A 275977-nucleotide genomic window follows, 5' to 3' on the forward strand; every position below is an offset into this window, starting at 1 on the left:
ACCTGGCAAAGGCTACCTCCAGAAGAAAGAGCAGGTTTGTCGAAGTGGAGTGGAGTTAGGGAATGGATATCTCTGCACACTGACACACATGCATGGAAGCGCATGCATGCAGACATGTGCAGATGTGCAGGCATGCATGCACATGCACATAAATGAATAAACACACACACTTGACCCATGCACTCTCTGTATGCTTATTTTCTTTCTCCAGATCAATACCCGCACCGAGTGCTCAGCTTGATAAATGATCAACGGCACTGTCAAGCTTAATTTTCCATTAAACGCATGCAAAGTGGACTTTGGTAGCGTTTTCGTATGTGTGCACCAATGTGTTGAAAGGTAGATTTTCTCTCTGTGGGAGAGAATTCTCGTGAGACTTCCCAGCTGTGAATGGCTGTGTCCCAAATGGTACCCTATTCCATACATAGTGCATTACTTTTGACTAGAGCCATATGGACAGCCCATGCACTATTAGGGAATAGGTGTCATTTGGAACATTACCTATGTCTCAGGATTTAGGAACGTTTCAGTGCATGGACTACCTCTGGACTCCCCTGTGTTGTCGGAGAGCTTCTCTAAAGAGAACTATCTCCTAAATACTACACAGGGGCCCAGAATCGATGGCTGTGTCAATAGGGAGTGCACTATAACACGGTCTGATATGCATAGCCAAAGTACCACGTCCAGAGGTCAGTGCCAGACTTAAGTCCCCAGAGTTAGTCTTCCTCTGGAAACGATATTCACAGATATATCAGAAAATAACACCTTTGTCTTCATGAAACTAGTTCAACCGTGTCTTGTTTAATTGCCACTGACTCAAAAGGTTTAAGATTATAGCACTATCAGGGGCGGTTTCCCAGACACAGATTAAGCCTAGTCCTAAAAAGCAAGCTCAATGGAGAATCAAATTTATTTTTAGTCTGGGATTGGCTTAAATTGAACATAAAAGGTTGAAAACATTGTTCAGACATTTCTGTTTTCTACCTGGTATTACTCAATCTGCGCAAATATTTGAATTGCATTCCATCGCAGATAACAAAATGTATATGGGCCGGACCTGGCACAGATCAGCCAATTTCTTCTGGCCCACATTTGGTTTGGAATTACGCTCCTGAAGTGGCCCAGAGGCAGCTGCCGTAAATCAGCCAGAAATGACCCACTGTCTAACTGCATGTCAGCCAGCAATTCAGGAAAGGTTCCCTAAATCAAGCCAGAACTAGATTAAATTAGTTTAATAGTCACATGTACAGGGTTACAGATATAATTATAGGGTACAGTGAGCTCAATTCTTGAGTTCCAAGCTCCAACATTGTAGGATAAAGTGAAAGATAACAATACAAATAAAATGTAAATAATTATGTATGCATATTAACAACTGTGGGAATGATAAATATCCATTGAAGTGGGGGCAGAGTAAGCAGAGTGGGGTAGGAAGCCCGGGGGTCAGGAGGTAGCTCCCCTTGTCCCCCTCATTCAGCAGCCTGATGGTCTGGGGTTAAAGCTATTGGCCAGTCTTACAGTTTTTGCCTTGATGCTCCTATACTGCCTGCGTCTGAGTGATTGAAAAGGAGAGAACAGGCCATGGCTTGGGTGTGTTGTTTTCCTGGAAGCGAGCATAAAAGACATTTAGCTTGTTTGGGAGTTATTTGTCACTGGGCATCTCACGGCTGGGTTTCCCTTTATAATCCGTTATCCTCTGTAAGCCCTGCCACATCAGACGAGCGTCGGAGATGGTGTAACAGGATTCCACCTTCCTCTAATATTGTCCTTTTGCATATCTGATGTCTCGTCAGAGGTCGTAGCGGGCTTTCTTGTATGCGTCCATGTCAGTGTCCCATTCTTTGTTAGCGGTAGCTTTAGCCCAGCACGGATAGAGCCTGTAATCCATGTTTTTTGGTTTGGATAAGTATAGTAACTGTGGGGACAACATCATCAATGGACTTATTGATGAAGCCTCTGACTGATGTGGTAAACTGCTCAATGCTATCGGATGAATCCCAGTCTGACACTAGCAAAACAGTCTTGTAGCCTCGCGTCCATTTCATCGGACCACATCTGTATTGAGCGCGTCACTGGTACTTCCTGGTACTTGAGCGCGTCGCTGGTACTTGAGCGCATCACTGGTACTTGAACGCATCACTGGTACTGAGGTTTTGGTTGTAAACAGGAAGCAGGAAGATTCATGGTCTGACTTGCCAAAAGGAGGGTGAGGGAGGGCCTTGTATGCATTTTATGCATCTGTGGGTAGAATAAAAGTGGTTGAGTTTTAGCACCCCCTAGTGGCGCAGAATAATTGTTGGTAGAAGTGAGGTAGAACAATTTCAAGTCTCACCAGAAACAATGCATTTGGTTGTGCAGTTTCTTGTTTGTTTATGGCCTCATACAGTTTGTTGAGTGCCAAAGTGGTGCTGGCTTGTGGAGGGATGTAGACAGCCATGATCATTACAAATGAGAACTCTATTGGTAGATAAGAGGGTCTGCAGCTTACCATGAGGTATTCTATATCAGGTGAGCAAATGCTCGAGATTTCCTTCACACTGGAAGCAGCGCACCAGTTGTTGCTTCTGAAGAGAAACACACATCCCCCTTTGGATTTACCCGAGGCTGACGTCATCCGATCGTACCGCTGCAAGGCTTATAATATTGCAGTTTTTCAAGTCTATCTGAAAGGAGACTCTCGAACGAAGCTCATCCATCTTATTCTCGAGTGACTGGACATTTTCCAATAAAATGGAGGGAGTGCCAGTCGATTTTCTCGACGTCTCAGTCTCACAAGGATGCCAGTCCATCTACCAAGTCTATGCCTGCGGCGTTTTGGTAGCCCATGAAACAAAGGAATAGTTTCCGGTGTGATCAAGAGAACAGCTGAGTCAGTGGTTGAAGTCGGATTTGATGTCGAAATCAATGTTAGTAATTGGCAATCTTATGTCCAAAAGTGCTTGGCGGTCATATGTGATAATAGTATGTGCTAACTTTTTTTTTGTTACAGTCTTGTCCCATCGCTCCTACGGACTCGGGAGAGGTGAAGATCGAGAGCCACGCGTCCTCCAAAACACGACCCTGCCAAGCCGCACTGCTTCTTGACACACTGTTCACTTAACCCAGAAGCCAGGCGCACCAATGTGTCGGAGGAAATACCGTCTAGCTGGGGACCGAAGTCAGCTTGCAGGCACCCGGGCCCGCCACAAAGAGACGCTAGAGCACGATGAGACAAGGAAATCCCGGCCGGTCAAACCCTTCCCTAACCCGGACGACGCTGGGCCAATTGTGCGCCTCCCCATGGATCTCCCAGTCACAGCCGGCTGTGACACAGCCTGGGATCGAACCTGGGTCTGTAGTGACACCTCAAGCACTGTGATGCAGTGCCTTAGACCGCTGGGTCACTCGGGAGGCCATGTGATAACTTTCTGTACAAAAAAGTAAAGATAAACACAAAAAAAAATATTAAATGGCAAAGTCGGGTTTGAACTTGTCAGATGTTGGCCTTTTCCATCGGCAGCATCTTTATCAAAGTTAGCTAGCTACTTAGCTTGACTACACACATGAATGGGAAAAAAACTGTGTTGTTTTTCACTCGGTCAAAACAATTAAATTATACATCAAAATGTCTAGAAAACTCGGAGTCTAGGTCTCTAGATTTTGAAAATGAAACAATGTGTACAAACCTGAAAACAGGATAAATAAGGAGACACAGAGAGCTAGTTAGCTTCTCTCAGTATTTCTGGCTTTTCTTCCAACGGTTACAGACCAACATGAAGAAGAGAAAGTAACATTCTGAATGTCTCCCCCTAGTTGTAGCCTCAACACAATAATAATGCAGGGGATGGCTTAGAAATCAGAAATAAAGGAATAGGTACATTTTACATACAAAAACAAGACTTGGTCTAATAAACAGACCGAGTTCCAGGGATAGGCTTCTTTACAGAAGGGCATTACAGAATTGGGAAGTCCACATTTGGAAACATTGCTTCTGCAATATGTTAAACACCACCATTTCATATGTGAGGAGAATACAATTATTTATCCCCCACATGTGAAATTGAAAATTCATTTCAATCTGCAATTCAAATGAAAACATGTTGTTCTCCTCACATGTGAAAAGGTGGTGTGCAAAAAACATAATTCCTCTTTGATATTATGGGTTATTGTGTGTAGGAAAGTGACCAAAAATCTAAATTTTATCAATTTTAAATTCAGGCTGTAACACAACAAAATGTGGAAAAAGTCAAGGGGTGTAAATACTTTTGGAAGGCAGTGGCTTGCAAAGGTATTCACCTCCTTGGCATTTTTCCTATTTTGTTGCCTTACAACCTGGAATTAAAATAGATTTTTGGGGGGTTTGTATCATTTGATTTACATAACACTTTGAAGTTGCAAAATATTTTTTATTGTGAAAAAAACAAGAAATAAGACAAAAAAACAGAAGACTTGAGCATGCATAACTATCCAAAGTCAATATTTTGTAGAGCCACCTTTTGCAGCAATTACAGCTGTAAGTATTTTTGGGTATGTCTCTATAAGCTTGGCACATCAAGTCACTGGGATTTTTGCCCATTTTTCAAGGAAAAATTGCTCCAGCTCCTTCAAGTTGGATGGGTTCCGCTGGTGTACAGCAATATTTAAGTCATACCACAGATTCTCAATTTGGATTGAGGTCTGGGCTTTGACTAGACCATTCCAAGACATGTAAATGTTTCCCCTTAAACCACTCGAGTGTTGCTTAAGCAGAATGCTTTGTGTCATTGTCCTGCTGGAAGGTGAACCTCCGTGCCAGTCTTAAATTTCTGGAAGATAGAAACAGGTTTCCCTCAAGAATTTCCCTGTATTTAGCTCCATCCATCATTCCTTCAATTCTGACCAGTTTCCGATGAAAAACAGGATGATGCTGGGATGGTGTTCTCGGGGTGATGAGAGGTGTTGGGTTTGCACCAGACACAGCGGTTGGCCAAAAAGCTCAATTTTAGTCTCAACTAATCAGAGTACCTTATTCCATATGTTTGGGGAGTCTCCCACATGCCTTTTGTCGAACCCCAAATGTGTTTGCTTATTTTTTTCTTTAAGCAATGGCTTTTTTCTGGCCACTCTTCCATAAAGCCCAGCTCTGTGTGTACGGCTTAAAGTTGTCCTATGGACAGATACTCCAATCTCCGCTGTGGAGCTTTGCAGCTCCTTCAGGGTTAACTTTGGTCTCTTTGTTGCCTCTCTGATTAATGCCCTTCTTGCCTGGTCTGTGAGTTTTGGTGGGCAGCCCTCTCTTGGCAGGTTAATTTTGGTGCCACATTCTTTCCATTTTGTAATAATGGATTTATTGGTGCTCCTTGGGATGTTCAAAGTTTCTTATATATTTTTTATAACCCAACCCTGATCTGTACTTCTCCACAACTTTGTCCCTAACCTGTTTGAAGAGCTCCTTGGTCTTCATGGTGCCGCTTGCTTAGTGGTGCCCCTTGCTTAGTGGTGTTGCAGACTCTGGGGCCATTCAGAACAGGTGTATATATACTGAGATCATGTGACATATCATGTGACACTTAGATTGCACACAGGTGGGCTTAATTAGTTAAATAATTTGACTTCTGAAGGTAATTGGTTGCACCAGATCTTATTTAGGGGCTTCATAGCAAAGGGGGTGAATACATATGAACACATCACTTTTCCGTTTTTTATTTTGTAAAATTTTTTGAAAAACGTCATTTCACTTCACCAATTTTGACTATTTTGTGTATGTCCATTACATGAAATCCAAATAAAAATCCATTTAAATTACAGGTTGTAATGCAACAACATAGGAAAAACGCCATGGGGGATGAATACTTTTGCAAGGCACTGTACTTGTTCAGTGGTTGGCTGACTAGCATAAACTGTAGTACTATGTATCCACCATGAGGTGTTGTCGTAAACAATTATTAATTATTAATGTCGTGCCTAGAACATTACAACAATACGGTTGTACTTCTAGTACTGTCAAACATTTCTGTGTATTTAAACAAAAATTTTAACTTGACTTTTACTCATCATGTAATAACCATACATGAACAATTTATTCAAATGCAAATTTAAAGCATTGTTTTGTTTTCAACTGACCCTACAGTTATTTTAAGACACAACTGTCTCTTTTACTTCTGAACAGCCTTTTGTTTTTAAACAGTTTCTTGTTTTGGAACAGTCTTAGTTTTTTTGTCCGTGAGACTACTCATAGTCATGGAGGTATGAGGCTGTCTCAAATCAAATCAAATTTTATTGGTCACATACACATGGTTAGCAGATGTTATTGCGAGTGTAGCGACATGCTTATGCTTCTAGATCCGATATCCAATAGGTAAGATCTAACAATTCCACAACAAAACCTAGTATCCAACAAATTCCACAGCAAAACCTAATAAACACAATCTAGTAAAGGAATGGGATAAGAATATATAAATATATGGATGAGCAGCGACTGAGTGGCTAAGATGCAATAGATAGTGTAGTATACAATATACACATATGAGATAAGTAACGCGCGATATGTAAACATTCTTAAAGTGGCATTATTAAAGTGAGTAGTGTTCCATTTATTAAAGTGGCCAATGATATCAAGTCTGTAGGTAGGCCGCCACCTCTCTGTGCTTGTGATAGCTGTTTAACAATCTGATGGCTTTGAGATAAAAGCTTTTTTTTCTCAATCTCTGTCCCAGCTTTGATGCACCTGTACTGACCTCACCTTCTGGATGTAAGTGGGGTGAACAGGCAGTGGCTCGGGTAGTTATTGTCCATGATCATCTTTTTTGCCTTCCTGTGACATCGTGTTGTTGGTCTGGAGGGCAGGTAGTTTGCCCCCTGTGATGCGTTGTGCAGACCGCACCACCCACTGGAGAGCCTTGCGGTTGTGGGCGGTGCAATTGCCGTACCAGGCGGGGATACAGCCCGACAGGATGCTATCAATCGAACACCTGTAAAAGTTAGTTCGGGTTTTTGGTGACAAGCCACATTTTTTCAGCCTCTTGAGGTTGAAGAGGCGCTGTTGCGCCTTCTTCACCACACTGTCTGTATGTGTGGACCATATCAGTTTGTCTGTGATATGTACACCGAGGAACTTAAAACTTTCCACCTTCTACACTGCTGTTGAGTCGATGTGGATAGGGGGGTGCTCCCATTGCTGTTTCCTGAGTCCACAATCATCTCTTTTGTTTTGCTGACATTGAGTGAGAGGTTATTTTCCTGACACCACACTCCAAGGGCCCTCACCTATTCCCTGTAGGCTGTCTCCTTGTTGTTGATAATCAAGCCTACCACTGTAGTGTCGTCTGCAAACTTGATGATTGAGTTGGAGGCGTGCATGGCCACGCAGTCGTGGGTGAACAGGGAGTACAGAAGGGGGCTGAGAACGCACGCTTGTGGGGCCCCAGTGTTGAGGAACAGCGGAGTGAAGCTGCTGTTTCCTACCTTCACCACCGGGGGGGGGGGGGGGGGCCCGTTGCACAGGGTGGGGTTGAGACCCAGGGCCTCGAGCTTAATGATGAGTTTGGAGGGTACTATGGTGTTGAATGCTGAGCTGTAGTCAATGAACAGCATTCTTACATAGTTATTCCTCTTGTCCAGATGGGATAGGGAAGTGTGCAGTGTGATTTCGATTGCGTCGTCTGTGGACCTATTGGGGCGGTATGCAAATTGAAGTGGGTCTAGGGTGACAGGTAGGGTGGAGGTGATATGATCCTTGACTAGTCTCTCAAACCACTTCATGATGACAGGAGTGCTACGGTGCGATAGTCATTTAGTTCAGTTACCTTGGCTTTCTTGAGAACAGGAACAATGGTGGCCCTCTTGAAGCATGTGGGGACAGCAATAGGGATTGATTGAATATGTCTGTAAACACACCAGACAGCTGGTCTCTGCATGCTCTGAGGATGCGGCTAGGGATGTCGTCTGGGCCGGCAGCCTTGCGAGGGTTAACGCGTTTAAATGTTTTACTCACATCTCCTATACACTTTCTTATAAACTCGCTCACCGAGTCAGCGTATACGTCAATGTTGTTATCAGAGGCTACGCAGAACATATCGCAGTCCACGTGATCAACGCAATCTTGAAGCGCGGAATCCGATTGGTCGGACCAGCGTTAGACAGACCTAAGCACGGGCGCTTCCTGTTTTAGTTTCTGCCTTTAGGAGAGGAGCAACAAGGTGGAGTCATGGTCAGATTTGCCAAAAGGAGGGTGGGGGAGGGCCTTGTATGCATTGCGGAAGTTAGATTAGCAATGGTCGAGCGTGTTACTTGCTCGTGTACTGCTGATAGAATTTAGGTAGCCTTGTTCTCAAATTAGCTTTGTTAAATTCCCCAGCTACAATAAATGCAGCCTCAGGATATATGGTTTCCAGTTTGCATAAAGTCAAGTGAAGTTCCTTGATGGCCGTCTTGGTATCCGCTTGCTGGTGTATATACACGGCTGTGACAATAACGGAGGAGAGTTCTCTTGGGAGATAATATGGTTGACGTTTGATTGTGAGGAATTCTAGGTCAGGTGAACAAAAGGACTGTATGTTGTTTTAATTACACAATGAGTCGTTAATCATGAAACATAAACCCCAGCCCTTCTTACCAGAGAGATATTTATTCCTGTCGGCGCGATGCACTGAAAATCCTGTTGGCTGTACTGACTCCGACAGCATGTCCCACGCTAGCCATGTTTCCGTGAAACAGTATATAACAATCCCGGATATGTCTTTGGAAAGCAACTCTCAACCTAATTTTGTCGACTTTGTTAGCTAGGGACAAGACATTAGCGAGTGATATACTTGGAAGCGGTGTGTGTTGTGTGCACATCCGAAGCCTGTGTACTACTCCCTTCACAGAACAGCGCAAACTTGCTCTAACCAGAATAGAAAGAGGAGTGGGAGGCCCCGGTGCACAACTGAGCAAGAGGACAAGTACATTAGAGTGTCTAGTTTGAGAAACAGATGCCTCACAAGTCCTCAACTGGCAGCTTCATTAAATAGTACCCGCAAAACACCAGTCTCAACGTCAACAGTGAAGAGGCGACTCCGGGATGCTGGCCTTCTGGGCAGAGTTCCTCTGAATTACGTTTGATGTCAGACACTTGCAAAGATAGAGCTCTACCTGTGCAGAGCACATGCCCCTTTGCCCTTCCAATCTCCTAAATGCCCTTTTGGGTGGTGGTATAATTTCCCCCCCCAAATTTTATTTTTTTAAATAAATGTTTTGTCATTGTTGTTCAAAACCCACTGCCCACAAGTCGTCGCCCAGTATTTTGGCTGGCAGCATACCACCCTGCATCTTGCTTGCTACTGAAACTGATCAGGGTCGGTCCTGGTGGGATGGGAGATTAGATGCTGCTGGAAGTGGTGTAGAAGGGCCAGTACGAGGCACTCTTTTCCCTGGTCTGAAAAAAGATCCCAGGGCAGTGATTGGGGGACATTGCTGTAAGAACACAGAATAAAACAATTAATAAAAGTCCCATGATGGTAGTGACTGCCCAGTACTCCTACCACTTATTAACCATCAGTTATTTTATATTACTTTAATAAAATATTTAAATTGTTGTGTATATTCCATTTGTTTTATTTGATGACTTTATAATTTAATTTCAAGTCTTCCTCTCTATAGAGCTGCTGTCTATGCTGTCTGACAAAATCCCTATTTTAGTAGTTCAACGTAAATAAGGCATACTTTTATGACGGATGAATATCAACTATCACTTAGATCATGTATTTTCAGGCAGAGATACCTCACAAAGAAACTGCTCTCTACGTATCCCCTCTTAATCATGCTTTTTTCTTTCCCCTTATGTAGCAGGCATAAAAGAAACACATACCCAACAAGTAGCCGTGCAATGGATTATGGTCATTGTAATTAATTATCACTTTTTATGCGCTACACTTTTTATGTGAACGTAGTTCTAACCTGAGAGATATGAGTGTCTGTAAATCTATCATCAGCAGGCCTTTTCACATAAAAACTAAGATTCATTTTATTGGAATAAAAAATACTAGTCTCGGCCTCCTGAGTGGCGCAGCGATCTAAGGCACTGCAGTGTTGCAGTGTCACTACAGCCTGGGGTTCAATCATAAGGCGGTGCACAATTGGCCCAGCGTTGTCTCGGTTAGGAGAGAGTTTGGCCGGGGTTGCTTTACTTGGTTCATTGTGCTCTAGTGACTCCTTGTGGCGGGCCAGGTGCCTGCAGGCTGACTTCTGTTGTCAGTTCAAACGTTGTTCCCACAACATGTGCTAAGTAGCGCAGCTTGGTGGGTCATATTTCGGAGGACGCATGACTTGACCTTCGCGTCTCCCGAGCCCGTTTGGGGGTTGCAGCAATGAGACAAGATCGTAATCATGAAATTGGGAAGAAAAGGGGGGGAGGGGTAAAAATTATAAAATAAAAAATACTAGTCTCACAAAATCAAAACTGGGGTGCATGTTAAAGCTGAAATCCTTGATGGGTGCATTTGTTTTTGTTTTGAGGAAATGAGCATCCAGTATCGTGGCAAAAAATATATAATTGTAATTGAAAAAAACAGCGTTGGTTGTTTGAAGTAACGTCTTTGTTGTTGTAATATTGCAAACGGATGTGACAGTTGCACAGCTATGGATTCCAGTTTTAAGGAAACCTAAACCCGTTATGTTACTACATCTTTTTCACATATATTATGTTTTCAGAACATAATCCAATCAATGAAAAGCACTGTTCGGATTTACAGTGTATCATTAGAAGCGTTTAGTCGTCCAATCAAGCTGTTTCCAAAGTTTCCTGATGAGTATGTTCAACCCTAGCCCATTCCAAGATGCCAACTACCTTTAGCACCTATTGACAGTAGTATCTTCTTCCTGGGAGACTTTTGTTAAGAGTCCCGATGCTCGGTCTGATCGCTAACACACATGAGTTGAGGTACAGTTTTGGAAACATAAGGAACTTATCTTTCATATCAGCAAGAAATAATAATAATTTAAAAAAAGGTTCAATTACTACACACCTTTATAGGATTAGTGTTCCCACATGGCCATATCTCCATGCTTACACCTGTGTGTTTGCGTAACAGGAGCTTAACTGGGGAGGAAGTGTAGCGGAAGAGTAGTTTTTCGTCTGGAGGTGCACAGCATGTGGATTACATTTTTGTAATTTAACAGCGCTCTTATCCAGAGTGACTTACAGTAATGAGTGCATACAATTTTTGGAGCTGTGCAAATCTGCTACAGTAAGTGTATATTTTTTATTTGAAAGATATTTTTCATATCAGCGAAAATGTAAGGGCCATGTTTCAAAAACCGTTTGGCAACCACAAAGACCAGGGAGGTTCTCCAATGCCTCACAGAGAAGGGCACTTATTGGTAGATGGGTAAAAAAAAAGAAAAGCTGAATATCCCTTTGAGCATGTTGAAGTTATTAATTGCACTTTGGATGGAGTATCAATACACCCAGTCACTAGAAAGACACAGGTATCCTTCCTAACTCAGTTGCCGGAGAGAAGGGAAACCGTTCAGGGATTTCACCTTGAGTCCAATGGTGACTTTAAAACAGTTACAGAGTTTAATAGCTGCGATAAAAAACTGAGGATGGATCAACAACATTGTAGTTACTCCACAATACTAACCTAAATGACAGTGAAAAGAAGGAAGCCTGTACAGAATAACAATATTCCAAAACATACATCCTGTTTGCAATGAGGCACTAAAGTAAAACTGCAAAAAATGTGGAAAAGAAATCAACTTTATGTCCTGAATACAAAGCATTATGTTTGCTTACCAAGATGACATTGAATGTTCCTGAGTGGCGTAGTTACAGTTTTGACTTAAATCGGCTTGAAAATCTATGGCAAGACTTGAAAATGGCTGTCTAGCAATGATCAACAACCAACTTGACAGATCTTTAGGAATTTTGAGAAGAGTATTGGGCAAATATTGTACAATCCAGGTGTTCAAATCTCTTAGACACTGACCCAGGAAGACTCACAGCTGTAATCGCTGCCACAGGTGGTTCTAACATGTCTTGACCACAAGGGGTTGAATACTTATCTTACCAAGATATATTTGTGTTTTATTTTTCGATTTTGTTTTATTTCTTGAAATGTTAAAAATTTTCTTCCACTTTGACATGACACAGCATTTTGTGTAGATCGTTGACAAACAAATGACAATTCATTCAATTTTAATCCCACCTTGTAACAAAATGTGGAAAAACTCAAGGGGTGTGAATACTTTCTGAAGGCACTGTAGTTCATTGACTTCCACTGAAACAAAACAAATTTGTGGGATGTCTCGCTTTCTCTTCCGTCTCTGATGATACCATAGGGATAAGAGGAGGAGTCACCCATTCCAAAGCAAAACTGGCAGTTACAACAGCATGCTTTTATAGAATGGGTCTGATATGCTGTACATGAACCTCTCCATGTGAGAGGGGTGGGGTGAGAGGCCCATAAAAAATTCATGGGAGATGGAAGGAGATGTCACATTGGATATCCAGCCAGCTGGCTCTGCAGAGACAGGAGAGGGTAGTGAGCTGTGAGCTATGTATGCAAGGTAACCGTGAACCGGGCCTGGGTAAATTATGGATTGACAGTACTTTAAGGGGTAGCTCACCCACGATGTGAAGTTCTTAAAGGGATAGTTCACTCAAAATGAAATTAGTTTCTTTACCTTGGAATCAGTCTACGGACAATGACAGAGTGCAGTCCATGCTTAGGTTGTTTTTACCTAGTCACTTTCACCAACTGCTAACCTTAGCATCTAGCACCTTTTTTAACTTGCCAATACACAGCTTTTTAACCACAACTATGGTAAGTTTTGGATGGTCTGTCCTATACGTTTAAACTCTTATTGCATTCCGAGAGTGCCACTTTTGCCTTTGTCCCATTTTATACTTGGTTTTGGCAGTTGTCCATCGGAAATCAGTGGAGCATCCGTTCTAAGTCAGAGTGGGAGAGAGAGAGTTGGAGTGATCAAGCAATAGCTGTGTGATGCCAGGAGGAGCCACTCAAGATAACCTCATCCTCATCAAATATTTAAAGAATAAAGGAGTACTTAAATGTCAGATGGATCACTGTGGGATTTACTGTAAGGAGTAGGACATTGTTGCTCATTATCTAACTAAATGAAAGGAAAAGTGAATAGTCAAACGTATATTTACTGTTTAAAGGGATGCCCCTCTTCAGATTTCTTAAAAATATCAAATACATTTAATTAAGAGTATCAAAAATAATGTCCTCAACCATCCAGTAGATACACGAACTCCTCTCGGATTATGGAAAATAAACTGTGCCTCAGACCCGGCCAGAACGTGCTTTGTAATGATGCTATCCCACTTTTGATACCAATGGGGTCTTGACGAGGTCGCTGTTTTGAAATTGGGTTGATTTAGTATTTTTACACATTTTTAAATGTATTTTATTAATTTGCTTTTCAAATAATCAAATCCATTAAACATTTAATAAAGTTTGTATGGCATAAATTTCAGACTTTTACCTTTAGACACTCCAATTTCATCGACACTGCCAGCATGCTACATTATGCATCAAAGCAGCATGGATAACACAATATGTCAATAAAATATATGATTACAAAACCTGAATATATAGTTTAATGCCTCTCCTTATGAACAGCTTTGGTCAAGCTGAAAGAAAACCCTGCTTGTTAGCCGAGATAGTTGAATTCGGTCGCGGGTGAGTCAATCGGGTTGAATAAACAGAGGCAGATCTTCTGACAGACATGGCTTTCGCTTCCGCCCCAAATGTAATTAAGCCCAATATCTAGTGATCTCGCTCTTGTATTATTACCGTCCGTGTGGATCATTTGGATGTGCTTAGTTATTACTTACCAGCTCCTAAATATAGCTCTCCCATGGCAGCTAGGCTATTGAGATGGTCAACATGCACTTCACAGCAGCCAGCTGTACATTGTTCTAACACACCACTCTGTCAGGGAGACTTACGTGGATACTACATCACTCAGCAAATTATGTTCTTTTCCCTGAAAGATTTACTCAATCGAAGACCTTGAAGAATAGCGAACAGCGTGTAATGCTGGTTATTTTTCTTTCAACCGAAGACAGCCTCGACCACATTGAGCCCCCCAGTCAATTAATATTAGCCCCATACCAGTCACACTACTGAAGCGAGATGGGTTGAGACGCTTAAGAGAAAGCTGTGGATGAGATCAAATTTAGTAGGGTGCTATGTTTTTTATTCTCCCGCTACCGTATTTACATGTTGGTTTTTATATATGAGCTGCATACTCAGGCACCTTTTTGTTTTGAGCATACAGGACACTTAGCCGCTAGTAAATTGGCTTTCATAGTCATTATCAAAAAATGATGTCATCGTGGTGACTCAATGTTACAAATTAAGCCTTTTCCTATATTTTAGCAGAATCACCTGACAACCAGGCGCACCACTTTCAGCATCAGGAGCCCTCCTCTTTTCCAATCCCATCCTTCTCCATTGCCTCCGAATGGTCCTTTTGTTGTAATTTTTAACAAATCCAGTCTTGTCTGGGAAGGATCAAGAGCCCTGCAAGAGTCCCACCTTGTATGAATGTCAATCAAAGGTCACTGGAACAACACATACCACACCATATCACTACAATGAAGTTAATGAACAAAATCATACAGATAGACAGGACAGATACTCATCCATCTTTCACAACGATGTGTCGTTCTATATAAAAACGTATCTAATTGAACAGAATGCACACATCACAATGACCAACAACAATGTGGAGGACCTGGACCACCAATCTGTATTGTATGATTGTTCACTTTACAATCATCTGGACCTATGTGCCAATAGCTTTGGCATGGACCATCATCCTGTATATGCACTGAGGGCACATAAATGCAGTATGCTTGAGCCCTACTCCAACGGCCTTATTTAAGGGATCACCTACAAGGAACCTTGAGCACCCTTCTCTGTCACCAATGACATTGATTTGTGTTAAGAGGGTACTTGCAAGGCCACACAGCTAAATCCCATTGAGTAGGCCATAAAACAGTGCTGTTGGAGTAAAAGGTGCTGAGGTGGGATTGCAATCACATCAAAAGGTGGTTGTCTGTGACAACCATGAATCTGGATAGGGAACTAGTTTCCTGGGGCACGTGTTAAAAATCTACTTTGGAGAAAACAGAGAAGAGAAATTCCAAACAGATGAATAGTCCAGTCATTACATTGAACAAATCCAATCTCAATTCATGGGATTATTAGTTCTATTCCTTGTTTACCTTTAAGATTTTGCCTGGTAGACCAAACATTTGTTAATTTGTCTGGTAAGCAGACAAATTATGATAACCACGCAATTGGATAAGAATAGAAACTTCTGTATTTCTATCCACATGATAGTAGCAGAATATATGTAATGTCCAAGTGTCGGTGGAAATGGGTTTACATATTTTAAACCTACTTGCTCAGCACATACATTTTCCACAACAAAACCAGTCATTATGTAACACTACCTTGAAATATTGGCCACACAAAACATTATTGCAAAAAACGTTGTATCCAGTGTCATGAATTAAAAAACAACATTTATTTAGTGCCTCTGAGAAATGATACAGCACATAGTGGTTACAAAAATAATGAATATCCACAGGTTCAGTCAAGACACAACAGTAGCACTATAGCCAAGAAGGTCTCAGAAATGTATCAACACAAGGCTACTTAATAAGACACTACAAAGTGTCTTATTAAAATACATCTGGGTTTCCTCAACCATCACAGTCAGCAGTCACTCCAATAGAGATTAGCACCAAATTGAACTAAAAACATTTTCAAACCCCAATGGTAGGTTATTATCAATAGGATTATATTTTTTGATTAAAAGCAAAATTGACCCTTACATCAAATTTGTCATCTGCTTTAAGGTTACGAAAGATCTTGTATCTTGTATCTTGCGTCTTGGATATGAGTATGGTGAATTTAGTGTAGGCTATGCCCAATGAGGACATATAAAACATAATGTTCACCAAATGTAAAATGGCAAGTAGACATGTACAGTAAACTTCGACAGATGTAGGAATTAGTCATATTTATTATAAGAGTCATCATATCTTACCTTAGTTTTATTTACTTATTTTTTTTTAAGTATCTTGACATCAAAGCATAATCTCTTTTGACATGCATTTCTAAAACCACACACTCCTTTTCACAACGTACAATTTTCCATATTAGGTTAGAAACACCCTCACCTGTGTAAATGTATGAAATAGTCTGTGAAAAAGTGCTGACTACAATATGGATTAAGGCATTTTTCATGTGTTACTAATCCAAATCAAATTGTGTGTTTTAACATAACTTCATTTAAAAATAAATATCTATTATCTTCTTTAATTCTTAAAATATCATTTAAAAGGTTGCTGTACCATTTAGTAAACTACAAGCCTTAAATGGAATAAAAATAAAACGAACATTTGGAAAATGGTACATTAAAATGGTTGAATATACCAAATTTAAAGACAGCTTCAAAAGTAACATAAAATCAGGAATAAAATAAAACTCAAACAGACATATCATATACAAACTTATTTTTTTACGCATACAATTAAAAAAAATGCTGCCACAGTTAGCTTCTCTTCTCTTGTTCAACCCCTTGGAAAATATGTGCCAATGCCTCGAGAAAAAGGCAAACACCTCTCTGTTCGACCCGTCTCTTTGGCATTATGGAAGGGATGGAGAAGACAATGGGAAACTTCTCTGCCAGGCAAGCGCTGCAGACCCAGTTCGAAAGATGTCATATTTTTACGGGCGGAGGGAGGAGGAATGGGCCTGTTTGTACACTTGTAATGCGTTTACTTGGACCAAAGTGACAGGGATGGTATTTTAAATTATTTTTTGGAGTGTGAGAGAGAACTGTTCTCGATACACAACACTATGTAGGAGCTAGAGCAACTGCTGGGCAACTGTTGTAGGAGCTGGCCGGACTGCAGTGAGGACGCGAGGCCTGTCACTGCGCGGTCTCCTGCCCTCCATGTCTCGCAGTAGTTGTCAGTCTGGCGGTGACCCTCGTTGCTAGAGCCGTGCCAGACCATTTTCTCAGGCCTGAAGGGAAACAAATCGAAGGAAATTATGTTAATCACCTTATTAGACACATTTAATAAAAAAAATCGATCCAGTTAACAGTGATAATACAGTGCCTTCATGACACTGTTATAAGCAGTATGGCATAAGCCCTGGCATATCATAGACTACCACTTGAGCTACCACACTTTATAAAAAAATATTTTTGCTTATGGCGACATGTTATGACTAATGAGAAAGTAGCTATTTGCCATAATAAGAACGATACTGCACGGTTAGATTAAACAATTTGCAAATTCTCTATAACAGCCAGCTTGACATGTGTAGACCACACAGTGTTAAAAGGTATTCAACTCTATTAGAGTCAAACATTTCACAGAGAGAGTTGATATTGTAAAACAAAAGGTAACACTCTACAGTGTTAAAAAGGTGGTCAACTATTAGAATAAAATGAAATGACTCTGGTGGAATAGATTTTTAACACTTTACACCATTGCGAATGAATGGAACAATAACAAGCGTTGGAAAACACTTTAGAAAGTGTAACATTGACTCTGTGTAGTATAATAATATAGATTTTTTTTTGTTGCTAGCTAGCTTCAGGGACTTTATTAATGGACTTTGTAGATTTAACACTATCGGAGTTGATTCAACACTGGAGATGTTACTGTGTAGCTGTGTCTGAGAGGCAACCACTCACCATGCACTGTCCCTAAGGATATCTCGGCCATCAAAGGAGTAGATTGGTGCATTTTCCTTCATCCTGCCCCCAGTCTTACTGAACATAGACTCCCAGCTATTAAACAGCACTTGGTCCTAAAGGGAGAGAGCATATATGTTCGTCAGCCAGAGTAACAAGGTTCAAATGAAAACCCAGGGCAGCATTTCATTACTTATTTGATGCTGAACCGTATTGGATTGAAACAATCTCTAGAATCTCATGAAATGCTATTGAATAGGTTACTTCACTAAACGCAATGTCAATTTGGTGTCAGAAGTGGGATCCCACAGTCTAGACTTGTGCTTTCAGGAGTATGTTTACACACCTTCAGGTTTATGATGGGGAGGCTGTCTCTGTCGGACTTGCGAACAATGCTGTAGAGGTCCTGGAGCTTGGAGGACAAGAAAGCCCTGAATGTTCCCTTCAGGCCCACAGCACGGGCCTGCTGGAAACACAGGAAGTCTGACCCACGAATGCCCCGCATGTTGCCCACTTGGGGCATGTTCAGGGCGATCAGGTGGAGCTGATCAGAAAAGAGAGATGAGTTATAAAAACGGCTCAGGTCTACACACACTATTTAGATGAGACCATTTGAACAATACATACTTTCTGGGAAGGCACATTAAATGATGATAAAGGTACTCACTCCTGGCCCTGATGTGTGCAAGTGACCGGCAGGCTGGGGAACAGGTCTTCGCTGGGGGGTGACTGGGAATCGGCTTTCGGGCCGGGTGGGATACCTGTTCTCAGGCTGCACATGGCTGTAGCGGCCATCTGTCTGAGGGGGGTACCTAGCGTCAGGCTGAGGGGGATATCTGGGGTCGTACTGAGGGGGATATCTGGGGTCGGGGTTGCGGTTGTCGGGTTTGGCAGGCCTGGGGATCTCCGCAGGCTTGCGAGGAGGGGGCTTGATGGGGTGGGTGGCGGTACCGCCTTGGGAGAAGTGTTCAGCTCCATTGTTGGCCGAGTGATCCTGGGACTGGGGGTAGTTGACGACAGAGGGAGGCTGGACTGCCGCTACTTCGTTGTCCTGAAGATTAAGAACTTTATTTATTTGACATGAAAATTTGTACTTGATAAAAGTTGATACATTTTCTCTTTTATTTACACATTTTTATATTGATAGAACAATTTACCAGATCTCTGTAGAAGGGACTGTAGTCACCGAGCTGAAAAACAATAAGCATATGAAAAAAGTACATACATTTTTTGCTGAGTTGTGTTTTTCTAAGTTTCTTTTAGTCTGCACTTCAACTTTTTGAATGTGCATCTCCAGCTCCTTCCTACCTTACCAACCCATTTTTCATATGAAAGAAAAATGTATGACTGTACCAGGACTTGTTTGAATCCATCGCGGACTCGGATGTAGAGATCTGTTTTGTCGACAATGTAGATGAGGGTGCCCTCCGACTGGCGTCTTGCAGTAGCAATCATGGTGTCGTATGACCTCAAAACTGTCACCTGGGGAGACCAGTACATATTATAGTACATGTACAAGACTACATACATAAATCAGACAAACAACCAGTGAATCCTATTAGTTATGATGAATACATTCCCTTTTGACCAATGCAAAATACAGTACACCTTTACAATCTTTGAATCTGCTTTTTCTCTGAGGTTCCTCCACTGAATCCACTTAACTGAATACATCAATCTCTGGTTTATGGCACATATACAGCGCCTTCAGAAAGTATTCCTACCCTTGGATTTATTCCACATGTTGTTGTGTTACAGCCTGAAGTGAAAATGGGTTATATATTTTTTTCCCCTCACCCATTTACACACAATAGCCCATAATGACAAACTGAAAACATGTATAAAAAAATAAATTTAAAAAAATTGCTATTTTTTTGAAAATTAAATACAGAAATATCTAATTTACCTAAGTATTCACACCCCTTAGTCAATAGTTTGTAGAAGCACCTTTGGCAGCGATTACACCTGTGAGTCTTTCTGGGTAAGTCTCTAAGAGCTTTCCACACCTGGATTGTGCAACATAGGGCCCATTATTATTTTAACATTTTTTCAAGCTCTGTCAAATTGGTTGTTGATCATTGCTAGACAACCATTTTTTGCGTCAAAACTGTAACTCGTCAAAACTGTTCCTTGGTAAGCAAGTCCAGTGTAGGTTTGGCCTTGTGTTTCAGGTTATTGTTCTGCTAAAAGGTGAATTCATCTCCCATTGTCTGGTGTAACGCAGACTGAACCAGGTTTTCTTCTACGATTTTGACTGTGCTTAGCTCCATTCCGTTAATTTTTTATCATGAAAAACTCGCCAGTCCTTAACGATTACAAGCATACCCATATCATGTTGCAGTCACCACTATGCTCAGTAATGGGTTGTATTGGATTTGCCCCAAACATAACACTTTGTGACATAACACTATGATAAAGTTAATTGCTTTGCCACATTTTTTTGTAAACAGGATGCATGTTTTGGAATATTTGTATTCTGTACAGGCTTCCTTCTTTTCACTCTGTCAACTAGGTTAGTATTGTTGAGTAGCTACAATGTTGTTCATCCATCCTCAGTTTTTGTCACGACTTCCACCGAAGTCGGTTCCTCTCCTTGTTCGGGCGGCGTTCGGCGTCACCGGTCTTCTAGCCATCGTCGATTCACTTTTCATTTTCCATTTGTTTTGTCTTGTTTTCCTACACACCTGGTTGTGTATTTAACCCTCTGTTCCCCCTCATGTCTTTGTGTGGAATTGTTTGTTGTAAGTGCTTGTGCACATGTTTACTGATGCGCGTCGGGTTTTGTACCCCTGTTTGTTATTTCTTTATGCCGTTGGTTTTGTAATTAAACTGCTCCGGCTATTACCTAGTTCTGCTCTCCTGCGTCTGACTTCCCTGCCACCAGTTACGCACCCCTTACAGAATTTCAAACCTAACATATGGAGTCAGCAGGAGCAGGTGCTCCTGGTATAGGGGTTGGGGAGCGCGTCCAGGAGCAAGCGGCAATGATCCACCATCTCGGCGCCGCCATGGACCGCGTCGTCCAAACCATGGACCGCTGGGAGAGACAGGAAGTTCCTCCAGCGCCTACGCCAGCACAACCAGGGCCTCCACTACTCGCCTCCCATTCACCCGGTCCCAGTGGGATTCGTCTCGCCCTTCCTCGGGAGTACGACGGGACGGCTGCACGCTGCCAGGGTTTCCTATTGCAGCTAGATCTCTACCTGGCAACCGTCCACCCGGCTCCTTCGGGCCGTGAGAGGGTGTCCGCCCTCATCTCGTGCCTCTCAGGGAAAGCCCTGGAGTGGGCCAACGCCGTGTGGGGAGAAGGAGACGCGGGGTTGGACCATTTCGAGGATGGTGAACGTCTCTACCATCTGAGGCAGGGGACATGAACCGCCCAGGAGTTCGCCATGGACTTTTGGACCCTGGCCGCCGGCACGGGATGGAGCAACAGGGCCCTGATCGACCACTATCGCTGCAGTTTGCGCGAGGACGTCCGTCGGGAGTTGGCCTGCAGTGACACCACCCTCACCTTCGACCAGCTGGTGGACCTGTCCATTCGGTTGGATAATCTGCTGGCTACCCGCGGACGCCCAGAGCGGGGTCTGTCGGTTCCATCCCCCAGCACCACCGCTCCGATGCCCATGGAGCTAGGAGGTGCTGTGCGCAGGGAGACCGGAGGAGGTTCCGTCTCGTGCACCATCTGTGGCCGCAGAGGCCACACTGCCGGTCGGTGCAGCAGGCAGGGCACTCTGGTGTCACCACAGGTGAGCCGGCACCATTCTCACCCAGAGCCCTCTGTTGCACACATGTTTTTGTAAGTCACTTTTCCTGAATTTTCCCCACATTCCCAGTATAAGGCGCTAATCGATTCAGGCGCGGCTGGGAATTTTATAGACAGAAAGTTCGCCCATAGTTTAGGGATCCCCATTGTTTCCGTTGGTGCTACGGTTTCCACCGTGTGCATTCCCCCTGGATATGCCGATTTGGCTCTCGCCTTCTCCAAAAAGAAGGCGACTCAATTACCACCCCACCGACGGGGGGGATTGTGCGATAAATCTCCTGGTAGACGCCGCACTTCCCAGGAGTCACGTGTATCCCCTGTCACAGGCGGAGATGGCGGCTATGAAAACATATGTCTCCAGATCCCTGCATCAGGGGTACATTCGGTCCTCCACTTCACTCCTCGAGTTTATTTTTTGTGAAGAAGGAGGGAGGTCTGCGCCCGTGTATTGACTATCGAGGTCTAAACCAGATCACTGCGAGGTACAGTTACCCGCTACCTCTCATAGCCACAGCGATTGAGTCAATGCACGGGGCGTGCTTCTTCACCAAACTAGATCTCAGGAGCGCTTACAACCTGGTGCGTATCCGGGAGGGAGATGAGTGGAAGACGGCTTTCAGTACTACCTCGGGGGATTATGAGTACCTCGTCATGCCGTACGGGTTGGTGAATGCTCCATCAGTCTTCCAAGCCTTTGTAGACGAGATTTTCAGGGACCTGTGTATATTGATGACATTCTGATATACTCTGCTACACGCACCGAGCATGTGTCCCTGGTGCGCAGGGTGCTTGGTCGTCCGTTGGAGCATGACCTGTACGTCAAGGCTGAGAAGTGCCTGTTCTTCAAACAGTTTGTCTCCTTCCTAGGGTACCACATTTCCACCTCAGGGGTGGAGATGGAGAGTGACCGCATTTCAGCCGTGCGTAATTGGCCGACTCCCACCACGGTAAAGGAGGTGCAGCGGTTTCTAGGGTTTGCCAATTACTACCGCAGGTTTATCCGGGGTTTTGGTCAGGTAGCGGCTCCCATTACCTCACTGCTGAAGGGGGGACCGGTATGTGTGCAGTGGTCGGCTGAGGCGGACAGGGCTTTTGGTCACCTGAGGGCTCTGTTTACTTCGGCTCCCGTGCTGGCCCATCCGGATCCCTTTTTGGCATTCATAGTGGAGGTGGACGAGTCCGAGGCTGGGATAGGAGCCGTGCTCTCTAAGCGCTCGGGTACGCCAACAAAGCTCCGCCCCTGTGCCTTCTTCTCGAGGAAGTTCAGCCCGGCGGAGCGAAACAATGACATGGGAGACCGGGAGCTGTTGGTTGTCGTCAAGGCTTTGAAGGCATGGAGACATTGGCTTGAGGGGGCTAAACACCCTTTTCTCATCTGGACTGACCACCGCAATCTGGAGTACATCCTGGGCGGCGAGGAGACTGAACCCTCGCCAGGCAAGGTGGGCCATGTTTTCACCCTCTCCTACAGACCAGGTTCCCAGAACGCTAAGGCAGACGCACTGTCCCGACTGTATGACACAGAGGAGTGGCCCATGGATCCCACCCCCATACTCCCGGCCTCCTACCTGGTGGCGCCGGTAGTGTGGGAGCTGGACACAGACATTGAGCAGGCGCTACGTGCAGAGCCCACTCCCCTCCAGTGTCCCGCTGGGCGTCTGTACGTTCTGTCTGCTGTCCGTGACCGGCTGATCTAATGGGCCCACACGTCACCCTCCTCTGGTCATCCAGGCATCGGTCGGACGGTGCGCTGTCTGAGTGGGAAGTACTGGTGGCCCACTTCGGCTAAGGACGTGAGGGTTTATGTTTCCACCTGCTCGGTGTGCGCCCAGTGTAAGGCTCCTAGGCACCTGCCCAGAGGTAAGCTACACCCCTTACCCGTTCCACAACGGCCTTGGTCGCACCTGTCGGTGAATTTCCTTACCGTTCTTCCTCCCTCACAGGGTAACACCACGATCCTGGTCGTTGTGGACCGTTTTTTCTAAGTCCCGCTGTCTCCTCCCTCTGCCCGGTCTCCCTACGTCCCTACAGACTGCGGAGGCCTTGCTTACACACGTCTTCCGGCACTACGGGGTGCCTGAGGACATAGTGTCTGATCGGGGTCCCCAGTTCACTTCGAGGGTCTGGAGGGCGTTCAAGGAACGTCTGGGGGTCTTGATCAGCCTTACCTCGGGTTTTCACCCCAAAGGTGGAGAGAGTTAACCAGGATGTGGGTAGGTTTCTGAGGTCTTATTGCAAGGACCGGCCGGGGGAGTGGGCGGCGTTCGTGCCCTGGGCAGAGATGGCCCAGAACTCGCTCCGCCACTCCTCCACTAACCTCTCCCCCTTCCAGTGCGTACTGGGGTATCAGCCAGTTCTGGCTCCTTGGCATCAGAGTCAGACCGAGGCTCCTGCGGTGGATGACTGGTTCCGTCGTGCGGAGGAGACATGGGACGCCGCTCATGTTCACCTTCAGTGTGCCGTGCTGCGCCAGAAAGCCAGCGCAGACCGTCACTGCAGTGAGGCAAACACCGGGGGACCGGGTCTGGCTCTTGACCCGAAACCTGCTCCTCCGCCTGCCCTGCCGGAAGCTGGGTCCGCGGTTTGTGGGGCCATTTAAAGTCCTGAGGAGACTGAACGAGGTGAGTTACAGGTTACAGCTTCCCCCCGATTACCATATTAACCCCTCGTTCTATGTGTCTCTCCTCAGGCCGGTGGTGGCTGGCCCGTTCCAGGAGTCTGAGGTGCGGGAGGTTCCTCCACCCCCTCTGGACATCGAGGGGGCCCCGGCGTACTCCGTTCGATCCATACTGGATTTGAGGCATCGGGCGAGGGGCCCTCAGTACCTCGTGGACTGCGAGGGGTACGGTCCGGAGGAGAGATGCTGGGTTCCGATGGAGGACGTGTTGGACCCTTCAATGCTGCGGGAGTCCCACCGTTTCCGTCCGGATCGCCCTGCACCTCGTCTTCCGGGTCGTCCTCGAGGCCGGTGTTGGCACACAGCTGGAGTCGCGCGTCACGGGGGGGTACTGTCACGACTTCCACCGAAGTCGGTTTCTCTCCTTGTTCGGGCGGCGTTCGGCGTCACCGGTCTTCTAGCCATCGTCGATCCACTTTTCATTTCCATTTGTTTTGTCTTGTTTTCCTACACACCTGGTTTTCATTTCCCTCATTAATTGTTGTGTATTTAACCCTCTGTTCCCCCCTTACAGTTTTCTCCTATTACACCCATTAAAGTCTAACTGTTTTAAAGTAACTCATGGTGAAATCCCTGAGCGGTTTCCTACCTTTCTGGCGACTTTGTTAGGAAGGACGCCTGTATCTTTGTAGTGACTGGGTGTATTGATACACTATCCAAAGTGTAATTAATAACTTCACCATGCTGAAAGGGATATTCAATGTTTGCTTTTTATTTTTTTTACCTATCGACCAATATGTGCCCTTCTTTACGAGGCAATGGAAAACCTCCCTGATCTTTATGATTGAATCTTTGTTTGAAATTCACTGTTCGACTGAAGGATCTTACAGATACAGTGCATTCAGAAAGTACTCAGACCCCTTGACTTTTTCCATATTTTGTAACGTTACAGCCTTATTCTAAAATTGATAAAATTATTTGTTTTCCTCAATCTACACACAATACCCCATAATGACAAAGTGAAAACAGGTTTTTAGAAATACCATATTTATATAAGTATTCAGACCCTTTGCTACAAGATTCGAAATTGAGCTCAGGTTTCTATTGATCATCCTTGAGATGTTTCTACAACTTGATTGGAGTCCACCTGTGGTAAAGTCAATTGATTGGACATGATTTGGAAAGGGACACACGTGTATATATAAGGTCTCACAGTTGACAGTGCATGTCAGAGCAAAAACCAAGCCATTAGGTCGAAGGAATTGTCCGTAGAGCTCCGAGACAGGATTGTGTCGAGGCACAGATCTGGGGAACGGTACCAGAAAATGCCTGCAGCATTGAAGGTCCCCAGGAACACAGTGGCCTCCATCGTTCTTAAATGGAAGAGGTGTGTAACCACCAAGACTCTTCCTTGAGTTGGCCGCCTGGCCAAACTGAGCAATTGGGTGAGAAGGGCCTTGGTCAGGGAGGTGACCAAGAACCCGATGGTCACTCTGACAGAGCTTCATAGTTCCTCTGGGGAGATGGGAGAATCTTCCAGAAGGACAACCATCTCTGCAGCACTCCACTAATAAGGCCTTTATGGTAGAGTGGCCAGACAGAAGCCCCTCAGTAAAATGCAAATGACAGCCCTCTTGGAGTTTGCCAAAAGGCACCTAAAGGACTCTCAGACCACAAGAAACAAGATTCTCTCGTCTGATGAAACCAAGATTGAACTCTTTGGCCTCAATTCCAAACGTCACATCTGGAGGAAATCTGGCTCCATCCCTACGGTGAAGCATGATGGTGGCAGAATCATGCTGTGGGGATGTTTTTCAGTGGCAGGGACTGGGAGACTAGTGAGGATTAGAGGTCGACCGATTAATCGGAATGGCCGATTTAATTAGGGCTGATTTCAAGTTTTCATAACAATCGGAAATCGGTATTTTTGGACACGTATTTTATTTTTTTACACCTTTATTTATCCTTTATTTAACTAGGCAAGTCAGTTAAGAACACATTATTATTTTCAATGACGGCCTAGGAACGGTGGGTTAACTGCCTTGTTCAGGGGCAGAATGACAGATTTTTACCTTGTCAGCTCGGGGATTCAATCTTGCAGCCTTACAGTTAACTAGTCCAACGCTCTAACCACCTGATTACATTGCACTCCACGAGGAGACTGCCTGTTATGCGAATGCAGTAAGAAGCCAAGGTAAGTTGCTAGCTAGCATTAAACTTCTTATAAAAAACAATCAATCAATCATAATCACAAGTTAACTACACATGGTTGATGATATTACTAGTTTATCTAGCGTGTCCTGCGTTGCATATAATCGATGCGGTGCGTATTCGCGAAAAAGGACTGTCGTTGCTCCAATGTGTACCTAACCATAAACATCAATGCCTTTCTTAAAATCAATACACAAGTATATATTTTTAAACCTGCATATTTAGTTAATATTGCCTGCTAACATGACTCGTTGCGAACTGTGAAGACTATTTCTTCCTAACAAAGACAGCCAACTTCGCCAAACGGAAGATGATTTAACAAAAGCGCATTTGCGAAAAAAGCACAATCGTTGCACAACTGTACCTAACCATAAACATCAATGCATTTCTTGAAATCAATACACAGAAGTATATATTTTTTAAACCTGCATATTTAGCTAAAATAAATCCAGGTTAGCACGCAATATTAACCAGGTGAAGTTGTGTCACTTCTCTTGCGTTCATTGCACGCAGAGTCAGTGTATATGCAACAGTTTGGGCCGCCTAATTTGCCAGAATTTTACGTAATTATGACATAACATTGAAGGTTGTGCAATGTAACAGGAATATTTAGACTTAGGGATGCCACCCATTAGATAAAATAGGGAACGGTTCCGTATTTTACTGAAAGAATAAACGTCTTGTTTTCGAGATGACAGTTTCCGGATTCGACCATCTTAATGACCTAAAGCTCGAATTTCTGTGTGTTATTATGTTATAATTAAGTCTATGATTTGATAGAGCAGTCTGACTGAGTGGTGGTAGGCACCAGCAGGCTCGTAAGCATTCATTCAAATAGCACTTTTGTGCGTTTTGCCAGCAGCTCTTCGCTGAGCTTCAAGCATTGAGCTGTTTATGACTTCAAGCCTATCAACTCCCGAGATTAGGCTGGTGTAACCGATGTGAAATGGCTAGCTAGTTAGTGGGGTGCGCGCTAATAGCGTTTCAAACGTCACTCGCTCTGAGACTTGGAGTAGTTGTTCCCCTTGCTCTGCATGGGTAACGCTGCTTCGAGGGTGGCTGTTGTCAATCAAATCAAATTTGTTTATATAGCCCTTCTTACATCAGCTGATATCTCAAAGTGCTGTACAGAAACCCAGCCTAAAACCCCAAACAGCAAGCAATGCAGGTGGAGAAGCACGGTGGCTAGGAAAAACTCCCTAGAAAGGCCAAAACCTAGGAAGAAACCTAGAGAGGAACCAGGCTATGAGGGGTGGCCAGTCCTCTTCTGGCTGTGCCGGGTGGAGATTATAACAGAACATGGCCAAGATGTTCAAATGTTCATAAATGACCTGCATGGTCAAATAATAATAATCACAGTAGTCAGCACCTCAGGAGTAAATGTCAGTTGGCTTTTCATAGCCGATCATTAAGAGTATCTCTACCGCTCCTGCTGTCTCTAGAGAGTTGAAAACAGCAGGTCTGGGACAGGTAGCACGTCCGGTGAACAGGTCAGGGTTCCATAGCCGCAGGCAGAACAGTTGAAACTGGATGTGTTCCTGGTTCGAGCCCAGGTAGGGGCGAGGAGAGGGACGGAAGCTATACTGTTACACTGGCAATACTAAAGTGCCTATAAGAACATCCAATAGTCAAAGGTATATGAAATACAAATCGTATAGAGAGAAATAGTCCTATAATTCCTATAACAACTACAACCTAAAACTTTTGCCTGGGAATATTGAAGACTCATGTTAAAAGGAACCACCAGCTTTCATATGTTCTCATGTTCTGATCAAGGAACTTAAACGTTAGCTTTTTTACATGGCACATATTGCACTTTTACTTTCTTCTCAAACACTTTGTTTTTGCATTATTTAAACCAAATTGAACATGTTTCATTATTTATTTGAGGCTAAATAGATGTTATTGATATATTATATTAAGTTAAAATAAGTGTTCATTCAGTATTGTTGTAATTGTCAATTTTACAAATACTTAAAAAAAAAAAAATCGGCCGATTAATCGGTATCGGCTTTTTTTTGTACTCCAATAATCGGTATCGGCGTTGAAAAATCATAAACGGTCGACCTCTAGTCAGGATCGAGGCAAAGATGAACGGAGCAAAGTACAGAGAGATCCTTGATGAAAACCTGCTCCAGAGCTCTCAGGACCTCAGACTGGGGCGAAGGTTCACCTTCCAATAGGACAATGACCTTAAGCACACAGCCAAGACAACGCAGGAGTGGCTTGGGGACAAGTCTCTGAATGTCCTTGAATGGCCCAGCCAGAGCCTGGATTTAAACCTGATCGATCATCTCTGGAGAGACCTGAAAATAGCTGTGCAGCAACGCTCCCCATCCAACCTGACAGAGTTTAAGAAGATCTGCAGAGAATAATGGGCGAAACTCCCCAAATACAGGTGTGCCAAGCTTGCAGCGTCATACCCAAGAAGACTCAAGGCTGTAATCGCTGCCAAAGGTGCTTCAACAAAGTATGGAGTAGAGGGTCTCAATACTTATGTAAATAAAATATAGATATTTTATATAAATTAGCAAATATTATAAAAACCTGCTTTTGCTTTGTCATTATGGGGTATTGTGTGTAGATTGAATAGGGAAAACAATGATTTAATCAATTATAGAATAAGGCTGTAACCCAACAAAATTTTGAAAAAGTGAAGGGGTCTGAATACTTTCCGAAGGCACTGTAGATTGCTAAATACTTGGGAAGAGATTCCCATACCGATTCAATGGCACATGGTTTATGAGCTGATACACAAAACTACGCCGGATTCAAATTTGTAATTATACAAAATTCTTGCAACCAATAGAACCTACTGTCAAGTTACCATGTTAGCTAGCTATGTAACATGACTGAAAAACATACCAATAATTAGCGACTCTGGATTAGTTTTAAAAGTTTTGTGAAATTAAATCAAATTCGTGTGAATCCCAATAGAAAGATTAAAAGGCATCTCTGGAAATATGGGTCATATTGTTTTTGAACCATTTAGGCTAGAGACGAGTCATTCAATAGGGATTCTCAAGCATTTTATATAATTTGACAAACCATGTGGCGGGGAAGTGTCGCGGTCCGTTTTAAACTAATCCCAGGTTGCTACTTATTGGTTTGAAAAACAACTTTGTTCAGTCATGTTACCTAGCTAGCTAACCTGGTAACTTGACAGTAGGTCTAGGCAAATTTGATTGCCACAGGAATATAGGAAAAGGGTCTTGCAGCATGCCTGTCACGAAACATTGCTCCATTTTCACTATCTGTCACTCTGAGGCTGCATGACAATGAACTTGCACAGTCTACTCAGATTGGCCTGTACTCTTGGTTATAAAAGGTGATGAAATTATACAATGTACCAACATTACTCGCTGTGCGCGGTAATCCAATGTAACAAATGTACAAATCTAACCACAGAAGATGCATCAGGGTCTACATTTCCCGCTGGCTGATTACAGCTGCCACACATGATACGCGCATGAAAATGAAGTGGATATTATTCGACCTGCACATACAAGAGACTAGTGGCTGTTGCTTAAATTCAACTGAATTTATGTACAATTATTTTATTTTTTTTACATTTTATAACAGACGCCAGCGGGTTCTTTAGATCGCTAGGGCTGAAAAATGTGGTAGTATCATATGGAACAGTACTACGGTATTGGTATCATAAGTATCATGACGTTTTGGTACCGTGATATTACCATGGTACTGGTATACAGTGCAACACTAATAGAAATGTGTTATTTGTTCACTCCTGTTCCCTTCATCTAATATTAGGTTTTGGTTGACGATCTGATAACGTTCAGTGTAAAAGATAAACAAATATAAAGAAAATCAAATACTGTATGACAGACCGTGGGATGACCACTTACCCCTGAAGTGTGACCAGGAGTTCCAGGTGGTCCAGCAGGTCCGGGGGGGCCAGGAATATTGATGGCTGTGATGAAGAAAAAAATAAATGATGACGATATGATATACACTGAGTGTACAAAACATTAGGAACAACTTCCTAATATTGAGTTGCACCCCCCTTTTGCTCTCAGAACAGCCTCAATTCATCAGGGCATGGACTCTACAAGGTGTCGAAAGCGTTTCACAGGGATGCTGGCCCATGTTGATTCCAATGCTTCCCACAGTTGTGTCAAGTTGGCTGGATGTCCTTTGGGTGGTGGACCATTCTTGATACACACGGGAAACTGTTGAGTGTGAAAAACCCAGCAGTGTCGCAGTTCTTGACGTAAACCGGTGCAACTGGCACCTACTACCATACACTGTTCAAAGGCACTTAAATATTTTGTCTTGTCCATTCACCCTCTGAATGGCAAACATACACAATCCATGTCTCAATTGCATCAAGGCTTAAAAATCCTTCTTTAACCTGTCTCCTCCCCTCTTCATTTACACTGACTGAAGTGGATTTAACAGGTGACATACATAAGGGATCATAGCTTTCACCTGGTCAGTCTATGTCATGGAAAGAGCACATGATCCTAATGTTTTGTACACTGTGTAGTTGCTTGTACCTCACTCCAAACCACCACCAATGTAAAATTGAACTTGGGAGTATACCCTATTGAAGACTATTGTGACATTGTGTTTGTCACTGGTTAGGAAACTCACAGTGGTTAGGTCTATAGGCCCCTGGTAGTGAGGAGGACCCTGGGGGCCCGGGAGGACCTGATGGGCCTGGGATTCCTGGACGACCATCGTAGCCGATCCCTGGGGAGCCTGGTGGGCCCTGGGGACCAGGGAGGCCCATGATTGAATCTCCCTTTGGACCCTGTGATAAAAAAAATTGAAAATAACATTTAACTTTACTTGTGCCACATTCACTATAAGGCTCTCTTTCCATTTTTGTTAGCAAGACATGACAGATATTGTAAGGTGTCTTAATGACTGATATCAGGTTGTGACAAGTTCCTTTTATGTTCTCTCAATTTCGTACCATAAGTCCTGGGTTTCCAGGGGGTCCTGGTGGGCCTTGTTGTCCTCTAAAACGGGGGTCATAATAGCCACCACTTGGCTCTCCCTTCTCCCCCTTCATGCCAGAATCCCCACGCTCTCCTTTCAGGTCATTCTGCAAAGACAAACATCTATTAATGCTCTGTCCTGTCAAACTTACCCATCTTCTTAAGGATGATAGGATTATGTAGGTATAGGATAATAGCATTTCACTTCTTGTTAGGTTTTTAGGTTAATTGAAGATGAGAGTGCGGAATCTGGACTGGCAGTAGAGGGCTCTTTCCACCAAATCAGAGTGGTGAGAGAAATAGAAAGGCAAAATACAAAGAGATGACTGAAATCCAGATACATTTTGATTGGAGAAGAACTCTCTAAGGCTAGATTAAAAATTCAACAGCGATGTAGTGGAGGTTAAATGTTTGTAAACGTTGTTTCTGCACCTCTTTATTCTGTGAATATCTTTTCACCACCTGTTCCGCCAAATTAGTGCTTTTTGCATGAACGATTACGCCATCTCAACCAGTGTATCCAAAATGTACAAACCTACTATTTTAGCTACTAAATCCCTGTATGTAATGCATACTGTAGTACTATTAATGGTAATACTGTACCTTGAATGTGAATATGTCTAAGTTAGAGGCCACACCTGGAAATAAAAAATAAAAAAATCACGAAAAGCATACTCGTTGAATTGTAGCCTTAAGATAAAACCAAGTGGTTGTTGTTATCCCTGTGCTGTATTGAGACATAAAAGTCTTACCTGGCGTTCCTGGGAGACCTTGAGCTCCATGATCACCTTTCTCCCCCTTTGTCGCTACAAAAAACAGAACATGTGAAGAATATACACAGTTAAGAAAGTAAATATGGAAACATTTCTATTAGAAATAAATATAATTTGTATCACTGTATTGTAATGGTTGTATGCACTGCCCATGCCCAATGGCAGTCAAATGTAACTTTTTTTATGGGCTAATGGAATGGTTAGCCTTACACTAAAACAGAATGGATTTCGAAGTCTAACTCAAACCTTGACAGCGCTATTTGATGTTCCAGTTTTTTTATAAGTAAATTCCCCAAATCTAGGTGCTTTTTATGAAAGCATTGGCCTAATCTCTTGACAGTAGATTGATTATGAATCCCTCTTTCTTCAATAGCTGAAAACAATTGACGGTTGATGGGGAACTGTTTATGTCTCTTTAAAGAATAAAAACTGTCTCTTCATTTTCAACTCTTCAATTTGTTGACTGCTGGGTATGCTCATGTGCCAAATGTAATCCTCTGTCTTCAAGATGTTTTAAGTTTGACGTAAAAACAACAAATCATTGTCAGCATACCTGGATAATTCCTTGAGGCGTCATATCCCTGCAATAAAATGGGAAATTACACATTAAAGTGTTCTCCAGTATTTTGCACACAAACATGATATCTTGTTTCTTATTCCTAGATGAAGATGGCATTATAGACTTTTTTGTGGCCAATGGCATCGATGGTACAGTTGAAGTTGGAAGTTAACATACACCTTAGCCAAATACATTTAAACTCAGTTTTTCAAAATTCCTGACATTTAATCCCGGTAAAAATTCCCTGTTTTAGGTCAGTTAGGATCACCACTTTTTTTTAAGAATGTGAAATGTCAGAATAATAGGAGAGCGAATGATTTATTTCAGCTTTTATTTCTTTCATCACATTCCCAGTGGGCCATAAGTTTACATACACTCAATTAGTATTTGGTAGCATTGCCTTAAAATTGTTTAACTTGGTTCAAACGTTTCAGGTAGCCTTCCACAAGCTTCCCACAATAAGTTGGGTGAATTTTGGCCCATTCATCCTGACAGAGCTGGTGTAACTGAGTTAGGTTTGTAGGCCTCCTTGCTCGCACACGCTTTTTCAGTTCTGCCCACAAATTTGCTATGGGATTGAGGTCAGGGCTTTGTGATGGCCACTCCAATACCTTGACTTTGTTGTCCTTAAGCCATTTTGCCACAACTTTGGAAATATGCTTGAGGTCATTGTCCATTGGAAGACCCATTTGCGACCAAGCTTTAACTTCCTGACTGATGTCTTGAGATGTTGTTTCAATATATCCACATCATTTTCCTTCCTCATAGTTCGTTAACAAGAAATTTGCGGAGTGGTTGAAAAACGAGTCTTAATGACTAACCTTAGTGTATGTAAACTTCCGACTTCAACTGTAAATCATCTTCAGGGTTGTGTTCATTAGGGCATGCACTCGAAAATTAAAATGATTGTTGGTTATTAGACAAGTCAAAGTTGTCAGTCTTCCATTTGGTGCTGAATGAACAAAACCCTGGTGTTGGGAATAAGGATTCTGATAAACTCACGTTGAAGCGGTCCACAGGCACAGCTGGTCCGGGTGATCCTGGGGGCCCGGGTGGGCCTGGGACACCCTGAAAAGAGACGACATTAGTCAGTGCACTTCCATTGGATTGTAAACCGGCCCAGTGCAATGTAATATGCACATGTCACACTTACTGGGTAGCCAAATCCGGCACCTGTGGTTGGCTCTCCTTTTTCCCCCTTGTATCCGTTTACACCAGGACGACCCTGTAGGAAACAGACATGGACAGTTAGACACTACACAGGCCTTACACAAGGAGCATTCACTAGAGATAATAATAGCAGTAATAATAATTACAAGAGATAATACTAGTAGTAGTAGTATTAGTTGTATTAGTTGCATGTATTAGTAGTAGTAGTTGCATTGCAAGAGACAGAAATCAATCCTATCTCGTGCAACTGGCTGTATTCAATATCCAATCAGTGAGCAGAAAAAAGTTTACATGATTCGTTGATATCGTTCCAATCGGAAATCCGTCCCAGTTGCCATGTCAACACAGCTGTCAGTGCTGCAGCCAATAGCGACAAAAAATACATGCCAAATGGGAAATGTATGAACCATGGGTGTCAAACATAGGACCCGCGGGTGGTTTGAATAAAAAAATATACAGTACCAGTCAAGAGTTTGGACACACCTACTCATTCAAGGATTTTTATTGAATTGTACTATTTTCTACATTGTAGAATAATAGCGAAGACATCAAAACTATGAAATAACACATACGGAATCATGTACAGTGGGGAGAACAAGTATTTGATACACTGCCGATTTTGCGGGTTTTCCTACTTACAAAGCATGTAGAGGCCTGTAATTTTTATCATAGGTACACTTCAACTGTGAGAGACGGAATCTAAAACAAAAATCCAGAAAATCACATTGTATGATCTTTAAGTAATTAATTTGCATTTTATTGCATGACATAAGTATTTGATACATCAGAAAAGCAGAACTTAATATTTGGTACAGAAACCTTTGTTTGCAATTACAGAGATCATACGTTTCCTGTAGTTCTTGACCAGGTTTGCACACACTGCAGCAGGGATTTTGGCCCACTCCTCCATACAGACCTTCACCAGATCCTTCAGGTTTCGGGGCTGTCGCTGGGCAATACGGACTTTCAGCTCCCTCCAAAGATTTTCTATTGGGTTCAGGTCTGGAGACTGGCTAGGCCACTCCAGGACCTTGAGATGCTTCTTACAGAGCCACTCCTTAGTTGCCCTGGCTGTGTTTTGGGTCGTTGTCATGCTGGAAGACCCAGCCACGACCCATCTTCAATGTTCTTACTGAGGGAAGGAGGTTGTTGGCCAAGATCTCGCGATACATGGCCCCATCCATCCTCCCCTCAATACGGTGCAGTCGTCCTGTCCCCTTTGCAGAAAAGCATCCCCAAAGAATGTTTCCACCTTCATGCTTCACGGTTGGGATGGTGTTCTTGGGGTTGTACTCATCCTTCTTCTTCCTCCAAACACTGCGAGTGGAGTTTAGACCAAAAAGCTCTATTTTTGTCTCATCAGACCACATCAGACCTCCCATTCCTCCTCTGGATCATCCAGATGGTCATTGGCAAACTTCAGACGGGCCTGGACATGCGCTGGCTTGAGCAGGGGGACCTTGCGTGCGCTGCAGGATTTTAATCCATGGCGGCGTAGTGTGTTACTAATGGTTTTCTTTGAGACTGTGGTCCCAGCTCTCTTCAGGTCATTGACCAGGTCCTGCCGTGTAGTTCTGGGCTGATCCCTCACCTTCCTCATGTTCATTGATGCCCCACGAGGTGAGATCTTGCATGGAGCCCCAGACCGAGGGTGATTGACCGTCATCTTGAACTTCTTCCATTTTCTAATAATTGCACCAACAGTTGTTGCCTTCTCACCAAGCTGCTTGCCTATTGTCCTGTAGCCCATCCCAGCCTTGTGCAGGTCTACAATTTTAGCCCTGATGTCCTTACACAGCTCTCTGGTCTTGGCCATTGTGGAGAGGTTGGAGTCTGTTTGATTGAGTGTGTGGACAGGTGTCTTTTATACAGGTAACGAGTTCAAACAGGTGCAGTTAATACAGGTAATTGGAGAACAGGAGGGCTTCTTAAAGAAAAACTAACAGGTCTGTGAGAGCCAGAATTCTTACTGGTTGGTAGGTGATCAAATACTTATGTCATGCAATAAAATGCAAATTAATTACTTAAAAATCATACAATGTGATTTTCTGGATTTTTGTTTTAGATTCCGTCTCTCACAGTTGAAGTGTACCTATGATAAAAATTACAGACCTCTACATGCTTTGTAAGTAGGAAAACCTGCAAAATCGGCAGTGTATCAAATACTTGTTCTCCCCACTGTAGTAACCAAAAAAGTGTTAAACAAATCATAATATATTTTAGATTTTACATTCTTCAAAGTAGCCACCCTTTGCCTTGATGACAGCTTTGCACACCCTTGGCATTCTCTCAACCAGCTTCATGAGGTAGTCACCTGGAATGCATTTCAATTAACAGGTGTGCCTTGTTAAAAGTTAATTTGTGGAATTTATTTCCTTCCTAATACGTTTGAGCCAATCAGTTGTGACAAGGTATGGGTTTTATACAGAAGATAGCCCTTATTGACTGGTACTGTATATATATATTTGTGTTTTTTAAATAAAAAAATTGTGGGGGGGACTTAATATACTTCTAAATGACTAAAACCAAATCGAAACTGTGTTGAAATGATAATGGACGAACATTAATACAGTTTTTTGACTGTGTCCAGCTCATTAATAATCACCGAAATGGAAGCTAGACAGTCAGGGAGCATAGAAAATTGGATAAAGGTTTTTTATCCATCGTTTTGGGCGGCGAGGAAATCCGAGAGACCAAATGCGTCCGCGGGGGCAAAATTAGTTTGACACCCCTGATATAAACAACTCTAGACACCCTGGCTAGTCATGGTTTATGTACAGTATATGGTCTGGCAGTCAATAATGGTAATTTTATAAGTGAAACCAGACGTTTCTCTGTCCAGTTTTAACTAAAAATGTCTAACATGAACTGCATTAGCTAGCTCGTCACTGGCGTGGTTAGCTTGCTAGCTTGAGATGATGTCACAAGCAATTTGCATCTGCAACCGAAATTACATCCATATTGCTTTGTGTGACACTACTACTGTCACGCTACTGAGACCCTACTGTAATTGTAAAGTTAGAAATTTAGCTCCAGTACTTACAGGTCTTCCGGGCATTCCAAATTCACCCTTTATCCCAGAAGGTCCATACTGCCCCTGCACAAACAACACATCAATCATATGTGACAAAAACACATTCACTAGAAAGATTTTTTATCCGTTCGACAGGGGTGGATTTTTGTTTTGTTTTGTGTTTTTTTGTGTTTTTTTAAATGATGATTGCCAAATCATTTTCTAGGTACTTGATGTCACTGAGTAATAATTAAGCTCCACATATTATTCTAAATTCCTGATGTGCATGCAAAATATGTTTTTTTCAACTATAAAAATAATGCTTCCTTGCAGGACAAGGATTGTCCTGACTTTCAATGCCTGAATTGGCCTCCCGGGTGGCGCAGTGGTCTAGGGCACTGCATCGCAGTGCTAGCTGCGCCACCAGAGTCTCTGGGTTCGCGCCCAGGCTCTGTCGCAGCCGGCCGCAACCGGGAGGTCCGTGGGGCGACGCACAATTGGCATAGCGTCGTCCGGGTTAGGGAGGGTTTGGCCGGTAGGGATATCCTTGTCTCAGTATGTAATGTAAATGTAATAAAATGTATGCACTCTACTGTAAGTCGCTCTGGATAAGAGCGTCTGCTAAATGACTAAAATGTAAATGTAAATGTAATTGCTTCATCAAGTTTCACCATCCAATTATTTCAGATCTACAGGAGTGCAGGAGTTTCACCATGGCACGGACCATTGGAAATACGTTGGTGCATGGCAATTATTAGAATATGGCAAATATGTAAGGGACACTCAACGAGGGGTTATGTGTTCTATGGAAAATAATAAATGACGTGGAAGGTGTGTGGAACTTTCCACAGAACTGCATTATTTTCCAGAGAATGCATAGAGCCCCTTTTCTACCATGGCTATAATTTAACACATTTGTTCAACTGTGTTCAACATCCACTGAAGTAGCTAGCAAGTTTACTAGATAGCTACAGTAGTTTCCTTGGTAACCAAACAGACAGACTTGCTAATTTAGCTAACCAAACCATCAGTCCTAGCTTCCTATTATGGAAATCGAATTCAACAATGCCAATAATGTTTTTATATTTTGCTTTCAAAAGCAGCTCAAACATGAACAGATGAATGTGCAAGTAGAGATACTGGGGTGCAAAGGAACAAAAAAAATATATATAACAATATGGAGATGAGGTAGTTGGGTGGGCTATTTACAGATGGGCTATGTACATGTGCAATGATCTGTAAGCTGCTTTGACCGCTGATGCTTAAAGTTAGTGTGGGAGATATGACTCTCCACCTTCAGTGATTTTTGCAGTTCGTTCCAGTAATTGGCAGCAAAGAAATGGAAGGAAAGGCGGCCAAACGAGGAATTGGCATTGGGGGTGACTAGTGAAATATACCTGCTGGAGTGCGTGCTATGGGTGGTGCTGCTATGGTGACCAGTGAGCTGAGATAAGGCAGGGCTTTACCTAGCAAAGACTTATACATGACCTGGAGCCAGTGGGTTTGGCGACGAATATGAAGCGAGGGCCAGCCAACGAAAGCATACAGGTCGCAGTGGTGGGTAGTATATGGGGCTTTGGTGACAAAACGGATGGGACTGTGATAGACTGCATCCAATTTGCTGAGTAGAGTGTTGGATGCTATTTTGTAAATTACATCGCCGAAGTCAAGGATCGGTAGGATAGTCCGTTTTACGAGGCTATGTTTGGCAGCATGAATGAATGATGCTTTGTTGCAAATAGGAAGCCGATTCTAGATTTAATTTTGGATTGGAGATGCTTAATGTGAGTCTGGAAGGAGAGTTTACAGTCTAACCAGACACCTAGGTATTTGTAGTTGTCTACATATTCTAAGTCAGAACCGTTCAGAGTAGTGATGCTAGACGGGTGGGCAGGTGCGGGCAGCAATCGGTTGAAGAGCATGCATTTAGTTTTACTTGCATTTAAGAGCAGTTGGAGGCCACGGAAGGAGTGTTGTATGGCATTGAAGCTCATCTGGAGGTTAGTTAACACAGTGTCCAAAGAAGGGCCAGAAGTATACAAAATGGTGTCGTCTGCGTAGAGGTGGATCAGAGAATCACCAGCAGCAAGAGTGACATTGATGTATACAGAGAAAAGAGTCGGCCTGAGAATTGAACCCTGTGGCACCCCCATAGAAACTGCCAGAGGTCCGGACAACAGGCACCCCCGATTTGACACACTGAACTCTGTCTGAGAAGTAGTTGGTGAACCAGGCAAGGAAGTCATTTGTGAAACCAAGGCTGTTGAGTCTGCCGATAAGAATGCGGTGATTGACAGAGTCGAAAGCCTTGGGCAGGTCGATGAATACAGCTGCATAGTATTGTCTTTTATCGATGGCGGTTATGATATCGTTTAGGACCTTGAGTGTGGCTGAGGTGCACCCATGACCAGCTCGGAAACCAGATTGCAGAGCGGAGAAGGTACGGTGGGATTCGAAATGGTCGGTGATCTGTTTGTTATCTTGGCTTTCGAAGACCTTAGAAAGGCAGGGTAGGATAGATATAGGTCTGTAACAGTTTGGGTCTATGGTATCTCCCCCTTTGGGGGGATGATCGTGGCAGCTTTCCAATCTTTGGGGATCTCAGACGATACGAGAGAGAGGTTGAACAGGCTAGTAATAGGGGTTGCAACAATTGCTGCGGCTAATTTTAGAAAGAGAGGGTCCAGATTGTCTAGTCCAGCTGATTTGTAGGGGTCCAGATTTTGCAGCTCTTTCAGAAAATCAGCTATCTGGATTTGGGTGAAGGAGAATGGGGGAGGCTTGGGCAAGTTGCTGTGGGGATCACCGACCATTATAACAGTGCAGAGCTGTTTACCAGGGTAGGGGTAGCCAGGTGGAAAGCATGGCCAGCCGTAGAAAAATGCTTATTGAAATTCTCAATTATCGTGGATTTATCGGTGGTGACAGTGTTTCCTAGCCTCAGTGCAGTGGGCAGCTGGGAGGAGGTGCTCTTATTCTCCATGGACTACAGTGTCCCAGAACATTTTGGAGTTGGTGCTACAGGATGCAAATTTCTGTTTGAAAACTAGCCTTTGCAATCCAAACTGCCTGTGTATATTGGTTCCTAACTTCCCTGAAAAGTTGCATATCGCGGGGACTATTCAATGCTAATGCAGAACACCACAGGATGTTTTTGTGCTGGTCAAGGGCAGTCAGGTCTGGAGTCAACCAAGGGTTATATCTGTTCCTGGTTCAACATTTTTTGAATGGGGCATGCTTATTTAATATGGTGAGGAAAGCACTTTTAAAGAATAACCAGGCATACTCTACTGACGAAATGAAGTGAACATCCTTTCAGGATGCCAGTTCGATTAGAAAGTTTGACTCTGGACCCAGGCAAGGCAGTGACCGCTGAGATCCTGGTTGAAGACAGCAGAGGTGTTTTCAGAGGGCAGGTTGGTCAGGGTGATATCTATGTGTTTACAGATTTGGGGTTGTACTTGAAAGGTTCCATGATAATTAGGGTGAGATTGAGGGCATCTATCTTAGATTATAGGACGGCCGGGGTGTTAAGCATATCCCAGTTTAAGTCACGTAACAGTACAAACTCTGAAGATAAATGGGGGGCAATTAATTCGCATATGGTGTCCAGGGCACAGCTGGGGCCTGAGGGGGGTCTGTAATAAGCGGCAACAGTGAGAGACTTATTTCTGGAAAGGTGGATTTTTAAAAGTAGAAGCTTGAACTGCTTGGGCACAGATCTGGATAGCATGACAGAACTCTGCAGGCTGTCTCTGCAGTATATTGCAACTCCACCCCTTTTGGCAGTTCTATCTTGGTGGAAAATGTTGTAGTTGGGGATGGAAATTTCAGAATCTTTGGTGGCCTTCCTAAGGCAGGATTCAGACACGGCTAGGACATCAGGGTTGGCGGAGTGTGCTAAAGCAGTGAAAAAAAACTTAGGGAGGAGGCTTCTGATGTTAACATGCATGAAACCAAGGCTTTTACAGTTATAGAAGTCAACAAATGACAGCGCCTGGGGAATAGGAGTGGAACTGGGGACTACAGGGCCTGAGTTAACCTCTACATCACCAGAGGAATAGAGGAGGAGGAGGATGAGGCTACGGCTAAAGGCTATAAGAACTGGTCATCTAGTGCGTTGGGGACAGAGAATAAAAGGAGCAGATTTCTGGGCGTGATAGAATAGACAAGGGTATGGTAGGATGTGAGTACAGTGAAGGTAAACCTATGCGTTGCGTGACAATGAGAGAGGTTAAATCTCTGGAGGCATCAATTAACCTAGGTGAAGACTCCGCATGTGTGTGGGGTGGGACGAAAGAGCTATCTAAGGCATTTTGAGTGGGACCCTTGGCTCTACAGTGAAATAAAACTAAAACTAGCCAAGACAGCAGTAGACAAGGCATATTGACATTAGAGAGAGAAATAAAGCAATCACAGGTGTTGAACAGGAGACCTAAGACAACAACAGGTAAATGGCGATGAATGGGCAGAGCGGGTCAGTTAGGTACATACAGGACCTGAGTTCAAGGCTGGGGCTGACAGGTAAACCAAATGAGGGACCGTGTTATTGAAACGGTCCAGGGGGCATCAGCTGTGTAGCCGAGTGATCACAGGGTCAAAAGAGCAGCAATAGGTGAGTCATGGTGCTGTTCGGTAGTCACTACTATGCTAGGCGAGCAGGGGACACAGCGTTCAGAAAAGCTAGCGGGCCGGGGCTAGTAGACGGTTCTGTGGCGATATCGTAACAGAATAGCCTGTTGAGACCACATTGGGCGATCACGTCGGCAGTCCAGTCGTGATGGATTAGCGGGACTCCATGTCGACAATAAAGGGTCCAGGCCAATTGGCAAAGGAGGTATTGTAGCCCTAGAATTAGCTGGTATATGGGCCTAGCTCAAGGCTAGCTGGTGCTAGCTTCGGGACAGAGGCGTTAGCTACCAGTAGCAGCTCGTTTGTAGCTAGCTAGTAATGATCTGGTGTAATGATCCAGAGCGGCAGAAATCCGGTGATATGGTAGAGAGAAGCAGTCCGATATGTTCTGGGTTGATATCGCGCTGTGCAGACTGGCAGGTGATTGTCCGAGCTAAGGCTGTCTGATTCCGGAGGGAAAAAAGGCGAGGACCGCTAGCCGTGGCTAACAAAGACTAGCTCCTGATGGAAGTTCCAGTTATAAGGAATAAAAATATGGCTATAAGAATCAACTATAGCCACTGAATTCTACCATGCTGATACTGTGCATTATAGGGAAATAATGCACGCTCTAGAATGCCCTTCAAGCCAATCAGAAATTACTATTTAACAATGCCATGGTATAATTAAGCAATAAGGCACCGCCAATATACTACGGCTAAGGGCTGTTTTTTAAGCACGACACAACACGGAGTGCCTGGATACTGTAGCTGTGGTATACTGGCCATATCCCACAAACCCGAGGTGCCTTATTGCTATTATAAACTGGTTACCAACGTAATTAGATCAGTAAAAATAAATGTTTGGTCATTCCCATGGTATACGGTCTGATATAATATGGCTGTCAGCCAATCAGCATTCAGGGCTCGAACCACCATGTTTATAATGTCTGATATACCACAGACTTCAACCAATCAGCATCCAGGAGCCAAACTACCCGGTTTATAAAATTAAATTATAGCATTTTATACATGCTGGCTTTCGCAGGCTATACCTGAGAATAATGTGGGAGGGCATACAGCCTGTCGGCAATTTATTAATGTGCAATTTGCCGCTATTTGCCGTTTTAGGTGTGACATCATTACGTCCAGCTGTTTTTATCGACACAAGATAGTTCAATTTGAAATGCACCCTAGCAGGAAATTGCTGAATCCATTTTCTATGCAAACTTTTTAAATGTTGACAATAAAATCACTAGACAAGTTAATGGAAACATAGCTATTGATATACATGGCAGCTCAATATACTTAAAGTAGACTCAGCAATATGTGTTTACCACGAGGAACAGGGCTACTTCCGACACAAACTAAGACCGCATGAAGCGAGTGGTTGCACACGTCAGCATTTGCTGTCATGCAGCTATCCCCTTGCAGAAGAGAGACGTGAACTGTCGTGCACATGCGAAGATGCTTAACAGTATCTGTGCTGGTGCTGACAAGTGCAGACTCTTGCCTCACACTCTCTCTTGACAATATCTCTGGCCCTACTGTCGCTCAATGCGGCCGTGCTCCCATCCATTCAGGACACCTACACAAAACGGTGCCTGCATCATCAAGGACCCCACACATCCCAGTCACTAACTGTTCACTCCCTTACAGTCTGGCAGACAGTATAGGAGCATCTGGTCTCAGACCAACAGGCTCAGAGACAGTTTCCATCCACAAGCCATCAGACTGCTGAACACTTGAACTGGACTGACCACCCGCACTGACTCTCTGCACCTTAGCACACATGAACACACCCACCCACCCAAACACACACATCCACACTCATACTACACACAAATCACAACTGCTGCTACTAGACCTTTCTATTCTACCAAGCCATTTACTTTTTATTCTTGTGTATCCTGGTCATATGACTAATAAAACGTGAAACTCGTGACCACGTCATATCGCTGAGTCAGTTTAATTTAAGGCAGCTTCAAATAGTAAGAACATAATGTAAAGTAATAAGCCTAAAAGTACTTACAGGAGGCCCAACGGGTCCAGCAGGTCCTCTGTCTCCCTACAGAAGATGGAGTTGGTGTTTAATGAGGCCAACAGACAGATGAGACAGAGGCAAACAGAAGTCAATAGTGAGACACTCACCTTCTCACCCGACAATTCTCCCAGGTACAAAGGACTCCCATCAGGCCCGATGATTAATCCAGGCTCGCCCTTCTCGCCCTGAGACGAGACACATATAAAGAAAATCTGTTAATTTGCTAACCCCAACAGAATAAACACTTGTTGGGAATAGGCCTTACATAGTGGTACACTGTAGCACTAATGATAGGGCTATGTTGCTGTGCGGTCACATCACTGACCTTGACTCCATAACCGGGCTGGCCTGGGTCTCCCATGTCACCCTTTGATCCAATAGGACCCTTTTAGAAAATACAACAAAGTTGAAAAATTTGCTATTTATCACACATCAAACTAGCACAACTTTTTGATTTCTTTAGTCCTTCAGGGCAAATATACACCACACTATGACATCTACATGTGTTAGAACACAACGTTAGAAGAACTGTAGCAAGACAACGTTAAGTGACCTGTAGGATAACATTAGGAAAATCAATGCTTACAGGGAATCCAGCTTGGCCAGGTAGACCAGTTCCACCCTACAGAAAAGAAAAGGAGACAACATAAAAATCTGTTAAAATGATTTATCCCTTTTTCATGACTGGTTAAGTAAGGCCACACATCGTTCCAAATATTTGGTAGGGACGTATACCCATTAAGTCAAATCAATATTTTGTGGTATTGTAAAGGATTTCCACTATCTCACCCTACAGAATATTTTTCCAATCAACTCAAATATCTGAGGACATGAATCATTACCATGCTTTCATTGCATTATATGCTCTCAATAGGTTTTGCAAAAAAATAACATTTGTTTCCTATGAGAAGATGAATAAAATATCTCGATGAATGAATAATGTTAGTTATGAAAATGACACAGGCCATTGGGAAAACTACTGCAAATGGCATCTCTTAAAAGTGGGTTGTGTAAATGTAGCTTTCGCCTAATAAACAGTACCAGTCAAAAGTTGACACACCTACTCATTCCAGGGTTTTTCTTTAGTTTTAAGTTTTTCTACATTGTAGAATAATAGTGAAGACATCAAAACTATGAAATAACACATATGGAATCATGTAGTAAGCAAACAAAAGTGTTAAACAAATCAACATATATTTTACATTCTTCAAAGTAGACATCTTTTTGCCTTGATGACAGCTTTGCACACTCTTATCCAGATTCATGAGGTAGTCACTTGGAATGCATTTCAAAGTTAATTTGTGGAATTTCTTTCCTTATTAATGGATTTGAGCCAAGCAGTTGTGCTGTGACAAGGTAGGGGTGGTATACAGAAGATAGCCCTATTTGGCAAAAGACCAAGTCAATATTATGGAAAGAAAAGCTCAAATAAGGAAAGAGAAACGACAGAGCATCATTACTTTAAGACATGAAGGTCAGTAAATGCGGAAAAGTGCAGTCGCAAAAACCATCAAGCGCTATGATGAAACTGGCTCTCATGAGGACCACCACATGAAAGGAGGACCCAGAGTTACCTCTGCTGTAGAGGATAAGTTCAATATAGATACCAGCCTCAGAAATTGCAGCCCCAAATAAATGCTTCACAGAGTTCAAGTAACAGACACATCTCAAAATCAACTGTTCAGAGGCAACTGCGTGAATCAGGCCTTCGCGGTGGAATTGCTGCAAAGAAACAACAATTAAAGGCCACCAATAATAAGAAGAGACTTGTTTGGGCCAAGAAACACGAGCAATGGACATTAGACCTGTGGAAATCTGTCCTTTGGTCTGATGAGTCCAAATTTGAGATTTTTGGTTCCAACCGCCGTGTCTTTGTGAGACGCAGAGTAGGTGAACGGATTATCTCCGCATGTGTGGTTCCCACCGTGAAGCATGGAGGAGGAGGTGTGATGGTGCTTTGCTGGTGACCCTGTCAGTGATTTATTTTGAATTCAAGGCACACTTAACCAGCATGGCTACAAAGACGCTTTATCTGATCAAGCTTGTGCAAAATTACAGAAGATAATCACATCAGCAAAGCTACCACCTCGACTGACGAAACACCATGGCAGGTGGAAGCTAGTAGGCCTACTTATGCAGCAGCTAGCACTAGCAGCCTCCTAGTCCTGACAGAGACTGTCATTGCCTGGGCCAGACAATGACAGTGGCCTTGCTCCTCCTCTTCTTGATCCCATCGAGAAGAGTGACAGTTCCTCTAGTGCAGGGCTCTCCAACCCTGTTCCTGGAGAGCTAAGATAGGATAAGCTGAATCAGGTTAGTTCCAACTAGGGCTGGCGCAAAAACCTACAGGAGGGTAGCTCTCCTGTAACAGGGTTGGAGAGCCCTGCTCTATTGAAAGGGCCGACCCTCCTTCTCCTCTACCAGAAAACCAAGCTGATGACTGCCAGAGACCGAACGGCGCTCATAAGAGAGGCCCCACTTCTGTGTACTGTACACTGGTAAGCCTACGAGTGATGAGATGGACAGATTAAATCTACACACAATACCCCATAATGACGAAGCAAAAACAGATTTTTAGATTTTTTTTGCAACTGTATTGAAAATAAAAACTGAACTTCCACATTTACACAAGTATTCAGACCCTTTACTCAGTACTTTTTTTGGTATTTGGTATTTTATTAGGATCCCCATTAGCTGTTGCAAAAGCAGCAGCTACTCTTCCTGGGGTCCACACAAAACATGAAACATAATACAGAATGGCATAATACCGAACATCATTAGACATGAACAGCTCAAGGACAGAACAACATACATTTTTAAAAAGACACATGTAGTGTCACGACTTCCGCCGAAGTTGGTCCCTCTCCTTGTTCGGGCGGTCGAAGTCACCGACCTTCTAGCCATCGCTGATCCTCTTTTCATTTTCCTTTGGTTTTGTCTTGTCTTCCATCACACCTGGTTCCAATCCCATCAATTACATGTTGTGTATTTAACCCTCTGTTCCCCCTCATGTCCTTGTCGGTGATTGTTTGTTTGTAAGCTATGTGCAAGTTATGTTCTGGTGTGCGAAGGGTTTTGTACCCACTTGTATTATTTTGTATATTTTGGTTTTCTGAGTTTTTGAGCACTTATTAAACTGCTCCATTTATACCAAGTTCAATCTCCTGCGCCTGACTTCCCTGCCACCAGCATGCACCCCCTTACACGTAGCCTACATACACACACAAACTACCTAGGTCAAGTAAGGGAGAGGTGTTGTGCCGTGAGGTGTTGCTTTATCTGTTTTTTGAAACCAGGTTTGCTGTTTATTTGAGCAATATGAGATGGAAGGAAGTTATGCGTTGTCTTGGCTGTGTGCTTAGGGTCGTTGTCCTGTTGGAAGGTGAACCTTCGCCCCAGTCTGAGGTCCTGAGTGCTCTGGAGCAGGTTTTCATCAAGGATCTCTCTGTACTTTGCTCCGTTCATCTTTCCCTCGATCCTGACAAGTCTCCCAGTCCCTGCCACTGAAAAACATGCCTCACCGTAGGGATGGTGGCAGATTTCCTCCAGATGTGATGCTTGGCATTCAGGCCAAAGAGTTCAATATTGGTTTTATCAGACCAGATAATATTGTATCTCATGGTCAGAGTCCTTTAGGTGCCTTTTTGCAAACTCCAAGTGGGCTGACTTGTGCCTTTTACTGAGGAGTGGCTTCCATCTGGATACTGTACCATAAAGGCCTGGTTGGTGGAGTGCTGCAGAGATGGTTGTCGTTCTGGAAGGTTCTCCCATCTCCACAGAATAATTCTCAATCAGAGTAACCATCGGGTTCTTGGTCACCTCTCTGACCAAGGCCGTTGTCCCCGATTTCTCAGTTTGGCCAGGCGGCCAGCTCTAGGAAGTGTCTTGGTGGTTCCAAACTTATTCCATTTAAGAATGGAGGCCACTGTGTTCTTGGGGAACCTTCAATGCTGCTGACATTTTTAAGTGCCCTTCCCCAGATCTGTGCCTCGACACAATCCTGTCTCGGCGCTCCACGGTCAATTCCTTCGACCTCATGGCTTGGTTTTTGCTCTGACATGCACTGTCAACTGTGGGACCTTATATAGACAGGTGTGCCTTTCCAAATCATGTGCAATCAATTGAATTTACCACAGGTGGACTCCAATCAAGTTCTAGAAACATCTCAAGGATGATCATTGGAAACAGGATGCACCTGAGCTCAATTTCAAGTCTCTTATCGAAGGGTCTGAATACTTACGTAAATAAGGTATGTTTTTTTATTTTATATAAACTTGCAAACATTTCTAAAAACCTGTTTTCCATTTGTCATTATGGGGTATTATGTGTAGATTTATGAGGAAAACCATGCATTTAATCAATTTTAGAATAAGGCTGTAACAAAATGTGGAAAAAGGAAAGGGGTCTGAATACTTTCCGAATGCACTGTATAGCTATAGATAGGCAAAGAGGCTAGACTGCATTGTCTGCATAATTAAAGAATCCCTAGTAAGATATTATTTTGACGGTTGACTGATTGTACTATTTGACATTAATAGACTGGTTTTATACAGCACAATCTTTCTATCCAAGCTCGGAGAGAACATGAGGAAGGCTAAAGTAGGCTATAGGCCTACAGGACAGTTGTACATAAAATACAACAAATCTATTGGTTACTGATTAGTATACTGTTGCATCGAAAATTCAATTTCATAACATTGTTGGACAGGTTCGAATGTTCTTTGTATCCTTAGAGCAAATAATTGTTTTCCCGTAGTCAACCCTTCAATCAGAAATTGGGAGAACGCTCATTTAGAATACCTGAAGCTTTAACAGTATGTGTTTGTGAACATTGTGTCACGACTCCTACCGAAGGTGGCTCCTCTTCCTGTTCGGGTGGCGCTCGGCGGTCGTCGTCACCGGTCTACTAGCTGCCACCGATCCCTTTTCCCTTTTCTGTTGGTTTTGTCTTATTAGTTACACTTGTTCCTTGTTTACGTTTAGTGGGGCAATTTAAGCTGGTCGGCCCGCCTGCTCTTTGTGCGGGCTTATTCTTTTCACTGTGTTTGTGTGTGGTAGTGTGTTTTGTTGGGTATCGTGTTTGTTGCGCCCGTGTGTGTTGGCGCGCACGATTTGTTCCCTGTGCCTATTAAAGCACTACTCAGTTCCTTCTGCCTCCTGCGCCTGACTCCGCACCCACTACGCTTAAGTGCGTCACACATTGATTGGCCTACTTAAACATTGGGTGTATTTTGTTTCTGATACAGATTATTTTGTGTTTCCGTCTCTTACAATTAAAGGATAGTATGCCTGTAACTCAATGCACTGCTTTTTCCAGTGGAAAAATCTTTCTTTAGTGCCAAATTGGAGCAAATTCTCAAATGTACTACAGAAAATCATGCGATTAATCGATTTACATATTTAAATAGTTTGACAGCCCTAATAATTACTGCAACTGAGCAATCAAGTTTGGAAAATAAATGACCTAGTTCATCAATTAAACACTTAGTCGTATCAAAAGGCAGTGTCCTGTAGGTCTTAGAAAATAAGCTTTGAAGACTATTGGAGTAACGTGGCACCACATAAATGGTAACAGAGTTTTCAAACAGGACAAATCACCTACCTGGGGCCCAGCTCCTCCAACGACACCATCATACTGCAACGAGAGAAACTAAACAGCTTAATGTCAATGCACACTCAACTGTCCATGTTGGAGGTGGAGATACAGTAGAGCTAAAAGATGATCATGTTTATTTCCAGACCCCTAACCCACACCCCTAGGCACTTCATGTAGATACAAAATAGTCAGATAGGTATAAGCAATATGCTAGAAGCTAAACCTTGCCAATTGATGTGCCAGGGATTTTGCTGTTGTAACATATTGCCAATACTTTTTTTATTTTAACATTTTTTATTTAACCTTTATTTAACTAGGCAAGTCAGTGAAAAACAAATTCTTATTTACAATGACGGCTTACTCTGGCCAAACCCCGACAACGCTGGGCCAATAGTGCGCCGTCCTATGAGACTCCCAATCACGGCCGGATGTGATACAGCCTGGATTCGAACCAGGTACTATAGTGATGCCTCTTGCACTGAGATGCAGTGCTTTAGACTGCTCGGGAGCCCAAGCCTTTCAGATAATATCCAAGCCTTTCATAACAAGTTTCTAAAGGGATTGGGGCAAGAGGGGTAGGGTCTAGAGGGGCAGGGGGGTAGAGTCTAGAGGGGCAGGGGGGTAGGGTCTAGAGGGGTGAGGGTCTAGAGGCGTAGGGTCTAGAGGTGTAGGGACTAGAGGGGCTAGTGTCTAGGTGGGTAGGGGCTATAGGGGTTGTTTCGGGAGGCGGCCTTACGCTGCTGGAGGTCTGGTAGATTATTTGTCCAGGTGGGCCGGGTGGGCCTGGTGGTCCAGGCTGTCCGTTTCCATCACGACCAGTTTCGCCCTAAAAAACAGACCGAAGAGAACATCAGCCTTTAGTGACAAAGAAATGCTGGCACAGAATCCATACGCTTCATGGGACTGGGTGGAAGTTGCCCCTAATAACTGACACAGGGTCAGAGATTTTCTCATCCGCCTGATGTTTAATTGCTAAACACATTGATTTCCTGGTAGCTTGTTCCATTTTTGGTACACAATATCTGTGTTAAATTGTCTTGCTTTACGCATGTAATTGAACTGTTATTATGCCCCTTGAATGACATTTTAATTCTAGGAAAACGTGAAAAAACTCACTCTTTCTCCTCTGTCCCCCTTTAGTCCCTGGAAAATGAAAGGGGAACCAAACAGAAAAACAAACAATTGTGAGAAAAAGTCCATTATTAAGAAAAAGGATGTCCATAAATTCAATTTCAGTTCCTTCTCTGAGCTGACTTGCTGAAGATTGAACCCCAATCTTGTCCCCCACTTTGATTTTGAATCGTTGTCTTTGTGTGCAAGAACAGATCAAATCTAGACAGGCGTTCATTTTCAGCCCAGCTGCACTACAAACCAGTCACATGTAATCAGCTAATCATGACCTTCAGTCTGGAGCCGAAAACCCTGCACAACCAGCAGGTCTCCAGGACCGACCTGAATTGGTGTTCCCAGATAGCTAGCTAACGCTAACTACATGTCTCAGAACCCTTATGTAGATATTGTGAGGTGGGTGGAGGGAAGCAAGTTCTGACATACATTAGGTCCAGGGAAACCGTCCAACCCTGGTCGGCCATCTCTTCCTTGTAGTCCTTCACTTCCCTTCTCGCCAGCAGCACCAGGGAAACCAGGCTTTCCCTAATGAGTGAAATACAAACCACAAGTTAAATTGAAACTGATCATACAAGAGGAGGAATTAATGTTAGAATATTGAGATGGATTGCATTGTATTGGTGTCTAAACTTTTTATTCAATGATTTGTATTTTTTCCTTTATGAAATTAAACCAAAGTAAAGCTCATACCGGTAGGCCAGGGATGCCAGTAGTACCCTGAAAGTGAACAGAATAAAAGTGGAATCAGTGAGAGAATCTATTAAAATGGCAGAATCAAAACATACAGTATATATTGTATCTAAAATTAAATGACAGCTGCAGAGGACACCCACCTGTCGCCCGTCTGGCCCTCGGGCTCCAGGAACCCCATTGGCCACTCCCACACCAGAGCCTTCCATGTCATCCTTCACACATAGGGATAGGAAGGAGAGAGAGAGACCGAGACAGAGAGACAGAGGTCATGAGATCATTAACTTTTTCCCAAAATTTGTGTGATAAACCTGGATTTTTTCACATGGACTTACTCAGGAAACTGCCCTTTACAACAGAACCTTCAATCCAAAAAGAACATTCAAGCGAACAACCTTGAATTTGGACAAAATTGTTATTACCAAAAACTGCCAAGGACCACCGAGCAAAACAACCAGCAGAAAAAGCACAGGAAAAAACTAAACATACCACCAAACCTACAACTGAGAGCTACTTTCAAGGCCAAGAAGTAAGAGAAAGATCTTAAAATAATCTCTAGATATATTACTATAATATATCTTACTATATGAAGACTCAAATGCTTCGTTAGGACAGGACGGACATCCTGGCAGCAACTTCCATTTTCAGTGAGGTGCGAAGTGAGAGGTGTGAATGCCCTTGAATACAACAATGCCAGCAGAACACAATCCCAACACAAATGAATAGGCCTCACACCCCTATGCAGAGGCCATCAAAGTGCAGTTCCCCACATAAAAAAAAGATAATGCACGTAAAAAGTACAAAGGTAAGCCTCTCCAGAGACACTATTTGCTGACTGTTACAAGAATGGGAACGTAAGCGATCTCATCTTCCACACAGACGAGCCCCTGGCATGGCACAGGACAATAAGAGCACACTACCCCTCTGTCAAGAGAAAGGGTATTAACCCAGGGTGGAAACTCAGAATACTGCACACTGAGGACATCGAGACAGCCTGTGTCAACCTGTACAAGTCTGGAATGGTAATGGTGAATGGGAACCTCAAACCTTTTTAGCAGGACTTTAAGAGGATCAAAGAGAGAGCACAGTATGAGAAGCTCACCGCTGGTGACGACTCCGCCTTCACGAACAAGACAGATAACCCCTCCGCAAACAGTCCTAAAGACAAGCAACCCCAATTTGGAGAGTCAGCCCCCACAGCACTGCTCCTGCATTAATATAAGGGATACATTCACACAGCTGGAGATCGAGCTGGTAGAGCTCAAACAGCAATTGAACACATCACAGACCCCAACAGACCAGCACAACAACCCCCCCTCAACCAGACCCATTCTGGACGGTGGTGACAAAATTCCAACAGGAGGGAGAGGGAAAAACAGCCCAGCTGAAGGAGGAGGGGAGTGCGCTGAAGGAAGTGAGAAAGCTGAGGTGCGACAATGAACAACTCATGAGAGTAGGGCTGTCCCCGGCTAAAAAAAAATCTTGGTCGACCAAAAGTTGTCTGTTCTTTTGACAACATTTTTAAGCATGTATTTTTCCATATATAGATTATGCATTAAGCTTACGGTTTGATGTGTCGTGACTCTCATTAATCTGATGACTGTTATTTATTTTATCAACTAACTATGTTTAATTGTTACTCGATTAAATTAATCATGTAACAATTAACTCATTAGCAATTTGGGGCACCACGGGAAAAGTTATTTAACGAGTTACTATCTCCCAACTTAAACTCTAAAGATATATAGATAGCTCTTACATCAATAACAGTCAATTATTAATTAGTATTACCTCATATCAGTCTCTTTCTAAATGTCGCATACTCCTTGATATCTGCAAGAACCCTAACTTCATTGATGAATCAGCAATACACAAATAGGCTAAATTATTTATTTACTAACTAACTAAATAATAACACAGAATACCCATTCACACTTACATGAGATAAAAGACACCTAGTGGACTGACATGATATGACGGCTTGTTACACAATGGAAAGGGGGTGGGGAACAATAAATAGAGAGAGAGACAGAGAGTCAACTTATCGTACATACATTTGGAAGCGGAGTGGCCTATTGGTCAGACTTAGAAGGCGAGCACACCATCCACCGCTTCCGAACATATTACTCGCCAATGTCCAATCTCTAGACAACAAGGTGGATGAAATTTTGCCTTCCACAGACATCAGAGATTGAAACATTCTCTGTTTCACGGAAACATGGCTCACTCGGGATATGTTATCAGAGTAGGTACCGCCACCCGGTTTCTTCAGGCATCGCGCCAACAGAATAAAAAAATCTCTCTGGTAAGAAGAAGGCGGGGATGTATGCCTTATGATTAACGACTCATGGTGTAATAATAACAACATAGATGAACTCAAGTCCTTTTGTTCACCTGACCTAGAATTCCTTACAATCAAATGCCGACCGCATTATCTACCAAGACAATTCTCTTCTATTATAGTCACAGCCGTGTATATCACCCCCAAAGCAGATACCTTGACGGCCCTGAAAGAACTTCACTGGACTCTATGTAAACTGGAAACCATAAATCCTGCGGCTGCATTTATTGTAGCTGGGAAATTTAACAAAGCTAATCTGAGAACAAGGCTTCCTAAATTATATCAGCATATCGAATGAGCGACACGAGCTGGTATCCTTCTGGACCATTGCTACTCTAACTTCTGCGATGCATACAAAGCCCTCCCCTGCCTTCCCTTCAGAAAATCTGACCATGACTCAATTTTGTTGCTCCCAACCTATAGACAGAAACTAAAACAGGAAACGCCAGTGCTAAGATCTATCTAATGCTGGTCTGACCAATCGGATTCCACGCTTCAAGATTGCTTCGATCACGTGGAATGGGATATGTTCCAGGTAGCCTCAGACAACAACATTGATGTATACGGTGAATAGGTGAGCGAGTTAATTAGCAAGAGCATCGGTGATGTTGTACCCACTGTGACTATTAAAACCTTCCCTAACCAGAAACCGTGGATTGATGGCAGCATTTGCGCAAAACTGAAAGTGCGAACCACCACTATTAATTTTGGCAAGGCGACTGGAAACATGACCGAATACAACCAGTGTAGCTATTCCCTCCGCAAAGCAATCAAACAAGCAAAGCTTCAGTATAGAGACAAAGTAGAGTCGCAATTCAACGGCTCAAACATGAGATGTACGTGGCAGGGTCTACAGTCAAAAACGGCCCCGTCGAGGACATCAACGTCTTGCTTCCAGACAAATTAAACAACTTCTCTGCTCACTTTGAGAACAATACAGTGCCACTGACAAGGCCCATTACCAAAGCCTGTGGGCTCTCCTTCACCGTGGCCAATGTGAGTAAAACATTGAAATGTATTAACCCTTGCAAGGCTACCGTCCCAGACTGCATCCCTAGCCGTGTCCTCAGAGCATGTGCAGACCAGCTGGCTGGTGTGTTTACGGACATAATCAATCAATCCCTATCCCAGTCGGCTGTGCCCACATGCTTCAATATGGTCACCATTGTTCCTGTTCCCAAGAAAGGATCATATCACCTCCACCCTACCTGATACCCTAGACCCACTCCAATTTGCTTACCGCCCCAATTGGTCCACAGATAATGCAATCACCATCACACTGCCCTATCCTTTCTGGACAAGAGGAATACCTTTGTAAGAACGCTGTTCATTGACAACAGCTCAGCATTCAACACCATACTACCCTCCAAACTCATAATTAAGCTTGAGACCCTGGGTCTTGACCCCGCCCTGTGCAACTGGGTCCTCAACACTGGGGCCACACAAGGGTTCTCAGCCCTCTCCTGTACTCCCTGCTCACCCACGACTGAATGGTCTTGGTTGAGCAGGGAGTACAGGAGAGGGCTGCACGCATCCAACTCAATCATCAAGTTCGCAGACGACACTACAGTGGTAGGCTTGATTACCAACAACGACGAGATGGCCTACTCGGAAGGAGGTGAAGGCCCTCAGAGTGTGGTGTCAGGAAAATAACCTCTCACTCAACGTCAACAAAACAAAAGAGATGATCGTGGACTTCAGGAAACAGCAGAGGGAGCATCCACCCATCCACAGACGGGACAGTAGTGGAGAAGGTGGAAAGGATTAAGTTCCTCTGCGTACACATCACTGACAATCTGAAATGATCCACCCACACAGACAGTGTGGTGAAGAAGGCGCAACAGCGCCTCTTCAACTTCAAGAGGCTGAAGAAATTTGGCTTGTCACCTAAAACACTCAAAATTTTACAGATGCACAATCGAGAGCTTCCTGTCGGGCTGTATCACCGCCTGGTACGGCAACTGCTCTGCCCACAACCGCAGTGCTCTCCAGTGGGTAGTGCGGTCTGCACAACGCATCACCAGGGGCAAACTACCTGCCCTCCAGGACACCTACAGCACCCGATGTCACAGGAAGGCCAAAAAGATCATCAAGGACAACAACCACCCGAGCCACTGCCTGTTCATCCCGCTATCATCCAGAAGGCGAGGTCAGAACAGGTGCATCAAAGCTGGGACCGAGAGACTGATAAACAGCTTCTATCTCAAGGCCATCAGACTGTTAAACAGCCACCACTAACATTTAGTGGCCGCTGCCAACATACCATCTCAAATCTCTGGCCACTTTAACAAATGTAATAAATGGATTAAAAAAAGGTATCACTAGTCACTTTAAATAACGCCACTTTAATAATGTCTACATATCCTATATTACTCTTCTCATATGTACAGTTGAAGTCGGAAGTTTACATACACCTTAGCCAAATTCCTGACATTTAATCCGGTTAAAAATGCCCTGTCTTAGGTCAGTTAGGATCAACACTTTATTTTGAGAATGTGAAATGTCAGAATTATAGTAGAGAGAATGATTTATTTCAGATTATATTTCTTTCATCACATTTCCAATGGGTCAGAAGTTTACATACACTCAATTAGTATTTGGTAGAATTGCGTTTAACTTGGGTCAAATGTTTTGGGTAGCCTTCCACAAGCTTCCCACAATAAATTGGCTGAATTCTGGCCCATTCCTCCTGACAGAGCTGGTGTAACTGAGTTAGGTTTGTAGGCCTCCTTGCTCGCACACGCTTTTTCAGTTCTGCCCACACATTTTCTATGGGATTGAGGTCAGGGCTTTGTGATGGCCACTCCAAAACCTTGACTTTGTTGTCCGTAAGCCATTTTGCCACAACTTTGGAAGTATGCTTGGGGTCATTATCCATTTGGAAGACCCATTTGTGATCAAGCTTTAGCTTCCTGACTGATGTTTTGAGATGTGGCTTCAACATATCCACATAATTTCCCTGCCTCATCATACCATCTATTTTGTGAAGTGCACCAGTCCCTCCTGCAGCAAAGCACCCCCACACCATGATGCTGTCACCCCCGTGTTTCACGGTTGGGATGGTGTTCTTCGACTTGCAAGCATCCCCCTTTTTCCTCCAAACATAACAATGGTCATTATGGCCAAACAGTTCTATTTTTGTTTCATCAGACCAGAGGACATTTCTTCAAAAAGTACGATCTTTGTTCCCATGTGCAGTTGCAAACCGTAGTCTGGCTTTTTTATGGTGGTTTTGGAGCAGTGGCTTCTTCCTTGCTGAGCGGCCTTTCGAGTTATGTCGATATAGGACTCGTTTTACTGTGGATATAGATACTTTTATACCTGTTTCCTCCAGCATCTTCACAAGGTCCTTTGCAGTTGTTCTGGGATTGATTTGCACTTTTCGCACCAAAGTACGTTCATCTTTAGGAGACGGAAAGCGTCTCCTTCCTGAGCGGTATGGTGGCTGCGTGGTCCCATGGTGTTTATACTTGTGTACTATTGTTTGTACAGATGAACGTGGTACCTTCAGGCATTCGTAAATTGCTCCCAAGGATGAACAGACTTGTGGAGGTCTACAATTTGTTTTCTGAGGTCTTGGCTGATTTATTTTGATTTTCCAATGAAGTCAAGCAAAGAGGCACTGAGTTTGAAGGTAGGCCTTGAAATACATCCACACATCTCCAATTGACTGAAATTATGTCAATTAACCTATCAGAAGCTTCTAAAGCCATAAAATCATTTTCTGGAGTTTTCCAAGCTGTTTAAAGGCACTGTCAACTTAGCGTATGCAAACTTCTGACTCACTGGAATTGTGATACATTGAGTTATAAGTTCAATGTAAAATAATCTGTCTGTAAACAATTATTGGAAAAATTACTTGTGTCATGCACAAATTAGATGTCCCAACCGACTTGCCAAAACTCTAGTTTGTTAACAAGAAATGTGTGGAGGTGAAGGTGTAAACTTAGTCAAATATATTGTTCATGCTTCCTATTGCTATCAGCTAAAATATAACATTTTATTCAAGCATAAAACCTAAGAATGAGACATGGTTTGATGAAGAATGCAAAAACCTTAGAAAGAAATGTAGAAACCTATCCATCCAAAAACACAGACCCAGAAAATCTTAGTTTTTCCTCATGGTGAAGGCGTAAACTAAAACATTCCAAAAATACACTAAGAAAAATGAAGGATCAGCATGTCAAAATATCAGCATGTCAGAAAACAGCTCAATGTGATTGAAGAATCCATAGAATCAAATTCATTCTGGGAAATTTGGAACACACTAAACAAACGAGCTACCTATCCAAAAATGTAGATGTATGGTAGATGTATGGATAAACCGCCATATAACTAAGAACAAAAACATGATAATTTACAAACCTTCACAACATTATCCTCAACTCTAGGATCTTCCCCAATATTTGGAACCAAGATCTGGTCACCCCAATCCACAAAAGTGGAGACAAATTTGACCCCAATAATTTTTGTGGAATCTGTGTCAACAGTAATCTCCGAAAAATTGTCTGCAGTATCAACAGCAGACTCCAAAATGTCCTCAGTGAAAACAATGTCCTTCTTACCAATTGACAAACAAACAAAAACAAAATCAACATCATCTCATGCTTTGTTGATTTTAAAGAAGCGTTTTACTCAATTTGGCATAAAGGTCTGCTATACAAATTGATGGAAATCTGTGTTGGAAGAGAAACATATGACATTATAAAATGAATGTCCACAAACAACAAGTCTGCAGTTAATATTGGCAAAAAACACTGATTTATTTCCTTAGGGCCGTGGGGTGAGACAGGGACGCAGCTTGAGCCCCACCTCTTCAACATGTATATCAATGAATTGGCGAGGGCACTAGATTAGTCTGCAGCACCCAGCCTCACCCTACTGGACTCGGAAATCAAATGTCTACTGTTTGTTTATGATCTGGTGCTTCTGTCCCAACCATGGTGGGTCTACAGCAGCACCTAGGTCTTCTGCACAGATTCTGTCAGACTTGGGCTCTGATAGTGAATCTCAGTAAGCCAAAATAATTATGTTCCAAAACAAGTCAATTTGCCAGGACAACAAATACAAATTCTATCTAGACACTGTTGCCCTAGAGCACACAAATAATTATATCTAAACATCAACACCACAGGTAACTTCCACAAGGCTGTGAAAGATCTAAGAGACAAGGCAAGTAGAGCCTTCTATGCCATCAAAAGGAAAATAAAACTCAACATTCCAATTACGATCTGGCTAAAAATACTTCAACCAGTTAAAGAACCCATTTCTCTATGGTTGTGAGGTCTGGGGTCTACTCACCAACCAATAATTCACTAAATGGGACAAACACCGAATTGGAATTCTGCAAAAATATACAACACAAAACCCCAAACAATGCATGTAGAGCAGAATTAGGACTATACCCACTAGTTATCAAAATCCAGAAAAGAGCTGTCAAATTCTATAACCACCTAAAAGGTTGTGATGCCCACACATTCCACCACAAAGCCCTCCCCTACAAAGAGATTAACCTAGAGAAAAGTCCCCTCAGTCAGCTGGTTCTGGGGCTCTGTTCAAACACAAACAGACCCCCATGCCAGCAACTCAATTAGACCCAACCAAATTATGAGAAAGCAACAAGAGAACTATTTGACACACTGGAAAGAATCAACCAAAACACAGAGCAAATTGGAATGCTATCTGGCCCTAAACAGAAAGTACACAGTGGTATAATACCTGACCACTGTGACTGACCCAAAATTAGAAAATACTTGACTATGTACAGACTCATTGATCATAGCCTTGCTACTGAGTGAGGTCGCCATAGGCAGACCTGGCTCTGAAGAGAAGACAGGATATGTGCCTACTGTCCACAAAATTAGGTGGAAAGTGAGCTGCACTTCTTAACCTCCTGCCAAATGTATAACCACATTAGAGCCACATATTTCCCACAGATCACACAGACCTACAAAGAATTTGAAAACAAATCCAACATTGATAAACTTCCATATCTGTTAGGCGAAATACCACAATGTGCAATCACAGTTGCAAGATTTGTTGCCCGTTGCCATGAGAAAAGGGCAACGAGTGGAGCACAAACAACATTGTAAATACCACCAATACCTATGTTTATTTATCTTCCCCCACTATTTGTACTACAACTACTTGCATATTGCTAAAACACTGTACATAGCTGAAAATATAACACTTGAAACGTCTTAATCTTTTTGAAACCTTTTTGAGTTTACTGTTACTTTCTAATAGTTTTTGTTGATGTTGTTAAATTAGTTTCTTCTCACTTCTGTTTATTTCACTTGCTTGGCAATGTAAACATATGTTTCCCATGCCAATTAAGCCTGTTTGAATATAATAAAAAAATGTAGAGAGCTCGCAAGAGAGCGAGAGAGCAAGAGAAAGAGAGCGAGGCTAAGGACCGAATCCTGACATTAGAACCACACGCCTCATATTGACGCTGGCCTTCTAGGGAGAATTTCTCTGTCCAGTGTCTGTGTTTTTTTGCCCATTTTAATCTTTCTTTTTTATTGGCCAGTCTGAGATAAGTATTTTTCTTTGTAACTCTGCCTAGAAGGCTAGCATCCCGGGGTCGTATCATCACTGTTGACGTTGAAACGGGTGTTTTGCGGGTACTATTTAATGAAGCTACCAGTTGAGGACTTGTGAGGCATCTGTTTCTCAAACTAGACACTGTAATGTACTTGTCCTCCTGCTCAGTTGTGCATCGGGGTCTCCCACTCCTCTTTCTATTCTGGTTAGAGCCAGTTTGCGCTGTTCTGTGAAGGGAGTAGTACACAGCGTTGTGCCAGATCTTCCGTTTCTTGGCAATTTCACACATGGAAAAGCCTTCATTTCTCAGAACAAGAATAGACTGACGAGTTTCAGAATAAAGTTCTTTGTTTCTGGCCATTTTGAGCCTGTAATCGAACCCACAATTGCAGATGCTCCTGATACTCAACTTGTCGAAAGAAGGCCAGTTTTACTGCTTCTTTAATTAGCACAACAGTTTTCAGATGTGCTAACATAATTGCAGAAGTGTTTTCTAATGATCAATTAGCCTTTAAAAATTATAAACTTGGATTAGCTAACACAAGGTGTCATTGGAACACAGGACTGACGGTTGCTGATAATGGGCCTTTGTACGCCTACGTAGATATTCTATAAAAAAAGCTGCCGTTTCCTGCTACAATAGTCATTTACAACATTCACAATGTCGACATTGTATTTCTGATCAATTTGATGTTATTTTAAATGGACAAAAAATTTGAATTTCTTTCAAAAACAAGGACATTTCTAAGTGACCCCAAACGTTTGAACGGTATTTTAGGTATATGATGTAATGACGCCAAATAAAAATTTGCGCTACACGTGCAACATAGCATGTGGATCGAGCAGTCAACAAGTCGAGCAGTCATTTGAAAGAGTAAGAAAATTTCAGCGAGACAACTCAAAGGCTTAATCCATTAAAGCCAAGATTGCCCTTGACAATCAACCGTTCTCTATCTTAGGTGATGTTGGCTTTCGCCGACTGGTCGAGCACTGGTACACACTACCAAGTGCGCTATTTTTCAGATGTTGCCCTACCAGAGTTACACAGTAATAGCGTCACAGCTATGAGCTTCACCACATACATACTATGGAACTCCAGTTGGGTCTTTGTGTGTCAAAAAACATACAGTAGTGCTGTCAAAGCTGGAAAAAAAAGAAGCAAACACCAGCCACGAACGATGTTCTTACAATACCGCGTTGGTAATGAAGCATAATTTCTTTGACAGCAACTTCTGGGGTAGCTAGCTTTAGCTTGGTACCTAGCTAGCACAATACAACCAGCCTGAAAACGATGACCAGTAGACACTGCAGTCATTTTCATTATTCTTAGCAATGATTTAGGAATCCATGTGAGTAAGTATTAGCTAGGTTGCCACCTGTTGTTCGCCTATTGAAATTGAACTTCAGTTCATGAAAATAAACAGCTAGCCAGCTACTTAACCAAGTTGCCCAAAGCTAACATTATAAGCAGCCAGCTAGCTTCATTTGGCTAGTGAGGCTCGACCGGACCGGGTTATGTGTTGTGAAGCTAGCCGCAATAAGGATTTGGCACAATAGTGGAATTTGCGGTTTGCCTTCCAAATAAAAGTATGTAATTGACAGTGATGCAAATATATACAAATAGTAGAATTATGCCATACTTTTAATTTGAAGGTTAACTGCAAAGTCCATTATTGTGGCTAATCCTTATTGTGGCTAGCTTCACATTGATGGGTCCGACCACCAATAATCAAATAAGAACTGTCTTATAAATTTGGGTTATTTTAGATGATGACACCTTGCTATATAATTAGCTAGCTAACTATAGCTACTGAAACAGATTGTCGTTTCGCTATGTTTTTGGGAAAGAACATTGTTTGCATCCATGAGCTAGCTAGCTTTGTTTTCATGACCAGCACTGTAGGTGTGCGAAACAACTGTACCAGTATCATAGCATACGTATTGATGAATTGTTGTGACATATGAAATATGAGTGATAGTGTAATAACTACGTACAATTTTTATGAATGCGTTAAATGATTTTGTGACGTGCAGTCATATTCAGGTCCTGATTGGTCAACAAGCTTATTTGACACGTCAAATCGTGTTATCTTTTTTGACACGCAAAGACCCAAACGGTGTTCCATAGAAATCCTGGTTGAGAATGAAACAACGGAACAAATGAACAATGAAACAACACAGCAAGTCAATTAAAGAAATAGGTTTAGATTATGTAATGGGGACATACATAAATGCCAACAAAATAACTTTTTGGTTAGTGTTTGTTTGTGTGTGTGTGTGTGTAACCTTTATTTAACTAGGCAAGTCAGTTAAGAACACATTCTGATTTACAATGACGGCCTACCCCGGTCAAACCCGGACGACGCCGGGCCAATTGTGCGCCGCCCTATGAGACTACCAATCACCACCGGCTGTGATACAGCCTGGATTCGAACCAGGGACTGTAGTGATGCCTCTTACACTGAGATACAGTGCCTTAGACCGCTGCGTCCATGTGTATGTGTTAACTATTTAACTGTACTAGAATTCTTAAAAGGCAGCAAAAATTTTAAATATCGGTTATCGGCATTGTTTTTTTGGGCAAGGAAAATATTGTATATCGGTATCGGCCAAAAATGTCATATCGGTGCATTCGTTTAACACTGGGTAATGTTTACAGATCGTTTGACAAGCTAGTGAGATTCTTGTGATACTAAGAAACACTCAGTATTAACATTGGGCATTAGTAATCATGCATCGTAAAGACCATTGAGATAGGGAAACCCATCTCTCATGGGGACTCACAAAGCCAGCGTGATAGCTTGGTCCGGGGGGTCCTGGTGGCCCGGGTTGTCCCACTGGTCCCATTGGTCCAGGAAGGCCAGCCAATCCGCCCTGTCCTGGCTGACCAGGGATGCCAGTCAATCCCTGTGCACCCTGTGGAATGGGATGAAGGTCAAGATTAAAAAACAGTCAATATCATATTGATGAGCCATCCGAACCACACACTTTGGAAAAAAAGGGTTCAAAAAGGGTTATTCGGCTGTCCCCCATAGATAACTATTTTTGGGTCCAGGTAGAACCCTTTTTGGTTTCATGTAGAACCCTCTGTGGAAATAAATCAATATTTATTCAAAGGGTTCTCTTATGGGGACAGCCAAACAACCCTTTTAGGTTCTAGATAGCACCTTCTTTTCTAAGAGTTTACTAGTAGGACACACTTCACACAGGTATTAATCACATTGTAGGGCAATCTAAGCAACATTAGGAGAAACTGACCAACTGCAGATACGGTCATTGGACAGTTGAAATAGTCCCCTAGCCTGAAACATGACTTAGAGTTCCATTAGGACTGTCCCAGACAAGAAAACCTTGGTCGGCGAAAGTCGTCTGTTCTTTCAACCAATCGATTGGTCGAAAATGTAAAACGTGTATTTTTCCATATATAGACAATATATATCGACGACTATATGCACTGAGTTTGTCTGACGCTTTAAGATAACTGTTTGATTAAATAACTAAGACACACAAATGACTACAGCGAGTCCGACCACAATTGATTTGTGCCGGGCTGGGCTCAGACTTGCTGTGCTGTGTATTTTTAACAGCGAGTGACTGTGTGACTAGCACCTGTTGTCTCTCCTCCCTGCTGAGGCGACCACAGCAGAACATCGACAGAGTTTATTGCGCTGTCCGTGTTGCTGTAGCTGCAACATAATTACAGCTATTTCTGACTGAAAGTTCTGTTACTGAAATCACACGAAATTGCTCTCTTTATGTGACAAATGTATGCATCGCATGCAAGTGACCAATAGGCCCTGACCTATAGCATATCATAATCACATCAATAAATTGGTTATAACAAACTCCGAACACCATAACACATGTGACAGAAAAATGTAAAAACAGGTGCTGTTAGATTACAATATAATTCTTCTGACCATTTGGAACGATGTAAACAACGCAAAATAAATTCTAAGCGTAGCAGAGAGCCTGTTGTAATGCTTTTTTTTTGTGGAAAGCCTTTACTTCAGCAGACTTAAAACAGTTGCATGTATTTGTGAATGCAATTGCTGTCATGTAACGGTTTATTTATCGTTCACGCTAATTAGCCTTTTCAAGGTCGCTTTGTTGTTTGATTTTAAAACTAAAATGCTCGATTGCATTTCAAATCATGAATGACTCGTATGCTGTGTGACGACATGAACAAATGAATGATTGATTGATACAGTAGCCTGTATAAATACTGAAATATAGGCCTAAATAAGTTACGTAATTAAGAAATAAACAGAATGTGGTCCTAGGCCTACAGCACGATGGTGGTTAAATAATACTAATTATAATAATAAGAACAAGAAGGATAAAGGAGTTTTAATATTATTATAAATATAATTTTTGGGGACAACTTGAACAGTGTAAATAACACAAAATAAAGTGTAAGTAATACCAGAGAAGCTGTTAAAAAAAGTAAATCCTTTATCACAGCATAGCAAAGATTAAAAACAGACAAATTTGTGAAATTGTTTATCCAACATTTTGTGGATGCGTGCGGCTCGGTGCTCACGGAATCAGTAGGCTACACAAACAGGAATTGTCTTATTTCTGTAGATACAATGCAGTCGGGAAGTTCTCAGACCCCTTCAATGTATGTACATTTTGTTACGTTACAGCCTTATTCTACAATGGATAAAATATATTTTTTTCTCATCAATCTAAACACAATACCCATAATAACAAAGTGAAAACAGGTTTTTAGAAATTTGTGCAAATGTATTAAATATAAAAACAGAAACACCTTACTTAAGTATTCAGACCCTTTGCTATGAAACTCAAAATTTGCTTTGTCATTATGAGGTATTGTGGGGTAGATTGATGAGGGGAAATAATGTTTTTATTCATTTTAGAAAAAGGCTGTAACGTAACAAAATGTGGAAAAAGGCAAGTGGTCTGAATACTTTCCGAATGCACTGTATGGATGATTTATAAAGCCAGGCACATTTAACAGTTAGGCTGTTGATTATAGACTTAAATATATTGGGGTTTCCTCTCTCCTTTAATTTTCTTAGACAATTAAGGCAAGGGCTGTTTTCTCGTCTCCTAACGCCACTGCATTGTTCTCAACACCAATATACTGGGTAACTTTGATATGATGCACATAGCAACATGGTCTAGGAAAAGGTACCTATTCAACAGAGCACTGATGTTTCAGAACCGCAGACAGCGACCGCTATCCAACATGGGAGAAAGCCCATTTGTTATAAAACGTTTCATTAGTGTTGCACCATTGTTCTTATGTGATATAGCCATATTCAATTTCAGTAGCGTGTGTCAGAGTGATGGACAGGCCCGAATCAGACAGGTGTCTTGTACACAATGAAAACTATAATTTTTTTTGCTACTGCTCGATAAAGAAATCTCAATCAACCAACACCCCTTCGACCAAACAATCGACCAGTCAACTAAATTGGGTCAGCACTACAGTTCATACACACATGCTAAATTGATTCATTTTAGGCATTCCACATTCTTAACATGGTTTTAAAACTACATTTAGTACAGCACAAAATCAAGGGTCACCAATTCTGGTCTTGGAGAGCTACTGGGTGTGCAAGCATTTGGAACGAAAGCCTGTGCACCCAGTAGCTCTTCAGGGAAGTGTGAGTAAGATATACCTGGGTCGTGTTCATTAGGGCACCCAACATCATTTTTTTTTTAAACCTTCTACAAGGAAAGTTCAGGAAGCCCCTCCCTGTTTTAGTCTGTTTGGTGCCTAATGAACACAACCATGCCTTAGAGACACAGAAAGTCCACACTCCCATGCTGGGGACCTGGTACCTGGTACCTGCTGCATATTGGCAGGTCTAGGGGAGGAAGATGACGTACAGTAAGAAGATAACAGGTTGGAGAGATAGCTAGGAAAGTAGGAGGAGGAGCTTTGCTGGATGGAGGAAGAGAAGAATAGAGCAAAAGCTTCAGCCCTTGCAGAATACTGTATGTTTTCAAATCTGACTTCTGTGTTTTCAATGGAGTCTTTGACAAAGTAAAGTAAAAGGCTCGGTACACACCTTTGCGCCGACTGCTCCCGGAAGACCGAGTTCACCTGGGTCACCCTGTAGAGGTGGAATTTTTACATTTTTAAATTTAACATTTATTTAACCAGGTAGGCCAGTTGAGAACAAGTTCTCAATTACAACTGCGACCTGGCCAAGATGAAGCAAAAGCAGTGCGACAAAAACAACAACACAAATGTACAGTCAATAGCACAATAGAAAAATCTGTATCCAGTGTGTGCAAATGAAGTAAGGAGGTAAGGCAATAAATAGGCCATAGTGGCGAAGTAATTACAATTTAGCAATTCACACTGGAGTGATAGATGTGCAGATGAGGATGTGCAAGTAGAAATACTGGTGTGCAAAAGAGAAGAAAAACAATATGGGATGAGGTAGGTAGTTGGTTGGATGGGCTATTTACAGATGGGCTGTGTACAGCTGCAGCGATCGGTCATCTGCTCTGACAGCTGATGCTTAAAGTTAGTGAGGGAGATATGAGTCTCCAACTTCAGTGATTTTTGCAATTCGCTCCAGTCATTGGCAGCAGAGAACTGGAAGGAAAGGCGGCCAACGAAGGTGTTGGCTTTGGGGATGACCAGTGAAATATACCTGCTGGAGTGTGTGCTACGGGTGGGTGTTACTATGGTGAAGGTGAGCTGAGATAAGGCGGAGTTTTACCTAGAAAAGACTTATAGATGACCTGGAGCCAGTGGGTTTGGCGACGAATATGTAGCGAGGACCAGCCAACGAAAGCATACAGGTCGCAGTGGTGGGTAGTATATGGGGCTTTGGTGACAAAACAGATGGCACTGTGATATACTGCATCCAATTTGCTGAGTAGAGTGTTGGAGGCTATTTTGTAAATGACATCGCCGAAGTCAAGGATCGGTAGGATAGTCCGTTTTACGAGGGTATGTTTGGCAGCATGAGTGAAGGAGGCTTTGTTGCGAAATAGGAAGCCGATTCTAGATTTAATTTTGGATTGGAGATGCTTAATATGAGTCTGGAAGGAGAGTTTACAGTCTAGCCAGACACCTAGGTATTTATAGTTGTCCACATATTCTAAGTCAGAACCGTCCAGAGTAGTGATGTTAATCGGGCAGGCGGGTGCGGGCAGCGATCGGTTAAAGAGCATGCATTTCGTTTTACTTGTATTTAAGAGCAGTTGGAGGCCACGGAAGGAGTGCTGTATGGCATTGAAGCTCGTTTGGAGGTTAGTTAACACAGTGTCCAAAGAAGGGACAGATGTATTCAGAATGGTGTCGTCTGCGTAGAGGTGGATCAAGGAATCACCCGCAGCATTCGATGCTAGTGCAGTACGCCGCTGGATGTTTTGTGCTGGTCAAGGGGAGTCAAGTCTGGAGTGAACTAAGGGCTATATCTGTTCTTAGTTCTACATTTTTTGAAAGGGGCATGCTTATTTAAGATGGTGAGGAAAGGACTTTTAAAGAACAACCAGGCATCCTCTACTGACGGGATGAGGTCAATATCCATCCAGGATACCCGGGCCATGTCGATTAGAAAGGCCTGCGTGCAGAAGTGTTTTAGGGAGCATTTGACAGTGATGAGTGGTGGTCGTTTGACCGCGGACCCATAACGGACGCAGGCAATGAGGCAGTGATCGCTGAGATCCTGGTTGAAAACAGCAGAGGTGTATTTCGAGGGCAAGTTGGTCAGGATGATATCTATGAGGGTGCCCATGTTTACGGATTTGGGGTTGTACCTGGTAGGTTCACTGATCATCTAGTTTAGATTGTAGGATGGCATATCCCAGTTTAGTTTTGTGTTAAGCATATCCCAGTTTAGGTCACCTAACAGTACGAACTCTGACGATGGATGGGGGGCAATCAATTCACATATGGTGTCCAGGGCACAGCTGGGAGCTGAGGTGGGTCTATAACAAGCATTAACAGTGAGGGATGTTTTCTGGAGTGATGGATTTTTAAAAGTAGAAGCTCGAACTGTTTGGGCATAGACCTGGATAGTATTACAGAACTCTGCAGGCTATCTCCACAGTAGATTGGAACTCCGAATGTAGAGGTGATCAACTTGAATTGATCCCATTCAAGTCCCATAGGTACCTATCTTCAGAAAACAATCCATGATGCCATTTGGTAATGACACAAGAAGCCATGATGAAGAGATGGAAAGAACTTGATCATTAGAATAATTTGTGTTTTTTCAGTCACCTTCTCTCCCCTGGCCCCTGCAACTGCTGGGCGACCATCAGTACCAGGTGGGCCGGGTAACCCCTACAAAGCACAAGTTTAGGACTTAATATTATGTTTATTAACTTAATCATCATCATAATCATTACACTTTGCACACTTTATCAGCAGTGTGGTGGGTCAATTGATTACTCATACAGTCCTTTCACTGCAGATAGGTCACCTTCCCGCTTACATAATGATGAAGCACAGCACATCCATTCCAAATAATCATGGATAAAAACACAATCAAACGCTTATGACTATTATGGTTCCACTGTGGTATGTAACATGAAAGGCAAACAAACGGAGAGAAGGGTCCATCTCCTGAGGACCTACCGGTTGACCAGGGGCACCATCTTGTCCTGGGGGACCTCGGGGGCCAAACGAGCTAGAGAGCCCTGTGCCAACAACGGCAGGACCTGGGGCCCCGGGGAGTCCAGGCGGGCCGGGCAAACCAGGCAGTCCCTACCACCCCAGAAAATACACAGAGAATACATCATGAATCATGACTGTTGCATACTTCATTTTAGCCCATTCAACTCCTCTCCTCCCTCTGCAACTGTTCTCCCAGTTTGTTGCTGCAAAAAATAATGTACAATTCTCAGTCAATTTAGTCCAATTAAAATAAATAAATGAATACATTTTTGTAAGAGTAAACTGCTGACGGACATCCATGAACCCCAGTTTGTAATAGTTTCAGCTTGACATCGGCTAAGTAAATCAAGGCCTTTCCAAATTCCTTCAAATGCATTTCACAGCTCAAGTCGGGTTCCAATGAGGTAGGACGCTGTGCGTTTTGTCAGGCGAATACATAAAACAATCTGTACTGAGTTTGGGTTGTTTATACAGGTGTAGTGGAGCCCTAACAACGCTCCGGGATGAAGTTTCCCCTAGGTGCAGCTGTAGGATCAGCTTCCCTTCCCCCAATCCTAATCTTAACCATTAGTTGGGAAAATGCTAAAAAATGACCCAAGACCAGCATCTAGGGGCAAATTGACCCTACAACCCTAACAACTGCACCTGAACCAGTGTAGGATGACAAGGCAATCTATGGCCCTTTTGCTTATCGACTGGAGCCAATATAAGAAAAGTGGACCTACCCGAAGAGTCTCCAAGTCAGGGAACCCAGAGCCTTCCATGTCCACAAAGGTCTGAAACAAAGAAGGTGAAATAGCTCACACACGTCATAGAAGTAATGTGCTCCACAACTACAGTAGCTCTCTTGGCCCCTTCTTCCCATCTAAAATAATTGAGCTAAAATATGATTTGTTGATCTCAACTGACAATTTTTTGGTATCAACAACCCTGTTGTGTTGGTTTCAGTGTCCTTTGCTAGCGGTTGTGGAAAATACATAACTAGAACTTTGGCTCAAATGACTGAGGTCAATGTGGACTCACCGGCCGGTCATGACTGGATGGCGCTGGGAGTCCTGGGGGTCCGGGAGGTCCACTGGGGCCCGGCTGGCCCTCACCACGGTCACCCTGTGGAGCAGACACACATGAACGATTGACTGCATTAGTAATTAGCTAGTAATTGCCCTAAGGGGACAAATAAACTTGTATTGAATAACCTAGCCATGGGTTGCGCACCGAATGGCAGCCTATTCCCTTCATAGTGCACTACTTTTGACTAGAGCCCAAGTAGTGTACTATAAAGGGAAAAGGGTGCAATTTGGGACACATACAAGGGGTACATCTCAATATGGTCATGTGTTTATTTACACAAGATCTGAAGCGGCGTTCGAAACATTTCAATCAATAAGTCTTTGACTTTTTCTGAACTGGATTGATCCCCCGCTCATGCTGACACTGGTCTTTAACTCATTGGGGAGGGCAATCCACAGATAACAGACTGCAACTGAAGACTGCTGGATAATCCCTAGCCAGGTCCCAGATCTGCTTGTGTTTTCTTGCTAACTCCTATGTTCAGTGTCGTGCCAAACGACCATAAGAGTTGGTTATACAGAACAAAAAGATCTGGGACCAGGCTACATTATGCCAGCTTCTCAATACAACAATGTCATGACATGACAGCATTTAGTACCTTCTCTCCTTTGAGCCCAGAGTCTCCTGGGGTTCCAGGGAAGCCTGGCGGTCCAACGAGGCCCTGGGTAAGAGACAGAGCAGAGAGCTGACTAGTATCTTGAGAAATACAAGTACTGGCACTTAAAGATGCTACACCTAAGCTGTGTTTGAATATCCATAATAGCATACTGTATACTACATACTTAAAACTTCTTGTCAATAGGGGGTGCTGTTAGCACTTTGTAATAATTACGTTCCCAAATTAAACTGCCTCGTACTCAATTCTTGCTCGTACAATATGCATATTATTATTACTATTGGATAGAAAACACTCTCTAGTTTCTAAAACCGTTTGAATTATATCTGTGAGTGAAACAGAACTGGACTTAGAGCAATTTTCCTATGTGGGTGTGAGAATGCAAAATTTTGCTGGCTGTTCTCAGATCTGTTTATAAATCTGCCTGTCTTCTATTGGTTGAGATGCACTGCATACGCCTTCCCCTGGTTGTTAGCGAATAGTGAGACTTGAAATGGAGTCTCTAGGCAGATCTGAAAGGTTATAAATGGCTTGGGAAGAAAAGTACTGGTCTTTTCCCTCTTCACTCTGACGCAGGAAGGAGCTTGGCATATCGTACTAGAACCTTCGGTTATAACTCTTAGAAATATCCGGCTGTGTTTTTATTCGATATAGGTGTTAAAGACATCATAATGTTGTTATTTTAAACCGAATTATATCAGTTTATGTCAGTATATTGCGATTTTCGGATATTTATTAGTGTTGCGTTCTAGGGAGTTGGTGATGTCTGGACCACATGGCTAATGTTTACTGCTAATTGCAACGTTGAAGAGGACATTCTACAACCGAGCAACGATTCTTTTGGACAAAGGACACCTTTCCCAAGATTCTGATGGGAGTTCATCAAAAAGTAAGAACTATTTATGCTGATAATTCGTTGTTCTGTTGAAAAATGTTAAATGCATAAGCCGCCATTAATTTCAGTGTAGCCTCGCTTTAACGCACGCTGTATGTTGTAGTAACGTTAATTTAAAAAATGTAACACAGCGATTGCATTAAGAACTAATTTGTCTTTCATTTGCTGTCCAACCTGTATTTTTTTGTCAAGTTTATGATTATTTATTGATTAGAATAGGTGCCTCTCCAAAGATTTCTCCCGACATTTTCTGGGCAGCTTGGCAACTTTTCTCATTGTATAACCACGATTTGTGCCGCTAAATATGCACATTTTCGAACAAACTCTATATGCATTGTGTAATATGATGTTATAGGACTGTCATCTGAAGAATTCTGAGAAGGTTAGTGAAAAAATTAATATATTTTGGTGGTTTATACGTTATCACTATTTTTGGCTTGAATCAATGCTGTTGTGATGTTTGCTATTGTGGTAAGCTAATATAACGCTATATTGTGTTTTCGCTGTAAAACACTTAGAAAATCTGAAATATTGGCTGGATTCACAAGATCTGTGTCTTTCATTTGCTGTACGCTGTGTATTTTTAAGAAATGTTTTATGATGAGTAATTAGGTAATACACGATGGTCTCTGTAGTTATTCTAGTTGCTTTGGTGAGAGTTGTGATGGTGGCTGCAATGGTAAACTATGATTTATACCTGAAATATGCACATTTTTGTAACAAAACATATGCTATACAATAAATATGTTATCAGACTGTCATCTGATGAAGTTGTTTCTTGGTTAGTGGCTATTTATATCTTTATTTGGTCGAATTTGTGATAGCTACTGATGCAGTAAAAAAATGGTGGAGTAAAAAAAAGTGGTGTCTTTTGCTAACGTGGTTAGCTAATAGATTTACAGAGTGTCTTCCCTGTAAAACATTTTAAAATCAGAAATGATGGCTGGATTCACAAGATGTGTATCTTTCATCTGGTGTCTTGGACTTGTGATTTAATGATATTTAGATGCTAGTATTTACTTGTGACGCTATGCTAGGCTATGCTAGTCAGCTTTTTTTACTGATGGGGGTGCTCCCGGATCCGGGTTTGGGAGGATTTAGAGGTTAATGAGTATATACTACATTCTATTAGCTAATTTTAGTATACTGTAAACGAGCGGTATCCCTTCAGTTGAGCGTACTAGCGCTTCGCCTGTCTACCGGAAGTTGATGCTGTTGATATGCAACCTCTTGCTAGCTTGTTAGCATAAGAAATAACTAGCTAGACATCTTAGGATTTCGGGTGTGTTCCTAAATTCAAATCTGGAGTGCCAGAGTGCGCTCGTAAATTCAGAGCATTGTCAGATTGTCAGTTCGTAAATTCAGAGCGTTTCGCTTTCGGAGCATTCAGAGCGCACACTGGACGCTCTGGCCGAGGAGTAGGGTTGAACAGAGCGTTCTGACCTCACAACAGCAGTCAAGCACCCAAGCTAACTGGCTAAATTGCTAGCTACTGTACTTCCAGATACATATGAGAGAATACCTCACTCTGACCATTTTACTCACCCTAGCAGAGCTGGTTAGGCTGTTTTCATGTTATCCAGAGCATTAGTGACTAACTGTGCTGCTGGCAAAAATGTAATTCCGCTTTTTTGCAGATGTTTATTGATACCGGCCATATTCAATGGGTGTTGAGCGTTCGTAAATTCATCAGTTATTCTGCACTCTGGCACACTCAGACGAGAGTGCTCTGATAGCCAGAATTAACAATGTCCATTGAGAACGCAGAACTATACCACTTAGCTAGTTAGTTAGCATATAGTTAATATACTGGCAAGTTCGACAATGTATTTGTATTAGTAGCCAACTGTAATGATATGCTATGTGGTTCGTAAGGATAGCATAGCTAACAAATTGTCATGTAACTTATTTTAAAAGTCGTTACTTTATTACATTGCTTAACATTTTCTTAACATTTGTCATAATTAGTTAAAGCAATGAATTTGTATACGCTCTCGTCGGACATCGGATGCATATTTTCCGCCATTTTCTTCAAATCTGAAAACCTTGTGAAGCCATGCCCATTTTCTGAAGAATTGCATTGCGGGCCCTAAAAGCACAGAAATTGTATCCACTGCTTGTATACTTCGTATTTTGGCGAATTTAGTACGATGTCCGGGAACTTTTGGCTTACTAACTAAACTCAGCAAAAAAAGAAAAGTCCTCTCATTGTCAACTGCGTTTATTTTCAGCAAACTTAACATGTGTAAATATTTGTATGAACATAACAAGATTCAATAACTGAGACATAAACTGAACAAGTTCCACAGACATGTGACTAACAGAAATGTAATAACGTGTCCCTGAACAAAGGGGGGGTCAAAATCAAAAGTAACAGTCAGCATCTGGTGTGGCCACCAGCTGCATTAAGTACTGCAGCGCATCTCCTCCTCATGGACTGCACCAGATTTGCCAGTTCTTGCTGTGAGATGTTACCCCAGTCTTCTACCACGGCACCTGCAAGTTCCCGTACATTTCTGGGGGAATGGCCCTAGCCCTCACCCTCCGATCCAACAGGTCCCAGACGTGCTCAATGGGAGAGATCCGGGCTCTTCGCTGGCCATGGCAGAACACTGACATTCCTGTCTTGCAGGGATTCACACCGAACAAGCAGTATGGCTGGGGCCATTTTCATGCTGGAGTTTCATGTCAGGAAGAGCCTGCAGGAAGGGTACCACATGAGGGAGGAGGATGTCTTCCCTGTAACGCACAGTGTTGAGATTGCCTGCAATGACAACAAGCTCAGTCCGATGATGCTGTGACACACCGGCCCAGACCATGACGGACCATCCACCTCCAAAGCAATCCTGCTCCAGAGTACAGGCCTCGGTGTAACGCTCGTTCCTTTGACGATAAATCCGAATCCGACCATCACCCCTGGTGAGACAAAACTGCGACTCGTCAGTGAAGAGCACTTTTTGCCAGTCCTGTCTGGTCCAGCGACGGTGGGTTTGTGCCCATAGGCGACGTTGTTATCGGTGATGTCTGGTGAGGACCTGCCTTACAACAGGCCTACAAGCCCTTAGTCCAGCCTCTCTCAGCCTATTGCGGACAGTCTGAGAACTGTTGGAGGGATTGTGCGTTCCTGGTGTATCTCGGGCAGTTGTTGTTGCCATCCTGTACCTGTCCCACAGGTGTGATGTTTTAATGTACCGATCCTGTGCAGGTGTTGTTACACATGGTCTGCCACTGCGAGGACAATCAGCTGTCCGTCCTGTCTCCCTGTAGCGCTGTCTTAGGCGTCTCACAGTACGGACATTGCAATGTATTGCCCTGGCCACATCTGCAGTCCTCATGCATCCTTGCAGTATGCATAAGGGACATTCACGCAGATGAGCAGGGACCCTGGGCATCGTTCTTTTGGTGTTTTTCAGAGTCAGTAGAAAGGCCTCTTTAGTGTCCAAAGTTTTCATAACTGTGACCATAATTGCCTACCGTCTGTAAATTATCTTTGAAAGACAGGGTCCTGAAAAAGGGCTGTTTCTTTTTTTGATGAGTTTATATCCATACTATGACCAATAAGCATACTACATACTCAATTTACATCACAATAGTACGGTTAGTGTGGTTAGTATGAGTATTCGAACACAGCTCTAGAATTTCTCCCCTATGTGTAAGCTAGGTGAATTGTAATAGCACTAGGCTTCATTCAAAACCAATCTCTCCCTCCACCGCATCCAATTTCCTCGTGCTTGAGCCTTTTACTTTCGGTTTTGATAGCTTCAACCAGCAGTAAAACCAGTATTTTTTGTTGTTGACAATATATTTCATAGCGATTTAGATGAGACAATGATTCCTTACACTATTCAGTGCTTGTTTACTAACAAAACTGAAATTGAGCGAACAGTGTACGATTTTAGCGACCAGGAAGTGACAGAGCGATTTCTACATTGGTCACTTATCCACTAGATAACACAAGCCACAAAGTCAAAACAGGTTTCCCATTTTGACAACAGATGCCGCTCTGGTGGTAGAAATCAATAAGTGAATATCATAGCTAATCACAACACTGGCAGGTAAGTAACACTGTGAAACACTATCATTCCACTATTACTGCAGATATATTATTGACATTTTCTGAAATTGCAATGCAAAAATTCAAAATAAATCCTATGCGTAGCACCTTTAAGGCAAACCATTATCACTGCACAACTAGTTATCCATTACATGGTAATGTTCAAATTACATTGATTAATTTGTCAACTCACTTGAGATCCATCTTCACCAGGATCACCCTGTGAAGAGGAGGAAAATAAAACATAATTAAAAGTATGGTCTACGACACTGATCAAAAAGGAAAGGATTTAAAACTTGATGACGCAACAGGTTCATTGCAACAACTGTTGACCACCGTTTTATCTCCAGGTGATCTCTCGTTAAACCATCAATACGCACTAAGATCACCCGGACATGTCGTACAGGTTATATGAATGGAAAACTCATGGTAGTACACGCGCATTAGTTTATATTTTCAAATGTATGCAATCCATTAATTACAACTTGTCTAATAAAGTATGGCTATTTATTATCAAGAAGGGAAAATAAAATATCCTGGTCTAAAATGTGTCACCATAATCGCTAAGCACTGTTCCAGGTAAAAGTTGTCTATAGGCACAGATATAGGATTGCCCATGAGGCTTAAATCATCCTGTGGCTACGTTCCGATTCTCAATACTTCTCCCGAAGTGTCCACTTGCCCACTCCCTCTAATGGATTTAACAATGGTTGAAACTCCATCGGACCAATGTTTACCCCAATCCAATGCTTTTAAATCCATGACGGGGAGTGTGCAAGTGCAATGGGATAAATATGGAGAATCAGATCACAGCTGACTGAATAACTTTGTTATTGATTGCCCTCTGCTGGTATGGAGGTGGAAGGGCAGGGCAGGCAACTCACAGGCTCTCCGGCGGCTCCTGCGGGTCCCTCAGGGCCTGCAGGTCCCGGAGTTCCAGCTGGTCCTCTGGGACCCGCAACCGTCGGAATCCCGGAGCTGTCGCCACGTGATACCACCTCAGCCGCGGACCCCGGGGACCCCGGGGAGCCTGGTGGTCCAGGGGGACCAGCGGGGCCGGGGTCGCCCTTCGACCCAGGGTATCCGAAGCCTGCTTTTCCCTACGGAGACAATAGGACATTCAAAAAGTTATACATCTTTATTGTTTCCAAAGAATACCGTCTTGGTATGGAGACGGGAAAGCATTATGTTAGCTTCAGGAACAACCTTTATAAAATAAAACTGGTTGTGTTGTCCATAACAATATGGGTACAGTAATTAGTACATCATGCTACACATACCAGATGTAAATGTGACTTTAAATAAAGATAATAAAGAAGATGACAATGGTGAGAGTTGTCATAATTTGCCGCAGTTCAGGAGGTGAACTAATTTTAACATTCAGTCACTCCATCTTGATCAAAATGCATTGACTGATCATAATGAGGCTATATCAAAAGGTATGGAGGAGACCGATAATAAAATACAAATGACCAGCACATGAACAAGACAATTGGAGTGCCATTCATTATTATGTGGTTATTTGGACCACAGGTTAAGAAGTAGTGTACACACACATCCAGTAACTTGCAGGTGCACGGTACAAAAAGTAAAGTCAGAAATACTTTTATTTAACCTTTATTTAACTAGGCAAGTCAGTTAAGAACACATTCTTATTTACAATGACGGTCTACACCGTCCAAACCAATTGTGCGCCGCCCTATGGAACTCCCAATCACGGCCGGTTGTGATACAGCCTGGATTAGAACCAGGGTGTCTGTAGTGACACCTCTAGCACTGAGATGCAGTGCCTTAGACCGCTGCGCCACTCGGGAGCCCAAAGATAGATAAATTAAAAAAGCCAGTAGTTTTAGTTCTAGTTTTATTGTGCAACATTTCGAGCTTAAGGTCTTCGACCAGACAATAAATAAAAAACCTGAGGGAGCATTCAACAGTATTTGGGACCACAACAAGGTGACAATAATAGATAATTTGAACATACCTTCAGTCCCTTTTCTCCAGGCACTCCCTGCAGGATAAAACACAAAAGAACATTTTAGTATCTACATGACCAAACAATTTTGGTGTGTTTGAAAGCAATAAGACCTATGGGTGCAGGCTTCACCTGGTCCCTATACGAGTTCTTTCAAAAACCTCCTTCCACACTAGCAAGTGTTGTGACATTGAGCATTGAGAATAAGTGGTTAAGAAATAACACATACACTGAGTATACCAAACATTAGGAACACAAACCTAGTATTGTTTTTTTGCCCTTTTACCCTTTTTTGCCCTCGACTCCACAAGGTGTCGGAAGCGTTCCACAATGATGCTGTCCCATGTTGACTCCAATGCTTCCCACAGTTGTGTCAAGTTGGCTGGATGTCCATTGGGTGGTGAACCATTCTTGATACACATGTGAAAAACCCAGGAGCGTTGCAGTTCTTGACACAAACTAGTGCGCCTGGCACCTACTACCATATCCCATTCAAAGGCACTTAAATATTTTGTCTTGCCCACATGCACAAACACCTACAAAAACCATGTCTAAATTGTCTCAAGGCTTAAAAATCCTTATTTAACCTCTACAGGATCGGTGTCCTCCCCACGGTATGGTTGAGCTGACATAGGCTAATGTGATTAACATGAGGTTGTAAGTAACAAAACATTTTCCCAGGACATAAACATATATGATATGGGCAGAAAGCTTAAATTCTTCTTAAACTAACTGCACTGTCCAATTTACAGTAGCTATTACAGTTAAATAATACCATGCTATTGTTTGAGGAGAGTGCACAATTATGAACTTGAAAATGTATCAATAAACCAATTAGGCACATTTGGACAGTCTTGATACAACATTTCGGACATATATGCAATGGTTCATTGGATCAGTCTAAAGCTTTTAACATACACTGCTGCCATCTAGTGGGCAAAATCGAAATTGCGCCTGTGCTGGAATAATACATTATGGCCTTTCTCTTGCATTTCAAGATGGTACAAAAAATACAAAAAACCACATTTTTTTTCTTTGAATTATCTTTTACCAGATCTAATGTGTTATATTCTCCTACATGAATTTAACATTTCCACAAACTTAAGTGTTTCCTTTCAAATGGTATCAAGAATATGCATATCCTTGCTTCAGTTCCTGAGCTACAGGCAGTTAGATATGTCATTTTGGGCGAAATCTGAAAAAAAGGATCAGATCCCTAACTGGTCTCCTCCTATTCCTCTACACTGATTGAAGTGGATTTAACAAGTGACATCAATAAGGGATCAGAGCTTTCACCTGGATTCACCTGGTCAGCCTATGTCATCGAAATATGTTTTGTTACACTCAGCGTTTATCCTGTATTCACTTCACTATTTGGATATAGTGCACGTAGAGCACATGAAGCTTCTTGAGCTGCTTTTGGTGCTGTAAAGGTGCTGTAAAAATAGACTTCAATAGAAAATAAATAGAAAATGAATAGACATTTTGGTCTGTCATCTTGAACACACCATGATGTTTTTTCATTGAAGTTTAAGACCAACAATGTTGTTTCATGGAATTTTAATTAGTACACTGTATGAATGCGTCATCTATTTTGTTTGTTTAAAATTATTCAATAAATCTGCACCTTCTCTCCACGTGCCCCTCCTCGTGTGCCCGACTCAGACCCAGAATCTCCCTTTGGACCGAAAGGACCCCTGTCTCCTTTCTCTCCTCTGTCGCCCTTCTCTCCTCTAGATCCACCTGGGCCTTGAAAACAAAAGAAAGATAGAGGAAAAAGAAAGGCAAAAGTTATTACCTCCTGAAAAGAAACGTTTAAAAAAATGATGAACGGTTGCATCCTTATCCTAAACCAACATTTCCTTCCCCACTTTACCGGCAGGAAATGGCTTTCTCGTTTGTTGGCCAGAGCATCCTTGTGTCCTGACTACCGACTGTAATTTATAGGTTGTCGAGAAGCGTTGGAGGATATGGTCATAACCTTCTGGACAGAGTTAAAATTCCACAACTGCATGCACATCGTTCGCCATCATCTTTCCTGGTAAATCCATGTTTGGCCTAGTCCTCATCCCATCATTCCACCAACCAAGCAGGCAATTTAATTTGGATAAGCCCCCCCCCCCCCCTCCTTCCAGAAGCAACTATAGATATCCCAAAACCTACAAATGACGTGTATCAAGTATCAACTATGACTTTTTCAACACAAAGCAAAGAGACATCAATTGATTTGCAACGTAGTAAAACAGTTGAAGATGACACCTTATAGCTTGGGGACAGGTAATGAAGCATCTCTAAAAATAAGTTCTACCCACAGTGCCGATCACTTACAAGTCCAAATACATATGCAATCCATTGCATGCCAATGCAACATGCAGATTCTTGCATATCCTCTAATCAAATCAAATTTTATTTGTCCCATACACATGTTTAGCAGATGTTAATGCGAGTGTAGCGAAATGTTTGTGCTTCTAGTTCCGACAATGCAGTAATAACCAACGAGTAATCTAACCTAACAATTTCACAGCAACTACTACCTTATACACACAAGTGTAAAGGAATGAAGAATATGTACATAAAAATATATGAATGAGTGATGGTACAGAACGGCATAGGCAAGATGCAGTAGATGGTATCGAGTACAGCATAAACATATGAGATGAGTAATGTAGGGTATGTAAACATTATATAAAGTGACATTGTTTAAAGTGGATAGTGATACATGTATTACATCAAGATGGCAAGATGCAGTAGATGGTATAGAGTACAGTATATACATATGAGATGAGTAATGTAGAGTATGTAAACATTATATGAAGTGGCATTGTTTAAAGTGGCTAATGATACATTTTTTTCATCAACTTTTACATTGTTAAAGTGGCTGGATTTGAGTCAGTATGTTGGCAGCAGCCACTCAATGTTAGTGATGGCTGTTTAACAGTCTGATGGCCTTGAGATAGAAGCTGTTTTTCAGTCTCTCGGTCCCTGCTTTGATGCACCTGTACTGACCTCGCCTTCTGGATGATAGCGGAGTGAACAGGCAGTGGCTCGGGTGGTTGTTGTCCTTGATGATCTTTATGGCCTTCCTGTTACATCGGGTGGTGTAGGTGTCCTGGAGGGCAGGTAGTTTGCCCCCGGTGATGCGTTGTGCAGACCTCACTACCCTCTGGAGAGCCTTACGGTTGTGGGCGGAGCAGTTGCCGTACCAGGCGGTGATACAGTCCGACAGGATGCTCTCGATTGTGCATCTGTAAAAGTTTGTGAGTGCTTTTGGTGACAAGCCGAATTTCTTCAGCCTCCTGATGTTGAAGAGGCGCTGCTGCGCCTTCTTCACCATGCTGTCTGTGTGGGTGGACCAATTCAGTGTGTCCGTGATGTGTACGCCGAGGAACTTAAAACTTACTACCCTCTCCACTACTGTCCTGTTGATATGGATAGGGGGGTGCTCCCTCTGCTGTTTCCTGAAGTCCACGATCATTCCTTTGTTTTGTTGACGTTGAGTGTGAGGTTATTTTCCTGACACCACACTCCGAGGGCCCTCACCTCCTCCATGTAGGCCGTCTCGTCGTTGTTGGTAATCAAGCCTACCACTGTAGTGTCGTCTGCGAACTTGATAATTGAGTTGGAGGCGTGCATGGCTACGCAGTTGTGGGTGAACAGGGAGTACAGGAGAGGGCTCAGAATGCACCCTTGTGGGGCCCCAGTGTTAAGGATCAGCGGAGTGGAAATGTTGTTACCTACCCTCACCACCTGGGGGCGGCCCGTCAGGAAGTCCAGTACCCAGTTGCACAGGGCGGGGTCGAGACCCAGGGTCTCGAGCTTGATGACGAGTTTGGAGGGTACTATGGTGTTAAATGCTGAGCTGTAGTTGATGAACAGCCTTCTCACATAGGTATTCCTCTTGTCCAGATGGGTTAGGGCAGTGTGCAGCGTGGTTGCGATTGTGTTGTCTGTGGACCTATTGGGGCGGTAAACAAATTGGAGTGGGTCTAGGGTGTCAGGTAGGGTGGAGGTGATATGGTCCTTGACTAGTCTCTCAAAGCACTTCATGATGACGGAAGTGAGTGCTACGGGGCGGTAGTCGTTTAGCTCAGTTACCTTAGCTTTCTTGGGAACAAGAACAATGGTGGCCCTCTTGAAGCATGTGGGGACAGCAGACTGGGATAAGGATTGATTGAATATGTCCGTAAACACACCAGCCAGCTGGTCTGCGCATGCTCTGAGGACGCGGCTGGGGATGCCGTCTGGGCCTGCTGCCTTGCGAGGGTTAACACGTTTAAATGTTTTACTCACGTCGGCTGCAGTGAAGGAGAGACCGCAGGTTTTGGTTGCTGGCCGTGTCAGTGGCACTGTATTGTCCTCAAAGCGGGCAAAGAAGTTTTTTAGTCTGTCTGGGAGCAAGACATCCTGGTCCGCAACGGGGCTGGTTTTCTTTTTTTAATCTGTGATTGACTGTAGACCCTGCCACATACCTGCAGTCCAGAGTGAGAGCATCCAACTCCAACACTTTGTGGGTGCATCTCAAGTTACTTCCTCTCTGTGTCCCCTTTCTTCCATCTCCACTGATGTAGAGATAAAAGCAAATTCCTAGTAAATGTTGTGATCGAGACCACCTAAAGCGAGACTGATCAAGACCAAGAACGGAGCAAATCGAGTCCGAGTCAAGACCAAGGCCGGAGGGGGGACAAGGGGTCCGAGACCGAGTCAAGACCGAGACCAGAAAAATGCGAGTCCAATTCAAGACCATGATTGTAATTTTACCAAATCAGCACCATAATAAGAGATTAAAATGTCCAGTATTTCTGTGTTCATATTTCGGAACAACATGTGGATTCTTTAGACATTCAGATAGAATAAATGCATGCTGAGGGAAAATAGAGACACGCTAAAAATTATTACTAATCCAAACACAGTGGGGAACAATGGGCCTTCGTAGCCTTCAGAGAAGGGCTAAGGATTTATAAAATAATTATAATAATAATATTATTTTCAAATATGTTCAAATATGTTCTGATTTCATCTCTTCAGTTTCTGTAGGAAAGGGTTAACACTGAAGACCAGCAAAAATACTTCAAAGTACTACTTAAGTAGTTTGTTATAGTATCTGTACTATTTTTTATTTTTGACAACTTTTACTCCACTACATTCCTAAACAAAATAATGTACTTTTTACTCCTTACATTTTCCCTGACACCCAAAAGTACTAGTTACATTTTGAATGCTTAGCAGGACAGGAAAATTGTCTAATTCACGAACTTATCAAGAGAACATGCCCAGTCGTTCCCTACTGCCTCTGATCTGGCAGACTCACTAAACACAAATGTTTTATTTGTAAATGATGTCTGAGTGTTGAAGTTTGCCCCTGCCTATCCGCAATTTTTCTTAAAATCGAGAAATGTTTGCCGTCTGGTTTGCTTAAAATAAGGAATTTGAAATGATTTATACTTTAACTTTGATACTTAAGTACATTTTAGCGATTACATTTATTTTGATACTTAAGTACATTTAAAACCAAATACTTTTAGTACTTTATTTTACTGGGTGACTTCCACTTTTACTCGAGTCATTTTCTTTTAAGGTATCTTTACTTTTACTCAAGTATGACAATTGGGTACTTTTTCCACCACTGGATAAATCTAGCTAGCTGAGGCAGCCATTGGATAGGCCATCAAAAGCTAGATAAAGGTATCTGCCATTCAACAGTATTAGGGCAAAATTTAGTAGTGACATTGGAATCAACCAATCACATTGACTTAATGAGTGGGACCTTTATTACAAAAAATGTATGAAAACTTTTGCCTTCTTGAAGGCCAACAGGTCACTGTGCAATAGCGAGCAGTATTTTTCCCACAGTCTAGCTAGATAGCCTTTCTTGTCAGTAGTTTGCAGCAGCTGCAGGGGATGCAGCAGCTGTTATCACAAAGTTCATTTCCAGAAATGCTGCACATTTTGCCATGTGGTGCAGAGAAAACGTAGCCGTTTTAAAGCAAGTTTGCAGCAATTCTACCCATTTTGCCATGGGGCGGAGGATAAAAAAAAAAAAATTGCAATAATTTCATGCAATTCTGATGTTATTGCTAATTTGTTAGCTTCTTCCTTTTCAAGAATAACCTAAGTTTTAAGTGATCTTCATCTGGTGAGTGGAACTGTGTTTTTTATTGCAGCATTCTTGTTGTTAGCCATCTCTTTAAAATAACTTATGTGTGAAACATTGTTGCATTTAAAGTGGAACTGACAGCATTTTAGCAACATGAAATCTTATTAAAATCTGTTCATATACACCCCCGAGAAGAAAATGACACTTAAAAAGAAAATCTGCCAAGCGACCACTTAGATATGGTCATTTTCATAAATTATTACAATGTTTGGGAATTACGTATACTAAGGCATTTGTGAAAGCAGCAGTGTGTTTGGACAATTAATAGACACTGCAGTAAATAAAACCAAATAAAAACATCCGTCTTGTCCAGGACCAGAGTCAACACAGACTGGTGAGATATAGCCAATCAGAGCTACAGAAGACCTTTATAAAAACAAGCCATTTGCCACACGGGGCTGCCATCATTCACTTTGAACTGGACTGTGTGTTTACAGGCAGTTGCAACAGTGAGACTTTAGATCATTAATAGGCATTCGCTAAAAGCTACAATCAATTTTTGCAAATAAAATCAATTTCTGCAAATATGTAAACACCACGGGAGTCCTCTTACATTTGAGAACTTTACAGTCATATTGATCAATCAACCATGAAAAGGAAGGCACTCCCTCAGTTATACACATAAGCAACAACAAGATCAACAACTGTCACGCCCTGACCTTAGTTCCTTTGTTATGTCTCTATTTTGGTTTGGTCAGGGCGTGAGTTGGGGTAGGCATTCTATGTTTTTGTTCTATGTGTTTGGCTGAGTGTGGTTCTCAATCAGAGGCAGCTGTCTATCGTTGTCTCTGATTGAGAACCATATTTAGGTAGCCTCATCCCACCTGTGTTTTGTGGGTAGTTGTTTCCTGTTTTGTGTTGTTTCACCTTTCAGGACTGTTTCGATTTTCGTTTCTTTCATTCACTTTGTTATTTTGTATTTTCAGTGTTCATTTCATAAATATGGACACGTACCACGTTGCACCTTGGTCCTCTCCTTCCAACAGCCGTTACAACAACTAATGCTAGCCAGAGCAAGATGAGCTCAAATCTAGCTAAGAAACATTCGATAAACACCAAACTTTTTCATCTAGTTGGCCGTCAAAATTGCACTGATAAACGATGGGGAATTGAAGCATCCTCGTCCTTTTGCAGCTTGCCTGCCAGCGCATGCTTGTCCCAACCAAGCACTCAAGCTAACTGGCTAAAGTTGGCTAGCTAGCTACTTCCAGACACAAATGAGAGAACATCTCACTGTAAATCTATGGCAGAACCCAAGGGGCTTGATTTTTCAAGCTCTCCCTGTAAATTTTGCGGTGAAGTATTGTCCCCCCCATTTTACTTGCCGTAGCAGAGCTGGTTAGGCTATTTACATGTTATCTAGAGAAGAGAGTGCTTGGAAATTGGAGTAGATAGCCAGAGTGAATTTGTGAATGCAAGAGATATGCTAAGTGTATAACATTCATTCAAGTTGTTGCTAGCTAACCAAATGACACCTGCATCTCTAGCTGTGTATAGTCACTGAAAATCAATATGAGGGAAAATAGTCAGTCACTCACCCAATCACTTTAAAAAAAATGAAGGAAACAAGGAGAGGCAGCTATTTCCGGTGGCGACCTGTAATTCCGGGCAGAAACCCACCTGTTTTGAGCCTTACCTGTTTAGTTAAAAATAAATACAGTGGGGAGAACAAGTATTTGATACATTGCCGATTTTGCTGGTTTTCCTACTTACAAAGCATGTAGAGGTCTGTAATTTGTATCATAGGTACACTTCAACTGTGAGAGACGGAAGCTAAAACAAAAATCCAGAAAATCACATTGTATGATTTTTAAGTAACTCATTTGCATTTTATTGCATGACATAAGTATTTGATACATCAGAAAAGCAGAACTTAATATTTGGTACAGAAACCTTTGTTTGCAATTACAGAGATCATACGTTTCCTGTAGTTCTTGACCAGGTTTGCACACACTGCAGCAGGGATTTTGGCCCACTCCTCCATACAGACCTTCTCCAGATCCTTCAGGTTTCGGGGCTGTCGCTTTCAGCTCCCTCCAAAGATTTTCTATTGGGTTCAGGTCTGGAGACTGGCTAGCCTTTTATGCCTCTTATGGAGCCACTCCTTCGTTGCCCTGGCTGTGTGTTTTGGGTCGTTGTCATGCTGGAAGACCCAGCCACGACCCATCTTCAATGCTCTTACTGAGGGAAGGAGGTTGTTGGCCAAGATCTCGCGATACATGGCCCCATCCATCCTCCCCTCAATACGGTGCAGTCGTCCTGTCCCCTTTCCAGACAAGCATCCCCAAAGAATGATGTTTCCACCTCCATGCTTCACGGTTGGGATGGTGTTCTTGGGGTTATACTCATCCTTCTTCCTCCAAACACGGCTAGTGGAGTTTAGACCAAAAAGCTCTATTTTTGTCTCATCAGACCACATGACCTTCTCCCATTCCTCCTCTGGATCATCCAGATGGTCATTGGCAAACTTCAGACGGGCCTGGACATGCGTTGACTTGAGCAGGGGGACCTTGCGTGCTCTGCAGGATTTTAATCCATGACGGCGTAGTGTGTTACTAATGGTTTTCTTTGAGACTGTGGTCCCAGCTCTCTTCAGGTCATTGACCAGGTCCTGCCGTGTAGTTCTGGGCTGATCCCTCACCTTCCTCATGATCATTGATGCCCTACGAGGCGAGATCTTGCATGGAGCCCCAGACCGAGGGTGATTGACCGTCATCTTGAACTTCTTCCATTTTCTAATAATTGCGCCAACAGTTGTTGCCTTCTCACCAAGCTGCTTGCCTATTGTCCTGTAGCCCATCCCAGCCTTGTGCAGGTCTACAATTTTAGCCCTGATGTCCTTACACAGCTCTCTGGTCTTGGCCATTGTGGAGAGGTTGGAGTCTGTTTGATTGAGTGTGTGGACAGGTGTCTTTTATACAGGTAACGAGTTCAAACAGGTGCAGTTAATACAGGTAATGAGTGGAGAACAGGAGGGCTTCTTAAAGAAAAACTAACAGGTGAGAGCCGAAATTCTTACTGGTTGGTAGGTGATCAAATAGATCAAATTTTAGATTCCGTCTCTCACAGTTGAAGTGTACCTATGATAAAAATTACAGACCTCTACATGCTTTGTAAGTAGGAAAACCTGCAAAATCGGCAGTGTTTCAAATACTTGTTCTCCCCACTTTATATACAGTTGAAGTCAGAAGTTTAAATACACTTAGGTTGAGGTCATTAAAACTTGTTTTTCAACCACTCCAAAAATATCTTGTTTTGGCAAATCGGTCAGGACATCTACTTTAGGACAGTAATTTTTCAACAATTGTTTGCAAACAGCTTATTTCACTTAAAAGTCACTATCACAATTCCAGTGGGTCAGAAGTTTGCATACACTAAGTTGGCTGTGCCTTTAAACAGCTTGGAAAATTCCAGAAAAATATGTCATGGCTTTAGAAGCTTCTGATAGGCTAATTGACATCATTTGAGTCAATTGGAGGTGTACCTGTGGATGTATTTCAAGGCCTACCTTCAAACTCAGTGCCTCCTTGCTTGACATCATGGGAAAAACAAAATAAATCAGCCAAGACCTCAGAAAAAGAATTGTAGACCTCCACAAGCCTGGTTCATCCTTGGAAGCAATTTCCAAACGCCTGAAGGTAACACGTTCATCTGTACAAACAATAGTATGTAAGTTTAAACACCATGGGACTACGCAGCCGTCATACCGCTCAGGAAGGAGACGCGTTCTGTCTCCTAGAGATTAACGTACTTTGGTGCGAAAAGTGCAAATCAATCGCAGAACAGCAAAGGACCTTGTGAAGATGACGGAGGAAACAGGTACAAAAGTATCTATATCCACAGTAAAACAAGTCTTAAATCAACATAACCTGAAAGGCCGCTCAGCAAGGAAGAAGCCACTGCTCCAAAACCACTATAAAAAAGCCAGACTACGGTTTGCAACTGCACATGGGGACAAAGATCGTACTTTTTGGAGAAATGTCCTCTGGTCTAATGAAACAAAAATATAACTATTTGGCCATAATAACCATTGTTATGTTTGGAGGAAAAAGGGGGATGCTTGCAAGCCGAAGAACACCATCCCAACCGTGAAGCACAGGGGTGGCAGCATCATGTTGTGGGGGTGCTTTGCTGTAGGAGGGACTGGTGCACTTCACAGAATAGATGGCATCATGAGGTAGGAAAATCATGTGGATATATTGAAGCAACATCTCAAGACATCAGTCAGGAAGTTAAAGCTTAGTCGCAAATGGGTCTTCCAAATGGACAATGACCTCAAGCACACTTCCAAAGTTTTGGCAAAATAGCTTAAGGACAACAAAGTCAAGGTATTGGAGTGGCCATCACAAATCCCTGACCTCAATCCTATAGAACATTTGTGGGAAGAACTGAAAAAGCGTGTGCGAGCAAGGAGGCCTACAAACCTGACTCAGTTACACCAGCTCTGTCAGGAGGAATGTGCCAAAATTCACCCAACTTATTGTGGGAAGCTTGTGGAAGGCTACCTGAAACGTTTGACCCAAGTTAAAAAATGTAAAGGTAATGCTACCAAACACTAATTGAGTCTATGTAAATTTCTGACCCACTGGGAATGTGATGAAAGAAGTAAAAGCTGAAATAAATTATTCTCTCTACTATTATTCTGACATTTCACATTCTTAAAATAAAGTGGTGATCCTAACTGACCTAAGACAGGGAATTTTTACTAGGATTAAATGTCAGGAATTGTGAAAGACTGAGTTTAAATGTATTTGGCTAAGGTGTATGTTAACTTCCAACTTCAACTGTATACACACTACCGTTCAAAAGTTTGGGGTCCCTTAGAAATGTCCTTGTTTTTGAAAGAAAATAAAAACATTTTGTCCATTAAAATAACATCAAATTGATCAGAAATACAGTGTAGACATTGTTAATGTTGTAAATGAAGTGAAGAGGCGACTCAGGGACGCTGGTCTTCTAGGCAGACATCCTCTGTCCAGTGTCTGTTCTTTTACCCATCTTAATCTTTCCTTTTTATTGGCCAGTCTGAGATATGTATTTTTCTTTGCAACTCCTCCTAGAAGGCCAGCATCCCGGAGTCGCCTCTTCACTTTTGACGTTTAAGACTGGTGTTTTGCGGGTACTATTTAATGAAGCTGCCAGTTGAGGACTTGTGAGGCATCTGTTTCTCAAACTAGACACTCTAATGTACTTGTCCTCTTGCTCAGTTATGCACCAGGGCCTCCCACTAATCTTTAAATTCTGTTTAGAGCCAGTTTGTGCTGTTCTGTGAAGGGAGTAGTACACAGCGGTGTACGAGATATTCAGTTTCTTGGCAATTTCTTGCATGGAATAGCCTTCATTTCTCCGAACAATAATAGACTGACGAGTTTCAGAAAAAAAGTGCTTTGTTTCTGGCCATTTTGATCCTGTAATCGAACCCACAAATGCTGATGCTTCAGATACTCAACTAGTCTAAAGAAGGCCAGTTTAATGCTTATTTAATCAGAACAACAGTTTTCAGCTGTGCTAACATAATTACAAAAGGGTTTTCTAATGATCAATTAGACTTTTAAAAGTATAAACTTGGATTAGCTAACACAACGTGCCATTGGAACACAGGAGTGATGGTTGCTGATAATGGGCCTCTGTACGCCTATGTAGATATTCTATTAAAAATATGCCGTTTCCAGCTACAATAGTCATTTACAACGTCTAAACTGTATTTCTGATCGATTAGATTTTTAAAAAACGGTGCTTTTCTTTCAAAATCAAGGACATTTATAAGTGACCCCAAACTTTTGAACGGTAGTGTCTATATATTTGCCTGTTTGGCATGTTATTTTGGCATTAATACGTCACATATCAGTTTGCAAAACAATATTTAAAAAAAAAAAATGAATTGTGTTAATAAAGCCGCATACAACATGGTCTCTTTTTTGCTTTCTTGAGTAAGGCAGCACCAAAACGCAGGTGTTTTAGCTAGGGATGCATGATATATCCGGTGAACATAATGGAATCAGACAATATTAGCTAAAAATGCCAACATCGGTATCGGCCTGATTAACGCCGATATTAAAAGCCGATGTCAAAGCTACCGTGCATACCTTTATAACGTAGGTACATGACGTAATGACGCCACATTAAATGTTGCGCTACAGGTGCAACACAGCATTCCTAACGTAGCCCACAAGGTCTGCTGTGTGGATGGAGCAGTCAACAAGTCGAGCCGTCATTTGAAAGATTAAGAACATTTCAGCGAGACAACTCAAAGGTGAAATTCATTCATTGCCCTTGACAGTCAACCGTTCTCTGTCGTGGGTGATGTTGGCTGTCGCCGACTGGTCGAGCACCGGTAAACACTACTAAGTGTGCTATTTTCAGATGTTGCCCTACCGGAGTTACACAGTAATTCCGTCACTGCTATTAGCTTCATGACATACATACTATGGAACGCCATTTGGGTCGTTGCGTGTCAAAAAAGATACAGTAGCACTGTCAAAGCTGTACGAAAAAGTATGAAAACAAGCAAACACCGTTCACGAAAGATGTGTTTACAATACCGCGTTGGTAATAAAGCATAATTTGTTCGACCGCAACTTCTGGGGTAGCTAGCTTTAGCTTGGAACCTAGCTAGCACCATTACAACCAGTATGAAAACTGACCAGTAGAAACTGCAGTCATTTTCATTATTTTTAGCAATGACATAGGAATCCTTGTGAGTAAGTATTAGCTAGGTTGCCACTTGTTGTTCGCCTATTGAAATTGAACTTCAGTTCATGAAAATGATGAATAAATAATAGTTAGCCAGCTACTTAACCCTTTTGGCCAAACGTAAGGTTATAAGCAGCCAGCTAGCTTCAACTGGCTAGTGACGCTCGACTGGACCGGGTTATGTATTGTGAAGCTAGCCACAATAAGGATTAGCCACAATAGTGGAATTTGCGGTTTGCCTTCAAAATAAAAGTATGTAATTGACAGTGATGCAAATATATACAAATAGTAGAATTATGTCATACTTTTACTTTGAAGGCTAACCGTAAAGTCCACTATTGTGGCTAATCCTTTTGTGGCTAGCTTCACATAGATGGGTCCAACCACCGTTAATCAAATAAGAACTGTCTTATAAATTAGGGTTATTTTAGATGATGAAACCTAGCTATATAGGTAGCTAGCTAACTATAACTACAGAAACAGATTGTCATTTTGCCATGTTTTGGGGGAAGAACATTGTTTGCATCCATGAACTAGCTAGCTTTTTTATGACCATCACAGTAGGTGCGCGAGACTACTTTACCATCATCACAGCATACGTATCGATGAATCGTTGTGACACATGAAATACAAGTGATAGTGTAATCAATGTGTAATAACTACGACAAAAGTTAATGAACGCTTTAAATTATTATGTGACGTGCAGTCAAGTTCAGGCCTGATTGGTCAACAAGCTTATTTGACACGTCAAAAAGTGTTATTTGACACATCAAAGAGTGTTATCTTTTTTGACATGCAAATCCCCAAACGGCGTTCTATAGAAATCCTGGTTGAGCATGAAATGACTGAACAAATGAACAACCAAACAGCACAGCAAGTAGGTGAAAGAAATAGGTTTTGATTATGTTTTACTGGTAATGGGGACATACATAAATGCCAACAAAATAACGTTTTGGTCAGTGTGGTGTGTGTGTAACCTTTACTTAACTAGGCAAGTCAGTTAAGAACAAATTCAAATTGACAATGATGGCCCGGACGACGCTGGGTCAATTGTGCGCCACCCTATGGGACTCCCAATCACGGCCGGATGTGATACAGCCTGGATTAGAACCAGGGACTGTAGTGACACCTCTTGCACTGAGATGCAGTGCCTTAGACTGCTGCGTCCATGTGTGTGTGTTAAGTATTTAACTGTACTAGAATGCTTAAAAGGCCGTAAATTTTTTAAATATCGGTATTGTTTTTTGGGGCAAGGAAAATATTGGATATCGGTATTGGGAGTAATAATGGTCTGGGGCTGTGTTTCATGGTTCGGGCGAGGCCCCTTAGTTCCAGTGAAGGGAAATCTTAACGCTACAGCATACAATGCCGTTCTAGACGATTCTGTGCTTCCAACTTTGTGGCAACTGTTTGGGGAAGGCCCTTTGCTTTTTCAGCAAGACAATGCCACCGTGCACAAAAGTGAGGTCCATACAGAAATGGTTTGTCGAGGTTGGTGTGGAAGAACTTGACTGGCCTACACAGAGCCTTGACCTCAACCCCATCGAACACCTTTGGGATGAATTGGAACGCCGACTGCGATCCAGGCCTAATCGCCCAACATCAGTGCCCGACTTCACTAATGCTCTTGTGGCTGAATGGAAGCAAGTCCCCGCAGCAATGTTCCAACATCTAGTGGAAAGCCTTCCCAGAAGAGTGGTGGTTGTTATGGCATCAAAACTCCATATTAATACCCATGATTTTGGAAAGAGATGTTGGACGAGCAGGTGTCCACATAATTGTACACTACATGACTAAAGGTATGTAAGGTCCCTCAGTCAATCAGTGAATTTCAAACACAGATTCAACCACAAAGACCAGGGAGGTTTTCCAATGTCTTACAAAGAAGGGCACCTATTGGTAGATGGGTAAAAAAAAAGTACACATTGAATATTTCTTTGAGCATGGTGAAGCTATTAATTACACTTTGGAGGGTGTATCAATACACCTAGTCAATACAAAGGTACAGGTGTCCTCCCTAACTCAGTTGCCGGAGAGGAAGGAAACCACTATGGATTTCCCCATGAGGCCAATAGTGACTTTAAAATAGTTACAGAGTTGAATGGCTATGATAGGAGAAAACTAAGGATGGATCAACAACATTGTAGTTACTACACAATACTAACCTATTTGACATAGTGAAAAGGACAGAATAAAAATATAATTATATTTGCAACAAGGCACTAAAGTAATACTGCAAAAAATGTGGCAAAGCATTTTACATTTTTTATTCAGGACAAAAAGTTATGTTTGGGGCAATTCCAATAGAACACATTACTGAGTACCACTCTCCATATTATCAAGCATAGTGGTGGTTGCATCATGTTATGGGTATGCTTTTAATCGTTAAGGACTGGGGAGTTTGTCAGGATAAAAAAGAAATGGATTGGAGATAATCACAGGCAAAATCCTAGAGGAAAAACAGATTCGGTCTGCTTTTTACCAGACACTGGGAGATGAATCTACACTTGAGGCTAAATCTACACGAGTTGCTTACCATGAAGACGGTGAATGTTCCTGAGTGGCCAAGTTACAGTTTTGTCTTGAAGATCTATGGCAAGACCTGAAGATGGTTGTTTATCAATGATCAACAACCAATTTGACAGAGCTTGAGGAATTTTTAAAATAATAATGGGCAAATGTTGTCCATTAACATCTTAGAGACTTAACCAGAAAGACTCGCAGTTGTAATCGCTGCCAAAGGTGCTCCTACAATGTCTTGACTCAGGGGTGTGAATACTTATCTAAATTAGATATTTCTGTAATTCATTTTCAATAAATGTTCTAACATTTCTACAAATATTACACTTCGTCATTATGGGGTATTGTGTGTAGATGGGTGAGAAAAAACATTATTTAATAAATGTTTACTTCAGTCTGTAACAACAAAATGTGAAATAAGTCAAGTGGTATGAATGCTTTCTGAAGGTACTGTATGTCTCATATCAGAAGTTTTCCAAAAACGTATCTGTCCAGTTCACAGTTTGGGCAAGTTTGTACTATTTGTGATGTATATATATTTGCACTGAATTTAAATGGGTAATGCAATTTCTAGTTTTTTTTTAATTTACTGAGTCAGACCTAATTTACATATGAAGCATATGTGTTTAGTGAGTTCACCAGATCAGAGGTAGTAAGGATGACCAGGGTTGTTCTCTTGATACATGTGTGAATTGGACCATTGTCTGTCCTGCTAAGCATTCAAAATGTACTTTTGGTGTCAGGGAAAATGTATGGAGTAAAAAGTACATTATTTTCTTCAGAAATGTAGTGAAGGGTCACACCCTGATCTGTTTCACCTGTCCTTGTGATTGTCTCCACCCCCTCCAGGTGTCACTTATTTTCCCCTGTTTCCTGTCTCTCTGTGCCAGTTCGTCTTGTATGTTTGTCAACTCAACCAGTGTGTTTTTTCCCGTACTCCTTTTTCTCTACTCTTCACTAGTCCTCCAGGTTTTGACCCTTGCCTGTTTTCTGGACTCCATTCCCGCCTGCCTGACCATTCTGCTTGCCCTGACCTCGAGCCTGCCTGCCCTTCGGTACCTACTGTACTCTGAACTGGTTTTGACCTTTTACCTGTACACAATCATTCTCTTGCCTACCCCTTTTTGGATTAATAAACATCTAAGACTCCAACCATCTGCCTCCTGTGTCTGCATCTGTGTATCGCCGTGTGCCCTTATAGTGAGGTAAAAGTTGTCAAACATTTAAATTACAAGGTAGTGTACAGATACCCCAAAAAACTACTTAAGTAGTACTTTAAAGTATTTTTACTTAATTACTTTTCACCACTGAAAATAACCAATAGTCTACCTAAATCATGAAAATAATGTGTCATCACACATAGCATGCATATGGTATGGTAACCATTAACTTTTCTCATAATATCATAACCATCATGTCAAATTTGGTCCATGTCAATATTTATCAATTGTCCGCAGATACAGATGCATGTAACACATTGGTAACACTTTATAATAACTTTTTACAAGCCAATAATAGATCATTTATAAGGCATGTGTTAATGACTTACACGTGCTACACAAATCATTAACACATGTCTTATAAATGATGCTCGGGGGGTTGGGTTGTGTATACAGACACATTTCTGTTTTGTAAGTTAATGGACAATAAAGTACATCTTATCTTACATGAATATTATTATAAAGTGCTATAAACACATTACAATAGTCAACCAATGTGACTAGTGGTCTTGCAAACCCATACAACATTCTGTCTAGTCTAGACCAGGGTTCTCCAACTATGTTCCTGGAAAGCTACCGTCCTGTAAGTTTTCGCTCCAACCATAATCTAGTGCACCTGATTCCAATAATTAGCTTGTTGATAAGCTGTATCAAGTTATTTACAACTGGGTTTGGTGCAAAAACCTACAGTAGCGTAGCTTTCCAGACACAGGGCTGGGGAGTCCTGATCTAGACTATGACCTTACTCACCAGTCTCTTTCTTGGGAGACACCTCTGGTTGTTGCCGGGTCACCGGGGGCTGCTGAATCGGGCGTGACGATGGAGGGGTAGTCTGGAGAAAGACGTTAAAACAGCATTGAAAAACCAAACATAAAAATATATCCAGCTGAGCTCCAAAGAGAAAAAAACGTGCATATTGATCCCACATGAGTATTTGTAGATCTTTAACAAAGAAATCCATGTTATGTTTTTGTTATGGGGTAATAATATGACCTAATATGACCATAAAAATACATCCAGCACCAAGAACAACTCAAAGTTGGCTTCCCGACTGGCATATCGCTAAATGGGTATTTGTACAGTACTTCCCTAACAAAAAACAATGACTTGTAAAGAGATTAAGTTGATGTTTTAGGACATGTTTGTGGTAATCATACATTCTAATTTTCAGAAGTTGTGGTACAAAGTTGTCACTCAAATACTCAAAGTTGGCTTGCTAACTTCCATAATATTGCCAAATAGCTAGCTTATTTGTAGTTCTCAAACATAGAAAACAACGACATTTAAGGAGTTTTGAGTTGCGGGGTCCGAAATGATTGACACCCTTGGTAAAGATGGGCAATAATGATTGTATAAAATAAACAATTCAAATTCTGAGCATATTGTATGCTTAAAAAATGGGAAACATATATTATTTTATAGTAATACAATTGCACAGAGAAAGATTTTGTAATGTTTTTTTTTATTATTATTTTTTATTTTTAAAGGTAGTGGTCAGAATTATTGACACCTTGAAAGATTCTTATAAATAAAGTAGTCAAAAGTTTAGTATTTCATCATATATTCCTAGCACACGATTAACTACATCAAGCGTGTGACTCTACAAACTTGCTGGATGCATTTGCAGTTTGTTTCGGTTGTGTTTCAGATTATTTTGTTCCCAATAGAAATTAATGGTAAATAATGTATTGTGTCATTTCGGAGTCACTTTTATTGTAAATAAGAATATCATATGTTTTAAACACTTCTGCATTAATGTGGATGCTACCAAGATTACGGATAATCCTGAACAAATCGTAAATAACGAGTGAGAAAGTTACAGAGGGTCAAAGATCATAACACCAAGACATGCTAACCTCTCACCATTACCAATAACAGGGGAGATTAGCCTTGGGGGTATGATGTCAATCGTTTCAGACTCCACTGTATGAACTATATGGTTTGTGTTTTATTTTTGTTATGGCGTAATCATACGTGCTAATTGTTGGCTAGCACAGTGCTAATGGTTGGCAGACTAGCACAGACTAGACGGTGTCCATTATGTAATTTCCTCTCGGGCTAGTTTACCCTAAACAAATTAATACCGATGACCAAGCAAACACACTCTCTCTTCCCATCTGTGAGGTAGTCTCTACAGTGGTGTTGCAAAGAGCTGTGATGGTGGCGCCAAGTTTATGTACGCCCATTATGAATATACAACAGTGAGTTGGTCCAGTGAGCGAGATGGTGGGTGTACGTTCTCCCACTGGGAGCGGATGGGATGGCGACAAGCAGCAGATATTTTTGTTGGGAGGAACTTGTCTGGCAACAGGAATGTGACCCGTTTTGGGCTCCAGCTCTTAAGATAGTGGTCAGAGAATAAAGTGGAGGAGCTGGTGTGTGTGTGAGCGTGTGTCTGGGTGTAAGTGTCAGGGTGTGTGTGTCAGGGTGTGCGCCTGCGCGTCTGTGTGTGTGTGTGTTGGGGAGTAGAGACAAGGAAGGACTGCCAAAGATCTGTCATCACTGCTAGCGCTCTACAGATGGGACAATCTGCAGGGGGGAAGAGGGGAGGCCATTTCCAGACTCACCCTCCTCAGTGAGAGGACGATAACACCTAACACCCCCGTTTTCTAAGCTCATTCTTCACCAGGTGACACGCCTCATATTGTCACCTGTGGAATCTGAGAGGGGAGTACTGGGTGGGACAGATGAATGGATAGATGGATGGATAGATGCAATTTGAAATAAAAAGTATGGACATCTTCATAAAATGAAGCAGTTTCCTCTGTGGGCAAACATTCTTCCTTTTGTAGGGCCTGAAGTTGGCTGTGTGAAGAATTTGACTCGTGACTGTTATATGACAGATCCAAGGGGATATATATAATAAAACAGACCTGCACGTATACTCCCATGCATTCATCCTTTCTGAGAGGTGGAAGTGAAGAGCGTGGGGACAGACGAGGCACTGGGTGGTGATGGATTTGAAAAACACAACTTAATTTAACCATAGACGGCACAAGCCCAATTTTGCCCGATGCAGATTGAAACTTGTCTGCTATATGTTCTCTGAACAAAACTATTTAGGCCACAAAGCTGATGCAACAAGGTAAAGCTGGCACAAGGACCAGATTCACACATGCCTAATCCCGGACTCCACATGAGATTCGAGAGACAATTGTGTGAGTAATGTAATGAAATAAGAAGTCTGTTTACTTCACTGTCACGAGCTGAGTCTTAAAATAAAACAAATCTCACACAATATTAAATTATACGCACTTTCACCCAGACAATTGCGTAATGGGAGTTTGCAAGTTTTCTTAACTTCTTGTCAATATGCGGGCGCTGTTTTCACTTTGTAAAAATTCGTTCCCAAATTAAACTGCCTCGTACTCAATTCTTGCTCGTACAATATGCATATTATTATTACTATTGGATAGAAAACACTCTAGTTTCTAAAACCGTATATCTGTGAGTAAAACAGAACTCAAGTTGCAGCTAACTTCCTGTCAGGAAGTGAGAAATCTGAAATCGGGCACTCTGTTCTAGGGTCAGTTTATTAATTTGCATGTATTCTATGAGTCGACATGCACTGCATACGATTTCCCCTAGATGTCAGTAAGTAGTGAGAATTGGAATGGGGTTGCTAGGCAGATCTGAGGCCATATAAAGGGTCTTGGAACGTGGGGTGCACACTTTTCAACGTTCGTCATGGCGCAAGACAGACCTCAGGATGGCATTCTGAAAAGCTCTCGTTATAGGCCTTAGATATATCCGGCTCTGATTTTATTCGATATAGGTGTTAAAGACATCCTAATGTAGTTATTTTAAACCGAGTTATATCAGTTTATATCAGTATATTGCGCTTTTCGGAATTTTCTTTGTCCTGCGTAATGAAGAGTTGGACACGTCTGGGCCACATAGCTAATGTTTGCTGCTAATTCCTAAGCTGATTTAGTCAAGTTTATGATTAGTTATTGATTAGATTAGGTGCCTCTCCCAAGATTTCTCCCGACATTTTCTTTGCAGCTTGGCTACTATTCTCATTGTATAACCACGATTTGTGCCGCTAAATATGCACATTTTCGAACAAACAATATATGTATTGTGTAATGGGATGTTATAGGACTGTCATCTGATGAAGTTTTGAGAAGGTTAGTGAAAAATGTAATATCTTTTGCTGGTTTATTCGCTATCGCTAACGTGCATGAATCACTGCTGCTGTGTGGTTGGCTATTGTAGTAAGCTAATATAATGCTAAATTGTGTTTTCGCTGTAAAACACTTAAAGAATCTGAAATATTGGCTGGATTCACAAGATCTTTGTCTTTCATTTGCTGTACGCTGTGTATTTTTCATAAATGTTTTATGATGAGTATTTAGGTAATTCACGTTGCTCTCTGTAGTTATTCTAGTTGCTTTGGTGAGAGTTGTGATGGTGGCTGCAATGTAAAACTATGATTTATACCTGAAATATGCACATTTTTCGAACAAAACATATGCTATACAATAAATATGTTATCAGACTGTCATCTGATGAAGTTGTTTCTTGGTTAGTGACTATTTATATCTTTATTTGGTCGAATTTGTGATAGCTACCTATGCAGGAAAAAAATGGTGGGAAAAGAAAGTTGTGTCTTTTGCTATGGTGGTTAGCTAATAGAAATACATAGTGTCTTCCCTGTAAAACATTTTAAAAATCAGAAATGATGGCTGGATTCACAAGATGTGTATCTTTCATTTGGTGTCTTGGACTTGTGATTTCATGAACATTTTATTATATGATATCCCTGTGGCTTTAGGATAGGCTATGCTAGTCAGCTTTTTTGATGGGGGGGGTCCCGGATCCGGGTTTGTGACTCGTTGCTTGACGGTAGGTAACTCATCCTACCAAAAATTATTTAACTCTCAACCCTTCTAAGTGTTTGAGTGGCAGCTTTAATAAAATCTGCACTGTAGTAAACCTGTATGTCAACATCACATCCAGCACAGTTACAAGCCGTTTAATGGAGCAGAAACGATGTTGTCTCTTTTTTCTGCAGTGCGGATTTGAGTGAAATCCTGCCCTTAGTGCACTGTGTAACGATGACAACTCACAAGTCCTTCAATCACACACAAATCCACCGTCAGTCGCACAACAGAAAGTTTCCTCAGATATATCTGTCTGCATTTCCTTCTTTGCTTTCCCAAGCTTGAGCGGGAGTCAGACATGCTAAAACTCAGACAATCTGGTCAGACAGGCATTATAGGTTGCAATGAAACTACTTGATGGAAAGTCAAAGTCAACGGTATGTTGGGTAACAGCTGTTCCATACGATGCTAATAAACACGTCGGGTGGATGGAAAGCCGCCTGTGCACCTGGAGCCCTGTGGAACCTACAAGGTCTGGCAGGCCAAAGACAGGCCAACTTTCCCCGTCGTCTCTTTCCGTTACCTCCCTATTCCTGTTCTCTCAACTTTTAAGTCTGATTGAGAAACCAGTCAAAAGAACAAAACAGGAACTTTGGCGATATCATCGCCCTGAGCTGGATCAGACACATCTGGCTGTCTACCTAGTCTTCCACTGTAATTGGACCCGACGTGCCCCGACAGTGCCATTGTATGGAGGCTCGAGGTTGTGCTGCAACATTTGCTTGCTGTAAAGGGTATTGTAATATCATAGCATGCATGGTCCACGTCTGTGTGTTTGTGTGGGGGGGGGATGATGCTCGTGTTACTTTAGGACATTGTCCAGGTGATAATCCACAGCCAAACCGGCCATATACATTCCCCACTACCCACCCCCTCCCCATACAGCTCCCTACAGTTTGAAATAGCCAGATAACTCAGTTTCCATGTTGATCATATGTTAAAAGTACATGACTGTGGATGGTTGCATCTCAAAGGCCACCCTATTCCCAACATAAGGTAGTGCACTATAGTAGTGAATAGGGTGCCATTTGAATAGCGTGCCATACATAGTTTTACAGAGTTCCATACCTCCCTACTAAATAATGCATAGTCACTTTAATAACTCTACCTACATGTACATATTACCTCAATCACCTCGACTAACCAGTGCCTCCGCAATTGTGATTTTACTGCTGCTCATTAATTATTTGGTACTTTTAATTCTGACTTTTTTTTAAGGTATTTTCTTAAAACTGCATTATTGGTTAAGGGCTTGTAAGTGAGCATTTCACTGTTGTTTCGGTGCATGTAAAAAAAACTATTTGATTTGATTTGTGTCCGCCGCTCACGAGAATGGAGTGAAGTCCTGACACATCAAAAGGTGAATAATTCACATGCTTGTGGGTGAACGCCAACATATACAGATACAATGGATTTCAGGGCACGTACCGTAACTGTCGGTCTGTCGTCCTCAACCCACACATGTTTTTGTACCTCCGCGTCCCATTTGAAAGTACCCTATGGGGAGAGTAAGACAAAGGAGGCACTACAACAACTGTGCTCAAAAATAGAAATGCAACATACAACAATTTCAAAGATTTTACTGCGTTATCAGGAAATCAGTCAATTGTAATTCATTAGGCCGTAATGTATGGATTTCACATGACTGGGAATACAGATACGCATCTGTTTGTCACAGATACCTTAAAAAAAAAGGAGGGACATGGATCAGAAAACCAGTCCGTATCTGGTGTTACCACCATTTGCCTCATGCAGCAGGACACATCTCCTTCGTATAGAGTTGATCAGGCTGTTGATTGTGGCCTGTGGAATGTTGTCCCACTCCTCTTCAATGGCTGTGCGACATTGCTGGATATTGGCGGGAACTGGAGCATCCAAAACATGCTCAATGGGTGACATGTCTGGTGAGTATGCAGGCCATGGCAGAACTGGGCCATTTTCAGCTTGCAGGAATTGTGTACAGATCCTTGAGGAATGGGGCCGGGCATTATCTTTCTGAAACATTAGGTGATGGCAGCGGATTTTTTATTTATTTCATTTCACCTTTATTTAACCATGTAGGCCAGTTGAGAACAAGTTCTCATTTACAACTGCGACCTGGCCAAGATGAAGCAAAGCAGTACGACAAAAACAACAACACAGAGTTACACATAAACAAACGTACAGTCAATAACACAAAATAAAATAAAAAATTATGAATGGCACGATGAATGGATGAATGGCACGACAATGGGCCTCAGGATCTCGTCATGGTATCTCTACATTCAAATTGCCATCGATAAAATGCAATTGTGTTTGCTGTCCCTTGCAAATGCCTGCCCATACCATAACCCCACCGCCACCATGGGGCACTCTGTTTACAACGTTGACATCAGCAAACCGCTTGCCCACATGACGCCATACACGTAGTCTGCGGTTGTGAGGCCGGTTGAATGTACTGCCAAATTCTCTAAAAGGACGTTGGAGGCGGCTTACGGTAGAGAAATTAACATTACATTTTCTGGCAGCAGCTCTGGTGGACATTCCTGCAGTCAGCATGCCAATTGCACGCTCCCTCAAAACTTGAGACATCTGTGGCATTGTGTTGTGTGACAAAACTGCACATTTTAGAGTGGCCTTTTATTGTCCACAGCAAAAGGTGCACCTGTGTAATCAGCGTCTTGATATGCCACACCTGTCAGGTGGATGGATTATCTTGGCAAAGGAGAAATGCTCACTAACAGGGATGTAAAGAAATTTGTGCACACAATTTGAGAGAAATATGCTTTTTGGGCGTGTGGAACATTTCTGGGATCTTTTATTTCAGATCATGAAGCCAACACTTTACATGTTGCGTTTATATTTTTGTTCAGTGTAGTAAAAACCCATCATGTGGCGACATTACCAAACCTACAACCAGTACATAGGCACGCCTTGCTGCTCACACTCTCTGACCTTTGAAACGCCACGGATAACCTGGTTTTAACCTTAATTTTAACACAAAAATGTCAAACGATCATACCGGGCCTTTCTTCTTCACGTCCAGTTTCCCTTCCACATCGCCACTTCCGCCATCTCCTGAAGCCTGGGCGGGGAGAGACCAGGGGTGTATTCATTAGTGAAAACCCGTAGCAAAACGTTTTTCCGATTTCAGCCCCTTTGCTTCTGTTTGGTTCCTATTGTTCCCTCTAAGTTCCCAAGTTCCCTCTAAGTTTAAGCCTCCCCATATCCTGCTAAGACAACAACTGTATAAGCGCTACGCTGCCCCACCTATGTTAATGTATGGGTGGGCGGGTCAAGGGTCACTTACCACATCCGAGTCGTCCCCTTCCTCCTCACACTGTCTTTCAGCAGCCCGGGGGTTTCCAACAACCCTCAGCTCCCCAATCACCCCCTATGAAGGAAAACACACACAGGCAAGCGCATATACGCATGCAGACACACACACACACAGTTGTCAATACATGGCCTTTGATGTCTGGTGTCTGTATGTGTGTGGGGTGACGTAAAACAAGGCATGGTGCGGTGCTGCTGCACAGCTGGTCCTCTGCCTGTACACGTCTGCATTCTTCTCCCACCATTACGCCCACAAGCTACGGCCCTGCTCTAAACATAAACAAACAGAAATCAAAATTATATCTTCCCTCTGAAGTCCTGTGTCTTCAAACATGTGTACGTGATCCGTGTGGTGGATTTGTTGTGGAATCCCACCCCTCGTCGAAGAAGCTGAGGGGTTTCTTACAGTTGTCCCAGTGTTGAGCAACGAAATGGACGCATGTGATATGACACTCTCCTCTTCCACGGTCCCAGTCCCATCAAACTCTCCACCACAGGAGCTTCTTTCAAAGTCTCGCATTAATCGCACCTTATCAAGTCAATCAAAAAGCCAAATCATGTGATTCGGGGGAATTTTCTTTTGACATGTTTTAAACGGGTAAAAGCTCTAGTTGTGAAGAGCTTCTCTTTCGACGAAGGCCCACGAATGTGTTTCACAAGCCTTAAATGTCCCTAAATAGCTAGCAAACGTATTTATTTCGTTGATTTTACGAGGACTTTTTTTCAGTAAGCTGAGTCTGTACACCCTATTTCGTTTTCCACTGTTACTTCCAGGCCTGGGAGCAGGCGCTATCTTACCCTATCCTAACCAAAAATAACAGGTTATATTACTCGGTTATTTATGTTTCGGTTGTCATTTGAGTATGTGTAAATGAACAATGTATAGGTATTTTTTTATATATATATTTTTTTAAATATGTTAAAACTATCATGTCAATCTCACCGACTATCTATACATTTGACTTGAGTGGTTACATGTCTCTGGCCTATACCTCCTCAGTGCAGGCATAAGGGTTCAACACCCCTGCGTTGAGTCAACAGATAATGCAATGATAAGTCTGAACTCGGGCAATGCCTGGGGCCTATGTAAACATCCATTGTTTGCCTCAGCTGTCTCTAAGAACTGTCTTTAAAAAGATGAAAACCTCCCTTCCACACAGCTTGGAGAGAAAAAAGAGACAATGCCCTGACATTTGGCCAAACCCTTTTGTCTAAATCCCCTCATTTGGTCTTGTCAAGATAGGACAGACCGACTGAGCTGTCTTGAACCCAAATTAGAGCTATTTGGGATCCTGCTTTGAGCATTCCGAGGCCCCTGAGGTATCCTTTGCTTGAAGACATGCCCAGAAAATGCCCAGGAAAATCAGTCAACAGTGGAACTACACACATTCACATACACTGCTCAAAAAAATAAAGGGAACATTTAAACAACACAATGTAACTCCAAGTCAATCACACTTCTGTGAAATCAAACTGTCCACTTAGGAAGCAACACTGATTGACAATAAATTTCACATGCTGTTGTGCAAATGGAATCGACAAAAGGTGGAAATTATAGGCAATTAGCAAGACACCCACAAAAAAGGAGTGATTCTGCAGGTGGTGACCACAAACCACTTCTCAGTTCCTATGCTTCCTGGCTGATGTTTTGGTCACTTTTGAATGCTGGCGGTGCTCTCACTCTAGTGGTAGCATGAGACGGAGTCTACAACCCACACAAGTGGCTCAGGTAGTGCAGCTCATCCAGGATGGCACATCAATGCGAGCTGTGGCAAAAAGGTTTGCTTTGTCTGTCAGCGTAGTGTCCAGAGCATGGAGGCGCTACCAGGAGACAGGCCAGTACATCAGGAGACGTGGAGGAGGCCGTAGGAGACCATATGCTGACACATGCACATTTGTGGCCTGCTGGAGGTCATTTTGCAGGGCGCTGGCAGTGCACCTCCTTGCACAAAGGCGGAGGTAGCGGTCCTGCTGCTGGGTTGTTGCCCTCCTACGGCCTCCTCCACGTCTCCTGATGTATTTAAAGCAGGCCAATTAAAGGCGATCAAATCATAAAGGGGTTGCCAAACACGACTGTTTCACGTGTCTGAATCAGCCTGACTAGGAGGGCAACACTGACTGGTCTGATATCCGATTCCACTTGCCCCTAACACCGATATATTTCTCAAGTCGGACATGTTATAAGGATAGTAGGGCTTGAGATAAGTGCACATACGTCAAAACTATGAATTCGTCTTGGACTGCATCGGACGTTCTGATTTATGATTTCTGCTCAAGTTTGAGCCAGAATTGCGGACGACAGATCCTACTCTCATGCTATTATTACGCCATAGGCTATTCAGGATAGGGCCCTAAGTACAATATAAGACCGGGTTTGGGGTAGAATTGCCTTTCAAGTCCTTCAATCCAGGAAATTACGAATGACACATTTTCGCATTGACCAAGTTGAAACACAACGGACCCCCGACTCTGATATTAAAAAGTCCAGTCATAGCATGATACATACCAGGAACTTATCAGGATCGGCCCCTCCGGCTTGGCCCACGAACACCCCGGCTCCGGCCTCCAGCTCCATCTCATCCGGGGACCTCTCGAAGCGTACCACCTGGGGTTGGTCGTCGCAGTTGATGTAGAAGGTGACCTTGTCATCCAGCACGGAGATGGAGAAGCGGTTCCACTGGTCGGCCAGGCTGTGGACGGGGAAGGTGGCCGCCACGTACGACACCTGTGAGTCGGGCTCCGTGTAGTAGAAGATGACATTCTGCTTGCTCGCCTTGACCGGCGACAGCTTGACGCCCACATACATAATCTTCTGCGAGGCGTCTGTGACAGAAAAGATGACTCCGCCCTTGGTGGACTGGGGCTTCAGGTTGAAGAGGAGGGAGAAGTCCCGGTAGAAGGGGCTGGGAAGATGGGCACGTGCCAACTGGCCCGTGTTGGCGTCGGGGCCGAAGACGTAGCCGGGGCTGTTGTCGGGACCATAGATCTTGGTGATCTCGTCTGGGGGAGGGTCCCCGATCAGGTGCAGGAGGGAGACACCGATCTCATCTACAGTAGAGAAACAGGAAGTTAGTACACAGCACACAGGAAACGCCAATGACGGGGTGGGCTGCATGGCGAGATTGGGTTAGCATGCTCTATTAGTGTGTTGGGGTTTGACACCGTGAGTTTTGGTCTGTGAGGTAAAAGCAGACCGCCAACACTTTCTTAGTAGTGTCTTGTGAGTTTTTTGGGGAGGGAAACTGGCAGCAATGTTAATGAACCCAGTGTCCAGAGTCACTTGAAGATCTGCATTAACGTAATGATATTTCAATGATTCCTGGTCTAATATTTAAGAGAAATATGACCTGACATGGGAAACTTCCTTGGACTTGTAAATCATCTATCACAACTTCAAGATAAATTGTGCATTGCATACCAACGTGTCAATCAACTCCACACGATAATGGTAATTAGATATCAGGGAATCATTACAAACAAACACATTATACGGCTGAAGTTAATTGCAACTGACACACAGCCAAACAAACCACGGTGCTGGACTACTTTGCGAAGCTACAGTAAACAATTACCTTTTTGCGCTTGACTTTTGAAAGCCAACCCTATATGTGAGCATTTCTCAAAGGACCTAATTCAAACAAGCCAACTCCTATTGCCTGCCTTCAAATAATGGAGTGGGTTATAAAAACTAATAGCGACTATGACATCCCCCAAAAAGCATGGGGAGAACACTTCTCCTGGGACCTACACGAATCTAGATCGCTTCAACAGACGGAGTTATTTTAGCCCAAAGTCCCTTGTGAATGCATGCCGACATGGCGTTCTTCCCTCACTGACATTGGATAAGGGGAACTCCATGCTAGCCATTCTCAGATTGTTTTAACATGGGGTCAGTTAAGGACAGGCAACACACGCAAAACTGTCATTTTTGCAGCTACTTATCAATTTTGACATTTTGGGGGTATTTTGTTACATTTAAAATAAAAATGTCAAAAAGTAGATGAAAATGTATATTTTTGTTAGTTTATCATACTAGCATTATCAACATGTCATGAATTGTAACCACTTTTAAATAGACATCCATCCATAATTTCAAAGCTTCACTTCATTGAATCACATAATATAAAAGTCCATAATGTTACAAACCGGATTATATGTAGAAACTGACTTTGAAGAGATGGTGATTGGGTCTCAATAGGTGTTTGGCATTTGGTAGTCTAATTTCAGTGTACTTTTACCAAAAGTCAGACTCTTCCTGCATGCCAACACATTTTTCTCAGCCTCTCAGAAGCATCTGCATTCATCACAATTTGTGTGGTTATCTTTAAACATATTCTTCAGACTTATACATAGGGAATTGTTGATATGTTGTCGGAAAAAAATCTAGATGACATTTTCTTCAAAAAGTATTTACAGATAAGATTAAATAAATATTTATCCACAATCTGCTGTGTGTAAGTCAAGAGTGTCTTAACAAAATGAAACCCAAAAATGTAGGCTGTTACATGCAAACACAGTATGTGCATATTTACTGAATTCACATATTTAAAAAGAAATATGCTATTAGGGTGTGGTGCTGCTTATTCCTATAACTTCCAGTGTTACATAACACTAATATGTGAGAAAAATATTTTTGTGAGCAAATGTTTAATTTTGTCCTTATAGGTTGGTAGCAACATGTGAAAATTGTTGCGGTAATCTGTTGCAGCTCAAGTCGACTACAAAGCCCACAATGCAATGCTCTCTCTACGGGCTGGCTGGACGTAGCTACAATAATACTAAAGTCAATATCAGTAATAGCTATTTAGCTGTAAAATCACCTAAACAAACTGCACTATCAATATAGGAGTCTACAATCTCACCATGTTCAACCAGCATATCGATGTGATTCGAGTCTGATATTCGAACGGCACTATGCAATGCACTGAAGAGGCAGACAAATAGGAGAAATGTGTTAGTCCCTCTGTTAAATTACAAATTCCTTGAGGTTGGAATATCGCAAAAGCATGATCAATGGCTCATTCGAGAGAAGACAACCTCCCATGTTATGACATCAGCCAGTATTGAAATTTGACATGTATGATAGACGTTTTCGCGATCTTAAAATCATATTCCTGTTAACTTCCAGTGCAGTGAGAGAGGCTTTATATTATTTAACTAGGCAAGTCAGTTAAGAACAAATTATTATTTTACAAAGACGGCCTACCCCGGCCAAACCCTCCCCTAATAATCCGGAAGACGCTGGGCCAATTGTGCGCCGCCCTATGGGACACCCGATCACGGCCGGTTGTGATACAGCCCGGGATCGAACCAGGGTCTGTAGTGATGCCTCTAGCACCAAGAAGCAGTGCCTTAGACCGCTGCACCACTCGGGAGTCTTAAATGCTATGTCATACCGGCCAAATGTATGTATGCTTGAACGGGAATAGCTCAGATACAGATGAAAACATGAAATGACACAGGTAATCGACAGAACATCGCTGAGAGATGCGCAAAAAAAACATAGCATTCAAAATGGGTGAATCATTACTTTAAGTGACCCCATACTTCTTTTGATTTCAAACGACAGCATTTCAAATAGATCCATGGGGGATATGACTGACTGTATGCAATATTGCAAGGCACAAAGTGTACGACCAGTGTCTGTGGACCTTTTTTTCCGTTGTCTGTATACATTTGAAGTGACTAGGATCTTACACGATCGTTAACAAAGTTTGACACAGGTAAACAGAAAACGGGAAGTCTGATTGAATAGACTTTGTAAGCTTTTTCTTACAAGTGCCTCCGACTGGTTTTTCCAATGTGTTTCGAAATTTAAATCACTTCTCACGCAATCATGTTTTGGAAAAAAAGTTCATCTAAAAAAGGGAGGATTGTCATCCTTGATTGTACCGCAATTGAAATCAGAGTTAATTAACACTGTATGCTTCAGTTAGATCAGATGCATTATGTACTGAAAACACTTCCTAAGACCATTGAGATATTATCACCCAGATTCTTGTTCCAGGGGAATACTGTAGATGTACATGTAAACCAAATGCTTATGACACTCATCACAACACATAATTAGGATCACAAGATTATCACAAAGAAACACACAGTACCAGTCAAAAGTTTGGACACACCTACTCATTCAAGGGTTTTTCGTTATTTTTACTATTTTCTACATTGTAGAATAATAGTGAAGACATCAAAGGTACACGTCTTAAAGTAATGATGGACTGTCATTTTTCTTTGCTTATTTGAGCTGTTCTTGCCATAATATGGACTTGGTCTTTTACCAATTAGGGCTATCTTCTGTATACCACCCCTACCTTGTCACAACACAACTGATTGGCTCAAACGCACTAAGGAGGAAATAAATTCCCCAAATTGACTTTTAACAAGGCACACCTGTTAATTGAAATGCATTCCAGGTAAATACCTCGTGAAGCTGGTTGAGATAATGCCAAAAGTGTGCAAAGCTGTCATCAAGGCAAACGGTGGCTACTTTGAAGAATCTCAAATATAAAATATATTTTGATTTGTTTAACACTTTTTGGGTTACTACATGATTCCATATGTGTCATTTCATAGTTGTGATGTCTTCACTATTATTCTACAATGTAGAAAATAGTAAAATAAAGAAAAACCCTTGAATGAGTAGGTGCGTCCCAACTTTTGACTGGTACTGTAAGTCTAAGGTTTTTCAGGCTGTAGTTTTGTAAGTAGAAGAAGATAATTATGCACTGCATACTCTGCATGAGAATAAATTCTGCATAAGAAATTAATTCCATTAAAAAAAGACAAAATATTGATACATTTCTCAAATTCCATCAATTCCTGAATTGAACCAAACTGAATCAGTGAATTAATTCATTTTATGGAATTTATTTAATGGAATTCCTGACTTCTACTCCAACACCTTTCAGCACACACACACCAGTTCCCCTTTAATTCGGTGACATCTGTTAAATGCCATCATGTCAGTGCAACAGGAAACCTACAGCTGTGTTCCCAAAATATCTGTGCTCCCTCTTCCGTCACCCCGGGTGAATGGTATGGGATCAGTGCATAATAATGGGGGAAGTTTTGGAAATAAACAGAGAACACAAAGACGTGCGTGTCCTCTCGACCTCAAATCCGCATCTCGTGATTTGTAGTGAGAAAATGCACCTCTATCGCACGGCGATAAGCAAATAACCTTGCACAAATTGTCCTATTTCATCATAATTCTAATTCAAAATATCAATCAATACATCTTTATAAATATAAAGAGAAAAATCTTATCGGTCAAGGATAAAGAAGACACTTCAAATGGGAAGTAATGCAAAACAAATGTTTTTTTTTCTACAAAAAGTTTTTTTGATCATCTTTGAGCATCAGCTGATATGTTTTTTTTCCTCCTTTACAAAACATTCTTTGAGAACCTTCAGATGACAGATAAACATGTTCTATGAGTCATTACACAAGGTTCAAAGTCCTCCTGGGGACCTATGAGAAGCGGAGGCCATTAGGGCCTGCAGGTGGTTAGGTTGAAAGGTCAAATACATGAGGTAATCCACTTAACCCAATGCCAAAGCTACGGAAGAGCGCTCCTATGAACATAAATAAATAAGGTGTGGAGTACATGGTCTGAAATGACAGGGGCCCCTTCCTGTGTCTCGCTTATTGCCTTGCCAATCTATCAGTGCGAGAGAGATTAGAACGTAATTTGACAGAACTGAAGAAAAAGCCAAACAACTCTCAAGTGGGTCATGTTCTGTTCTCCAACACAGCTAGACACTCATGTGCACATATCAACACTATAATGTTGGATTTAAAAGTTCAACATGCATAATACTGTATATGTGACTCGTTTCAGGAAACTAGGCGTATGTCACTACTTTACAGGAGAGCCATTTGAACATGAACTTTTTTGGGCAGAAATGCCTTCTCGAACATGCGAACTGTCATTTGCGTTAATACAAAACGTGTATGCCATCTGTAAATAGGAATACAGTTGTTAAATCATGAGCCTAGTTGGTTTAGCAACTGAAAAAGAGCAGCCTTCCCGCTAGCCATGATTGGCTGAGATAAGGAGTGGGCTGGACATGCCGACAGATGAGTTCAGAACGGTCTGCCATGTAGCACACTTCTGTCTATTTGAGTTGGTCAGTATGTGTAGGTAATACTGTCTAACGCATTTTAAAAAATATATATATATATATTGCGTAGTAGAACTGCATAAGTGTTGCTCTCCACTTTCTGTTGGATCGAATTTTGTAATCAGTGGAATTTGAGTATGATAGCTAAGGAGATGGAGAAAACACCTGTCTCCGGATTACATCTTCAAACTAAGGGCAACCATGGCATCTATGACAGAGGGAGAAGCAGCCATCCATGTATAACGGGTAAGATAGTCTCGCTAGCAACATTTTCAGACATTACACATTTCTAATTTTGTTAGAAAGTCGTTTTCATTTCAAATGAAAGTGTACTGTTAGCTAGCTATCTAACATTAGCTGGCTGGCTCGCTAGGTGTATATTATTCGTATCTCAGAGCCATTTGCTTTGCTAGTTATAGCCTAATGTTAGCTAGCTAACATTGAACCTGGTTGATTAGCTACCTGCAGATTCATGCAGGGTAGTAACGTCATGAGTTGGGATTATGGTTCATTGTTTAGCTACCTACATGTCTTCACAAAATACTCCACTATGCAAGTAGCCATTTCAATAGAATGTTCATGATGTCACTGTGACAACTGTTGATAGATGTAGCTGGTAAATTCATTATTCTGCGCTCTGGCACACTCAAACGAGAGAGCTCTTAAATCAGATTAGATAGCCAGAGCGCAGAATAACGGACAAGTCTACGAACGCTCAACACCCATTGAATATGGCCGGTGCCAGTAAATGTTGGCAAAAAACGTAAATTGTTGCGAGCAGCACAGTTGCAGTCACCAATGTTCTGAATAACATAAAAACAACCCAACCAGCTCTGCTAGGGCAGAGGAAAATAGTCAGAGTGAGCTATTCTCTCATTTGTGTCTGGAAGTAGCTAGCAAGCTAGCCAACGTTAGCCAGTTAGATTGGGTGCTTGACTGCTGTTGTTAGGACAGAACGCTCGGATCAACCCTTAAAGAGATGGTTGGGGCTAAAGCTTAAGAGGGTGTAAACAATGCTGAATGGGTGTAGGCAAAGAGGAGCTCTCAGTAGGTGTACCAAAACATTCAAAGGCCATTTTCTCAAAAGTGAGGTTACACGTTTATCAACTTTCAAAGCGGAATTACTTTCCCATTGTTCCTCAACTGAAGTGTAGGACGTACCATTTTCTAGCTCTGAGTCACTACTTTTATCCAATGTAAAATACACCATTTCAAATTTTGCTACATAAGACCAAATCGAGCCGGTCTGTCACATATGACCTAACTAAGCAGACATATGACCCTAAACAGGACTAGGCATTTGTTGCTGCAAGTGAGGGCCCTACTCAAATCACCAGAGGGAGTTGTGGGTTCATGACTGTTGAACAGAAAACAATAAATCGTAATTCGCACTGCCCTACAAGATGTTAGTCAGGATAAAGTGAGAATGACAGCTCGAGGGGCCACAGATGGACGGGCAGGTCAACACAGGAACCCCCCTGTTGCCGGGGAGTGGGCCGGCAACTGGAGGGTTGTTGGCATCAAGGTCCTAGTCATAATTTCCTGCGCTTGTGCAAGGCACCACTTAACCCCTAAACGTCTGCAGGGGTGTTGCACTTTGGCTGACACGTGGTGGTGTCCCAGGGTTTTTGAGATAAAACAAAAAGACAAACAGAGCCTTGTCCCTCAGTCTGAGATCATAACGTTCCATCTGGAGGGGAAAGTTTGCCTCCTCTCCACCTTCTTAATACCCTTACCTCATTCTCCTATGATACGGTCATCTGATCTTTCGATGTGCCTTGCCAATCCTACGGCACGAGTCCTCCTTTTCCTGGAACTGTGTGCTCCTACAGCATTCTGAGTTTTCCGAACACAAGCCCCCTCATTATGGAACAGTTCACCTATTATGCCGACCAGATCTAGTTTCACCCACAGGCATGGCCATAAACAATATCAAGGGAGACTCAGTTGATATCTTAGGCACAGATCTGGCAGTTCATGGCTATGTGTGCTGCTGAGTGACAAGCATCCACAGTGTGGTTCTTTCCATAGTCCCTAAAATGACCTATGTTGCTCAGCATACTGACATAAGCTGGGAGATGTTGACGTGCCTATTAAACAATGTAGAATCAATCACTCGTCAACAACAACGGCAAAGCGTCTTGCAACACAACGAGAAACGGAAGCCAATTGAATTACCGGCTTTATAATGAATGATTGTAAGGGTTTCCCCCTCCAACGTAAAGCTAAAGGAATGCCTTTGCCTATGTCGGTGAATGCACCCGTATTGTGTCGTCTAAACGGCAGTGAGTCATTTGAAATGATGAAAACAAATTGGTCTGTGTGCAGGGGTTGGGCGATACGGCCCAAATATCATATCACGATATGTTTCACATTTTTGGCGGTCTTTGGTGGTCTTTTATGTTTTTTTAATAATAAAAGTTGTACATTTGCTCTATGAGTTGTGCATGACCCTAGAGTGGCAACACATATATTCTAAGTGATTTTAAATGGGTATTTCTCAATTCAGGTTGTTTTATTCTGTTCAAAGAAACTTCAAAACAAAAGTTGATATCATTTGAGCTAATTTACACACTGCCACATAGGGCTGCACGATATGGGTAAAAAAATCTAGGCCTTATTTTTAACAAAATATTGCCATTTTGATCAAAACTAGCCGAGGCAGCCGATAGTGGCCTCTAGATCTGCACTATCGTCTAAGGTTGATGTGCATTCTCGGTAATACAGTCGTGTCCCTTGTGGACTGGCTCGTATATTAAGTATCCTCCATTCAGGCTTAAATTTTCCACGTCCATTTTGGGATTTTCACACCACTTAGGATGTTGCACAGCCTTGGTTGAATGCGGTGTGCAACATCCTAAATTGTCTGAAAATCCAAAAATGGTGGTGGAAAATCTGCTGGCTCGCCAATAAAGATAGTTAATGAGGAAAATTATCCCCTGAATGGAGGATGCTTTATGTATGAGCCGGTCCACGGGCGACACGAGTGTATTACCGGGAATGTACATCAATCCTAGATGATAGTGCAGATCTAGCGGCCACTATCGGCTGCCTAGGCTAGGTCAAAACACTTAGGTGAACTGTTGGAATCATGGAAATATAATGATTATTCAGAATGGAATAGTGGGCACTTTGAATACAGTGTTGTTTGACATGACACCAAATGAAAAAGCCAGGGAGGCATTCATATTCTAATAGGATCTCTATGGAGGCGTTATTGTCACAAGGTAAGAACCAAAGTGTTGGTCAGTGTTTCCCAGGGGAGTCGAATCCTATCATCTTTGGCTACATTAAATGTTGTGTCTTACTTCATGTCGCTAAGCAGCGTCTATTCCTCTCTGATTTGGAAGATGCTGTTGCACAAACAACATGCTGATTTAAGCTTACACCAGCACAGGTATTAGGTTGTATTAGCTAGCTACGTTTGCTCTGACTCAGTAAATTTATTAGCTAGCTAGTTAGCTAGCCAGGGAGCTAACTAGCGATTAGTGACTAATGATTTATTTTAGCCACAACTTGCTATGAAAAGACAATTAGCTGTTTGCAGACGGTAACACTGTACACAAACTAATAGTGTAATTATATAACACTTGCAAATATATATTCAGAAGCAAAGTGGAAAGCAGCATCGTTGTCATCAACATATTGTTGCATCTGCTGCAATGACCATGCAAACTGAAGAGTGAACGGTCGGCAAACGATCTTGTGGCCGAGCAACAACAACTGCACTCCTTGAGTGACAGGGGGCGGAGTTTGGCGAGAGAGAAGACTCAACTAGTGGAGTAAAGTATAAAAATGGAGTGCCGTATCACATTTAACAAACCAAAACATTGAAATAGGAGGTAAAGGAAAAAACAAAACCGGTCCATGCATCAATACCGGTATACTGCCCAGCCCTACAATATTAGCATTTTTAACTAGGATCTCCATTCAACCCCCAGAAAAGCTTTTGTCATCCACTGACAGTTTAACAAGACTTGATCTATGCCAATCAGGCAGAAAAAAAGTGCAGCTTCTGAAAGGGTCCAGTTAGGGTTGGTTCCCAAATGATCCCATGTTGGGGAATAAGAGATTTGAAAATCTAGGGTTGAAATAAAATACGTAAACAATTACCATTCCAAAGGGATTTGTTTTTTGTACAGATATTTTTTTCTCATATTTTTACTCAAATAGTGGCACAAGTGACAATTGAAAAAAATTATAATAATGTAACCTTTTATTTAACCAGGGGAAACCCATCGAGACCAGGGTCTCATTTACAAGGGTGCTCTGGAAAAAATGAATCAACATTTAAAATTAAAACAAATCGCATTCAAAAGCGACAGATAAAATGACAAATCAATCAAAACAAGTGCAGTTCTCCTTCACCACATTCCTAATTAATGTCCCGAACTGACCCTTCGAGACCAGAGAGTCAAGCCTCAAAGTGGCATGCAGGTCATTCAATGCTCTAGGGGCACAATAACTAAAAGCAATCTTCCCGGACTCTATGGAGACACGTGGAACCTCTAGAACCAGCCAGTCTTGAGAGCAAGTCTGATGGTGGCTGGATTTCCAATTAAGAAGTGGTGAGGTCGTATGGGAGTGTCTGGAGAACGGCTTTATATACAAATATCAGCCAATGTTGGGCCCTTCTGGTAGTCAGAGTCTCCCAGCCAACAGAACTACTGTATATGAATAAAAATTGTCTCCTGTGATAAAAAACGCAGGGCTGAGTGATAGACTGAGTCTAAAGGTTTTAAAACAGAGGCTGCTGCGTGCATGTAGTCAAGTACTGGGAGGAGCGATGCTTTAACAATCGTCCTCCTGTTTTCAAAAGTAAGGCAGGATTTATTTGTATAAAGGAAACTGATCTTAATTACCAATCTTTCTCAGTTATTCAATGTGTGTTTTAAAAGACAGTTTTCATCAATCCAAATACCTAAATACTAATGAGGGATTGGCTTAATTTAGGCTCCGCAGCTCTTTAGGTTCAATTTGACAAGACCTGGAGAACAACAAACTTGGTTTAATCAACATTTAACACTAATTTAAGATCTGTAAGAAATTCTTGTATTGAATCAAAGCTGAAGGTCGTTAATGGCCTGCTGCACTGAGGGGGCATCCGGATAGAGATGTAGGCCCCAGTTATTATTCAGGGACAAGCCTAAATGAATGTAATCAACAGTAAAGGGCTTACTTCTGAGCCTTGTGGCACTCCTTTGGCTATGTTAAGAAAATTAGACTGAACTCCATCAGAAGATACACAGGACTTCTATCGTGGAGGTAATTTTTTAACCAGCTGTAGGCCGCTCGGTCGAGACCAATTTCGGGTAGCCTCTGTAGCAGGACGACATGATCAACCGTATTGAATGCTTTCGACAGATCAATATAAAAAGGGCATCGCAGTGCAGTTTCCTGTGTAGTTAGTAAACTATGTAATTTATGACTTGAGAAGCAGCCGAGATGGTGCTGTGTCCCAGTGAGCATTCCCAATACAATTTCTATCTAAAAAGGACCACACCTGAGTGTTTTGAGATTGGCCGCTAATTATTATGATCGCAGGGATCGCTACCTTTGTGGAGTGAGAGAACAAACGGAATAATACCCAAGAGAATGGATAGATAAAAAATATGTGTCAAGGGGCTCCACAATCTGAGGTGCGGCAAGCCGTAGAAGACACGGGTCGAGCTGGTTTGGCTAGTACCTCGCTGTGCGGAAATGTCTAGAAGGATTTCGAAGTCTGATGTCTTAAAATGACACTAGCGTTTGGGACTTCTGCGTTATCGAGTTGTTTATTTAAATCACACACAGACAGGCAAGGAAACTTCCAACTTATTTTCCCATTCATTTCCCCCATTGGAAACAAGTGAGAGAGTTCAATGGTGCACATGGAGGATGCATTCAAGGTAAAGTCATATTCAAATGTGGATGGAAAAGAAATGCATTGCACTCTGATGACCACCAGGTTGTACCCTTTCCATGCATCCAACATTTTTGCACTTTTGGTGACAAGGCCTAAATTGCATTCTCTTTGAATATGACCATAGCGCATAACTTATGGGGGTGGAGGCATTCTAACGACATCGCCAGCAGTAAGATTTGAGCTCGATTTCCAAAAAGACAAGTGCTGACGGAGTGGGTACCACTTAAGCTCTGCAGACTCGGTACCGGGCCCTAATCATATCACCTCAGAAAATGACGAGATGGGAATGCTATGCCTTGAGCAATTTGGCAGGGTGTTCCTTCAATGCTTCAATAAATAGCTCTGGAAAAAAACAAAATGGCAACCAAAATTACCAAAAGTAATTGAAAACTGTTTAATCAAGAGGTACTCTGCATGGTCATACTCCAGCTTAAAATTACTTCTGTATCTCTACTATACTAAGGACCATTTAATTGGCCTTCCCATTGTAACAGGAACCAGGGAGCTAGGAGCTTCTGTCAGTGAACTATTGAGAACAGTGTGCCCATAATTGGAACCCTCAGAGTGCAGATTAGAAATGTTTTTCCATGGCTAACACCTGCGTGAGATCTGTGCCAGCTTTAAGCCTTCCTGTCATGGGATACAGTATTAGACTCCCTGCATGGAACCACTGCATTGTGGATAATCAGTGTCAGACCCAGTATAGTATGAACCCCTGGGAATAGAAACTGCAAAGCCACAAAAACACAAACACATACCCTAATATATACATGATCCCACTGCCAGAGTTTTGTCTGGCAGTGGGGAAGACATACGGACCACCGTAGCAGTTAGCGACGTTGGGATTAACTATTTAAATTCAGTCGATTCCCGGAAATGTTGAATTAAAGTTAAACTACATGGGCAATTGTGATTTTTGGACTGTTACACCAATTGATTCTTTAAGAATATAACTAAATAAATGCCTCATGAGCCTAGTTCAACTGTCGTACCCCACTATAGCCCAACATATGCTTGTTTTACTCTATTGTTTGTTAATCAATGCAATGTAAACAAACACTGTAGAGCCTCAAAACAGTGTTCAAACTATAATTTTGACATCATAGCTGGTTAGTCCTTGCATCCATAGTCAATGAATTTAAGAGTGATTACATTTCTCCGTCCCGCAGAGGCGGGGTGACTACTTTTGTTACTGTTTGAACAGCAGACTGCCCTTTTATGAAGCAATGTCTCCTTTTTTACATCGTTTATTTATTCAGACGAGACCAAAATAAACAAACAAGATACATACACATGCACAAACATATACAGCCTAACATCAACATGACTTTCCCAGCTCTATTCCCACCCACCCTATCCCATCCAGAGGTAGGCAGGCCTGTAGCCTATGAAATGGCCAATAGGCCTACTGAATGATGTAAGTGCACGCAAAGCAACACAAAACAAAAAGAAAACAATGCACTGGAGATGTGCCAACAAATATTACAGGTCATTCTTATTTTCCATTTTTACATGGCAATAAGATTAATACGGAACATCATCCTGTATATTGGCCAACGTATACACAATTCAGGGAGACAATTTCACTCATCATCAGGTCATAATCTGGTATGGTACACATATGATATAGAAATGTGGGGGGTATCTAAGAGCATGGATAACTAGTTACTAGCTCCACCTGCGGACCACTGCAGGAATGGACCCCATACTAGGTCAGTCAATGCCCTTACCCAATGTCTCCTTCTTTACAAAGAGGACTTTCTTGGACATTTCTCCAATTTGCCCACGTTAAAACAAATCAAATGTAAACGCAATTGACCCCAACAACCCTGAAATCTGTAACCGCTTATCTTTCAAAGGAAAGCAAGTGACCATGACAAAACCCTAGACATGACTAAAATGGCTAATGAGTTAAACCATTTGATTTCATGCCACTGGGGTGCTCCCAGTTGTTAAAGTGGTAGAACGACCCACTCTCTGATCCACTCATGCACAAGGGCAACAGCAGTGCAATGTTCCCATGGGCAGTGACCCTCCCACACATCTCTCCATATAGAAAGTGTGTAAACTGCCTCATTGCACTCTGCTGTGCAGGGCCCTGATGAAGTCAACATGACAACCCCCTGTGAACCCACCGAGCACCCGTCCAAAATTCCGGCTCAGAATTATGAAGGGAAGCGATGGGAGACTCTTCCATAAGCGGCCCATCGCCATTCAAATGACAAGTGGGGGCATGAGGGGGTACAGATAGAGATAAAGAAAGTGCACTCTCCCACACACGATGTCCGCAGGAACTGTAGATAGCGGGAAGTGTCTGAAATAGTAGCCATGACGAAGCACACACACAACACTATGAAAGTATTTACCAGCGAGGGAATAGATGTGGTGGAAGAGTGTTGAGGGTTGAAAAAATACCCATATTAAGTTACCCTGGGCTAATAAACAACGAAACAGACCCATTTTGGCTTTAGGGTTGGTCTTCACAGGTTGTGACACATTAGCTCGGCTATTCAACTGTGACCTGCAGTCTTATGAAAGCTGAAGCCGTCAACCTGTTAACGTTTCAACACGGAGCTGCAACACTGCAGTTCACTTCAGAAAATCAAGCAATTTTGCCATCGTAACAAAATGAGTAGTGTAATATACAGTATGACCCAAAAATGTTTGACAAAAGTACAAAAATCGCACATTTGTGCATGTTTTAGGGCAATTATGTTTATGTGGCATACTCAGCATCTCAGCGCTCACCCAAAAACGAAGCAATATGAGACCCATTTGTTTCACCCAAAACCCATTTGTTTGGCACCAGCTGATGGACTTCAACCAAGGGACCATTATGTGGGTGAGTGCTACCAGATGGTCTTTCAGCAGGATTTTTTGTTGTTGGTCTTGACTAAGATGATAGGCTGTAATGGATAAATAGAGCTGTACCTCAAGGCAGCTCTAATAGGCAATACCAAGCACAGATGCCTCAGCCTCACTGCTGAACTACTGCTCTTATATAAATCGGCAATAAAATTCCTGCCCTCAAGGACTCATTTTATAACATGAGTGCAGAGCATGACTTGCCCCGAGGTCATTTACAATGTGACTTATTTAATTTAGCTGGCACATACTCTGAATGTTTCAGAGAATCACGTTGGTGTTTCCTACATTTCTGAGACTTTTCAGATTCGCCCTACAGATTCACTTAGTGTCGGACCAGAGACATCTTGTCCACTAAAGCCTGTCAGTGGAGCAAGCTGTCGAGAGATAGCAGTGCCGTAAAAAGAGATTGTGTAAAGCCGGATGATATGAATGTGAGCACTGAAACTCCAAATACACCACCCTGATCAGGGTGAAATGGCATCATTCTCCACCACTATATTTATTTGACAACTTCGTCATCTGGGGCCATTTTCAGTACCTTTAAACAACTACTTATTGTAAACATTTGTGGGCTCTTAATAGGGCAAACAATGTGTCTCTTCTTTTTGAATGACTTATTCATTGAAATGTACACTATATAACCACACAAAAGTATGTGGACACCCCTTCAAATTAGTGGTTTCGGCAATTTCTGCCACACCCTTTGCTGACAGGTGTATAAAATCGAGCAAACAGCCATGCAATCTCCATAGACAAACATTGGCAGTAGAATGGCTGCTCAATGACTTTCAACGTGGCACTGTCATAGGCTGCCACCTTTCCAACAAGTCAGTTCGTCAAATTTCTGACATGCTAGAGCTTCCCCGGTCAACTGAAAGTGCTGTTATGGGAGTGGTGTAAAGCTCGACGCCATTGACTCTGGAGCAGCGGAAATGAGTTCTCTGGAGTGATGAATCCCGCTTCACCATCTGGCAGTCCGATGAACAAATCTGGGTTTGGTGGACGCTACCTTCCCGAATGCATAGTGCCAACTGTAAAGTCTGGTGGAAGAGGAATAATGGTACGGTGCTGTTTTTCATGGTTCAGACTAGGCCCCTTAGTTCCAGTGAAGGGAAATCTTAATGCTACAGCATACAATGACATTCTAGACTATGCTGTGCTTCCAACTTTGTGGCAACAGTTTGGGGAAGGCCCGTACCTTTTTCAGCATGACAATGCCCCTGTGCACAAAGCGATGTCCATACAGAAACTGTTTGTCAAGATCGGAGAGGAAGAACTTGACTGCCCTGACCTCAACCCCATCAAACATCTTTGGGATGAATTGGAACGCCGACTGTGAGCCAGGCTTAATCGCCCAACATCAGTCCCCGACCTCACTAATGTGCTTGTGGCTGAATGGAACCAAGTCCCCGTAGCAATGTTCCAACATCTAGTGGAAAGCCTTCCCAGAAGAGTGGAGGCTGTTATAGCTGCAAAGGGGGGACCAACTCCATATTAATGCACATGATTTTGGAATTAGATTTGACAAGAATGTGTGTCCACATACTTTTGATCATGTAGTGTACCTACACCACCTCCTCTCCAACATTGTAACAAGATTTTTATGTTTCATGTTTTTCCATTTTAGGAAATGTGCCTGCTGAAGTATTTAAAAAGTTATGTGCAGATTCAGAAAAACGCCTACAAAAGAAAATGCACTCATTTGACATAGAAACCATAAGCATATGTGTTTCCACATTACTACCTGGCAAAGAGAAGAAAGTAAATTGAAGCTCAACATGTGGTTTAGAGATTTTGCCACGGCATGCTTAGGCCAAAAGTGAATCCTGAGAGCCCCCTCTCAATGTACCATAACAGCAGGGTGGGATCTAATCATGAGATCGGAGGCTAGAAAGGTCAGTGACGGCTGAGAACTGACTTAACTGAATATAATGAGCTACCATCCTGGTACACTGATGGCATAGGCAAATTATTGCTCAACCCAACTTCTACCCTACTAGCAGAGGAAAAATGTTGCATGTGCACCCAGTGGCATCCAAAACAAGTTTGTTGCTGAAAGCAATGTTCCCACTTTTATATGCAGACTGAACAGGGTTTATGTTGGGAAAGGGAAAGGGAAAAAAAAGTTTCTACCAGTACCATTTATCTGTCCCCCGTCATGCTCAAGGCCATTGAAATACCCGCAACTGGTGTCTATATGTCTCCAAGTTGAAACAGTCACCAAGCTAAAATAAGATCAACTGTCATGCAAGTATATTCACGCACAAAGGTGGGCTTGTTGAATGTATCACACCAAACCACAAGAAATAAAAGAATCACTTCCCTTGTGCTCAATGTAACACGACAGCTCATTTGACCATGCAGAGAGCAGAATGCACAAACTTTGACAAGCAATTCATACAACCAAAATGTAATCATTTTCATTTCAAAGTTACCGTGTATATGTACTTGTAATGTGTATTGCAATGGTTTATTCTATGAATACATGTGACAGCTTGTTGATATAAGTGCCGTGGTGTCCTTCACTCCTTTAAGTGCACATGAAAGAAATAAAATGGCTCTATAAATACTCAATTTAAGTCTGGGAGGGACAAATCATATAACATGGAATCCAACTGTGACCTTTAGCCCCTTACTCTGGTTTTATTACATCATCTCAAACTATATATGCATAAACGTCCAACTTCAGCAAGTCCCTCTCCCTCAAAAGTAGACTCTTTATCCTGCACCTAACTTACATTATGCTAAAGTCTCTTTATAGCCCATCTATAGCTCTCCAGAAGAAGAAAACAAATGTTTTACATCTGGGGAATGTGTGTGCGTTCATGTGTGTGTGTGACACATTCTTATACATTTTAGTTAGTCACTTGCCAACCGGAAGACATGGACATACATTGACATGCCACCGGTTTGGGTTGGGAGGAAAACACTAGTGCCATGCTTGTTTAGTCTTTGCTCACACCATTGTTGTTACCGAAGGGTTGAGTTGCACACGGAAATACACGGGTTAGTCCCGTGAACCTTCACATAATGCACTTAAAACACACTGTGTCAGGATGAGCCCCCGAAAACACGAGACAAATGTCCAAGGACTACTGGGTGACAAAAAAAGACAAACGGGGCGGGATCGGGAATGGTTGAAAATGGATTCCCAAAAAGGGGATACATTTTAACCAGGCATTACCTTTCTGGTTACCAACTGACAAGCACTGATACCCATCGTCCTCATCAGGCAAAGAGTGGCACTCCATATTGAGGCTGCCCTCGTCAAGGACTGTCCAGCAGCTGTCCTGCAGGACCTCGCAGAAGCTACGGCAAGGCCAAAGCAGTGGCAGTCCCCGGGGGCAACTGGGCACCAGCAGCAGGCAGAAAAACCACTCCAGGCTATGGTGGCAGCGGGACCTCAAGAGCCACGCCCAAGAGCCCAAAACAGCCCGGACCTCCTTCACGCTGCTGTGATTGAAATAGTTGGGCAACACAAAGCTGTCGCCACCCATGGATTTGCAGAAAGGCAAATGGAAATCTATTGGAAAGCAACGTGGGGATTCCGGGGCCGGCGTCTCACTCGTAGCTAAGAGAGAACGGTTGCTGTCAAAAGGGGTTAGAAAATCACCTGAGACAGTGTATTCATCAGAATACTCTGTCGAGTTAAAATTATTGGCGTTCCAACTAGAGCTACTGTTAATTACTCTATTGCTACTGCTGCTACTGGGAGTTGTCTCAAGAGAGATATTAACACTTGGGACAGGCTGACTGTCTATGGGGAAAACCGTAGCATTCCACTCAGCTGTTCTGTTGTGCTCATCCAAAACACTTTCTGCTAGGTCCACCTGGGTAATACCCAGCATCTCATTCTCTTTCCCTGCAAGCACATTGACATTCTCTGCTAAACCGATGAGGTCTGTGGGTAAAACTGTTCCCTCCTGGCTATCCCACATAGAGGCTCCTGGTTCAGATCCAGATTCAATGCTAGATCCAGATTGAGACCCAAAACCAATTCCAGACACAGGTCTAATTTGAGACCCATGTCTGATTTCAGACTCTGAGTCAAATTCAGAACTAGATTCAGATTCAATTTTAGACCAAGCACCAAATCCAGACCGAGATCCGAATTCAGAACCAGACCCAAATCCCGACCAGGATCCAAATCCAGACCCACTCCCAACCCCTGACCACTCCCTGAGACCAGATCCCATACCCTGTACTGCAGACATGTCATTACCAGGTTTGCTTCCCTTTGACGTGTGCCGACCGGCACCCCTTTCCATTGGGCGCTCATTCCTGGCTTTTGACCTCACAGTGGTCAGCTTGGGGGCCTCCTTGGCCTTTGCATTCTGGTTCCAAGTTTGCACAAAGTTCTCTATCCCACTTGCTATGTCAATGATATCTGCCCCAACTTCTTCAATGTTCTCCGGCATTGGTGATTCATTGCTAGTCACTGGGTTCCCAGATCCCTCATTGTCCAGCGATGGGTCCTCAGTGGTGCCATCTGTACTGCCCCAGGAAAACCAGAAAGCCTCACAACGGCCCACCAAGACTACCACTAAAAGGGAGATACTCAGCTGGAATCCAATCTTGCAATCCATCCCGCTGCTGCCCAAACGTACTCCACCAGCAGTGTTGATCAGGTTCCCAGAGTGAACTGTGACATGCCCACTGCCACTGATTCACTCCACATGCTCCATTCTCCTCCAGCACACTGCAGACCACCAGTCAGAGGGGGAAAAGTGAAGAGGAGTGCCTTAATTCGAAGGCGGGGACAAGGAGGTCTCATCCTTATTGGTTGCCCTTGTAACTTTTCCCTCTCACAGCTCCTCCTCCTCCTACCCTCCTTTTGTCCCAGCAGTGAAAAGGGTCTCTTTAGACAGGATACCTTTAGAGAAAACAGCTGGTTGACTTTCAATGTTAATGTTGGTGCTTTTCATTGATTTACAGAAAAGGGCCATTTGTTCCCCCTGAGTTAATCTCTTTGTACAAACATGATAAGTAGAAAGTCCACCAGCCTATCTTAAAAAACTAAACTAAAGTATGTGAAAATTGTAGGCGCATGATGGAAGGGCATAGAGAGTGTGCAGGGTTTTATGGTCTTGCTTGTTTACCTATGTAATTTCATCTGAAGTCTAGAGGGTTATAAACGTAAACTTTAAATGCATTACATACTCCACCCATTTCTGTGAAAGAAACATATGTGGTGAACATTCACTTATTCATTTCACCAGACAAATGATAAAATAGCCTATTAGCTATCTGTCATCTGACAGCGGTAATGCAAAGATCAATTTTGGCTAGGAAGAAACACTGTCAAAATTGTATATTATGATCCAGAGAATAGTCTAATAATACAATTTCTTAAAGAGCAACTCACCCTAAAAAACAAACAATCCATTTGAAAAAAGGCTATGTGCCATTGTTAATGTTGTAAATGACTATTGTAGCTGGAAACGGCAGATTTTTTAATGGCATATCTACATGGGCGTACAGCGACCCATTATCAGCAACCATCACTCCTGTGTTCTAAGCGCACATTGTGTTAGCTAATCCAAGTTTATCATTTTAAAAAGGCTAATTGATCATTAGAAAATCCTTTTGCAATTATGTTAGCTCAGCTGAAAACCAATTTGGTGGCATTCTCTCTGACCCTATTACAGGGGCTGAGTCACTGGCTTACTGGTGCTCTTCCATGCCGTCCCTAGGAGGGGTGCGTCACTTGAGTGAGTTGAGTCACTGATCTTCCTGTCCGGGTTGGCGCCCCCCTCGGGTTCGTGCCGTGGGGGAGGTCTTCGTGGGCTATTGTCTCAGGATGGTAAGTTGGTGGTTGAAGTTATCCCTCCAGTATTTATGCTGCAATAGTTTGTGTCGGGGGGCTAGGGTCAGTCTGTTATATCTGGAATATTTTTCCTGTCTTATCCGGTGTCCTGTGTGAATTTAAGTATGCTCTCTCTAATTCTCTCTCTCTCTTCTCCTGGAGGACTTGAGCCCTAGGACCATGCCTCAGGACTACCTGGCCTGTCTCCTTGCTGTCCCCAGTCCACCTGGTCATGCTGCTGCTCCAGTTTCAACTGTTCTGCCTATGGAACCCTGACCTGTTCACTGGACGTGCTACCTTGTTCCGGACCTGCTGTTTTGGACTCTCTCTCTACCGCACCTGCTGTCTCTAACTCTGAATGATCGGCTATGAAAAGCCAACTGCAATTTACTCCTTAGGTGCTGACCTGTTGCACTCTCTACAACCACTGTGATTATTATTATCTGACCCTGCTGTTCATCTATGAACATTTGAACATCTTGGCCATGTTCTGTTATAATCTTCACCTGGCACAGCCAGAAGAGGACTGGCCACCCCTCAGAGCCTGGTTCCTCTCTAGGTTTCGTCCTAGGTTCTTGCCTTTCTAGGGAGTTTTTCCTAGCCACCGTGCTTCTACATCTGCATTGCTTGCTGTTTGGGGTTTTAGGCTGGATTTCTGTACAGCACTTTGTGACATCAGTTGATGTTAAAAGGGCTTTATAAATACATTTGATTGATTGATTGATTGATTGACAGTGCACACTGAGGAAGAGAGGCCATGGACAGACAGAGCTGAAACTTCACTGCTTGACATGTATGATGAAATCCTGGTTGAGACTGAACAAATGAACAAGGAAACAGCATAACAAGTAAGTGAAAGAAATAGGTTTTGATTACGATCTAATCGTAATGGGGACATACGTAAATGCCAACAAAATAACTTTTTTGGTCAGTGTGGTGTGGTGTATGTGTGTGTAACCTTTAACTAGGCAAGTCAATGAAGAACACGTTCTTATTTACAATGACGGCCTACCTCGGCCAAACTCGGACAACGCTGGGCCAATTGTGCGATGCCCTATGGAACTCTCAATCACGGCCGGATGTGATACAGCCTGGATTCGAACCAGGGACTGTAGTGACGCCTCTTGCACTGAGATGCAGTGCCTTAGACCGCTGCGTTTGTGTGTGTGTGTGTGTGTGTGTAATTATTCAACTGTACTATAAAGCTTAAAAGGCCACTAAAATGTTTAATATTGGTATCGTTTTTTTTGGCAAGGAAAATATCGGATATCGGTATTGGCCAAAAATGTCATATCGGTGCATCCCTAGCCTGCAGTGCTTAAGGTAATGCACAGGACCGACTACACTTATCCTTAAGTTTAAAAAATGTAAGTGTACAGTAAGGCACGGAAAATGTTCTGACACACGATTTAACTAATCTGGTATATTTTTCTCATGCGTTTCTCCCCAGTGGCCACATGAGGTTCGCAATTAAGAGCAGAAAGGATGATTTGGGTATAATGATCACTTGTAAGTGGAAACAAAGGCTAATGGACTCATAGTATCATTTTCCCTCAATGGAGAGGATATTGGCACAACACTGTCAAAATGAATGTCCATTGTTGCTGATTGTTTGCCAGGTTCTAAGGAAATGAACAAGTCACCCCCAAACTAAGTTGACCACAACCACAAGAGATAGAGGAGGTGCTGACAACTTTAGAATAAAGCAGTTTACTGATTTTTTTCCATTTGCAGTCCAAGTGATAACTCTTTCATTGTGGCCACAACTTCGTAAAAATCCACGACACCAATCTCCCTTAGCGCTCTCTTTGATTATCATAGTTTAGGACAGGGTACCCCAACTGACGGCCCACGGGTGGTTTTATTTGGCCCCCCCGAGTCTTCTATAAATAAATAAAAAATAAATGTTTTATTGTTGGACATAAAAGACTGTAAAAATACCAGGAAATCAGATCCAAGTGATTTTAATTTGAGAAATCTGTCACTAGTATTCACACGCACAATAGAGAGACACGTGATCGTATACAAATGTAAGCAAAGTTTGAAATGATTATGTCTTAGTCAAACATTACATCTGTGTGGGCTTCTTGAGGTCAATTTGCAGTCTAAAAATGATTTGTAATTATGTTTACATTTTAGTCATTTAGCAGACGCTTACCAGAGCGACTTACATGAGAAATGAGGGTCATGTGGCTTGCGCAAGAGCACATCTCTTGATTTTTCATCTAGTCAGCTCTGGGATTCAAACCAGTGACCTTTTGTACTCTTAACTGCTAGGCTACCTGCCGACCCTGCATTTTCCGGCCCCTAGACCATCCGCTAAAAAAAATATATATAAAAAAAAATAAATCGGCCTGTGGCTGAATCTAGTTGATGATCCCTGGTTTAGGATGAAGGACTTGATGTGTTGTCCTATGCAGTCACACAAGCAACGTGCATTCCCACCAGCGTGATCACAGAGCTAGCTTCCTATGCTAAATGAATGAGCAAACCCCTCAAAATAGAAAATGGGCTGTATTAGATTGACAAACTATATATAGGCTCCATGTACAGAGTACATTAGGTTATTTAGTGTTCCTTGATCAAAAACAAAAGGAGTTCTGTTCTGAGGCCTACTTCTCTCTGAACATGCTGTTCAGTTTCAGCAGGCACTGATTGTCAAAGTGAATCAAGTCTATCCTGGCTCGCTTTGCAATGAAGAGCAGTCCGACACGGCTAAGAATTCCACAGAGGCAGGCAGGCCCTTGTTCAGTTTGAGGGACAGCTTCTTTATGTATGGAAAGGAATGAAGCAAGTCCATATTGTCTGACACACAGGCATGGCACCCATCCAGCTCCCCTGTACCGTGTGACCTTTTTGGCATCAGTGATGAGAAGAAATCATCTTCATATGATGAATGCTTCTCTGTCTCGTCCTCTGTCATTGTGCCAAGATGATGTTTCGTGTAGACCAAACCTGTATAGTTGTAAATACACAACAAATTCTGCTTTATGTGGCAACTTAGTTCATCATATCACGGACATTACAATAGCCCAGACAGACTTTCCATACTTATTATTCTCAGATACCGGGACTGTAGTGAGTTCATCACATTCTCAGACCTAACAAGTTGTCTAATGTTGCGATGAGTCCATGTCTAGCTGTACCTATTCTGTAGACACGCAATTATATATATGCACAGTTAGACTAACTGCGTCTCAGGCTTTTAGATTAACGTTATCCTAATTTACAAAGACAATTTACAGTACATAGCAAAAAATCCTAGGTCTCTCTAAGTACTGTGTCATGACCAAGCAAGGTAACATTCGCTGTTAGCTTGCTTGAATATTAGATAGCTATCTATATTAGCTGCTAAAGTCATCCTTAGCAACATTTTTGATCATTCATAGCTAGTTATCTTACCTCTACAATATTCCCTGAAGTTCGAGGCAGAGTTTGTGTAGGCTTCCACCAAAGCTTGCATTGCATCACCTCTCTTGTGCTTGAATGAGAACTGGTCACAGTCTCCTCCGTCTCCATTGTTTTCACACACACCACTTTGATATAAAGACGTTCCTCTCTTTCATGACACGTCTCGAACTAAACTAAGTTATTTTTGCATTTTATAAAATCTCTATTCACTTTGTGCGCACAGCTTGATATGATTGGCCTCTATTGGTGTGATGCGTGACAGTTTATTTGATTGGTCACTGACTAAACAACGATTACCTTTCTTTGGAGGGCCTCAGTCGCAAACTTTCCTTGCCCTCATGATCTACTATTATGGATAGCCTACAAAACATTGTACTCTGTAACGGATGGTTTTAATAAGGTAGAGAAGTACAATACATACTTAACTAAAAGTTAAATGATTGTCTTTGAAAAATGCTCAAATTACATGGAAAAGTTACTCAATTACAGTAACAAGAGTATTTATAATCAGTTACTTCCATCCCTGACAACCAGACACAACCTGACCCTCTTCTGCTCCATCTCCTGTGGGTGTGTCCCTCACTCCCTTTCGTCACTGCATCAGATGCAAAAGCCTTCTGTCTCCCAAAGTCCCCAAAGAGAGAATCATACTGTAGAGAAGAACAAAGACTTTGCATGGATGCAATCTGGAGAAATCAAACTAGAGTGTTGTTATTGCAGCTACGAAATGAATAGGCAGGGCCTAAAGGTGTCTTAATGTGAAATGTAATGTGTGATAAAGAGAGTTCACAGGGTTTGCAATGTTTCATAGGCCTGGGAGGGGCAGAGGTTGCCAAAAGAGTGGGTGCCCAAGAATATCCTTCGCTTGGCGTGTTCTCTGCTGGAGTCTGCTCCGCATCAGGAAATTCGCTTATTTCTGGACGTCCCCGACAATGTAGAGACAAAATTCCATTGAACTGATGCCGTGTAAGTCGCCTTTTGAGTGACAGCGCCAGAGTTTTCAACACGGGAAATCTACACGAAACAAAAGTACCTTGAGTGCAGTAGAAAATCAAAAGGCAAATGCGCCAGCTTTTCACCATCTATTTCACGTCCGCTGTAAAGATAACGCAGATCGAAAAACGTCCTGTCGTCTTCTTATGTGAGGCATGTTCATTTGCAAATGGTAATTATTTGTGAGGATGTGTGAGGTATGCACTGTTATGTCTAACAAAGACAACAAAGTTCAGTTATAAGAAACTTGGACACCATTCTTTTCTTTTTTTTCTTTTTTACTGAGGGCCCTTGGGATGTTGGGAAAAGGTTAGTAGTACCGTAAAAAAGGTTGTAAACTGCATTTTGTAAGTTGTATTTATGCACAATGGAATAATAAAACTAAGACAAATTCTAATTTGTGGATCATTTTCCTTTCAACGACTTTAGTAGGGTTGTTTTAGACTTCCCTGCACACAAATTATCATTAAATTGGATGGAACCATACTTGAAACTTTACTCCCTGAACTAATGATATCTGGGTGACATAGACCATAAATTCCTGTTCCAGTATAAAATAAAATAATCACACTGTAGGTAAAGGCAAATCAAATGAAGATATTTTGAATAGCTCTTGATGAAGTGTAATACACAAATTACAGCATTTCAGAAGAACCGTCTCCCACCACAGTGGAGAGAAAAGAGTAGAAAGTAATGCTGCATAGACGGTATATAGATCGAAACAACACTAAAACAGTACTATTCCAGCAGCAGAGGAAATTAAATGACTGTCCTGCAAAAATAAAGTCTACATTCATTTCAATTCCCTTTGGGTCATAATTCAGAGTTCAGATATTAGCTGGGGATATTGCAGGAGAACGTCCCAATCCCACAGCAGACAGAGACACCTGGATCATGTTCATTACGACATGCAACTGAAAACTTTTTGCAACAGAAAACTAAAATCTGCGTTCCTCCCTGTTTAAGGGTGTTATCACATATAGTCCTCTTTAAAAGAACCGATCTCAGCCGACTTTAAAGTGAACTATGGGCTAAAATAAAGCAAAAGAACACAGTTCTCTTTGTATTCACACGGCACTTGCCTTTGAATGAGGATTCAACTGTTTTGCCGGTTCACTTAATCTATTTTGTGGTCCTAGTCGTCTTTGCATTCACATTGTTATGTTCAGAAAGGAACCAACAAGTTTTTCCAACATTCACTCAATGCACTCTGGGTTTTTACCATGTGGAGCACAATCCATTCTATCAGAATGTGTTATCAGACAGCTAGATATACCTACTTACATTTTGGAAGCTAATAGATTGCATTCAGTTAAAAGATGAGTGATTGTAATCAATTACTATTAACAAGACGCTATGAACATGTCAATATTATTGGTAACATAATACATAGCAGAAAAATAACTGCAGATTAAATAATGCTATAATTGAACATTGTACACCCAATGTAGGCCATTGCTCCTTTAAGAGCTAGAATTGATTTTGTACCCTATATTGTGATCATCCCCAAATATGTTGTCTTCTCACACTATTCAAACCCCCAATCAAATAAATAATTTATGAAGCACTCTTATCCTATAGAGAACATATTACAAACAAATAATCTGAACAAAAAATTCCACACATTTTGGAATTTATGTGCACCCTTGACAGCCGCTATTCAATATCCATAAACGGCACATGTTTTTTCCCCGCGAACCTGCACATCATCATCTTCCCTCTTTTGTGTCACCAACGTGAGAACTTATGGCACTGGCAGGGGAAACGGAGTTGTAGTAGTCTAGTGTGTGGTGCAGGAATAATAACAAGGGAACCTGGGGAACTTTATGTTCAATTTTCTCTAAAAAAGGGAACCGGACCACAGAATTCAAGCGAACCGAACTCAGACCACGTCTCGAGATGGTCTCAGTTCGGTTTGCTCCAGGGGCACTTTTGAGGGGTCTGAGTTCCTTTGGAGTGTTCACACTCCACATAAAATGAAGCGAAATGCACTGAGTTCACCAAAATTGGCTGAAAGGAACCAAGTGTGAAATCCTATGTCTGTTTACTTCAGTTTGGAGCATACTGAAATAGGCTCAGGGGTTACTGTCGGAAGGAATCACAGTTGAGCTGAGTCACAAGGGATCACCCCTTAACACCATCAAGGAACAGACATTTGCACAGATGCCAAATGAACTACAAAGAAACCCTATGTGAAAAGCACCCAACAAGGACCTGGCCTGAGAAGGCTTGTTACACCATGCATTAACTATTATTGGATGTAATATCTTCTTTGGCCAGAGTCCAGAAACTTTTTTAGAAGTCGTGATTGTATACCAAGTCTGAGGGGTTCGTGGAGGCATGGTGTGGCAGATATGAACTTGGCATTGAACCTATTCTGTGCAATCAGGAGGTGGCTGTTGAATGACTGGCACTGGAAATGTGTATAGTGGACAAGGGCAGTTGGATGCCCATCGACGTGATGACTCGAATGGAGAAACTAGGACAAGAAGCAGAAAATGGTTGAATTGCATGCTTATCGTCTTTCTGGCATCACTCGTAAAAGCCCTGTGCGCTGAAATCACAGACTATCTCTGTGTGGGTTTGAAACATCCGCTTCCTCTTGTCCAGTTCACATCCAACCCACCTCTCCTCCACAGCTGCTACCTATTGTGAGCAGAACACTCTTCCATCAAAAGAGGAAGGTGGGAGGACATCTTTCCACTAACTCTTATGTGGAGAGAAAAGTACTAGGCGATCACACATGGGACCTACAAATGTAAGTCAAAAGAAACCTGAGACATTTTTAAAGGCACTCGTTTATAGGAATTACGTAGAGTTCATTGAAGATGTATTTGACCCATAAAAAAAATGACATAGCACGTGCAAAGAAAGAGACATCAATAGGCTACGAAGCAGTAGTCATCAATAAAACTCTCCTGGAGTTTGTCACTCAAACTTGTGACTGGAAATTATGACAAAATGGTATGACTGTTCATATGAAGCAGGAGTGATGCCAAAGCACTGCTTCCTAACCTGCATCCCCTTCTTCAGACAATACCTATGTAACATAACCCGAGGAATGACTCGTAAGGCTGCCGTTGTCAATGGGTCAATGAATGGACTTGCCTAATTGAAAACGGCAACAAAAACAGGGTAATCCGATAGGCCGAACGCCGTCCAATCGTCTGCCACTACGCACTACTTTTCACAGTACACAACCTCTGAGATTAGGTGTCTTCTTAATCGTACAGCAAATATACAACGGCTAGGCCTAAATATAGCTTGTGTGAATCATTTATGGGTATTTGCAACTCTATTTACAACCTCAGACCTAGCTACCATTCATATATTTGATAAAGCAGAGTGGTGAAAAACGACATTGAAGTAGACTGCGGGCCATAAGACGTGCAACATATCTGGATCCATTTCAAGAGGGTGACCGTTAGCGTTGGTGCCTTTTTGACTGCAGGCCAAACAAAACAGAACATGGAAATAACTCAGGCAGGATAGACGGCGACAATAAACCAGAATGCAATGAGGGGATCTTTAGTAACACTCCACACACCCAGGGGCCCTTTGGCAGCCCCCCTGGCCCTTGTTGTTACAGCTAGCGTGGGTCATTGGCCTCTTACTGGAAGTCACCATAAAGACAGGGCAGTGGAGAATAAACAAGCACTGGTGCGTGGACTCCAGACACGGGTGTATCAAATAACACACACTCCTCACTTTACCAACTCACATTCCTATTCAAATTTACACACAAAACACACTTCACTTTTCTGTCATTCACTCATATATACTCCCTCAATGACACACAGAAATATTGTACATACGCATGCACACATACATTACACACAGGCCTCTCCACAACCCCACAACTATATGACTGTCTGCACACATCTTGGTCACATCAAACACAGACCAGAACTAAACACAGAGAAAGAGTGTGATACAATCATCAAACCAGTTTACCACAGAAAAGCAAAGAAGTCAGCATGACCCTTGAGAAGATGAATTGGAGTAAGCATGGGGGGCATTGAGATGCAAATGTTCCTCAATGGAGGTCTGACTGGCCAACCTGTTTCTCTTGCTGTGTCCACATGGGATGGGTCACCCCAAAACAAACGTTTGACAGAGGTTTTCAAACTTAAAAAGTAGTTGGCCAGTCAGACCACCAGTGAGGAACAGTTTACATCTCAATGCCCCCATGCAGACATGAGTCCATTTTCCACAACATTGGTGTGTATATATATGGAATATCTGCAGGCTTCAATCCCAAATGAATGGGAATGATTTGCAACATCTAATTCCATCTGGGGTCCCATTGTTTCCATTCATTTGGGATCGAGGCCTATGGATTTCTCCTGATGCATATAGTCGAACAACAGATAGCTTGGAGGACTCCGGTCGAATTAAAGTATGAGCCAAGGGTAGATCCGATGAATAGGGAGAGTGGTCCAGGTGATTCATAACTAGACTAGACTACTAGACTACGTTGGCCTTCAAATAAACAGCCTCTGCCCTCCGTTCTGTTGGCAAATGTACAGTCACTAGAGAACAAACTGGACGAGCTGTCTCCTCCTAATCTTGATGTGACTGTTTGCTGATGAGATATCTTACGTCCTTCTGAGAAGGAGACTTCATTGTGGGCAAACATAGCCCTTAGAAAAGTTTGTTCAAACATACATCCTTATATTTTTGTGGTGATACACTAATCAGGTGAACTGATTAATATGATTGCGCTGCAGTAGATAGCAGCCATTTTGTTTTCTTTGTACATAATGTCTCCGCCATCATTTCCTATGTGTGTGGTTCCCACCGTGAAGCATGGAGGAGGAGGTGTGGGGGGTGCTTTGCTGTGATTTATTTAGAATTCAAGGCACGCTTAACCAGCATGGCTACCACAGCATTCGGCAGTGATACGACATCCCAGCTGGTTTGCACTTAGTGGGACTATCATTTGTTTTTCAACAGGACAATGACCCAACACACCTCCAGGCTGTGTAAGGGCCATTTGACCAAAAAGGAGAGTGATGGAGTGCTGCATCAGATGACCTGGTCTCCACAATCACCCGACCTCAACCCAATTGAGATGGTTTGGGATTAGTTGGACCACAGAGTGAAGAAAAAGCAGTTAAACTGCCCAGCATATGCAGGAACTCTTTCGAGACTGTTGGAAAAGTATTCCAGGTGAAGCTGGTTGAGAGAATGCAAAGAGTGTGCAAAGCTGTCATCAAGGCAAAGGGTGGCTTAGTTTGAAGAATCTCAAATATAAAATATATTTTGATTTGTTTAACACTTTTTTGATTACTACATGATTCCATATGTACTATTTCATTGTTTTGATGTCTTCACTATTATTCTACAATGTAGAAATTGTAAAAATAAAGAAAATCCCTTGAATGAGTAGGTGTGTCCAAACTTTTGACTGGTACTGTTTGTTCTGGGGTTCATCCAATAACATTGAGGAGTTCACCATACAAGAGACCGGTTTCATTAATAAGTGCATCGATGATGTACATATCCCAAGCAGAAGCCATGGATTACAGGCAACATCCGACTGAGCTAAAAGCTGGAGCTGCCGCTTTCAAGGAGCGGGACACTAATCCGGACGCTTATATGAAATCCCGGTACAACCTCCAACGAGCTATCAAACAGTCAAAGCAGCAATACAGTCTAAGATTGAATCCCACTACGCCGGATCTGACACTCGTCGGATGTGGCAGGGCTTGCAAAGTATCACGAATTACAAAGGGAAACACAGCCACGAGCTGCCCAGTGACGCAAACCTACCAGACGAGCTAAGGCAAGCAAAGGTGAACCATGCATGAGAGCACCAGCTGTTACAGACGACTGCGTTATCTCGATCTCTGTAGCCAATGTGAGTAAGACCTTTACACAGGTATACATTCACAAGACTACGGGGCCAGACAGATAACCAGGACGCATACTCAGAGCATGTGCTGACCAGCTGGCAAGTGTCTTCACTGACATTTTCAACCTCTCCCAGACCCAGTCTGTAATACCTACATGTTTCAAGCAGACAACCATAGTCCTGTGTTACTGTGACCAACAACGCAAAAGTAACCTGTTTAAATGACTAACTCCCATAGCACTCACTTCTGCAGCCATGAAATGCTTTGAAAGTCATCATCTACACACAATTAATGACGAAGTGATACATTTTTGGGGGAAATGTATTGGAAATGTATTGGAAATGAAATACAGAAATATCTCATTTAAAAAACAGGGACTGAGAGACTAGTAAGGTTAGAGGGAACAATGAATGGAGCTAAATACAAGAACAGCCTTGATGAGAACCTGCTCCAGAGTGCAAATGACAGAATGGTGTGAAGATTTACGTTCCAAAAGGACAATGACACCAAGCATACAGCCAAATCAATGCTGGAATGGCTTCGGAACAATAATGTGAAAGTCCTCAAGTGGCCCAGCCAATGCTTAGACTTGAATCCCATTTGAAATCTGTGGAAAGACTTGAAGATTGCTGTTCACCGCCACTCCCCATCTTGAGAAAATCTGCAAGGAAGAATGGGAGACAATCCCCAAATCCAAATGTGCAAAACTGACACAGACATACCCAAGATGACTCAAAGCTGTAATCACCGCCAAAGGTGCTTCTACAACGTATTGACTCAGGGTATGAATACTTATGTAAATATTTCTGTATAACATGTTTCTATACATTTGCAAAAATGTTACATTTGTCATTGTGGGGTATTGTGGGTAGATGCAGGAGAACAAAATTAATGTAATAAATGTTGAATTTAGGCTGTAACGCAGCTGTATCTACTGTACCTCACTTACCTCGTACCCATGCACATCGATTCAGTACTGGTACCCGTGTGTATATAGCCAAATTACTGTTACTCAGTGTGTGTTTATTACTTTTGTTATTTTTTTCTATAATTGTTATACTTTTCTTTCTGAATTGTTGGGAAGGGCCTGTAAGTAACCCCATTTCATTGTTAGTCTACACGTGTTGTTTACAAAGCAATTTGAGATAATAAAGTATACATAAAAATAATAGAACACACACCACACGTACTTAAGCTCTACACAGTTTCATTCAAATAAAATCGATTTTGCAAGAAACACCTGATTGTCTCAAGAGATAAAGGGGGAGATTATAGGACTTAGATCAATTAATTAAAGGTGGTACGTTTGAGAAAAATGTATAGTGTTATTTTCCTACACCAGGAAACTGTGGAAATGAATTAATATAAGTCCTATAATAATAATTAAAAACCAGTTCAGGATGTCTAAGACAAGCCAAACATCTCCCACTACTGTCCATGACAAATATCCACAACATAAAATAAGATTGCAGGAGATAGGAGTATCTTGAACCTGTCCAACAACATACACCCCTTCAGCTGACAAAAATGTCTAGTAGGCGAGTACTCCCATAAAACATAAATTCTGATTGCTACACTGCATAGAGAAAAATATACAATTCAGGTATAGCTTCCCTCTCAACTCTCCTCATGTTCTGCATGAAAGCCTAGGATGTTACCGTAGCTGTGGTGTCATGAAAACACCAGTGGTAACCCATTCCAGCAGAGGGCAGCACTCAAAGGAACAACAGGAACATCTCAAAACGCCTTCTAGAAGGTCATCATCCCAGAACTGCTATGCCTATAGCAGTGTTTTCCAATCCATATCTAGGGGACCCACAGAGGGTGCACTTTTGTCTTCTAGCACAGCACCAACACAAAGAATAAACAAAGTTGAATTGGGTGTGTTCGTGCTGGGCCAGAGCACAAATGTGCACACCGCGAGGAGCATTCCAGCAATGGATTGAGAAATGCTGTAGACTCCATCTTCAAAATCAAATCAAAGTTTAGTTGTCGCGTACACAGATTAGCAGATGTGAAATGCTTATGTTTCTAGCTCCAACAGTGCAGTAAGTGTCTAACAGTACAGTACAATAATAATACACAAATAATCAATGACAAAAATGAAGAAATATCAAAACTTGCAATGTCAGAACGAGCAATGTCAGAGTCTGGAATATAAATACGTGGTGTGCATAGACTGTACGGACAATTATGTGCGTGTGTGCGTGTGCGAGTTCCCCAGGGCACTATCGCAGCACCTGAAGGAGTATTTGAAAAGGCTATAAGAAGGAGATACATCACAAAGCCATTTCTGGCAGATAAGGAAGGAGAGGCCTTTCGCAGATGCTGTTAGAGATGTGTCGCAGCTCAGCTGCATTTATGGAGATAGAGGAGAGGAGGACAAGGAGGGGTAGAGGGGGCTCCAACCAAGGAGTGAGGGAGGGGAGTTAATTTGACAGACATCTTTCATATCTGCTCTCGGCGGACTCGTTCTTCGTAGACAAACCCAACCTGTACAGACAAACCCAAGAGCCAGCTCAGCCCTACGTGGTCTCGTGGTCCTGCTCAGGCAAGCAGAAGCAGCATCCCCCGCCTTCATTGCTACATTCCTGAACAACAGGGGAGAATGTAGCCCATAGTGCTCAGCCCAGTCAAATAGATACAGTACAGAGAGACAGAGAGGGGGGGGGGGGGGGGGGGGGGGAGAGAGAAAGACAGGATGGAGGGGAAGAGAGAGCAAAGAAAAGGATGGGGGAAAAGAGGCAGGGAAAGAGATGGATTGGGGAAAAGAGAGAGAGGGAGGGGAGAGAGAAAGAAAGAGGGAGAAATAAAGAAAGAGAGGGAGGTTGGCCAACTTTAGAGCTGGGACACTATGTTCCTGCCACCAAGCATTCCGCTCAGTAAATGATGAGCAACTGGATTCTACTTCTAATCCTGGAGGTGTCTCAACCAATGGTGGGCACAACACAAACACACTATTATTTTGAAACCACAATGGCCAAACTCACTCTCTATGGTTCGAACTAATCCATGTATGGCAGGACCATCACTTGTTGATCCAACAAAGTGAAATGCTATAACTACTCAATTTATTGACACTAGTAACTAGTTGAATTGTGTTATAACATGGATACAGTACGATAGCTATAACAATGTCAATGAATTCACACTTTCTCTACAGTTGCCATTGACACACAACCATGTTCTGACTCGTTCTTAAAACGATGATGGTATTATGAAACCAATAAAAGTGTTAGAAGCTGTTGTGTAATTATAATAATAATACATAAAAATAACAAGAACACGCGCAGTACAATGGTACACTGTTCCTTTCAATATGCACCCAGGACAGAATCGCTGCTAGAATACTACCCTGATGTATAGATTTAATTCACACAGCAGTGGATGAACAGTCAGCTCCATGCAAGTGGCTCCCTGTGCTGCCTAATGTATGACCAAATAACTGTACTCTACAATACATTTTGAGAAACTTTGCCATACTTAATCAAATGAGACCAATGTTAAAATGTGTTATGGCTGATAGAAAGATATATAGAAAGAGAGAGTAGAGCGAGTTTAGAGAGAGAGAGAGAGAGAGAGGAGAGAGAGAGAGAGCGAGAGAGAGAGCAAGAGAGAAAGGAGAGAGAGAGAGCGAGAGAGAAAGGAGAGAGAGAGAGAGAGAGAGAGAGAGAGAGAGAGAGAAAAAGAGAGAGAAAGAGAGAGACATTCTCCGAACAAAGAGACACCTGTGGAAACATAAACATGCGCTGTATGTGTATTAATAAGGCTTGTCAACAGTGAACCCGCTGGCACCTCCTGTCAGATAAAGCATGTGATTGTGCAGGTAAACGAACAGAGGGATTGGTAAGTGCGTGCACAACGACAATGCAACTGCTGCCTATCCTGAAGCTCAACGCCTCTCATCCAATGTCAATCAACGGAGTGGAGAGGGGGCTTTCTTCAGGGGAGGGGGTGAACAGAAAAATCCACCAGTAGGCCCATACGCAATGTTGACTGAGATAAAGTCATTATAAAACTGCTTATTTTCGTAATAAACGTCGAACAAGTCAGCAGCCAACCCCAGAGCCAAAACCTTTCAACAATTCTGCAATATTGATCTCATAAGCACCAGTCAGACCACAGGAACGTGTTCTTTGTTACAACGTATCCTGAACGACTCGACTGAACAATCATAATGCCTCCTTTCCCCCCCCTCTTACTGGATCAAAAACTAACACGCTGTGTGCGCCAATATTAGGTATGTGTGAGAATTCTGCTTCAAAATGCTGCCAAATCTACATAATATTCTGAAATGAGGCCACAAAACATATTTATACAGTGCCAAGATGTTTGATAATACATCCTATTTTTAAACAGTAGCACATGCCTACTCACCTGAGGTACAAAAACGAATTGTGAACAACAAATTCTATCCAATTCACCAATGCAATGCAATACAGCCCTTCTAACACAAGAGGGAGTCCTCAAATCCTGGAGAGCTCTGCGGGGTGCCACAGCCAGCCACAGAGTCGTCAACCTCATTGGAAGTGGAGAGGCTCAATCACAAGACTATTAGCAGGGCTTAAGGGGCAGCCCGCAGGACGGGCCTGTTCACACAGTTCAGACGGAACATGGGCAGGGGCGAGGAGCAGAGGCCAACCAAGATCAGGGGTCATGGGAGTTCGGGACATGGGCCATGTTCGAATATCTATTTCGTCATGTGGTTGAACTATCCCTTTTAAGAATGCATTCTTCCTTCCTCTGTGAATGGCTGGATCAGTGATCACTTTGAGCAGCGGGTAAATTAAGGGGATATTCAAACACGGCCACGGACAAGACTGAGCTCAAACCACCATTCCATCCACAGAGGGCAACTGAGCATAGGAGCTCTTGATGGATGTGATTTATAGTTAATTTTCCAGGTGCTCAAAGCACTTTACGATTTGAGGGGGAGGAAGTTCACCTCATCCATGGCACCAATGTGCAGCAACACCCACCTTTGTGATGCCACTGTCTCCAATATCCATTTTGTGCCAGAAAGCCAGTGGAGTGTAGAGGTGGGGAGTGAACCAACTACTGCTAATAATTTACCTGCTTCCCAGACCCAGAATGAACAAACTGGCACTCCCCACCAGGAATCCAGATGTCTGCTTGTCTGTGACTGACTGGACAGGGCTGGGCAGGTGGGGTCACAGAGGTGAAGAGGACCCTGTGGGTTGAGACTGACTGGCTAAATATTTACTGAGAGTGAAGGGTGAGGGGGTTTAAGAATTGGGCTTATTTGGAGCTAGTGTAAAAATAGGGAAGGGCACGGTTAATCGATTCATCTAATATACGAACAAACTTGAACATTTGATAACTTGCGAGAGTATTATAGCCATGTTTTAACAATGAAAAGGCTTTGCCGGAATTAAATAGAATTATTCGTGTGACATCGCTACACACAAGTACTGTTTATACCACGACTTTAACGTTGTTTTTTATGTTGTTTTTTAAAAGGGGTGCCGAAATAAAGACACCAGTAGCCTGCACATGTTTCATGCCTGTAGCTTGTTGCTATTGTCGGGCAATCAAAGAGGCACTACAGTCAGAGGCTCCATATATAGCCTAGCAGATGAAGTAGGATATTTCTAATCAATGCAAAATGGAATTCAAATTATGGAATTAAGTTACCTTAATGAAAGGAGTAGACTAAAACGAGTAACCAATAGGTAGGCTGTTTTTTTTAAATCCGAATGGAGTTGTTGTACAAAAGGATATGAAGAGCAGCAAAATTGCCTCCAATTAGCTTTGCTAGCTAGCTAGTTGGCTAACTTATCTGGCTAGCGTAGACATCAAATCAAATTTTATTAGTCACATGCGCCGAATACAACAGGTGTAGATCTTACAGTGAAATGCTTACTTACGAGCCCCTAACCACCAGTGCAGTTTTAAAAAATACGGATAAGAATAAGAGATGAATGTAACAAGTAAATAAAGAGCAGCAGTAAAAAATAACAATATATACAGGGTACAGGGTACTGCCGGTACAGAGTCAATGTGCGGGGGCACCGGTTAGTTGAGGTAGTATGTACATGTAGGTAGAGTTAATTAAAGTGACTATACAAAGATGACAACAGAGATTGGCAGTGGTGTGGAGGGGGGGGGGGGGAGTGGGCAATGCAAATAGGTCTGGGTTGCCATTTGACTAGGTGTTCAGGAGTCTTATGGCTTGGGGGGAGAAGCTGTTTAGAAGCCTCTTAAACTTGGTGCCCCGGTACTGCTTGCCGTGTGGTAGCAAGCAGTGTAGAGAGAACAGTCTATGACTAGGGTGGCTGGAGTCTTTGACAATTTTTAGGGCCTTCCTCTGACACCGCCTGGTATAGAGGTTCTGGATGGCAGGAAGCTTGGCCCCAGTGATGTACTGGGCCGTTCGCACTACCCTTTGTAGTGCCTTGCGGTCGGAGGCCGAGCATTTGCCATACCAGGCAGTGAAGCAACCAGTCAGGATGCTCTCGATGGTGCAGCTGTAGAACCTTTTGAGGATCTGAGGACCCATGCCAAATCTTTTCAGTCTCCTGAGGGGGAATAGGTTTTGTCGTACCCACTTCATGACTGTCATGGTGTGCTTGGACCATGTTAGTTTGTTGGTGATGTGGACACCAAGGAACTTGAAGCTCTCAACCTGCTCCACTGCAGCCCCGTCGATGAGAATGGGGGCGTGCTCTGTGCTCTTATTCCTGGAGTCCACAATCATCTCCTTTGTCTTGATCACGTTGAGGGAGAGGTTGTTGTCCTGACACCACACGGCCAGGTCTCTGTTGTGTCATCGCCAAATGTAATGATGGTGTTGGAGTCGTGGCTGGCCGTGCAGTCATGAGGGAACAGGGAGTACAGGAGGGGGCTGAGCATGCACCCCTGAGGGGCCCCTGTGTTGAGGATCAGCGTGGCGGATGTGTTGTTACTAGAGGTCGACCGATTAATCGGAATGGCCGATTAATTAGGGCCGATATCAAGTTTTCATAACAATCAGTAATCGGCATTTTTGGACACCGATTGTGGCCGATTACATTGCACTCCACGAGGAGACTGCGTGGCAGGCTGACTACCTGTTACGCGAGTGCAGCCTGAAGCCAAGGTAAGTTGCTAGCTATCATTAAACTTATCTTACAAAAAACAATCAATCTTAACATAATCACTAGTTAACTACACATGGTTGATGATATTACTAGTTTATCTAGCTTGTCCTGCGTTGCATAGAATCGATGCGGTGCCTGTTAATTTCTCATCGAATCACAGCCTACGTCGCCAAACGGGTGATGATTTAACAAGCGCATTCGCGTAAAAAGCACTGTCGTTGCACCAATGTCTACCTAACTATAAACATCAATGCCTTTCTTTAAAATCAATACACAAGTATATATTTTTAAACCTGCATATTTAGTTAATATTCCCTGCTAACATGAATTTCTTTTAACTAGGGAAATTGTCTCTTGCGTTCTGTGCAGGCAGAGTCAGGGTATATGCAACAGTTTGGGCCGCCTGGCTCGTTGCGAACTGTGTGAAGACCATTTATACCTAACAAAGACCGTAATTAATTTGCCAGAATTGTACATAATTATGACATAACATTGAAGGTTGTGCAATGTAACAGCAATATTTAGAGTTAGGAATGCCACCCGTTAGATAAAATACGGAACGGTTCCGTATTTCACTGAAAGAATAACCATTTTGTTTTCGAAATGATAGTTTCCGGATTTGACCATATTAATGACCTTATTTCTGTGTGTTATTATGTTATAATTAAGTCTATGATTTGATATTTGATATAGCAGTCTGAGTGGTGGTAGGCAGCAGCACGCTCGTACGCATTCATTCAAACAGCACTTTCGTGCATTTGCCAGCAGCTCTTCGCTGTGCTTCAAGCATTGAGCTGTTTATGACTTCAAGCCTATCAACTCCCAAGATTAGGCTGGTGTAACCGATGTGAAATGGCTAGCTACTTAGCGGGGTGCGCGCTAATAGCGTTTCAATCGGTGACATCACTCGCTCAGAGACTTGGAGTAGTTGTTCCCCTTGCTCTGCAAGGGCCGCGGCTTTTGTGGAGCGATGGGTAACGATGCTTCGAGGGTGGCTGTTGTCGATTTGTCCCTGGTTCGAGCGCAGGTAGGGGCGAGAGGGACGGAAGCTATACTGTTACACTGGCAATACTAAAGTGCCTATAAGAACATCCAATAGTCAAAGGTATATGAAATACAAATGGTAGAGAGAGAAATAGTCCTATAAATACTATAATAACTACAACCTAAAACTTATTACCTGGGAATATTGAAGACTCATGTTAAAAGGAACCACCAGCTTTCATATGTTCTGAGCAAGGAACTTAAACGTTGCTTTTTTACATGGCACATATTGCACTTTTACTTTCTTCTCCAACACTTTGTTTTTGCATTATTTAAACCAAATTGAACATGTTTCATTATTTATTTGAGACTAAATTGTTTTATTGATGTATTATATTAAGTTAAAATAAGTGTTCATACAGTATTGTTGTAATATATATATCTATATCAAAATCGGCCGATTAATCGGTATCGGCTTTTTTTGGCCCTCCAATAAATCGGTATCGGTATCGGCGTTGAATAATCATAATTGGTCGACCTCTAGTTGTTACCTACCTTTACCACCTGGAGGCGGCCGTAAGGAAGTCCACAATCCAGTTGCAGAGGGAGGTGTTTAGTCCCAGGGTCCTTAGCTTATTGATGAGCATTGAGGGCACTATGGTGTTGAACGCTGAGCTGTAGTCAACGAATAGCATTCTCACATAGGTGTTCCTTTTGTCCAGGTGGGAAAGGGTAGTGTGGAGTGCAATAGAGACAGCCTCATCTGTGGATCTATTGGGGCGGTATGCAAATCTAGGGTTTCTGGGATGATGGTGTTGATGTGAGCCATGACCAGCCTTACAAAGCACTTAATGGCTACAGACGTGAGTGCTACGGGTCGGTAGTCATTTAAGCAGGTTACCTTAGTGTTCTTGGGCACAGGCACTATGGTGGTCTGCTTAAAACATGTTGGAATTACAGACTCGGACAGGGAGAGGTTGAAAATGTCAGTGAAGACATTTGCTAGTTGGGCAGCGCATGCTCCCAGTACACGTCCTGGTAATCCGTCTGGACCTGCGGCCTTGTGAATGTTGACCTGTTTAAAGGTCTTACTGACATCGGCTGCGTAGAGCGTGATCACACAGTCTTCCGGTACAGCTGGTGCTCTCATGCATGTTTCAGTGTTATTTGCCTCGAAGCGAGCATAGAAGTAGTTTAGCTTGTCCGGTAGGCTCGTGTCACTGGGCAGCTCTCGGCTGTGCATCCCTTTGTAGTCTGTAATGGTTTTTATAAAAAAAATATATTTCACCTTTACTAACCAGGTAGGCCAGTTGAGAACATTTACAACTGCGACCTGGCCAAGATAAAGCAAAGCAGTGCGACAAAAACAAAACAGAGTTACATATAAACAAATGTACAGTCAATAACACAAAAGAAAAGAAAAATAAACAAATCTATGTACAGTGTGTGCAAATGTAGAAGAGTAGGGAGGTAGGCAATCAATAGGCCCTAGAGGCGAAAATAATTACAATTTAGCATTAATACTGGAGACGTGCAGATGATGATGTGCACACAGAGATACTGGGGTGCAAAAGAGCAAGAGGGTATTAAGTAATAACATGGGGATGAGGTAGTCGGGTGTGCTATTTACAGATTGGTTGTGTACAGGTACAGTGATCGGTAAGCTGCTCAGACAGCTGATGCTTAAAGTTAGAGAGGGAGATAAGACTCTAGCTTCAGAGATTTTTGCAATTCGCTCCAGTCATTGGCAGCAGAGAACTGGAAGGAAAGGAGGCCAAAGGAAGTGTTGGCTTTGGGGATGACCAGTGCAATAAACCTGCTGGAGCGCATGCTACAGGTGGGTGTTGCTATGGAGACCAGAGAGCTGAGATAAGGCAGGGCTTTACCTAGCAAAGACGTATAGATGACCTGGAGCCAGTGGGTTTGGCGACGGATATGTAGTGAGGGCCAGCCAACGAGAGCATACAGGTCGCAGTGGTGGGTAGTATATGGGCTTTGGTGACAAAACGGATGGGACTGTGATATACTGCATCCAATTTGCTGAGTAGGGTATTGGAGGATATCTTGTAAATGACATCGCCGAAGTCAAGGATCGGTAGGATAGTCAGTTTTACGAGGGTATGTTTAGCGGCATGAGTAAAGGAGGCTTTGTTGCAAAATAGGAAGCCAATTCTACATTTAATTTTGGATTGGCGATGCTTAATGTGAGTCTTGAAGGAGAGTTTACAGTCTAACCAGGCACCTCCACATATTCTAGGTCAGAACCGTCCAGAGTAGTGATGCTAGTCGGGCGGGAGGGTGCGGGCAGCAATCGGTTGAAGAGCATTTAGTTTTACTAGCATTTCAAAGCAGTTGGAGGCAATGGCAGGAGTGTTGTATGGCTTTGAAGCGTGTTTGTTGGTTTGATAGCACAGTGTCCAAAGAAGGGCCAGATGTATACAGAATGATGTCGTCTGAGTAGAGGTGGATCAGAGAATCACAAGCAGCAAGAGCGACAGCATTGATATACACATAGAAAATAGTCGGTCCGGTTTGCAGGCCCTGCCACATCCAACGAGCGTCAGACCCGGTGTAGTACGACTCGATCTTAGTCCTGTATTGATCCTTTGCCTGCTTGATGGTTCGTTGGAGGGCATAGCGGGATTTCTTATAAGCTTCCGGGTTAGAGTCCCACTCCTTGAAAGCAGCAGCTCTAGTCTTTAGCTCAGTACGGATGCTGCCTGTAATCCATGGCTTCTGGTTGGGGTATTGGGGTAAGTTTCCCTGCATTAAAGTCCCTGGCTGCTAGGAGCGCCGCCTCTGGGTGAGCATTTTCTTGTTTGCTTATGGCGGAATACAATTAATTCAATGCCATCTTAGTGCCAGCCTCTGACTGTGGTAGTATGTAAAACAGCTACAAAGAATATAGATGAAAACTCTCTCGGTAGGTAGTGTGGTTTATCATGAGAAACTCTACCTCAAGTGAGCAAGAGCTCGAGACTTCCTGCACCAGCTGTTGTTTAGAAAAATACATAGACCGCAGCCCCTTGTCTTACCAGACGCTGCTGTTCTAACCTAGATAACATCTTTACATTTATTTGATACAGTCAAGACAGGCACTATCAGATGGTATGACAGATAACCTATGGCAGCAACAAGTTTGTCTAACTAGCGTGAGTATAGCTACTTTCTCTCTCTCCCCCTTTAGAGGTCTTCACGGATGCACCTGTATCCAAATACCCGAGAAGGTCCGGGTCCAGAATTCTAAATAATGTCACGAGTCTCGGTCGGATCTAATTGTCACGGGTCTCGGGTATGTGTAATTTTAACTGACTTGTCCGGAAGGGCCTGTACAGATCCAAACGCAACTGCTGCAGTAAAAAGAGAAGTGACAAATGTTATAATTTATACTGCAGCTCTTGCTTTTCACGAGAGTGAAGCGTGGTGAGTGTAGCTTGTTGTTGGCCAATCAAAACTCATCAAGGCAATAGGCTACAGTCAAATAGCCTTGCTCCGTGAGTGGCAAAAGTTAGGAGATATCTAATCAATGGAAGATGGAATTAAAATGATGGATTTAAAAGTTAAAGGAGAAGGACAGGCTACAATGACCAAGAGCCAACAGGCAGGCTGCTACTTCATAATCTGAATGGAGTTGTTGTTATTTGTAAATGTAGGATGAGAAAGCCTAGCTAGCTAACATTAGCTAGCTTACAGTAACTAGCGTCTCCCGGTTTGATGCAGTACTACGTAATCATATTTGATGACAAATAACCTAGCTATGGCAGCTATTAGTCTACTGTTGCGCAATTCGGTTTGGTTGCTTGCAATCGCATCTCTCCCTCCCTATGTCATTCGTTCACAGTACAGCCCCTTCCGCACCTGCTAGAGCAGCACCTTTCTCCTTCCTATTGCGCTTAATAAGCTCCAGTTAATAAAGTAGCTTAATTTTTAAAAAGTATTTTCTTCCCTCACTCTGATTGAACCAGAACTGGATCCGCCCAGGTCTATACAGAACAGGTCTAGTTGTCCTCGGTCCATTCAAAACGTGTCTCTATATTAAAAAAACAACCTTTATGCATATTGGGTCTAGGTGGGAAAGACCCAGGTCCATTTCGGAACAGGTGCAACTTTTTGGACCCATGAAGACCTCTACCTCCCTCCCCACACACAAAGGCCCCTGCCCTTCCTCCGCCCTTCTGTGCAAGCAAAGCGGTACCGACTCGCGCAGCAAACAAGAAAAAGAGTCTAGATATATTAAAATATTAGTATTAAATATAGTGAAAATATTTAAAATGCCCATCTCTAGTGTAAAAGGGTTGAGCACACATTATATAACTAGCAACTGTCACCAAGAAGTACACCACACAACTACTGCTTTTACAATACAATGAAATGACTGACCAATGGCGCATGGGGGCATCAGCGCGCGCATGGGGGCATCAGCGCACGCATGCACGGCACGCACGCACGCACGCACGCACACACACCACACACACGGTGCTGTGCAAAGCTCAGCCACTTGACCCTAACCCAACCCCATTTGGGGTCAGCCTGGTTCAGGTTCTGATTAGATGGGAGTAACCACCAATGTCAAGTAGCTGAGGTGAAAGTCGTCCGTTCCAGTGTGACCCAAACGGAGGGCCCGGGCTCTGTGCCCTGCCGTCGACGACCACATCCGCGTTGAACCCTGACCACAAAATACACCTGTCACTTTGTTTGTGACCAGTCTGTCTTTTAAACCACCATCAATCTTGCAAACTGAAAGAGAGGCTTTCCCTGCTCTAAATCTCCATTGAAAAGGAGCAGGGGGAGCGATTGTGGTGGTGGTGGGAGACGGGTGGGGGACATTGCACACAGCAGCTGGTTTGCTGGGAAGGGGGGGGGGGGGGGGGTACTTTGAGGAACAGTGCAAGGGCAGCTACCCAACAGGAGTAGACCTGTGCTACATACAAGCACTCGGAGGAAGTCGAGGATTCTTTTTGATAACATCAGACACAAAAATGAGGGAGACGGTCCCTATTCAGAGACCAAATGTCAAGCCCTGTCCTGTCCCCTCAGATAAATGGGTTGGATTCCAGCCAAAGTATTTTCCTTTCGGTGAACTGTAAACTCTAACCTTCTGGCAAAGCTTCGCCTCACAACTATTGTGTTCCAAGAATTCTATCGTTTCAGTGAAGGCTCACAAGACACAAGCCAGTGGATTCTGCCAATGAGCAAATTGTCAGTAAGCTGAAATATGGACTGTACTCACTGTGGTCTGCCTCGCCCTGAGTCGGACAGGAGAATAGGGCTTTGTGGTTTGATAGCTCAATGAGAACGGGTGGTGGTGTGCGGTGGGGAGGGGAGGGGTTGGCTAGGTGATGAGCTGTCATTTGGATGTGAATGAACGGAGCTGGCACGCAGGTCATGTCATCTGCCTCACTCTCACCTCAGTGAAGAGCGGACAGATCAGAGGCGGAAGTCAGGAAGTGGTGGTGTGCGATTATAACATCTGCTTTGGAAGGGGAAGAACTGGAACAAAATCCATAAAGTCCCAAAGACAAAATAAGGGTTAAATACATTTTTTTTTAAAGAGTACAGAAGCCATTTCCAGTATGGAAAGACAAGACTGCCATCCTTCAAATTTCTTCTTTTAACAAACGTTCCATTCGCAACAATGACCATTTCTATCACTCATCAAGTGCATCTGACAGACTGTTTGTTCCCTCGGGATTTGCAGTGTACATATGTATCTTGGAAAAATTGCCTGTTGCTATTACAGGGTATTTTCCCAGAAAAGACAAACAGAAAAGGAAAGAGAATGTGGGGTGAGGGGGTGGGGGTTGGACGTGCAATTCTGAGGAGGACATCGGAAACAAAGGGCCCCCATCAAAATGATGAAAAGGTGGGAAAAAAATGCAGTCTGTCAGAAACATTGGAGTGGTCATGTCAAAGGAACTTCATGTCAGTTAGTAAGCTAAGTTCCCTCTAGCATTTTAAGCTAGCTCTACTTTGACGACAAACATGAATTTACTCATAGACTTATAAAACAACTTATAAAACAAAAGAACACAACGCACACCCCAACTGAAGTGCTGACAAATGGAAGAGAATAAAGCACATTATATTGGACGATCATCCGAAAATTATCGATTTTTCTACACAACGTTTCTGTAGATTGTTCTAAAAGCATTATTTGGTCAACAACAGTAATATCATATCCATTATGGTAATTCCAGCTATGAAAGTATCTGCCTGTCCCTTTTTCGCTGTCAGCTGCCGCCTCTCGCTCCCTTTCACCACATGGAGGAGGGAAAGAGGCATTCTGAGAAGCAGCACAAAAGCATATGACCGCTGCTCAAAATGTTATTGCAGGAAAAATACAGTTTTCAAAGCAACTACTGTTGCTCTAGTTACAGAAAGGAGGGTGACAGCTTTCTGTAAGTATATCATGTATTTCTCACCTCTTAATATTAAGTTCATGGCACCACTTTACAACCGCCGTAGGCTGTAGTTTTTTATTGCGCCCATGGAACGGAGCATGCCATTCGCAGTGACTTGGCCTACATCAAGTAGTCTAGGCCTAGCCCTGGAAAGTTTTTGCGGAACATTAGCCTACATTTACTGATAGATTAATCAATTAGCCTATATGGCTATCTAGCAACAATATCATATTTCGAGTTAGCAATCTAGATAAGGGTTTTGAGTTCCCACTTCCTCAGGTGGTGTATAATACAGCCTGTAGGCCAATATGCACAAAGATGTCGGGAAATGTTCTGAATAGCCAAAAAGAAATCGGATAATTCTGGATTCTAATTTGACAGGTTGCACATCAAAAGATCAGTCATGAATTTCTTGGATAGGTTAAATGAAATAGCCTATGATTAAAAAAGTTAACTATTGTCTCAGTTGTCTTACTTGGCACTGGCAAACAAAAATCTAGAGCCCTGTCGCTAATGTAAAGTAACTGGCCATAAATTAGTTTTTCTTATTGTATTCGTTATCGAGCAAAATCATTTTTGGGAGATGTATGGTTATCGCAAAAATGGGTCAATTTATCACGATATGGATTTAAGTCCACATCGCCCAGCTCTATTCTACTATACATTTGGAGATAAACACAATTCAACAACAGTGGGGAAGAGGCGTCATTTTCACCCTGTTCACCCTCAAGTCTGTGGACGGTCTTCTGTCAACATTTCAGTGGAAGATAGGAAATTAGAAGGCTTCTAAATACAGGTGCAATGAGCCATTCCCACTGTAAGGTCCTCATGAAGGAGCCAATGTTTGTTTCGTTATTTATACTGGCCCTGCATGTCATAGGAAAATGCCCTCATGAAGTGAACAGATATATATATATATATATATAGTGTTTGTACATGTATCCACTTTGTTAACCCTCTGCAAACACTGATATCAAGCAGATGACATTTTTTTTTAAATCCAGATTTGGTGCCAAGTGTCCTTTTATGCCGCTTTAACGTTGGTTTTTATAATATTATTACGACTTGGCTTGACCTAAACTGTTGCATTGTGTGTCTTGCCCTCATAGCAAGTGGCATTTCTTTCCGCTTGCACATGTGTGCCTTTCCTTGACTGTTACTATTTTTAATGGTCCCTGGCTACCATCATAAAATGACCGTTTCACCCCAAGGAATATATTCAGAAAATAGCTGATGCACTATATATACACAAAAGTATGTGGACAACCCTTCAAATTAGTGGATTCGGTTATTCAGCACACCCATTACTGACAGGTGTATACAATCGAGCGCACAGCCATGCAATCTCCATAGACAAACATTGGCAGGAGAATGGCCTTACTGAAGAGCTCATGGACTTTCAACGTGGCACCATCATTGGATGCCAACTTTTCAACAAGTCAGTTCGTCACTTTTCTGCCCTGCTAGAGCTGCATCGGTCAACTGTAAGTGCTGTTATTGTGAAGTGGAAACATCTAGGATCAACAATGGCTCAGCCGTGAAGTGGTAGGCCACATAAGCTCACAGAACGGGACCGCTGAAGTGCGTAGCACGTAAAAATAGTCTGTCCTCCGTAGCAACACTCACTACCGAGTTCCAAACTGCCTCTGGAAGCAACGTTAGCACAATAACTGTTTGTCGGGAGCTTCATGAAATGAGTTTCCATGGCCGAGCAGCCACACACAAGCCTAAGATCACCATGCGCAATGCCAAGTGTCGAGTGGTGTAAAGCTCACGGCCATTGAACTCTGGAGTAGTGGAAATTAGTTCTCTGGAGTGATGAATCACGCTTCACCATCTGGCAGTCCGATGGATGAGTCTGGGTTTGGCGGATGCCAGGAAAACGCTTCCTGCCCCAATCCATAGTGCCAACTGTAAAGTCTGGTGGAGGAGTAATAATGGCCTGGGGCTGTTTTTCATGATTCGGGCGAGGCCACTTAGTTCCAGTGAAGTGAAATTGTAACGCTACAGCATACAATTACATTCTAGACGATTCTGTGCTTCCAACTTTGTGGAAACAGTTTGGGGAAGGCCCTTTCCTGTTTCAGCAAGACAATGCCCCGTGCACAAAGCGAGGTCCATACAGAAATGGTTTGTCGAGATCGGTGTGGAAAAGCTTGAATATCCTACACAGAGCCCTGACCTTAACCCCATCGAACACCTTTGGGATGAATTCGAACACCGTCTGCGAACCAGGCCCAATCGCCCAACCTCACTATTGCTTGTGGCTGAATGGAAGCAAGTCCCCACAGCAATGTTCCGACATCTTGTGGAAAGCCTTCCCAGAAGAGTGGAGACTGTTATAGCAGCAAAGGGGGAACCAACTCCATATTAATGCCCATGAGTTCGGAATTATAAATTCAACGATCAGGTGTCCACATACTTTTGATCATGGTGTGTATGTCAAAACAGGACTTCGCAAAAGCGTCGCTTTTTCATGACCCACAGGATGAGGCGTCATTAGGATTGGACATTATATTCGTCTCATTGCTTGTATAGGCCTACCTTTCCATGGCTCAAACACATTTTGTCTGGCTTACTGAGCTGTCTTCACCTTGCATTGGCTGAGAGGGTAAGTTACACTTTACAGTCAAGTAACAAAGTGCAGTATTTGACAAAGGAGTATAGATATGAGAGAATGACATGAAATAGAATGACCGGTGTTTCGATATAGGTATAAGTCGCTTTAACGACAATTATGGTTCATATGGCGTGTGCTGATATCCCACCAAAAATGTTCACAGACTCACAAAAGTAATTCCGACGAGTGACTCATGCCAAAACAAATAAAGTTCCTCTGCAAGCAAAGCAGTGAGTCAGGACAAGCAGACAGCTGAATCGGAACTCTTCTACCCCCGCTAAGTAAGAGGGGGGAAATCCAGGCGCCTGGGTGGTGCATACATTTCAGAGGACCTTGTTCTCATTTTCCAATGCAAAAAGTTTTTGCCATCGTGTGCTTAATGAATGCAAATCTGTTGTATCGCCAGGGGTTTCTGGCGTGCGAGAGCCAGCTCTACAAACATTTATACCTTATAGTCCGGACAGTTTACATTGGGACCTCTGTTTTCTCTTTGATTTCTTCAGCTTGAGGGAGGAAATCAGAGACACAAACAAGCTTGGAGTAGGACTATCTGAAAGCGAGTATTACGTGGGACAACAAGCCATCCAATGTGAGCCCACACCAAGCTCTAACTTTTTAAGTCTCAGATACAGAAGGTGAAAACCTCCCGGGGTATGTAGGATACCTCGGGTGGCTGTAAGTATCCCTCGCATGCATTAAGGATATAGCTGGGACACAGCAGTTGATAGAATATTTTATTTATAACATAGGTAAAACATGGCAACTGTCTACTAACTAGATAGTTTCCTTCAGTGGTAGGATTTTTCAAGAAGGCTTGCCAAACACTTGTTACTCAGCCTGTTTTGAGAACACAAGGCAGTGAAGGCATTACTAGGTTCTATCCATCAACCATCCATGCCTATCTCTGACCTCTCACTCCTGAAATGAGACTCAACAAATCATTTTCAGGAGCTTTATTGCACGTCCAAATGATAAACAACCGATGAATTTGTCCGTCAGACAGGCTTCAACACGCCATTTTCCAATAACAGCTTACAAAGTGAGAGAGAGTCAGGCCCCATATTTAATAAAAACATAAAGCTTTATTTGGAAGTGTGCTGCAGGACAGTGAAAAATACTTTAATTCACACAGTTTCATGTCTGGAACAAGACAAAACCAGACTGGTGCAGGGAAACGGTGGAACAAAGACTTGATTTAACTTGATTTACTTTTGATTGAATATATGGCCCTTATTCTGCTGACTGTGCACACATCATTCCTTCTATTCTTAACTAAATGTTCTTACATGGTCCACATCTAAGTCAAACATGCATAGAATGTGCCAAATGGATTGTGACGAATATGCAACTAAACTGACATGTCAGCAGAAAAGTCCATGACTGCGGTACGTGCATCAGAGTTAAGTTGGACTCCAGTGGCCAGAGAAGGATAAGTCAAGATGGCTGACCCTTCACAGTGTCAGCTGACCCTGCGGATCAAGCAGTCCGCGACCTCGCAGCATGACTCACTTTCTTAGTTAATTCTAAGGCATTTTCCCTTTGTTTAAGGTTATGGAATGTGTTCCGAAAAGGCTAATAGAGGGAAAAAAGAGGACATGCTGTAGCTTTTCATGTTCATTGAACTCATTTACATAATCCTCTGTAAACAAAGGAAAGTCATTGTGTTTGTAGAAGAACAGCCTATACACACGACCGGACAATAAGCATGCAAAGTATGCGGTTTAGGAAATGCTAGTGTCTTGGCCACGTCCACAAAAATTCTGGGGGTAAAAAAATTGTAAAGTGGAAGACAATGGCTGTAACCGCTGCGACAGTGTTGGAATAAGTGATGGACAGATAAAGACCTTCTCTCTCCCAGGCCTGTATGTCTCCCCCTCTCTCTCTCTTTCCTCTCATCCCCAAACTCAAGCCCCCCTGATGGGAATACATTCCAACATAATTATCCTGTTGGAACAAAAGAGCCTTTATACAAAAAAAATATGTAAAAAATTAATTGAAAAAAGCATTCCAATCATGTTCAGGCTGGGCATTACCAAAGTGCTGCATGTGAAAGAGGCTCCCAGGCAGACCGACACAAAAAGCCTGTGTGTAACGGTGTAGGGGACACAAAATGCACCTTAACTGGCTAAAGCTATGCTTATGGAAGATAAGGGAGGGGAGGGGTCTTTTCATCCCAAACATCAAAGATGTGACATTGCAACAAAGGCCCAGAAATACACTTAAAAACGAGAGCACACAGACACTCAATCCCTGAGCTGAGCCCTGGATTTAGCCCCTTTTCCAGTCTCTTCCTCCCTTCTCTGACTGGGCCCAGCTTGGTGGTGAGAGAGGTGAGCCCAGGCTCTATTGTCTACCGGGACATTCCTCGCAGGCCGGGGAATTCCTCACAGACCAGACCGTTCACTAAGGATACCGCGCTAACGGCCATTGGAATTCAGTGGAGGGGAGCAGAGATGAATCAAAAGCGGAGATAAAGGGGCTGTTACTAAATAGTAGACCGTTTTAGTATGCAAAAATGTTTTGTTTAATAGTATGTGACATTTTGAATATCAAGTATACTTTAAATGGCTGATGTCATACTCATTTCTGCTTTGACAACAACTGCTAATCATTTGTCAATTAGATATGGGAACACGCTACTGAAATCAACCAATTGCGGGAAACAATATAATCACGCATGACGCATTCCCAGTATTCAAAAAAAGAACGTTTTTAAATTATGTGAATTTTCAAAAATCGAGTATGTTTTTAGTGTCAGAATGTTATACTCATTTCGGCTTTTCATCTAGCAGAATTCACTAAACACTGCATTGGATGCAGCCACAATGCATTGGAAGAGGGGGGCTGCGAGTTTTGATAGCTAGATCTATTGATAGCTAGAACACCACCGAGCCAGCCTGAGTCGTGTAGACACTGGACTTATCCTTCACAATGTATGGAACACACCTGGGTGATGCCTCAGCAGCTCTGGGCACCAGAAAGCCCAACACACACATTTCATAGAACCGCCGGTAATCCTCATTACGAGCCCTCTGCCTCAGCACTGTATTGCTCTACTGCATCTCCCATTCCTCTCAAGCTTCAGGTGACTCTTCAGTTGATACATGCGTAAGCCTGGGGTACACTCAAGTTTACTCCAAATACGTCATTCCAAATGCTAGCTACTTAGCTAACATTAGCCCAAAACAACAACACTCAGGCACTCAGTTGTAGTGAAAGGTGGGGCTAAACTCAGTAGGGCTATAGACAATCCTTTCCGGTTCATATGTGAAGCCGTAACTGATGGTACATTCAAGGCATCTGGGAACTCTGGCATCTGGGGGGAAAAAATGTACTCTGACTGGGAAAAATAGTTTTGAACGGTCATCCAACTTGGATTTACAAGTCAAAAACTCTGGCATCATCCTAGAGGTCCAACTTCTCTGACCTGAAGATCACCAACGTCACACTATTTCTTGTTTTGTTTCCGAGATCCCAGTTGTCTTGAAAGGAACCACAAGTAATACGTTTCAACCTTGACATACTGCATACTTTTTATTAAACAGTATGTGCTAAATAGATTGTAGGACGATTACTACACAATATTCAGTTTAAGGAAGTAATATACAAGCCAGATTTCAGACACGGACATGGATTGTTCAACATCAGGCTCTCCCACCTGCCAAAGCATTCATATTTGAGTTAACAATTAAACGTAAGGGGGGGGGGGGGGGGGGGGGGGGGGGAAATCACAAATTTAGTTGTGGGCCACATGCTGACTAATCCAACAACTGTCAATTGTGCTTTCAGCAGAGATTGTTTGTCTGAAAGATGGATAATAAGGGAAAATTAATCTAGTCATACGGAATTATATAATTTATTCCAATCAAAATCAAATCAAATTTATTAGTCACATACACGTGTTTAGCAGATGTTATTGCGGGTGTAGCGAAATGCTTGTGCTTCTAGCTCTGACAGTGCAGTATAATCTAACAGGTAATATCTAACAGTTTCACAACATATACCCAAAATATACAAACAGTTAAAGTCAGAAGTTTACATACACTTAGGTTGGAGTCATTAAAACTTGTTTTTCAACCACTCCACAAATGTCTTGTTAACAAACTATAGTTTTGTCAAATCGGTTAGAACATCTACTTTGTGCATGACAAGTCATTTTTCCAACAATTGTTTACAGACAGATTATTTCACTTATAATTCACTGTATCACAATTCCAGTGGGTCAGAAGTTTACATACACTAAGTTGGCTGTGCCTTTAAACAGCTTGGAAAAATACAGAAAATGATGTCATGGCTTTAGAAGCTTCTGATGGGCTAATTGACATCATTTGAGTCAATTGGAGGTGTATCTGTGGATGTATTTCAAGGCCTACCTTCAAACTCAGTGCCTCCTTGCTTGACATCATGGGAAAATCAAAATACATTAGCCAAGACCTCAGAAAAAAAAGTGTAGACCTCCACAAGTCTGGTTCATCTTTAGGAGCAATTTCCAAACGCCTGAAGGTACCACATTCATCTGTACAAACAATAGTATGGATGTATAAACACCATGGGACCACGTAACTGTCATACTGCTCAGGAAGGAGACGCGTTCTGTCTACTAGAGATGAACGTACTTTGGTGCGAAAAGTGCAAATCAATCCCAGAACAACAGCAAAGGACCTAGTCCTTGCTGATGCCAAGCATACCCATAACATGATGCAACCACCACCACGCTTGGAAATATGAAGAGTGGTACTCAGTGATGTTTCCCCAAACATAACACTTTGTATTCAGGACATAAAGTTGATTTCTTTGCCACATTTTTTGCAATTTTACTTTAGTGCCTTACTGCAAACATGATGCATGTTTTGGAATATTTGTATTCTATACAGGCTTCCTTCTTTTCATGCTGTAATTTAGGTTAGTATTATGGAGTAACTGCAATGTTGTTGCTCCATCCTCAGCTTTCTTCTATCACAGCCATTAAACTAACTGTTATAAAGGCATTATTGACCTCATGGTGAAATCCCTGAGGGGTTTCCTTCCTCTCCGGCAACTGAATTATGAAGGACACCTGTATCTTTGTAGCAAATGGCTGTATTGACACACCAACCAAAGTATAATTAATAATGGCACCATGCAAACGGATATTCAGTGTCTGCTTTTTTTTACAAATCTACCAATAGTTGCCCTTGCTTGCACTAAGTCAATACAGGGGTGTGAAGTAGGCCTGCTGGAGGTCATTTTGCAGGGCTCTGGCAGTGCTACTCCTAGCACAAAGGCGGAGGTAGCGGTCCTGCTGCTGGGTTGTTGCCCTCCTACGGCCTCCTCCACGTCTCCTGATGTACTGGCCTGTCTCCTGGTAGCGCCTCCATGCTCTGGACACTACGCTGACAGACACAGCAAACCTTCTTGCCACAGCTCGCATTGATGTGCCATCCTGGATGAGCTGCACAACCTGAGCCACTTGTGTGGGTTGTAGACTCCGTCTCATGCTACCACTAGAGTGAGAGCACCGCCAGCATTCAAAAGTGACCAAAACACCAGCCAGGAAGCATAGGAACTGAGAAATGGTCTGTGGTCACCACCTGCAGAATCACTCCTTTATTGGGGGTGTCTTGCTAATTGCCTATAATTTCCACCTTTTGTCTATTCCATTTGCACAACAGCATGTGAAATGTATTGTCAATCAGTGTTGCTTCCTAAGTGGACAGTTTGATTTCACAGAAGTGTGATTGACTTGGAGTTACATTGTGTTGTTTAAGTGTTCCCTTTATTTTTTTGAGCAGTGTATATATATTTTTTAAATGAAGTAGGTTAAATCATTATTATAATTGAACTTGTAAATAAAATTGCCTTAAAAACATGTAACACGTAGCCTACCGATTGCAAGGTGCAGCCTGTGTCCAAACATTGGAGTCTGGTCCAGTCATTCAACATGACGTTTCAACTTCTCCCTTCATTTTGTTATACAGTGTTGGGATGGCAACTTGGGAGAAATATGTGCGAGATGAAATCTTGTATCTCCTGTCCAGCTCCTTTATCACCTTGAAGCCGTCTTTGCTGACTGTGTAAATAGGAAACATGTCTTTGGCTATGAGATAGCCTCAGTGATTTCTATGTGTCTACGGGATGTTTTTTCATAGGGCATTACACTTGAAAATGCATTGGCAATCAATGCCTGTTTAACGTAGGTTGCTGTAAGGGGTGCGTAACTGGTGGCAGTGAAGTCAGAAGCAGGAGAGCAGAACTGGGTAATAACCGGAGCAGTTAAATATAAATATATAAAACCACCGGCATCCAGAATAATAAAGAATGGGTACAAGACCCGTAGCGCACCAGACAACAATGTGCACTTACAACAAACAATACCATACAAAGACATGGGGGGAACAGAGGGTTAAATACACAACATGTAATGAGGGAATGGAAACCAGGTGTGTGGGAAAACAAGACAAAACAAATAGAAAATGAAAAATGGTTCGGCGATAGCGAGAAGAACGGTGACGTCGACCGCAGAACACCGCCAAACAAGGAGAGGAACCGACTTCGGAAGAAGTCGTGACAGTTGCTGGTTGTGCCTGAGGGGCTTTGCTGCTGTCTGGCTTTTAATTTACCATTCAATCCTAATAAGTAGGTGATGGTTCTTCTTCAAATTATTGAATACATTTTTCGTGTTGATTGTGGTCTCCACAAGTCTGAGGAACATTTTGCACAACACTTGCATGTGGTTGACATCGGTTCGCCAGCAGCCGAAATACTGCCAAACCACTGCAGATGCGCCCTTCTTTGGCATTAAATTGACCTTCTTGTTAGCACTAGCAGCACTCATGTTTCCGACACAGAGGTAAAGCCACAGAGTTTCTAAACCACATACTGCACTGTCTTTGGTAAAGCCCTTTCTCTCCTCACAGCATCTTTTTTTTTTTAACTAGGCAAGTCAGTTAAGAACAAATTCTTATTTTCAATGACGGCCATGGAACAGTGGGTTAACTGCCTTGTTCAGGGGCAGAATGACAGATTTTTACCTTGTCAGCTCGGGGATTCGATCTTGCAACCTTTCGGTTACAAGTCCAACACTCTAACCACTAGGCTACCTGCCGACTAACTGCGTGCTCTAAGCAAGGACGCTTGTGATTGGCCAGCATGCGCCAAAGTGAGAGAGCATGCTTCTGATTTGTCAGCATCCTCTGTGCATGTAGAGAGTGAATGAACAGAGCCTAACGCATCGCATTGGAGGAGGTACCATAGTTTAGTTTCTGTCATATTAAGGGAGTGTCAAAGAAAGGAGGAAATCGCAGCCTCTTGCGATATTGATATTGCACACAACAATATTGCAATTTAGATCTGAATTTGATTAATTGTGCAGCCCTAAGAGAAGTGTCACAATCTGGATTAAATCCGTACATAATGGGCTATAAATACACTGTCTAGGGGATTTCCCACCTATAAAGACTGTGACCATAAACTCACAGGGGGGGTTATTTCCTCCATATGATTCATAAGAAAATGAACCCTGAAGTGGATTACATAACACAATTATCTTTTTCAATTCCTCCATCTCAACATTGTCCCTCTTGTTGGGGCCTGTAAGGCTTTTCAAGAGGTCAGACTTTAAAGCAATGAAACGTTGGATTCTGCTAACACAACCTACTGTAGCGCACTGCAAAAGAAAATTGGTCTGATGAATCACCGCTTTTCTGCCAGTCTGCAAAACATCAAAAAGACAGTTGCTTTGTTAGCCAGTGACCTATTGAGACAAGTCCCAAGCACATTCATCTGGAGATAAGGAGACCTTGAGAGAAGTAATGAAGACAGGCCATCTTAAATATTTTAAGGGGTTGTCGTAGAACCAATTCCTCAACACATATTGTCTCACAACAAAATAATCTATGGAGAGGAACATCCCTTTTTGGTTGATGAAATGAAAACAAAAAACGATTTATCTTACTGCATAATATGTCTGCAAGCATTAGTCACCAGACATCAGAGTAAATATGCAATGGTCTGCCAAAGTTGTGTCACCTAAAACAACCTTCATAACAAGAACGGAACGAGCCCAACAAAATGTTGACTTGTTACATTTGTAGCTTTGAATGGTTGTCCATGGCCTACTTAAGCCCTATTCACACGGGACTAAGAAGCTTACAAACACTTAGGTTTTTCAACACCTCCACAAATTTACTGTTAACAAACTATAGTTTTGGCAAGTCGGTTAGGACATCTACTTTGTGCATGACACAAGTCATTTTTCCAACAATTGTTTACAGACAGATTATTTCACTTATAACTCACTGTATCACAATTCCAGAGGGTCAGAAGTTTACATACGATAAATTGACTGTGCCTTTAAACAGCTTGGAAAATTCCTGAAAATGATGTCATGGCTTTAGAAGCTTCTGATAGGCTAATTGACATCATTTGAGTCAATTGGAGGTGTACCTGTGGATGTATTTCAAGGCCTACCTTCAAACTCTGTGCCTCTTTGCTTGACACCATGGGAAAATCAAAAGAAATCAGCCAAGACCTTTTTTTTTTTTGACTTCCACAAGTCTGGTTCATTCTTGGGAGCAATTTCCAAATGCCTGAAGGTACCACGTTCATCTGTACAAACAATAGTACGCAAGTATAAACACCATGGGACCACGTAGCCGTCATACCGCTCCGGAAGGAGACGCTTCTGTCTCCTAGAGATTAACGTACTTTGGTGCGAAAAGTGCAAATCAATCCCAGAACAACAGCAAAGGACCTTGTGAAGATGCTGGAGGAAACAGGTACAAAATATATATATCCACAGTAAAACGAGTTCTATATCAACATAGCCTGAAAGGCCGCTCAGCAAGGAAGAAGCCACTGCTCCAAAACCACCATAAAAAAGCCAGACTACGGTTTGCAACTGCACATGGAGACAAAGATTGTACTTTTTGGAGAAATGTCCTTTGGTCTGATGAAACAAAAATGGAACTGTTTGGCCATAATGACCATCGTTATGTTTGGAGGAAAAAGGGGGAAGCTTGCAAGCTGAAGAACACCATCCCAAATGTGAAGCACTGGGGTAGCAGCATCATGTTGTGGGGGTGCTTTGCTGCAGGAGGGACTGGTGCACTTCACAAAATAGATTGCATCATGAGGTAGGAAAATGATGTGGATATGTTGAAGCAACATCTCAAAACATCAGTCAGGAAGTTAAAGCTTGGTAGCAAATGGGTCTTCCAATTGGACAATGACCCCAAGCATACTTCCAAAGTTGTGGAAAAATAGTTTAAGGACAACAAAGTCAAGGTATTGGAGTGGTCATCACAAAGCCCTGACCTCAATCCCATAGAAAATGTGTGGGCAGAACTGAAAAAGCTTGTGCGAGCAAGGAGGCCTAAAAACCTGACTCAGTTACACCAGCTCTGTCAGGAGGAATGGGACAAAATTCACCCAACCTATTGTGGGAAGCTTGTGGAAAGCTACACAAAACATTTGACCCAAGTTAAACAATTTAAAGGCAATGCTACTAAAAACTGAGTTTAAATGTATGTGGCTAAGGTGCATGTAAACTTCCAACTTCAACTGTACATACGTACACACACACATGTATGTGTGTGTATGTATGTATGTACAGTTGAAGTCGGAAGTTTACATACACCTTAGCCAAATACATTTAAACTCAGTTTTTCACAAATCCTGACATTTAATCCTAGTAAAAATGCCCTGTCTTTGGTCAGTTAGGATCACCATTTTATTTTAAGTATATATATTTATATTATGTATACGTACGTGTATGTATATATATATATATATATATACACATATATACATGTACAAACACATAATATATAGCTAGATATATACACATACAGTGGGGAGAACAAGTATTTGATACACTGCTGATTTTGCAGGTTTTCCTACTTACAAAGCATGTAGAGGTCTGTAATTTTTATCATAGGTACACTTCAACTGTGAGAGACGGAATCTAAAACAAAAATCCAGAAAATCACATTGTATGATTTTTAAGTACTTAATTTGCATTTTATTGCATGACATAAGTATTTGATACATCAGAAAAGCAGAACTTAATATTTGGTACAGAAACCTTTGCAATTACAGAGATCATACGTTTCCTGTAGTTCTTGACTAGGTTTGCACACACTGCAGCAGGGATTTTGGCCCACTCCTCCATACAGACCTTCTCCAGATCCTTCAGGTTTCGGGGCTGTCGCTGGGAAATACGGACTTTCAGCTCCCTCCAAAGATCTTCTATTGGGTTCAGGTCTGGAGATTGGCTAGGCCACTCCAGGACCTTGAGATGCTTCTTACGGAGCCACTCCTTAGTTGCCCTGGCTGTGTGTTTCGGGTCGTTGTCATGCTGGAAGACCCAGCCACGACCCATCTTCAATGCTCTTACTGAGGGAAGGAGGTTGATGGCCCCATCCGATCTCGCGATACATGGCCCCATCCATCCTCCCCTCAATACGGTGCAGTTGTCCTGTCCCCTTTGCAGAAAAGCATCCCCAAAGAATAATGTTTCCACCTCCATGCTTCACGGTTGGGATGGTGTTCTTGGGGTTGTACTCATCCTTCTTCTTCCTCCAAACACGGCGAGTGGAGTTTAGACCAAAAAGCTCTATTTTTGTCTCATCAGACCACATGACCTTCTCCCATTCCTCCTCTGGATCATCAAGATGGTCATTGGCAAATGACCCCATTGAGCAGGGGGACCTTGCGTGCGCTGCAGGATTTTAATCCATGACGGCGTAGTGTATTACTGGTTTTCTTTAAGACTGTGGTCCCAGCTCTCTTCAGGTCATTGACCAGGTCCTGCCGTGTAGTTCTGGGCTGATCCCTCACCTTCCTCATGATCATTGATGCCCTACGAGGCGAGATCTTGCATGGAGCCCCAGACCGAGGGTGATTGACCGTCATCTTGAACTTCTTCCATTTTCTAATAATTGCGCCAACAGTTGTTGCCTTCTCACCAAGCTGCTTGCCTATTGTCCTGTAGCCCATCCCAGCCTTGTGCAGGTCTACAATTTTAGCCCTGATGTCCTTACACAGCTCTCTGGTCTTGGCCATTGTGGAGAGGTTGGAGTCTGTTTGATTGAGTCTGTGGACAGGTGTCTTTTATACAGGTAACGAGTTCAAACAGGTGCAGTTAATACAGGTAATGAGTGGAGAACAGGAGGGCTTCTTAAAGAAAAACTAACAGGTCTGTGAGAGCCGGATTTCTTACTGGTTGGTAGGTGATCGAATACTTATGTCATGGAATAAAATGCAAATTAATTACTTAAAAATCATACAATGTGATTTTCTGGATTTTTGTTTTAGATTCCGTCTCTCACAGTTGAAGTGTACCTATGATAAAAATGACAGACCTCTACATGCTTTGTAAGTAGGAAAACCTGCAAAATCGGCAGTGTATCAAATATTTGTTCTCCCCACTGTATATACACATATTTATTTATTTATATATATATATATTTATATATATATATATATATATATATATATATATATATATATATATATATATATATATATATATATATATATATATATATATATATATATATATTTTTTTTTTTTCCTTTATTCAACTAGACAACTCAGTAACTAGTATTAGTACTAGCAACTAGCATTACTATAGAACGTCGGTTATGTAATTATTACACCGGCATGTCCGTTTTTCCAGCAGACGATTAGGACTGGATTTGTTTTAAAAAACTGCCCCTGAAACACATTTTACTTCCCTCATTCACAATTGACCATTATGAAAGGAAACCTGGAGGCTCTTCTAGGTGTGAAAATATTTCAAATGTCTAGGGATAGCCTGCTATTGGCCTAATGCACCTATGCATACATTTAGTTACCTGACGTATTTGACAATTTATCAATTCATTGGCACAATATCGTCCACTTCATCTTTTAAAAATGAGGCACTTGGAAAGTTGATCTATGACAAAACAGATAATTAATTTGTAGGCTAAGGGCATAGCACTTTGTTTTAAGCATCAATTTGTTCCCATGTTCTTATCCAAACTGGGTGCTGCACATGTTAAACTCTGTAATATCCCTCAAAACACAGGAATGACGATTTGCACAGGATAAGTGTTATCAGAGGACATCGGAGTTTGCCGAAAAACAGTAGGTTTTTAGGGCTGGGATAATAACCTTCCTACCAAGTAAAAATGACTGACATGGCAGATTCGGACGGGACTAAAATGATGGTGATTTGTGCTTGTGCACATAATTACATTACCTGAGCTCCCCCAGTAAAACTTATCCCATCCGAATAGGGCTTTAGAGGACAGAAAATCCCAATGTAGGATGATACTGGGGGTGGCAGGGTAGCCTAGTGGTTAGAGCGTTGGGCTAGTAACCGAAAGGTTGCACGTTCAAATCCCCGAGCTGACAAGGTACAAATCTGTCGTTCTGCCCCTGAACAAGGCAGTTAACCCACTGTTCCTAGGCCGTCATTGAAAATAAGAATTTGTTCTTAACTGACTTGCCTAGTTAAATAAAGGTTAAATGTAAGTCGCTCTGGATAAGAGCGTCTGCTAAATGACTTAAATGTAAATACTGTGACAAATAAACCATCAAATGGACCATCAATTGGAAAAGGGGAACACTGAACAGGAGAAGGACCATCAACAAGTTTCGCACACTTGAGCCCTCTCCATACACCACTTGACCCACTTTTGCACACGTCCTTTACTTAGCATCTGTTCAAATACAAACTCAGCAGGGCCTTGGCAACAAGGTTGATTCAAGTTTGATGCTATTCAAACAGAGACTCAGGGGCCTTACAGAGAGGTAAGCTTACAAGTTTATCCTTTCAGATAAGTAAGCGAGGCTCTACGCTCGTCACAAATTGCTGAATCATTAGTAAATAAAAATAAATAAAACTGGGGACAAGAACCTATTATTTCCATGAACTGATTCAACTCCAGGACATCGAGGCAAAACTCCTCTTCATAATCACAGTTCATTTCCGTTGACCGTGAGTCCTTGCTGCATGGTGGTTTGTGGGATAGAAGAAAAATGGGTGGCAATTTTAGATGGGGGCAGTTCAGCTGATCCCCTAAGCAGATAGCGGTGGGAACAGACCCAGCCATTGTCACTTTCAGAGGTGTACTAATTACACTGCTAATCCCTACCTCCTGACAAGGTAAGGCGGCGCTGCGCAACCAGGCCACAGAATTCCACTGGCAGTGAGCAGAAAAAGAGGGTTAGGCTTTTATTTCACTGATGTGATGAATGTCAATGAAGTGAAGGGGAGAAACTGAGCTCAGAGAGCGAAAAAGAGCATGAACGAGCCATTGACTTCCTCAATATGTCTTTCCAAATGATCTTAGCCGTCAAAGTCAAAACACTGTAGTGTATAAGAAAGGGACCATCCCAAATTGAGGCTTCATTGACAGAGGGCATTTCAAGTCCATGTCATGTACGAGTTTTGCCCCGATGTCCTGCACAAAACCGCTCATGAAGCTTTGCTCCATATGTAAGGATATTTAAAGACAAAATGAACAGTATGATGTTCCCCCTGGTATGACTATACACAGAGTAGTGTTGTCACGATACCAGAATTTTGACTTAGATACTGATACCAGGTTTAGTATGACGATACTCAATACCAAAACCACAAAATAAAAAATAAAACAAAGGCGTCTTTAGCCAGTCACAGAATGGCACTTGATCCAGACAGATACACCTCAGCTATTGCTCTGTTCAATCATTGGGCATCTTGAGTTCAGTATCATTACATTTGAACATTTGTATGTCCATTATGTTAGAGACAGCCATGTACTAATGAATCAATTATACAAATCATACAATCATTTTTACTTTGTTAAAATATGTCTTATTAGCAACGGCTAGGAGAACATATTTTATTGTACTGATCAACATCATTTGCATAGAAGAAACCTCCAATGAAAGTGTGCGCTTTCCCTTTATGACAATAATGACGTCATTTGTGAGGTAGAACGTGGCTGTGGAATCCGACTGTGGCTATGGAAACCAGACGGGAAGTGAGGGAGACAACGAAGTGAATGAGTTTTTGGTGGCGAGGAAGACTGTGAACGAATAGTGTTTTTTGGTGACAATCAGCTTGGAAACCAGCATATTTTGCATTATTGTAAGCATATTATCACAAACTAAGTAGTCGAGTAGTGAATTGATGTTTGCTTCAGCTGTTTAGCTAGCAAGGAAAGTTAGCCCACAATTCAAGCTGGAAGCTACCGGTATCTTCCTGCATGGTGAAAGTGTTCTAGCCTGTATGGACATTGTTTTGTGTACAGTAATGGACAGGTTCATCATGTATGTTAACTTCTGTGCAGCACGAGTGGGGGACGAAAACAATGCAGCCCAAACAGCTCTAGCAATGAATGAATAAGTGGAGCAGGAACTTTGCGCTATGACGGTGCTGCGCTGATAGACAGACTTGATCTTGTCAATCAAGTGAGACACATTTGACAGAAGTACCAAAACGCACCAAAAAATTATAGTACCAAACAGTGGTTTTTTTTATAGAAAAAGTAACAGTTTCGGTAACACTAGAAGAAACCTCTACTTCCAAATTCATGTTCTATTATGAATTTTAACCCATTTGACCTCATATATAACTGCAATCAATTCACAGGTATTTTCATGTCTGACAGTTGATAGACATTAGATAGTTGAGAGACTCAACTCAGCTCAAGTATTACATACACATTGAGTGTCTCCCAAGAACTAGAAGACTTGTATCAAAGTGACTTGAAACATTGAGATTGTGTAACTCAAACTCTTTCAGAAACTTTCGAGCTGTTCTTCAAGCCACAGATTCAAATGGATGACCTTTTTACGACTAAGTGCAGTATGAAGGAAGTTAGAGGTGTTTTCACAAGCCAATGCTGACTAGCGTTACCACAATGACTGGAAGTCTACAGGTATGTTAGCGGTATGCTAGCATGTTTTAGCTCTAGATTGAATTAGATTTTGCAATCTGCACGTCACACTCCCAAAAATCTGAGTTTAGCTGAGAAACAGAAGAGGGATATTTCTTCAGCTTAACATTGGACCTCTTAACATTATGTATAGGCTATGAATGTCCCGCCTACTTCCTGGATCATGTCCCATAATATTTCTCCAATGGGCTTCAAGATTATATAATCAAATTCCTGAAAACATGGTCATCTAAAATATGCTAAATTATATACGTATTAATGGTTTAATTTACTTCTACCTGATGCCTTTCATTAAAGGTTTTCGATTTGGTAAATCCATTTGAATTCAATAACTTTTTTGACAGCATCCCTTTTGATTTCAACAAACTTTCCATACATGTTTGCCCACGGAAGAAGTGGTCAGAAAGTGACTTTTTGGAATTAAATGCCAAAACATTCAGGAGATAGAGGTGCTCAAAGTTTAGCCATTTTTGCATACCCCACTATACCATGAGACATCCATGTATTCATCACTGGATACGATCAACAGTTGAGTTTGATACCATTAAAAAGCTTACAAACAGTAGTGTCAAACTATTTGATAATTTATTGAAGCATTTTTAAATTCATTTTTAAACCTTTCAGGTCAATCATCTAAAAACACGTAAAGACACAGATTTGTTTTATGTTCACATATTTTTGTTGTTTATACCCTTTTTCACATCATCTGAGGTTAAGGTTGTGCCCACCATGGGTTGAAACACAACATGCTCTTGAACAGGGTGGTCGTCATTCCAATCATCGAAATAGAATTCATAGATCCCTTCAGACCACTGCAATTTAGCTGGTACGCCATTTACATGTTTGTTATTTCTAATTACTACCACAAAGATGACCGCTGGTCCACCCATCGTCGAATGTCAACTTAAAAATGGTAATGTCTATTCTATTATGGATATTATATATTTTTCATATACATTTCTATGATTTCTAATCAGTTTCCTATGGAGGATTGACAGCATACTTTAACACAACAGATATTTCCATTCAACTCAATATTCTCTGATGTCAAGCCCTCCAACCATCTTTGTGGTACCATTTAAAAGGTGAACATTGAATTTTATTCCAATTTTAGTACATTCAGCCAGAACATGACACTCACCCTGTATTCAAGAGTATGTTGTGTCTCAACCGATGGCCGGCGCAACACAAAAACCTTGATGTACCCGACAGCATTTTCTTTGTTGTGATCGAAAACCTTCATAAAAGGGATCAGGTAGAAGTCAATGAATCCACAAATACGAATATCATTTTACATACAGTGGGATCCGAAATTACTGACACCCTTGTTAAAGATGAGAAAAAATTACTATGAAAATAAATAAAATACGGAAATTATATTATTTTATACTAATACAATTGCTCATTTTCTAAAATTTCTTAAACGTTTAAGCTGTTTTGGGGGGGTAATTGTTTAAGAAGGTCATACCATGGATCATTTACTTATTTTATTTTGAATTTTAGGATCCCTTTAGGTATATATTAAAATAGCCCATAGAAATGCATTGAATAACATGGTCAAAAATACAGAAAATTTAAGAATAAGGTTTTGAAGTGTCTGACCTATATCTAGGAGATTTACACATTGTTTTTGTTTCCACACAACTACCTCCATTAATTTGTATGGGTTACCTTTAGACGAGTTTGGGATGTATCCTGGTCTGACAAACAGAGCTGTAGCTCTGCCACTTTCCACTGCAGATGCGGAAGGGCGACATAGGCAGATGTGGTGGATTGAGCCGAAGCTCAATCCACTCAAGATCCTTGATATCCTTTATCTGCGCTTATGGACTGCCTTCTTCAATTCAAACCACAGGTTTTCAAATGGGTTTCAAGTCAGGAGACTAAGATGGCCATATCAAAATGTTGTTTTTGTGGCCAATTAACCATTTCTTTGTGTATTTTAATGTGTGCTTGGGGTTATTATTCCATTTAGTACTAGGATGTTTATGCTGAATGTACTTATTTATAGAATACTGTACTAAGAGCAGACATAATCCATGGAATACCATCACTGCAAGCTAACAACATCCCTTGCTCAGTCAAAAGTAAAACTGTACACCGATGAAACATCCACTCTTCCACAATAACCTCTTGAAGTTATAATTGGGAGATTATACAAAAGGCTGAACTGGTATGTTTAGATGAAATGCTGTTACTATCGGTAAGAAGAACACACACACAGACTAAAGGGTCTGTCATTTCCAACACCTCTAATTACGACACTCAGATGAGAGCCCTGTTTGCTTCACTTTGAGTATGCGAAAAACATTTTTTATAGTATGCGACATTAAAAAAAACTAGTATACTCTAAATGCCCAGATGTCAAAAGCGAAATGAGTATGACAACGGGCTGATCAATTAGATATGTGGATGCACTACCGAAATCAACGAATAGTGCGGAAACAACGCAATCGTTCATGACACATTCTCAGTATGTGAAAAAACACAGTAAACCAAACATTAGGAACAGCTTCCTAATATCGAGTTGCATCCCCCTTTTGCCCTCAGAACAGCCTCAATTCATCAGGGCATGGACTCTACAAGGTGTCGAAAGCATTCCACAGGGATGCTGGCCCATGTTGACTCCAATGCTTTCCACAGTTGTGTCAAGTTGGCTGGATGTCCTTTGGGTGGTTGACCATTCTTGATACACACGGGAAAATGTTGAGCATGAAAAACCCAGCAGCGTTGCAGTTCATGACACATTCAAACTGGTGCGCCTGGCACCTACTATCATACCCCGTTCAAAGGCACTTAACTCTTTTGTCTTGACCATTCACCCTCTGAATGGCACACACAATCCATGTCTAGATTGTCTCAAGGCTTAAAAATCCTTCTTTAACATGCACTGATTGAAGTGGATTTAACAAGTGACATCAATAAGGGATTATAGCTTTCACCTGGATTCACCTAGTCAGTCTGTCGTGGAAAGAGCAGGTGTTCCTAATACTTTGTATACACAAAAAGTAATAAAATGTGTAGAAAGATGTGAACAAAAGCTTTATAACCTCTTACCTACTTTCCAAATGTCACGTTGTGCTTTGATTATGCCATAAGACAAATTATCAAAAGTATGCACATATTCTACCTGCCTGTGCAAGTCCACCATTTACAAACTGGCTTACGAACGCTAGCAAAATATGCACATCCTCTAACTTTATATATGGGTTCGGGGATCCATTTTTCATGCTTGTTGATGCATTTTAATGCATAAATAAATAACATTCTTCATTGAAGGGGGGAAGGATTCATCAGAAATGAATGTGTATGGATATCTCATTTTGAGTGCTGCTCAGGTCTGAGGGAAACAGAGTCTGTTAGATCACTCCATGGTCAGCTCAGCTCTTTGTCCTTTTGCAGTGCTTAGAAACAGCAAGGCCCACGCTTGAGTATTGCATTTCAGCTTTGCTCTGCACGTCAAGATCATGTCAATGCATATCTAGACTTTGACAGTAGATTTGACTGTGAAAAAATGTGTACTTTTATTGTATTTAATAAGGATCCACCATTTCATCATAGAGCTTCACTTTGTGTGTGAGCAAACCCTAGTTTATGTGGCCCTTGACACGAGAGGGCTCAGGCCCAACACAGATCCCAAAGTGAGAAACAAACTAAAGAAATTTCAGCTCGCCCACTGGAAATGTATTTGAGAGGGCAAAGAGTCCGTGAACCTGTGACTGGCTCAAAGTAGCACCACATTCTAGGGCACAGTGAGTTCCATTTCCCATTCCTCTGTGTTAATCCTCGTTGCCTAGGTACTGACTGTCAAGGACATCTTATACTTGTGGATTAATGAGCAGACTGAACTTTTTCTGATATTCAAGCAACACCAAAGAAAGCAGACGCTGTCAGTCGCCCTTGAATGCTGATGGACGACAGTCCCCATAGCATCGGACGCCCCTTTATAAACACCACAAGAGCCAAAATAAAGATTACCCCTACCTTCAAACTACATTTTAATTCGCAGTAATAAAGAGAGGAAAATAGCTTGGAGGGGATGACATTCAGCCTGTAGCTACATCAGAGGGCCAGGTACAGCGAGCGGGACAAAGGGAGCTTTCATCGGGATGACAATATCAGGCCCTCAATTAGTCTGGCCGAGACTGAAGAAGGGTGCCAGCTTTCATTGTCCCCCAGTGGGCAGTTTAGCGCAAAAAGAGTAAAGGCAGGCCACGGCTCTCTTCCTCTGCTTTCCCTAAAACCAAGGTACGGCATGTTAATCCATGAGAGGGACTTTTGAAAATTTTGGACACTCTTGATCTCAGGGGAGAGAACTCAAAGTCTGGCAGTCACTGGCTACATGGAAGTGTTTTGGCAACCCTTAGAAGGTAGGTACAGTGCATTCGGAAAGTATTCAGACCCCTTGACTTTTTCCACATTTTGTTAAATTACAGCCTTATTCAAAACAAATTATTCAATTGTTTTTTCCCCCCTTATCAATCTACACACAATACCTCATAATGACAAAGCAAAAACAGGTTTTTAGAATTTTTTGCAAATTACAGCCTTGAGTCTTCTTGGGTATTATGCTGCAAGCTTGGCACACCTGTATTTGGAGAGTTTCTCGCATTTTTCTCTGCAGATCCTCTCAAGCTCTGTCAGGTTGGATGGGGAGCGTAGCTGCACAGCTATTTTTAGGTCTCACCAGAGATGTTCGATTGGGTTCAAGTCCGGGCTCTGTTTGGGCCACTCAAGGACATTCAGAGAATTGTCCCGAAGCCACTTCGTTGTCTTGGCTGTGTGCTTAGGGTCATTGTCCTGTTGGAAGTTGAACCTTCGTTCCAGTCTGAGGTCCTGAGAGCTCTGGAGCAGGTTTTCATCAAGGATATCTATGTACTTCACACTGTTCATCTTTCCATCATTCCTGACTGGTGGAGTGCAGCAGAGATAGTTGTCCTTCTGGAAGGTTCTCCCATCTTGACAGAGGAACTCTGGAGCTCTGTCAGAGTGACTATTGGGTTCTTGGTCACCTCCCTGACCAAGGCCCTTCTCCCCCGATTGCTTAGTTTGACTGGGCGGCTCGCTCTAGGAAGAGGCTTGGTGGTTCCAAACTTCTTTCATTTAAGAATGTGGTCTTGGGGACCTTCAATGTTGCAGAATTGTTTTGGTACCCTTCCCCAGATCTGAGCCTCAACACAATCCTGTCTCGGAGCTCTACGGACAATTCCTTCGACCTCATTGCTTGGTTTAGGCTCTGACGTGCACTTTCAACTGTGGGAATTTCAATATAGACAGCTGTGTGCCTTTTCCAATCATGTCCAACCAATTGAATTTTCCACAGTTGGACTCCAATCAAATTGTAGAAACATCTGAAGAATGATTAATCGAAACAGGATGCACCGGAGCTCAATTGAGTCTCATAGCAGAAAGTTTGAATACTTATGTAAATCTGATATTTCAGTTTCTTTGTTTTAATAAATGTGCAAAAATTTCTAAAAAACTGTTTTTGCCTTGTCATTATGGGGTATTATGTGTAGATTGATGAGGAAAAAATATATTTAATCAATTTTAGAATAAGGCTGTAACATAACAAAATGTGGAAAAAGTCAAGGGGTCTACTTTCAGAATGCACTGTAATTAAAGGGTGTACAGGCAGGGACGTAGAACTGACATCTGCAGCTGGTTTATGACGGCTACACCATTTACACACTTGCTTTGATATGTTTGTACAAAGAATGGAAATGTGACTTGAATCACTGAATTATCTTAGCAGCCATAGGTGATGAAGACATTATCCAGCTATAAACGATAAGGAGTATAACATAGCATAACTAAGTTGGACTAAAACATTTTGACAGCTCCTTGGTGTGTGTGATAAGAGGGAACCATTCAATTTGAAGGTGGAAGGCAGGCAGACATTCTGGGGCAGGCAAAGATTATTTCTGGATTGAGCGGGAGATATTTGCTGTCTGCCACGATAAAACATTACGACTTCATTCATATAAGCACATGATAACATCAACATTTATTCTCTGTCAGAGGCGTGGCATAACGTTACCGGGTATTTCATTCACTCAGTGAGGCAGAAAAAGAAAGACATTGGGAGAAAAGAGAATACAGTAGAGTGGGAGGGAAGTATTACATGAAATAAAGAAATATATCCCTCACACCTTCGAGAGTAATACAAAGACTGTAATATTAGATGTAGGGTGTGGGTGAACAAACTGATTCTAACCAACCTCCCAGCCCAGTTAACGCCATACTGAGAGGCACAGAATCCACTTGACAAGGTCGTCTCTTTACTTTCACCTTGCTGTAGGCTATTAAGTTGAAACCGACAGCTTCAAGACAGGAAACTCAAGGTCATGAAAATCTGTATGTACCTGACAGCGTGTCGGTTCTATATGAGACAGTAAAAAGATATCTCCAGAAGAAGAGTCCATTTTCCAAACAAGATACTATGGCTGTAAACTGGCAATGTGAAACCACAGGGCCCGCCTCAGTTTGTTTCCGACGGGCACAAAATGGAGCCTCATTGGATATTTCTGCCAACAGGCCAATAATGACAGAGGGTAACTTCAGACATGTCAAGACTGCTGGACCTCCCACTCAGCAACATTGATAATGTCACTGGCTTGGGCCAAAATAATCACCTGCAAATATTTCACTGGCTATCTAAATGCTTTAACGACCCTACGGTTGGCTTAAGTCACCTTCTCCTCTTATCCTCTCTGTGTATCTCAATGCATGGCACTGTGCCATCTGGCCACACCGGCCAAAGTGAATAGGGCTTCCTTCATTGTCCACCCCACTCTCGATTCACGAATGAGACCTTAGCAGCATCTGAGCTGGGGCATTCAGTTTGGCTCTTTGGCATCAAGCACTGAAACAGGCTTTTTGTGAAAAGAGACCCTCTAGTCCCTTCTCTGTGCCTCTTTGAGGCACCTTGCAGCCAATATTGTCCATTGATAATATATTCTAAATGGAGGTGAATCCTCAACACCTTTTGGTTTTTGTGAACATTTTTTATCCTCTTATATACCATAAGTCGTGGCAAGATGAGTTTCTCAACAATGATCAAAAAAACTCAACCTAACACAAAAGCACACAATTCAGTCTTCGGCCTAGAACCAGATTCAAGCAGAGGAGTTGATAGCTGTTGATAGCTGTTGGGTGACACAGAGATATTTGTTGAGATATTCGAGGATGCAGTGGCATGACCCATGCGGGGAATGCCACCCTGAGAGAACAAACAAGAGCAGTGTCCATGCTTTGCAGAGAAGTCAAACTTTTGTAAAATACTTAATTCTAGGCTTTAGCTGTATGGCAATCTAATAGCGAAATCATAGACGCTGTTCGCTAAATTCTAACAAGCAAAAACAAACAAAGTCACTGCAAAGACAAGCAAATCCATCTCAAAGTTACGCAAGCATAGCTAGTAGCTACCGGATGTCATTTTCAGTGAGTGTGGACATTTGCAAGCGAAAGTGAATGAGCGAAATTGTGCAAATAAACAAAGTTGTGATGCATGCTTTTCTGAAGGAAGAGCAGCATCTGTACACAGAGCAGAGGGGAGAAGAACGGAGGAGAAAAAAATGCTAGTAGGAAGCACAGGGAACAAATGGCAACTGTACAGATAACACATCCAGAGTGCTTTGACTTCTGGCAGAAAGCCATTATGAGATAACTGATGGCAAACATTTAGTTGTGAATTGCATACAACTTCATCACATCATGTGCGCCACACAACATAGACTCGCCGATAGATATGGAACGCTATGGACTCACCAGCTCCCGTTATCTCCCGTTGTGCTATTTACAAACAAACACATGACGGGCTCAACTGTTCTGGGGAACTACAGTAAGCTTCATAATGTCAAATAACGTGGAGGGTGAAATGAAGAATGCAATCTACTTTAACTTTTACACAAGTTGACTCCAGGAGTTTACATCAAAAAGTAGCAGAAATGTGGCTTTTTCCAAATACCCCAGTATACTGCCCAAACATACTTAATTCCCCCCTCCTGAATTTAGTATTTCTATGCATGTGTACATATCAAATCAAAATGTCTGTATTGCATTAAAAAAAGACAAATCTACAGACGAGCAAAAAAATGTGCGTTTCAACTTTTGCCATATTCAACCCACAACCCCCATTACCGGCATCCGTCAAGAGACCAGAGGACGATGTAACGGACTCTGCAAATTCCCTTTTTGTCCCTGTGCACTCGATGTTAATCTCCCCTACCCAGGGGCAAATTTTCTTTCACACCCCCCATGGTGTGAGATTTGTGAGCAAGCGAGACGAGAACTGTCTATGGAGACTGCCACTCCCGAAGGACAGATGAATAGGAGGAATTTTCAGATGTCTTGAAAAGGCTGTCCGTCTTGATGGTCAGTCAGGAGGATAAGAGGAGGAAGAGGGGTATGGCCATGAGTGAGGTCCTATTAGGTGCAATGGAAATACATATAGGGCTTTGAGAAACCTTCTCCCCACTGCATAACCTGTTAATTAAATAATAACACACCGACGAGTCTGAAGGTATATTCAAAATCAGATAAATTAATATTCTGAACATAAATTTTAAAAAGTTTTAAAAAGTTTTAACCTTTAAACTTCCTTTTTTTAACCTTTATTTAACTAGGCAAGTCATTTCAGAACAAATTCTCATTTACAATAACGGCCTACACCGGCCAAACCCGGACGACGCTGGGCCAATTGTGCACCGCCCTATAGTACTCCCAATCACAGTCGGTTGTGATACAGCCTGGATTCAAAAACAACGCCCAAGGATCAGCCTACACAGCCTACTACTGTTTGCCCTTGCTGCTTAAAAACCTTAGTTTTTAATTATTCCAATTCAGTTTCCATTCAATGGTATGGATTTCCATTGGGGGGGGGGGCTCTCTGGTTTTGTTCTTCCCTGTAAACATGTAAACACTCCTTAAAGCTGAAGGGGACAAAGTACCAAGTCCGGGGATCCAGTTTCTCCCTCTCGCTGGTGCCAAACACTGCTTTGTGTCTAACAAATCTGTACCTAGTAGCCATGGCAACCATCATTCAGACAGAGGGCTGACGGACTGACTGATGTGAATGGAACTAGACGATCATAAAAGCAGAAGATTTAGCACTAAGAGAATTAAACGATTACCACTATTATATTTCTGAACTTTTCATTTGGTTAATAAAGAATTGCAAAACTAACTAATTGCACAATACTAGGCCTAGCAAGGCTACGGCCTACTTAAGGGATCATTATGATACAAGTTTCATGAAAGCTGTGGAGACATAGCCTAAATGTTGCTATTATCTCATGAATCGTCATTAAACTGGGACATGAAACAGCCACCTAACACCAAAACTCTTCCCAGATTTGCATTTGGATGCCGTGGAAAGGGTTGGGTTCCACTTAAAAGCCTCCCCCACCTCTCAACGTGTTCCTGCTAATAGAGTACCACATATTATAATGCCGGCGTAAGGGATGGCTGCCGTTTTAAGGGCTTCTAACCAACTGTGCTATTTTGTGTTTTTTCACATTGTTTGTACTGTTTGTAATGTTGTACTTAATGTTGCTTCTACCGTCTCTTATGACCAAAAAGAGCTTCTGGATATCAGAACAGTGATTACACACCTCAACCTGGACGAAGAGCTTTTCTTTCACTTCTTAGGGATAGGGGGCAGTATTCGGAAGTTTGGATCAATGAGGTGCCCAAAGTAAACTGCCTGTTACAGAGAAATATCCTAGCCCGGAAGCTAGGATATGCATATAATTGGTAGTATTGGATAGAAAACACTAAATTTTCCAAAACTGTTAAAATAATGTCTGAGTATAACAGAACTGACATAGCAGGCGAAAACCCAAGGATAATAATACACTTTTTTTTGGAGGCGACACCATTTAAAATGCCTGTCTACAGAGAAATCAATGGAAATCCTCCCAGATTGCAGTTCATATGGCTTCCAGCAGATGTCAACAGTCTTTAGAAAGAGTTTCAGGTTAGTTTTTTGAAAAATGAGCTAGAATTTGTAGTTTTTCTAAGCGGCTCCCATTTTGGCTGCAGTGTTGTGGCGCGTGTGGATGAGAGCGCGCACATCGTTATTTATCTCTGGTAATGAACATACTGTTCTCCGTCTTAAATTTGATCTTTTATTTACATATTAGGGTACCTGAGGATTGATTAGAAGTGTTGTTTGACTTGTTTGGACGAAGTTTATTGTTAACTTTCGGGATTAATTTGTATGCATTTTGAACGAGGGAAACCGGTGGATTACTGAGTCAAGCACGCCAACTAAACTGACTTATTTGGGATATAAAGAAGGACTTTATCGAACAAAAGGACCATTTGTGATGTAGCTGGGACCCTTTGGATTGCAAACAGAGGAAGATCTTCAAAGGTAAGTGATTTATTTTATCGCTATTTCTGACTTTAGTGATGCCTCTTCTTGGTTGGAAAATGTTTGTAATGCTTTTGTACGTGGGGCGTTGTCTTCAGATAATCGCATGGTGTGTTTTCGCCGTAAAGACTTTAAAATCTGACAAAGCGGCTGGATTACCAAGAAATTGAGCTTTTAAACGATGTAAGACACTTGTATTTTCATGAATGTTTAATATTACGAATTTTGTATTTTGAATTTCGCGCTCTGCAATTTCACCGGATGTTGGCGTCACACCTAGCCCAAAGAGGTTAATGAGTCCGACGTGAAGGATATACTCCTTTTCCGAGACCAGGCCCAAATGCCCGTCATTCACATGAAGAAAAGACGGAAATACAGGGGGCGGAGATCGCGGTGCCTTGTGAGTATTCGTTGGCGAGTGGGTAACCCGCCTCTACAATCCGTTCTATTGGCCAACGTGCAATCATTGGAGAATAAATTGGATGATCTCTGTTTGAGACCATCCTGCCAACAGGACATTAAACTGTAATATCTTGTGTTTCACCGAGTCGTGGCTGAATAATGACACAGATAATATACAGTTGGCTGGGTTTCCCATGCATCAGCAGGACAGAACAGCTACGTCCGGTAAGACGAGAGGTGTGCGGGGGGGGGGGGGGGGCTATTTGTCAATAACAGTTGGTGCGCAATGTCTAATGTTAAGGAAGTCTCGAGGTATTACTCACCTGAGGTAGAGTAGCTCATGATAAGCTGTAGACAACACTATCTACCAAGAGAGTTTGTCTATATTTTTCGTAGCCGTCTATGTACTACCACAAACCGATGCTGGCAATAAGACAGCACTCAACGAGTTGTATAAGGCCATAAGAAAAGAAGAAAATGCTGATCCATAAGCAGCACTTTAATGCTGGCAAACTTAAATCCGTTTTATCTCATTTTTACGAGCATGTCATGTGCAACCAGAGAAAGAAAAAAGAAAAGAAAAAAAATCTAGACCACTTTTACTCCACACACAGAGACGCATACGCGCCCTCGCCCTCCATTTGGCAAACCTGACCATAATTCTATCCTCCTGATTCCCACTTACAAGTAAAAGCTAAAGCAGGAAGTACCAGGGACTCGCTCAATCCAGAAGTGTTCAGATGTGCGGATGCTAGGATACAGGACTGTTTTTGCTCGCACAGACTGGAATATGTTCCGGAAGCGTTGGATTACAGGCAACATCCGCACCAAGCTAAAGGTTAGAGCTGCCGCTTTCAAGGAGCAGAATACTAATCCGGACATTTATAAGAAATCCCACTATGCCCTCAGATGAACCATCAAACAGGCAACGCATCAAATACAGGACTAAGATTAAATCCTACTACACCAGATCTGATGCTCGTCGGGTGTAGCAGGGCTTGCAAACTATTACAGACTACAAAGGTAAACCCAGCCACGAGCTGACCTGTGATGCGAGCCTACCTGATGAGCTAAATGCCTTTTATGTTCGCTTCGAGGCAAGCAACATTCAAGCATGCATGAGAGCACCAGCTGTTCCGGACGACTGTGTGATCACGCTCTCCGTAGCCGGTGTGAGCAAGACTACAGCTCAGCATTCAACACCATAGTGCCCTCAAAGCTCATCACTAAGCTAAGGACCCTGGGACTAAACACATCCCTCTGCAACTGGATAACTGGACTTCCTGACGGGCCACGGCCACCCATAGGTGGTAGGAGTAGGCAACAACACATCTGCTACGCTGATCCTCACTTGTGCCCCTCAGTGGTGCGTGCTTAGTCCCCCTCAGTGGTGCGTGCTTAGTCCCCTCCTGTACTCCCTGTTCACCCACAACTGCGTGGCCAAGCACGACTTCAACATCATCATTAAGTTTGCTGATGACACAATAGTGGTAGCCCTGATCACAGACAACAATGAGACAACCTATAGGGAGGTGGTCAGAGATCTGGCAGTGTGGTGCCAGGACAACAAACTCTCCCTCAACATAAGCAAGACAAAGGAGCTGATCGTGGACTACAGACAAAAAGGAGGGCAGAACACGCCCACATTCACATCGACAGGGCTGTAGCGGAGAGGCTCAAGTGTTTCAGCTGCACCATCAAGAGCATCCTGACTGGTTGCATCACCGCCTCGTATAGCAACTCCTCAGCATCCAACCAGAAGACTCTACAGAGGGTCGTGCGTACGGCCCAGTACATCACTGGGGCAAAGCTTCCTGCCATCCAAGACCTATATACTAGGCAGAGGAAGGCCACATGTTTTTCCCAAAGACTTCAGATACCAAGTCATAGACTTGTCATAGAGTCATAGACCCAAGTCATAGACTGTTCTCTCTGTTACCGCATGGCGAGCGAGACCGGAGGGCCAGGTCTAGGTCCAAAAGGCTCCTTAACAGCTTCTACCCCCAAGCCATAAATGCTGAACAATACATCAAATGGCCACCCAGACTACTTACACAGTCCCTTCACCCCTAACAACAGGTACAAATTACCACAACTAACCTGTAGCCCCGCACATTGACTCAGTACAGGTACCACTGTATATAGTCTCATTATTGTTATTTTATTGTGTTAAGAAATAAACTAAAGTAATCAAAGTGAATCTTTTCTTAACTATTTCTTGAACTGCATTGTTGGTTAATGGGCTTGTAAGTAAGCATTTCACAGTAAGATTGACACCTGCTGTATTCGGAGCATCTGACAAATAAATCAAATATTTATGTATGAGTCATAATACCCATAAAACCTGGTGGTCAAACAGGGAAATGGTTAGAATAATTTTTACACCATAATTTTTTCCTATAGGGGATTTTAGTAAGACTTAAAATAAGTGCTGTGTTTCGTGTAGGCTTATCCTGGCGTTACGTTTTGATAACTGTGTAAATCTCTCTAGGACAAGAGGACTTTAATGATTGGAACCATTTCTTTGTTTGACCACTAGGTTTGATGGTTCCCACTGCCCCTCGACAGAATTATAATTAGCAGAATGGTCTTTTTAACATGCGGGTAACCGGAAGTTGCCTGTCCACAGCCATTAGTGGCTATAGCTGGCACCGCACCAGCTCTCACCTCTCAATGTAGAGAGGGGCACTCCACGTAGGAAGAGGGTCATCAATGTTTCATGCCGAGCAAGAGTTTACCAGTTGAGGGGGTTGGAGGAAATCGGATAATGAAAGAAAGTGAGCAAGAGGGAAATCACACTTTTATCCTGAACATTATGCGCATACATTTTTCATCAACCTTTAGGCTGCGGATTTCTTGGATCACTGGCATTTTAATTATGGAGGTTCTCAGGGCTTCTTTGACCGTTGAGGGCCTATTGGAGCGAACAGGAACACTTTCGTTTGAAGCCAAAGGTGGAATACAGATATCTCAAAAGTCCAGGTTGATTTCCAAACTACCAAAATAAAGACTGAGCATCGGAGCAGAGCACTGATTGTTGGCAGTCTCTGTTCTAGCGGAAACACACATACACCCACACACAGGTCCCTCTGTCAAATGTCTGATGAAAAATATTGATTCAATGATTAACTCTCGTGTTCTTCCACTGTGGAAGTGGATTAAAAAAAAACTAGCAAAAGGTGAGTGTGTGAAGGGCATGAGCACATCTGAATGCCAATATCTTTTCCATCCACTGCAAATTCATCTCCCACCAGACAGAGCCACAGTCATTGCTCAGCAGATGGTTCATTGAACACTTGAATCCCCCCACATGTGCAAGTCAGTGGTTTGATGTACAGTGGTTCCTCCTATAAAAGTTGTGAGCTTACACCGCGTGACTTAGAGGTACCCAGCGTCACGGCTTATGCGTATCGCAAACGATTGTGCATATTTTTTGTTATAAAGTTCATTTAGGAAAATCGCTATTTAGCAAGTTTTTTTCAGTCATAGCCAATACCAGGTGTATCAAACTCCATTATTTGAATGATGCTGTGTCTGCAAGTATGTATTACAATTATACACTTCAACAGTGTTAACCACTCCTGCTCCTGGGACATCAATGATTACGCATTGTAACTATGCAATAGCCTAGAAACTTGATTTAAGTAAAGGCCGATTTGTAATTCATATATACAGAATAAAAAACAGTACATCCTGCCAGCACGCCCACAAGCGTGCTGAATGACGCGTAGAAGAGAGCGAGGAACGAGATGGGAGTAACAATCCAGGCTATTTGCTCTGAGACCTGAATAATAATGTAATGAAACAAGCAGGGAGCAGGTTTTGAACCCTCAACATTCTAGCCCGAAGTCCAGCACGCTATCGACTGTGCCCAAATGTATTAATTGGGGTTGGGGCCGATTGTGGCTAAAAACACTATCAATTGGAGTCTTTAACATGTGGAAAAAGTATTATTATTAGTTTTTCACAAGCGTAGCAGGATAGGCTATTAAATGAACAATAGGCTATTCAACCTTTACTAAATAATTGTCTAATAGCCAAGATAGGTGTGAACCCAACCCCCCACCCCAACTTGCAACAAATCATTTGTATCCATCTTTCCACATCTACCTACACACGGTGCAAGAGGCTTTACTACGGTCCTTGGTTCGAATTAAGGCTGTATCACATCAGACCGTGAACGGGAGTGCCATAGGGCGGCGCACAACTGGCCCAGTGTCATCCGGGTTTTGCCAGGGCAGGCCTTCATTGTAAATAAAAATGTGTTCTTACCCGACTTGCCTAGTTAAATAAAGATTCAATTTAAAAAAACTGGTGGCAACCACAGCGCAATCAATAGGAGGTGAACAGTGGCTGGTGCTGAAAATATAGCTAACTTGTTATGCAAGTGTTGCACACCAACAGATGGCGAAAACCTACACCAGTCGAGAAATTCATTTCAACAATAATCTTTATTTTAATTTGACTTCACAAACAACAAGAAGGCTTAATTGGAGTCTTTCTTCAGAGCCTAGACCTATATAAAATAACAACTGGCTGAGGTAGGCTATGAGGCTTAACAGCCTAATAGAGGTAGGATTTTTATAGGCCTACTTACAATTGCAACTGGTCAAAAATGTAGCATCCTACATAAAACAATAGCGCATATTTGTAAATCCCAAACTAGAAAAGTAATTGGAAAGGTAGATAAATGTGTGACATTGGGGATACAATAAAGACTGTAGCCCATCATGCAAATGTTTTCTATTAGCAGGACAATAGACTTTTTATAGCCCGGCAACTGTTGTGAAAATCCCTCAACCTGCAATGTATTCGATGCTTAAGTACTCTAAAAATGTTACATATCTAACTCAAAACAACATTTCTTCATCAACATCTTTATGCTTTCGTTAAGCTTCTTGATGTTCCTTTTTTTCTGTAGCAATTTTGAGCAAATTGCTCAAGGGCCACGGTTGATTCGTCTGTGAAGATGACGTTATTGAATGTCTCGCCAGCTTTGATCCATGCCTGGGCCTGCAGGGCGCAAAGTTCGTTTGTCAGACGAATCATTGGAATCATTGACTCACTCACGCGTTGAAAAGAGCGAGGAACGAGATGGAGTCACAATCCATGCCAGGCACACCTGTGAGCTCTGGAATTCCACCTCCGACAGGTAGAGTCAACATACGTGGCGGGATTGTCTTCTGACAACAGAACTTAACTCACTGCTCACCAGGCACAGCAAGGGCCGCTCGGACCGTAGTGCTGTTCTGCTATTCCAAGGATGTGTAACCAAAGAGAGATACACACAGAATACATAGCCTTCCCGCTGCAGATGTCTATTTCAGCACCGGTTCGCTCTGCTCTGAGACGAAAACGTTCAAATATTCCATGATATTCTTAACACAGTTAAAGTCGGAAGTTTACATACACTTAGGTTGGAGTCATTAAAACTCATTTTTCAACCACACCATAAATGTCTTGTTAACAAACTATAGTTTTGTCAAGTCAGTTAGGACATCTACTTTGTGCATGACACAACTCATTTTTCCAACAATTGTTTACAGACAGATTATTTCACTTATAATTCACTGCATCACAATTCCAGTGGGTCAGAAGTTTACATACACTAAGTTGACTGTGCCTTTAAACAGCTTGGAAAATTCCAGAAAAGGATGTCATGGCCTTAGAAGCTTCTGATAGGCTAATTTACATCATTTGAGTCAATTGGAGGTGTATGTGTGGATGTATTTCAAGGCCTACCATCAAACTCAGTGCCTCCTTGCTTGGCATCATGGGAAAAACAAAAGAAATCAGCCAAGACCTCAGGAAAAAAATTGAAGACCTCCACAAGTCTGGTTCATCCTTGGGAGCAATTTCCAAATGCCTGAAGGTACCACGTTCATCTGTACAAACAATAGTACGCAAGTATAAACACCATGGGACCTCGCAGCTGTCATACCGCTCAGGAAGGAGATGCGTTCTGTCTCCTAGAGATGAACATACTTTGGTGTGAAAAGTGCAAATCAATCCCAGAACAACAGCAAAGGACCTTGTGAAGATGCTGGAGGAAACAGGTACAAAAGTATCTATATCCACAGTAAAACGAGTCCTATATCGACATAGCCTGAAAGTGGCTTCTTCCCTGCGGAGCGGACTGCTCCAAAACCTCCATAAAAAAAGCCAGACTACGGTTTGCAACTGCACATGGGGACAAATATCGTACTTTTTGATTGAATGTCCTCTGGTCTGATGAAGCAATAATAGAACCTTTTGGTAATAATGACCATCATTATGTTTGGAGGAAAGAGGGGGAGGCTTGCAAGCCGAGGATCACCATCCCAACCGTGAAGCACGGAGGTGGCAGCATCAAAATAGATGGCATCATGAGAGGGGAAATTATGTGGATATATTGAAGCAACATCTCAAGACATCAGTCAGGAAGTTAAAGCTTGGTCGCAAATGGGTCTTCCAAATGGACAATGACCACAAGCATACTTCCAATGTTGTGGCAAAATGGCTTAAGGACAACAAAATCAAGGTATTGGAGTGGCCATCACAAAGCCCTGACCCAAATCCCATAGAAAATGTGTGGGCAGAACTGAAAACAGTGTGTGAGCAAGGAGGCCTACACACCTGACTCAGTTACACCAGCTCTGTCAGGAGGAATAGGCCAAAATTCACCCAACTTATTGTGTGAAGCTTGTGGAAGACTACACAAAACGTTTGACCCAAGTTAAACAATTTAAAGGCAATGCTACCAAATACAAATTGAGTGTATGTAAACTTCTGACCCACTGGGAATGTGATGAACTAAATAAAAGCTGAAATAAATAATTCTCTATACTTTTATTCTGACATTTCACATTCTTAAAATAAAGTGGTGATCCTAACTGACCTAAAACAGGGAATTCTTACTAGGATTAAATGTCAGGAATTGTGAAAAACTGAGTTTAAATGTATTTCGCTAAGGTGTATTTAAACTTCCAATTTCAACTGTCTGTGTTGACTGAATATAAGCATGTGATGCCTGCTAAATATTCAAATTAGAATTATTTATATTTGGAGAAACTTAAATAACAAACTAGCTTTATTTACGAATGTCTCACCCCATGTTCAAGATTTGGCTTTTTCTCACTCACTCTTGGTTAAATGAAAACGAAATCTCCAAAATATTGCAACTATTTAAACAAAGTGATTATTATTATTCATTAAATTTAGAATTCGATAAAAGCCCCTTAGATATTCTCAAATATTCTCACAGATCCTAATGGAAAATGCCCCTTAGATATTAATATAGAGTCCTCAATCCTCTAAATATAATTATTTGAAAATATCATTGAAAAAAATATTTGTAGATATACTGTTAAAAATGGTGTAGGTCTTATACATTTAAAGAGCACATTGAAGTTAGAAGTAAAAGCCTACAACTATTTTAGCACCATTTCATGCTGCTCTGACACAAGCCTACTCCTTCCTCCCCGTCGGGGATTTGAACCCCGGTCTCTCGTCCACACGACACAGGGATTCTTTCGCTAAATAGCCCAGTACTGTACCTCACATTGTACAGCACCATATTTTCCGTTACATCCAAACAGGAACCCAGAGGGTTTTTCATTGAATACCAACACCATAATATTAACAAATCAATTAAGCAAGTACCAGTCAAAGTTTGACAAACCTACTCATTCCAGGATTTTTCTATATTTTTACCATTTTCTACATTGTAGAATAATAGCGAAGATATCTCAACTATGAAATAACACATATGGAATCAGTTAAGATCAAATTCTTATTTACATGGACAGCCTAATCCTTCCTCCCCAACAGGGATTTGAACCCCGGTCTCCCGCGCGCCCCGTAATTAGGCACTTTCTTATGTTTACAACAGTATGGCTGCATTCCCGTGGGATGCCCACGGAATTGCGGGTCCCGAAATTTCACTGTGGCTCGCTCTGCATTTTTCATGCTGAAGGCGGGAGCAGGCGGTCAACTTTGGGATGAAAATATTTTTGGGGTCCAGCAGAATGTTGGGAAAGCTGCCTTTCTGCTTTGTATGCGTTCGAACTAGGTAGACATAGGCTTTCGTGCGAGATCAAGTAGAATAGGCTACAGCCTATGCGGTGAAGCATGGGGCAGTTATCTTTCCAAGGAAATTTACTATAGTTTACTACATTACTTAAAAATGTATATTGATCACCCAAATTTGTGTCCGTCTGAAAATCATTCCACTCCTAAAAAGATAGGCTATACTCCCGAGTGGCGCAGTGGTCTAGGGCACTGCATCGCAGCACTAGCTGTGCCACCAGAGACTCAGGGTTCGCGCCCAGGCTCTGTCGCAGCCGGCCGCGACCGGGAGGTCCGTGGGGCGACGTACAATAGGCCTAGCGTCGTCCGGGTTAGGGAGGGTTTGGCCGGTAGGAATATCCTTGTCTCATCACGCACCAGCGACTCCTGTGGCGGGCCGGGCGCAGTGCGCACTAACCAAGGGGGCCAGTTCCACGGTGTTTCCTCCGACACATTGGTGCGGCTGGCTTCCGGGTTGGAGGCGCGCTGTGTTAAGAAGCAGTGCGGCTTGGTTGGGTTGTGCTTCGGAGGACGCATGGCTTTCGACCTTTGTCTCTCCCGAGCCCGTACGGGAGTTGTAGCGATGAGACAAGATAGTAATTACTAGCAATTGGATACCACGAAATTGGGGAGAAAAGGGGGTAACATTTATTAAAAAATAAACTTTTTTTTTTTAAAGATAGGCTATATGCAAGTGTCCTCTCTCTCTCCAACTCTGCTCTCTACAAACTACAGTAGGCCTAATCTAATGGGGCGGCAGGGTAGCTTAGTGGTTAGAGTTTTGGACGTTCAAATCCCCGAGCTGATGTAACGGATGTGAAATGGCTAGCTAGTTAGCGGGTACGCGCTACTAGCGTTTCAATCAGTTACGTCACTTGCTCTGATACCTAGAAGTAATGTTGCACCTTGCTCTGCAAGGGCTTTTGTGGAGCGATGGGTAACGATGCTTCGTGGGTGACTGTTGTTGATGTGTGCAGAGGGTCCCTGGTTCGCGCCCGAGGTCGGGGCGAGGGGACGGTTTAAAGTTATACTGTTACACTGACAAGGTACAAATCTGTCATTCTGCCCCTGAACAGGTGGTTAACCCACTGTTCCTAGGTCGTCATTGAAAATAAGAATTTGTTCTTAACTTGCATAGTTAAATAAAGGTAAAATGAAATAATACCGATTACCTAATATAAATGGCCAATTTATTAATCGCTGGTTATTTTTGCAGATTTTGATATTACCTATAGTGCGCAAAAAAAACAGCCCCGTCGCGGATCACGATGCCTTGCTCCCAGACAGACTAAACAACTTTTTTGCTCGCTTTGAGGACAATACAGTGCCACTGACACGGCCCGCTACCAAAACCTGCGGGCTCTCCTTCACTGTAGCCAACGTGAGTAAAACATTTAAACGTGTTAACAGTCGGCTGCAGGCCCAGACGGCATCACCGGCCGCGTCCTCAGAGCAGGCGCAGACCCGCTGGCTGGCTGGTGTGTTTACAGACATATTCAATCAATCATTATCCCAGTCTGCTGTCCCCACATGCTTCAAGAGGGCCACCATTGTTCCTGTTCCCAAGAAAGCTAAGGTAACTGAGCTAAATGACTACCGCCCTGTAGCACTCACTTCCGTCATCATGAAGTGCTTTGAGAGACTAGTCAAGGACCATATCACCTCTACCCTACCTGACACCCTAGACCCACTCCAATTTGCTTACCGCCCCAATAGGTTCACCGACGACACAATCGCCATCACAATGCACACTGCCCTAACCCATCTGGACAAGAGGAATACCTATGTAAGAATGCTGTTCATCGATTACAGCTCAGCATTTAACACCATAGTACCCTCCAAGCTCGTCATTAAGCTCGACACCCTGGGTCTCGACCCCGCCCTGTGCCACTGGGTCCTGGACTTCCTGACGGGCCACCCCCAGGTGGTGAGGGTAGGTAACAACATCTTCACCCCGCTGATCCTCAACACTGGGTCCCCACAAGGGTGCGTTTTCAGCCCTCTCCTGTACTCCCTGTTCACCCACGACTGCGTGGCCATGCACGCCTCCAACTCAATTATCAAGTTCACAGACGACACTACAGTGGTAGGCTTGATTACCAACAACGACGAGACAGCCTACAGGGAGGAGGTGAGGGCCCTCGGAGTGTGGTGTCAGGAAAATAACCTCACACTCAACGTCAACAAAACAAAGGAGATGATCGTGGACTTCAGGAAACAGCAGAGGGAGCAGCCCCCTATCTACATTGACGGGACAGTAGTGGAGAGGGTGGAGAGTTAAGTTCCTCGGCGTACACATCACGGACAAACTGAAATGGTCCACCCACACAGACAGCGTGGTGAAGAAGGCGCAGCAGCGCCTCTTCAACCTCAGGAGGCTGAAGAAATTCGGCTTGTCACCAAAAACACTCAAACTTTTACAGATGCACAATCGAGGGCATCCTGTCGGGCTGTATCACCGCCTGGTACGGCAGCTGCTCCGCCCATAACCGGAAGGCTCTCCAGAGGGTAGACGCATCACCGGGTGCAAACTACCTGCCCTCCAGGACACTACCCGATGTCACAGGAAGGCCAAAAAGATCATCAAGGACAACAACCACCCGAGTCACTGCCTGTTCACCCCGCTATCATCCAGAAGGCGAGGTCAGTACAGGTGCATCAAAGCGGGGACTGAGAGACTGAAAAACAGCTTCTATCTCAAGGCCATCAGACTGTTAAACAGCCATCACTAACATTGAGTGGCTGCTGCCAACATACTGACTCAACTCCAGCCACTTTAATAATGGAAAAATGTATGTAATCAATTTATCACTAGCCACTTTATATTATATAGTGTTCTCATACCCTACATTACTCATCATCTCATATGTATATACTGTACGCTATACCATCTACTGCATCCTGATGTAATGTATCACTAACCACTTTAAACAATGCCGCTTTATATGTTTTCATACCCTACATTACTCATCTCAAATGTATATACTGTACTCGAAACCATCTACTGCATCTTGCCTATGCCTTTCGGACATCACTCATTTATATATTTTTATGTACCTAGTCGTATTCATTCCTTTACATTTGTGTGTATAAGGTAGTTGTGAAATTGTTAGGTTATATTACTTGTTAGATATTACTGCATGGTCGGAACTAGACGCACAAGCATTTCGCTACACTTGCATTAACACCTGCTAACCATGTGTATGTGACAAATACATTTGATTTTGATTTGAAATTGCTGGGACAATGGCTGGCAAGCGAGTTACATCACAAACACCTAAAAAAACATTGCGGGACTGCGGTTGGGTTCGGGACCAGTTCTTGTGAGAGCGAGTCGGACAGAAAGCCAGCGGTATGAAAAGCTGCAGGTGCAGCCAGGAGTGGGATGAAAAAATAATAATAATCAGTCCCACTCAGACCTCTACTTGACACCCCGGTCTGAAGTGAATTGCATTTTCAGGGAAACATGGTATCGGGAGACCTGTCATTTGCTGGGTGAAGCATCATGTTCTGTTAGCTTTCAATTACATTACGGCTGTGAAAGAGCAAACAAGTGAGGGTTTCACATTGAACAGGAAAGACTTATGGTGAGCTAAGAAGGTGGCTCAGTGTGCTATTAGCACTGGAGATGGCTAGGTACACAAGAAGTGGAGGTGCAAATCCACCGTCCTTAAAACATAAGCAGTAATTATTGTTTCCCTCTGTGTTTTGGAACTGTCAAACCAGTTTTTTGACACTGGGCTGGTATGAGTCTGGGCGAGAGCACCTGAAACAGTAAGCGGAGACAGCACATTAAAATACTAATAACAGCTGTCAGTGCGATTCTAAAGGATGTTTTGTAGAATACTTCTCCTGAAAGGGAAGAAGATAGATGATAGCAAATAGCACCGCTTTTGTTGACATTAACCCCCTATTCTGCACGCACATCAGAAACCAATGTCTGATGGTTCAAAGCAGATAGAGTACAGACTCTATATCACGTTTTTGGCTTCCTCAAGAAATGCTGGCGGCCATGACAGAAGCCAAACGCAATTTGGCTTGGGGGTGTGGTTTGATGTGGGTGTTTCTTGGGTATGTCCTTGCCACCACCAAGACACACCCATCTGTCAGAACCTTGACCACAGCTGTTTCGCCCCACTCAATCACAACAAACGTCCTGCAGGTTGAGTTCAATAACTACAGACAGATGTATGGTGAGATGCCAGGGGAAGCGTTGAATACATCAGTAGCCTACAGAGTAATATGAGAAAGCAATTGCTGAATTTATGTAGATGTTCAAAAGTAAGTGTTTTGATAACTTTCAAATGTAGGAACAAATCCATGTAGAATAAATAACCCTTTACATAATACAACAGAAGCATTGTTCCGCTAATATAACAGTGTGCACTTTTCATTGTCATTCCCAGCTGATACAGATGCCTAGCAGCTAGAGGTCTACCGATTATGATTTTTCAACGCCGATACCGTATTGGAGGACCAAAAAAAGCAGATACCGATTAAATCGGCCGATTTGTTTTATTTGTAATAATGACAATTACAACAATACTGAATGAACACTTATTTTAGCTTAATATAATACATCAATAAAATCAATTTAGCCTCAAATAAATAATGAAACATGTTCAATTTGGTTTAAATAATGCAAAAACAAAGTGTTGGAGAAGAAAGTAAAAGTTCCTTGCTCAGAACATGAGAACATATGAAAGCTGGTGGTTCCTTTTAACATGAGTCTTCAATATTCCCAGGTAAGAGTTTTAGGTTGTAGTTATAATAGGACTATTTCTCTCTATACCATTTGTATTTCATTTTCCTTTGACTATTGGATGTTCTTATAGGCACTTTAGTATTGCCAGTGTAACAGTATAGCTTCCGTCCCTCTCCTCGCCCCTACCTGGGCTCGAACCAGGAACACATCGACAACAGCCACCCTCGAAGCATCGTTACCCATTGCTCCACAAAAGCCACGGCCCTTGCAGAGCAAGGGGAACAACTACTCCAAGTCTCAGAGCGAGGGACATCACCGATTGAAACGCTATTAGCGCGCACCCCGCTAACTAGCTAGCCATTTCACATCGGTTACACCAGCCTAATCTCGGGAGTTGATAGGCTTGAAGTCATAAACAGCTCAATGCTTGAAGCATTGCGAAGAGCTGCTGGCAAAACGCATGAAAGTGCTGTTTGAATGAATGCGTACAAGCCTGCTGCTGCATACCATCGCTCAGTCAGACTGCTCTATCAAATCATAGACTTAATTATAACATACAGAAATACGAGCCTTTGGTCATTAATATGGTCGAATCCAGACACTATCATTTCGAAAACAAAACGTTTATTCTTTCAGTGAAATACGGAACCGTTATGTATTTTATCTAAAGGGTGGCATCCTTAAGTCTAAATATTGCACAACCTTCAATGTTATGTCATAATGGGGCTACCTTGGCAAACATGTCAGAGTGGACATACCTTCCTGTGTGGTGTCCCGTATAGAACAGGAGTTCCCTGATCCTGATGCACAATACAATTTGACTGATACCATTCAATTCACTAATAAAAAAAGACAGTACAAATCAAAATTGTGTAGTAAAATTTGAACGCCAGGTCTTTCCATTCAGAGACATCAGTATCAAGGCTGTCTGTCAGTCTGGACTTGGAAGTCTCCATGTGCTGGTTCCATACATGTTTCTGTGAACACATGCACACAGTCACTGTTTTATTACCAATGGCAGTTAGGATCGGTACTATGTTGAAGTTTGAACAGGTCAGATTGAACCTTGCCAATTATGGTCTCCCCATCAATTGACTGAGGCTGCAGTCTGGCAATAGCATCTCCAGTCCATCTGTAGAAATAGGCAGAGTTGAGGCAGAGTTCATCACTGACACATGGAATGAAAAGGGTGTTGTATTACTGGACATTTGTGATGTACTGTATTATTAGTCATCACCTCATTGTGGATTTGTTGAGTGCCAGGTCTCTTTGTACCTCATGTATCTGTGAACACATACATACAGTCACTGTTCTATTACCAATGGCAGTCAGGGATACGTAATATCTGACACAAAAACATATACTATGTTCAAGTTTGAACAGGTCTGACTAAACCTACATAATTCTGTTCTCCCCATTGACGAATGTTGGTGAGCAGGCAAGAGGTGAGGCCTTTGACAGAGCCCCATTGATGGGCATTGTAGCAAAGAGCAGCTCCTGGCCTCTCACCAAAAATACTGGTCGGACACACACAGACCATTGATTACATTTTTAAGGATGGTTATGATTAGCCTGGTGGAACCAACCTGTTCGCTGCGTTCACCTTTCTATTTCACTTCAGTTATTATAAAATGTAAAGTGAAAAAGATAGAAGACAGCGATCAGGCTGGTTCCACCAGACGAGGGTTATGCCCTGGACATTATATGCATCCAAGTAGAAAACAAGCAACAACTAAAATGTCAGTTTACATAAATGATGTTTCACAATTGGGTTATCAAATGTATTAAAGTAATGAAGTGGGTTACCTTGTGTATTTGTACAAATAAGGAGCCTGAAAAATCTGTTGCTGTTGAAGGTTGCTTGCCGGATTCTTGCCCACATGTGGCTGACCGTTCCATTCACAGGAATGCTTACAGCGAGGGCATGTCTGCATGATGCTGATGAGGGCCCCATTGATGGTCTTCCCTATGCTGCATGTTTGGCTGCAAACTGCAGCAGGCAATCTTATGTGGTGGTGATGACTGGGAGGGCCTGTGACAGGGTGATATAATAGACAGCCAAGTGGTGAATTGCGTTTTGTTGTAAAGAAAGGACAAAGCTTTTTGTTAATGCACTTCACAACCAAAATGACTACTAGTTGTAGCTGCTTGACTGGGGGAATGAGCCTACTAGTTTATCAAGCAGAGTATTTTTTAATACAACTTTTCACATAACACATTGCCTGTCATTGATGAAGCCGCCTGTGTCATCAGGGCAGTAACTCGGGTCACTATCAGAGAGCTCATAATGGTGTGTCCTTTTCATAGGAATCAAGGAAGACTCTGGCAACAACGGAGGTGGTGTCACAAGGGTACTTGTGTCGCATGACACTTTTATTCTGAGGTCTTGCCTGACAAGCTGTGAAAATAGCAAGTGAACAATTATTTAAATTATTTTTGGCGGTCCCTAAACCACTGCAATCACATTGCTGGACGACATGTTATGATACCCACCTTTGCTCCTTCTCGTAGGTCCCGGCATCCGTTCATGACCAGGCGATCAGTCTGGTACCCAACTGTGCACTTTGAAAAACAGGGTCAACGATTGTCATCATCTCTCGATTATAAACATAGCTCGGGAAATAGCGTAATTTGGTTTGGAAGCTCATTCTATGCTTTACAGATGCAGACTGAATGGCTCCAGATTAGATTCGATTCAGGCCGGTGTGCACGATGCAACCAACTTTGACATGTTTTGCTATGGTCCTGGGTTGGTTTGAGTTTGTTGCTGCTAGTTAGTACACTGTTGTTGTCAGACATGGGTTAGCTAGTACCACAATAGCTGCATCAAATACTTAGTGCCTTCGGAAAGTACTCAGACCCCTCGACTTTTTCCAAATTTTGTTACGTAAACAGCCTTATTCTAAAATGGATTAAATAAAACCTCAGCAATCTACACACAATACCCTATAATGACAATGCGAAAACAAGTTTAGAAAAGTATTATTAAAAACAGAATCCCCTTATTTAGGCACACACCTGTCTATATAAGGTCTCACAGTTGACAGCGCTTGGCAGAGCAAAAACCAAGCAATGAGGTCGAATAAATTGTCTGTAGCGCTCCGAGACAGGAATGTGTCGAGGCACAGTTCTGGGGAAGGGTACTAGAAAATGTCTGCAGCATTGAAGGTCCAAGAACACAGTGGCTTCCATCATTCTTAAATGGAAGATGTTTGGAACCACCAAGACTCTTCCTAGAGCTGTCCGCCCGCCCAAACTGAGCAATCGGGGGAGAAGGGCCTTGGTCAGGGAGGTGAACAAGAACCCGATGGTCACTCTGACAGAGCTCCAGAGTTCCCCTGTGGAGATTGGAGAACTTTCCAGAAGGACAACCATCTCTGCAGCACTCCACCAATCAGCCTTTATGGTAGAGTGGCCAGACAGAAACCACTCGGTAAAAAGGCTCATGAGAGCGCTTAGAGTTTTCCAAAAAGGCATTGACCATGAGAAAATATTTTCTGGCCTGATGAAACCAAGATTGAACTCTTTGGCCTGAATGCCAAGCGTGACGTCTGGAGGAAACCTGGCACCATCGCTACGGTGAAGCATGGTGGTGGCAGCATCATGCTGTGGGGATGTTTTTCAGTGGCAGGGACTGGGACACTAGTCTGAAATGAGGGAAAGATGAACGGAGAAAAGTACAGAGAGATCCTTGATGAAAACCTGCTCCGGAGCACTCAGGACCTTGGAAGGTGAACCTTTGCGCCAGTCTAACAGAATAACGACCCTAAGCACACAGCCAAGACAATGCAGTGGTGGCTTCAGCACAAGTCTCTGAATGTCCTTGAGTGGGCCCAGCCAGAGCTCAGACTTGAACCCGATCAAACGTCTCTGGAGAGACTTGAAAATAGCTGTGCAGCAACGCTCCCCATCCAACCCGACAGAGCTTGAGGGGATCTGCAGAGAAGAATGGGGGAAACTCCCCAAATACAGGTGTGCCAAGCTTGTAGCGTCATACCCAATACGACTCCAGGCTTTAATCACTGCTAAAGGAGCTTCAACAAAAGTACTGAGTAAGTAAAGGGGCTGAAAACTTATGTAAATGGGATATTTCAGTTGTACATTTTTTTATAAATTAGCAAACATTTCTAAAAACCTGTTTATGCTTTGTCATTAGGGGAAAGTGTGTAGACTGATGAGGGAAAAAACAACAAATGTAATCCATTTTAGAATAGGGTTGTAATGTAACAAAATATGGAAAAAGTCTTGGGGCCATTGTGACTGTCTAAATTACACTAAGAGTGGCTTGGAAATACGATGACATTGCTAAAGTAGGCAAATAATTAGTAGGAAATATATATTATGATGTCGTCAAATTTACTTTAGAGAGAGATGCCAATGTTGCCATTACTGTTACTAGCAAAGTTCTTCAAAAATAGCTACCAATGCTAATGTTTGCTATCTAAAATACGGTGGTCCCTCAATCTTAGTTAGCTGGCTAAAGTTATATTGCAACTAAAGTCAATCTGGCATCACAATCATGATAAAAGGTTTTCCTAATAATTATTTGCCTTCTTTTGAAATCATAGTGTTTCCAAGCCAAATCCGGGTTGTATTGAGGTAGGCTAACGTTAGCCAGCTTGCTAGTTAGGGTAGCTAGCTTGCTAAATGTCAGCTATGCTAGCGATGAGAGTGAAAATGATTATCAAAATACACATACGCAGATACATAACCAGCAGTCTATGGTCTAGCTACAGGTGTACTCACCACCACTGGGGACCAGGGAACTCCAACCACCTGTTCTGCATGATAGGGTCCTTCAGCAGGGCATGCAAACCAGCTGGCTGTGCATCCTGCTTCAAGCAGTCATTGCATGGTCAATCCGTATTGGGCTTTTCAGTCTTAAATGTTTGATCCTTTGAACGCATTGGAGGTGATGAAATAACAGCGCCCCATTCAATGAAGGGAAGCGAAGTGGACGGAGGGGTGATTTGAACGTGGAGCTTGGCAAAAGGAGGCATGATTTGTTGACATAATTGTAACCAAACCGAACCTTCATTTACTCGTTGTGACCCACCCGTTGTGAACCCCAGCAATTGATCTCTCATGCGGTTTAAAAAAGGTACAAAAATTTACTTACATTTCACCAGTTCAAAAGAAAATGGGAAGCCAACTAGAAAACACATTCAGTCAAACAAAAAACGAATAGTTAAATTTGCCACGGCCTCCACTACCTCAGTTTACAGCAAGTGTAGGGGCCAAACTTTTGACAGGAGATGAAAGCTACAGATTGCACATTTGAATAAAAATCTCAAAGCCCTGGTCACCATGCTATGACACTTCATTCGGGAGGAGGGGTTTCTGCTTTCCAGAGAGACTTACAGTAGTGAGTGCAAACATTTCACTTTCACTGCTCCACCTCACCTTCTTAGGGTCAAACATGACATTTCTGGATGGGATACTTTGTGTAATGCATATCGTCACGATTCACATCAGTCTTTGAACTTCAATGTGCTGCTAACCTGATAGACGCTAATGGAAAGCATAGGGACGTAGGGTTTTGATCAAAAACTAATTTCATTTGCCAAAATATTAAATTTTCACTGGAATACCCATGTCTATTAACATTACAGTGCATTCAGAAAGTATTCAGACCCCTACCCTTTTTCCACATATTGTTACATTACAGCCTCATTCTAAAATGGATTAAATAATTGTATGATTTGGAAAGACACACACACAGCTCTCTATATAAAAGGTCCCACAGTTGACAGCGCATGTCAGAGCAAAAACCAAGCCATGAGGTCGAAGGAATTGTCCGTAGAGCTCCGAGACAGGACTGTGTCGAAGCACAAATCTGGGGAAGGGTATCAAAAAAATTGGTTTGGAACCACCAAGACTCTTCCTAGAGCTGTGCGCCCGCCCAAACTGAGCAATCGGGGGAGAAGGGCCTTGGTCAGGGAGGTGACCAAGAACTCGATCACCCTGTCAGAGCTCCAGAGTTACTCTGTGGAGATGAGAGAACCTTCCAGAAGGACAACCATCTCTGCAGCACTCTACCAACCAGGCCTTTATGGTAGAGTGTCCAGAAGGAAGCCACTCCTCAGTAAAAAGGCACAATACAGTCCACTTGGAGTTTGCCAAAACCACCTAAAGGACTCTCAGACCATGAGAAACAAGATTCTTTGGTCTGATGAAACCAAGATTGAACTCTTTGGCCTGAATGCCAAGAGTCACATGTGAAGGAAACCTGGCACCGCTCAACACCCGGCCAATACCATCCCTACAGTGAAGCATGGTGGTGGCAGCATCATCATGCTGTGGGGACTGGGAGACTAGTCAGGATCAAGGGAAAGATGAATGGAGCAAAGTACAGAGAGATCCTTGATGAAAACCTGCTCCAGAGCGCTCAGGACCTCAGACTAGGGCAAAGGATCACCTTCCAACAGGACAACGACCCTAAGCACACAGAAAAGACAACACAGGAGTAGCTTCAGGACAAGTCTCAATGTCCTGGAGTCGCCCAGCCAGAGCTTAATATCTCTGGAGAGACTTGAGAATAGATGTGCAGCGACTCTCCCCATTCAACCTGACAGAGCTTGAGAGGATCTGCAGAGAAGAATGAGAGAAACTCTCCAAATACAGGTGTGCCAAGCTTGTAACGTCATACCCAAGAAAATCCAAGGCAGTAATCGCTGCCAAAGGTGCTTCAAAAAGTACTTTGTAAAGGGTCTGAATACTTATTTATTATTAACAGTTGCAAACATTTCTAAAAACCTGTTTTTGCTTTGTCATTATGGGGTATTGTGAGTAGATTGATGGGGATTTTTTATTTAATTCAATTTTAGAATAAGGCTGTAAAGTAAAAAAAAGAAAATTGGAAGGGGCCTGAATACTTTCCGAATGCACTGTATGTTGCAGCTTCTCCAACATGGACAGTGCGATGAACCCTGTTGATGTTCTGCGGTGGTCGCTGCAGCAGGGAGTAGAGACAGACAATGGGTGCTAGTCAGTCACTCGCTGTACTTATTATTATTATAATTTTTTTATTTTACACAGTGCAGCAAGTCTGAGCCCAGCACAATCAAATCAATTGCAGTCGGACTCCCTCTAGTAATATGTGTGTCTTATTTCATTAAACAGAGCGCTTAAAGCATCAGACAAGCTCAGTGCATATAGTTTATTTGATTAAAACGCATAGGATGTGTCAATATACAGTATGGAACAATACGTTTCAAAATGTTGACCAATTGATTGGTCAAAAGAACAGATGACTCTCGGTCGACCAAGATTTTTTTTTTGTCGAGGACAGCCCTAATACATATAAACTACACGGTCTACATTCCCTTATCACTCTCCGGGGGTAATTATTCACAGCAGCAGAAAAACTATTTTGGATTCAATCATTCGGTAACAGGTATGTTGCATTACATTATGTGTGGTCTCCTCTCTCTTTGTGAGATATTTGGAAAGAACTGCCATTGTTTCAGCAGTGTTGCTTTATATACTGTAAGGATTGCTAAGGGATTATTTTACAATGGCACGTCTGGTGTTTTTACAACAGAACACCATATGTGATTAGTCCATTACTACTTCTATAGCGACTGCGTGGAGACAACCATTGTCTTGAATGATCCTATCCCACCCACAATCTTTGAGTGACTGACAAATAAGAGGGTTACACTAATGTGAGTAGAAAGAGTAGGGGCACTAGGGCAGAGTCAATCTCTGTAACCAAGTCTTTGAAAACTAGTGGAGAGAACAGAAAGAGACAAAGACCACATCCTTGACGATATTGCACATTCTGAGCAGTGATGCACCGATATGACATTTTTGGCCGATACCGATATCAGATATTTTCCTTGCCAAAAAAAGCCGATAACGATAATTAATTTTAGCGGCCTTTCAAGCATTCTAGTACAGTCAAATAGTTAACACACACACACAGACGCAGGGTCTAAGGCACTGCATCTCAGTGCAAGAGGCTTCACTAGAGTTCCTGGTTCGAATCCAGGCTGTATCACATCCGGCCATGATTGGGAGTCCCATAGGGCAGCGCACAATTGGCCCAGGGTCGTCCGGGTTTGGCCGTCATTGTTCTTAACTGACTTGCCTAGTTAAATAAAAGGTTACACACACAGACCAAAAAGTTATTTTGTTGGCATTTATGCATGTCCCCATTACCAGTAAAACATAATCTAAACCTATTTCTTTCACTTACTTGCTGTGCTGTTTCGTTGTTCATTTGTTCAGACCGTTTCATTCTCAACCAGGATCTCTATGGAACGCCGTTTGGGTCTTTGTGTGTCAAAAAGATAGGTCAAATAACACTATTTGAAGTGTCAAATAACGGCATAATCTGTTTCAGTAGCTATAGTTAGCTAGTTAACTATATAGCTAGGTGTCATCATCTAAAATAACCCTAATTTATAAAACAGTTCTTATTTGATTAATGGTGGTCGGACACATGTGTGAAGCTAGCCACAATAGTGGACTTTGCAGTTAGCCTTCAAAATAAAAGTTTGGCATAATTCTACTATTTGTATTCATTTGCATCACTGTCAGTGACATACCCCATTTCATGGTTTCACATTCCAACCTTGTTTAACATTATCTAGTCTAAATATGGCATGATTCCACCAATTGTAACCTTTTGCATCACTTTCAAAGAGGTACTTTTATTTGAGGCAAACCGCAAATTCCACTATTGTGCCTAATCCTTTGTGGCTAGCTTCACAACACATAACCCGATCCGGACGAGCATCTCTAGCCAGATGAAGCTAGCTGGCTGCTTATAACGTTAGGTTTGGGCAACAGGGTTAAGTAGCTGGCTAGCTAATAATTTTCATGAACTGAAGTTCAATTTCAATAGGCAAACAACAAGTGTCAACCTAGCTAATACTTACTCACAAGGATTCCTAAATCATTGCTAAGAATAATGAAAATGACTGCAGTTTCTACTGGTCATTCTTTTCAGGCTGGTTGTATTGGTGCTAGCTAGGTACTAAGCTAAAGCTAGCTACCCCAGAAGTTGCGGTTGAACAAATTATGCTTTATTACCAACGCGGTATTGTAAACAAATCGTTCGTTGACGGTATTTGCTTGTTTGCAGACTTTTTTTGTACAGCTTTGACAGTGCTACTGTATCTTTTTTGACACGCAAAGACCCAAACGGCGTTCCATAGTATGTATGTCGTGAAGCTAATAGCAGTGGCGCTATTACTGTGTAACTCCGGTGGGGCAACATCTGAAAAATAGCGCACCTGGTAGTGTGTAACGGTGCTCGACCAGTCGGCGAAAGCCAACATCACCCACGACAGAGAAGAGTCATGGCGTTAATGGATTTCGCCTTTGAGTTGTCTCGTTGAAATTTTCTTACTATTTCAATTGACTGCTCGATCCACACAGCAGACATTGTGTGGGCTAGGTTAGGAATGCCGTGTTGCACGTGTAGCGCAAAATTTTACGCAGCGTTATTACATCATGTACCTAAGTTATATAAACTCAACAAAAAAACAAACGTCCCTTTTTCAGGACCCGGTCTTTCAAAGATAATTCGTAAAAATCCAAATAACTTCACAGATCTTCAATGTAAAGGGTTTAAACACCGTTTCCCATGTGTGTTCAATGAACCACAAACAATTAATGAGAATGCACCTGTGGAATGGTCGTTAAGACACTAACAGCTTACAGACGGTAGGCAAATAAGGTCACAGTTATGAAAACGTAGGACACTAAAGAGGCCTTTCTACTGACTCTGAAAAACACTAAACGAAAGATGCCCAGGGTCTCTGCTCATCTGCGTGAACGTGCCTTAGGCATGCTGCAAGGAGGCATGAGGACTGCAGATGTGGCCAGGGCAATAAATTGCAATGTCCGTCCTGTGAGACGGACAGCTTATCTTCCTCGCAGTGGCAGACCACGTGTAACAACACCTGCACAGGATCGGTACATCCGAACATCACACCATCCGAACATCACACAGGTACAGGATGGCAACAACAACTGCCCGACTTACACCAGGAATGCATAATCTCTCCATCAGTGCTCAGACTGTCCGCAATAGGCTGAGAGAGGCTGGACTGAGGGCTTGTAGGCCTGTTATAAGGCAGGTCCTCACCTGACATCAACGGCAACAACATCGCCTATGGGCTCAAACCCACCATCGCTGGGCCAGACAGGACTGGCAAAAAGTGCTCTTCACTGACGATACGCGGGTTTGTCTCACCAGGGGTGATGGTCGGATTTGCGTTTATCGTCAAAGGAATGAGCGTTACACCGAGGCCTGTACTCTGGAGCGGGATCAATTTGGAGGTGGAGGGTCCGTCATGGTCTGGGGCGGTGTGTCACAGCATCATCGGACGGAGCTTGTTGTCATTGTAGGTAATCTCAACGCTGTGCGTTACAGGGAAGACGACATCCTCCCGGATGTGGTACCATTCCTGCAGGCTCATCCTCACATGACCCTCCAGCATGACAATGCCACCAGCCATATTGCTCATTCTGTGTGTGATTTCCTGCAAGACAGGAATGTCAGTGTTCTGCCATGGCCAGCGAAGAGCCCGGATCTCAATCCCATTGAGCACGTCTGGGACCTGTTGGATCGGAGGGTGAGGGCTAGGGCCATTCCCCCCAGAAATGTCCCAGAACTTGCAGGTGCCTTGGTGGAAGAGTGGGTTAACATGTCACAGCAAGAACTGACAAATCTGGTGCAGTCCATGAGGAGGAGATGTACTGCAGTATTTAACCTCTCTGGGGTAGGCTGGCCAATAGCCAGGGAAAATGCAGAGCGCCAAATTCAAATAAAATGATATAAAAATCAAACTTTCATTAAATCACACATGTAAGATACCAAATTAAAGCTACACTCGTTGTGAATCCAGCCAACATGTCAGATTTCAAAAAGGCTTTTCGGCAAAAGCATAAGATGCTATTATCTGATGATAGCACAACAGTAAACAAAGAGAGTAGTATATTTCAACACTGCAGGCACGACACAAAACGCAGAAATAAAAATATAATTCATGCCTTACCTTTGACGAACTTCTTTTGTTGGCACTCCAATATGTCCCATAAACATCACAAATGGTGCTTTTGTTTGATTAATTTCATCCATATATATCCAAAATGTCAATTTATTTGGCGCGTTTCATCCAGAAAAACACAGCTTCCAACTTGCGCGACGTCACTACAAAATATCTCAAAAGTTACATGTAAACTTTACCAAAACATTTCAAACTACTTTTGTAATACAACGTTAGGTATTTTTAAACGTTAATAATCGATCAAATTGAAGACGGGATGATCTGTGTTCAATACAAAAAGAAAACAAACTGACAACTTTTCTGGTAATGTGCCTCTCTCAAACAATTTACTTCAAGTGACTCATTTAAGATGGCCGTAATTCTTCATTACACAAAGGAAAAACCTCAATCAATTTCCAAAGACTGGTGACATCCAGTGGAAGCGGTAGGAACTGCAAACAAGTCCCTTAGAAATCTGGTTTCCCAATGAAACCTCATTGAAAAGACAGTGACCTCAACAAAAAAATTCTGAATGGTTTGTCCTCTGGGTTTTGCCTGCTACATAAGTTCTGTTATTCTCACAAACAGTTTTAGAAACTTCAGAGTGTTTTCCATCCAAATCTACTAATAATATGCATATCTTATATTCTGGGGATGAGTAGCAGGCAGTTGAATTTGGGCATGCTATTTATCCAAAAGTGAAAATGCTGCCCCCTACCCCGAAGAAGTTAATGCAGCTGGTGGCCACAGCAGATACTGACTTACTTTTGATTTTGACCCACCCCCCCCCCCCTTTGGTCAGGAACACATTATTCCATTTCTGTTAGTAACATGTCTGTGGTTCGTGTTCAGTTTATGTCTCAGTTGTTGAATCTTGTTATGTTCATACAAATATTTACACACAAATATTTACACATGTTAAGTTTGCTGAAAATAAACGCAGTTGACAGTGAGAGGACGTTTCTTTTTTTTGCTGAGTTTAGATATGCACGGTAGCTTTGACATCAGTTCTTAACATCGGCTTTAAACTAGAAGGACATCGGGCCGATACCAATGTTGGCATTTTTAGCTAATATCGGACGATTCCGATATGTTCACCGATATTTCGTGCATCCCTAATTCTGAGTAATGGAATATGTGAGTACTAGCAAGTATTTACAATTAATAATATGATTTAGAACCCAAACACAGCAAGACTTATGCTTGCAGAGCCCTGCCTGCAACACACACACACACACACACACAAGTCAAGTGGGTTGAACTATTGGCCACACGCACACAACCTTTCAACCCCCAGCTATTCCCAGTTCCCACAACAGTCAAGTGGGTTAAATTATTGGCCAGGCTTCAGTGATAACTGTGGCACTTTGCATAGAGTGGGCAAGAAACTCTATTAGACCATGACTCATGTCCTAGCAACAACATTCCCAGCCATGACAATGGGCACGCTTAGAGACTTCAACCATTGGTAAGTCAGTTTATTGACCGGAAAATCTATGGATTAGACACCATAGCCTTGGGCTGAGAGACAAGGCCTAAAAATCATATATATCTCAGTTTTTTTTTAAATTATGGCTGATTCATGATCTATAGCTAAATGTTTTCTCTGCAAAAAAGCTTTGTTGTATAATAAAAGGTCAGATACACTGCATTTCAAAACACTCAGTAATAATATAATAGAATTCAAGGCTTGTGAATTTATACCTAGGCTAAATATAAACCTTCCACAATCATAAGACACACTAATCACTCATTCAAAATAATTGTACCTGTTTTTTTCCAATAATCACTTATCTGGCTTTCAAGTCAGTCTATGAAAATCTTTTTGTCACAAATTTAACCAGAATCATGCATAACGCACATTCACTAACAATTATTAACTTTGTAGCAGGCATTATAGAAAAAGAACACAGCTCTCAAACAATCTCTCAACCACAAGCCCACGTGTTAGTGAGTAGCCAGCTAATCTCTATATTTCAAATTCAGCCAACTTGGATCTGTTTGCTAGCCAACAAGAAAACAGTTTAATTGTTATGAACACACTCTTCTGTCCGTGTCCAGCTGTTTGAACAGCATGCTAGCCTGTCCACCTTTTGAAATCAAGTGGCCTACCTTCTCAGAAAGAGAATGAGTTGCCAAATCCGTATATCAGGGATGGGCAACTGGCGGCCCGACTAAAGGCCCACGGATTAAATTCCCAACAAAAAATGTATCCGATTAATTTAGGGACTCAGACGACATTGCGAGATTGAATAGTAGAATACACAAGGTGCAATTTCGAAAGTGTGTTGTGCATCAGCAGTTTCTCTTATATGTCAATGTATTATTATTTTTTATTTTAAATCACAGCCCCCATCCCCGCAGGAGGCCTTTTGCTTTCTGGTAGGCCATCATTGTAAATAAGAATTTGTTCTTAACTGACTTGACTAGTTAAATAAAAAGTAAAAAATAATTTTAAAAAAAATCAGCTACCAGCTACCAAGCTTCTACCCCCAAGCCATAAGACATTTCTCTCCGCCACCGGGAATATTTGTAGAATTGCAGCAGACTTGCATTAAAACTGCAACATTTGCTCTACACCCCATGGCAAAATGTGTGGAATTGATCAAAATTAACTCTAAAAACTAAAATTATGTTGGATGCGAGCAACTGCAGCCCCTCATGAGTTCAGATGTTTTGTGGCCCCCACCTTCATCAAAGTTGCCCATCCCTACCTTCTATAATTGTGTTTTATGCTTATTGCACATTTATAAACTGAAGACTAGACATTTTGTATAATAGTCTTTGGCTAAAATGCTGCTAGCGGTAGGTGGTACTGGAATGCTGCGCACGACAAACTAAGCATTAATTTTCCACAATAAATGTTCATTAATTCTCCCATTTTAGTAGTGTCTGCTTTAAGCAATTTGAGTAGTTGAGACATAAAAAGGGTTAAAGGTTGGATCAAATCTCAAATGCATAGCTAGTTGAGGGTAAGATACGTGTGTGTGTGTGTAAACAGAGAGGAAGAGGTGAAGCGAGAGGTATCACTCTCGACAAAATCTGTCCAATATAAGCCCAATGCGTTTCTCTGGGCTTATTTTGGACCTAAGGTTGGTCGCCTTCCTTCCCACCTCTGGAACATCACGCAAAAACATACATTCGCCCAGCTCTAACTGCGCCCACTGAACAGTATGAGCATGGTACCTATTCACTGCTTTTTATACCTGTGGAAGCTGCCATTGACCTTGATTGACGAACCATCAAACAGGCAAAGCGTAAATATAGGACTAAGATTACACCGGCTCTGAAGCTCGTCGGATGTGGCAGGGTTTGCAAAATATTATGGACTACAAAGGGAAGCCCAGCCGCAAGCTGTCCAGTGACACAAGCCTACCCGATGAGCTGAATTACTTCTATGCTTACTTCGAGGCAAGCAACACTGAAACATGTATGAGAGCAGCAGCTGTTCCAGACGACTGTGTGATCACACTCGCCGTAGCCGATGTGAGTAAGATCGTCAAACAGTTCAACATTCACAAGGTCGCAGGGCCAGACGGATTCCCAGGACGTGTACTCTGACTGATTCACTCCGTAATAAATACATGTTTTAAGCAGACCACCATAGTCTCTGTGCCCAAGAACACCAAGGTAACCTGCCTAAATGACTGCCGACACGTAGCACTCACATCTGTAGCCATGAAATGTTTTGAAAGGCTTGTCATGACTCACATCAACACCATCATCCCAGAAACCCTAGACCCACTCCATTTTGCATACTGCCCCAACAGACCCACAGATGATGCAGTCTCTATTGCACTCCACACTGCCCTTTCCTACCTGGACAAAAGGAGCACCTACATGAGAATGCTGTTCATTGACTACAGGTCAGCGTTTAACACCATAGTGCCCTCAAAGCTCATCACTAAGCTAAGGACCCTGGGACTAAACACATCCCTCTGCAACTGGATCCTGGACTTCCTGACAGGCCACCCCCAGTTGGTAAGGGTAAGCAACAACACATCTGCCATGCTGATCCTCAACACGGGGGCCTTTCAGGGGTGCATGCTCAGCCCCCTCCTGTACTCCATGTTCACCCACAACTGTGTGGTCAAGCATGACTCCAACACCATCATTAAGTTTTCTGACGACACAACGGTGGTAGGCCTCATCACCGACAACGATGAGACAGCCTATAGGGAGGTCGTCAGAGACCTGGAAGTGTGGTGCCAGGACAACAAACTCGACGTGATCAAGAAAAAGGAGATGATCATGGACTACAGGAAAAGGAGGGCAGAGCACGCCCCAATTCTCATCAACAGGGCTGTAATGGAGCAGGTCGAGAGCTTCAAGTTCCTTGGTGTCCACATCAACATACTATCATGGTCCAAACACACCAAGACAGTCGTGAAGAGGGCACAACACCTATTCCCCCTGAGGAGACTGAAAAGATTTGGCATGGGTCCTCGGATCCTGAAAAAGTTACTTGTCATGCACAAAGTAGATGTCCTGACTGACTTGCCAAAATTATAGTTTGTTAAAAAGATAATTGTGAAGTGGTTGAGAAACGAGTTTTAATGACTCCAACCTAAGTGTATGTAAACTTACGAATTCAACTGTATATCGAGAATACAGTATATAAATACACAGTACAAAACCCCATAGCAAATTGGATAGAATTGCAGGAAATTATCTTCAGGTGTCCAGAATATGAATAATATATATCCATATGTATGTGAATGGTGTGTATAGATCGTATAGATAGTATTTGAATAGAATAGGGGTGTATAGCAGTAGTTATATAGGACGAGCCATGACTAGAATATAGTATATACATATAAAGTGGATAAAACAGTACGCAAACATTATTAAAGTGACCAGTGTTCAATGAATATGTACATAGGGCAGCGGTCTCTAAGGTGAATGGTAGAGTACCGGGTGGTAGCCGGCTAGCAACAGTGTCTGAGGTTCAGAGCAGGGTACTGGGCAGATGCCGGGTAGTGCTGACTGTTTAACAGTCTGATTGCCTGGAGATAGATGGTTATCGGTCTCTCGGTCCCAGCTTTGATGCACCTGTACTGTCTCCGCCTTCTAGATGGTAGCTGGGTGAACAGGCCGTGGATCAGGTGGCCACGGTACTTGATGATCTTCTTGCCCTTCCTGTGACACCGGGTGCTGTAGATATCATGGAAGGCAGGCAGTGTGCCCCGATGATGCGTTGGGCTGACCGCACCACCCTCTGGAGAGCCATGCGGTTGCGGACAGTGCAATTGTCATACCAGGCAGTGATACAGCCCGACAGGATGCTCTCAATGGTGCATCTGTAAAAGTTTGTGAGGGTCTTAGGGGCCAAGCCAAATTCCTTAAGCCTCCCGAGGTTGAAGAGGCACTGTTGTGCCTTCTTCACCAAACTGTCTGAGCTGAGTGAGGAGCTTGGAGGGCACTGTGGTGTTGAAGGCTGAGCTGTAGTCGATGAACAGCATTCTTACATAGGTATTCCTCTTGTCCAGGTGGGATAGGGCAGTGTACAGTGCGAAGGCGATTGCATCGTCCATGGATCTGTTGGGGTGGTTGCAACCTGTAGTGGGTCTAAGGAGTCAGGTAAGATGGAGGTGATATGGTCCTTAACATCTTGAAGCAAGTGGGGACAACAGACTGTGATAGTGATGGATTGAATATATCCGTAAACACTCCAGCCAGCTGGTCTGTGCATGCTCTGAGGCTGCGGCTTGGGATGTCATCTGGGCCGGCAGCCTTGAGAGGGTTAACAGACTTAAATGTCTTACTCACGTCGGCCACGAAGATCGGGAGCACACAGTCCTCGTGAGCGGCGGGGGCCCACATCAGCGACTCGGTGCTGTTTTCCTTGAAGTGGGCGAATAAGTTGTTTAGCTTGTCCGGAAGCAAGTGTGCCCACGATGTGGCTGTCTTTTATAATCCGTGATTGTCTGGAGATTCCCCATTCCTGTCGCAGCCTACAAGACATGCCCATTTAACTCTAATTTCCAACCAGAGCCAAAGACGTGCAGGATTCACCAAACTAATGGCACCATAAGATCCACGGCATTGGATCCACGGCATTGGATTAACATTGTATTTTCAACTGGAATTAGAGTGTTTCTGAAGTATTTGCTGCCAACGTGGCACTTTGTAAAAGTCTGAAGGCTATATCAGAGGCACTGGTCTCAACAATACACTTAAAAATGGAGAAATGCATCCCAATGAGCTAGATAAAGTGAACATGATTCAATTCTAGTTTGACTTGGTTCTTATGCAGCAATAGTGTCTTAAATCATGTGGAAGACATTTGGACCAAATTATACAGGTGTAAAATATCCCAGCTCGTTGGACATAACACCTACTCACAGTATTACACCACTAAGCTTTCCCTTGTGAGTTCTTACTGCTATTAACACAAAAACAAGCGTCATTAATGTTTGCAAAACATTTATTACATTTATGTAGATAATGCTCCCCAATCTATCAATTTCGACTACAGCTTCTATGAGGTAAGTGAGTAAAGTGTCGATCTCCTCCCTGTATTCAATCTGACAGCTGCACAATCCAATGGACAGAACTTTGACATAAATTAAATAATGGGCTGCAGTGAGATTCAGAGATAAATAATTTAGTATGGAATAGTTCCATTCTGAAACTCCACTTTCTCAAGACTAGTGTGCACTGCAGAGCTTAGTACACTCCAGAGAAGAGCTGGGCGATATGAACAAAAATACATACTGATAAATCAAACAATTTTTTACCATATCTACGCTCTCTTGATGTAGGCATATTCACTGCTAATGGCGCGCACTGCGGGCGCATCAAAACCATACCAACTAGATCCTAATCCGGTTGTGAAGTGGTGCCATGAACTCAATATTAAGAGGTGAGAAATACATTATATATTTATAGAAAGCTGTGACACTCCTCTCTGGAACTACAATAGTAGCTGCTTTGAAAAATGTATTTTTCCCCGCAATAGCATTTTGAGCAACGGTCATGCTTGTGCTTCTCAGTTCCTATGTGCGCACAGTTGGGAGAGGGAGTGAGAGTCTGCAGCCCACAGTGAAACAGGGACAGGCACATATAAACATTCATAGCAAGAATTAAGATAATGCATAGGCTATTACTGTTGACCAAATAATGGTTTTAAGAACAATCTACAGGAACAGTTGTGTAGAAAATGACCAACGTAAGCAAAATGCTTCAGTAAGAGGAAGGCAATGTCGGTGATGTTCATTTTATCATCCCAGTTCTACTCAAGGGTCCCCATCCCAACCTCTGGTTAGATATGAAGCAAGACACTGGACAAACAGTGAAGGAATGTGAGTTCTGAGGGCAGACTTTGGACTTGAGCAAGCCCCTGTCAACAGACCAAAGCCATTCTGTGCACGTCAAAGTGGAATTAGAAGTTCAGAAGAAAGATGTCGTTCTCTTTGCTTCCTGACCTGATTATCGACATTCAATAGACTAGGTCTAATTCACAACTCTATTTTTATTTGGTATACAATGTCAATCCAGCACATAGTGTTTGCTTGTGGAACTATGCTATCCATGGGACTATGCTATGGAACACACTTTCACTGAGCAACTATCACTGAATCGACCAAAATCTTAAAAACACAGTTCAACATAATTCACAAAATACCAATGAAAACTAAATGTATCATTACTTTCACCAATATTTTTGCCCTAGGACAGGGGTTCTCAAACTTTTTTGGGCTGGGGACCCCTCTGGTGATAGCAAATTCATCAGGGACCCCAACATAATCAGAAAACAACTAGAGTGGGATAAAAATAGCATACAATGAGTTGTACTAGGACTTCTGCGGTGCATAGCCGGACTAACCAAATCTCCGGCAATGGCTAGGAACATTTTAAAGATCTGTCTCTTGGCATCAGAGAGAACATTTTGCAGTTTAAGCAACTTTCCTACAAATCTACACATTTTGTCATTGGACAGAGAGATTTTTTGTGGATGCAGCTTTAAAAGGTCCAATGCAGGAAAACTGAAACTGTGCTCTTATTGGCCAAGAGGTTTGGAACTCTGTTATTGGTCTATAAGATCATATGGAATTAAATATATCAATCAGTCAGTCCATTTACACTTATTTTCAGAAAAAAAAACTTGCAGGGATGATCAAATTGAATAATTCAGAAAGCCTTGCAAGTTGAAATACAGCCAGAGGTTGTTTATTAACCAGTACACCTGCAACTCTTTTCTCCCCTGATGCCAATATAAAATAACTCATACAATAAATATTGACTCGAAGAAAGTAATCTACCATCCAAAATAAGAAACGTCACAGACGCGGGCAATGTTTCTAATAGCTAACGCTGGTTACATTATAGCACAGTTACACAAACATCATTTCCAAAATAACTGTAGATTATTTTCAGGACAAAAGGTAATTTAGCATAGACAGGCCTACTGACAGCCCCCACTTTACATTAGCCTACAGGTGTCAACCTTCCAATAGTTTTGGTCAATGAAAGTTGTAAAACCATCGTCTAAGTGTATTTCAATATTTTACTGTTTTATTAAAACTGTGTCCCTACATTACCAACAAGGTTCACAAACGTTTCTGTCAACGGTAACATCACAACGGTTCAAGAGACAAAGACCCAACAAGTTGTAGACATCTGAGCAGCTACATTTCCTAATAGTTTATAGTTCTTAGGGCTTACCTGGCCATTGCGATGCTACGGGTGTCAGAAGAACCAGGCAAAAGCAAAGTAGTGGCCACGAGCAACACCTGCAACGAGGTAACACATCGTGTATTAAATTAATAATCATATCTTTCGATTTCTTTACATCCCCCAAGAGCGTATATTAATGAAAAATACCTCATTTCCATCTCTGTTTTGGTAGTGACCAAGTTCAAAGGCTACATGTGATTTCTGGGCAAATAAATGTAAAACTTTTCGCAATTTCCCTGGTCCCCCACGATTGATTCGAAGCCGGTTGAACAGCTGATGCTCGGCTGTCGGCTCTGCTGGTTACAGAGAAAATCGTGGGAGAGAAAAGTGACCCACATAATCTGACAAAGGAGAATCCTTCTGGGTCCTAAAGAGTGTCCAATTTCCGACTGTAGGTGCCTTTTGCGTCTTCTTCTTCAATGAGGTTTAGTGGCGGTTGGCATCCAATAAATGTTGCATTACCGCCCCCTATTACACTGTAGTATAACTCCCTTAAACCACTTAACACACCCTGTAACTCTTCTGAGGAAAAGTCTCGCACACCCAAATACCTCTCTGCAGCTGCGACAAATGCCTCAATTTTCTGCAATTTACGTTCCATCCTTGCAGTACAATTGTTAACCATTGCTATAAATGCTAAAAATCCAATCTTACTGAAACATATATCACTTGTTGGTTTATCCCTCTGTACTGGTACAGATCTACTACTCACACCACTCCTCTCAGGATCACTCCCCCTTAACCAGCAGCGATTTTAGTATGTAAATCTTGGTGGGTCAAAAGAATTGTGGGATGCATGCCAGCAAAGCCACTACACAACACTAAACAATACATTAATTGCACTATAACGGTGACAAACGGTGCCCACAAACTGTTAGGGCCTACATAAAGCTGTCCCAACAGCAGAGTCCCACCACCTTACCACTGCTACACCTGGCTTTCAGCGGAGCCTTGTCTGGCATCGAAACAGATCATTCAGCCTCATTTTCTGCCTTTTAAAAAAACATAGCTGATATGGCTGACTTGCTTAAACAAATGTGGTTTCTACTGACAGTTGAGATGTACAAACTATGGCATAAGGACGACCAGCGATAAGAGGCAATCCGTCATTTCGATTAAGACATTAATGAGCGAGCAACAACAGATGTAGTCAATATAACAATTTGTTCAGCACTTTTGAAAACTACAGAAACAAAATTCATAACATGGGTCGTTCTTACAGTGTACACCCTGAACAACAAGTCAGAACTGTAGGATAAATAAAGGGGGCATATAATAAGACAATGAAAACTGTTACAGTATTCGATGATTACATTTCTCTAAAACAGGTTATAGGCTACATGTGCACCACCAAGTTAGAACAGTAGGCAAAATTAAGAGGGGAAAATAGATCAAATTATTAGGGTGAGGCACATTGAACACCATTTGGGTCTTTTGCGTGTCAAAAAAGATACACGTCATATAACACTATATGACATGTTAAATAATCTTTTAATTTGACACGTCAAATAACACAATTCTATTATATAATGTTGTGTGTGCTGAATTTGCATGTCCAAGCCAAGCGCCACCGCTACTATCAGTAACACTGTCAAAGCTGTACAAAAAAGTTGGCAAACAAGCACACACCGGGCCACGAACGATGTGTTTACAATACAGCGTTGGGGAAAATCGACCAAATTTTTAGGGTGAGGCACATACTATCAGCTAACTACACATCATGCACTTTTTATGACTTTCTTAGCTACAGTATGCATATCTTCCTTGCATATTACATAATTTATGCAGCAGCATACAATATATTTTTGAACTCACCTTGCAAAGGTGAGGTCCTTTGTGGGCAAATTGTGTCAAAGTCTGACATTCTCTGGATTTATGGTGGGAACTCGGGGGGAAAAAAACACACAGCCACTCCATTGAATAGCAGCTTAACATTAGTGGTTGCTTTGCAATGCTTGCAGTTAGCCACTGATTACTTCCAAACGACTCACTGTTGAATTTGCGATTTCCAACATGTTCTTTATGTCCAATGGTCGATGAGCACCGATACATTTTATCTATAATTTCTCTTTATTATTTCTCTTCATATGACAAGGATTAAAAAGGATTTGCCAGGAGATTGTCGACTTGATTCATGATGATGACTGCTAGCTAAGACTTTGAAAGTAAGATATTGACATGATCAGTCCAATCAAAGCTACCGTGCATATAAAGTGATTTGACGTCATTTTATCTGTGGCCAATGACCTTGAGCCTTCTTGGAAGAGTACTTGCAATATACCTCTATGGCAGGACCCAAAGCGCTGAAATTGTGGATGTCTACCCTTACTAAGGACTTAAACTTGACGATGGCGTACTGCCCCCATGAGTGACAGAACACTGAGCCAATCATGGCGCAATGCTCCTGTTTTCTGCTGGCCCGCCCCACCACCACAGAAAGCACTGAGTTAGGCTGGAACACCTGCATTTCGGAGCTGCCTTACTCAAGAAAACAAAAAAGAGAACATTTTGTACATTGTTTGCAAACTGATATGTGACACGTATTAATGCCAAAATAACATGCAAAACAGACAAGCCCCCCCATTTTAAATATATATATATATATATATGTATGTATTTATTTATTTATTAACACATTTTTTGCTAAAAATGAGGGGTTCAAAATAGGTGGGGCTCTGCCCTGAATGACGGGTCGCCACTGCCCATGACCCATCTTACTCTATTTTCTTCACTGCCTCAGCATATGACAACTTCTGCACTACTCTAACCCTGGAAACCGCAAACCTGCCTCTCTCGCCCTGTAGGGGCCTGACTGCATGAGGTCTTCTTCTTTCTTTCCTCTTCTTCTTTGAGGTTTATTGACAGACTACACTCTTAGGGTGTAGTGCCGCCACCTACTGTACGGGGTAGTACAAAATACCCCAAAAATAAAATATGTTTTAGATGAACAAATTCATACTAATAAATAAATAATTAATGAAAAACACTAACCAAATTCACGCTACTACCCTAAATTTCAAACAAAAACAAAAACTGTACTCCTTCAGTCGGATTTAAATGTAAGATCCCTCCTACACAGGCCCAGGAACCTGGGAGGGGGAACCTCGTCATTCAGTACTCACTGTAATATTTCAGCCGTAAAGTCCTGGAGAGCCAGAAATCTATTTGCCGCCTTTACGATGATGTATAGCTTTGATTTTTTATTAGTTTGAGTAGCGCAATTTATCACTTGCGCTATAAACACAACAAAATCTACCTTCTTCACTATTAGTGTGTCGGGATCCTATTCCTGCATGGCATTCACTGCAGATTGTGGGACATTCACTAACATCTCTTCTCTACTCACTCCTTCAGCTATTTTCACTGCTCCTCCACATAGGAGACCTGCTGGATGGCCCTGATCCTAGCTACTGCGACCTCCTTCATCCTTACAGGGCACTCCGGGAACTTGGGAACGTAATTACCATCACAATTACAACAAGTTGCTTAATCTGACTCTTCAACTACTACACATTTATTCCTTCAACAAACACTTGCCACGTGTCCAAACGTTTTTACAACTGTAACACTGCAATGGCTTCGGCACATACGGTCTCACCGCAAATCTCACATACCCAAGTTTTATATACATTGGGAGAACCACTTCATCAAACAACAGTAAAACCGATAGGCTTTGCTCCTTCTTTCCGTCTATCATTCGATTCAAGCAACGTGCGTCTACCACTCCTGGAATGTTATCCTTAAATCACACAGATTCTTTGTCCAACGAGACACCAGAGATGACACCTTTCACCGGTGCCCTACTCTGACATTCATAGCTTTCCACATCATACGTTGACATCTTGTAGAGCAACAGAGCTTTCTCCTTTTGCGCTTTTGACACACACAAAATCAACATCATACCGCTCCTGGTCACTCTGACCAATTCCACTTTATCCAATTCGTCCTTTGTCATCTTCAAGACCGCAAACGGGTCACCCCAAAAAATCATACTTGCTCGTGAATCGCACTTCAACCATGAACTGCTGTTCATTTCCAACTTTAGTCCTTCTTACTCCACTCTTCTTCACCATCATCTACTCATTATCATCAACTGTACTTGTGCCAAGAGAATAGCACAATACCTCCGCTTCCGCCATAGCTTCCGGCTCCTCTGCTTCGTCCAGCTTAACCTCGTCTTCGATCTGCAAGAGGTGTGTTTGGAATATATATAATTCTATTTTTTAGCACCATTTTCTTTTGCTTCTTAAGGATGCTTTGATCTGGATCATGGAGCGTGTGTTATCCTGATCTGCACTATAAAGCATATGTGAAACATAAACGAATACTGGCCCAAACATACAATGCCTTCAGAAAGTATTCACAACCTTTTGTTTCAGAAAACTGAGGATGGATCAACAATATTGTAGTTACTCCACAATTCTAACCTTATTCACAGAAAGTAGCCTGTACAGAATACGAATATTCCAAAACATGCATCCTGTTTGGACAAGGCACTTAAGTAACACTGCAAAAAAAATGTGTCAAGGAAATTAACTTTTTGTCCTGAATACAAAGTGTTATGTTTGGGGCAAATCCAATACAACACATTACTGAGAACCAAATTCCATTTTCAAGCATAGTGCTGGCTGCATAATGTTATAGGTATGATTGCAATCTTTAAAGACCGGAGAGGTTTTCCGGATAAAAAATAAATGGAATGGGGCTAAGCAAAGGCACAATTCTAGAGGAAAACCTGGTTCAGTGTCACGCCGTGACCGTAGAGAACTTTTTATGTCTCTATTTTGGTTTGGTCAGGGTGTGATATGGGTGGGAATTCTATGTTCATTTTCTATGTTTTGTATTTCTTTGTGTTTGGCCGGGTGTGGTTCTCAATCAGAGGCAGCTGTCTATCGTTTTCTCTGATTGAGAATCGTACTTAGGCAGCTTTTCCCACCTGTGTTTTGTGGGTAGTTGTTTTCTGTTTTGTGTTTCTGCACCTGACAGGACTGTTTCAGTTTTCGTTCATTCTCTTTGTTATTTTTGTTATTAGTGTTCAGTTGTAGAAAAAAGCATGAACACTTACCACGCTGCGCTTTGGTCCGATCCTTCTCATTCCGATGACGAACGTTACAGAACTACCCTCCACAAGCGGACCAAGCAGCGTGGTATGGAGGAGCCAGAGGGTTCAGAACTCCTGGACATGGGAGGAGATATTGGACGGACAGGGACCCTGGAGACAGGCTGGGGAATATCGCAGCCCGAAAGAAGAACTGGAGGCAGCTAAAGCTGAGAGGCGGCGATATGAGGCAAGGCAGCGCAGCAGGCACGAGAGGGATTGGTGGAGTCAGGCGATAGACCTGAGCCAACTCCCCGTGCTTACCGGAAGCAGCGTGGTACTGTTCAGGCACCGTGTTATGCGGTAAAGCGCACGGTGTCTCCAGTGTGCACTCATAGCCCGGAGTGCTATTTGCCAGCCCCCCGCAAGTGCCATGCGAGAGTGGGCATCCAGCCAGGGCGGATTGTGCCAGCTCAACACGCTTAGTCTCCGGTGCGCCGTTTCGGCCCAGGGTATCCTGCGCCGGCTCTGCGTACTGTGTCTCCGGGGTGCTGGGACGGTTCAGTTCGTCCTATGCCTGCGCTCCGCCCGTGCCGGGCTAAAGTGGGCATTGAGCCAAATGGAGAGGTGCGAGTGGTAAGCAACAGATCTCCAGTGCTCCCCCACAGCCCGGTTCGACCTGTGCCTGCACTCTGGAGGGGCCGGGCTAAAGTGGGCATTCAGCCTGGAGGAGTGGTGCCAAGGCTACGCACCAGGGCTCCAGTGCTCCCCCACAGCCCGGTTCATCCGGTGCCTCCTCTACGCACCAGGCCCCACGCACCAGGCTGTCTCTGCGTCTCCTCCCTCCAGAGTCTTCCTCCAGTCCGGACCCTCCAACGACGCCCTCCAGTCCGGAGCCTCCAGAGTCGCCCTCCAGTCCGAACCCTCCAGTAACGCCCTCCAGTCCGAACCCTCCAGTAACGCCCTCCAGTCCGGAGCTTCCAGTAACGCTCTCCAGTCCGGAGCATCCAGCGACGCTCTCCAGTCCGGAGCCTCCAGCGTCGCCCTCCAGTCCGGAGCCTCCAGCGTCGCCCTCCAGTCCGGAGCCTCCAGAGTCGCCCTCCAGTCCGAACCCTCCAGTAACGCCCTCCAGTCCGAACCCTCCAGTAACACCCTCCAGTCCGGACCCTCCAGAGGCGCCCTTCAGTCCGGAGCTTCCAGCGACGCTCTCCAGTCCGGAGCCTCCAGCGTCGCCCTCCAGTCCGGAGCCTCCAGCGTCGCCCTCCAGTCCGGAGCCTCCAGAGTCGCCCTCCAGTCCGAACCCTCTACGGACTGGGCACCCGCTACGAGGGTGCCCAGTCCGGGGTCGGCGGCGAGGGTCCCCGCTCTAGAGGCGCCACCCAAATGGGCCGAGCCAGAGGTGGAGCGGGGTCTACGTCCCGCACCAGAGCCGCCACCTATAGGTTCAGGTTGTGCGGCCGGAGTCCGCACCTTTGGGGGGGGGGGGGGGGGTACTGTCACGCCCTGACCGTAGAGAGCTTTTTATGTCTCTATTTTGGTTTGGTCAGGGTGTGATTTGGGTGGGCATTCTATGTTCATTTTCTATGTTTTGTATTTCTTTGTGTTTGGCAAGGTGTGGTTCTCAATCAGAGGCAGCTGTCTATCGTTGTCTCTGATTGAGAATCATACTTAGGCAGCTTTTTCCCACCTGTGTTTTGTGGGTAGTTGTTTTGTGTTTCTGCACCTGACAGGACTGTTTCGGTTTTCGTTCATTCTCTTTGTTATTTTTGTTATTAGTGTTCAGTTGTAATAAAAAGCATGAACATTTACCACGCTGCGCTTTGGTCCGATCCTTCTCATTCCGACGTTGAACGTTACATTCAGTCTGCTTTCCAACAGACACTGAGAGATTAATTCACCTTTTAGCAGGACAATAACCTCAAACACTGGGGTTGCTTACCAAGATAACATTGAATGTTCCTGAGTAGCCTAGTTATCATTTTTCAAATCTATGGCAAGACTTAAAAATGGCTGTCTAGCAATGATTAACAACCAAGTTGACAGAGCCTAGAGATTAAAAATAAATAATAAATAGAATGTAAGAAATATTGTACAATACAGGTGTGCAAAGATTTCAGAGACTTACCCAGAAAGTCTCACAGCTGTAATCGCTGCCAAACGTGTTTCAAACATGTATTGACTCAGGGGTTTGAATAATTATGTAAATTAGATATTTATGTTCTTAATTTTGAATTTCCTCAGTGAGATTAAGAGCGTTCATACTGTGCTTCAGCAGCTGACAAACACATTTGAATGTGTGGCAGGGCGCTTGTCCCACGTCACCAAAGGTGTCCCTCAACAACACAAAGCAGGCCCGAAAACACAGCATGATATATCCCCCCACAACACCAATTCAGTGTACACAGCTTGTGTGACTCACCTATACGCCATTGAGAATGAGCCATCAACATCCACCATGGCACATATCATCTGTAGCTTCCATTGAATAGCTTTTGTCCTGTCTGATTTTACCAGTAGATAAGTAGATAAGTAGATAAGGCCACTATAGCCTACTTTAGGAACATGGATTACTTAAATATGTTGTTTTCTAATACAAACATTCAATTGATTGTTTGCACAGCCTTCACATATTTTGTGTTTAATTGTTAAAATACTTCTTCATCGTAATGTACAATGTGACATTCTATTTGGGGAGTTTCTCCCATTCTTCTCTGCAGATCCCCTCAAGCTCTGCCAAGTTGGATGGGGAGCGTCTCTGCACAGCTATTTTCAGGTCTCTCCAAAAGATGTTAGATCGGGTTAAAGTCCGGTTTCTGGCTGGGCCACTCAAGGACAATCAGAGACTTGTCCCGAAGTGTCACGTTCGTCATAACGATGAGACCAAGGCGCAGCGTGATTGGAATACATTCTTCTTTTAATTAAATGAAGAACACTTAAACAAACTAACAAAACGAACGTGACGCTATAAACAACTAGTGCTGACATGCAACTACACATAGACAATAACCCACAAAACCTAAATGGATAATGGTAACCTAAATAGGATCCCCAATCAGAGACAACGATAAACAGCTGCCTCTGATTGGGAACCAATTCAGGCCACCATAGACCTACAATAACCTAGACTTACGAAAACCCCATAGATCTACAAAAACCCGAGACAACACAAAACACGCATACCCACCCATGTCACACCCTGACCTGACCAAAATAATACAGAAAACATATATAACTAAGGTCAGGGCGTGACACGAAGCCACCACTGCATTGTCTTGGCTGTGTGCTTTTGGTCGTTGTCCTGTTGGAAGATGAACCTTCGCCCCATTTTGAGGTCGTGAGCTCTCTGGAGCATCTTTTCATCAAGGATCTCTCTGCACTTTGCACTTTTCATCTTTCCCTCGATCCTGACTAGTCTGCCAGCTCCTGACACTGAAAAACATCCCCACAGCATGGTGCTGCCACCACCATAATTCACCGTAGGGATGGTGCAGGTTTCTTCCAGACGTGATGCTTGGCATTCAGGCCAAAGAGTTCAATCTTGGTTTCATCAGACCAAAGAATCTTGTTTCTCATGGTGTGAGAGTCTTTAGGTGCCTTTTGGCAAATTCCATGAGCCTTTTACTGTCACTCTACCATAAAGGCCTGATTGGTGGAGTGCTGCAGAGATTGGTTGTCTTTCTGGAAGGTTCTCCCATCTCCACAGAGGAACTATGGAGCTCTTTCAGAGTGACTATCGGGTTCTTGGTCACCTCCCTGACAAAGGCCCTTCTCCCCCGATTGCTCTGTTTGGCCGATCAGCCAGCTCTAGGAAGAGTCTTGGTGGTTCCAAACTACAACAATTTAAGAATGATGGAGGCCATTGGGTTCTTGGGGACTTTCAATACTGACAAAAAAATTTGGCACCCTTCCCCAGATCTGTGCCCTCATCACAACTCTGTCTCGGGGCTCTACGGACATTTCCTTCGACCTAATGGCTTGGTTTTTGCTCTGACATGCACTGTCAACTGTGGGACCTTGTATAGACAGGTATGTGCCTTTCTAAATCATGTCCAATTAATTGAATGTACCACAGGTGGACTCCAATAAAGTTGTAGAAACATCTCAAGGATGATCAATGGAAACAGGATGCACCTGAGCTCAATTTCGAGTCTCACAGCAAAGGGTCTGAATACTTTTGCAAATACGTTTTTTTATACATTTGCAAACATTTATAAATGTTCGATTTGTCATTATGGGATATTGTGTGTAGATTGATGAGGACTTAAAAAAAAATCGATTTCATAGTAAGGCTGTAACGTAACAAAATGTGGAAAAAGTCAAGGGGTCTGAATACTTTCCTAATGCACTGTATATGCCTGCCATTATATCATTTTGAATAGTGTTCTTCATAGATATTAGATGGCTGGTGCCACCTAACGGACAACATTGTAACTGCACTTGTGGGTACTGTTATTATATGCTATAAGCAACATGTTGCACAGAAATAGCCAGGCATCTTTTTACTCACCTTGTATGCTGAGAAACATATTACATTTCACTAACTTTTGATTCATCTTTAAACAGTTGGCCTCGGCAATATTGTGTGAACCTACTGTGTCTGTTAAGGTGGAGAGTTTGCTGCTCTTACATCGTTCAGTATAGAGTACGAGAGTATAGAGTATGATTCATAATACCTATAAAACCAAAACAAGGAAATGGTTCCAATAATTTCTCCACCATACATTTTTCCGATAGGTGATTTTAGAAACACTTAAAATAAGGGCTTTGTTTCATGTAGGTTTCCCGTGGCATGACGTTTTGATAGCTGTGTATATCTCTCGAGGACACGGTGGCTTTTAACAATATATTCGCCTGTATTTACCCCCAAAACTGAAATACTAATTACCTGCTGGTGTGGCTATCATGATGAGTTGGACGAGACTGCCGAATCAAGGCAAAGGTAAGAATCTCTGGAATGATGAATAGATTTGCAACATTTCTTTAAATTGACAATTGTGAATGGTCTTGTGCAAGTTTTAAATTGACACAATACCTATTAGCAAAGGTGTCAGCTGGAGATGATGTGTAGGAGCTTGCATGGATTTGTAGTCTTGCATGATGTCTACTTTGATGATAATTAGCATTTTTGAATCTGAAAGTAAACAGAGTTTTACATGGTTATCAAAACATCACACAAGGGTAAGCCTACATGAAACACAGACCTTATTTTAAGTGTTTCTAAAATTTGCTGTGGGAAAAATGAATGGTGGAAAAACAATTGGAACCATTTCCCTGTTTGATTGCTAGGTTTTATGGGTATTATGACACCTCCATTGTGGGGCACCATCGAGAACATCCTGACTGGTTGAATCACCGCCTGGTATGGCAACTGTTCGGCCTCCGACCGCAAGGCGCTACAGAGGGTAGTGCGTACGGCCCAGTACATTACTGGAGCCATTCTTGCAACTAATAGAATGTTATATATATGGGGGATACAATCTTCCCAGCTCTGTAGATTCTGCTGTGAGGAGGCAGAGTCATTAGACCATTTATTTTGGTATTGTCCGCATGTAGCTCGTTTTTGGTCACAGGTCCAGGAATGGTTGAAGAATTGCAACATTTGCGTAGAACTAACGCTACAGATAGCAATACTGGGGGATTTGAAAAGCCATAGTCAATCAATCAATAATATAATAATTATTTTAGCAAAAATGTTTATTTTTAATTTACAATCCGTGGAAGCTATCTTTTTTTTTTTTTTTTTTTTTTTTTTTTGGGGGGGTGGATCAGCTTAATATTGCGGAAAGAATGTTGCTTCCAATGTAATTGTCTGCATCATTTCCAATCCCCCATATTTTTTTGGGTAAATATATATACCCATTCACGTATGCATACATATACACATATATACATACACATACCTACATAGACATACATACTTTTTTTAAAGAGTATACCTTTATTATTATTCCCCGCAAACCCTACCACCGATCCCCCAATTGGAGTAAACTGATAAACATTTCTGTTTTTACCTTCAATTTATACATCTTATACACATTTTACAGACACAGTCTACTTTATAATAGTTCTCTCTTGTTTGTTCTTAGTCCTTCCTCTATTTCTGTTGTCCATCCAGTTTGATTTCCACTTGTAACTGTGCTATTTCACAATAGCTCCGCACCTATACACATTTCACAGATCCCGTATGCCCTACATTGTTTATCTTGTTATTAGTCCCACCCTTCAGCTCCACTCAACCTTTCCCATCTATCTTCCAACATCATCCATTTCGGATTTTTATTTGCCATATATTTTTCAACTGTGCTGTGATGCTTCACAAAAGATTTGAATCTTCCTATTCTCATAGCTTCCACGGATTGTAAATTAAAAATAAACATTTTTGCTAAAATAATTATTATATTATTGATTGATTGACTATGGCTTTTCAAATCCCCCAGTATTGCTATCTGTAGCGTTAGTTCTACGCAAATGTTGCAATTCTTCAACCATTCCTGGACCTGTGACCAAAAACGAGCTACATGCGGACAATACCAAAATAAATGGTCTAATGACTCTGCCTCCTCACAGCAGAATCTACAGAGCTGGGAAGATTGTATCCCCCATATATATAACATTCTATTAGTTGCAAGAATTTTGTACAATAATTTAAATTGAAAAATTCGAAGTTTTGAATCCGGCGTTGTTTTGCGTATCAATTCATAAACCATGTGCCATGGAATGGGTACATCGAAAATCTCTTCCCAACTATTTTGCAATTTATATGGCACAGCTGTAAGTTTTTTGGTCCTTAAATGAAATTGGTATATGTTTTTATTTATCACACTTTTTTTTAACCATTTATGTTCTTTAATATAAGGCCGACATACAAGTTCCTTACTTTTATCCCCTTCCACCTGCCTCTTCCATTTTTGTGGTAATGCTGCAATTAATTGGTTGTAATTTTGGGTAGAGCAGACATTTCCATATGTCTGTGTTAGCTGCATGTGTGACATTACTCCACCAGTCCTATTTATGATATCATTCACAAAAATTATACCTTTTTTAAACATTTCTTCGATAAATACAGTTTTTTTTATCAATTACTATATTTGAATTTAACCACAAGATTTGTTGTACTATTTGTTCCGTCCTTTCAGGTGGATTAAACTGAAATTGCAACCAACTTTCTAAGGCTTGTTTAAAAAATAAAGATATTTTGGAGATTATTTCCTTTTCAAGCAACCGAAAGTGAGCAGGTGTAATCTGAATAAAGGGAAAAGGCCCTTCTTGAACATAGGATGAGACATTCGTACCAATCTACTAGAGAACCAGTTTGGATTTAAGTATAACTTTTGTATGACTGATGCCTTTAGTGAGAGGTCTAATGCTTTAATATTTAATAATTTCTGCCCTCCGAATTCATATTCGTTATATAAATAGGCCCTTTTAATTTTATCTGGCTTGCCGTTCCAAATAAAATTGAATATTTTTTGTTCATATAATTTAAAAAGCAGGTCACTAGGTGTAGGCAAAACCATAAGCAAATAGGTAAACTGTGATATGATTAAAGAGTTAATCAGGGTGATTTTCCCACAAATAGACAGGTATTTTCCTTTCCATGGTAGCAAGATCTTATCTATTTTTGCTAACTTTCTATAAAAATTTATTGGAGTGAGATCATTTCTTTCTTTTGGGATTTGTATACCGAGTATGTCCACATCACCGTCAGACCATTTAATTGGTAAACTACATGGCAATGTAAAATGTGTATTTTTAGTGATCCAATACGTAATATGGTACATTTATCATAATTTGGTTTTAATCCAGAGAGGATAGCAAATGTATCTAGATCCTCTAAGAGGCCGTGGAGAGATTCTAGTTGTGGTTTTAAAAGAAAACATGAATCATCAGCGTACAATGACACCTTAGTTTTTAGGCCCTGGATTTCTAATCCCTTAATATTAATATTGAAGGAAGCTTCTTAATGAATAGATTTTTATTTGGATTTCATGTAATGTACATACACAAAATAGTGTATGGACATACACAAAATGAAATGAAAAAAATAACTTGTTTAACAAAATTCTAAAAAATAAAAACGGAAAAGTGGTGCGTGCATATGTATTCAACCTCTTTGCTATGAAGCCCCTAAATAATATCTGGTGCAACCAATTACCTTCAGAAGTCACATCATTTGTTAAATAAAGTCCACCTGTGTGCAATCTAAGTATCACATGATCTGTCACATGATCTCAGTATATATACACCTGTTCTGAAAGGTCACAGATTCTGCAACACCACTAAGCAAGGGGCACCACCAAGCAAGCGGCACCATGAAGACCAAGGAGCTCTCCAAACAGGTCAGGGACAAAGTTGTGGAGAAGTACAGATCAGAGTTGGGTTATAAAAAAATATCAGAAACTTTGAACATCCCACAGAGCACACTAAAATCCATTATTAAACAACAAACCTGCCAAGAGAGGGCCACCCACAAAAACTCACGGAACAGGCAAGGAGGGCATTAATCAGAGATGCAACAAAGAGACCAAAGTTAACCCTGAGGGAGCTGCAATGCTCCACAGCGGAGATTGGAGTATCTGTCCATAGTACACTCCACAGAGCTGGGCTTTACGGAAGAGAGGCCAGGTTAAAGAAAAAAAATAAGCAAACACGTTTGGTGTTCGCCAAAAGGCATGTGGGGAGACTCCCCAAACATATGGAAGAAGGTACTCTGGTCAGATGAGACTAAAATGGTGCAAACCCAACACCTTTCATCACCCCGAGAACACCATCCCCACAGTGAAGCATGGTGGTGGCAGCATCATGCTGCGGGGGTGTTTTCATCGGCAGGGACTTGGGAAACTGGTCAGAATTCAAGGAAGGATGGATGGCGCTAAATACAGGGAAATCCTTGAGGGAAACCTGTTTCAGTCTTCCAGAGATTTGAGACTGGGACGGAGGTTCACCTTCCAGCAGGACAATGACCCTACTGCTAAGCAACACTCGAGTGGTTTAAGGCGAAACATCCAACTTGAAGGAGCTGAAGCAGTTTTGCCTTGAAGAATGGGCAAAAATCCCAGTGGCTAGACTTGCAGCTGTAATTTCTGCAAAAGGTGGATCTACAAAGTATTGAGTTTGAGGGTGTGAATAGCAATGCACACTCAAGTTTTCAGTTTTTTTGTCTTATTTTTTGTTTGTTTCACAATAAAAAATATTTAGCATCTTCAAAGTGGTAGGCATGTTGTGTAAATCAAATGATACAATTCCCTCCAAAATAAAATTTAATTCCAGGTTGTATGGCAACAAAATAGGAAAAATGTGCTTTGAATGCTGATAGACATTTGGGTGACATCTAAACCAAAAATAAGACATTGTTTTTTCATTGGAATTTGGTTCTACTTCTAAATGGTTGAAAGCATATTGATGACACATTGGAAATCAATGTCTCACACAAATATTTCCCAATTATTAATGCTGAAATTACATGTTGTGGCCAGTGGGCTGTGTCTAGCAGGCTTGAGCTAAATTCAATATCGTTTGGTTAAGTTTAATTCAATGAAAGAGTCATGAGTTTGACTTTAATTACCGTAGATAAAAATATTTTGCATTCACATTGACAGGGTACGACTAAAGGGTCATGACTGGCATGGCAAACCATAACTCTAACCCTAACCTTAACCAGAAGCCAACCCCTAACCTTAACCAATTAGGTAATTCATCGGTTAGTGCTATGGGTTGGTATGGTTTTGCTGGTCAGTTTATGTCCCTTTAGTTTTCCCCACATTAATCTAAAAGTGTGACCTCAAGTGGCCCAGATGGCCTTTATAACTTGAGAAATGTGCCTGGAGGTAGTGCAATGTATTCAACTCTTGACGTATGATGTAAGTAAGTTGACACCACTCACTAGTATAGGTTAGAGGTAAAACTAGCTCGTAGAAATACGGTTTTCATTTAGACCATTCTCTGAACAAAGCGTAGGATATTCTGTTGAGTTTACCAATCAGGCCATTAAATAAAGCTATTGAACAGGGTTGTGGTCAATTCCATTGAACTCAGTTAAGTCAGCTAATAAAGTGCATTAGCATGGCGAGATGTGCTCTATGACATACTACAGAGGATGCAGTCATACCTTATAAATACTCTCCTGACATCAGTAGGATTTGATAGGTCATTTGACCGGGAAGGAATTGCCCTTATAAATTCTTGTCTGGGGTCAAATACATAGGAGATGCTAGCTGGATGTGAGCAGTGTATACTGTAACTGCTCAAGTTACTAACACAGAGTAACCCTAATAACATAACTAGTTGTCCTGCTATTTTGCACATTTTTCCACAATGCTGAAATAAAATGTTGCTGTTTTAAAGCAAATTTCTTGCAATTCTACAAATTTTTCCATGAGGCTGAGAGTAAATTATGCAGTTTTACAGCTAATTTCCTATAATTCTTAACATTTTTGTCATGGCTTATGGCGTGTTCATATGCTATCCGGGGAGGGGGTTGCGGGGGTGTGTGGTATGCCAATGCATTTATTTATATCCTCTATAATATCTGGAAAGTACCCACATACAGTAGGTGACAGTAGCATTAATCTCTTCTGTTTATTTTGTGGTCGATACGGAGATGTCACAAGGACAGGAAAACATTTAGGGGTGTTGGAATACAAGTTGCCTCAAACCCTGCTATCCTTCACAGTACATCCCTCACTCTGCTGGCAGGAAACCCAAAACGTCTCTGTCTATCATTAAAGGAGATAACAATACTGTGGCTGATATCACTATCAACTTATCACCAAAAATAGGCGCATGATGTCACACAGTCGGTTTAGATTAGTAATATGGGACATTTTGTAACATTCAATTGTCCAGAAGAAAAAAGCTTGATCCCTTGTTAACATCCCTTGTTGATCCCTTGTTATTTGACCAGTAGTTTCCTTGATATTGCTAAATGTGCTTAACCTGTCCAACGCCTCTAAGACACTTTTGAACAAATCGGACTGCCCACACATGAGCGACGTGCTCCCTGGCTAGTCCAGGCATGTCCCAACCATCAGCGCACATCCACATGCCTCTCAAAAGCCATATGTTTACACAAGATAGCTACCATTATCGCCGCTCTTCCAGGAGTAACAACTTTTGTCTCTATATTCTCCAGATTAGATAGGAGAATATAGATTTCAAACTTGAATGATCCTATCTTCAAGTCAATTTATCAGGTAATGTCTAATGGATCCAGCCAGACAAATAACTTTGTTTTGCGTGTGTGTGTGTGTTTCTATGCTAGAATTTCAAAATGAGGCAGTAAATTGTTCTTCTCAAATAAATGAAGATATGTATCAGTTTAAAACCTGTTGAGGATAGAGGGCGCTATTTTCACTTTGGGGAAAAATCATGCCCAATTTAAACGGCCTCGTACTCTATTCTTGCTCGTACAATATGCATATTATTATTACTATTGGATAGAAAACACTCTCAAGTTTCTAAAACCGTTTGAATTATATCTGTGAGTAAAACAGAACTCATTTTGCAGCAAACTTCCTGTCAGAAAGTGAAAAATCTGAAATCTAGGCTCTGTTCCAGGGCCTGCCTATCATTTTCCTTGAAATTTATGACTATACATGCACTTCATACGCCTTCCACTAGATGTCAATAGGCTGTGAGAGGTGAAATGGGGTTTCTAGGTATTTCTATGGTCAAAAGAGAGCGCTTGGAATGACATGATCCCCGAATTCCTTTGTTCAGGAAGCGCATAAAGGTCACCAGTATTGGCTTCTGAAAAGCATTCGCTATAGACGCCTAATATCTCCGGCTTTGATTTTATTTGATAAATGTGATAATATCATCGTAAAGTATGTTTTTTCAATATAGTTTTATCCGATTATTGAAATTTTTTCGGGAGTTTAGGCATGTTGCGTTCTTTGCGTTTGGTGACGTAGGAGAGCTTAGCGCCACTTGGCTAGTTTTGCTTGCTCATTCGAGAGAGAAAAATGCCATTCTAAAACCAAACAACGATTGTTCTGGACAAAGAACCCATTGTACAACATTCTGATGGAAGATCATCAAAAGTAGGATCCATTTATGATGTTATTTCATAAATCTGTCGAACATGTTTACTTTTAGTTTGCGCCCAGATTTTGGGCTCTCTCTCGCTATAACGTAAGCTGCATGTCGTAATGAAGTTATTTTTAGAATTCTAACACGGCGATTGCATTAAGAACTAGTGTATCTATCATTTCCTATACAACATGTATTTTTTAGTAAAGTTTATGAATAGTTATTTGGTCAGAATAGGTGAATGTCAGAAATATATCCGGACATTCTGGGAAAAAGATGCTAAGTTTTCACAATGTATAACCACGGATTTCAGCTCTAAATATGCACATTTTCGAACAAACCATATATGTATTGTGTAATATGATGTTATAGGACTGTCATCTGATGAAGTTTATGAAGGTTAGTGAAAAAATTAATATCTTTTGCTGGTTTATTCGCTATCGCTAACGTGCCTATTGCTATCGCTAACGTGCCTTGAATGAATGAATGCGGTTGTGTGGTAGGCTTGTAACGGCATTCCTCCTCCTCTTCATACGAAGAGGAGGAGTAGTGATTCGACCAAAATGCAGTGGGTTGTGAATACATAATGATTTATTAAAGCAAACGACGAAACACGAAAACAAACACTTGGAAGGATTACAAAATAACAAAAACGAATGTAGACTGACCTAAACCATGAGAACTTACATATGACACGAAGCACGTAGGAACAGGTACAGACTATAACAAACGAACGAACAAACGCTACAGTCCCGTGTGGTGCGCAGACACAGACACGGACGACAATCACCCACAAACAAACAGTGAGAACAACCTACCTTAATATGACTCTCAATCAGAGGAAACGTCAAACACCTGCCTCTAATTGAGAGCCATACCAGGCAACCCAAAACCAACATAGAAACAGAAAACATAGACTGCCCACCCAAAACTCACGCCCTGACCAATAAACACATACCAAACAACAGAAAACAGGTCAGGAACGTGACAGAACCCCCCCCTCAAGGTGCGAACTCCGGGCGCACCCCTACAACTCAAGGGGAGGGTCTGGGTGGGCATCTGTCCGCGGTGGCGGCTCCGGCGGTGGACGAGGACACCACTCCACCACTGTCTTTGTCCCCCTCCTTAGCGTCCTTTGAGTGGCGACCCTCGCCCCCGACCATGGTCCAGGAACCTTCACTAAGGCCCCTCCTACATAGAGGAGACAGCTCAGGACAGAGAGGTAGCTCAGGACAGAGAGGTAGCTCAGGACAGAGAGGTAGCTCAGGACAGAGAGGTAGCTCCGGACAGAGAGGTAGCTCCGGACAGAGAGGTAGCTTAGGACAGAGGGACAACTCTGTACTAATGGCAGCTCCGGACTGAGTGGCAGCTCCGGACTGGGTGGCAGCTCCGGACTGGGTGGCAGCTCCGGACTGAGTGGCAGCTCCGGACTGAGTGGCAGCTCCGGACTGAGTGGCAGCTCATGACTGAGTGGCAGCTCATGACTGGAGGGCAGCTCATGACTGTAGGGCAGCTCATGACTGGAGGGCAGCTCATGACTGTAGGGCAGCTCATGACTGTAGGGCAGCTCATGACTGGAGGGCAGCTCATGACTGGAGGGCAGCTCATGACTGGAGGGCAGCTCATGACTGTAGGGCAGCTCATGACTGGAGGGCAGCTCATGACTGGAGGGCAGCTCATGACTGTAGGGCAGCTCATGACTGTAGGGCAGCTCATGACTGTAGGGCAGCTCATGACTGTAGGGCAGCTCATGACTGTCTGGCGGTTCTGGCAGCTCCTGACTGGCTGGCGGCTCTGGCAGCTCCTGACTGGCTGGCGGCTCTGGCAGCTCCTGACTGGCTGGCGGCTCTGGCAGCTCCTGACTGGCTGGCGGCTCTGGCAGCTCCTGACTGGCTGGCGGCTCTGGCAGCTCCTGACTGACGGACGGCTCTAGCGGCTCCTGACTGGCGGACGGCTCTAATGGCTCGGGCCAGACGGGCGGCTCTAATGGCTCGGGGCAGACGGATGGCTCAGACGGCGTTGGGCAGACGGATGGCTCAGACGGCGTTGGGCAGACGGATGGCTCAGACGGCGCTGGACAGACGGATGGCTCAGACGGCGCTGGACAGACGGATGGCTCAGACGGCGCTGGGCAGACAGATGGCTCAGACGGTGCTGGGCAGACAGATGGCTCAGACGGTGCTGGGCAGACAGATGGCTCAGATGGCACTGGGCAGACGGATGGCTCAGACGGAGCTGGGCAGACAGGCAGTGCAGAAGGCGTTGGGCAGACGGCCGACTCTGACCCGCTGAGGCGCACAGTAGGCCTGGTGCGTGGTGCCGGAACTGGTGGTACCGGACTGGAGACACGCACCTCAGGGCGAGTGCGGGGAGAAGGAACAGTGCGTACAGGGCTCTGGAGACGCACAGGAGGCTTGCTGCGTGGTGCCGAAACTGGAGGCACTGGGCTGGAGACACGCACCACAGGGAGAGTGCGTGGAGGAGGAACAGTGCGTACAGGGCTCTGAGGACGCACATGAGGCTTGGTGCGTGGTGCAGGCACTGGTGGTACTGAGCTGGGGCGGGAAGGTGTTGCCGGATATACCGGACCGTGTAGGCGTACTGGCTCCCTTGAGCACTGAACCTGCCCAACCTTACCTGGTTGTATGCTCCCCGTCGCCTGACCAGTGTGGGGAGGTGGAATAACCCGCACCGGGCTATGTAGGCGAACCGGGGACACCATGCGTAAGGCTGGTGCCATGTAAGCCGGCCCAAGGAGACGTACTGGTGGCCAGATATGTAGAGCCGGCTTCATGGCACTTGGCTCAATGCTCAATCTAGCCCTACCAGTGCGGGGAGGTGGAATAACCCGCACCGGGCTATGAACACGTACAGGAGACACCGTGCGCTCTACTGCGTAACACGGTGTCTGCCCGTACTCTCGCTCTCCACGGTAAGCCCGGGAAGTTGGCGCAGGTCTCCTACCTGACTTCGCCACACTACCCTTTAGCCCCCCCCCCAAGAAATTTTTGGGTTGTACTTGCGGGCTTCCAGCCTTGCTTCCGTGCTGCCTCCTCATATCGTCGCCTCTCCGCTTTAGATGCCTCCAGCTCCGCCTTGGGACGGCGACACTCCTCTGGCTCTGCCCAGGGTCCTTCTCCGTCCAGAATCTCTTCCCATGTCCAATCCTCCTTGACCCACTGCTGCTGTCGTTGCTGTCCGTTAACCCGCTGCTTGATCTGGGTTTGGTGGGTGATTCTGTAACGGCATTCCAACCCAAAACCAACATAGAAACAGAAAACATAGACTGCCCACCCAAAACTCACGCCCTGACCAATAAACACATACCAAACAACAGAAAACAGGTCAGGAACGTGACAAGGCTATTGTAGTAAGCTAATATAATGCTATATTGTGTTTTCGCTGTAAAACACTTAAAAAATCGGAAATATTGGCTGGATTCACAAGATGTTTGTCTTTAATTTGCTGTACACCATGTATTTTTCAGAAATGTTTTATGATGAGTATTTAGGTATTTCACGTTGGTCTCTATAATTACTCTGGCTGCTTCGGTGCTATTTTTGATGGTAGCTGTGATGGTAGCTGCAATGTAAAACTGATTTATACCTGAAATATGCACATTTTTCGAACAAAACATAGATTTATTGTATAACATGTTATAAGACTGTCATCTGATGAAGTTGTTTCTTGGTTAGTTTGGTTGGTTCTTGGTTAGTTTGGTTGGTTATGTGCAAGCTACCTGTGCTGTGAAAAATGTCTGTGCTTTTTTGTATTTGGTGGTGAGCTAACATAAATATACGTGGTGTTTTTTTCTGTAAAACATTTAAAAAATCGGACATGTTGACTGGATTCACAAGATGTTTATCTTTCATTTGCTGTATTGGACTTGTTAACCTGTTTGGGCTGCAGGGGCAGTATTGAGTAGCCGGATAAAAGGTGCCCATTTCAAACGGCCTCGTACTCAATTCTTGCTCGTACAATATGCATATTATTATTACTATTGGATAGAAAACACTCTCTAGTTTCTAAAACCGTTTGAATTATATCTGTGAGTAAAACAGAACTCATTTTGCAGCAAACCTCCTGACAGGAAGTGGAAAATCTGAAATCGATGCTCTCTTCTAGCCTATTAAAGTCCTTGATATTTATTAGTTTAGATGCACTTCATACGTCTTCCACTAGATGTCGACAAGGAGTGAGAGAAGAAATTGAGTGTGTAACTTGATCTGGCGTCGCATAATAGCTCTTGGCATGACTTGTCACCAGTTTCCTGTTTTCTGGAGAGCGCGCGAAGCGACCTGGATTTGCCTTCTGTACAGCTGTCGTTATAGACGACTAATATCTCCGGCTTTGATTTTATTTGATACATGTGACAATATCATCGTAAAGTATGTTTTTTCAATATAGTTTCATTAGATTATTGAAATTTTTTCGGGTCGTTAGGCGTGTTGCGTTGTGTGCCTTTGTTCAGGAAGGAGAGCTTAGCGCCACTTTGCTAGCTTTCCGTGCTAATTGACTGGAGAAGAGGACATTCTAAATCCAAACAACGATTGTTCCCGACAAAGGACCCCTTGTACAACATTCTGATGAAAGATCATCAAAAGTAGGACCCATTTTATGATGTTATTTCATATATCTGTCGTACATGTGAACTAGTCGTTTGCGGCCAGGTTTTGGGTACTCTCACGCCATAACGTAAACTGCATATCGTAATGAAGTTATTTTTAGAATTCTAACACGGCGATTGCATTAAGAACTAGTGTATCTATCATTTCCTATACAACATGTATTTTTTAGTTATGTTTATGAATAGTAATTTGGTCAGAATATGTGTGTCAGAAAAAGTGTCAGAAAAATATCCGGACGTTGTGGGAAAAAGATGCTACGTTAGCACAACGATAGCACAATGTATAACCACTGATTTCAGCTCTAAATATGCACATTTTCGAACAAAACATAAGTGTATGTATAACCTGATGTTATAGGACTGTCATCTGATGAAGCTTATCAAGGTTAGTCAAAAATTATATATCTTGCTGGTTTATTCGCTATCGCTAACGTGCCTATTGCTATCGCTAACGTGCCTTGATGAATGAATGCGGTAGTGTGGTAGGCTATTGTAGTAAGCTAATATAATGCTATATTGTGTTTTCACTGTAAAATACTTAAAAAATCGGAAATATTGGCTGGATTCACAAGATGTTTGTCTTTAATTTGCTGTACACCATCGATTTTTCAGAAATGTTTTATGATGAGTATTTAGGTATTTGACGTTGGTGTCTGTAATTATTCTGGCAGCTTTCGGTGCAATTTCTGATTGTAGCTGCAATGTAAACTATGATTTATACCTGAAATATGCACATTTTTCGAACAAAACATAGATTTATTGAATAACATGTTATAAGACTGTCATCTGATTAAGTTGTTTGTTGGTTAGTTTGGTTGGTTCTTGGTTAGTTAGGTTGGCTTTGTGCATGCTACCTGTGCTGTGAAAAATGTTAGTGCTTTTTTGTATTTGGTGGTGAGCTAACATAAATATATGTGCTGTTTTCGCTGTAAAACATTTTAAAAATCGGACATGTTGGCTGGATTCACAAGATGTGTACCTTTCATTTGCTGTATTGGACTTGTTAATGTGTGAAAGTTAAATATTTCTAAAAAATATATTTTGAATTTCGCGCCCTGCACTTGAAGTGGCCGTTGTCATATTGATCCCGACTTAGGGCTTGCAGCCAGAAGAAGTTAAACTCAGTTTTTCACAATTCCTGACATTTAAGCCAAGAAAAAATTCCCTGTCTTAGGTCAGTTAGGATCACCACTTTATTTTAAGAATGTGAAATGTCAGAATAATAGTAGAGAGAATGATTTATTTTAGCTTTTATTTCTTTCATCACATTCCCAGTGGGTCAGAAGCTTACATACACTGAATTAGTATTTGGTAGCAATGCCTTTAAATTGTTTAACTTGGGTCAAACGTTTCGGGTAGCCTTCCACAAGCTTCCCACAATAAGTTGGGTGAATTTTGGCCCATTCCTCCTGACAGAGCTGGTGTAACTGAGTCAGGCTTGTAGGCCTCCTTGCTCGCACACGCTTTTTCAGTTCTGGCCACAAATTTACTATAAGATTGAGGTCAGGGCTTTGTGATGGCCACTCCAATACCTTGACTTTATTGTCCTTAAGTTGCCACAACTTTGGAAGTATGCTTGGGGTCATTGTCCATTTGGAAGACCCATTTGCGACCAAGCTTTAACTTCCTGACTGATGCCATCTATTTTGTGAAGTGCACCAGTCCCTCCTGCAGCAAAGCACCCCCATAAAATGATACTGCCAACCCCGTGCTTCACGGTTGGGATGGTGTTTTTCGGCTTGCAAACCTCCACCTCTTTCCTCCAAACATAACAATGGTTATTATGACCAAAAAGTTATATTTTTGTTTCATCAGACCAGAGGATATTTCTTCAAAAAGTATGATCTTTGTCCCCATGTGCATTTTCAAACCGTAGTGTGGCTTTTTTATGGTGGTTTGGAGCAGTGGCATCTTCCTTGCTGAGCGGCCTTTCAGGTTATGTCGATATAGGACTCGTTTTACTGCGGATATAGATACTTTTGTATATTTTTCCTCCAGCATCTTCACAAGGTCTGCTATTGTTCTGGGATTGATTTACACTTTTTGCACCAAAGTACGTTCATCTCTAGGAGACAGAACGCGTCTCCTTCCTGAGCGTTATGACGGCTGCGTGGTCCCATGGTGTTTATACTTGTGTACTATTGTTTGTACAGATGAACGTGGTACCTTCAGGCATTTGGAAATTGCTCCCATTGATGAACCAGACTTGTGGAGTTCAATTTTACTTCTGAGTTCTTTGCTGATTTCTTTTGATTTTCCCATGATGTCAAGCAAAGAGGCACTGAGTTTGAAGGTAAGCCTTGAAATACTTACACAGGTACACCTCCAATTGACTCAAATGATGTCAATTAGCCTATCTGAAGCTTCTAAAGGCATGACATGCTTTTCTGGAATTTTCCAAGCTGTTTAAAGGCACAGTCAACTTAGTGTATGTAAACTTCTGACCCACTGGAATTGTGATATACTGAATTATAAGTGAAATAATCTGTCTTTAAACAATTGTTGGAAAAATGACTTGTGTCATGCACAAAGTAGATGTCCTAACCGATTTGCCAAAACTATAGTTTTTTAACAAATTTGTGGAGTGGTTGAAAAACAAGTTTTAATGACTTCAACCTAAGTGTATGTAGACTTCTGACTTCAACTGTATGTCCATTAATGACATTATCTTCTATTGTTTGTCCTCATGTGTCTGTTTTTCAGCATAAAGTAGCCACTTAGTGTGGACACCAGGTGAGACCATACACACACAATAACTTCATCCCTCACCCCCTTCTCCCTAAATCCTCTAGGTTATATCAGCTGTGTTGGTGAACCCCTCGCGCATCTGAACTGGCTGACACAGAGGGCACAACATGATCATAGGTCAGAGGTCACTTGGTCGGGTCAACAGGAAGTATCCTTAAAGAGATGCTTTATATTGAACTACAGATAGAGATGTAATAGTACCAGAATTAATGATCCAAGTTCAGTTTTGCATTTCACCTCCTGATGATTATGATGACTGACCGTGTTAGAATAAATAAAAACAAGGCTTAATCATGCTCTCTATCGATCTGTCTCTCGTCTGCAGGTATGTTTTGATGCGAGAGAGGAAGCCAGTCCCATCGCCACCTCACCCGCTCTTAAGATACCCTTCAGGCCAACTGGGGGCCCAAGGCTGGTTAGGAGACACTGCTAGAGACACTGTAATTGTGATGAACTGAGAGAATATTAGGGTAGTACTGTAATTCATTAACCTCTTAGCGCTAGGGGTCAGATTTTTTTTCTTCTTAAAATAACGTTCCCAAGGTAAACTGACATTTTCTCTGGCCCAGATCGTAGAATATGCATATAATTTACAGATTAGGATAGAAAACACTCATGTTTCCAAAACTGTCAAAATATTGTCTGTGAGTATAACAAAACGTATTCTGCAGACGAAAACCTGAGAAAATCCTACCCGGAAGTGATATTTAAAAAAATACATCTGTGTTTCCTGGACTGTCTTTCTTCCATTTAAAGGGGTATCAACCAGATTCCTTTTCCAATGGCTTCCTCAGGCTGTGACCAGGCTTTAGACATAGTTTCAGGCTTTTATTTTGAAAAACGAGTGTGATTTTTCAAAAGTAGTTTTTCAAAAGTAGTCAGGTGTCCTCCGAATAGTTCCTCCGCGCGCGAGAGGAGCTCTCCATTTTCCTTTTCTCTCTTAATGAATAGGTTATGGTCCGGTTGAAATATTATCGATTATGTTTGTTAAAAACAACCTGAGGATTGATTATAAAAAACATTTGACATGTTTCTACGACCATTACGGATACTTTTTGGAATTTGTCGAACGGAACAAGGCTTTGGTTTTCTGAACATAACGCGCAACCCAAATGGCGTATTTTTGTGATAAAAGTAATATTTATCGAACAAAAAGAACATTTGTTGTGTAACTGGGAGTCTCGTGAGTGCAAACATCCGAAGATTATCAAAGGTAAGCGATTAATTTTATTGTTTTTCTGACTTTCGTGACCATGCTAATTTGGGGCTAGCTGTTGTAGCATTGATTGCTACACTCACAAAAGCTTGGATTTCTTTCGCTGTAAAGTATATTTTCAAAATCTGACACGATATGTGAATTAACAACAAGCTAATAAGCTGTGTTTTGGTATATTTCACTTGTGATTGCATGATTATAAATATTTTTAGTAATATTTTTGCATTTGGCGCCCTGCAATTCTAGCGGTTGTTTAGGAAAGTGATCCCGCTAATGGGATTCGTAGCGCAGAGAAGTTAATCATATGCTCTCTGCCTCTGTTCTTACCTCTTTTCCTTTCTGTCTTCTACACCTCTCTCCCCACCTCGTCTTTCTTCCTCGTTTTATATTGCACACCACTTGTACTTATAATATAATATTACAATTATCATAATTTTAATGCATATATTATGTATTTGTAACACCTGGATAATGAACTTCTTTCAATAAAGCGTTTCACATTCTCAACTGGTTGAAATTAAGTATCTCATTGAAATACTATCCTGTGTCCTCAGATTAGTGCAGATGAAGGGAGTTAGATATGCATAGTTTCTTTCTGTATATATGAATTACAAATCAGCCTTTACTTAAATCATGTTTCTAGTCTATTGCATAGTTACAATGTGTAATCATTTATGTCCCAGGAGCAGGAGTGGTAAACACTGTTGAAGTGTATAATTGTAATACATGCAGACACAGCATCATTCAAAAAATGGAGTTTGATACACCTGGTATTGGATATGACTGAAAAAGAATGTCTCACAGAGATTCCTACCTGAACTGTACCTTTATTTGCCAAGGAAGAGTACATGATCAGCGATTACAGGCTACAATGTAGGAATCTCATGCGTGGTAATAACTACAGTACATGTACTGTATATAGGACTTGTATCCTTGGCACAATAAAGTTATTATATTCTACTCTATCCATAGGCTTCATTAATGCCATTCAGACTTGACGTTGACTTGAAGTTGATACAACAATGATAGCTAATTGAGGTTCATAGATTGGTATGAATATTATTTCAGAACCTAACATTTTAGGGTCCACCCACAGATTGGCTACATACTGTAGCTAGCCACACATCCATAGGCATACAGTTATTTTTATCCTCCACTACACAATAAGCAAGTAAATAGTTAGCTAGCTATGTTACTTCAGCTGTTTTGCACGGCAAGGCAAACTTACACAATTGTACATTTAATTTGCATGAAATGCTTTAACTTGCTAGATTCTTTAAATTGAGTGTTTCCCAAGACGACAGCCTGGTTTGCTGGTTTTCTCAGGAGTCCCTAAAACATTAAACAACCCAAATTACATTGTCGAACTCATGTCATTACATCAGCTAGCTAGCTGTCTAATGTTAGCTAGTCAGCTAACTTGCTAAATAGCGATTTTCGTAAATTAACTTCATGACAAAAAAAGATGCACAATCGTTTGTCTCTACATTAACTAACATATTCCTCTCAATTGTACATTTTTAGCTTGACTCATTATGATGTTATAACTACTTACATTTGCTTCCCCCGTAATGTTTTGTCAGCCATCTTTGCTGAAGAAAGTCCCCAAGGACGCATGGCTTGCATCAAATTTGTCATTGGAACCGCTCTATATGATTGGTCATATAAAAACCTTGGGACCCAAATGCATAATGAGTGCTCTAACTCCCTCTTGCGGTGGTCTGGAGCAATGAAGCCATGATGCTGGGTACCTCTAAGTCCCACTGTGTAAGCTTGCAACTTTTAAAGGAGTAGATAATTCATGTGATGATACAGCACTAACAATACAAGGATATAACATCTATAGAAGAGACAGACATGCTTATTGGGGAGGTGTTGCTGTATATATTCAGATCCATATCCCTGTAATGCTTAGAGAATATCTTATGTCAAGTGTTACTGAAGTATTGTGGTTGCAGATTCACTTGGCACATCTAACATTTACATTCTTTTGAGGTGTTGCAATAGACCAGCAAGTGCTAACAGTCAGTATCTAAATAATATGTGTGAAATGCTTGATAGTGTATGTGATGTAAACAGAGAGGTCTACTTTCTTGGGGACCTGAATATTGTCTGGTTTTAATCAAGCTGTCCGCTTCAGAGGAAGCTTCTTACTCTAACCAGTGCCTGTAATCTGGTTCAGGGTATTAATCAACCTACCAGGGTGTTTACAAACACTACAGGAACAAGATCATCCACATGTATTCATCACATTTTTACTAATACTGTAAAACTTCGTTCTAAAGCTGTATCCGTACCCATTGGATGCAGTGATCACAATATAGTGCCTATATCCAGGAAAGCCAAACTTCCAACAGCTGGGCCTAAAATAGTGTATAAGACATCATACAAAATATTTTGCTGTGACTCTTATGTGGATGATACTAAAGATATAGTACTTTAAATGAAATTATGGGCAGAAAGACAAATTCAACGTCTTTCATCGAATCAGATGGCTTATTCATCACTGTCACGCCCTGACCATAGAGAGCCTTTTTATTCTCTATTTTGGTTAGGTTGGGGTGTGACTAGGGTGGTTAATCTAGGTTGTTTTATTTCTATGTTGGCCTGGTGTGGTTCCCAATCAGAGGTAGCTGTTGATCATTGTCTCTGAATGGGGATCATATTTAGGCAGCCATTTCCCCACTGTTTTTTTGTGGGATCTTGTTTAAGTGTACTTGCCTGTGAGCACTCCATAGCTTCACGTGTAGTTTGCTCTTTATTGTTTTTTTGTGTTTCACTAATAAAAAGATGTGGAACCCCTATCACGCTGCGCCTTGGTCCGAATGTTATTTTGACGATCATGACAATCACAAAACCATGTAAGTAGTTATAACATCATAACGAGTCAAGCTAAAAATATACAATTGAGAGGAATATGTTAGTTAACTTCTCTAGGATAGGGGGCAGCATTTTCACGTTTGGATGAAAAGCATACCCAAATTCAACTGCCAGCTACTCATCCCCAGAAGATAAGATATGCATAGTATTAGTAGATTTGGATAGAAAACACTCTGAAGTTCCTAAAACTAGTTGAATCATGTCTGTGAGTATAACAGAACTTATTTAGCAGGCGAAACCCCGAGGACAAACCATTCAGATTTTTTTTTGAGGTCACTCTCTTTTCAATGAGTTTTCATTGGGAATCCAGATTTATAAGGGACCTTCTTGCAGTTCATACCGCTTCCACTGGATGTCAACAGTCTTTAGAAATTGGTTGAGGTTTTTTCCTTTGTGTAATGAAGAAGTACGGCCATCTTGAACGAGGGTCACTTGAAGTGTACTGTTTGTTAGAGGCGCGTGACCAGAAAGCTAGCTACAGTTTGTTTTATCCTGTATTGAACACAGATCATCCCGTCTTCAATTTTATTGATTATTTACGTAAAAAAATACCTAAAGTTGTATTACAAAAGTACTTTGAAATGTTTTGACAAAGTTTACAGGTAACCTTTGAGATATTTTGTAGTCACGTTGAGCAAGTTGGAACCAGTGTTTTTCTGGATCAAACGCGCCAAATAAATGGACATTTTGGATATATATCGACAGAATTAATCGAACAAAAAGACCATTTGTGATGTTTATGGGACATATTGGAGTGCCAACAACAGAAGCTCGTCAAAGGTAAGGCATGAATTATATTTTATTTCTGCGTTTTGTGTCGTGCCTCCAGGGTTGAAATATGATTCTCTCTCTTTGTTTACTATGGTGCTATCCTCAGATAATAACATTGTTTGCTTTCGCCCTAAAAGCCTATTTGAATTCTGACATGTTGGCTGGATTCACAAACAGTGTAGCTTTAATTTGGTATCTTTCATGTGTGATTTAATGAAAGTTAGATTTTTATAGTAATTTATTTGAATTTGGTGCTCTGCATTTTCTCTGGCTTTTGGCCAAGTGAGACAGTAGCGTCCCGCCTAAACTCAGATTTTTGGATATAAATATGAACTCTACCGAACAAAACATACATGTATTGTGTAACATGAAGTCCTATGAGTGTCATCTGATGAAGATCATCAAAGGTTAGGGATTAATTTTATCTGTATTTCTGCTTTTTGTTACTCCTCTCTTTGGCTGGAAAAATGGCTGTGTTTTTCTGTGACTAGGTACTGACCTAACATAATCGTTTGGTGTGCTTTCGTCGTAAAACCTTTTTGAAATCGGACACTGTGGCTGGATTTACAACAAGTGTATCTTTAAAATGGTGTAAAATACTTGTATGTTTGAGGAATTTAAATTATGGGATTTCTGTTTTGAATTTGGCGCCCTGCACTTTCACTGGCTGTTGAAGAGGTGGGACGCTAACGTCTCACGTACCCTAGAGAGGTTAACCTCAAACAGAAATCTCATAATTAAAACTCCTCAAACATACAAGTATTTTACACCATTTTAAAGATAACCTTGTTGTAAATCCAGCCACAATGTCCGATTTCAAAAGGCTTTACGACGAAAGCACAACAAACGATTATGTTAGGTCAGTACCTAGTCACAGAAAAACACAGCCATTTTTCCAGCCAAAGAGAGGAGTCACAAAAAGCAGAAATAGAGATAAAATGAATCACTAACCTTTGATGATCTTCATCAGATGACACTCAAAGGACTTCATATTACACAATACATGTATGTTTTGTTCGATAAAGGTCATATTTATATCCAAAAATCTTAGTTTACATTGGCGCGTTATGTTCAGTAATGTTTTGCCTCCAAAACATCCGGTGATTTTGCAGAGAGCCACATCAATTTACATAAATACTCATAATAAACATTGATAAAAGATACAAGTATTATACATGGAACTTTAGATTAACTTCTCCTTAATGCAACCGCTGTGTCAGATTTAAAAAAACCTTTAAGGAAAAAGCACACCATGCTATAATCTGAGTACAGCGCTCAGAGCCCAAACAAGCCATACAGATATCCGCCATGTTGTGGAGTCAACAGAAGTCAGAAATAGTATTATAAATATTCCCTTACCTTTGATGATCTTCATCAGAATGCACTCCCAGGAATCCCAGTTCCACAATAAATATTTGTTTTGTTCGATAACGTCCATAATTTATGTCCAAATACCTCCTTTTTGTTCGCGCGTTTAGTTCCAAATTCCAAATTGATGACGCGCAGGTCAGACGAAAAGTCAAAAAATTCCATTACAGTTCATAGAAACATGTCAAACGATGTATAGATTCAATCTTTAGGATGTTTTTAACATAAATCTTCAATAATGTTTCAACTGGAGAATTCCTTTGTCTTCAGAAACGCGATGGAACGCAGGTCACTCTCACGTGAGCAAGTGTGGTCAGCTCATGCCAGACACCTGACTCAAAGAGCTCTCCTTCCCTCATTCTTCACGGTAGAAGCATCAAACAAGGTTCCAAAGACTGTTGACATCTAGTGGAAGCCATAGGACGTGCAATATGACCCCAAAGACACTGTATATTGGATAGGCAAACCTACAAACCTCAGATTTCCCACTTCCTGGTTAGATTTTTTCTCAGGTTTTGGCCTGCCATATGAGCTCTGTTATACTCACAGACATCATTCAAACAGTTTTAGAAACTTCAGAGTGTTTTCTATCCTAATCTACTAATACTATGCATATCTTAGCTTCTGGGACTGAGTAGCAGGCAGTTTACTCTGGGCACCTTATTCATCCAAGCTACTCAATACTGCCCCCAGCCATAAGAAGTTAACTATACATTCATGTACTTACTACCTCAATTGGCCTGACCAACCAGTGCTCCCGCACATTGGATAACTGCATTTAACTGTTATTCTGGCACCACTTGGCCAGGTCTTTGACTTCCTCCCTATAGGCTGTCTCGTTGTTGTCGGTGATCAGGCCTACCACTGTTGTGTCTTCTGCAAACTTAATGATGGTGTTGGAGTCAAGCCTGGCCATGCAGTCGTGGGTGAACAGTGAGTGCAGGAGGGGACTGAGCACGTACCACTGGGGAGCTCCAGTGTTGAGGATTAGCGTGGCAGATGTGTTGCTACCTACCCTCACGACCTGGGGGCGGCCTGTCAGGAAGTCCAGGATCTAGTTGCAGAGGGAGGTGTTTCGTCTCAGGATCCTTAGCTTAGTGACGAGCTTTGAGAGTGCTATGGTGTTGAACGCTGAGCTGTAGTCAATGAATAGTATTCTCACATAAGTGTTCCTTTTTTTTTCTTTTTTTTTTCGTTTGGGCGGTATGCAAATTGGAGTGGGTCTAGTGTTTCTTGGATAATTGTGTTGATGTGAGCCATTACCAACCTTTCAAAGCACTTCGTGGCTACAGACGTGAGTGCTACGGGTCTGTAGTCATTTAGGCAGGTTGCCTTTGTGTTCTTGGGCACAGGGACTATGGTGGTCTGCTTGAAACATGTTGGTATTACAGACTTAATCAGGGACATGTTGAAAATGTCAGTGAAGACACCTGCCAGTTAGTCAGCACATGCCCGGAGCACACGTGCTGGTAATCCATCTGGCCCCGCAGCCTTGTGTATGTTGACCTGTTTAAACAAGGGTTAGCTAAGGCACACTACTCCACCAAGAAATCTTGGGTGGATTGTTTACCACTGGTGTTAATGAAAATGCACAGAAGTGCTAATAAAGGCCTGGGGTGTACACCACATGAACTGTTGACAGGAAGACCCATGACTGGTCCCACACACAGACCCATGACTGACAGACAAATAGACCTCACTCTAGCTGAAGTAGAACACTTGGAGTACATGAAAGAGCTAACGCCTATTGTCCGATCTCTCTACTCTCACACCAGGAAAGCTCAGGAGGAGGTACAAGGTGAAGACCCCGACTACCTGCCTGTGGAGGTTGGAGACTGTGTCAAACTCCGGGTCCACAAGAGAAACTGAAACCAGCCAAGATGGATGGGGCCATTCAAGGTAATCATGGCAACACCAACAGCGGTCAGAGTTCAGGAAAGGTCCGGCTGGCACCACCTGTCCCACTGCCAGAAGGTGTTCATCCCACAGGAGATGATGGAGCCAGACACAGCCTGAAACAAGAGGCAGAAGCAGATGTGAGTCGAGACCAAAGACTTGAAAAAGATGAAGGGCAAGACCAAAGCCCTGAAGAACCAACTGTTTCACATGATCAGCAAGGTTATGTTGTAAATAAACAAACCCCTTAGGGGGTATAAGAGAGGGAAGACGACAGCATGTGGTCGGTTGTCACGTTCTGACCATAGTTCTTGTGTGTTTTACTTGTTTTAGTGATGGTCAGGACGTGAGCTGGGTGGGCATTCTATGTTGTGTGTCTAGTTTGTCTGTTTCTATGTTTGGCCTAGTATGGTTCTCAATCAGAGGCAGGTGTTTTGTGTTGTCTCTGAATGGGAATCATATTTAGGTGGCTTGTTTTGTGTTGGGGTTTGTGGGTGGTTGTCTTCTGTCTTTGTGTTCTGCACCAGATAGGACTGTCTAGGTTTTCACATTTGTTATTTTGTATTTTGTATAGTGTTCACGTTATCGTCTTTTTGTTTATTAAACATGTTGAACACTAGCCGCGCTGCATTTTGGTCCTCTCCTTCACCAACGGAAGAAAACCGTTACATCGGTGGTTGACTGTGTTGGCTCTATCTATGCTACTTGTTCGTGTGGGTGAAGCTGGCCCTGTCAACACGTGGGTAAAGTTTGTTCGAGACTTAGGTAGAAAAGTGTCCCCAAACGGGAATGCGGTGTTAATTTAGTCTAAACCCAAATCCATGAGAGAGTTGTTTGGTTCAATGAGTAGACCAATGGCAGGGAAGACCATGCTTGGTTTAATGGTATTGGCTTTACCTGCCTCCTATGATGAATACTATGATTCCACTGGTGTTGACCCCAACTATGACCCTCTTGCTTGGCCAACTGACCCAGAGGATAATTACTATACTACCTATATGTGAATGGTTAAAAGTTCCAGATGTCTAACGTCGATTTCTGTACATGGTTATATGAGGCTAGGTAGTCTCAAAGGGGAGAATGTTGGGGGTTACCCTGGGGGTCAGGTGTGGGGCTACACCAGTGCCATGATTACTGTATATATGTGATAACCTTTGTATGCTTGCAATGTGCAATGATGGGAGAGTACTGGGTAAGTGGAGATGTACTGCTTTAGTTCTCAGGCTGAGAATTGTCTGCACCTGGTGATAGTCACGCAGGCTCAAGGCCAAGATAGTAGAGTGAGAAACCACAGTCTAGACATGTTCTTCTCAACTTAGATACTTTGTATCTAATCCAATGCAACAATGTTAAGATATGATTGACGTTAGGTTGTATAAAGAGTGTTGTCTCCTGTTTCGCCACACAGATCTTTACTATAGACTACTGAGTTATTCTGTATGTGAATCTCTGTCTGCAATTGCATTTTATTACTAAAGAGTTTTACATCAAGGTTCCTTTGTCTGTGTCATCTATCTGGAAGACTGATTGTTAAAGGAAACTAACATCACCCCATGCAAAGGACCACCCTAACAGCCCCTTAGTTCCAGTGAAGGGAAATCTACAGCATAAAATGTTTCATAATTTTAATGACATTCTAGATGATTCTGTGCTTCCAACTTTGTGGCAACAGTTGGAGAAGGCCTTTTCCTGTTTCAGCATGACAATGCCCTCATGCACAAAGTGAGGTCCATACAGAAATTGTTTGTCGAGATCGGTGTGGAAGAACTTGACTGGCCTGCACAGAGCCCTGACCTCAACCCGATCAAACACCTTTGGAATGAATTGGAATGTTGACTGAGAGCCAGGCCTAATAACCCAACATCAGTGCCTGACCTCACTAATTGTAACGGCTCTCGTCGAAAGGAGTGGACCAAAGCGCAGCGTGGAAAGTGTTCATGATATTTATTTTCAAAAAACAGTCAAACAAAATAACCAAAGTGAAAACGAAAGCGCACAGTTCTGTAAGGCAAAATAAACTATACAGAAAACAAGATCCCACAAAACTCAAACGGAAAATGACAACTTATATATGATCCCCAATCAGAGACAACGATAGACAGCTGCCCCTGATTGGGAACCACACTCTGCCAAAACAAAGAAATAGAAAACATCGAGTTTCACACCCTGACCTAACCAAAAATAGAGAATAATAGGGATCTCTAAGGTCAGGGTGTGACACTAATGCTCTTTTAGCTGATTGGAAGCAAGTCCCCGCAGCAATGTTCCAACATCTAGTGGAAAGCCTTCCTAGAAGAGCAGAGGCTTTTATACCAGCAAAGGTGGGACCAACTCCATATTGATGCTCATGATTTTGGAATGAGATGTTCGACATGCGGGTGTCTACATACCTTTGGTCATGTAGTTTACAACCTTAATTTTCCTTTGCGATACTCAGTGATGAAATCAAACCTCTGGAGTCGGATAGACCAGCGAATGAGACATTTGTTGTTCTTGCCTGATGCCAGAACCCACTGCAGAGCAGCATGGTCTGTGACAACGGTAAAGACATTCACCTCCAAATAGTAGCTCTATTTCTCCAGAGCTCAGACCACAGCAAAGCACTCCCGTTCAGTCGTTGAATAATTCCTATCTGCGGAATTAAGGGTGTGGCTTGCATAGGCAAGAACCTCTTCTGTCCTGTTTGTTGAGCCAAGACTGCTCCAAATCCTGTTTGACTTGCATCTGCGTACACTAGGGAATGATTATTCAGGTTCGGATGTCTAAGCACTGGAGAAGTGGTGATACTTAAAAAAAAAAAACATTTTTCAAATGTGTTATGGCATGCATGAGTCCATTGGAACATCACACCATTCTTAAGGTGGTTGAGTGGTTCGGCGACCTTTGAAAAGTCAGGCACAAACCTGTGGTACCGTCCAGCCATACCCAGGAAGTGCTGAACAGCCTTCAGGGATGTGGGAATAGGGAACTCCTGCACTGCTGCAACTTTGGCTGGATCTGCATGGAAACCTTCTGCATTAAACACATGACAAAGGGACTTGAGTTCAGGAAGGCAGAAATTATACTTCTTCAAGATCAGGGTCAAACCTTCAGCCTTTAGTCTGTCGAAGACGGAATGTATGTCTTGCAGATGATCAGATACAGAGTAGAAGTAAATTATGTAATCCAGATACACCAGAAATTGTTTTGTTGCTGGAGCATTCTTCAAACCAATAGGCATGACTTTGAAGGAGTAGAAACCAGCAGGGGTGACGAAGGCAGTCTTGTCCTGACTGGCAGGATCCATTGCCACCTGTCAATATCAACTGTTCAGATCTAGATTACTGAAGATGGTTGCCCCATCAGATGTTCGGTGGAGTTTAGGCATCGGTTTCTGTTATGGCATTCGGCTTCCTGTAGTCTAAACATAATCAATATCCACCATCTTTCATTGGAATCAGGACAACCTGAGAAGCCCTTCCGGAAAAAGAAGGTTTCACAACTCCATTAGCCAACATGCTCTCGAGCTGTTCATTTGTTCACTGCGAGGTATAGATGTTGTGTTTGAAGACCGTTGTTCAGCTGGGTGTAAGAGTACAGACCTCATCATTCATCTCCAACATCTGTATCTTGCTTCAGAGAATCTTGAACAGTTTGTTCAGAGACAAACCTCAGTTGCACATCTTTCTGATGGGTCTCCAAACATTCACTAAGTTTGCGAATGGCATGGACCTGCATTGTCAAACTATTAATGGTGTGTGTTCATTGTTGTTCCTTTTTTCCAGTCAGCTGAGTCACCTCTCCCAGTATGTCTGGGCAGTGTACCAGGAAGATATTAAGGGGAGGGTAATGATGAGGATAAGGGACAGTGCTATCCAGAAGCCTGGGGATAAGGGTCAGTGCTATCCAACTCCATTACACAATCGAGTCCTTCCACAATGACAGAATCCAGGTCATAATTTCCATTAGGCATGTCCACATTGACACAGTGTTACGAATCCCTTTGGCCCGACAGTCTAGGGGGGATGGTAATGGGACCCGTAACATAACTCATGCAAATTATAGTAGTGACAAAGTAAGAGTGAAAACGAAATAACCACGACAACTAAGATCTACCGTCAAACACTCAAGGTTTATTTATAAACACACGGTAATGGGGGGAGCAGGAAAAGGGGCTGAGCTGGACCCAAGGAATGAAACAATAATAATCCAAAAACACCCCTAAACTAGACTAGCCTATTTCACCAACAACTAACTAACTAACCAATAAATACAGGGGGTGGTCCGCCCAGTTCTAACTAGTGTTTAGTCTGTTTCTGACCGTTTGAGCAGACACATGCACATTTGTGGCCTGCTGGAGGTCATTTTGCAGGGCTCTGGTTGTGCTCCTCCTTGTACAAAGGCGGAGGTAGCGGTCCTGCTGCTGGGTTGTTGCCCTCCTACGGCCTCCTCCACGTCTCCTGATGTACTGGCCTGTCTCCTGGTAGCGCCTCCATGCTCTGGACACTACGCTGACAGACACAGCAAACCTTCTTGCCACAGCTCGCATTGATGTGCCATCCTGGATGAGCTGCACTACCTGAGCCACTTGTGTGGGTTGTAGACTCCGTCTCATGCTACCACTAGAGTGAGAGCACCGCCAGCATTCAAAAGTGACCAAAACATCAGCCAGGAAGCATAGGAACTGAGAAGTGGTCTGTGGTCACCACCTGCAGAATCACTCCTTTATTGGGGGTGTCTTGCTAATTGCCTATAATTTCCACCTTTTGTCTATTCCATTTGCACAACAGCATGTGAAATGTATTGTCAATCAGTGTTGCTTCCTAAGTGGACAGTTTGATTTCACAGAAGTGTGATTGACTTGGAGTTACATTGTGTTGTTTAAGTGTTCCCTTTATTATTTTGAGCAGTGTATATAAAATCAAATCAAATGTTATTTGTCACATTCGCCATGAATACAACAATACCGTGAAATGATTACTTACAAGCCCTTATAACCAACAATGTAGTTTTATGAAAAAAGAGTTAAGAAAATATTTACTAAATAAACCTATGTAAATTAAAAAATAAATAAATAACACAATACAATAACAATAATGAGGCTATATACAGGGGGTACCGGTATTGAGTCAATGTGCGGGGGTACAGGTGAGTCGAGGTAATTTGTACATGTAGGTAGGGGTAAAGTGACTACGCATAGATAATAAACAGTGAGTAGCAGCAATGCAAATAGTCTGGCTGGAAACTCTTGAAACTTGAAACTCTCGACCTGCTCCACGACAGCCCTGTTGGCCCTATTTTATTAATTGTTCAGCAGTCTTATGGCTTGGGGGTAGAAGCTGTTAAGGAGCCCTTTGGACCTAGACTTGACATTCCGGTACCGCTTTCCGTGCGGTAGCAGAGAGAACAGTCTATGACTTGGGTGACTGGAGTCTTTGACAATATTTTGAGCCTACCTCTGGCTGGCAGGAAGCTTGGCCCCAGTGATGTACTGCGCTGTACGCACTACCCTCTGTAGCGCCTTACGGTCGGATGCTGAGCAGTTGCCATACCAGGCGGTGATGCAACTGGTCAGGATGCTCTCGGTGGTGCAGCTGTAGAACTTTTTGACGATCTGAGGACCTATACCAAATCTTTTCAGTCTTCTGAGGGGGGAAAAGGCATTACTGTGCTCTCTTCACAACTTTTTTGGTGTGTTTGGACCATGATAGTTTGTTGATGATGTGGACACCAAAGAACTTGAAACTCTCGACCTGCTCCACGACAGCCCTGTTGGCCCTACTTTTCCTGTAGTCCCTGACCATCGCCTTTGTCTTGCTCACGTTGAGCGAGAGGTTGTTGTCCTGGCACCACACTGCCAAGTATCTGACCTCCTCCCTATAGGCTGTCTCATCATTGTCGGTGATCAGGCCTACCAATGATGTGTAGTCAGCTAACATAATGAGGGTGTTGGAGTTGTGCTTGGCCACACAAATTGTGGGTGAACAATGAGTAAAGGAGGGTACTAAGCACGCACTCCTGAGGGACCCCATGTTGAGAATCAGTGTGGCAGATGTGTTGTTGCCTACCCTTACCACCAGCCCGTATGGATGTCCAGGATCCAGTTATTTTAAGCGTCCAGATTACTGTCCCACTCCTTGAAAGTGGCAGCTCAAGCCTTTAGCTCGGTGTAGATGTTGCCTGTAATCCATAGCCTCCAGTGCATTCGGAAAGTATTCAGACCCCTTAACTTTTTACACATTTTGTTACGTTACAGCATTCTTATCAGTCTACACACAATACCCTATAATGACTAATTGAAAACAGGTTCTTCGAAAATTCAGACCCTTTGCTATGAGACTCGGAATTGAGCTCAGGTGCGTCCTGTTTCCATTGATCATCCTTGAGATGTTTCTACAATTTGATTGGAGTCCACCTTTGGTATATTCAATTGTGTCACGACTTCCGCCGAAGTTGGCTCCCCTGCCTGCTCGGGCGGTGCTCGGCGGTCGTCGTCACCGTCCTACTAGCCGCCACCGATCCCTTTTTCGTTTGTCTGTTTGTTGTGTCTTATTAGTTTCACCTGTTTCTGTTTTTGGTTAATGAGCTTCCCTATATGTAGTAGGTAGACCCGCCCTTGTGTTGTGCGGGATTGTCTTTATGTTACGTGTGTGTGTTTTAGGTAGAGGTGTATTTATTTTCTGATTTACTTGGCACCCTGTGTTTTTGGGTTATTCAAGTTGTTCGCTGCGCCCTATATGTTTGGGCTTATTAATTTTTTGTGTGTTTTAGTAAAGGAGCACTTTTCGCAATTGGAACTCTCTGCGTCTGATTCCTTCACCCACCTAGTCCCGCGTGACAGAATCCCGCACCCGCATGGAATCAGCAGGAGCAGCCGCATCTCCTCTCCCATCGATGGAGGAAAGGGTCCTCCATCATACCAGTGTTCTCCACAGGATTGGTTCAGCTATGGACCAAATGATGGAGAGGATGGATCGATGGGAGAGGAGTGGCCTTCCCACCTCATCTCCAGCACCCCCTACTCCAGCACCTCCTGTTCCTGCTACCGCATCCAGCTCCGGGGCTCTTCGGCTGACGCTCCCACGGGAGTATGATGGAACGGCGGCTGGGTGTCAGGGTTTCCTTCTCCAACTGGAACTTTACCTGGCAACCGTTCGTCCTACTCCCTCCGAAGAGGAGAGCGTGAGCGCCCTCGTCTCCTGTTTGACTGGACGAGCTCTCGAGTGGGCCAACGCAGTGTGGAATGGCCCAGACTCGGCGAGGGATCATTACCATGAGTTCACCCGCAGATTCCGAGCTGTGTTTGACCACCCACCAGAGGGTCGTGCGGCGGGTCAACGGCTTATCTACCTGCGTCAGGAGACGAGGAGCGCACAGGACTTTGCCCTGGAGTTCAGGACCTTGGCCGCAGGAGCAGGGTGGAACGACAGGGCCTTAATAGACCATTTCCGATGTAGCCTTAGGGAGGACGTCCGCAGGGAGCTAGCGTGTCGGGACACCACCCTTATGCTGGATGAACTTATTGACATGGCCATCCGTCTCGACAACCTGCTGGCTGCCCGCGGACGTTTGGAACAGGTCCTGTCGTTTCCACCTCCCAGCCCCCCTGCTCCTATCCCTATGGAGTTAGGGGGGGCAGCGTCGAGGGGGACCGGAGGAGGAGTGCCCTCCTGCACCAGTTGTGGTCGGCGAGGGCACACGGCCGACCGGTGCTGGAGGAACTCGTCTGGGAGTCGGGAGGTTAGGCGGAGCACTACTCGATCACCCCAGGTGAGTCAGCACCAGACTTACCCAGAGCTTCCTGTCGGTCATATGTATGTGTTAACCTCTTTCCCCGGGTTTTCTCCCTCTCTACAGCATAAGGCGCTAGTCGATTCAGGCGCAGCTGGGAATTTCATAGATCGGGGGCTCGCGTTAAAGCTAGGGATTCCCCTTGTGTCGTTAGACCTACCTTTCCCCGTGCACTCCTTAGATAGCCGACCATTAGGGTCAGGAATGGTCAGGGAGGCCACAGTACCACTGGACATGGTAACGCAGGGTAGTCATAAGGAGCAGATTAGTCTGTTCCTTATTGACTCACCTGCGTTTCCAGTGGTGTTGGGAATTCCCTGGCTAGCTCAGCACAACCCGGTGATTTCCTGGCGACAGGGGGCTCTTAAGGGGTGGTCAGAGGAGTGTTCAGGCAGGTGTATAGGTTTTGCCATTGGTGCGACTACGGTGGAGAGTCCAGACCAGGTTTCCACCGTGCGCATTCCCTCTGAATATGCCGATTTGGCTATCGCCTTCAGTAAAAAGAAGGCGACCCAATTACCACCCCATCGTCGAGGGGACTGCGCGATAAACCTCCTGGAGAACGCTGCACTTCCTAGGAGTCACGTGTATCCTTTGTCCCAGGAGGAGACAGTGGCTATGGAGACATATGTTACTGAATCACTGGGACAGGGGTACATTCGGCCCTCCGCATCACCTGTCTCCTCGAGCTTCTTTTTTGTGAAGAAGAAAGATGGTGGTTTACGCCCGTGCATTGATTATCGAGGTCTAAATTCCATCACAGTAGGGTTTAGTTACCCACTACCTCTCATCGCTACGGCGGTGGAATCATTTCACGGGGCGCGCTTCTTCACAAAACTGGACCTGAGGAGTGCGTATAATCTGGTGCGTATCCGGGGAGGAGATGAGTGGAAAACCGCATTTAGTACTACATCTGGCCATTATGAGTACCGCGTCATGCCATATGGGTTGAAAAATGCTTCAGCTGTCTTTCAATCCTTCGTAGATGAGATTCTCCGAGACCTGCTCGGGCAGGGAGTAGTAGTGTACATCGATGACATCTTGATCTACTCTGCCACACGCGCGGCGCATGTGTCTCTGGTGCGTAAGGTACTTGGGCGACTGCTGGAGCATGACCTGTATTGCAAGAAGGAGAAATGTGAGTTCTTCAAACAGGCCGTTTCCTTCCTGGGTTATCGTATTTCCACCTCCGGGGTGGTGATGGAAGATGACCGCGTTACAGCCGTGCGTAATTGGCCTACTCCGACCATGGTGAAAGAGGTGCAGCGGTTTTTAGGGTTTGCCAATTACTACAGGAGGTTTATCCGGGGTTTTGGTCAGGTGGCTGCTCCCATTACCTCACTGCTGAAGGGAGGACCGGTGTGCTTGCGTTGGTCAGCAGAGGTGGACAGAGCTTTCAGTCGTCTGAAGGAGCTGTTCACCAATGCGCCCGTGTTGGCGCATCCGGACCCCTCTTTAGCGTTCATAGTGGAGGTGGACGCGTCCGAGGCGGGGGTCGGGGCCGTGCTGTCCCAGCGCTCGGGCGTACCACCCAAGCTCCGCCCTTGTGCCTTCTTTTCGAGGAAGCTTGGTCCGGCGGAGCGAAACTATGACGTGGGGGACCGGGATTTGTTAGCTGTTGTCAAGGCTCTGAAGGTGTGGAGACATTGGCTTGAGGGGGCGAAACACCCTTTTCTCATCTGGACTGACCATCGTAATCTCGAGTACATCCGGGCAGCGAGGAGACTAAATCCGCGTCAGGCTAGATGGGCCATGTTTTTCACCCGGTTTCAGTTCACCATCTCATACCGACCAGGCTCCCAAAACACCAAAGCCGACGCGCTGTCCCGCCTCTATGATACCGAGGAGCGGTCCGTTGAGCCAACTCCCATCATTCCACCTTCATGTCTCGTGGCACCGGTGGTATGGGAGGTGGACGCGGAGATAGAGAGAGCCTCACGGTTAGAGCCGGCCCCCCCTAACTGTCCAGCGGGGGCTCAGTACGTGCCGGGGGGGGTCCGGGATAAGCTAATCCGTTGGGCTCATACTCTCCCCTCCTCGGGTCATCCTGACATCGAGAGGACAGTGCGGAGTCTTAGAGGGAGATACTGGTGGCCCACGTTGGCTAAGGGCGTGAGATTTTATGTCTCCTCCTGCTCGGTGTGCGCTCAGAGCAAGGCTCCTCGGCACTTGCCTAGAGGGAAGTTACAGCCCCTCCCCGTTCCACAACGGCCGTGGACACACTTATCGGTAGATTTTCTTACCGATCTTCCCCCGTCCCAGGGAAGTACTACGATCCTGGTCGTTGTGGATCGGTTTTCTAAGTCCTGCCGTCTCATCCCGTTGCCCGGTCTCCCTACGGCCCTGCAGACTGCGGAGGCCTTGTTTACCCATGTCTTCCGGCATTATGGGGTGCCTGAGGACATCGTTTCTGATCGGGGCCCCAAATTCACGTCCAGAGTTTGGAGGGCGTTTATGGAGAGACTGGGGGTCTCGGTCAGCTTGACCTCGGGTTTTCACCCCGAGAGTAATGGGCAGGTGGAGCGCGTAAACCAGGATGTGGACAAGTTTCTGCGGTCATATTGCCGGGACCGGCCTGGTGAGTGGGCGAGGTATGTTCCTTGGGCTGAGCTCGCTCAGAACTCCCTCCGCCACTCCTCAATGAACATGTCCCCTTTTGAGTGTGTGTTAGGTTACCAGCCAGTCCTGGCCCCATGGCATCAGAGCCAGACCGAGGCTCCTGCGGTAGAGGAATGGGTACAGCGCTCCAAGGACACCTGGAAAACCGTCCAGGAATCGCTAAGGTTAGCGGGACAACGGCAGAAGAGGAGCGCTGACCAGCACCGCAGTGAGGCCCCCGTGTTCACACCGGGGGACAGGGTCTGGCTCTCGACCAGAAACCTGCGCCTCCGCCTGCCCTGTCGGAAGCTGGGGCCGCAGTGTGTGGGGCCGTTTAAAGTCCTGAGGAGAATAAACGAGGTGTGTTATAGGTTACAACTTCCTAGGTATTACCGTATTAACCCCTCGTTTCATGTGTCTCTCCTCAGGCCGGTGGTGGCTGGTCCCCTGCAAGAAGGTGAGGTGCCTGAGGTTCCTCCGCCCCCTCTGGATATTGAGGGGTCTCCGGCGTACACAGTACGTGGCATTCTGGACTCGAGACGCCGGGTGAGGGGCCTACAGTACCTCGTGGACTGGGAGGGGTACGGTCCGGAGGAGAGATGCTGGGTTCCGGTGGGGGACATTTTGGATCCTTCTCTACTGAGAGACTTCCACCGCCTCCACCCGGATCGCCCGGCGCCTCGCCCTCCGGGTCGTCCTCGAGGCCGGTGGCGGCGCGCTGCGGGAGCCGCGCGTCAGGAGGGGGGTACTGTCATGACTTCCACCGAAGTTGGCTCCCCTGCCTGCTCGGGCGGTGCTCGGCGGTCGTCGTCACCGTCCTACTAGCCGCCACCGATCCCTTTTTCGTTTGTCTGTTTGTTGTGTCTTATTAGTTTCACCTGTTTCTGTTTTCGGTTAATGAGCTTCCCTATATGTAGTAGGTAGACCCGCCCTTGTGTTGTGCGGGATTGTCTTTATGTTACGTGTGTGTGTTTTAGGTAGAGGTGTATTTATTTTCTGATTTACTTGGCACCCTGTGTTTTTGGGTTATTCAAGTTGTTCGCTGCGCCCTATATGTTTGGGCTTATTCATTTTTTGTGTGCTTTAGTAAAGGAGCACTTTTCGCAATTGGAACTCTCTGCGTCTGATTCCTTCACCCACCTAGTCCCGCGTGACAAATTGACTGGACATAATTTGGAAATGCACACACCTGTCTATATAAGGTCCCTCAGTTACCAGTTGATGTCAGAGCAAAAACAAAGCCATGAGGTCGAAGGAATTGTCCGTAGAGCGCCGAGACAGGATTGTGTCGAGGCACAGATCTGGGGAAGGGTTGCCAGACGGAAGCCACTCGTCAGTAAAATTCACATGACAGCCCACTTGGTGTTTGCCATAAGGCACCTAAAGGACTCTCAGAACATGATAAACATAATTCTCTGGTCTGATGAAACAAAGATTGAACTCTTTGGCCTGAATGCCAAGTGTCACGTCTGGAGGAAACCTGGCACCATCCCTAAGGTGAAGCATGGTGGTGGCAGCATCAGGCTGTGGGGATGTTTTTCAGTGGCAGGGATTGGGAGACTAGTCAGGATCGAGGGAACAATGAATGGAGCAAAGTACAGAGAGATCCTTGATGAAAACCTGCTCCAGAACGCTCAGGACCTCACACTTTCCAACAATGACCCTAAGCACACAGCCAAGACAACGCAGGAGTGGCTTCAGGACAAGTCTATGAATGTAGTTGAGTGGCCCAGCCAGAGCCTGGACTTGATCCCGATAGAACATCTCTGGAGATACCTGAAAATAGCTGTGCTGCAACGCTCCCCATCCAACTGACAGAGCTTGAGAGGATATGCAGAGAAGAATGGGAGAAACTCCCCAAATACAGGTGTGCCAAGCTTGAAGCGTCATACCAAGAACACTTGAGGCTGTAATTGCTGCCGAAGGTGCTTTAACAAATTACTGAGTAAAGGTTCTGAATATGTCAGTTAAATTGCAAAACATTCTAAAAACCTGTTTTTGTTTGTCATAATGGGGTATTGTGTGTAGATTGATACGGGGGGAAAAAAAACAATTTAATCAATTTTAGAATAAGGTTGTTACCTAACAAAATGTGGAAAAAGTCACAATCAGTAAGACAAAACATCTTTGATTCTGACCGGGAATGTCAATCTGCAAGTTGATCTGAGGCTGTGTCAGTGTGTGGTGATGAGAAATTATAATATCAACTCTGATATTTCATCTTCAAACTTTCTATATCAAAGACAGATTCCAAACAATCCCAAAATCAAACAACAAGTCAGTGTGTCCACTCACTAACCTAAAAGTTCCACTAGAAGTCTGTCAACTTTCTAAGAAGAGTGGAGACATGGGGGTTCACAGAGACAGGTTTCTTATGGATCAGTCTTCCAGTCTTCTTGAATGTATCCTTCCCTTTGCTGGCCTTTGTACCACTCTCTGGATTTATGCCGATGAAGCTCGTGAGACATTAAAACAAATACAACACAATATTTAGAGGACTGTAAACCATAACAATACAATTCCAACATTTGAGTGTGTGAGTGAGGAGAGTGTGAGTGTGTCAATGAAGAGAGTCTGAGTGAGTGTGATAGTTTGAGAACAAGAGATAGAGACACACACACTTACCTTTGAATAAACACCAGCATGTAAACAGCCTCTTCTTGGTATGAAAGGTTGTAAATGTAGTTAACATGCGGACAATGCTGTCAGGCCAGACAGGAAAGTAGGCTGTGTCGCCTCACATATGACTTGGCCTTCCACGCTGACCAGCCAGGATGCACTGGTCAGTGTTTCATCTCAAACCAAAGATTAATAACAGTCAAACATTTACAATAAACATCTCTGCAGAAATAAGTGGTTCTCTACCTCAACCAACAACAGTTAGTTTGTGCTGAGGTACAATAAAGATGACTTTCAAATTAGAAATCCAGGGCCTAAAAACTAAGGTGTCATTGTACGCTGATGATTCATGTTTTCTTTTAAAACCACAACTAGAATCTCTCCACGGCCTCTTAGAGGATCTAGATATATTTGCTATCCTCTCTGGATTAAAACCAAATTATGATAAATGTACCATATTACGTATTGGATCACTAAAAAATACACATTTTACATTGCCATGTAGTTTACCAATTAAATGGTCTGACGGTGATGTGGACATACTCGGTATACAAATCCCAAAAGAAAGAAATGATCTCACTCCAATAAATTTTTATAGAAAGTTAGCAAAAATAGATAAGATCTTGCTACCATGGAAAGGAAAATACCTGTCTATTTGTGGGAAAATCACCCTGATTAACTCTTTAATCATATCACAGTTTACCTATTTGCTTATGGTTTTGCCTACACCTAGTGACCTGCTTTTTAAATTATATGAACAAAAAATATTCAATTTTATTTGGAACGGCAAGCCAGATAAAATTAAAAGGGCCTATTTATATAACGAATATGAATTCGGAGGGCAGAAATTATTAAATATTAAAGCATTAGACCTCTCACTAAAGGCATCAGTCATACAAAAGTTATACTTAAATCCAAACTGGTTCTCTAGTAGATTGGTACGAATGTCTCATCCTATGTTCAAGAAGGGCCTTTTTCCCTTTATTCAGATTACACCTGCTCACTTTCGGTTGCTTGAAAAGGAAATAATCTCCAAAATATCTTTATTTTTTAAGCAAGCCTTAGAAAGTTGGTTGCAATTTCAGTTTAATCCACCTGAAAGGACGGAACAAATAGTACAACAAATCTTGTGGTTAAATTCAAATATAGTAATTGATAAAAAAACTGTATTTATCGAAGAAATGTTTAAAAAAGGTATAATTTTTGTGAATGATATCATAAATAGGACTGGTGGAGTAATGTCACACATGCAGCTAACGCAGACATATGGAAATGTCTGCTCTACCCAAAATTACAACCAATTAATTGCAGCATTACCACAAAAATGGAAGAGGCAGGTGGAAGGGGATAAAAGTAAGGAACTTGTATGTCGGCCTTATATTAAAGAACATAAATGGTTAAAGAAAAGTGTGATAAATAAAAACATATACCAATTTCATTTAAGGACCAAAAAACTTACAGCTGTGCCATATAAATTGCAAAATAGTTGGGAAGAGATTTTCGATGTACCCATTCCATGGCACATGGTGTATGAATTGATACGCAAAACAACGCCGGATTCAAAACTTCGAATTTTTCAATTTAAATTATTGTACAAAATTCTTGCAACTAATAGAATGTTATATATATGGGGGATACAATCTTCCCAGCTCTGTAGATTCTGCTGTGAGGAGGCAGAGTCATTAGACCATTTATTTTGGTATTGTCCGCATGTAGCTCGTTTTTGGTCACAGGTCCAGGAATGGTTGAAGAATTGCAACATTTGCGTAGAACTAACGCTACAGATAGCAATACTGGGGGATTTGAAAAGCCATAGTCAATCAATCAATAATATAATAATTATTTTAGCAAAAATGTTTATTTTTAATTTACAATCCGTGGAAGCTATGAGAATAGGAAGATTCAAATCTTTTGTGAAGCATCACAGCACAGTTGAAAAATATATGGCAAATAAAAATCCGAAATGGATGATGTTGGAAGATAGATGGGAAAGGTTGAGTGGAGCTGAAGGGTGGGACTAATAACAAGATAAACAATGTAGGGCATACGGGATCTGTGAAATGTGTATAGGTGCGGAGCTATTGTGAAATAGCACAGTTACAAGTGGAAATCAAACTGGATGGACAACAGAAATAGAGGAAGGACTAAGAACAAACAAGAGAGAACTATTATAAAGTAGACTGTGTCTGTAAAATGTGTATAAGATGTATAAATTGAAGGTAAAAACAGAAATGTTTATCAGTTTACTCCAATTGGGGGATCGGTGGTAGGGTTTGCGGGGAATAATAATAAAGGTATACTCTTTAAAAAAGTATGTATGTCTATGTAGGTATGTGTATGTATATATGTGTATATGTATGCATACGTGAATGGATATATATATTTACCCAAAAAAATATGGGGGATTGGAAATGATGCAGACAATTACATTGGAAGCAACATTCTTTCCGCAATATTAAGCTGATCCACCCCCCCAAAAAAAAAAAAAAAAAAATTAAAAAAAAAAAAAAAAAAAAAAAAAAAAAGATGACTTTCAAAGTGATTGTCACTGTGAGTGAGTGAGTGACTGAGTGCCTTAAGTAACCTTCTGTTTTATGTAACCATACCAAATGCAACATATCATACTAATTTGAGTGTCCCAGATTTGCATTTACTATGTTACATCTAGTCTATGAGACCATGCTGGCTAACTAGCTACTTAACTTGCTTGCAAGCTAGCCAGCTGACGTTAACTAAGTAGCTAAGACAGATAGATGTTAGTTATAAAGAAAAATCATGGCTGAGGACATGGCTGCTTTCTTGGCAATGTGTTGTTGTGAATTTACTTTTATTAATTTGATGACTGTTATTTATTTAATTAACTCATTAGGATTTGGGGCACCACAGAAGAAGTTGTTTAGAGAGTTACCATCTCCTGAATTAAACTTTATAAGGTCTTTACCTATAACATTGATAAACAGTCATCTTATTAATCATACCACACAAATTGGTTTAATAATTTGTTTTCAAGCTAACTAAATAATAACACAGAATACTTACATGAGACAAAGGTCCCATGTGGACTGATAAGATATGACAGCTTGTTACAACATAGATGGAGAGGGGGGAAGAGAGAGAGAAAAAGGACACTTATTGTGGATACATTCTAGGACTGTCCTCACATTAATCATATATCTTGCACACGAACCACCGCCCGTTTGGAATAAGAAATCATGAATGTATTTGTGTGTGAAATGACTTCGTTCGTTGTTTATCTCGTCAGAACCAAGCCTTCTTGGAAAGTTGTTGGCCTTCCAGCTGTATGGCTCTGATTGTTCAAAAGGGGTCTCCCCCCCCACTCTGGAAGATAACCAGCCATGTTGATGGTTCTCATTGGTGATGAGCGTAGTAGGATAGTCTCACTTAGATTCACTTTTCTCGATATCTGACTTAAAACATCTTAAGTATCGAACCCTTTCTTTAAATTTTTGCCTAAAATGACATGCCCAAATCTAACTGCCTATAGCTCAGGACCTGAAGCAAGGATGTGTATATGCTTGATACCATTTGAAGGGAAACACTTTGAAGTTTGTGGAAATGTGAAATGAATGTATAAGAATATAACACATTAGAGCTGGTAAAAGATATACAAAGAAAAAAACATGCGTTTTTTTGTACCTTCTTTGAAATGCAAGAGATCGGCCATAATGTATTATTTCAGCCCAGGCACTTTAGATTTTGGCCACTAGATGGCAGCAGTGTATGTGCAAAGTTTTAGACTGATCCAATGAACCATTACATTTCTGTCCAAATGTTGTATCAAGACTGCCCAAATGTGCTTAATTGGTTTATTAATAACTTCTCAAGGTCATAACTGTGCACTCTCCTCAAACAATAACGTGGTATCTTTCCATGTAATATATACTGTAAATTGGACAGTGCAGTTAGAAAAAAAAATATTTAAGGTTTATGCGAATATCAGATATGTCTATGTCCTGGGAAATGTTCTTGTTACTTACAACCTCATGCTAATAGTGTTAGCCTACGTTAGCTCAACCGTCCCGCGGGGGACCCACCGATCCTGTAGAGGTTTTAAGACAGCTAATCAGCTGTTCTAGTTATTGTCTAAGTTGAGCTTTTCGCCTCTTCCTCGTGTTGGTATTCAGGATTTGGACCACGCTAGACATGAGCTGCAGCTCTTCGTCTCTCTTGTCTAAAGGAAGGCTAGTTTATTTCTTCACCTCGTGTTGAGTTTCAGAGTTTCAACCATTTAAAACATGTAGCTCTCGCCTCACGTTTCCTGGTTTAAAGGTTGATTCCTCTTCCAAGCCTTTATGCACTCTTGGTAAAAAGGGGTGCTCCGTCATGCTGACAAGCTCTCTGACCTCCCTCGTGATGTGGCTATTTAATGTGCAAAGGATATGATTAGAAGTTCTCTTAAAATCACATTCATATCTTAACAAAAAAACATTCATAATTTTGTCATATCATTTGCACAACGTATTGGATGGAAACTTGACAGATAATAAGGGTATCCTTCCAAGACGAGTAATGTCAGTCCTGACTACCGTTCCTTCCCAACCCGACGATAACCAAAAGAAAATGGCGGACGGAAGACAGGGTGGTGCGGCAGGTGCCGCTTCTCATTCGAATGCTGTAATTTTATCTAAACCATCAGGTGTACGCCGACCCCAGCTAAGTAACTCATGCAAAGAGTTAAAGCGCAATTATGTGTTTTATCTCCAGTACTCTGCCATGATTGTCAGTTATGTAGCTGCTCTACTGATAATCTCAGTGCGTCCTTGCTGGGATGACACAATCAGTCTACTACCGGAGAATATTAACACCAAACACATTGGTTCACCGCTCCACGGGAGCGGACAGTACACAGCATACCATAATGTTCTGAATAATGGCCAAGTCTACCTCGCTCCTTATTCTACTGAACCGCTTAGGCGCAACAAACACAAGTCCAACATTTATCGGAAACTTTTAAACTACCTGTTCACTACCCTCCTGCTCTCCGGGGATGTGCAACTCAATCCTGGGCCCAACATCACCGAGCCAGCGATACGCACCGGAGTGGAAAGCGGTGGATGGCCTCGTCCACTGATCGTCGCCGCTGTGGAAGTGGGTGAGTGCTATGGTCCTATGGTTTCTCTCGGCTCACCCGGCTCCAGGATAGATTTTGACTCTTCAAACATACCAAAGTCGCTATATGCGATCCCTGACTCTGCTTCTGGTACGCAAGCTGTTTTAATTAGTTCACCGCATCCAGTGCAGGCGGGAGGGATTGTTAATTGCGCTACCGAGCTGCCCCTAATCAAAACGAAACAAAACGGCCTAAACCCAGCCGTCAGAAAACACAGAAAATTTAACTTTTTTCAATGTGTCAATCACTCTCGAGTCATCTGGGACCCACGAGCTAAGCCCAAGGGACTACTAGGGGGGCACTTGAACATTCGTAGTGTCATTCCAAAAAGTGATCAAATTCAACATCTACTCACAGACTCCAACCTTGACTTTCTCTGCCTCTCAGAGACATGGCTCCATAAAAACTCTCCATCTGCTGCTTTGATTGTGCCTGGCTACAATGTTTTCAGGAGAGACAGGACTGAAGGAAGAGGAGGGGGTGTGATGATTTACATTAAAGAACATATCCGATGTAAACAAATTGAGTGGTCATGTGATAATGAACTAGAATGTATTGGCCTGAACATTACACTGTCTCCCCAAATGTCTTTTACCCTCATTGGAATGTATAGGCCACCTTCCACCAAAAGTGTGTTTTTTGATCAGTTTAATAACATGCTTAGGGAATGTGATTTTGGGAAAGAGGTCATCTTAATGGGAGATTTTAACATTAATTATGAAGACAAGTGTTGTAGGAAAACCCTCAAACGGATCACTAATACCTTTGACCTTACACAGCTAGTTAAAGGGCCAACCAGGGTGACTTGTTGCTCTAAAACACAGATTGATTTGGTGTTCAGTAATAAACCAGAGAGAGTGACTAAATCATTCAATATGGTTACTGGGCTATCTGATCATAATCTGACACTTATAGCCAGAAAGCTGTCTAAGAGCAGGTTTAACCTCTCTACTGTTAGAAAGCCAGATCAACTAAGAATACCTAAGAGTGAATTAAGCTATTTTGAAAACGCAATTAAGGGAATTAACTGGAATGATCTCTTGTCCTATGCAGACGTGGAAGCTGATAGTCAAGTTTTTCTATCCACAATCCAGACTACATTAAATGGTTTCCTAAAGAAAATCAAATCCAAACCTGGCCAAAAGAGCACTCTTCCTTGGCTAAATGGAGAAATCTGGAAATTGATGAGAGAACGAGATTATTATCTAAAAATAGCCCTAAGATCCAAATTAGAGCATGACAGACGTAGGTTTACCATGTTGAGAAATAAGGTGATGAAAGAAATCAGACAGGCTAAGGCAAACTTTTTTATTAACATAATTGGTGAAGCAAAGGGAAATTCTAAACTGATCTGGGAGAATCTAAAAAAGTTAACAGGGAAAGACCATAGTAACACTACAAAAAGTCTAGAAATCATGGTGAATAACAATCTAACACAGGATGCAGTCGAAATAGCAATAGCCTTCAATTCCTACTTTATTGACTCTGTCAGGGTACTGACACAGAACCCCTCCACTGGTTTCTTGGGCTCAGTGCTAGTAAATGATGCTCAACCTGTCTTCATCATAAGGGAGGTTTCTGAGTCAAAGGTGGACAAGGTGATTAGCTCACTAAAGAACTCTAAAGCCAAAGATGTGTTTGGGATGGACTCTACCTTTCTTAAAAACTACAAAGAGTCACTCATTGGCCCCATTACTAAGGTCACCAACACATCTATTGGTCTCGGGGTGTTTCCAAGGGTATGGAAGTCGGCCATAATAACGGCCATCTTTAAATCAGGCGACCCTGCTGACGTGAGTAACTACAGGCCCATTAGTATACTACCTGTGGTGTCAAAGGTTGTTGAAAAGTGTGTAGCAGAACAACTGATTGCCCACCTCAACAACAGCCCCTTCACATTACATTCCATGCAGTTTGGCTTCAGAGCGAAACACTCCACAGAAACGGCCAACTGCTTTCTTCTGGAAAATGTGAAGTCCAAGATGGACAAAGGGGGCGTTGTTGGGGCTGTGTTTCTGGACCTAAGGAAGGCTTTTGATACTGTTAACCATGAGATTCTCATCACAAAATTGTCCAAGTTCAACTTTTCCCCCGATGCCTTGAGATGGATGAAATCATACCTTGAAGGCAGAACTCAGTGTGTCAGAGTGAGCAATGAGCTGTCGCCCACTCTTAGCTATGATGTGGGTGTGCCCCAAGGGTCAATACTGGGGCCCCTCCTGTTCAGCCTGTACATTAATGATCTGCCTTCTGTCTGTACTGGGTCTGAAGTTCAAATGTATGCAGATGATACAGTGATATATGTGCATGCAAAGAGCAAACAACAAGCTGCACAAGAACTCACTACTGTAATGGTCCAGGTTACAAAGTGGCTCAGTGACTCGTGTTTGCATCTCAATGTGAAAAAAACTGTTTGCATGTTCTTCACAAAGAGGGCAACAGATGCTACTGAGCCAGATGTCTATGTGTCAGGGGAGAAGCTCCAGGTGGTATCTGATTTTAAGTACCTTGGCATCATACTTGATTCCAACCTCTCTTTTAAAAAGCATGTGAAAAAGGTAATTCAAATAACCAAATTCAACCTAGCTAATTTCCGATTTATACGAAATTGTTTGACTACAGAGGTAGCAAAACTGTACTTCAAATCTATGATACTCCCCCACTTAACATACTGCTTGACTAGTTGGGCCCAAGCTTGCTGTACAACAGTAAGACCTATTCAGTCTGTCTACAAACAGGCTCTCAAAGTGCTTGATAGGAAGCCCAATAGCCATCATCACTGTCACATCCTCAGAAAGCATGAGCTCCTGAGTTGGGAAAATCTTGTGCAATACACTGATGCATGTCTTGTATTCAAGATTCTAAATGGCTTGGCTCCCCCTCCACTCAGTATTTTTGTTAAACAGAAAACCCAAACATATGGCAGCAGATCCACAAGGTCTGCCATGAGAGGTGACTGTGTAGTTCCCCTAAGGAAAAGCACCTTTAGTAAATCCGCTTTTTCTGTGAGAGCTTCCCATGTCTGGAATACACTGCCATCAGACACACATAACTGCACCACATATCACACTTTCACAAAATGCTTGAAGACATGGCTAAAGGAAAATCAGATTTGTGAACATGGTCCCTAGCTGTGTGTTGCCGCTTTCCATGTCTGTTGTCTGTAACTTGTGAGGTGTGGAAACACTTTGTTGCTTTTATGAATTTTGTCTTGCTGCTTTTTGTTCTATGTTGCTCTGCCTGTATGCTACGTCTTGCTTGTCCTATGTTGCTATGTCTGTATGCTATGTCTTGTTCTATGTTGCTATTGTCTATATTGTAATTGTTTTTAATAACCTGCCCAGGGACTGCGGTTGAAAATTAGCCGGCTGGCTAAAACCGGCACTTTTACTGAAACGTTGATTAATGTGCACTGTCCCTGTAAAAATAAAATAAACTCAAACTCAAACTCAAACTCAAGTTACAGTATTTGGTCCATACAGTTTTTAATGACATCACAAAATGAATAACAATATGACAATCGTTTATACATCTCCCCACTGACCACTTTCCACATTGTTGTGTTAGAAATGTTGTTCCATTATCACTTTTTGGACGATAGAGGTTTGGCGGGCATAAGTGTCTGACAAACAAAGGTATTCCTTTGGTTGATACTAAAGAGCAAGAGAGAGCCCCCCCCCCCCGTTTAATTTACAACCGAGTGTGAGCTGTCAACCCAGCAGTTCTCTCCTCCCCCCCTTTGCGGGTGGGAGAGTGTCTGGTTATTGTCAGCCGTTGCTAAGCTGATATGACGCATTTTGATCCTCACAGGACAGTCATGACAGTGTACTTTTGATTATTTACTTATTCAAATACGCTGGCTGTGGCTACTCAAACCACCATGCCTACTCTCTCTCAAGTTGTGACCTTAGCTGACAGCTTAGAGAGAGACTGCTGCCTGAAGGTCCTTGCACTGCGAGTCACAAAAGTATCATACACCAAAATATTGGAGGATACCCTGGCGAACACAGAGCCCACAGAAAACTTTAGCTACAATCAGTGGTATAAAGTATTTAAGTAAAAATACTTTAAAGTACTACATTAAAGTACAAATCGTACCGTCCGGTTTGCTTAATATAAGGAATTTTAAGTATAGTATTTACTCTAACTTTGTACTTTTACTCAAGTATGATAACTGAGTTATTTTTCCATCACTGGCTACAATCAAAAGCTTCCATGATGTATAACTTGAATAATGGCGAGGTAAGCTAGCCTAACCACTGTCATTGGACTTGAGATTTGACAAGAAATCAGCTATGCTAGTTGAACATGCATCGTAGGCGCTGTTGCAGATAGCATTAGCTAGCCACACCATCACCCAGCTAGCTAGCTAAATTAATCTCACAAAACGGCACACATTCAGTACACTCTATTCATGTAGGGCATGCTAAAATAGGTTACATACCTTATTCGTTGATTCCTTCCTTCTGTGTGATCTATGCATCCACCATGTCAGAATTAGCTCATGTCTGAACTAGAACCTCAAAATTGGAGCGGCGACGATCCCACAATGCTGCCTACTCGATAGTTGTCAAATCCAGCTTCGATTTTAATTTAAAGACAGAAGGTTAACAAATTACCCATCATGCATAGTCATTTACAGTTAAAATGGTAAAAACACAGCAAAGAGGATGGTAAACCCAGTACATAACCCCCAGATTACATTGTTGCAAACAGTAAGGTACTGTATTATGGAGAAACAGTTATTTACAGATAAAATGTCCTGTATATTTACTGACATTTTTTTTTTTACAGTGTAATAATATTTAATGATAGAATAGTTTAATCATCTTCATTATTAACCCTCTTTTATTTTTTAAGGGATATCCTAAGGGTACATGGGTAGGGGGTTGATTGATTTGGGATTTGTCAAAGCTGTGTAGTACTTCAAACATCCACAGAGAGGTAATACAGATGTTTTTGGTCTAATATCCACAGACCACTGGGGGGTATTTTGACTTCACAAAAGATACAGACACAGATCCATTTTGACTGGCAACAGAAATAATAAGAGGTTAATAGAAAAACAGCAAAAAACAACATGTTATGCAGGTTTCAAGATAATAATGCATGCAAAGCAGACAATACAATCATTTTTTTTCAATCAAGAAAATGAAATGAAATGATGATCTTTTGTTTGGTCATTCTTTTTGGTAATATCTCACTTTTGCAATGTCAAAATGGGGCCTTAAAATAAGTCATATAACAGAATTTCCTCTTCATGTGTTTCTAGCATTTGCAATAAAGGGACAGTGCACTCAGATTGTAAAAATATAAATATTCATTAGCTGGAAAATACATGTACAGCTGAAGTCGGAAGTTTACATACACTTAGGTTGGAGTCATTAAAACTCATTTTTCAATCACTCCACAAATTTCTTGTTAACAAACTATAGTTTTTGCAAGTTGGTTACGACATCTACTTTGTGCATGTCACAAGTAATTTTTCCAACAATTGTTTACAGACAGATTATTTCACTTATAATTCACTGTATCACAATTCCAGTGGGTCAGAAGTTTACATACACTAAGTTGACTTTGCCTTTAAACAGCTTGGAAAATTCCAGAAAACTATGTCATGGCTTTAGATGCTTTTGATAGGCAAATTTACATAATTTGAGTCAATTGGAGATGTACCTGTGGATGTATTTCAAGGCCTACCTTCAAACTCAGTGCCTCTGCTTGACATCATGGGAAAATCAAAAGAAATCAGCCAAGACCTCAGAAAATAATGGTAGACCTCCACAAGCCTGGTTCATCCTTGGGAGCAAATTCCAAATGCCTAAAGGTACCACGTTCATCTGTACAAACAGTAGTATGTAAGAATAAACACCATGGGACCACACAGCCGTCATACCGCTCAGGAAGGAGACGCGTTCTGTCTCCTAGAGATTAACGTACTTTGGTGCAAAAAGTGCAAATCAATCCCAGAACAACAGCAAAGGACCTTGTGAAGATGCTGGAGGAAACAGGTACAAAAGTATCTATATGTCACGCCCTGACCGTAGATTGCTTTGTATGTTTCTATTTTTAGTTTGGTCAGGGTATGATGTGGGTGGGTATTCTATGTCTGGGTATTCTATGTTGTAGGTCTAGGTTTTCTGTTTCTGTGTGTTTGGCCTGGTGTGGTTCCCAATCAGAGGCAGCTGTCTATCGTTGTCTCTGATTGGGAGCCATATTTAGGTAGCCTGTTTTCCCACTTTTGTTTGTGGGTGATGGTTTCCTGTTTAGTGTTTTGTTTCACCTTTCAGGACTGTTCGTTTGTCGTTTTTGTTGTTTGTCAAGTGTTTTCGTATTTTATAAAAAAATATGACCACTTACCACGCTGCACCTTGGTCCTCCTCTCGTTCTCCAGACGACAATCGTTACACTATATCCACAGTAAAACGAGTCCTATATTGACATAGCCTGAAAGGCCACTCAGCAAGGAAGAAGCCACTGCTCCAACACCGTCATAAAAAAGCCAGAATACGGTTTGCAACTGTACATGGGTACAAACACATGGGGACAGAACTTTTTGGAGATATGTCCTCTGGTCTAATGAAACAAACTAGAACTGCTTGGCCATAATGACCATCGTTATGTTTGGAGGAAAAAGGGGAGGCTTGCAAGCCAAGGAACAACATCCCAACCGTGAAGCACGGGGGTGGCAGTATCATGTTGTGGGGGTGCTTTGCTGCAGGAGGGACTGGTGCACTTCCCAAAATAGATGGCATCATGAGGGAGGAAAATTATGTGGATATATTGAAGCAACATCTCAAAACATCAGTCAGGAAGTTAAAGCTTGATTGCTAATGGGTCTTCCTAATGGATAATGACCCCAAGCATACTTCCAAAGTTGTGGCAAAATGGCTTAAAGAAGTAAAGGTATCACAAAGCCCTGACCTCAATCCTATAGAACATTTGTGGGCAGAACTGAAAAAGCGTGTGCGTGCAAGGAGGCCTACAAACCTGACTCAGTTACACCATCTCTGTCAGGAGGAATGGGCCAAAATGCACCCAACTTATTGTGGGAAGCTTGTGGAAGGCTACCCAAAACGTTTGACCCAAGTTAAACAATTTAAAGGCAATGCTACCAAATACTAATTGAGTGTATGTAAACTTCTGACCCACTGGGAATGTGATGAAAGAAATAAAAGCTGAAGCTCTACTATTATTCTGACATTTCACATTCTTAAAATAAAGTGGTGATCCTAACTGACCTAAGATTGGGACTTTTTACTAGGATTAAAGGTCAGGAATTGTGAAAAACTGAGTTTAAATGTATTTGGCTAAGGGGTATGTAAACTTCCGACTTCAACTGTAAATTCCCCCTCAAACCGATACCATGACGGCCCTCAAGGAACTACACTGGACTTTGTGCAAACTGGAAACCACATATCCTAAGGGTGCATTTATTGTACTTGGGGATTTTAACAGAGCAAATATGAGGAAAACACTTCCAACGTTCTATCAACACATTGACTGTAGCACTCGGACATCAAAAACTCTCTACCATTGTTACTCTCCCTTCCGGGATGGCTACAAGGTCCTCCCCGACCTCCGTTCAGCAAATCAGATCACGACTCCATCTTGCTCCTCTCTGCTGTACCCTATAGGCAGAAACTCAAACAAGAAGTACACATGCTAAGGTCTATTCAACACTGGTCTGCCCAATTGGAATCCATTCTTAAAGATTATTTTGATAACGTGGACTGGGATATGTTCTGGGTTTCCTCTGAGAATAACATTGACTTATACACGGACACGGTGACTGAGTTCATCATGTGACTACCCTAACCAGAAACCGTGGATAGATGGCAGTATTTACGCAAAACTGAAAGCGCATACCACTGCAAATGGGAATATGGTAGAATACAAACAAAGTAATCATTCCTTCCACAAGGCAATCAAACAAGCAAAATGTCAGTATAGAGACTAAGTGGAGTCGCAATTCAATGGCTCAGACACAAGACATATACACCTTCTTTGCCCACTTCGAGGATAATACAGTGCCATCGGCGCGGCCCTCTACCAAGGAGTGTTGGCTCTCCTTCTCCATGGCCAACGTGAGTAAGACATTTACACGTGTTAACCCTCGCAAGGCTGCCGGCCCAGACGGCATCCCAAGCTGCGTCCTCAGAGCATGCGCAGACCAGCTGGCTGGTGTGTTTACGGACATATTCAATCTCTCCCTATCCCAGTCTGCTGTCCCCACTTGCTTCAATGTGTCCTCCATTGTTCCTGTACCCAAGAAAGCAAAGGTAAATGAACTAAATGACTATCACCCCATAGCACTCACTTCTGTCATCATGAAGTGCTTTGAGAGGCTAGTTACTAAGGATCATATCACCTCCACCTTACCTTACCTGACATCCTAGACCCACTTCAATTTGCATACCGCCCCAATAGATCCACAGATGATGCAATCGCCATCACACTATACACTGCCCTATTCCATCTGGACAAGAGGAATACATATGTAAGAATGCTGTTCATTAACTATAGCGCAGCCTTTAAAAACATAATACCCTCCAAGCTCATCATAAAGTTTGGGGCCCTGGGTATAAACCCTGCCCTGTGCAACTGGGTCCTGGACTTCCTGACGGGCAGCCCCCAGGTGGTGAACAACACCGCCACTATGCTGATCCTCAACACAGGGGCCCCACAAGGGTGCATGCGTAGCCCCCTCCTGTACTCCCTGTTCACCCATGACTGCGTGGCCATGCACGCCTCTAACTCAATCATCAAGTTAGCAGACGACACAACAGTAGTAGGCCTGATTAGCAACAATGACGAGACAGCAGAGGTGAGGGCTCTGGGGGAGTGGTGCCAGGAAAATAACATCTCCCTCAATGTCACCAAAATGAAGGAGCTGATCGTTGACTTCAGGAGACAGCAGAGGGAGCACGGCCCTATCCACATCGACAGGACCACAGTGGAGAAGGTGAAAAGCTTTAAGTTCCTGAAATGGTCCACCCACACAGACAGTGTGGTGAAGAAGGCGCAACAGCGCCTCTTCAACCTCAGGAGGCTGAAGAAATTTGGCTTGGGCCCTAAGACCCTCACAAACTTTTACATATACTCAATTGAAAGCATCCTGTCGGGCTGTATCACCGCCTGGTATGGCAACTGCACTGCCTGCAACCACAGTGTTCTTCAGAGTGGTGTGGTGTGCCCAACACTACGTGCCCTCCAGGACACCTACAGCACTCAATGTCACAGGAAGGCCAAAAAAATCATCAAGGACATCAACCACCCGAGCCACGGCCTGTTCACAGCGCTATCATCCAGAAGGCGAGGTCAGTACAGGTTCATCAAAGCTGGGACTGAGAGACTGAAAACCGCTTCTATCTCAAGGCCATCAGACTATTAAATAGCCATCACTCGCTGGCTACCACCTGGTTACTCAACCCTGCACCTTAGAGGCTGCTGCCCTATGTACATAGACTTGGAATAACTGGTCACATTAATAATGGAACACTAGTCACTATAATAATGTTTACATACTTCTTTACTCATTTCATATCGACTGTATTCTACTGTATTTTAGTCAATGCCATTCCGACATTACTCATCCTAATATTTATATATTTCTTAATTCCATTCTTTTACTTTTAGATTTGTGTGAATTGTTGTGAATTGTTAGATACTACTGCACTCTTGGAGCTAGGAACACAAGCATTTCGCTACACTCGCAATAACATCTGCAAAATATGTTTATGTGATTAATCAAATTTGATTTCATTTATTATGATAATCATTATTTTCTAAATCCTTAGCCCTTCTCTGAAGGCGTAGAAGGCCCATTTGTAAGGACCAATGCTGGAGTAGAGAAGCAGGTACGGGGAGTCAAACATTTATTCAGGAACAGACATGAAACAAGACAGGAACAGCGTCAACACATGTGTATACAAGGACATATAACAATCAATGCTGAAGTGGGGATTAGTGCAGGGGAACAGACAGATATAGGGGAGGTAATGGCAGAGGTGATTCAGGTGAGTCCAATAATTGCTGATGCACGTGTCGGGGGAAGGCAGGTGCGTGTAATGATGGTGGCAGGAGTACGTCATGCTGGGGAGCATGGCACCCTCGAGTGCCAGGGGGGAAGCGTGGGAGAGCCTGACAATCCGGCTGGCATAAAAGCCTGTCGATCCCGCTGAGGCGTGGGAGCCCGATGATCCTGTGGAGGCGTAGCAGCCTGATGAGCCAGCTGGGTGTAAAAACCTGACAATCCGGCTGAGGCCTGATGTGGGATGGGCGCCTTCCGAGCCAACTGGGGCAAGAAACCTCTCAAGCCAGCTAGGGCGTGACAGCCCAACGAGTTGTCTTAGGCATCCCCAGTTCCATCAGTGGAGGCCCCTGGACCCGACGTCACCTCCAACCCGGAATGCCACAACTCCCTGATGCATCATTTGGTGGCTTCAGCATTCTGTAAGGACAGATGCTGGAGTAGAGAAGCAGGTACGGGGAGTCAAACATTTAATCAGGAACAGACATGGAACAAGACAGGAACAGCGTCAGCACACGGGTATATAAGGACATATGACAATCAATGCTGAAGTGGGGAACAGTGCAGGGGAACAGACAGATATAGGGGAGGTAATGACAGAGGTGATTGAGTCCAGGTGAGTCCAATAATTGCTAATGCGCATGTCGGGGGAAGGCAGGTGTGTGCAATGATGGTGGCAGGAGTGCGTAATGCTGGGAGCGTGGCGCCCTCGAGCGCCAGGGGGGAAGCGCAGGAGCTGGCGTGACACCATTGTTCCCCACTCTTTTTGGATTAGTAATAATGAGTAGAGTGGCTCTATTTTCCATCAGCATGCATTCTTTCACCATTCTGAATGTATAAAGAATCCATATGTTGTACTGAAATATGAACACATAAATACTGGACATTTTGAGCTGTTATTATGATGGCGATCTGACAAAATTACAATCATGGTCTTGAATTGGACTAGCATTTTGCTGGTCTCGGTCTTGACTCAGTCTCGGACCCCTTGTCCCCTTCCCGGTCTCGGTCTTGACTCGGTCTTGGCCCCCCACCAGTCTTGGTCTTGACTCGAACTCGATTTGCTCCAGTCTTGGTCTTGAATCGGTCTGGCTTTAGGTGATCTCGAACACAATGCTGCCAACAGGTGCTCTTCTTTGCGAACCATTTGAAAATCTCCCTGGTCTTTGTGCTTGAATCTGTGCTTCAGATTCAATTCACTGCTCGGCTAAAGGACCTTACAGATAATTGTATGTGTGGGGTACAGAGATGAGGTAGTCATTTAGAAATCATGAAAAACACTATTATTACACAGTAAGTCCATGTAACTTATTTTGTGACTTATTAACTTCAGTGTCTATTGAGTCTATTGATGCACCCGTGCTTCAATCTAAGTAACATAATAAAAACAATCCCCATCAAAATCCGTTAGTTTAAGATAGAGATATACGTTTTTGCATGGGCTGTCTCAATGCACCGCATCCGCCTATGTTGTCCTTCTGCATCTGCGGTGGAAGTTGGTCGACCTACAGCAGTGTTTGTCAGACCATGAGACATCCCAAAAATCGGTATACTCACAAAAATGGCTCTAGTGTCCAAACGGTCTGGCCTACAAACTATTATGACCACTCTATGGAACGATGGAGTTCTCCATTTTGCTCTACGACACCCACAAATGTCACAGGACTCATCTAAAGGTAACCCATACAAACAAATGGAAGAATGGAGGTAGTTTTGTGCCAACAAAAATAAGGGGTTAAATACAGTGCATTCGGTAATTATTCAGACCCCTTATTCCACAATTTGTTACGTTACAGCCTTATTCTAAAATGTATTAAATAGTTTTTTTCACTGATCAATCTTTGTTGAAGCACCTCTGGCAGTGAATACAGCCTCGAGTCTTCTTGGGTATGACGATACAAGTTTGGCACACCTGTACTTGGGGTTGGATGGGGAGCGTTGCTGCACAGCTATTTTCAGGTCTCTCCAGAGATGTTCGATTGGGTCCAAGTCCAGACTCTGGCTGGGCCACTCAAGGACATTCAGAGACTTGTCCCAAAGCCACTCCTGCATTGTCTTGGCTGTGTGCTTAGGGTCATTGTCCTGTTCGAAGGTGAACCTTAGCCCCAGTCTGAGGTCCTGAGTGCTCTGGAGCAGGTTTTCATCAAGGATCTCTCTGTACTTTGCTCCGTTTATCTTTGCCTTGATCCTGACTATTCTCCCAGTCCCTGCCTCTGAAAAACTTCCCCACAGCACGATGCTGCCAACACCATACTTCACCTTAGGGATGGTGCCAGGTTTCTTCCAGATGTGACGCTTGGCATTCAGGCCTAAAAGTTCAATCTTGGTTTCATCAGATGAGAGAATCTTGTTTCTCATGGTCTGAAGGTTTTCAGGTGCCTTTTGACAAACTCCAAGAGGGCTGTCATGTGCCTTTAACTGATGAGTGGCTTCCGTCTGGCCACTCTACCATAAAGTCCTGACTGGTGGAGTGCTGCAGAGATGGTTGTCCTTCTGGAAGGTTCTCCTATCTCCACAGAGGAACTTCAGAGCTCTGTCAGAGTGACCATCGAGTTCTTGGTCACCTCCCTGAACAAGGCCCTTCTCCCCCGATTGCTCAGTTTGGTCGGGCAACCAGCTCTAGGAAGAGTCTTGGTGGTTCCAAACATCTTCCATTTAAGAATGATGGAGGTCACTGTGTTCTTGGGGACCTTCAATGCTGCAGACATATTTTGGTACCCTTCCCCAGATCTGTGCCTCGACACCAGCCTGTCTCGGAGTTCTACGGAAAATTCCTTCGACCTCATGGCTTGGTTTTTGCTCTGACATGCACTGTCAACTGTGGGACCTTATATAGACTGGTGTGTGCTTTTCCAAATCATGTCCAATGAATTGAATTTACCACAGGTGGACTCCAATCAAGTTGTAGAAACATCTTAATGATGATCAATGGAAACAGGATGCACCTGAGCTCAATTTCAAGTCTCAGAGCAAAGGCTCTGAATACTTATGTAAATAACATATTCTTTTTTTTATTTTTTTTATTTTTTTATTTTTTTAATAAATTTTATCCCCTTTTCTCCCCAATTTTCGTGGTATCCAATCGCTAGTAATTACTATCTTGTCTCATCGCTACAACTCCCGTACGGGCTCGGGAGAGACGAAGGTCGAAAGCCATGCGTCCTCCGAAGCACAACCCAACCAAGCCGCACTGCTTCTTTAACACAGCGCGCCTCCAACCCGGAAGCCAGCCGCACCAATGTGTCGGAGGAAACACCGTGCACCTGGCCCCCTTGGTTAGCGCGCACTGCGCCCGGCCCGCCACAGGAGTCGCTGGAGCGCGATGAGACAAGGATATCCCTACCGGCCAAACCCACCCTAACCCGGACAACGCTAGCCCAATTGTGCGTCGCCCCACGGACCTCCCGGTCGCGGCCGGCTGCGACAGAGCCTGGGTGCGAACCCAGAGACTCTGGTGGCGCAGTTAGCACTGCGATGCAGTGCCCTAGACCACTGCGCCACCCGGGAGGCCCCATAACATATTCTTTTTGAATACATTTTCATACATTTCTAAAAACCTGTTTTCGCTTTGTCATTATTGGGTATTTTGTGTAGATCGCTGAGGATTTTTAAAATCCATTTTAGAATAAGGCTGTATGTAACAAAATGTTGAAAACGTCAAGGGGCCTGAATACTTTCCGAAAAAAAACACGAATATCTCTGGAGCTTTCTTGTATCTCCTAGATATAGGACAGATACTTCAAAACCGTATTCCTTGTAATTTATTGTTTGCCATGCATGAAGGTGTTATTCAATGCATTTCAATGGGTTATGGTAGTAAAGGTCAAATGCAATATTGGATCAAATATATATATATTTATATTTTTTATACCTAAAGGGGTCCTAAAATTCCAAATCAAATAGCTAAATGATCCATGGTATCACCGTCTTAAAACAATTCCATATGTTAGCCTCGACTTTTAGAGGTGTAAGCACATTTTTGCTCCTGAACTTTTTAGGCTTGCCATAACAAAGGGGTTGAATACTTATTGAGTCAAGACATTTCAGCTTTTAATTTCTAATTCATCTAAAAACATTAAAAAATATATATATATTTCCACTTTTACATTATGGGGTATTGTGTGCGTATCATTAAAAAAATATATCTATATTTAATCAATTCTAAATTCAGGCTCCAACACAACAAAATGTGTAAAAAGTCAGGGTGTGTGAATACTTTCTGAAGGCACTGTAGTTAGTTAGAGCAGGTAGTGGGAGGACATTATGAAAAGATTATCCAGTTCTAGTCTCTAGAGAGGAAAACTATGAAGACAGACATATATAATAGTCAGTGCTGTCTAATTGTAATATAATATAGCCTGTTCATTTGTGATGTTGTCTGTACTCAGATATGGAGAGCTGTGAAAGCCTGTCTGCAGATGACGAAGTCCCAAGAGACTGTTGGCACATCCTTGTATGCCATGGGTTGTATGTGTACTTATGTTAGCAAATTTTGTGTATAACAATACAGTTGAAAGTCAAACAGTGTAGGCTACAAACGTATTACAACTGGAGCAGGTCAAACCTGCTCCTGCAGGCATGCTGGATGTGTAGGCTTCTGTTCCAGCCCAGCACTAACACACCAGCCCAGCACTCAATGTATCAAACCTAATGAGTTGATGATAATAATGTGTATTATTGCTGGACTGGAATAGACGTTTGCTCACCCAGTATGTCAGGGAGTGGAGCAAGGTTGGCCACCTCTGGTATGGACAATTATTTGTTCACCAGAAATTATGCTTTAGAAATAATAGCCTACTTACTAATATGTCTAACATTTTCAAGCAAGTTAGCTTATTTGTACATTTAGAAATTACACTGAGTGTATAAACACTTCCTAATATTTAGTTGGCCCCCCTTTTGCCATGCAGCCTCAATACGTCGGGGCATGGACATAGTTGTGTCAAGTTGGCTGGATGTTATTTGGGTGGTGGATCATTCTTGATACACACAGGAAACTGTTGAGCGTGAAAAACCCAACAGCATTGCAGTTCTTGACACATTCAAACCGTTGCACCTGGCACCTAATCCCATTACCCATTCAAAGGCACTTAAATCTTTTGTCTTGGCCATTCACCCTCTGAATAGCACACACACAACCCATGTCTTAATTGTCTCAAGGCTTACAAATCCTTCTTTAACCTGTCTCCTCCCCTTCATCATCCCTTCACACTGATTGAAGTGGATTTAACAGGTGACATCAATGCGGGATCATAGCTTTCACCTGGACTCACCTAGTCAGTCTGTCAAGGAAAGAGCAGATGTTCCTAATGTTTTGTACACTCAG

General features: G+C 42.6%; 1 protein-coding gene and 1 long non-coding RNA gene across 5 annotated transcripts; both read right to left on the bottom strand.

Annotated features, from left to right (window-relative positions):
- Positions 1-15474: 15474 nt before the first annotated feature.
- On the bottom strand, positions 15475-210226 carry LOC120064493 (collagen alpha-1(XVIII) chain-like). Of its 4 annotated transcripts, XM_039015113.1 has the most exons (43): positions 210074-210226; positions 209915-209982; positions 104233-104774; positions 101701-101784; positions 101413-101475; positions 99840-99908; positions 94276-94357; positions 78566-78687; positions 76948-76974; positions 75851-76066; positions 75160-75186; positions 70000-70062; positions 69354-69437; positions 69056-69106; positions 68292-68420; positions 67935-67997; positions 65761-65805; positions 62501-62632; positions 50973-51044; positions 50830-50856; positions 50566-50664; positions 50128-50154; positions 49748-49837; positions 49018-49050; positions 44002-44037; positions 43741-43800; positions 43523-43600; positions 43404-43439; positions 36792-36845; positions 33732-33803; positions 33581-33646; positions 32573-32600; positions 31999-32052; positions 31850-31884; positions 31222-31353; positions 30897-31056; positions 30149-30213; positions 19042-19170; positions 18846-18878; positions 18356-18739; positions 18035-18232; positions 17689-17804; positions 15475-17009 (listed from the first exon to the last, which is right to left on the bottom strand). In XM_039015113.1, exons 1-43 carry the CDS (start codon positions 210082-210084, stop codon positions 16796-16798), a joined length of 4176 nt encoding a protein of 1391 aa, XP_038871041.1. In that variant the 5' UTR covers positions 210085-210226; the 3' UTR covers positions 15475-16795. The 4 variants fall into 4 exon arrangements, with proteins under 4 accessions (XP_038871041.1, XP_038871040.1, XP_038871038.1 ...); XM_039015112.1 differs by lacking the exons at positions 209915-209982; positions 210074-210226 and adding an exon at positions 122848-123345; XM_039015110.1 differs by lacking the exons at positions 209915-209982; positions 210074-210226 and adding an exon at positions 121810-122706.
- Positions 190816-192367, bottom strand: LOC120064494. Its single transcript, XR_005478606.1, has 3 exons — positions 192051-192367; positions 191482-191528; positions 190816-191376 (listed from the first exon to the last, which is right to left on the bottom strand). It is a non-coding gene; the product is annotated as an uncharacterized LOC120064494 (long non-coding RNA).
- Positions 210227-275977: the final 65751 nt, after the last annotated feature.

The sequence above is a fragment of the Salvelinus namaycush genome, chromosome 19 (assembly GCF_016432855.1).
Source record: "Salvelinus namaycush isolate Seneca chromosome 19, SaNama_1.0, whole genome shotgun sequence".
Taxonomy (NCBI): Eukaryota; Metazoa; Chordata; class Actinopteri; order Salmoniformes; family Salmonidae; genus Salvelinus; species Salvelinus namaycush.

Bases quoted from the DNA above. Each gene is read 5' to 3' on its own strand.
- LOC120064493 (XM_039015110.1), bottom strand. From the start codon at position 122,563: ATGTGGGATAGCCAGGAGGGAACAGTTTTACCCACAGACCTCATCGGT. The intron at 36,846-43,403 runs GTAAGTACTTTT...TTGTTTGTGCAG, and splicing joins CTGGACCCGTTGGGCCTCCT to GGGCAGTATGGACCTTCTGG. The intron at 18,233-18,355 runs GTGAGTACCTTT...TTTTCTGATCAG, and splicing joins TGCACACATCAGGGCCAGGA to CTCCACCTGATCGCCCTGAA.